At 41.5% G+C, this 288,358-nt stretch overlaps 5 protein-coding genes and 1 long non-coding RNA gene across 6 annotated transcripts; 2 read left to right on the forward strand and 4 right to left on the reverse strand.

Moving 5' to 3' along the window:
* The first annotated feature begins 44,354 nt into the window (after positions 1-44,354).
* Positions 44,355-71,689, forward strand: MYOZ2 (myozenin 2). Its single transcript, XM_077814418.1, has 5 exons — positions 44,355-44,430; positions 54,099-54,268; positions 58,940-59,069; positions 61,081-61,264; positions 71,458-71,689. The coding sequence occupies exons 1-5, from the start codon at positions 44,355-44,357 to the stop codon at positions 71,687-71,689; spliced, it is 792 nt and encodes a 263-aa protein (XP_077670544.1).
* A 17,331-nt stretch (positions 71,690-89,020) lies between these two features.
* Positions 89,021-91,601, reverse strand: LOC144263527 (uncharacterized). The gene is made up of 3 exons (XM_077814419.1): positions 91,529-91,601; positions 90,181-90,745; positions 89,021-89,594 (listed from the first exon to the last, which is right to left on the reverse strand). The coding sequence occupies exons 2-3, from the start codon at positions 90,737-90,739 to the stop codon at positions 89,443-89,445; spliced, it is 711 nt and encodes a 236-aa protein (XP_077670545.1). The 5' UTR covers positions 90,740-90,745; positions 91,529-91,601; the 3' UTR covers positions 89,021-89,442.
* A 59-nt stretch (positions 91,602-91,660) lies between these two features.
* Positions 91,661-155,826, forward strand: USP53 (ubiquitin specific peptidase 53). The gene is made up of 16 exons (XM_077815171.1): positions 91,661-91,965; positions 111,567-112,315; positions 114,150-114,242; positions 117,167-117,301; positions 122,329-122,442; positions 122,527-122,609; positions 126,063-126,168; positions 127,024-127,170; positions 127,958-128,107; positions 128,632-128,803; positions 130,171-130,320; positions 132,594-132,740; positions 133,061-133,787; positions 137,398-137,474; positions 150,999-151,098; positions 152,076-155,826. The coding sequence occupies exons 2-16, from the start codon at positions 112,172-112,174 to the stop codon at positions 153,022-153,024; spliced, it is 3,294 nt and encodes a 1,097-aa protein (XP_077671297.1). The 5' UTR covers positions 91,661-91,965; positions 111,567-112,171; the 3' UTR covers positions 153,025-155,826.
* Positions 155,827-156,302: 476 nt separating this feature from the next.
* LOC144263992 (uncharacterized) lies at positions 156,303-161,418 on the reverse strand. Its single transcript, XR_013345917.1, has 2 exons — positions 161,201-161,418; positions 156,303-157,884 (listed from the first exon to the last, which is right to left on the reverse strand). It is a non-coding gene; the product is annotated as an uncharacterized LOC144263992 (long non-coding RNA).
* Positions 161,419-172,177: 10,759 nt separating this feature from the next.
* FABP2 (fatty acid binding protein 2) lies at positions 172,178-177,740 on the reverse strand. The gene is made up of 4 exons (XM_077814420.1): positions 177,674-177,740; positions 176,201-176,373; positions 174,415-174,522; positions 172,178-172,228 (listed from the first exon to the last, which is right to left on the reverse strand). The coding sequence occupies exons 1-4, from the start codon at positions 177,738-177,740 to the stop codon at positions 172,178-172,180; spliced, it is 399 nt and encodes a 132-aa protein (XP_077670546.1).
* Positions 177,741-190,000: 12,260 nt separating this feature from the next.
* On the reverse strand, positions 190,001-286,389 carry PDE5A (phosphodiesterase 5A). The gene is made up of 21 exons (XM_077815173.1): positions 286,273-286,389; positions 271,549-272,137; positions 268,973-269,062; positions 253,917-253,988; positions 251,987-252,076; positions 250,754-250,891; positions 249,271-249,338; positions 244,664-244,772; positions 241,239-241,323; positions 234,288-234,463; positions 232,809-232,859; positions 220,997-221,143; positions 219,374-219,499; positions 214,477-214,571; positions 210,195-210,282; positions 208,892-208,992; positions 208,717-208,794; positions 207,627-207,690; positions 206,472-206,546; positions 203,172-203,255; positions 190,001-195,787 (listed from the first exon to the last, which is right to left on the reverse strand). Exons 1-21 carry the CDS (start codon positions 286,374-286,376, stop codon positions 195,650-195,652), a joined length of 2,568 nt encoding a protein of 855 aa, XP_077671299.1. The 5' UTR covers positions 286,377-286,389; the 3' UTR covers positions 190,001-195,649.
* Between the last annotated feature and the right edge of the window lie 1,969 nt (positions 286,390-288,358).

Here is a 288,358-nt window from a genome sequence, read left to right on the forward strand (position 1 = left end):
GCCATAAGCGTTAGGATTTTGAAGGGGGGTGGGGGGGTAGAAACCGGTTTGTAAATACACCAAGTCTAAAGAGAACGTAAATCTATCACTCTGTTATACTGACAAATAGGAATGCTCTTTTCCAGAGGATAACTGAGGATAACACACTGCTCTTATTCATTTCAATGGAATTTTTGTCATTAACTTCAATCGCCACAGTATCAGGCCTCAGATACTAATATTACAGTGCATACAGACCTTTCTGAAGCATCACTCTGCACCCTTCATTCTTCTTTCTCTCCCTCATCCCATCTCTGGCAAAAATATTTTTCACCCAAAATCGTGTGATTGTGTTGTGTGTCAGCTCTGAATATTCATTTAAAGTGTTTCTTACATTTTATTGTTTGTGAATGCACAGATCTACTCAGTTAATGTGAGGAAAATACTCCCCCCCCCATATCTTAGATGACTACTATTTACATTAGAACTGACTTTTAAACTTCAGAGTTGTCTTTGTTAATATGCAAAGAATTTGAATATGCAAATGTAACCAAGAGTTTAATTTCTGTAGTTATACTAGAATATAGATGTTCACATTTCTTGTTCATAATTAGTTTTCATTTTAGTTAGCTGTATTACAATTAAATATCTAGTCACATGACATTTTTGCATTGTAGGAAAAGTCTATGCTAGCCTTATAAATGGATTTTCACTTCTACATACTGTTTGTTCACTACAAAGGACACTTTATTTGAAGAGAGCATGCCAGAGATGTAAATTGTATCATTTAATAAAGTGATTTCACCAATCAGATGAAAGGCAATGTTGCTTTCTCCCTATTCATGTTAGTTTTGAAATAATCTAATAATTTAAAAATGAATAAGAGGAAAACAAAGTTTAATGCTTATTCTGCACCATTTTTAGATTCACCGAATTTACCAGTCTGCAACCCCACAGCTGGTCTGAGCTTCTAGAAGCTTAAGTCATTATCAGATCAAATGACAGTATGTCAAAGTAAGTAGAATTTCATCTTCACACTGAGTAAGCGGAGGAAATTGTCATTTTACATGTGTTTTTCTCAGGGCAGTTTGCAACGTTTTAATTCTTTCCCTCTCAGCATGGTTCCCCTTTGAAGCTTGACACTGATCTGCCTCCCTCCAGAATTATTTGTCTATCACCATTGCATGTAAACACCTTGTTAGTTACTATGGGGTTCTTCAGAAGAACTGGATTATTGGGGTTTTATTTTTTTAAACAAAAAGTTGCTGTTTTCGCAACCTGTCCCTCTGTAGCTATTTCTTTTGAACTCACTGCTAACTCTGTCACACATCCCAGGTCAGTAGCTGCTCACCAATCTGAAGAAAGTGTTTACAGTCTGGCCCATAAAAAGCCAAATCCTGCTTCCTCCATTTATGTGACTAGTCCCAATGAAGTCAATAGCACCTTTTACATTAGTAAGGCAGGTAGGATTTGGCTGAAATATAAAGATAAGAAAAGTGAGCATGTAGCTAAAATTTGGAAACCAGTAAAACTTGACAATGGCACTTTGTAAGTCTTTGGTATAATTAAGCATTTATATATGAAGGGGAAGCTATATTTATGCTATTCAGAGATATATTTGGGTTCTTTTTTAATTCTAGGGTGCTTAAGTATGGTATAAAGAAACTAGTTGAGTGCAATGAATGTTCAGTGTAACAAACAATACTAGTAAAGAGAAAAGTTGCATGAGTTTAGCTATTATCAAAGCTGTTGTTTTATTCAAGATGAAAGTTATCAGCTGTTTGTTATTTCATGATAAACTCATTTAGAACACCTTAACCCCATGTAGAGATGCACTTAAACTGCAAAGTCCAGATCTAGATTTGGTCTCAAACTTCACCTAAATTCAGAGATGTTTGGGTCAAAACTTGGTTGATCCCAATATACAGTTTGAAGCCACTGAATTCAGATCAGGATCCAGATCCAGATTTCCCCAAAGATTGGGCACGTTCAGAATCAGGCTGTGGATGTAATTTCCAATGTGAAAGCTGTATAATCTCTGAGAGAAGGAATGGGGAAGAGGTCAGACTTTCTCCCCCCTGCTTTTTTTTTTTTTTAATGCTTAATGGCCAAAACATCAATGCGACCAGGTACGTTGAAATAAAACAAAACCAAACAAGTATTATTACAAAGACTGAAAAATCCACATGCAAGGGTTTATGACAGGTTTCAGAGTAGCAGCTGTGTCAGTATGTATCCATAAAAAGAAAAGGAGTACTTGTGGCATCTTAGAGACTAACAAATTTATTAGAGCATAAGCTCACGAAAGCTTATGCGCTAATAAATTTGTTAGTCTCTAAGGTACTCCTTTTCTTTTTAAGAGTTTATGAGTAACTCAAAGTAACAGCTCTGTTGCAGCTGACTCAGCCACTTCTTTCAACCTATTTGTTTTGAAGGATGTGTGCACATACACATATTTAGCTTTTGCAGGGGGGAAAAAAGGGAGACCATTATGTTAATTCAAGTCTGGTATTTGACTTTTAAACTACGTCTTCAAAATGGACGTGGTTAAGAAATTCGAACAACAGGAATTAACAAGCATTTAGGGAGATCCCAAAGATCCTGTGCTGGGCATAGTACAAACACAGCTACAAATAGGTCTCTGGAGCAGAGTCTTGTAGTCTAGGGGCACAACTACATTGTAAACAAACTCTATAGTAGTAAGTCTTACAGACTGGGTCAACTGACTTGGGCTCACACTACACAACTACAGGCTTAAAAATAACAGTGTAGATACACCATTGTGTCTGGAGCCTGGCGTTTGAAACCTGGCCGCAGGGTTTTTTTATGCAGCGTAGATGTACCCTAGAGACACAAATCCAGACAGAGCTGGGAATAGGGAAGTTAGATGGAAATAAGTGAACAAGGTGAAGATTGGCACATTCAGCAGAGAATGAAATTCTAACCGAAGTTTTTGTCTGAAATCCTCTTGTACCATAAGATTCGTCATTATGTGGCATTGCAAATGCCATGGACAACATGAGTTGGGAGGGTGGGGATTTCTGAAATTTGCTGCAGAATGATGTATTCTGGACTATTGTGGTGAACCAGGAGCCATCAAGAGGACTTCACAGATCAGAAAAATATAATTTACCTCACCCTAAACTGAGGCACTTACCTCAATTTCTATTTCGGCACTCAAGCAGTCATATATGTCTGTACTAAGTACACACTGTGAGGGTGTAGAATGCTACCATTCTGATCTGGTGGCCTTTTGCCCTTTGTGCAAATATAAATGCCTACACAGAAGCAGGGAAATGGGGAATCAGGCCCATACGGCTGCCTGGGCTACGCATCTCACATGACATTCATGGATTTGGCATCCTGATCTGCATTAGAATCTGAATCTCATGCATCTGGCTGAGCTGTGGGAAAGCTGAAAGCATTAGGTTACAGTTCTCCCTTGTGGCCAAGGTAGTGATGGTGGCACAGTTTATCTGACAGCCATGCCCTTCCCCTCTAGCTGCTTCTTCTGCAGGAGAACAGGGAGGCTGCAGTAACAGCACAAGGTGAGGGGCCTAGATGCTGCCTTAGGCTCCCCTCTCCCCGCAGCTAACGGCACGTGTCTCTCCCCAATCCCAGCTACCCAAAGAGCCCCTGGTGCCCCAACACTACCTCTCCCTCCTGAAAGAGCCCCAGCCCACTCAATCTCCCAAGGACTCTCTGTCCTGGGCCTCACCTACAACCCCTTCACACACACCCCTCAGAGCTCCTTGTCCTTCAGCAGGCTGAGCACCCTGTTGCTTTAGCACCCACCTGCCTGCAGTAGCCTCTACCCCTCATGAGCAATGTCAGTCCCCCATCAGCTTCCTGGTCAAGCAACCCAGGAGCCCCCAGCAGCCAGCATCCCAGTTACCCCCCACTTCCCCATGCAGCTATGTCCAAAGACATCCTTGAGCACTCGTGCCACAGCTACCAAGCTTTGTGAAGCTCTGTGTCCTACCTTTAGCACTGCTCCACCTAGCTCAAATTTAAGGGGAATTACAAGTTATATGCAAACATGCAAATTAGCTCATTAAATAGTTAGCATACCATGATACATGGAGAAGCACAAAGCTTTGCTGCTATGGTCCAATGAACCACCTGGAAAAAAAACAAAACAATCCCATCTTTAAGTCACCTTAATATACTAACAAAAACAAGGAAACCTCTAAATTCTGAGAAACTCCTCTGCTTCCATGTACTCTCTCCTTGCCCCCGCCATGATGTTCCATTGCCTTTTCTTATTCCCCTTCAGACTGTTTTAAACTCCACAGCATTGCCAATGGCACCAAAGTAAAAGATCGGTGAAGTGAACCAACCCATATACTGACCTATGGGTGTCTGAGAATTAAACCCGGCCCAAAAATGCGAATAGAAGGATAATCGTGAAAAGAGAATCCTTTAGACAAATGGGGTGAAATTCTGGCCCAAGTGAAGCCAAAGGATTTCACCCAAAGAGGGAATATGCAGTACTACAAAATACAGTAGGTGGTAAACCCAGGGCATTGGATTAGCCACAGTCAGCAACCCTATAATATTGTCAGGCCCATTGCAACAACAATAAAAATGTAAGTGAAAAAAATAATAGGTTTCCTAAAAGAATGTTACCCTCTTTTTGATACCTAGCAAGAGTCTCTGTGTGAGTACATATAGTCAGCAATATAGGTCCTAAGTGATAATTAGGTTTTGTTCTGGCCCTGGCCCTCTTCACAGGGGTCAATTTCACCCTGGGAGGGAAGGGGGGAAATTAACAGGTCAGACAAATTTCAACAAGGGTTGTGTTGGGGTGAGCACACTGTTAGACTTTTATTTTGGTGAGGCCAAGATGGTTCTGAACTCTAAATTGTTAAGTTTCTCAAGCTCAAAAGCAAGAAGCTGACTTCTCAGAGGAAAGGATCACTAAAAACTCATCTCTTCCTGAGTTTTAAGATGAGCTTCTGCTGGATTCTCTTTTTAGTCAAAAAAACTGTTTTTCATCCTGGCAGGTTTACACACAGACTGTTTAGTTTTGGATATTCGTTATTTCTAGTGACTCCTCTGTGTTTAACTTAAACTGAATGGCAGCTTAAATACCAGTTTGGGATAACAGTTAGTAGAAATTTGGGTAAATAACTTCTAGACAGCAGCAACAGTGGCTTTGTTTTTCCTTCACACCTTCATCATCTTTTCTACTCACCACACCTCTGCTATCAACTGTATTACAGATATCATGGAGAATGAAAATGTCAGTGCTAAATTCAACACTGGAGCAAATGGGGGCTTCTCCACCAAAGGCAATGGAGCTGTGACAGCTTGTGCCAGAGGTGAACTTCACTGTTGATGTCTTACTCTGATTGGTTATATCTTGGTTTTCCTTTTTGCTATTCTTCATTCTTTTTTTCAGACATTGTGTATTATAATTTATTGATCAAGCCTTTTAAACAAAATATTCAATGCATTGTGATGACTAGACAGACTCATCTAAGGCATTCAGGGGCCATATAAGAACAAACAGTAGGTAGGTAGCGTGGCAGAGCTCCTTCTCCACCTCAGTGGGTTCCACACTTCCTCTTAGCAGTGGGATCGGGGAATTCATCTCTACCTGGGAATTTCCCCACATCCGTGGGTTTACTGTCCCCATCCCTGCTCAGACAAAGTTCCTTCTAGCCTCCCCGACAGTGGAGGGGGAGGAGAGCCTCGTAGTCTCTGGTAGCTCCTCTGGGTGTAGTGGAGGCCAGACACCCAGATCAGTCTCTTCCCCTCTGGCAGAGTCTCTTCCTCCAAAACCTCTGGGGCCCAAAAGGGCTGTATGCCTGTTGAGCAGGATTTCTCCTGCTCTTCACCTCTGTATCTGTGAGGTCTCCCTCCTGGCGTTTGTCAGTAGCTGCACGGTCTGACTCACTAGTAGCACACCTACTCCCCACAGCTCCTATTGCACATGCCTATCTGACTGGAGGGGAGGCTTTTAACAGGTTCTGGCAGGCCCTTGATTGGCCCCAGGGGTCTTAATTAACCTGGAGTAACCCCTGTTCAATTACCAGGGGAAAACGGACCTGCTTATCCTGGGGCTGTAACTATTATTAAAGAATCTACTTTAAAAAAAAAATCTATCTATATAACTCTCCTAAACCTCCAGCGTTCGGCCGGCCGCATTCTCGGACCACCATCTGATGACCATGACGGCCCCTCTTACTTCAGAGAGGCCAGGGCCAGCCTACTGGCATTTTAACAATAGCCTGCTGGGCTTCGTGGTGTCCTTCCGGGAGCGTTGGCTGGCCTGGCGAGGGCAGAGGCATGCCTTTCCCTCAGAGCAGGGACCTGGGGAAGGTTTGCACCCGGCTCTTCTGACATAGCTACACCCAAAGGGCAGCCAGCAGAAGGATGTTATGATAGAGCAGTTGGAGTGGGAGATCTTAGAGCTGGAGAGGCGTCTGGCTGCCAGCCCTGGGGATCCATCCCTCTGCGGAGCATGCCAGGAGAAGTGTGAGGAGCTCTGGGCCCTCGACGACCTTCGGGCCTAGCGTGTCTTTGTTCGATCCCGCATCTGTCTCCTGCGGGAGATGGATCGTGACTCCCGCTTCTTCTATGCTCTAGAGAAAAGGAGGGGGGCTAAAAAGCACATCACCTGCCTTTTTTCAGAGGACGGTGCCCTCCTCATGGATCCGGTGGAGATGCATGAGAGGGCCAGGGCCTTCTATGCTGGTCTTTTCTCCCTGGATCTGACCGCGGTTGCTGCCTGCGGAGTACTTTGGGATGAACTCCCAACAGTCAGCGTAGGCGACCGGGACCGGCTGCAGTTGCCTCTCACTCTGGCCAAGTTATCAGAAGCCCTCCATCTCATGCCTATCAATAAGTCCCCAGGCATGGACGGGCTGACCACGGAGTTCTACCACCTGTTCTGGGACATCCTCAGCCCAGACCTTGCCATCATCTGGGCTGAATCCTAGGGAGTGGGGTCCTCCCTTTGTCGTGCTGGCGGGCAGTGTTCACCTTGTTACCAAAGAAAGGGGACAGCTGCAATCTTCGGAATTGGTGTCCTGTCTCACTCCTCAGCATGGACTATAAGGTCTTTGCGAAGGCCATCTCACTGCAGCTGGAGTCTGTGCTGGCTGACATGGTCCATCCAGAAAAGACCAGACGTACACCGTCATGGGCCATACCATCTTTAATAACCTTTAATTGGTCCGGGATCTCCTTCAGCTAGGATGTAGGGATGGTCTGTCGTTCGCCCTCCTGTCTCTAGATCAGGAGAAGGCGTTCAACTGGATAGACCACGCATACCTCCTGAGCACTCTGTGGGTGTTCACTTTTGGGCCCCAGTTTGTGGGCTTTCTCCAGGTGCTGTATGCCTCCACAGAGTGCTTGCTCAGGCTCAGCTGGACCCTGACTGCACCTGTCAGCTTCAGGCAAGGGGTAAGTCAGGGCTACCCACTGTCAGGCCAGCTGTATACTCTGGCCATTGAACCCTTCCTCAGTCTCCTCCGTACAAGGTTGACTGGGATGGTGCTCCGTGAACCGGAGATGTGGCTGGTCCTGTCGGCATATGCCGATGACATGTTCCTCATGGTCCAGGACCTGGGTGACCTGGTGCGGGCGGAGGCCTGTCAAGCCATCTACTTGGTGGCTGAGTGGCTGCAGAGGTGGTCAGGACTGCTCTGGTGCTTCTCCCTATGGGGGAAGGCACTGGTTCTTCACCAAACTGGTCCTGTCCATGCTCTGGCACCCAGCTCAACACATTGTGCCCAGCCCCAGGTTTCCTGCTGATCTCCAGAAGTTGGTTCTGGGGAAGGGAGGGGGAGGGTTGGCAAGAACTGCACTGGGTCTCTCTGGGGGCTCTACAACTCCCCCTGGAGGAGGGGGGACAGGGTCTATAGTGCTTGTGCACTCAGGTCCATGTCTTCTGCCTCCAGGTCCCGCAGAGACACCTTTATAGTGCAGGTAACTCGGCGTGGAGCATGCTGGCGCATGCCTTCCTCCACTGCCACCAATGTGACCAGCTGCTCTTTTATCTCCATCTGAGAGGTCTTCCGCAAAATCTCTCTGAGCTGCTGGTCTTCTACTAGGACCTCCTCAAAACCTGAGGGCTGGTTTCAGAGACCAGGTCCATGGCGGTCACCGATGGGGTAGATCTCCTCGTGGAGCCCCTGCTGCACAATCTTCAGTTTCGTGTGCAGGTAGCGGAGTCCCCCTCAGTGCGCCAGAGGTTGGTCCTGGCAGAAGCCACCAGGATCAGAGACCTCCTGGACTATGACCGGAGCAACTGGGTGGATCCCCTGGTGCTAGGTTGGCGTACGGGGCTCTCCACCCTTCGGACTCCCCAGAGTGTACTTCAGGAGGTAGAGGCTGCATTACTGCCCGCTTCTCGGGTCTACCTCAAGCAGGTCCTGCAAGAGGGCGCTCCCCGCCAACTCCTCACCCCAGGCCCTTCGGACCTTTCCATCAGATCCCTGCCCTGCAAGCCCTCCTCCTCGTACCCCAAGCCGGCTGCGTGCTCTGCTGCCAGTTCATCTCTGAACCATGCTGAGAGAACAACTGTACACACTCGTGCTTCACATGCTTTATTTCCACACCCTCGCGTCCCGCCCAGACACCAAGTGGCAGGACCTATTACCAGCTGTGGAAGGTGGGGAACCCTGGTAGGCCAGCTTGTATTCTACCCTAGTTCCGCGGCCCACCAGAGATATTAGCTGCCAGCTACTACATGGAGCTGTGAGCATGGGTGTACCTGGCGCGATTCACCCCTATCCCCGAAGCCTGCCCTTTCTGTGGTGTGAGGGAGACCCTGGCACACCTGTATTTTCAGTGTGCCAGGTTGCAGCCCCTCTTCCAGCTCCTCCAGAACTTCTTATTGGGGTTCTGGCTTCACTTTTCACCACACCTGTTTACTTATGCACACTCCATCCGTGGCTCCATGAAGTCAAGTGGCCTCCTCGTCAGCCTCCTCCTAGCTATGGCCAAGGTGGCCATTTATAATATCCGGGACAGGAGGTTGGCTAAGGGGGTGCTTTGTGACTGTGGGGCCTGTTTTCATTCTTTTATCCATTCACATCTCCCAACTGAGTTCCTCTGGTCGCGTCTGCTGGCTCCTTGGATACCTCTGAGGAGCAGTGGGTGCTGTCCGGGGTTCTCTGCTTGGTGTCCCCTTCAGGTTCCCTAGTTTTGGCCCTTTGACCCTCATGCCTGTTCCTAGTTTTTTCCTTTGTTGTCCCCTGAATTTAGTTGAGTTCTGGGCTCAGCAGTTCCTCCACAGGTTGGGGGAGAGGCTTTTAGCTGTGGCCGGGCTTACGCCCGCCCATTTCCCAGCACCCAATAAGATCATTCTCCTATAGCCATCTGGCCTGACCCCATCACAGTAGGTAGATTATAAGAAAGCATGCACTGTAAGGCAGTGGAGGTGAACCTGTGTATAAGGGCATTGGACCATAAGCATAAGTGAGCTGGTCAGAAAAATTCCAATAAAGTTTGTCTGAATTTGCCAGTTTATTGCGATTGAAACATTTTGCAGAGAGAGTTTGATTTCAGTGATGTTCTGACAGTCCACGTCAGCATGAAAATAAATTACAAAGTCTTGAAATTGAATCATCATTTCCTGCCCAGTTTAGACTGCTAAGTGTCCATTTCCAAAACTTGGTAAGGGTTAGAGGGACTGTATGAGTATGTGAGCACAGGCCTATAGCTCTTCTGGCTGGTCAGTTGGTCCCACTGTGCAAGGCACACATGCGCACACGCACACATACGCACACGTACACTCTCTCTCTCTCTCTCCCCGACCTAAGGAGCTTAGGTGGACACAGACAGATACAGAACACAAGGAAGCTGAGATACTAGTCAGCATGATGGGCAGTAATATCAGCAGGCCAGCTGGCTAACAGACACAGATTCATAGACTTTAAGGTCAGAAGGGACCACTGTGATCATCTAGTCTGACCTCTTGCACATTGCCAAGCACAGAACTTCACCCACTCCTGACCTCTGGCTGAGTTACTGAAATCATCAAATCGTGGTTTAAAGACTTCAAGTTACAGAGAATCTACCATTTACACTAGTTTAAACCTGAAAGTGACCCATGCCTCATGTTGCAGAGGAAGGTGAAAAACTCCCAGGGTCTCTGCCAAACTGACTTGGGGTCAGGAAGGAATTTCCCCCCAGATTTGGTGATCAGTTACACCCAGAGCATGCAAGCAATACCTGGCAAACAATTCTCTGTAGTAACTCAGAGCCCTCCTCCTCTAGTGTCCCATCTCCAGCAGTTGGGGATTTTTGCTACTGGCAGTTGCCAATGGGCCACATGCCACTGTAGGCAGTACCATCATACATCCCCTCCATAAACTTATCAAGCTCAGTCTTGAAGCCAGTTAGGTTTTCTTGCCCCTACTGCTCCCCTTGGAAGGCTGGATTTGTGACATCCTCTCCCTTTAAATGTTTGAGAACTCCCCCACATCCCTAATTCAAAGCTTCGTTTTTGTGTTAGTTTCAGTTTTGCTGCAAGAACAATAAAGGGTACCACAGCAGACAAATTTTTCTATCAGCTACCTGTGTCTGCGTCCATCTCCTTTTCTGCTGGTTCCAAATATAACATATCTTTTCCCTGACCTCTTGTAGGTCATTGGTCACTGGTGACACTAACCCAATCAGAAAAATTGGAAGATAAAAATCAGAGGAAAATAAGTTACTTTCTTCCCACATCTGTGCAACACACACAACTGTTAATTCAATAGAATAGCTTTTTCAGAGAACAGATCCATCTTCAATAAGAGCTTGATTTTGCAAGGAGTTGAGGGCACTGGAAGGGGTGTTCAGGACCAGAACTGTGCACATAATTTGCAAACAAATAAATTAGTCAATGAATTTAATCTCTCCTCAGATTCTCCATCAGCCTTTTGTCACTTTGCCATATGTATTCATTTAAAAAAACCTTTTTATAGAATTCTTTGGACTATTCAAACTTTGAATTGTTGCTTAGCAGTGATTGGCCAGAGAAATCACAGGGTGTTTTTGTTCACTGATTGGATGAGTGCACAAATGCTTCCAGCACCGTTAATCAAGCTGGTGTATTTGCAATATTCAGTTTTCATGAACAGTCATACTCATGCCAACAAACTTCACATTACTCTAATATCTGTGGAAAGAGAAGATGAAAAAGCACAAGCACAGACAAAGCAAATATATTTTTAAAAAAGTCAAATTACTTTTTGTGAAAAAAGAAAAAAAGGTTTGCTCTATTCTTTGAAAGGTCCAAAGCACAAAACAGCAAGACAATCATATATTCTTAAATCTGATTCTATCCAGTAGAGGGCAGTAGTATGCAACGCACACAAGCCAATATGTTACATATTCTTCTCAGATAAAGCTAGAGAGCATATGGAGGTCACAGCAGTGCTACCCAGCAGCCAGATGCCAATCTGTAATGATCAGTGTCTGCATACTTGTACAGACTGCACAATTACCAGCTAAACCACATAGATGCTGCAGTGGGAACAGAACTCAAGGCCTTCTGTTTCCAAAAAAACTACAGCTTTACAGCTTGAGCTAAAGTAGAATAAATAGTAGGCATTTACACAGAGCTCTTTATATTTTCAAAGCACTGTACAAACATTATTCCTGACCTCAATTCTATGAAGTAGGTAGGTATAATTATCCCATTAAAATGATGTAGAAGCTATGACACAGAAAGATCAAATGACTTGCTCAAGGCCATACACAGTGAGTCAGTGGCAGAGCTGCAATTAGAATTCAGGCATTCTTGGCACACACATCTATGCACAAGCAATCAATTAGCTGCTAGTAATGGTAGAGTTTTACACAACAACCAGGGCATTACACTCCCACTGATCTAAGAAAACCACACTGGAGCCACAAGTCTTTGAAGTCACAATCTAAGCCATGATCCTGTACATCAAGCAAAATCCTTCTACCTCATCTGTGGAGAGCATAAGAGCTTAGATCAGGTTATGAGAAGGGTCATATTTAGAAAAAGCTTGAGAAGTGATTCAACTCAAAAGACAGTAAAATGCAAGATGTATTTATTTATGTAAAATCTGCCCTTCTCCCATGGAAACATGACCCATCCTCATATCATGTGGATTTTCACAATTACAATCCCACTGTGCAAACTTCCATAGAATATATAATAAAGCAAAGAAATTTTACCCAAATAATCAAAGTCTAAGAGTTTCTCCTTGAGTTTATGTACAAAGTGTTTACTAGCCACAATCTCCTCAGCCATACACAAATACGAGTCCTTGATTGTTTGGAGCAATGTATCTTGACTGCACAGGAGCAGTCACTTCTTGCAAGGAAGGACAATTGTAATCGGTATTTTTAAGTGTCTTAGTCAAATCTAATTTAATAATATTTTAAAATGTATAGCTCCTGCTGCCAAGAAGATAAACAGTATTGTTAAAAGTTACAGCCATTTACCCAGTGTGACGGGGCAAGGCCAGATGGCTATAAAAAAGTAGTGGGAGATAGATATATTAGCTCCAGGCTAAACAAACCCTGGTACCAGGATAAGTGAAATGGCAGCTGCTCCAGGTCAATTAAGACACCTGGGGCCAATTAAGAACTTTCCAAAAGGCAGGGAGAATGCTAGGTTGATTGGGACACCTGAAGCCAATCAGGGGCTGGCTGAAACTAGCTAAATGCCTCCCAGTCAGTCAGGTGGGTGTGCATGTCAGGAGTTGTGGGAGGAAGTTGCACTGTTGGAGAGGCTGAGTTGTACACTCCATATCAGGCACAAGGAAGTAAGGATGAAGGGTAAGGGTGAAGTGGAGCTTGAGGAAGTGAGGGCTGCTGTGGGGGGAAGTAGCCCAGGAAATTGTACATGTCATGTTTCTAAAAGGTCAACTACCATAGCTGATACTATTAGGGTCCCAGGGCTGGAGCCCGGAGTAGAGGGTGGGCCCGGGCTCCCCCCCCCCACACCTTTGCCCCCTGATTAATCACTGAGACTAGGAGACAACAGAGACTGTGCAAGGAAGGATAACTTCTCCTCACCTTCCCCGCTGGTTTATGATGAAAATGGCTCAGCAGACTGTGACCCTTGTCTCTAGAGAAAGAAGGGTTACGTGGAGGGTCACAGTGAGCCTCTGAGGCTAGCGAAATCCACCAGGAAACGTGGGACCCACGGAGGCAAGGACAGAGCTTTGTCACAACTGGTGTCAGCAGTGGGATTTTGTCACAGCATGGTGGAAGAAAGAGGTTTTAAAAAAAGAAGTGCACAGGGGTTTTGGATTTTTTTTTGTTTGTTTTGGTTTGTTTATTTGCTTTGTACCACAATGGAGGAGGTGGTAAGAGCTCTGGTACAAGCCACGGCAACCCAGCAGGCGGCCACCCAGGTTCAGGCAATGGCACAAGAGGAGTCTATACAGCTACACCAGGAAACCAATCAATTATTGATGAGCCAGGCAACCCAAGATCATGCCCTCTTGAGAGAGGTGGTGGAGCAGCTGAAGAGCCTCACCACCCAGGCCCAGAGGTCTGACGGGATGCGAACCCTGAGGGCCACTGGTTGTCTGCCAAAGATGATGTCAGGAGATGACGTAGAGGCATATCTCCTCTCATTCTAAAGGACTGCTCAGCGTGAGGCGTGGCCCCAGGAGCAGTGGGCCAGCATTCTCACCCCTTTTTTGTGTGAAGAGGCCCAGAAGACCTACTTTGATTTGCCTGCCATGGATGCCACTGACTATACCCATCTGAAGGCAGAGATCCTAGCATGATCAGGGATAACAGCAGCGGTAAGGGCCCAGGGGTTCCATGAGTGGAAATACCAGGAGAACAAATCCCCGAGGACCCAGCTATTCCACCTCATACACCTCGCACGGAAGTGGTTACAACCCGAGGTGTGCAGGCCAGAGGAGATTTTGGAGACCCTGGTCATAGACCATTACATGCAGGGACTGCCGCCAGATCTCCGCAAATGGGTAGGCCAAAACGATCCGTCCACGTACGATGAGATGATCACACTGGTAGAAAGACAGATGACAGCCAGGGAACTGACCTGACTACCCAAGGAAGGCCCCTTTCGAAGCAAGCACCCGACCCCAACCCCAACCCTGGAAAGTTGGGCAGCCAAACCCCCAGGGAGTCCTAGGTGGAAGAAGAGGGGGGGCCGAAAACCAGCAGGGACCCCAGAAGGAAGGGATTGGCCTGAGTGGGGGGAACCCCAGGACTAAACCCCTAACCCTGGGATAGGAGAGTGATTAAAAGTAATTATAGTTGTTATGCATGTGGGGAGTGGGGACACATAGCAGCACAGTGTCCCAGCACCGAGGAGCCTATGCAATGTAACTTGGGGGATTGGGAGGTCCCATGCTCCCTTATTCACCTCGCGGGGGTCACATTAGCCCCGCATAATTACACCAGGCCAGTGAGGATAAATGGAGCAGAGACTACAGCTCTTGTGGACTCTGGGAGTGCTATCACCCTCATATCGGGTAAGCTGGTAAAAAGTAGTCAGCTGCTACAAGCCAAACGCGTAGCAATGATGTGCGTGCATGGGGCAGTGAGCCATTACCCCACCATCCCAGTGGAGACAGAGGTTCAGGGAAACCCCATTGAGGTGACCATGGGCGTAGTTCCTAAACTCCCATATCCTGTAGTCATTGGGAGGGACTATCCAGGGTTTGATAATTTACCCCCCCGCCCCCGGAGAGGCTGGAGGGAGGTGGGGACCCTGAGGACAGCAACTCATCACCGGGGGAATGTCAACCCCCAATGTTTGCTGAGATTTCTCAGGATCTGTTCTCAGCCCCCCAAAAGACCCAGAAGACAAAAAAAAGAGAGGGAGGCCGCGAAGACCTTGGGAACCCAGATCCTGACCCAGGACCAGAAGACCTCCCTAGTAGGGAGATGGACGCGAGCAGCCAACAGAGAAACTTCCACCACAGAAGGTGAACCAGAAGCTGCCCCCAGCCATGATGGCGGCGAGCCGTTGGAAGAAGCAGAAGCCGGCCCCTGGGAGCTTGGGCAGGTTAGTCCCGGGAGAGAGACTTTTGGGCGGGACCAGGCGGAGGACCCCAGATATGATAACGCCAGGAAAGAGGTGGCCGAGATCGAAGGGGTACCCGTGGATGGGAAGGTCCAGGGTCCCGGACCTTACTTTATAGTGAAGAAAGATCTCCTGTGCCGCGTGGTGCAAATGCAAGAGATACAACAACTTCTGGTGCCACAAAAACATCAAAAAGCCATATTGAGTCTCGCCCACAGTCACCTGTTTGGAGGACACCTAAGGGTAGAGAAAACCCAGGCACGGATCCTGCAGAGGTTCTTCTGGACAGGAGTACATGAAGATGTCCGGCGATACTGCACCTCTTGTCCGGAGTGTCAGTTACATAGCCCTTGCCTGCACTTGCAGGCTCCTTTGATACCTCTTCCAATAATAGAGGTTCCTTTCGAACGGATAGCCATGGATCTGGTAGGGCCCCTAGAGAAGACAGCTTGGGGCCACCAACATGTGCTTGTTGTACTGGACTATGCAACCCGGTACCCGGAAGCTGTTCCCCTGCGCAGCACAGCTTCCAAGACAATAGCTAAGGAGCTAGTACAGATCTTTGCCCGGGTTGGGCTACCCAAGGAGATACTGACTGATCAAGGGACACCTTTCATGTCCAAGTTGATGAAAGATCTCTGTTCATTGCTCCATATACAACCCCTACGGTTCTCTGTATACCACCCGCAAACAGATGGCCTTGTGGAAAGGTTCAATAGGACCCTCAAGGCCATGATCAGGAAAGTGATGAGCCAGGATGGGAAAGATTGGGATACCCTATTGCCTTACCTCATGTTCGCCATCCCGGAGGTTCCGCAAGCCTCCACGGGTTTCTCTCCATTCAATCTACTATATGGGCACCACCCTCAGGGCATATTGGATATAGCCAGAGAAGCCTGGGAAGAGGAGCCAAATCCCGGAAGGAACATAATTGAGCATGTACTGCAGATGAGAGATTGGATAGCCCGAGTTACGCCCATTGTATGGGAACACTTGGAGAGAGCACAGGAGACCCAACGAACCCATTATAACCACCAAGCGAAGCTTCGACGGTTCCAACCAGGGGATCAGGTGATGGTACTGGTGCCCACAGCAGAAAGTAAACTGTTGGGCCAGTGGCAGGGACCCTACGAAATAATCGAAGCCGTGGGAGAGGTGAACTATAAGGTGAGGCAGCCAGGCCGCCGGAAATCAGAGCAAATTTACCACATCAATCTTCTAAAACCTTGGTATGATCGAGAGGCATGCTTAGTCATGCAGGAGACCCTTCTCCAGGAGGATAACCTTCACGAGCAAGTGAGGATATCATCTGACTTGACGACGATCCAAAAGATTGAGGCAGCCGACATGATTAATCGCAACCGAGATATGTTCTCTACAAAACCAGGGCGGACAACGGAGACCTATCACCATATCCGCACGATCCCCGGAGCCAAGGTAACATTGAGACCCTACCAAATCCCAGCAGCCAAAAGAGAAGAAATCAAGACTGAAGTAAAGAAAATGTTAGAATTAGGGGTTATTGAAGAATCTTGCAGTCAGTGGTACAGTCCAATTGTTCTAGTGCCTAAACCTGACGGTACCATGAGATTCTGTAATGACTTTCGCCGACTGAATGAAATATCCCAGTTTGATGCATACCCCGTACCACGCATCAACGAACTGGTTGACTGACTGGGTAGTGCCCGATTCTTGACTACACTGGATCTGACAAAAGGGTACTGGCAGATTCCTCTGACCAAGGAAGCTAAAGAAAAGACAGCATTCTCCACCCCGGATGGGCTATTCCAGTACACCGTCCTCCCTTTTGGGCTACATGGGGCCCCAGCCACATTCCAGTGCCTCATGGATAAGCTGCTGCGCCCCCATACCAGTTATGCAGCTGCATATCTAGATGATGTCATCATCCATATGCCAGACTGGGGAACCCACTTGGAGAAAGTTGAGGCAGTACTGTGCACCTTAAGGCGGGCTGGCCTCACTGCTAATCCCACTAAATGCGCCATAGAGCTAGCAGAGGCTACGTACCTCGGATATATTGTGGGAAGGGGCATAGTGAAGCCCCAAATGAATAAGCTAGAGGCAATTCAAAGCTGGCCCCGGCCGACCCGAAAGAAGCAGGTCCATGCGTTCCTAGACGTGGTAGGCTACTACCGATGGTTTATTCCCCACTTCGCCACTAGGGCAAGTCCCCTAATGGACCTGTTGAAGGCCCGAGGTCCAGACATGGTAAAGTGGACCGATGCAGCAGAGGGGGCATTTACAGACCTTTGGATGGTCCTCTGTAATGACCCCGTACTCATAGCCCCGGACTTTAACAGGGAATTTATTTTACAGACGCTTCCGAGGTGGGGTTGGGGGCAGTTCTGTCGCAAATGGTGGGAAAAGAGGAACACCCGATCCTCTACTAAGCAGAAAGCTTCTCCCAAGAGATCAGAAATCGAGTAGTCGAGAAGTAGCAGTAGTCGAGAGAGAATGCCTTGCTGTCAAATGGGCTATGGAGACACTGCGTTATTACCTCTTAGGCCGGCGATTTACTCTTGTGACGGACCATGCACCCCTCCAGTGGATGCAGCGAAATAAGGATAAGAATGCAAGGGTCACCAGGTGGTTCTTATCCCTCCAACCATTCCAGTTCCGCATACAACACAGGGCTGGATGCCACCATGGCAATGCTGATGGTCTGTCACAAGCATATTGCCTGGCATCCCAAGATGCCCAACTCTATGCTGTTGAGCGGGGGCGGGGGGGCGATATGTGACGGGGCAAGGCCAGATGGCTATAAAAAAGTAGTGGGAGATAGATATATTAGCTCCAGGCTAAACAAATCCCTGATACCAGGATAAGTGAAATGGCAGCTGCTCCAGGTCAATTAAGACACCTGGGGCCAATTAAGAACTTTCCAAAAGGCAGGGATAATGCTAGGTTGATTGGGACACCTGAAGCCAATCAGGGGCTGGCTGAAACTAGTTAAAAGCCTCCCAGTTAGTCAGGTGGGTGTGCCTGTCAGGAGCTGTGGGAGGAAGTTGTGCTGTTGGAGAGGCTGAGTTGTACACACCAAATCGGACACAAGGAAGGAGGCCCTGAGGTAAGGGTGAAGAGGAGCTTGAGGAAATGAGGGCTGCTGTGGGGGGAAGTAGCCCAGGGAATTGTACATGTCATGTTTCTAAAAGGTCAGCTACCATAGCTGATACTATTAGGGTCCCTGGGCTGGAGCCTGGAGTAGAGGGTGGGCCCGGGCTCCCCCCCACACACACACCTTTGCCCCTGATTAATCACTGAGACTGCGAGACAACAGAGACTGTGCAAGGAAGGATAACTTCTCCTCACCTCCCTCGCTGGCTTATGATGAAAATAGCTCAGTAGACTGTGACCCTTGTCACTAGAGAAAGAAGGGTTATGTGGAGGGTCACAGTGAGCCTCTGAGGCTAGCGAAATCCGCCAGGCAACGCGGGACCCACAGAGGCAAGGACAGAGCTTTGTCACACCAGGTACCAAAAGAAGGCAATTAGCCACCAATGCAAAAGTTTTAATTCAGTCGTTTTTTCCATTAACATGGAGGGGAATAATAGACCTAATATGCAGTTGCTATAGAAGGTGTAAGGATCTCTACCGCAATTCCCTGAATACTGCTGAAAATAACCCTAACTTCTAATTACAGCGATAACTTTCCACTTTATCAAAGGGGCTTGCTACCTCTATTCCTAGATAGGTGGAATAATAAAGAGAGTCTATCTCTCAACAGAATATTTTTATAAACAAAAACTTAAAGGTAGATCAGTGCTGGCCTACTAGTACTGCCAACTCCTATTAAATATAAATGCTTTTAGCAAGATGAGGCAAAAGGAGTGGGAAGACAAACACACCCATTAATCATGAGTATTTCTTAAAATTAACACAGAATTCTACAGTCAGAGCTATAGTAAGTAAGTACATGTATACAGCTCCCATTTTGCAGACACAAAAACGAACAGGTCAGCCACTTTCTCTACTGATATTAAGACCATGTGAGAAAGAAAAGGTAGGTCAGTGAAGGGGATAATGAAAAGGAACTTGGCATGATTAAAAGGGGCTACATGGAGCACCTAAGTCATGGCAGACTTAGGTGTGCCTGTTTGGTTCCATGCATATAAGTCAGCTTCCTTACCTTCCAAATCCAGTTATGATAAGAACTACTTGTTTACATTTAGCTTCCAATTTCAAGGATTATATCAAGAAAAAAAAAACCCAAGACAAGGTATATACAGCCCTGAATATATATCACTAATACATTATCTTTTTCTTCTCCATTACCAAAGACCTCTCTCTATCTAAAGTGAATCAATCATAGCAGCATCTAGGCACCAACATAAAGGTAGGTTTGTGTATGCATGTCAGTATCAAGCATCTGCATAGTCCTGGTTTGGTGATGGTATCTGCTCCACCTTGGAGATTGGGATTCATTGTTTTTAGTGAGTGTGAGCATATTGCCTCCTCTCCTAAATTAAGCTGAGGGTGAATGGATGAATCTTGCACTCTGCTCTCTGAAAGTTCTTCTATGGCAAAGTTCCACAACTGAGTGTCCTTCATCACAGATGCCTCCTGACTGCTATGATGAACTTTGTTCTGAGTACCAACAGCTGCTCATGCCTACCTGGTAATTACAGTATTTTAGAGCTGATGCAGGAGAGGCAGTCCTTCACCTAATCAGGCTTTAGCTTATTGAGACATGGAAGGCCTAGTACCTTGAATTAGAACCAGTACTTACTGGGAGCAGTGTAATATTCTCTTGTGTTGAAGATGGGTCGCTGCATCCTGGACCAGCTGCAGTAACTGCGTGATACCCACGTATAAAGGGCAAAAAACAGTTGAATTCCTGTACTCAGGCTTCCATGTTTCAGAGTAGACATGGCTGTCTTATCAACAGAAGGTAGAACAAGGGACATTTCTCACTACTGCTACCAATTGGGCATCCAAGGGTAGCACAAAATTGAATACCATTTCCAGAGTACATCCCAGTGATGTATAGTTGCCCTAGACACAAGGAATGGGCACGGTTTCTGAAAGATCTTGAGAATGTACACCCTTGCTAATTGGTATTTGAGGCATGCAGCACTGAAAGCAATGTGACTAAAAACCATTGGGTGATGTTTCTTCTCCATTCCTCTCCCCAGGGAAAAAAAAATGGAGTTTTTTTGTTTGTTTTGTTTTAAATGTGCACTTTGCTTTTACTCATAATAGCAACTTTGAAGAAAGGTGCATTGCCCTTGGACTGGGCAGTGACAAGATGAGAGGTGGTTCTTATGTTCTAAGGGAGTGAGTGCAATGCTCATGGATGGCCGCAAAGAAATCCCCATCTCCTGCGTGCAGGAGGTTTACCCGTGCAGTGCCTGTCCCTGACAACTGGATCTGGTAGAGGCTGGTTGAAACGCTGGAGTTTTAGGTGACAAGCTTCACTGCTTTTGTGCTTAACAGTTCCTTGTTTTATTTAGTTGTATTCAATATCCTAAACAACAGGGGATTTCAGTAAAGTAAATAATCTGCAAGAGCTAGCAGCTTCTATTTGATTTTACGGATAAGCTTTATATGTATTAAGGTGTGTAACAGTGTCGGTAAACTGAGTGTTATTCAACTGGGCATACTGCCCATAATTAGAGTGGCCAGGTGATGTAGGAATACTAAGTCAAATACAACTGTATATGCATGATTCCAGCATAATTCATGGGGTGTACATTCTGTATTTGTAGGAAGTCAGGGCTGAGAATGGAAAGTATCTTTGGTATGGTTGGATTGCTATACAATGGAAAGTATTTGCTAGTAGGAGTTTTGTTTTCTGTTAATCATCCAGTGAAAAAATACCCATTAATAATTAAGTGTTTCTAAACTAAGAAGGTCTGTAAAGCTAAAAGAAACAAATGAAAAACAAAATGAAAGAACCCCCCCTGCCTCACAAATAAAACCCTAACATGTTCTAAAAGCTATCATACCAAGAAAAAGCAAAACAGCTTGTTATGACATCAACCTTGCAAAACAAGTGAGCAGTCAGGAAGGGGCAGGGAATAAACTGTTCATTCCTTAAAGGGGAAAAATATCCATTCAAAGTAAAGGAGTGGAGATGACAAATAACTGCTCATTGCATAGGTTTTTCCTTGCTCAAAAATAGAAGTGACAATAGTGAAGATTTAATATTTGGATCTTTCATTCTTCATCCTTTAGAGTTATATACTCAGCATGTCAAACTTATTTAGATACATTTTATTGAATGTTATGTTGGTGAAAGTAGAGCTGTAAATCAGGTATACTGGCCAGAGGAATGCAAGTGTCACTGAAAGAACAGTGTCAACGCTCAACAAGTAATACATAACACCACTGTCCACCCTCAAAAAAAAAATACTCTGAAATAGTAATTTACAATGATCTACACACCCCAGCAAAACCATTCCAACAACAACTACAAAAATGGAAATTTAATCACAAGGATTATTCATAACACTTAGACACTATCCAGAGGGACACCATCCAGTAACACTAAGAACAACCATTGTACAGTGTCTTTGCCCTGCAAAGGGTTTAAATTGTATGACAGTGCAACATCTTAGTACCATGCTAGCCCATGTAGACATACCTAAGGTAATTCTCAGTGGATGGGTCGCACCTCGAGAGTTCACATCCCCAGCCCAGCCAACATCTCCTGGGGAAAGCTGCACTATGCTCTGAAAGCTGACAAACATGGGCTCTGTTGGAAGGACTGGGGAAGTGAATTCCAGGGACCCACCTCCTGAGAACCACTTGTCACTAGCCCTTTCATCCTTAAATCTAGAGGCCTTTATCTCAGTCTCTGCGTCACAGAGCAAACTCACTGCCAAAGCACCTCCTCATGCCAACACATGGAACTGCAGGGGTTCTTCTGCTCTGCTGTGGCAGTCTGTAGCTTCCATGACCTGCCCTCCAGCCAAGTCAGCTTTCAGTTCAGTCCCCAACTGGACTAACAAACAGGAAAAGAAAAAAAGTCCAATGGCTTTCATGCCAGGACTTCAGCCCCCATCTGGGACTCAGTCTTTGCCTCTGAGGCTTCTTATTTTCCCTCTTGCTGGGAAAGGTGACCCCAGGTCCACCCTCTCCTCTGGGTTCCAACCAGTGGCATATTAACACCTAGGCCGACAAGACCTAGGCCTACGGCAGCAAATTTGCAGGGGCGGCAAATTTATAATAGCAGCCATAGGCTGCTTCCCCCGGGGCCGGTTCGCGCCCTCTGCCCCAACTCCACCCCTTTCCCGCCCCCTCCCTGCCCCTATCGGTCCCCTTCCCCAAATCCCCGCCCCAGCCCTGCCTCCTCCCTGAGCGCGCCATGTTCTCCCCCTTCCACCCTCCTTCACGAAGCTGTTTTGCGCACAAGCACTGGCAGGGAACGGGGAGAAGCAGTACCCGGTGGCACGCTCATGGGAGGAGGCGGAGTGGAGGTGGGGGACGGGCGGGGAGCTGCTGGGAGGGGGCAACAATTATTTTTGGGCCTACGGGCGGCGAAATCATTAATCCGCCACTGGTTCTAACTCAGGGCCCCTGTGTTAGGCAGTCAAGTGCGACTTCTTACAATGCTTCCCCGGACTGCTCCTACCTTTTCCATGTTTGTCCACATCTTGCACAGGGCCATGAACTTCACTCCTCCTGCCTTGGAGTTCTGTCTCCTCATATGGCTTCTTCCCAGCCAGCTATTGAGGCGTTTCCTGAAGGCTACTCTCTGCAGCATTCTATGACAGCTGTTGCTAATTGGCTTCTTAGTCACAGCTGGAGGGGTACAGAGTCCATCTATTAACCCTTTCCTGGATGTCCCAGTGGGGAATCAATGCACCGTATCACATTTCCCAAGTGGTCTCACTTGCTGTGGTGTATCACAGGGAGACAGGCAGTCACTCAGATAATTCAGGCCTAACCTTGTGGTTTCATAATCAGAAACTGCTGCTCCAAAAGTCCATTTGCCCAGCATCAAATTATAAAGTACAAGAGCCACATTGCCCCAAATTTTCAAACTTGGGTGCCTAGAGTTAGTTACCTAAATCCATATTTAGGCATCTAAATAAAAATGACCTACTTTTCAGAAGTGCTGAATCCCTGAAATTAAAAGGTGCTGCAGGAGCACTTAGAATCAGGCCACTTCTATTTAGGTGCCTACAAATAGGGTTAGATGCCTAATGGTAAAACTTACAAGTTTGAAAATTTTGGCCTGAGTGCTTTCTAAAAATAGTCCAAAATAAAACAAGTGGCACTAGTGACAAGCACAGGGATTGAGTCTCTTTGCCAGTCATATCCTTGCCTGCTAGAAACTACTACTTATCCAGTCAAACTTTTTTTCAGAAGTAAAAATAAAAGGATAAGCCTGCAGGACTTGACATTACCTTTTCTCGGTTGTGGATCTGGTCTCCCTTCAGTGTACACATGCAGTTCCCACTGACATTAAGGGGCGTGGAGCACATGCCAAAGGGGGAATGGGTCACCTAAAATGTTCTTTGGCAGTTGATACTACCACACAGCATTGCAAGCCAGTGAGTGCAGAGACACATCATGGCTTCATTCTTCTGCAGCAGCATAACCCCCATTCCCATTTGCTGACTGTCCCCTCCCTGAACCAATCATAGTGTTTATTTGTTTTCTTTAAAATGTTTTCACACTTGGGAAGGGCTGCACAGGGCAGGCTAATTACACAGAAAATGGGGAGCAGCTATTATGATTAATGGGGACGTAATTTAGAAAAACATAACAATTCTAAAAGAAGAAAGAAATTTGCTGCATGCTGGTATGAAGCGTGTTTAATAGAACATCCTGTATGTTGCTGAAAGTGTACCTGGCCTCACTCCCATTGAAGTGAACAGGAGCTCTGCCAATAAGTTTAAAGGGAGCAGAACTCTGCTGTATAGATGCTTCCAATGACAGACCTATCTCCATTTTTATTACAATGTACTTCAGAATATATATATGTTCCAATTTATGGTAAAGTGGGTCTATCAATATATCCCCAGGAAAAACCATTAAAAGACCATACAGGACCACAATTAACTTGACGCAATGTCCAGAGCACTAGAAGAACTCCCTCCCACAACCCTCACCATATGGAGAATAGTGCAATTAGCGTGGTGTACCTAGGCTTAAAACCAGACTGAAAGGAATCAAGGAAATCTAAGGACCTTTGAGCCTCCCCAGAGCTGCCTTGCTCAAACCTTCTCAGTAACCTTGCTCTGGAAAGGTTAGGTGAAGAGCAACTATTGCTGAGATTGCTTGCATCAAGAGATGGTGTTCTGAGTACGGGCCTAATAATCACTTAGTGCACATTTACAACCTGTGTTACATGCCCTTGCGTGGACTCAGGGTGTATCTGCATTGCAATCTGAGGTGCGATTGCAGCGTATATATATACCCATGTTATCGTTAATCTATTTAGCATGGCTACAAATAGCAGTGTAGATGTACAAGCCTGCCTGGGACTCTGTAACTACTTGTGTTGTTAACCCGTCCTGCTGCCTCTTCACTGCTGTTTTTAGCTGTAATAGCTAGATTAAAGCTAGCATGGCTACACCTACCTGTGCTGCAATCACACCTTCTATTACAATGTAGACCTACCCTTACTACCCTGCTACATCAGCTACTTATATTGGAGGTTGTAATTAGGAGGGATAGCACTCTCTGCTGGACTGCTACTCCCTCTCCTGTGCTGATGAGTGGGTGGTCAGTAAGTGGGTAGAACAATGACTCCACACCCCCAGTGCATGTGATCTGGCCAGTGCAGATGAGCTGCTGCAGGGGGGAAGGTAATCTGTGCCAGCTATATCCAGTAGCAGGTTACTTCCCTACTGGAACAAGGGGAACGAGGGAAAGATAGAGATTTGATCTCTTCCTGGAGTAGCACAACTACACTCTGCCCCTTACTCAGGGCTTTTGGAAAAATGACAAACTCATCCTGATTTAGGAGATGCTGGCCCTTTGCCCTCCTGGAGACATGTAATGATAAGCTCCACCAATAGATCACCAATAGATCAGTTACCCCGGCAGAATTTCACCAGTCAAGGAAAAGTGGGTCCAAGTTATAGGTCACAGACTGAAGTAGCTCTAGAAACTCTTAATAAATAATTTTCCTTAAGTTATATACTCTCATCAAAACAAACTATATGCTTATAGTGATTAGAGATGGAAGAGATCTGTTAGATCACTGAGTATAACCACCAGAAAAGGCAGGATATGATCTCCTGACAATAGATGTAACTGATGTTAAACTGATACTACATTAATCCTAAATGTGAAACGACACTAAAGAATGTATGAAATATAAAATTGATACAGTACTTTCACTTAATCACTTGGTCCTACAACAGCTGATCATAGCCTAACAGTGAAAAATAACCAAAATTTGATGAAAAAATAGCTAAACATATGAATAATTTTAAATTAGCTGCTACATAAGACATTTTATATCCTCCTGAAAAAAAATTCACAACATAAGTCACACTAGAGACATGATTATATTTAAACAAATTATTAGTGATGTGGGGTATATTGAGTCATGAGGTTGGGAGACTGTACTCTTTGATCTTTGATCATGCCTCAGTATTCCTACCACTGGAAGGAACTCTGTTGGAGGTTTATCATAAAGCAGAGAAAAGAGATGTTTTTCTTTGTTGCAGAAAAGAACTCGTTACTTCCCTTAAGGGAAAACCAGCCAAATGTTTTTCAGTTAATGGTAATAATAAAGTGGGTGTTGGCATATTGTGGGACGCTGTAAAAGCAGTAATTAGAAGTCATGTTAGATCATATTCCTCATACAGATAAAGGAATCTGTCTAGAAAATGAAAAAACTAGAAAAGGAAAATTCTAGGTAGAAAATGGACCTCTGTGGAAAAGATCATAGCTATGAAATCAGAATTAAATTTTCTGCTTCCACGAAGGATTAAACTGATCCTTAAAATTCTATGAGAAAATGAGATACATCCAATAAGCTTACCAGTTAGGGGAAAGAATCAAAGGGCAAATGCTAACTGAAACTAAGATCCTAGTGGTAAGTTTACTATAAAAAACAAACAAATTGGAATTAAGATGATTTATTAATTATATTGAGGACCCCAGTCAAAATCAGGGCCTTATTAGACTAACCACTGAACAAGTACAAAGGGAAGATACTGTAACAAGGCCCAACACATTTGGTTGCTGTAAAACAGTAAATAATAATTAATAAAGGAGTGTAGGATTAAAGACGTTTGGCAACTGCTCTCTGCTATTAATTCAATTCTGCTCAAATAATGAAATAATATTTGAGCTTCCTTCAGCAGTAGATTGGATGAGACAGTTTTAGAAAACTGCTTGCTTTTGTTTGTGTCATTTTATAGGGAATGAAAAAGTTATTGCTTTACATGTTAGTGAGAGGAAAAAGTGGTTGGAATCACTGATTCAGTTCATCACTACAACAGTTGCTGTGTTAACTTTCTGTACTGTGTTTCTTGCCTGTTTGACTGTGGTCACCATAAAATATTAGTATCAACCAAAAAGAAATGTTTTCACAGCAGGGCTGCCTATGGCTGCCAGCCAGGCTGCCTATTTTTTGAAGCAAGTGAAAATGCTGATGACTGTTTTCTTTCTTAAGGAAAGAAAAGTAAGCAAAAAAAAAAAAAAAGAAGTAAGCTGGTCAGTTTATTTGTTCAGAACTCTTACATAAGGATATTTTCCTTCCAAACATTTTCTTTAGGAAAACAGTTGACCACCTGATTCCTGCCTATTTCTGACCACCCTAATCCCTTGTGAGCATATGCCCTGACACTTCCCAGTCACCCAGCGTTCCAATTTAATTTCTATGCATGCTGAATTCAGGTGGGATTTTCAGAGGGACAGATTTTATGTTTAGTTTAAAATTCCTTTAGATTGAACAACTATTTCAACCATACTTGTTGCACATACTTGAGGTTCTCTCATGCCTGGTCATGAGTGACAGAAAACTCAGATGCCCATATTTTCTGTTCAAATTCATTTCCAATTCTCGTCAACTAATTCTGTGAACTAAGAGAACTCTGTTGAGGTATTTGAAAATTCATTCTTTGATTACTAAAGTCCTGATCTGGCAAACAGTTATGTGCTTAATTTTACTCACAGAAGTTATCACACTGATATCATGAGTAAAATTGAGCAGCTGTACGTTTGTAGGATCAGGCTTTATCTTTGTTTTTCTAATCAGAAATCTATTTTCACTACTGATTTTTCTCTCTCCATTTTACATTCACAGTGGCTTATTACTGTAGAGTTGCTTTTGAGATTTGGACTTTCTTATTCTGAAAGGAAAAAATAACAACATGAATTATAAAACAGCTAAAGGAACAAATCCCACTTACCTTATTCACATGAACAGTCCCATTGACTTCACTGGACTACCCTAAAAAAAAAGACAAAAAGGACTGGTCCCAAAATTTAAGGAAAAGGGACAGTCGCATTAAGTCAATGTGTTTCATATAGACAGTTTACATGTGGTGACAGAGTCAAGTGTTAATGGCTGAGAGCAGTTTTTAAAGTTCTTTGCATCTCAGTTTTCTCAAGTCCAGACTGAACCTCATTAGTTGCAGAGCGGTTGAAATAAATGGAGTTACTCTGCAATTAGACTGGTATAACTGAAGGCACAATTAGGCCCAGAATCTCCTCTATGGGAGTCTGAGCCAGTGTCACTCACTGAGGTTCTGGTGTTGCAAGTCAACATTTGGCTCCAGTGAGCAGAGGGCAAAAAGCCCAGTTCTCCTCACATGGACACGAGCTGACCTTATGTGTGATACTCCCCATTTACACCTATATAAATGAGTGGAGAATCAGATCCAAAGTTTTCATCCCAGTCACTGTTGAACAGGTATCCACGTAAAAAAAAAATTGCCATCACCATTAACATTAATTATCAACCTTCTTAGCAGTCTCACTAGAGAGATCAAGAGTGAAATGGATATGGGAAACAAACACAAAACACTCTTCCAAGAGTAAAAATAATGTGGGCAGAAGTCCAGGAGCATAGTGGGGGCTATCCAGTTTATTGCACTGAATGCAGCATGTCTGATTACCTGTTTTGTGGCCAGGTGGCATGTGTGTTTGGTGCAAGCAGCTCATGGCCTTCAGAGACAGAATACGGGTTCTTGTGACCAGAATGACTGATCTGTAGGAGCTAAGGGAGACAGAGAGGCAAGTAGATGAGACTTTCTGAACTGCTTGGTAATAGAGACAACAATGTAATTAAATTGAACATTCTTGTCAGGGCAGGGGAAATACCAAAGAAACCCACCACAATAGCATTTACCTTCAAAAATGGGAACTACACAAAAATGACGAAGCTAGTTAAATAGAAATTAAAAGGAACAGTCACAAGAATGAAATGCCTGCAAGCTGCATGGAAACTTTTTAAAGGCACCATAATAAAGGCTCAAATTATTTATATACTCCCAAATAAAAAATCCAAAATAGCAGTCAGAAGATGAAAAAAATCTCACCATGGCTAAACAACACATGAAGTGAGCTGTAGCTCATGAAAGCTTATGCTCAAATAAATTGGTTAGTCTCTAAGGTGCCACAAGTCCTCCTTTTCTTTTTGCGAATACAGACTAACACGGCTGCTCCTCTGAAACAGTAAAAGAGGTGATTAGAGACAAAAAGACATATTTTAAAAATTGGAAGGCAAATCCTACTGAGGAAAAGAGAAAGGAACATAAACTCTGGAAGTCAAGTATAAATGTATAGTTAGGCAGGCCAAAAAAGAATTTCAAGAGCCACTACAAAAAGACACAAAAACTAATAACAAAATTTTTTTAAGTACATCGGAAGCAGGAAGACTGCCAAACAATCAGTAGTTCCACTAGATGATCAAGGTGCTAAAGGAGCAATCAAGGAAGACAAGGTTGTTGCGGAGAAGCTAAATGAAATCTTTGCATTGGTCTTTACTGCAATGAATGTGACATGTCTTTTTAAGTGACAAATCTGAGGAATTGTCCCAGATTGAGGTGTCAGTGAAGGAGGTTTTGGAACAAATTAATAAATTAGACAGTAATAAGTCACCAGGAACTCTAGGGTATTGGAGAACTACTTACTGTAGTATTTGACCTATCACTTAAATCAGTCTCTGTACCAGAGGCTGATTTTTAAAAAAGGCTCCAGAGGCGATCCTGGCAATTACAGGCTGGTAAGCTTAACTTCTGAAGCAGGAAAATAGGTTGAAACTATAGTAAAGAACAGAATTATCAGACACGTAGATGAACACGATATGTTGGGGAAGAGTCAACATAGCTTTTGTAAAGGGAAATCATGTCTCCCCATTCTATTAAAATTCTTTGAGGAGGTCAACAAAAGTGGACTAGGGTGATCCAGTTGGTATAGTGTACTTGGACTTTTAGAAAGTCTTTGACAAGGTCCCTCATCAAAGGCTCTTAAGCAAAGAAGACAGTCATGGGATAAGCGGGAAGGACCTTTCATGGATCAGTAACTGGATAAAAGACAGGAAACAAAAGTTAGGAATAATGGTTTGTTTTCAGAATAGAGAGAAGGAAATAGAAGGGTCCACCAAGGATCTGTAGAGGAACCGTGTTGTTCAACATATTCATAAATGATCTGCAAAAAACAGTAAGGTGGCAAAGTTTGCAGATGATGAAAAGTTACTCAAGATAGTTAAGTCCAAAGGTGATTGCAAAGAGTTACAAAGGGATCTCACAGTACTGGGTGACTGGGCAACAAAATGGCAAATGAAATTCAATGTTGATAACTGCAAAGTAATGCACATTGGAAAACATAATCCTAACTATACATACAAAATAATGGGGTCTAAATTGGCTGTTACCACTTGGTAAAGAGATTGTAGTGTCATTATGAATAGTTCTCTGAAAAAATCTGCTCAAGAGACAGCGGCAGATAAAAAAGTTAACAGAATGTTAGGAACCATTAGGAAAGGGATAGATAATGAGACAGAAAATATCATAATGCCACTATATAAATCCATGGTATGCCCAAACCTTAAGTACTGCATGTAGTTCTGAGCCCCATCTCAAAAAAGATATATTGGAATTAGAAAAAATGTCAGGAAGAGCAACAAAAATTATTAGGGATATAGAACAGCTTCCATATCAGGAATCATTAAAAAGACTGCTTAGAAAAGAGATCACTAAGGGAAGATGTGATAGAGGTCTATAAAATCATGAATGGTTGGAAGAAAGTGAATAAGGAAGTATCATTTACCCCTTCAAGAAATTAATAGGCTGTAGATTTAAAACAAACATAAGGAAGTACTTCTTCCCACAACACACAGTCAACCTGTGGAACTTGCTGCCAGGGGATGTTGTGAAGGCCAAAATTATAAAACTGGATTCAAAAAAAGAATGAGCTAAGTTCATGGAAGATAGATCCATCAATGACTATTAGCCAAGATGGTCAGGAATGCAACTGCATGCTCTGGGTGTATCTAAATCTCTGACTGCCAGAAGCTGGGACTAGATAACAATGGACGGATCACTCAATAAATTGTTCTGTTATGTTCATTCCTTCTGGAGCATCTGGCATCAGTCACTGTCAGAAGACAGGATACTGGGCTAGATCGAAGACTGGTCTGACCCAGTATGGCCATTCTTATGGCAACTACACTATCCTCTTAACTACAGATTAGGCTTGAGCAGGGGTGCAACCCAAATTTTACTATGGAGGGAACTCAGGTTGAGTGTTTCTATGGGTTCACAGATGCCACAGAAGCCACTTCAGTCCCTCTGGGTTCCACTCCTGCTTCTTTCCCCCATGCGTGCCTGAAGTTTACAGGGAATGATGCGTGAAGACACAAATATAGCTCATCCCCCCACAATATTTCCATTGTGGGGCAACAGCTCTCGCCCTCAACCCAGTTCCACTGCCCCTGAAAGAGTGTCCCCTCAGCAGGTCTGAACCTGGTTTAGAGCAGGGAGAGGACCCACCCCCTGGGATGTGAGGCAGGGGATCTTCCCCAGGGCCCCAAACCCAGCTATAGCCACTGTGGGACCTGCCAGCCCCCGGACCTGTGCAGCCAGGGCCTAAGCCACCCAGCTTCAGGAATCACAGCTCTGGGGCTTCCTCTCCCCTGAGGGAGGCTGAGGGGGACCCCCAGAGGGCTCTCAAGAGCGCCTGAGGAAGATCCCCTGCCTGATTCCTGGAGCTGAGTGGCTTGGGCTCTGGCTGCCTGAGTAAGACAGTGGATGATGGGCCACACAGCAGCCGCAGCTGGACTCAGGGCCCTGGGGTAGACCCCCTGCCCCATACCCCAGTGGCCAAGCCCTCTCCCTGTGCACTGCTGGACTTGGATATGCTGAGGGGCTGCTGCTTCCAGCTATGCCTCTGCCACCTATGCCTCTGCACATCTATGTGTGTTTGGGGGAGGCCTGGGGTTGAGCCATGCTGGCAAGGCAGCAGTGTTGCAATTCTCATGATATTTATTTTTTTCTTTAAGTCCAAGCTCCTGGACTCAAGAGAATCTCAGCTTTCAATAAAGAAATAGTAAATTTCTAGCCCTCATGGTTGCCGAGAAAAGCTTGAGAACATGACCCAAGCACACCTGAAAAATAAAAAAACAGAAAAAAGCACTCACCTGAGTACATTTTTTACAAATTTATTTTAATTCAATCATGATTTGTAAGCCAGTCTCATGATTTTTGGGGACGTGACTCATGACTGTTCAGTGCTTGGGTCTGACAGTACGGGGGCTGTGTACAATCAGTGGAACTAATCAGATGTGGAAAGTGGCACGTGCTTAAATGCTTTACTGATCAGGGTCTAGTGAGGAGGCAGTGCTTTCATTAAATGTTGCAGAAATACAGACATCAGAAAGAGGTTAGAGATTAAATAAAATCAGCATTAAGCATTACTTTGTATGTGCTGAAGAAATAAACTGACAACTCTCTATTCCAGCTTATTTAGTCGTGCCATTTTCCCTTAATCTCCTGAATATCAGAAAACAATTTAAGAATGCACCACATTCTGCCTTTGAAGTATGTCTCTCACAACCACATCCTGTGACCTTTTACCTTGGCGATATTTCAGACTAACATTCCCTCCCATCCCGGGCAGTTTTGCCAAGTTTAGTAATCTGACTGTTCTCACCAAAGTGAAGAAGTTTAAAGCCTTGGCAGAACTCTAAGAACTTTAGAAACTTTTCTCTGAACTTATTTTTCCTTGGGGAGAGGAAGGGGGTAATGCAATACCACTAACATGCAGCTGAAATTGTTGTTTTTTAAAAAAAGCCACAGCACACTTCCATCAAAAACTAACTAAAATTAAACAGTGTCAGGCAACTACTCCTTGAAAGCTGATCTTTTTTTGCAGTCCTCTAGCTGACTTGTTCACTGGGTAAAGGGAAAGGAAATGAGAGTTCAATATGATACTAAAAGTACCCATTTCCAAGCGGATGCAGCAGTGCCAGGAATACACAGAGAACATTTTACTTTTCATGAAAAGTTTAAGACCTGTGATTTTGCTCTTTAGGTGCTTATCCTTCAGGCACACGCCAGCTGTTTATGACACTGCGACACATAACAGCGTCATAAACAGCTTGGTGGCTTGCCACATTTTTGACTAATGTTCAAAAGCAAATAAGGTAAAAAAAAAAAACCCTTTCACCACCCTTATGACCACCAGCAGCAATGTCTGACTTTTCAACTCATGATCATCTCAAACAGCAGTTACATGTATGAAACTCAAGCTTCCTGGCAAGCAGCAGAATAAGGGCCAGATTAAGTCATAGGCACCAAAGACCTGTGCCTAGGGCCTCAGCTCCTGAAGTCATGTAATTACATCAGAATCTCAGCTTTCATTTTTTTTAAGTGGTAAATGTATAATCCTCCTGGATATGAAGAAAATCTTAAAAGTATGACATGAGAGGTAGTGATGCAATGATGTCTATCTGAATCTGCAGAGAATCTGAAACAATAGCTCTGATAAGGGTTGTAAGCAATTGCACTCATCACCATAGCACCCTCTTGCATTTGGGTGTGGTGCTGCAGGAGCCTCTATGTCTCTATTGCCCCTGCTGACTTTCATTTTGACTCTACAGTGGTCAGATTGTATACACAACTCATCCCTCTGACCCCTCTTGGGCTTATCCTTGGCTCATCCTTTAGGCTTAGTCTTCAGCCCCTGGGCTCAATAGTCCTTACATGGGGCTTGTACACCCTTCCCTTAGGGCTGGTTGGGGACCCCAGGTCCACCCTCTGTTCTGGGTTCCAGCCCGTGGACCCTGGTTTACACAGCTAAGTCTGCTCCTTCAGACTCACAGCTACTTCCCTAGGCAACGTACTACCTCTAAGCCCCTTGTGCTGCTTCCCTGAAACCTGTGCTTAACACAGCCCCTCAGGCCTCTAGCTTCTCCATCTTTCTCCTTCTCCTCCTTCTTTCTCTGCTGGAACACCAATCCTCACAACTGCTTTTCTGGGCCTTACCCGCTTTCCAGGATCCACCACAGGCTTTAATTCCATCCCTGTAGCTTTCTTCAGTCTCCCTTTCAGAGAGTGGGAACTCTCCGCCTCCTCTCTCATGGGGCCTTTCTAACTGAGCTTTCCTTGTTCGCGAGTTTTTCTAGATCCTTTCACAGCTGGGGTAACTACTTATAATTAAGTTGCCAGGTCAGGACAGCTAAGGTATAGCTGCTATGTCGCAGGCAAGGATGAGCCTGTCTCCCCTTAAAGGGTGATCAGCCTCAGTGCAGGGGGATGGAATAGATGACCTCTTGAGGTCCCTTCCAGCCCTACATTTCTCCAAAACCCACAGCTCTGAGGGGCCCCACCAAAACCACCCCAAGCAGAGGACTCTGTGTGTTTGGCAGAAAAGTGCAGTATACCCAGCCCACCCACTGAGGCAGATACAGCCTGGCTGTTGGGGTAAGTACTAGCAAGGCTCCTGCTGCCACCTCAGCCTCAAAGAGTGGGAAGTCCTGCTGACACTCCTGGGAGAAGGAGGCCCCATGGCACTGCCCCAGCCTCTCTGGGAGGGGAGAGGCCCCTGCCACCAGTACTCTGCATAGGGGAAAGTCCCATGGCATGGGGGTGAGGCTGCAGGAGCAGAGCCGTGGGCTTGCCTAGTGCCCAAGATTGCTTTAATCCAGCCACATGCTAACATAGACTGTAAGGAGTAACTGTCACCTTCCGTTTCTGCAAGATTTTATAGATAGGACACCTTAAGAGATGAGGTGTTGTTTTCTTAGTGCTCTCTAAAATGTTAGTGGAATTGGCAGGACAGAGGTATAAGGCCTACAAAATAACCCTTCTCCCCAAAGAAACAAAGGTATCACACGAGGACACTAACTCACAGAAGGCATTGGTACCAATTCCAGAAAAGAATCGGAAAAATATGTGTGTTGAAAAGAAAGTTCTGAAGAAAGTGCTAGTGGCACTTAGGCTCTGTCTACACTTATGCTGGTGTGTACAGCACAAGTACTACACGTGTATCTACATGCTGTATTGAAAAGCTCCAGCAGCAGGGAGGCAGCAAAAATAGCAATATAGACATGGGAGGCACTGCTTGGGCATATAGAGAACTGTGTAGAGTATATACCCTGGGAATGCAGATGTGTAGGGCACTCTTCTCTACTCACCTAAACTGTGCCTCACTGTCTAAACAGCTATTTATACCCATGCTAACTGGGCGTGCAGTGTCTGTACTCTAAATGCCTCCACAAGTGCAGCTGTACCTTTGAAAAAAAGAGAAGCATACGTACAAAAAGGGAAAGTTAAAGGGGATACAAATTTCTTTGTCTATCTACTTGTCCAAGTCCATCATAGTTACAGAGCATGCATGGTACAGTACAGTACCACATCACATCATCTAAGTGCTAATTTCCACCCTTATGCCTTAATAACACCTTAGTTATTAAAATTGAAATAATTTTTTTAAATAACAAATTTTTCAACTTTTAAGTGGAGCTGGTTGAAAAAAAATCATTGAAACTTTTTATTTTTGAATAAAACTGGCTTTTTGACTAAACAGAACTTTTCATTAAAATCTGTTTCTATAAAAAACAAAATTCAGATTTTCATCCAAAATGTTGGCGTTTTTGTGAACATCCCATAACCAAAATATTTCCAGTTTTCAGCAATCAAAAAATGAAATTATTCAGTGTTAAAACTGAAATCTTTTTGGTTTTCAGTAAGCAAAACTGGAAATTGTTTGGGGTTTAACCTGAAAACCCTGAAACATTTTGAGGAGAAATACTGATGGAAATGGAAAATTGTTGTTTTTGTTGACATTTTTTGTGAAGATAAAAAAGTATCTTCCCAACCAGCTCTACATTTAAGTTTTCTTTTATTCCACTCAACTTGGACACTGAAATAGACAGGTCAGTCTTGCTTTCTCTTTATTGTACCAGTCCTGTCATTAGATCAATGCAGGTGGAACCCTGCACTCAAGCAGAACCCTTTAGACTTCACTGGGACTCTTCATGTGTTCAGGAATCCTCCCATATGGATGGTTTCAGAGTAGCAGCCATGTTAGTCTGTATCCGCAAAAAGAACAGGAGGACTTGTGGCACCTTAGAGACTAACCAACTTATTAGAACATAAGCTTTCGTGGGCTACATGGATATGATGGGAGGATCAGAGCCTTCGGTTCACTGGGGGTTCTAGTGCTGTTGTATTTGGGTTGCATTCACTGTTGGAGAAGGTTTCAATTGAAAGAAAAAAACTCTTTTCCCTTTTTAAAATTAGGTCATGCTAAATTTGTGTGAGACAAGGGTGCAGATTTTCTTGCAGGTGAGATAACTGTCACAGAAAATGCTTCACTGTATTAAAGGAAAAATAAACATTGGCAAGAGCCGTGAAGGAAAATGTGATAAAGTCTCTGGATAAGACACTGGAATTTTATAATCAAATAGGAAAAAAAAGTAGGCTTGCTTTGGCAATTTGTTTCTTGACATATGGAACAGTAGCTCTTTCCAGGTATCCACCTCTATTTACTTTGGTTCCGCTCATTATGAACACGTCACGTGACTTTGGCACAACAATAGCCTGTGTGTTGGGGGTGAATTGTCAGTGGAGGGGTGAGGCTGGGCACCAAACATTTGAGTTTTCCATTTGTGGTTAAAAATTTAACAATTTCATTGCTGGCACAGGTGGGAGAAAGCATTGAAAAAGAAGACGGGGTGGACATTTTGTTGTAGAGGAAAGTCCACTCATCCCTTATGCTTATGATGCCTTTCTGATCTCTCACTTCTTACTTTCCTTTTTATCTTATTTTTTCTTTTTCTTTTTTTGGACAATACTACTTACCTTAGACTATAAGACTGAGAGAGCTTTAAAAAATTAACTCAAAACTGACAGCAGAACTGCAAAATCAAGGAACAGTCAAAATATAAAACAAGTAAGTTTGAGTATGTCTATCTGTCTATCTATGATTTGCAGTTCACCTTTCAAGTTGCATGAGAGCGTAATTTACTTAATTTACCCTCTGGGTTCTGCCAAGTGGTCCACAGTCACCACCATAACCTTCAATAAATATCTGAATTTAAGGAGTTTATACAAAAACAAACCTGAAGTTGAGTATTGAATTTACCATTGACTATATTCTTGGCAATCTGGTATACAATCCCCCTCTTTCTTTTTCTCCTTCTGTAAGAACTGTTCTCTTTATTGGAAAGTGAATACTACAAAAAAAGAAAGAAAGAGATAGAGGGAGACATTCCTCACAGGAAAAAAAAATGAAAATAAATAAATAAATAAAAGCCTGAAAGTATACCAGGGACTTGACCCTGCAAATCTCATTCAGGCACTGAACAGAATCCTGATCCTGGAGACGCTTACACACGTGCTTAAGTTTATGCTGTTGCTAGGAGTTCAATTTAATGGGACTACTTATGGTAGTAAAGGTAAGCCTGTGCATAAATCTTTGAAGAATCAGGACCTGGAGTTGAATATAAGTACATGTGTAAAATTAAGCACATACTTAAGTGCTTTGCAGAAGTGAATAGGATCCTCAGGCAAAACTCCCATTGACCTCAGTTTGAGTTTTGCCTGAACTGATTCCCTGGTGTGTATAAGAATGAAAAACAGAAATACAGAAAAGAAATGGTTGTAGGTAGTCTGTTCCCACCCCCCTCACTTTTAAGTCTGCACTTCCTTTCTGGTAAATTATGCAATCTGGAGAAAGCAACATGGTAAGAAAAATCCCACAAAGAACTACGAAGGACAATACTAAAAGGAAAGGTCTTACTGAGTTTAAATAAAAATGCACTAGAGGAAAAAGACAGGTAATTTTTGTCCTTTTTCATCGGGTGGCTAAAGCATTCAAGTTCACCACTAGCTTAATAATATTTCCTCTCATTGAAATGCATGATTTGCTTTGGTTTGGTATGCTGTATCACAGTGCTATAAGTCTTTAACCTTCTTTAACTTTTAATTCCTTATTATGGACATTATGAGAGTCACATATACATACAGTGGGTTTAGTAACTCATGGCCTGATATTTTCAGATACTGAACACCCTGAACTCTACTAACTACTATGGGAATTGGGGGCACTCACGGTATGTCTACACTGCGAAAAAAACTGGTACCAAGTCTCAGAGCTCAGGTCAGCTAACTTGGGGCTTGGACTGTGGGGCTAAAAATAGCAGTGCATATATTTGGGCTCCGACTGAAGCCCAGGCTCTGAGACACTCCCCCCCCCCCCACGGTTCTCAGAGCCTGGGTTCCAGTCTAAGACCAAATGTCTACACTGCATTTTTATAGCCCCGTGAGCCTGAGTCACCTGACCTGGCCAGACAGGGCCCTGCTGCAGGACTTTTATTGCAATGTAGAGATACCCATAGTAAACTGCAGGATCAGATTCTCTGTTTGCAAATGTTACAGTTAAAGTTTACTGGTCGCATCGATACTCCAGATGAAACTCATTATATGACCAATCCTGTTCCTGTTTAAATTAACGGGAAAACTCCCATTGGCTTCAATGGGAGTTGGATTGGGCCTTTGAATAATCTTCACAAAGAGGCTGTTTAATGTTCAACTTTTAAACCATAAAGTTCACAGTTAAATGTTCTGCACAGTGAACTTTTCTGTTGTGATTTGGTGCCATCTTTTTCTTCTCAGAGTAAGATATGACACTGAAGCCAGAGAGATAAACAAATGGGAAAGGAGCAAATAGAATGTAGCCCCCAGTTCAACAAAGTACTAAAGTATGTGATTAAAATTAGCCGTATTCTTAAGCGCTTTAAGAACATAAGACCTGCCATATTGTGTCAGACCAGGGTCCACCTTGTCCAGTATCCTGTCTCCAACACTGGCCATTACCAGAGCCTCAGTGGAAGCATACAGAACAGGACAATTATGGAGTGATCCACCACTGCCTTCAGGTAGTCAGAGGTTTAGGGTAGCCCCGAACCTGGGGTTGCATCACTGACAATCTTGGCTAACAGCCATGATGGACGTATTCTGCATTAACTTATCCAGCTCTTTTTTGAACCCAGTTATACTTTTGGCCATCACAATATCCCATGGCAATGAGTTCCACAGGTTACTTGTCCACTGTGTGAAAAAGTATTTCATTTTGTTTTTATTAAACCTGTCGCATATTAATGTCATCAGATGACCCTTGGTTTTTGGATTGTGTGAAAGGGTAAACAACACTTCCCTATTCACTTTTTCCACACCATTCATGATTTTTTTTATACCTCTAGCATAAACCCGCTTAGTCATCTCTTTTCTGAACTGAAACAGTTCTAATCTTTTCAGTCTCTCCTCATATGGAAGCTGTTCTATACCCTTGATCATCTTTGTTGTCCTCCTCTGAACCTTTTTGAGATGGAGAAACCAGAACTGGACACAGTAAACAAGGCACCTTGGATTTGTATAGTGGCACTATGATATTTTCCATCTTATTTTCTATCTCTTTCCTAATAGTTCCTAACATACTGTTAGCCTTCTTTGACCACTGCTATGCATTAAGCAGAAGTTTTCAGAGGACTATCCACAGTGATTCCAAGATCTCTTCCCTAGGTGGTAAGAGTTAATTTAGACCCCATCATTGTATATGTATAGTTGGGATTATTTTTTCCAATGGGCATTACCTTGCATTTATCAATATTGAATTTCATCTGCCATTTTGTTACCCAGTCACCCAGTATCGTGACACCCCCCTGTAACTCCTCAGTCGGCTTTGGACACAACCACCTTGAATAATTTTGTATCATCTACAAACTTGCCACTTCACAGTTCACATCCTTTTCAAGATTATTGAGGAATATGTTGAACAGCACAGCTCCCAGTACAGATCCTTGGGAGACCGTGCTTTTCCCCTCTCTTCACTGTGAGACGTGACCATCTTTCAACCTGTTATTGACCCATGATGGGAACTTTTGTCTCATCCCATGGCTACATAGTTTCTTTAAGAGCCTTTGGTGATGGATATTGGTGATGGAAAATTCAAGTACACTATATCAACTAGTTCAGCCTTATCCACACGCTTGTTGACTCCCTCAGAGAATTCTAATAGATTGGTGAGGCATGATTTCCCTTTATAAAAGTTCTGTTGATTCTTCACCAACAAATCGCATTTATCTATGTGTCTGATAATTCTTTTCTTTACTATAATTTCTACAAATTTGCCTGGTTCTGAAGTTAGGCATACTGGCCTGTAATTGCCATGACCTCCTCTGAAGCCCTTTTTAAAAATTGGCTTTCCATTAGCTACTTTCCAGCCACCTGCTTACCTGAACTGGGGCCATAAAAATTTGGACTTGTGTACAAAATCCATAGCTACCTGTTTTAAGACAAATATAGCTGGGGGTAAATTTAACTAAAATGAAATATCTCCATATTTGTGTTACTTACTTTTGCTTTAGAGGCAATTTATAGTGCTGAAAGAATGTGAGACCTGATCTTCTCATGGCATTTCCACTAATCAGGTACTGAAATGTCATGAGTATCAGCCCCAGAAATGGCTCCTGGGTGTATTTTTAAAGCAAAAGCCTCAGACGAACATAAATATAAATAAAACACATAACTCCAGTTGAAATCAGTGGGACTTCTACCTGTACATGGGCTGAACAAAAACTGAGCAGGACTTCAGGATTTGCACTGAAAACAAATACAAAATACTGAAAACACAAATACAAAAATAAATACCAGACCCAATACCTAACCCCCATAAGAACAAAGCACTGATCTAAGTGATCAAAATAACTTTAGGATTGTTAGAAATAATTACTCTTCTGAATTTTTGTTTGTTTTTGTTGTTGTTGTTTTGTATCTTCTTTCCTTACAACTGTTTCTACTTTTGAAGCAAGAAGACAAAACAACTGTAAGGGGGAAATTCTCATGTTCCTTGTGTCTATACACAGATCAAAATCTGTAAATTACCTGCTGTGGTGGCATAAGTCTGGATTTTTAGCACTGAGACGCCTGTCCAAATTCTGGCTGTCTTGGCAAAACATTGACTGTCTGCTCCATATGCACTATGTGTAGTCAGGAAATGAGAAAAAAACAAGTGCTTTCCTAGCTCCTCTGCTTCCCCGCCTTCTTATTTTATGGTGTATAAAGATGGTTTCAAAGGGTTTTTTAAGTGTATAGGCTTTTTTGTTTGTTTTGTTTTGTAGAGAGGTTGCTATTGGTTTTGTGGTTTGTTTTTTACCTTGGAAATCTCAGGTTTATCAAGTCTGGTCTTCGTGGTTTTTGCTGGAGGACTTGCTAAAGGTTTCATAGAAACAGGGAGCTCTCTGGGTCTTTTACTGAATGGGTGAAAAGTACTGAATCTTTAAGAAACAGTTTTTTTATCAAGTGTTTGTCAAGGCACCCTTTTTATCAGATGCTTGAACTCTGCATGAAAGAGCAGTGGAATTACTGTCAAGTATACAAGTATGCGGTTTCTGTTGACTCTTAACAAGGATTAAAAATGAGCCTTGCTCATGGGCAGAGAGAACTATGGTCTGCAACAGAGAGGTTCTACAAGGTTGAGTTTAGGAAAAGCCAAACTTGAGGAGAAAGCTCGGGCTGAGGTCATGGTTAGGAGTATGTTTGTTTGAATTTTATACAGTGGGTATATATTTTTTTAGGAGGAGGGGGCCTCTTGCTTACAAGGTATTAACAAGTATATATCTGTTTTAAAGAATCTGAATAAAAATCACATCCAAACTCAATTATCCAGATTTCACTTCCTTTGTACTGTGATGTCACAACCATAGAATCATAGAATATCAGGGTTGGAAGGGACCTCAGGAGGTCATCTAGTCCAACTCCCTGCTCAAAGCAGGACCAATCCCCAACTAAATCATCCCAGCCAGGGCTTTGTCAAGCCTGACCTTAAAAACTTCCACCTCCATAGGTAACGCATTCCAGTGTTTCACCACCCTCTTAGTGAAAAAGTTTTTCCTAATATCCAACCTAAACCTCCCCCACTGCAACTTGAGACCATTACTCCTCGTTCTGTCATCTGCTACCACTGAGAACAGTCTAGATCCATCCTCTTTGGAACCCCCTTTCAGGTAGTTGAAAGCAGCTATCAGATCCCCCCTCATTCTTCTCTTCCGCAGACTAAACAATCCCAGTTCCCTCAGCCTCTCCTCATAAGTCATGTGTTCCAGACCCCTAATCATTTTTGTTGCCCTCCGCTGGATGTTTTCCAATTTTTCCACATCCTTCTTGTAGCGTGGGGCCCAAAACTGGACACGGTACTCTAGATGAGGCCTCACCAATGTCGAATAGAGGGGAATGATCACGTCCCTCCATCTGCTGGCAATGCCCTACTTATACAGCCCAAAATGCCATTGGCCTTCTTGGTTACAAGGGCACACTGTTGACTCAGATCCAGCTTCTCATCCACTGTCACACCTAGGTCTTTTTCTGCAGAACCGCTGCCTAGCCATTCGGTCCCTAGTCTGTAGCGGTGCATGGGATTCTTCCATCCTAAATGCAGGACTCTGCACTTGTCCTTGTTGAACCTCATCAGATTTCTTTTGGCCCAATCCTCTAATTTGTCTAGGGCCCTCTGTATCCTGTCCCTACCCTCCAGCGTATCTACCTGTCCTCCCAGTTTAGTGTCATCTACAAACTTGCTGAGGGTGCAATCCACGCCATCCTCCAGATCATTAATGAAGCTATTGAACAAAACTGGCCCGAGGACCGACCCTTGGGGCACTCTGCTTGATACTGGCTGCCAACTAGACATGGAGCCATGTTGTTGAGCATGACAATCTAGCCAGCTTTCTATCCACCTTATCATCCATTCATCCAGCCCATACTTCTTTAACTTACTGGCAAGAATACTGTGGGAGTTAAGGGGCACCTTACGTGGTCCAAAGACAATTTCCCCAACCTCTCCATGGGACTCCGCTCCACTCCACCAGCCGTCCCACGAATTGCTCCGCTTTGCCAGCCGCCCCCATGAGCTGCTCCAGCCATCCCGCAAACCGCTCTGCTCCAAGAGCCGCTCTTCTCTGGCAGCTGTCCCATGAGCCGCTCCAGCCATCCCACGAACAGCTCTGCTCCAAGAGCCGCTCTGCTCTGCCAGCCGTCCCGCAAACTGCTCCGCAAAATGTACCTTCAGGCTCCCCCACTACTTAATACTACAGTCAGTGATTTCAGCTCTTAGTAAGTTTAGCTCTTTTGTGATTTCAGCTTGTAGTAGGGGAGCCTCAGTGCTGGTGCACCATTGACCCAAAGTGAATTCAGCTCAGCAACCTGTAACTAAACTCCTAATGGAATCAAAATTAGCTCTGATATTCCACAGTGGAGAAAGGAGGAAGTGCAATTAGCATGTAAGGCCCTCACCAGGGGCCCATACCACCAGGTATTAATACCTGTCCTCAGCCTTTCTCCTACCAGTCATCTACTGAGTCTTCCAGGAAGGCAAGAACTCAATTTCTGATGTGAAAAAAAGAGAGCAAAAAACAGAACTTCTTTAGAACAAAAACCCAACAAAAACAAAACCAGAAAAACAGCCTCCTCATCTCCTTCTCCCCTACCATGAGATACCTTTTATACATAAAAAGGAGGGGGGGCACAACTTGAATGTTTTCTTTGGCAGGTGGACAAGGTAGCTACTGTCCTGGGATACCTGTGATCCTACATAAAACAAGTTTCTAGCATAAAATGATACAGTATATTGGGTATTAATGGATTCTAAATTATTGCAGTTTTCAGAAATCAATTTTAAAAAATCATTATGAGACAAATTCTTGTACTATTTCTTGAGAGAAACTGTAGCCTATTGTGAAAGTATTGTCTTAACACAAATAACACTGCAGGTTTCTGATTTCTTTTTAAGAGTAGGCTTTGTACATCAACCGTCTGCCACTAACTTTAGTCATCAACTACTATAAAGGCATGGTTTTATCTTTCACTGAAGGATTAGCCCATTCCATTCCCATCAAATATAGTCTTTGTCATCATATATTTTTCACCTTATTTTTAAATGTCTTTCCCCTGGTTATAACATGGAGATTATTCTTCTTTCAGAATGATGGGATGATCTGAACAAGTATGAAGAGAGCATTCCACAAAATCTCCCAATAAGCTCTGGAAGAGATACACTCTCTTTGTGGTGGATACAGCTGAATCCTTTCTGTTCTCTTCTTTCGCCAGGAAGATATGACTAGCTGAAGTGTTTGGTTCTATATATAGCTGGCTGATGTCAGCTGGATGCCAGTCTCTTTGGAGAGGGTCAGCCCCCAGTTTGTCTTCGTACTAGGTACCATGCAGACCCAACCAGAAGGATAGAAACCATCCAGGACCAGTCAGGTCATCCCCATTCATAACAAACTCCAGAAACTTCACCAAAAGGGGTTGGGATTGCTTTTTTCTGCACAACAAAGCCTAACAACAGGGTAAGTGTATTTTTTCCTGAAATATTTTGTCATTGTTTGTCCTACAATCTGTTGCATAGAAGACATTTAAGTAACATCTTATCTCAGGAATAAAATATGATGTATATTTTTATCTAGTGGGGAATCCACTTTCTTTGCTTATTTAAAGATGCTTTAACAAGCTCATCAACCTTTTTGCTGTCACTTTCAGCAGTTTGCCAGAATTTTTCCTATTTTTGAGACTGTAGATCAAGGGTTAACAAGAGACAGCATTTGAAATAAATCACAGATTTGCATTTTTTTTAAACATAGTGTGTGGAAATGAGAAGGCCCAGACCACTGCCACAGATCTTGCTACAGAATTTATGTAGGACAGTATGTCACTCAGGACTTCTTATCTTTGAGTTGGAGAATGTGTCTCTGATCAGATGTTTGCAAGGAGTGATTGCCAGTGTCTTTGGCATTGTTAAAAAGACATCTTAGCCAAATGAGAAATAAGTATAGTCACTAATTATTCTGAAGACAATGCTTGAAATAAAAGTCAACTGGATTCTACACACTGGCTCAACAATGTAAAAATGTGGATTTTTTTTTCAGTGAGGAAAACCCCACCAGACAATCACAATGTTATCACATTCTGCCATGGTCAAAGAGAGGAAACAACAAGCATCAGCCATTATGAAGGAAATCTACGGAAATGGTATAGAGCTAAAACCGGTTACTGTATGTCCTATGTTCCTTTTGCTCCTTCCTAACATTTCTTTTTAATCTTACAGTTTAACTCTCTTACAGCTCTTTCTCTGGGTATTCTGCCATAAATAATCTAGTGGGGGTATCATGCCGCCTATGGTAACTAATCCTTTTGTAGTTGTCTCTTTTCATTTGAAAGCTATTTTCAGATGAACAACTGTTGTGAAGGAATGAAGTAATCTAACAGCTGATGTACATTCTGCTTGGATAGCCTTTCAGAATATTATTTGGGGCTAATATCATGACTGGATTCCATTTTGCAAGACTATTCATATACAAAACATGATTATCTGTCTATATCTTTTTTCCTGTTTTCCATTTCTTTTAATATGCATGATCAAAAATATTTGTATCAATATTCTCCTTCCCCTCAAAGCTAGCTATTGGGATTAATAAACCTTATTAGCTCTTGTCGTTTCTCTCCAATACATAGTCACTGGCTGATCTTTTAAGCAGCAATTCAACTTTTCTGTTGCCATTTTGAGGGAAATGGAAACAGCTATGAAAATCTTAGCTTGATTTTCAAAAGCGGGTGCTTAACGTGAGACTTTCAAAAGTGCTTTGTGATTTAGGAGCACATGTCCCCTTGACTTTCACTGGGACTGTACTCCTAACTCAGATGTTTTTGAAAATCCCACCCATAGAACCTTATTTAGGTGCTTTAATAAGTTGCCTAATTTTCAAAAGTGCTGAGCATCTAGCAGTCCCCCTTGAAGTCTGTGGAAGTTAAAACTCAACACTTTTGAAAATCAGGCCATTGGTTTAGGTGCCTAACTATAAATTAAGGACCTAACTTTAAATCTACTTATGAAACTCTTGGATTTATTCTCCTTCTCGCATGTATTGTGATAACTTAGATAACTTACTGACAAATAACCCACTTAGATAACTAACTGACAAATTTGATTCCAAGGAAAGTAGGATCAGGCCCTTTGTATATGTATAAAAAAGAATCTGCCCGTGTAAGTGCCTGCCCATTCCTTTCACATTTTGTTGTAAATATACCTGTTAGATTTTTTAAATGCAGTTATATTAAACCGTTTAATATCTGAGAGACATTTGCAATATTTTTGTAGATGCCATGTCTGGATCCCATATCTTTGTATTTAAAGACTATGTAAAACAAGCTGTACTGAAGCCAACTAAGGATTATTTAGATGTTCCACATATGATATAATTGTCTCTGAAGTATCTTATTATTAGGTAACTCATTTGTTAAAGCTGATTACAGTGATCAGTTAAATCATCCAATGGGTCATTTAGGCATTTGCTGTGGGCCACATCCAGTTTTAATTCAAAATTAGTTAATGGGTCAAATTTTTAAATGTAGAGGCTTAAGATCCATGCTCAAAAATATGTGCCTACCTTTACATGTACAGTTCTTGCAATTATGAGTACAGATCAGAACTTTATGCATGCAAAGGCATGTGTAAATATCCACTTTGCAATTGTAGTCAAGGTAACTGCAACACTCAACTTACAATTGCTCACATTTTCACACACACAATTGGACCTCTCTTTTAAAAAACTGACTCTAGATTAGGCATAGGGAACTGGTATGAGAAACAACCCAAGCCTTCACCTGATACTGGACTGAATTGATTCCATATCTGGATTAAGAAAATGTTGTTGGAACTGGGAAGTAGGACCCATGACAGGAGAAGGCCTGAATGGGACAGAGACAAAGTAGCAGGCAGCAGTGCAGCTCAAAACACAGCTGACTGGTGCTGATGATTACCTGATTGCAAGTGCAAGTGAAAGTGGAAGATCAAGGATTTAGGAGTGGGAGAAAAACTGATTCATATTGGAGCCTCAATGCGGTTTTGCATAGCGTGATGTTACTTCATATCTTGTCCTGAAGCTTATAAACACCCACAGAGACTAAGGCCTTGTCCACACTGGCAAGTTTCTGTGCAGTAAAGCAGCTTTCTGCGCTGTAACTCCCGAGGTGTACACACTGCCAAGCCATTTAGTGCGCAGAAACTGCACAGTAGCAGCACTGTAAAAAAAACACCCCAACGAGAGGCGTACAGCTTTCTGTGCCAGGGCTACAGCGCCATGATGCCAGTGTAGACACGCTAGTAGATTACAGTGCTGTGATTGGCCTCCGAGCGGTGTCCCACAATACCTGTTCTCACCTCTCTGGTCATTGGTTTGAACTCTACTGCCTTGCCCTCAGATGACCAACTGTGAGCCCCACCCCTTAAATTCCTTGGGAATTTTGAAAGTCCCCTTCCTGTTTGCTCAGGGACGCGTGCAGTGGTCTCAGCGCATCTTTCTAGGTGGCCATGCCTGCTCCACACACCAGGCAATCCCCCCGCTTGGAGCAATGCCGAGCTGCTGAACCTCATCAGCATTTGGGGAGAGGAGGCAGTCCAGTCCCAGCTGAGTTCCAGCCGTTGGAATTATATGTATGGACTGATATCATGATGAATGACAGAAAGGGGCCATGACCAGGACACACTACAGTGTAGGGTCAAAGCGAAGGAGCTGTGGAACGCCTACCACAAGGTGCGGGAGGCAAACTGCTGCTCCAGTGCTGCCCCCACGAGCTACCAGTTCTACAAAGAGCTGGACATGATACTCGGTGGTGACTCCACCTCCACTGCAAAGGCCACTGTGGATACTTCGGTGGCTCGCATGCCAGTCGAGAATGGACCGAGGATGTAAAGGGGGAGGGGGACCCAGATGCAGAGGATGACTCAGAGGTCAGAGATACATGCAGCCAGGAGCTCTTCTCAACCCCAGAGGAGGCTAGTCAGTCACAGGGGTCGGAGCTTGGTGAAGTGCAAACAGGAGAGGAGGCCCCTGGTATGTGGCTTTGATTTTGGGAATTGCTAAAGTGAGTTGTTGGGAGCAAGAGGGTTGCAGAAAGCAGGCTTCTGTCTGTATGATGAGCATATCACCACATGCCTAATATGAGCGGTGGAACAGGGTGTTGATTGACTCCCTCACTTCATGGAATGTGCCTCAGAGATCTCCACGAAACTCTCATGGAGATACTGGGCAACCAACTGCTGCAGGTTCTTTGGCAGAGCTGCTTTGTTTCTTGCCCCATTAAGGGTAACTTTCCTGCACCATTCTGCCTTCACTGGGAGGGGCGGGGAACCATTGCTGCACACAGGCGAGCTGCATAAGGACCAGAGTGGAAGCCGAAGTCTTGGAGAAGACCATCCCTTGATTCCCTGCTCACCCTTAGCAGTGAGATATCTTCCATAATGAACACAGCCTGTGGAAAGTGTGGGAATAGAAATGATTATCAGGCCTCCCCTACAGTACTGGCTCTCCCCAAGAGCCACGTGCTCAGTGTACAGTACAGTCCTGGAACACTGATTTCCCCTGCCCCTGAGGGCAACACCCGTCCCTCTGCAATTTAGCCCTGCTGAAGAACAGTACCCACTGCACTCTACTCCAAAGGACAAGGTTGCATATGATATCTGGACATACACAAATCTTTAACTGTCCCAGGAACTCACCCTCCTCCTGGGACCCTCTCTTCCCCCATCCCCTACAGTGCTGATCTGTTTTTTTGTTTGTCACTCTCCTCTAGTTGTTGTTATTTAATAAAATAATTGTTTTGGTTTGAAAGCAATCTTTATTCCATTAACTGAAAGCAAACAGAGCCCTGCAAAGCAACAGGCAATTTTCTTAAACCTTCACAGTGCATCGGCTACACCAATCACAATCACCTCCTAGCATTACAAGCACTGCACTCCTGAGCATAGCAACAAATATTAGTGGCTTTCAGCTTCAAATTGCTGCCTCAAGGCATCCCTGATCCTTATGGCCCTGCGCTGCACCCCTCTAATAGCCCTGGTCTCTGGTTGTTCAAATTCAGCCTCCAGGTGCTGAGCCTCAGCAGTCCAGCCCTAAGTGAAGCTTTCATCCTTCTCTTCACAAATATTACAGAGCGTACAGCACATGGCTATGAGTACAGGAATATTGTCATCGGCCAGGTCCAGCCTCCCATATAGGCAATGCCAGCGGGCCTTTAAAGGGCCAAAAGCACACTCAACAGTCATTCTGCACTTGCTCAGCCTGTTGTTGAACTGCTCCTTGCTGCTGTCAAGGTTCCCATAAGCCATGGCATTAAGGGATAGACAGGGTCTCCCAGGATCAGAATGGGCATTTCGACTTCCGCTACGGTGATCTTCTGGTCTGGGAAGAAAGCCCCAGCTTGCAGCTTCCTGAACAGGCCAGTATTCCAAAAGATGCGTGTGCCATGCACCTTTCCGGACCAGCCTGTGTTAATGTCTGTGAAACGCTCACAGTGATCTACAAGCGCCTAGAGAAATACCCCTTCCAATTAATGTACTCGGTGGCTAGGTGATCTGGTGCCAGAATTGGAATATGAGTGCCATCTATCACCCCTCCCCATTTAGGGAAGCCCTTTTGTGCAAAGTCATCCACAGTGTCACTCATGTTGCCCAGAGTCATGTCTTTTGGAGCAGAATGAGATTAATGGCCCTGCACACTTCCGTCAACATGAGTCCAATGGTCGACTTTCCCACTCCAAACTGGTTAGCGACCGATTGGTAGCAGTCTGGAGTAGCCAGCTTCCACAGTGCACTCACCACGTGCTTCTTCAATGACAGGGCAGCTCTCATTCTCGTGTCCTTGCGTCACAGGGCTGGGGCGAACTCATCACACGGTCCCATGAACGTGGCTTTCCTCATCTGAAAGTTCTGCAGCCACTGCTCGTCATCCCAGATGTGCATGATGATGTGATCTCACCACTCAGTGCTTGTTTCCCAAGCCCAAAAATGGCATTCCACTGTGGTCAACACCTCCGTGAATGCCACAAGCAATCTCATGTCGTAGCTACTACATATGACAAGATCAATGTCAAACTGCTCTTGCCTTTGTAGTTTAAGGAATAACTTCACTGCCACCTGTGATGTGTTAGTGAGAGCAAGCAGCATATTTGTCAACACTGCGGGATCCATTCCTGCAGACCGAAGAGGCAGAGCATGCAGTACACAAACCATTGAAAGATGGGGCCAAATGTGGACTAAGCACAGGGATTGCTTGGATGTGAAGCAATGCATCATGGGGCACTGGGACAGGACCCAAGATGCCCTGTGACCCCCTCCGCCTTCCCACAACTCTTAGCGGCAAAAGAGGAAGAGATGCTGTGTGGGATAGCTGCCCAGAGTGCACCGCTCCGAATACCGATGCAAGTGCTGCAAGTGTGAACACACTATTGCACAAGCAGCAGAGAGTATGAACACACAACAGTGGTTTCCCTTCAGCACTCTCTGAGCGGTGATGTAATTGCTGGTGATGTAACTCTGCCAGTGTAGACATACCTAGTTCAATTATTAAAATAATGACCATGGGTAACTGTAAATGACGAAGTCGGAGAAGATGCTTAACAATATTATTTTTACTGGATGATCTAATTATGGCCACATGTGAAAAAGGCTACTTTCCAAACCCTGGCAGTAAGAAATGAATAACAAAATAGTTTGCTAAGCATTGAAGTTATCATGGTGTAAAGAGTAAGCAAGGGCTTTAAAATTGAGGATACCAAATGACAAGAGTTCTTCAAATCAGTGTCAGCATACTCAGTGCCACTAGTATCCCAACTTCCAGAACTTCTCCATAAGACTGACAATGAAGATTATGCCATACAGGGTTCTCTGCCCGCAGTTTTACTCAGGGATTTCCTCCCCCTGCCCCAATACCCCGCCCACCCCAGTTTTGTGAACTAGTTACATGCAGTGTTGTCTGTTTAGTGATTGTTTGGAAATCTGAACTGAAATTGAAACATGAATACACACTTTAAAAGCATATACATGTATGATAAAATATGTGTATCTGAAAAAGTATAATAGCTTTGAAAAGTATAAACATAGACTATCTTCCTTATACAGCTGTTGTTTTTTATAACAATGTCAGTGCATTCATTTTGGTGATGTTGGCCAACCTAATAGTTTCAAATTATGATTTGTAAATGAGCTCTCCCTGACAGCTAGTGATGACCTAGGGGCTGGGGGGAAAGGCCTCATGACCAGATTTTATTTACATTCACACCTAATCTACCTAGGTATTCAGCAAACAGAGCTGCGTTGCCCAAGAGATAGATTTTGGCTGGGGTTGGGTTACAAATCACTTGAATGCGCGGGGAAGGGGGGAATGAAATGTTGTTATTCTTATTGTATGAGTAAAGGGCAGTAGAACTGTACTTAGCCTGGGCTGATTGAGGGCATCAAGAGAGAAGGTGGGGACAGGAGTTTTGCTTGATGGTCTGCCTGAGTCACAAGTACTATTTGACCTGCCCCTCTCCATTGTTTAAAGACAGAGCTGATTAGGTTCCATAGATAGTCTTTTGTTTTGTTAAGTGACCACTACAGCTGAAATCAGGTCTAAGTGCTTAGACCTGCTGTGGGACAGTGTTTCTGTGGAAGAGATGGCCCAGGCTGCACTAGCAGCGAGGTTCCCCCACTGAGAGCTCAGCTGAAATCACTGAGAGCTGGGTGGAACCTCAAGAGACCAACTTGCAGAGGTCACAGTGGCAGGTGGCAGCAGAAGGTGACGGCGCAGGGCCATTGGCAACAGAGCAATGGAGTGAACGGTGGCACAATGAATAACAGTGGCCAGAGTGAACAGTGAGCAGCTGGAGGAATGAGCAAGGTGCCTTCTTTCCCCCAACCTGGGAGGTGAACTCATGAGAAAGAACCTCTGAACTCTGAGTCTCCACTGACCAAGAACAACACCGGTGAGTGTTAATGAAGCTGTTAAGAATGCTGGAGACACAACACAGTTCAGGAGAACAAACATGGCTGTGGCATCATACTTGCTATTTAAGCAAGAGATACCACACACTACAAAATGGAGGCCAATGTTAAGTGGATTGTCACTTGTTCATCCTGAAGTTGAACACTGGTTCTGGACAAGACCAGCAAATGCTCACTATCTTTCTGCAAGAAACTCAACTGACTGGCTAGAGGTATGTGGTGCAACAATGAAAGACTCAACAGTTGAAAAAGTGAAGAACTCTCTCACCACAAAAAAATGTGCATACATGGCTGATGAATGCAACAATGCAAATGGGCATCAAGTATTAAGTCATTGTGTACGTTATCTTCATGTCAGTGGTAGGCCAGTAGATGCATTTCTAGATGTTCAAGTTGTAGAAGACACATCGGCTGCAGCTGTGACAACCCACATCTTAGAGGAGTTAAATGCTGGTCAATTGGACCCCAAACAGATGGCTGCTTGTGCATTTGATGGAGCTGCAAACTTCTCTAGAAGACACGGTGAAGTACAAGCTTTGCTCAGAGAAAAGTGTAACACTAATCTCTCCTATACACACTGCAGAGGCCATCTACTCCAACTAATGCTAGTACGAGCTGCAGACTCTTCAAAAGACATTAAAAAAGCTATAAATTTAATGTCTTCATTATATTCTTTTTTCAGCAAGAGTCCAAAAAGACTGAATATCTTGGAAAATATAGAAGATACACTAGGACTGAAGTTCAAATTAGTCCAGCCTGGGAAAACCCTCTGGCTTTCTCATGAGCGATCCTTGGCTGTTGTCTTAAAATTACTCCAGCCATTATTACTGGCTTTGGAAAGTATCTACCAAGATGGGATGGATCTAAGTAGTGAGGCTGGTGCATTACTTTTGCTACTACATTCAGAGAAAACTATTGCCATTCTCTCCCTTGTAAGTCTATTTTTGAAACCACTTGGGTCATTAAACAATGTCATCCAGGCATCTGCTACAACAGTAGTAGATCTTTGTCCAGCAATAGAAGCTACATTTGGATCAATCAGAGAGCTACCCATTGAAAAAGTACTGGAAGAAGCAAAGACTTTAGTCCAGAAGTTGAATAATGAAGGCATTTATATTGAATCCTTAAGTGAAGAGGACAAGAAGTGTTTGTTAAGACAACTGAAAAAGTACACAGATTTGATTCTTAAAAATCTACAACAGTGACTGATAGATTCTACTCAACCTCTACATAGCTTTTACACAGAGGTCCTATAAAACACCGACAGTTGAGTGGAGTGAGGCACTACCAGCAAAGGGGCTGCCATGTGCTCAGGACAGAATAGGGAATCTGAACACACAGTGGAATACCATACGATGAATAAATGAAGATTTGACTTCAACTTCTTTTTTTATCATCACTAGTGGCTTGACCCAATCTTTGTGCTATGTCTCCTGGGATGAAAGAAGTAGGAATTCATCTCTTGTTACTCCCAGTCACAACAGCTACAGTTGAGCATTCTTTTGCCTCATTGAATAGAATTTTGTGTTCTGAAAGAAGTTGCCTTCTGCCTGATCATGTGAATGATCTAATGAGAATACCAATTAAAGGAATGGAAGTACCAGACACACGGGAAGCGACCAAAGATGAACGCATTGCATTCATCTTGTTCATTAACAGAGTTGTGCAAAATTATAACAAGAAACCAATAAGGATGTAGATGTAGTGCTTCATAGAAGGCTTGAGTAGCCAACTTTAATTTTTGTGATGATTTTAAAACATGAGTTAAATCTAATTGAATGGTCATGAAACATTTTTCAGTTTTTACTATGGTGCCATAGAGCCACCTTCACACTCAGGGTCTCACCCCTCATCGGCCCTGACCCTCCTCCAGCTCCCTGTAAATTCGAACCCCCCCACCCCCAATTTCAATTCCTGGGGAAAATCCTGGTTCTTACTCTTCCCCCTCCACCACCACCCATGCATGCATATTCATTATCAAAGTTCCCCAGAGTTACAATGTAAAGCCAAGGAAGTGATCTTTTCCCCAAGCAGGGACCTAAGTAACACTGACAGCAGTAATTAGATTTCCAGCACTTGTTAATCTTTTGAAAAGAGTTGCTTGTAATTCTCCTATTGATGAGAACTGTTAATTGCAGTGTGGAAAAAAATAGATAATTATTCTGAAGGAATCATGTAAAAGTTGTTAGAAGTATATTTTAATTCATTGTTACGTCTTTCATTTTCATAAACTGGACCTTTATTCTGAAATTCTCTAAATAAAACTATTAAATAGTGGCTCCCAGCCAATTCAAACCTCTGTTACAGGAGGTAGCTAGCCTTAAAAAATCTAAATATGTGAATGAATCATTGAGACAAAAACGATTGCAAGCAATCAGAAATAGGAAGATATGTGTAAAATAGGCTGAGGAGTTCTTTCTCTGTCCAGTCCAGGATATATATTGATTTAGGCCGGGTCCAGGACTGAGGTCAAGGGGAGTTTTGACACTGACTTCAGTGAAAGTAGGATTTTACTGATCACTAAGAAATTATATTGTAAGATACCGAGGGTCTGATTTTCAGAAAAGCTGAGCACCTACACTTCTAACTGAAATCAACAGGAGCTGTGGGCGCTCATCACCTTTGTAAATCTGGCTCTCAGTGCAGTGGTTGAGAAGCTCATTCCAGGCTACGGTGCACTTCATAACTCCCCAAAAAAATGACTGAGTTCACTAATACAGCATGGAGCAGGAGGATGTTACTGGGGAACTGGGGTGCATTTCTTGTTGGACTACAGATATAGGGAATATAATAATAAGCATTATTTAGCAAAAAGCAGCATTTAAGGAAAGCAGAGAAGAATATTTCATAAGGCATATGCTTGTCTGTTGTGGTACAGAGTCAGATGGCCTAGACCTTGGAAAGAAAATCAGCATCCCCAGAGACATCATGGTGGAGGAACTATCAATACCCAGCAACAGAGGTGCAAGGCTATTTAAGATGCGTCAAAGGAGATCTGACAAGTACACCTATGAAAACTATCATTATTTAGCAAATAAGCAAAGGAATGTGAGTATTTTGTATTACAAGTGTCTAAATACAATACAGTGAGACTGGTGTGGGGTTACCTATGATTTGCATGGTACTGACTGCAAGAATTATCCATAGCTTTAGGAAAAGATGTGAACTGAACCATGACCTGGAACAAGGCCAGTGTGAAGCACAAAGTGAGCTGTATCGTTTTGTGGTCTTCTAGACAAATCAAAAAAGGCTCAGATCTGGGTGCTGCTTTTAGGTCCCACAGAATGGGACAACAAGGTTCAAGGGCCTCAAGTTGAAAGTAATCACATCAAAATCTGACTCAGGTCAGTAGTGACCAAAAGTCATTACCATGTGACAGCTAATTTAGGAATGATGTAAGGATTACTTTGTTAATAACAGCTGAAGGCTTTGAAGATGCAAAGTTCTATATAAACAGCAAGTATTAATATTATTATTGTTATTATTACTATGAAAACTATGTTGGTGGTCTTATTCCAGTTCCTAGCCAGTAACATCACCTGTGCAATTGGCACTAATAGTCTTCCTTGCTGGCACTCTTAGCAAAGGAGTAAGGAATTAAATGGGCCATGGGGACAAAACTGCCCCTTGAGCTGGCCCCTAAGGAATAGGGTTGAGGCACATTGGCAGGGTAGTAGGAATTGCTGACTGGGAATCAGATGCTTCTATATTCTAATACTAGCTTTGACATTCATTTCTTCTGGGGTCTGGGGTTGTCAGGGTTCCCTTCCCACTCTGAACTCTAGGGTACAGATGTGGGGACCCACATGAAAGACCCCCTAAGCTTATTTCTACCAGCTTAGGTTAAAAACTTCCCCAAGGCACAAATCTCTATTTGTCCTTGGACTGAGGTATGCTGCCACCACCAAGTGATTTAGACAAAGAATCGGGGAAAGGACCACTTGGAGTTCCTAGTCCCACAAAATATCCTCCCAAGCCTACACCCCTTTTCCTGGGGAGGCTTGAAAAATAAACAAGGTGAGCACAAACCGGACCCTTGGGTTTGTAGGACACTAAAAACCCAATCAGATTCTTAAAAAACAGAACTTTATTATAAAGGAAAAAAAAGTAAAAGAAGCACCTCTGTAAAATCAGGATGGAAGGTAATTTTACAGGACAATCAGATTCAAAACACAGAGTATTTCCTTCAAGGCCAAACTTTAAAGTTACAAAAAGAAAACCAGGAATACACCTTCCTCCCAGCACAGAGAAAATCACAAGCCAAAACAAAAATAGGCTAACACATTCCCTTGCTAGTACTTACTGATTCTAATGGAGCTGGATTGCTTGCTTCCTTGATCTGTGTCCGGCAAGCACACAGAACAGACAGACCAAATCCTTTCCCCCCCCCCTCCATCCCCCTCTCCGTTTGAAAGTATCTTGTCCCCTTATTGGTCCTTTTGGTCAGGTGCCAGCCAGGTTACCTGAGCTTCTTAACCCTTCATAGGGAAAAGGATTTTGTGCCTCTGGCCAGGAGGGATTTTATAGTACTGTATACAGGAAGGTTGTTATCCTTCCCTTTCTATTTATGACAGGGGTAATACATGTAACCTCTCCACCTTGTTTTCTACATTTGTAGAAACAGTGATAATTACATTTATAGATTAAACTTCACAACACACATGAGAGCTAGGTGAATTAGTTAGGGCTAATTAATCTACAAGGTTCTGAGCATTTCAGTCCCAGTCTAGCAAAACAATAAAACACCGGCTTAACTGTAAGTGAGTGAGTAGCCCCACTGACTTCAGTGCTGGTTCAGGACCTTAATGAACTAAAGTCTGCATCTCAATTCCATGCATACTTCCCCACTGATTTCAGACATGAAAGCATGTGACTGAGGAGCACAATTTGTCCCAGCATCTTTAAACTGCTTTGAAGATGAAGAGAGCTGTATCGGTATATATAAGTATAATTATTATTAATTAACCTACAAAACTTTTATTGCTAAATAGCAATTCCCATCCCCCAACAGTTTTTAAAACTTACAAAGATATTTTAGATGGTGGTGCTAATGCTTCTGGGTCCAGTCCAACTGCTAGTGAATCAAGAATTCCATTGACTTCAATTGGAGTTGGATCAGATTCTTCATTTGGGGCAAGAAAAAGTGTATATATATATATAAAAATAAAGTATTGATGTGACGTAGTATAACATTTTTATTGGCATGAGCATGGGATGAGTAGCACATTACTCAGGAGTGGCAAAGCACCAAGAGTCAAGGAAAACTATATATTGCACCACAGCATCGGGTATTTTGCTCTGAGAAGCTATTTTAGCAACTCTTTTACAATTGTAAACATGGGGGGAGGGTGGGTACTATACTGAAGCCAGGTTGACTAAGTTACTATGAACTGGTCTCAGAGAAACAGAATTATTAGTACTAATAATTCATCAGAAAATAATGCCATAAAATAACAGTATCATCTGCTGGATTCCTGGACGCTTTTGGCCCAGTTCATGATGTGGAGCTTTGGGTAGCAGACTAGTAGAAGAGCCTTCCCTATTCCCCGCTGCCCATACTAATCAGAATGCTGAGGGAGTCCATGGCAATCAGAGACTATAAGGTTATATTCATAAAAGGGGTTGAAATCCTCAATATCATGCCTGAACTCTCCAATATCTTGCCTTGTTACCTATTTAAGGAAGAAATCTTAGCTCTGTGATCTGTTATCGTTCAGAAGCCAGTCTTTACAGCTCAATAAATGGACTTTGCCCAGAGTTGAGAATCTGTCCCAAAATCCTGTCATAGACAAAAAGATAGATTTTATATCCAGTTTTTTGTAATGAGTAGAAGGAAAACAGCTGGTGACTGACTGGAGCTTCCAGATTTTCATTCACTCAGTCGAAATTAAAAGAGGACCAGGACCAAGATGTTTAGAAGTGCTGATTTTCAAAGATACTGAGTGCTCAGTACCCCTGAAAATCAGGCCATTTATTTAGGTCCTAAATGTAGATATAGGGTTGGATTTTCAAGGGCACTCAGCATTGGCCTAGCTGCTCCCACTAACACCATAAGAGCAAAGTTATCTGAAAGCTGAGCACTTTTAGAAATCCCACCCAAAAGTGTCCAACTTTAGGCATCCAAGTTTGAACATTTTGACCTTATGGTTTAATATTTATTTAAGCTGAAAAATCTGAGGGCTGGAGTAAGTTAGCATGGCTCCATTGAAATGAATGATTTACACTACCTGAGGATGTGGGCCTAAGATTTTGAAAGCCTGTGGCCAGATTCACCAATACACTCTGGCTGATTTGTACTGCTCTGGTAATGCAAAGCAGCCATAAAACAGTTTTAATTGGCCAGTTCCTGAGGAAATATGCTGCTGACAGCTCCTTCCCCGGCAGCTGCATGTTAACTCCTTATGCAACAGGCAATAGGAGCTATGCAGCCAAAGTTAAGTCTGATAATAGCACCATAACTCACATAGGATTTCTGCTGTCAGTTCCTTGTTCTGCTCCCTCTTTGGTATTCTCCACAATGCAAGCTGAGCTGCAGCCGTTCAGTATTCAAACAGACCCTGGGGAAAGGAGAGAATGATGCCTTTTTAGTTTCTACTGACCTCCCTTAAATGCCAGTTTGGCCAGCACTTGTGTGGCCTTGATCTACTCTGTGCCTTAAACTGGAGTGGATCATTTTGCCTGCTATGATTAAAATGATCTTTCCAATATACCTTAGGAGCATTCTAAAATGTACTGACCTGATCAAAAACATTTCCTTTGTTTCAAGTTTTAAAAAAAAAGTGTTTGTTTTTTTCTATCTTAAGGAAATCCTACTCCAACACACTCTATATTTAAGTTCCTTTTAGACTGTCTCTCATTGCTAAAAATAAGTTACTGACTGTTTTGTTTTTGTTTTTGTTTTTTTTTTACAAGCCTCTGATTCTGTATTTAAAGAAACAATGATTAAGGCTTTGGATGTTTCCTTAGAACTAATGACCGGATGGGAGGTGGGGATAACTCCAGCCTATCAAAAATCTCCAAGAGGTGGCCTGCACTAAGGTTGTTGTGACTACTGTAAAACAAGAAAAAACATTCCCACAAAGGTGTATAGACTTTTTTGTGGCTGATGTGTTTTCAATTGGTATACAAAAAGCATCTATAGAGAATCAATGGCTTTTACATTAATCCACCAGATTGCTTGAATCCTAGAATAGGAAGGATGATCTAGGGCAGTATTTCTAATCCAGTGGGTTCGTGACCTGTGGGGAAGGGGAGGTGTCATGAAAGACAATCGGGGGACGGGAGTCCTAAGGCATTGAAATTTTTATTGCAATCTAAACCAAAGGAATCTTGCTCCCCCACTTCCCATACACACTTACCCTTCAAGGTCTAGTATTCTCTATTAGTCTCTTGAAACACAGACACACCTAAATTATTTTTGCTCTTACTTTTATAGTACATGTGGAGGGTTTCACAAACAGCTTTGTCTTTGAATAAGGGGTCACCAAAGTGAAAACGCTGAGATACACTGATCTAGTAGATAGGGTCCTGGACTAGGAGATGAGTTAAGTTCTCAGCTCAACACAGACTTCCTGTGTGACCCTGGGCAAGTCACTTACTGTATCCCCAACTCGGTTTTCCATCTGTAATATGAAGATAAGACTTCCATACTTCAGAGAGTCAATAACATCTCTTGATATGCACGTGTTATCCATGGTATTTGTTTCTATTCTAATGCAGCGTAGTGAACCTATGCAGAATGTTAAAATGGAAACTAGCAGTGCTGAAGCTGGCCAACAGCACGCACCAATGACACCTCCTAATACACCTGACCCACGGAGCCCACCAAATCCCGAAAACATTGCACCAGGTAAAGTACAAACTATTGTAATTTGTGCATGTACTGAGTACTCAGCTATTTCACAGCACAGAAAACAGTAGAGCATTTTGTTTACATGATCATTAATGGGATATTTATAAGGGATCAGCAAATTGATTCAAATGAGGTTAGAAGTACTTTAAAGAATTTATATGAATCTTCATTTTAAATGCAAATCAGAGTCGTTAACTTGCTTCAGTGTGGTTTATAAAAATCTTCATATACTTCTATTGTCTAGTTTCACACACAAGTGGAAATACATAGATAAGTTGGGAGAGGCTATTCTCATGATATCTATGAGCTAATTAATGCCATGAAACACTAGAAATCCCTAGAAACAGGAGACATTTAGTCTAATTAAATTTTCAGCCTGATTTCCAGGCCAAAGTATATTTGATAAGTTTGAATAAACATCTGGGGCCAGATCATCAGACCCTAAATCTGCATAACCCCATTGATCTGATCCTACCAATCTTAATTGTCTATCTGCTCCAAAATTTTCAGCCATCTGAGCTTCAGCATCACTAATTGTATTACAGCTTCTAAATGTGAATCTAAAGTCACTGCAGGTTCTGATTCAGCCCTTTATGTGGGAATAGCCGAGAGGAGAATTTGTCTCTCTGGCTGCAGAGATATTTTTCTGTTTTAAAGACCTTCGTTGCAAGGATCCTGTTTTCTTTATTTAAAGCCCTGAGCTACATGGAAGTCTAAAGACTAGAGCTGGCCAAATAATTTGTGACAAATAATTTATTCAGTGAATGTAGCTCTTTCTCCTGGTTGTGAATTATCCATAAGCAGGCAGAGGTTTTTACAAAGTCATTCTTTGTTCAACATTATTCAGTGCATGCATGTTTTGTGTAGACTTTTTCCAGCCAATGTGAACGGGATCAATGCCACTCTATCAGTGACTGCTAAAAGTACTAAGAGCTTTAGTACACTGTGTATCCATAAGCCCAATACAATGTGAATGGGTGCAATTTCTGTTTCCAAAGTTGAGGTGCGATCTTTGAGCTCTTTGTCTGCAGAAATATTTGTCTGAACTCTGATTTTTTTCTGATTTGGAAACAAAACAGTGTTTTTTATGCTGAAATGGAGCAATAGTGTTAATGTAGAGAATTAGAAACCTAGTGAGGTAAAAAATTAGGAATAATTTTCCCTCTTCTTCCAACAAATAATTTTGGCTCAGATCTTAGGACAACCCCTTGCTGTTTTTAATACTCTCAACTATATACTAAGGGCTAGATTCTGCCACCCTTACTCCTGTCGTGTAGCACCAAATTATGGAAGTAATCCCACTAAAGTAAATTGAACTACTTGTGTAGTAAGGTACTGATCAACAGGAGTAAGCATGTCAGAATCTGTCCCTCACTGATGAGGGAGAGAATGGGTCTGATTCTTCACTTGCTTGCATGGTAGAAGACAATGGAGAACCAGGCATACAGGATGGATTTTCAAAAGTGCCTAAGGGATTAGAAGCACATGTCCCACTGAAAGGCAATTGGACTTGTGCTCCTAACTCCTTTTAGTGCTTTTAAAAAGCCCACCCAAAAATTAGTCTACAGGCAGAACTGAATTATTTTAACTAAAGGTTTAATTTTAATCTCATTTAGCTAACCCAGTGCAAGAGGCTATGTGGACACTGGTACTTTGGTTTAAACCAGCTTAAATCAACAAGAAACAGGCTAAACCAAAATAAACCACGCTTAAACCTAAATAAGAGCATCTACAAAGCCTTTTGCACTGGTTTAACTAAAGTGATACAAATCCCCTATGTTTGCTTCCTACTTCTTTGTAGTCTTGGACAAGTAACTTAACACTCTCTGTTATTCAGCTTACCCTTCTGTTAAATGCTTATATAATAATTCTTAACTACTACATAGGACTGTAGTGAGAATTAAGGGTAATAAATATGTGTAATTGGCCCTTGAGATACTTGGGTGAAAAGTGCTATAAAATGCAATGTATGATTATAATTATTTATCCTTGATTTATTTCCATGAAGGATATTCTGGACCACTAAAGGAAATTCCTCCTGAGAGGTTCAACACTACTTCTGTGCCAAAATATTATCAGTCCCCCTGGATAGAAGCCATCAGCAATGACCCAGAGCTGTTGGAGGCTTTATACCCTAGACTGTTTAAGCCTGAAGCAAAGCCAGATCTGCCTGACTACAGGAGCTTTAACAGGTAATTTAGGAAGGAAGACGAATTTTACAGGACAGCAGAGATAGTTATGTGAAGTGGAATTTTTTTTTAACCAAACTATAGGGAAAGAAACTGGTTCACACGCACGCACACACACACATGCGTGCATGCATATACACCAAAGACGTTAAAGGGGAAAGCACAATTAGTCTAAATCTAAAGAATGGGTTCTAAAATAAGCTCTAGCGTAAACAACACAAGAGGAAGGTCATAGTAAAAGACTAAGAAATAATTAAATAAAGAAGGAAAAGTAAGAGAAGAACACAATAGCCAATGAAATGAGGAATTCGATGCATAGGTGCTAGAACTAGGGATGCTGGGGGGTGTTACCACACCCCCTAGCTTGAAGTGGTTTCCGTTATATACAGGGTTTACAGTTTGGTTCAATGGCTTTCAACACCCCTACTATACAAATTGTTCTAGCACGCCTGACTTGATGGAATAAATACGACACAGCAAGGGCATGATCCAAAGCTTATTTGATCTTTCCAATGACTTCAGTGGGCACTGGATCAGGCGCTAAGTGAGCACCTTGCATAGGAGAGTTCTGGTTAGAGTTTGGTTCATAAGCATTATAATAGGAAATATCAATTTTTGTTTCTTTATGTTACAATCCATAGTCAACAGATTTGTATTTTAGGGTCTGATCCCTCAACTCTCACCTGCTGCCCTTAAAAGCCTGGAGAAGCTGAGAGCATTCAGCCCTCACAGGAGCTGTTCAATCACCTGAAGTATCAGACCCTCCATCATGTTTAACAGGCCATTGCAATCTCTGTCAACATCTTAAACTAAGAGATTTCAATTTTAAATCTGCAAAATATGGTCACAAAAACAAAAACTAGGCACTCTAAACAAGGTACTGAGTGTGGAGCCAGCAGGGAGCTGAAAGAGAAGTTATTTACACAGTAGCTGGCATACTGTGGTTTTCATTGGAACCTCGTGTTATGTTGACATTGGTTGGAACTTGGAACTATTTTGGGGAGCTTTAAAAAACATCTAGACTGTGCCTCCCACTTTTATTCATATCGTGCACAATATCTTCTTTTATTAAAATCACAAACTTTTTTTCTTAAATGGCTTCTGTTTAGCTCCCACTAAGCCAAACCAAAAAACCAGCCAAAAAATAAAAACAAACAAACAAACCCAGCTGTGTGGCAATCTGCTTCCATAGAAAATGAGAGATAGTGGGAATGTAGATCTGTAGGAAATTGTCAAGACCAACATCTACATTGAGGAGCATGGAGGTAAGCAGGTGGACCTAAATTATGGGGGTGAGGAGGGAAATACAACTATCACATCATGGCACTGCATAGCCTCCCCTAAATATGCCATGTTCCCCTCACAAAATGATATGACAGATACTGACTGGAGAGCTCATGTGACCACAACTGCCACCATGGGAACAATAGCAGCACAGTTTAGCTATTATGGTTACTAGCACTACAGAAAACCTGACAAGACACTTATAGATAGCAACTGAGTCAGATACATGCTGCCGTTGCTGGAAAAGGGAAGAACTAGGGGGCTGCACTGAAGCAGAATTGCTATAAACATGTGATCTGAGGTCTGGCTGATATCCAGTGCTGTCTTCTGTAGATTTTCAGCTTCTCAGGGAGATAAGATTTTGTCCACTGCAAATTTCTCATCGCTACCAGTCTTATTTTTCCACAAGGATGATGTGGTGTAACTGCATCTTTTGGGGTACATATTCCTCTTTTGTGCATTTGTACATGGGAAGGGTCAATACTATCCCTGCTACCTGTTATAACAAATTGAAACCTGCCACTGAAATTCAGGTTTTGGTCTTATATTTGATCCAGAAAGTTTTAAACAGTGGAAATGGTAAATTCAAAATGCAAGGCAGAATGATGTAATCCTTCATATTTTAAATAAAAACATACCTTGTCCTATCTGGAAAAAAGCACCAAACTATGCCAGGCCTAGATTGACTGGTTGATGTATATGATACCTTTATATTTATGATCTCTAGTCACTATTAGTGCAGAAAGTGTCTAGCTAATTGGTTTCTTTAATTACAATCCTGGGAACATGCAGTTGATAAAATATTTAATAGCTGAATTGTGATGTCATAGTGACATCACTGTGTTAGCTAGTATCAGTCAGGGTTTCCAATCCCACTGTGTCACACCAGGAAGAACCACTTTCAGGATTTGGTAATGTACAGTACAACCCATGTACAGTGCAACGCATAGGTACATTCACCATTAATCAGCAGAAGGAGTAGGATTGATGGCATGCCTGGCATGGAACTCCAAACATAGTGTTCAAATTGTTCTTAGTACATTCAGCTATATTTCTTAAAATGACATTCTTTGATTTTAGAGACCAAATTTAGGATCCTTTCAGATCTGCTTGTTCAAGCACCATTACTAATGAAATCAATGTGACTTCACCAGAAGTTTTTCCTGACTAAGAAGTGAGTTAGGTTTGTTGAATAAGACTCAGACATAAATGACTTTAAATCAGGACTATTTTAGAGGTGTACTGAAGCTAGAAAAGGATTCAGAACTTTTTTGTGCGGAAATGTATCATTTGCCCCTTCCAGCAATACAGGGCTCAATCGTGACCACACATCAATGGGAGTTTAACCATTGACTCTAATGGGAGTAGGATCAGATCTCAGAAATTAATACAGCTAATGGTCTGATTTGGGGTTGGGTTTACACAACAGGAGCCTGGCAGCACTGGTAAATCCACCAAGGAGGAGGTTGTGGCAGCAAAAAGCAGCTGAAGTCGCCTGCCTCCCTGCAAAGGGCTTACAGATCGTCAGTGCAATCTAAAATATTTGTGGTATGGAGTAGACTGCATAGTCAGGGTGACCAGAATACACTGGCTCAGAGAATACCTTGAGCAGACTCTGCTGGTAAGGAACCTGGGGAGCTCCTGGTGAAAATTAGAGGTACCCTACTCTAATGGACACGCAATAGGAAATGGCAAAACCACTTGCTTTCCTTTAGAGATGAGTGTCCCAGGGGGCACAAGGAAAATTAACTGGCACAAAGGTAAGAATGTCAGCCTGGAAGAATCTATCCAAGAATCAGTATGGAAAAGCCAGTGTGAATTCTTTTTGCTAATTAGTTTATAATAGGAAATTAATGTAATCCCTTCCTTCCACTCTCTTTCCAGTGGAGAAAAATGTCAAAAATAGAATTATAGGTGACAAATAAAGCACTGCAGCATGCCTGCATCTGACAACAAACAGGTTTGACTGGTTCTTCCTCTCCAACTAGATCAGTCCTTGCTCAGGCCTCTCCCGTCCCAATCTATTGCTTCCAAAACACTAAGGAATCCAGTCCAGCTGGCTAGTGCTTTGCTTTATTGATTTACAAACCCTGGATCCGATCCTACAAAATGCTAAGTGTTTCATGTCGAGTGCCCTCAACTTGCAAGAGGCAGGCACTGTCTTAGCGCAGTCTAGCAGGCAGTCCGTGTCCCACAATTGCTTACAATCTAAATAGACAAGACAGACATAGGACAGGGGAAAGTGTATAACACACAAGCAGACAGCAGCAAACATTTTGTTAGTGCCATGATTTATATATTTTTTATGACTGGGTTTAGTTAGGAGGGAAACGGTTAAATTAAAAGGAAAGTACAGGGAGTGGGGACATTGAAGAGAAGGAGGCAAGGGGGAGAGGCATAGGGACTGGGAGAAGAAGGTAAGAGGGAATGAAGGTGAGGTGAAGAGACTGTGAGGGAGGGGAAGGAGAGGGTTGGAAGAAACAGCCAGTCAGCACATGCAAGAGAAAGTCCAGTGGAAACTGTAGAAAGGTCTCTAGAATGTCCAAAGGTTCCTGCTTTGGCCGCTTCTTCAGATTGTCCTACCCAATGGTGTCTCTGCATGGTTCCAATCCTCTTCAGTTTTTCCCCAAGACATCCTGGTGGGTGAGGCGATACCACTTGAGTTCTACTTTCTCCAGAGTGTGTGGGTGTGTCAGGGGCAGGTCTCTGCACAGCTCTTAGCAGAATGTTTAGGAAATGTTATTCACATTTTTTAAAGAACTCTAGGCAAATGAAGATTTTTCTTTTTTACTACTTTAATTATATAACTATAGCAGCTAAACCAATATAGTTAAAAACTCTCTCTCTCAATCTGTTAACCTCCAAAAATTTCAGATAAAAATTCTCTCCTTTATAGGGACAATTTAATAATGATTTTAAAAATGAGGAAAAAAATAATGTGCACATATAGAGCCGGGGCTAAAAAATACACGTATGTGCCATGATGTTTTTAAATCATGCATCCACTTTTTAGGAATATGCAAAGTGAATATTAAACCACCCCCTAGACTTCCTGCTGCCACTACCTGGAACCATCATTCTTTCTCCTATATTGTGCAATGACTATTCGGAATTTAGGCACTGGTTTTGGGTTACAGACCATGAATCAGAGCTCAGATTATTTGCTTAGTTTCCAAACAGTGCAGGGTATTACAGCACCTTGTCGTCATCCAAGTTATTTCTCACAGGAAAATGTACTGATGCCATGAAGGACGAATTAACATTTATTAGCTGATTACTGCACTCTCTTTCATGCAGATCATCGTGTATTTCTGCATAGCACACAGGTATGTGTTAATGCATAACCCAGCGAGGCCAGCTTTTGTATAGCAGTTATTCTTTTTTTGTAAGTTCAAAAGATATTTAGTGGATTTTCATAAGACATACAAATTTGAATGTCAGGAGAGTGGGTTGTGGGGGGGGGTAGAAAACCTGGATTTGTGCTGGAAATGGCCCAACTTGATTATCATACACATTGTAAGGAGAGTGATCACTTTAGATAAGCTATTACCAGCAGGAGAGTGGGGTGGGGGGAGAGAAAACCTTTTGTAGTGGTAAACACCCATTTTTTCATGATCTGTGTGTATAAAAAGATCTTATGTACTTTCCACAGTATGCATCTGATGAAGTGAGCTGTAGCTCACGAAAGCTTATGCTCAAATAAATTGGTTAGTCTCTAAGGTGCCACAAGTACTCCTTTAAATTTGAATGTGTTATCTATTCCTATGTGATCTACATATAGACAGAATTATAAAGGGAAACAATTATTTCATGATATAAAATACTATAATAATAATATTGAAACACAAACACAAAAATTAACGTTGATTATCCTTTTGTTAACTTACAAATCCATAAACATTAAAGATTACATGAACACTACCACGAGAATAGACATCTTAATTAGAGCAGCAATTAAAATGATCATTATTTTCCAATAACATGTAGGTCACTGCACTCACTCTGTGCTGATTATAAAGTAATTATTTTTAATCAGTAAGGTACAGTATAGAATTTGTCATGTGTAACCTGGAAGAAAATTTCCAGGCTCACTTAGACAGTCACTGTGTGTGTGTGAAGAACTCCCTTTGATTTCAAAGAGAATCTGGTGTGTTAAGCGGCTGCTGCTACAAAATCTGGTCCTTTATGTGTCAGAAGATGTAGCTTTGGAGCCTGATCCAAAAACCACCTTCCATTCCCACGGAGTGTGGGTGATCAGAACCTTTCATGAGGCACTTACCACCTTGCCAGGATCAATTTTTGGAACCAGAGTTGGCTCTTCTTGGGATGATGTGAAAATGAGGTAGAATCAGAAAAGGCTAAAATAGGAAAAAAACAAGTTAAAAATTACTTGGACAAATTAGATGTCTTCAAGTCACCAGGGCCTGATTAAATGCATCCCAGAATACTCAAGGAGCTGACTGAGGAGATATCAAAGTCATTATCGATTATCTTTGTAAAGTCATGGAAGACGGGAGAGATTCCAGAAGACTAGAAAAGGGCAAATATAGTGCCAATCTATAAAAAGGGGAATAAGGACAACCCAGGGAATTACAGACCAGTCAGCTTAACTTCTGTACCCAGAAAGATAATGGAGCAAATAATTAAGCAATCAATTTGCAAACGTCTAGAAGATAATAAGGTGATAAATAACAGTCAGCATGGATTTGTCAAAAACAAATCGTGTCAAACCAACCCAATAGCTTTCTTTGACAGGGTAACAGGCTTTGTGGATGGGGGGGAAAGTGGTAGACATGGTATATCTTGATTTTAGTAAAGCTTTTGATACGGTCTTGCATGACCTTCTCATAAACAAACTGGAGAAATGCAATGTAGATGGAGCTACTATAAGATGGGTGCAAAAACCGGTTGGAAAACCATTTCCAGAGACTAGTTATCAGTGGTTCACAGTCATGCTGGAAGGGCATAATGAGTGGGGTCCTGCAGGGATCAGTTCTCAGTCTAGTTCTGTTCAATATCTTCATCAATGATTTAGATAATGGCCCACAGAGTACACTTCTAAAGTTTGCGGATGATACCAAGCTGGGAGGGGTTGCAAGTGCTTTGGAGGATAAGATTAAAATTCAAAATGATCTGGACAAACTGGAGAAATGGTCTGAAGTAAAAAAGGACAAATGCAAAGTACTCCATTTAGGAAGGAACAATCAGTTGCACACATATAAAATGGGGAAATGACTGCCTAGGAAGGAGTACTGTGGAAAGGGATCTAGGGGTCAAAGTGGACCACAAGCTAAATATGAGTCAACAGTGTAATGCTGTTGCAAAAAAAGTGAACATCCTTCTGGGATTTATTAGCAGGAGTGTTGTAAGCAAGAACATGAAAAGTAATTCTTCCGCTCTACTCCACGCTGATTAGACCTCAACTGGAGTATTGTGTCCCATTCTGGGTGTCATATTTCAGGAAGGATGCGGACAAATTGGAAAAAGTCCAGAGAAGAGCAACAAAAATGATTAAAGGTCTAGAAAACATGACCTCTGAGGAAAGATTGAAAAAACCGGGTTTGTTTAGACTGGAAAAGAGAAGACTGAGGGGACATGATAACAGTTTTCAAGTACATAAAAGGTTGATACAAGGAGGAGGGAGAAAAATTGTTCTTCTTAACCTCTGAGGATATGGAATGGGCTTAAATTGCAGCAAGGGAGGTTTAGGTTGGACATTAGGAAAAATTTCCTAACTGTCGGGGTGGTTAAGCATTGGAATAAATTGCCTAGGGAGGTTGTGGAATCTCCATCATTGGAGATTTTTAAGAGCAGGTTAGACAAACACCTGTCAGGACTGGTCTAGATAATACTAAGTCCTGCCACGAGTGCAGGGGACTGGACTAGATGACTTCTCAAGGTCCCTTCCAGTTCTAGGATTCTATGTACCAAACTGCAAAATTTTAGTGAGCAATCTCTATGCACCACATAAAGCAGTCTGGTCTATAGTAGATACTTCCCTATGATTTTTTTTGTTGAATCTTGGAGTTTGCTCATCTGGCAGTGGGTATTGTTTTACCATGTATAGCCTGCTAACATTCCAGTAAAATCTTCAATTGTTCTCTTTTGGTTCCTGCTGGTGTTCAATTATTTGTTTTGGTCTGCACTGGAGGACCAGTAGCCCAGGAACTCTAGACCAATGGATCTATTACTCTGTATCAAACCCAGAAAACCAAGTGGGCCAACTGAAAGGTCTCCGTTTTCAGCTGGAATTCACTTGGCTATGCCACTACTTATATGGTTTTCTGGCAACCAAGAATCAAGGTCCAGTTAACAAATTGCTTCTTTACTAGCCATAATCTAGATATATCCTAGGAAAACTATTTGATTGACCAACAGGTATGGCCACATTTGGTACAATTTATTTCTGTTTGGTCAGGTTTGTTTACACATGGGGTTCTGGAACAGCTAAGAGAAAACTCTCAGCCCAGGAGTCTGCAAGTACAAAAGAAATCACAAATTGTATGTGGAAATATTGTTTTAAAATATTTGCAAATTCATTTAACTGTATATGCTTGCTAAGTGTTTCTTATCTTTTGATTTGTTAAGCTAATCACCTCAGGAACATTTACCGGTACCTTTAAATAATATTAAAAATACTGGCAGCAGATAATGGGCTAGATTCGGCCTGGGTTTCTGCAAGCCTCTACCAAAAAAAAAACCCCAGGCGGGGCCCTTGAGGCAGAAAGTCTTCTTCAGAGAGTAGGTTTCAATTACAACATTGTTTTTCACCAATTTAACTAAGCCAGTTTCTAAACCAATTTAGTTAAATCAATACAACAACACTTGTGAGCAGATATGGTCGTACATTGTCAATCCACTGACTTCAACTTCATTACCTCTGAATTATAGCGGTGTTAGATCAGAATCAGGCCCTTAGTTCTTTAATTCACCTTCTTGAGGTCTGTAGTGCACAAGACAGTAGAACCTGGTCCTTAATATGTCTAGAAGACAATATGTTCTGACTCTCAAAATAGGAGGGGAAGAGGCTGGAGCATATACCAGAGCCTTTGGCCATTATCTTTGAAAACTCGTGGCGAACGGGGGAAGTCCCAGATGACTGGAAAAAGGCTAATGTAGTGCCAATCTTTAAAAAAGGGAAGAAGGAGGATCCTGGGAACTACAGGCCAGTCAGCCTCACCTCAGTCCCCGGAAAAATCATGGAGCAGGTCCTCAAAGAATCAATCCTGAAGCACTTACATGAGAGGAAAGTGATCAGGAACAGTCAGCATGGATTCACCAAGGGAAGGTCATGCCTGACTAATCTAATTGCCTTCTATGATGAGATTACTGGTTCTGTGGATGAAGGAAAAGCAGTGGATGTATTGTTTCTTGACTTTAGCAAAGCTTTTGACATGGTCTCCCACAGTATTCTTGTCAGCAAGTTAAAGAAGTATGGGATGGATGAATGCACTATAAGGTGGGTAGAAAGTTGGCTAGATTGTCGGGCTCAACGGGTAGTGATCAATGGCTCCATGTCTAGCTGGCAGCCAGTGTCAAGTGGAGTGCCCCAGGGGTCGGTCCTGGGGCCGGTTTTATTCAATATCTTCATAAATGATCTGGAGAATGGTGTAGTTTGCACTCTCAGCAAATTTGCAGATGATACTAAACTAGGAGGAGTGGTAGATATGCTGGAGGGCAGGGATAGGATACAGAGGGACCTAGACAAATTGGAGGATTGGGCCAAAAGAAATCTGATGAGGTTCAATAAGGATAAGTGCAGGGTCCTGCACTTAGGACGGAAGAACCCAATGCACCGCTACAGACTAGGGACTGAATGGCTAGGCAGCAGTTCTGCGGAAAAGGACCTAGGGGTGACAGTGGACGAGAAGCTGGATATGAGTCAGCAGTGTGCCCTTGTTGCCAAGAAGGCCAATGGCATTTTGGGATGTATAAGTAGGGGCATAGCGAGCAGATCGAGGGATGTGATCATTCCCCTCTGTTCGACATTGGTGAGGCCTCATCTGGAGTACTGTGTCCAGTTTTGGGCCCCACACTACAAGAAGGATGTGGATAAATTGGAGAGAGTCCAGCGAAGGGCAACAAAAATGATTAGGGGTCTGGAACACATGACTTATGAGGAGAGGCTGAGGGAGCTGGGATTGTTTAGTCTGCAGAAGAGAAGAATGAGGGGGGATTTGATAGCTGCTTTCAACTACCTGAGAGGTGGTTCCAGAGAGGATGGTTCTAGACTATTCTCAGTGGTAGAAGAGGACAGGACAAGGAGTAATGGTCTCAAGTTGCAGTGGGTGAGGTTTAGGTTGGATATTAGGAAAAACTTTTTCACTAGGAGGGTGGTGAAACACTGGAATGCGTTACCTAGGGAGGTGGTAGAATCTCCTTCCTTAGAAGTTTTTAAGGTCAGGCTTGACAAAGCCCTGGCTGGGATGATTTAATTGGGGATTGGTCCTGCTTTGAGCAGGGGGTTGGACTAGATGACCTCCTGAGGTCCCTTCCAACCCTGATATTCTATGATTCTATCATTCACAAAATACCTTCAGTGACTAAATCAGCAATCATCAGGCACTCACTTTCTTACCCAATATTTGGATGGAAAAATGATTGAACAATTGATTGTAACTATGACTATGAGAAAGGCCGAGAATAAAAAGATGTATGTAAAAGGGAACAAAAAAGAGGGGCATTGAAGAGAATTTGCCAGAAAAATAATCAACATATGGCTTTTCCAAAAGTTTTTCAAGAGATCTCAGAAAGCTAGGAATCATATTACTGTACTGAAAAAATGTCATAACAAATCAAACCAAATCAAAACAAAAAACAGATTATTCTTTTTCAGCTCTTGGGGCAAAAGAAAAATGGGTATTGTTAAAATCACATTTCACTTTTATTTTTCCCTCCCACCATCTTTACAGAGTTGCCACTCCATTTGGTGGTTTTGAGAGAGCATCAAAGCTGGTTAAATTCAAGGTACCAGATTTTAATCTACTGCTGCTAAATGATCCCAGGTTCATGATCCTCGCTAACCCTCTTTCTACCAGGAGGTCCTTCAACAGGACTCCTAAGGGATGGACGTCTGAGAATATTCCCATAGTGTTCATCCAGCCTTCGGATTCCAACACTGTTCCAGAAACGGATGACCTGTGAAAAGGAAGCTGTTGTTTTATATTTGATACAAAATGCTGAAAGCTGACCATAAAAAATCAACGTGTAATTATTTTGACTTTTAATAGACGCTCCTTGCAACAACCTCCCTTGGTAGCTGGAGTTTAACTAATAACTTCTGATACAGTATCCCTTTTCATGAGTTTAATTTCATCTACAGACCTAATATAAATAAAATAATTTGGCAACTATTCACTGACACATTTTTGACTTTTGTCTGTCTATACATTTTACTTTTTTCACTTTTATTCTTTAATGAAAACTTAATGTTGTTTCAAACCTTTGCATTGCCACATTAAGAGCAGTTGTGATGAGGAAAAAATGACTCTGACATCATAGCATTCCATTTCTATTCTGGTCCTAGCAGATCCTCTTGATACCATGTCAGATTTGTTCAATATACTGTCAGTACTGCCTGCTTATCCTGGGATTTGGAAATGAAGCTTGGGTTCCAATCTTGTTCCCTATGAGGTTAAAGCTCTTCAGTGAGAGCAGGCTTATCACTTATGTTTTTGCTGACTCTTGTATCACCACCAATAGTAAATTTAGCTAGACGCATGTAGAAAGTATACAGTAGATATAGTTATAAGAAAGAGAGAGACTACAGAATGGTATGGTGAGGTACAAAGGTTATACCTACATGAGTTTGAGGTGGCTCTGTTATTCACAACTGCAAAGACCTGAATGAGTGAAGTACTTATGCCAAACAAGTACTAATAAAATGAGATAGGTCATTATATCAAATGAGTACCCTGCTTGAGCAATACTTCCCTAGCCCTTCAATAGCCATAACGTATATTTGCATAAGTGGTTTTTCTTTTCTGTCCAGGTTACAGACTAGAATTGGGGCTTACTACAGTGTGTAAGAATTTTCTTGCATGTTGTACAGTAGTAAACCCCGATGTATTAGGAAAGTGAAGGATTAGGCGGAACAGAAGCTGATATGATCCAGATACACACATGAAGCAGATAAACTAAATAAGAAGGTGCCCTTTTTACAGTGTCTTTTTCAGATTACAACCACATTTTTAATAAGACGCAAAACATCAAAGTAATAACTGATTTTTCATTAATTTTATCGTTTGTTTAGGAAGGATACAACATTTGCATGTTATATTTTTAAATACACAATATGGTAACATTACATTTTGAATGAAGAATGTTAGTTTGGGGGAATAGGCTGTGAAAGCTCTCTTTTAATGTGTGCTGAATCCATTCTTAAGGGGCTCATGATGCATGTGACTCACGTTAACTTTCTGATCACAAATATACACATTCATATGCCTGTTTTTCTTGTGAAACGAGCAGAGGTGTATAAAGTTTTACAAGATCCACAACTACATGCAACCCCAAACTTTAGATCACAATTAAACCCCACCCTACAGCTATGGCTAAAATAGAGAGTTTACAGCAGTACAGCTGCTCCTATGCTGCTACTCTGCTATAAGCTCTCCAGTGTAGCCACTCTAAGCCAACAGGAGAGAGCTCTCCCATCAGCTTAATTACCCTAGTCCCTGCAAGCAGAGAAGCTCTTCCGCCAACATAGCACTGTCCACACCAGTGCTTAAGTCAGTTATGCCTCTCAAGGGGGTGGCTAATACACACCCCTGAGCAACATAAGTTTTGTTGACATAAGCTGTAGTGTAGCCATAGCCTATATGACGTAACGATGGCTAGACAAATGAAATGCATCAAGACACTACTTTTTCAAAGGCATTTCTCTAACTGATGGTATCGATCCATAATGGCTTCAGCTAGAAAAGTGAGTGATTCAGCAAGGATCAGATGTGACTGAGGTAAAGAGTCATAGAATAAGAAGTAAAATGGGGAGATCGAAAGGCTTAAGAGAGTTAAAGAGTAACCATAGGTGAATAGAAAAGGAGTACTTGTGGCACCTTAGAGACTAACCAATTTATTTGAGCATGAGCTTTCGTGAGCTACAGCTCACTTCATCGGATGCATACCGTGGAAACTGCAGCAGACTTTATATATACACAGAGAATATGAAACAATACCTCCTCCCACCCCACTGTCCTGCTGGTAATAGCTTATCTAAAGTAATCTTCAGGTTAGGCCATTTCCAGCACAAATCCAGGTTTTCTCACCCTCCACCCCCCCACACAAATTCACTCTCCTGCTGGTGATAGCCCATCCAAAGTGACAACTCTTTACACAATGTGCATGATAATGAAGTTAGGCCATTTCCTGCACAAATCCAGGTTCTCTCACTCCCTCACCCCCCTCCAAAAACCCACCCCCATACACACACAGACTCACTCTCCTGCTGGTAATAGCTCATCCAAACTGACCACTCTGCAAGTTTAAATCCAAGTTAAACCAGAACATCGGGGGGGGGGGGGGGTAGGAAAAAACAAGAGGAAATAGGCTACCTTGCATAATGACTTAGCCACTCCCAGTCTCTATTTAAGCCTAAATTAATAGTATCCAATTTGCAAATGAATTCCAATTCAGCAGTTTCTCGCTGGAGTCTGGATTTGAAGTTTTTTTGTTTTAAGATAGCAACCTTCATGTCTGTGAGTGCGTGACCAGAGAGATTGAAGTGTTCTCCGACTGGTTTATGAATGTTATAATTCTTGACATCTGATTTGTGTCCATTTATTCTTTTACGTAGAGACTGTCCAGTTTGACCAATGTACATGGCAGAGGGGCATTGCTGGCACATGATGGCATATATCACATTGGTGGATGTGCAGGTGAACGAGTCTCTGATAGTGTGGCTGATGTTATTAGGCCCTGTGATGGTGTCCCCTGAATAGATATGTGGGCACAATTGGCAACGGGCTTTGTTGCAAGGATAAGTTCCTGGGTTAGTGGTTCTGTTGTGTGGTATGTGGTTGTTGGTGAGTATTTGCTTCAGGTTGCGGGGCTGTCTGTAGGCAAGGACTGGAGGAGACAGGCCAGTCCTTGCCTACAGACAGCCCCGCAACCTGAAGCAAATACTCACCAACAACCACATACCACACAACAGAACCACTAACCCAGGAACTTATCCTTGCAACAAAGCCCGTTGCCAATTGTGCCCACATATCTATTCAGGGGACACCATCACAGGGCCTAATAACATCAGCCACACTATCAGAGGCTCGTTCACCTGCACATCCACCAATGTGATTTATGCCATCATGTGCCAGCAATGCCCCTCTGCCATGTACATTGGTCAAACTGGACAGTCTCTACGTAAAAGAATAAATGGACACAAATCAGATGTCAAGAATTATAACATTCATAAACCAGTCGGAGAACACTTCAATCTCTCTGGTCACGCACTCACAGACATGAAGGTTGCTATCTTAAAACAAAAAAACTTCAAATCCAGACTCCAGCGAGAAACTGCTGAATTGGAATTCATTTGCAAATTGGATACTATTAATTTAGGCTTAAATAGAGACTGGGAGTGGCTAAGTCATTATGCAAGGTAGCCTATTTCCTCTTGTTTTTTCCTACCCACCCCCCCCCCCCCCCCGATGTTCTGGTTTAACTTGGATTTAAACTTGCAGAGTGGTCAGTTTGGATGAGCTATTACCAGCAGGAGAGTGAGTCTGTGTGTGTATGGGGGTGGGTTTTTGGAGGGGGGTGAGGGAGTGAGAGAACCTGGATTTGTGCAGGAAATGGCCTAACTTCATTATCATGCACATTGTGTAAAGAGTTGTCACTTTGGATGGGCTATCACCAGCAGGAGAGTGAATTTGTGTGGGGGGGTGGAGGGTGAGAAAACCTGGATTTGTGCTGGAAATGGCCTAACCTGAAGATTACTTTAGATAAGCTATTACCAGCAGGACAGTGGGGTGGGAGGAGGTATTGTTTCATATTCTCTGTGTATATATAAAGTCTGCTGCAGTTTCCACGGTATGCATCCGATGAAGTGAGCTGTAGCTCACGAAAGCTCATGCTCAAATAAATTGGTTAGTCTCTAAGGTGCCACAAGTACTCCTTTTCTTTTTGCGAATACAGACTAACACGGCTGTTACTCTGGAACCTGTCATAGGTGAATAGTTTTAACACTGGAAAGAGGTGATGGAGGTACATTTCCAAATGAGTTGAAGCCTACCCTCCACTTTTGTGGTTGTAATTTGTACCTGCAAAAATTGCACAGGCATTTGAATTGTGGTTCAAGTCAGGTAGTTAGGGGCACAAATTCTCTGATTTCTCACCTGCAATTGATTTTGGAACACAAGATTGAACATAAATTGTACAGGTGTCAATTGCACCTACGAAACAGAGGTTGGGCCTTAGTGCTTTTTAAAATTTAACCTCATCCAGCGCAGGAGTCAGTTTTAGCATATTTATTGTTGTTACCATATAAAATGATATGGGTAATGATACTAAATAGGAGCTCCCCAATTCTACAGGTGTCACAAAAAGACTAGAGGTAAAGTAAATAATGAGGAGCTTTACAGCCAGATTCAAAGGGATCAGAATTGTTTCATGATTGAGCCAGCAGATGACAAACACATTTCAATGCATCAAATTGCAAAAAACTACTCTGTGAGCATGGATCAAGTCAGGGGAATATGAGATAAATAACAGAATAATCCAGCATTTTAATCAAGAAAAGGATTTGCAGATTAGCCTACACTACAAATTTATGTTGGTATAACTATCCACACCCCTGAGTGATGTATACTGACCTAACTGCCAGTGGCTTCTCCTGTTGACATAGCTACCACCTCCCATAGAGTTGGAGTACCTACGCTGATGGAAGAAGCTCTCCCATTGGCATAGGTAGAGTCTTCACTAAGCACTACAGTGACGCAGCAGCCCCCTCCCACTCCAAATCATACTATGCTAGGTCTCAAATGTGCAAAATGATCCACTTGATCCACCTTTACTGTGCGGAGTTCCACTAAAGTACACAAACTCTGTACCTGTGTAAAGGTCCACTCAGGGAGCTTCAATTTGCAGGATTGGAAATTTAGGGCCTTTCCATTGACTTCAATGGGTTTTGGATTGGGCATTTACTTTGTGAGGCACTTGCAAGATGCCATTGGGATACTCCATGCAGTTACAATACCACTGGAAATATATTATTGTCTTTGGACATGTAGAGAAGGGCAATGCTGAACAGTCTAATTCATGATTCAAGAGTAAGGATTTGGGTTTATCCTTGCTGATAAAAAGATGGCCTTGACGTGACAGAATAAAAGTTTCCAGGGACTGGCAAAGTCAAGAGAAACTTTTTTTTTTAAACATTCGTTGTTCTAAAACTAAGAAACATGACCGAGAAAATGGATTAAATGGGAAACTAAGGTACAGCTGTTTTATGCATAGGTAAACAACCTTAAGGAATAATTTACCAGCAAAGGTGACTGAAGCAGAGTACAAATGAGTCCATGAGACACTTATATTTGTTTCTAGTAAAGGAGAGGATAGTAGGGTATGATAAAAATGCACGAAGGTAGAGGAAGTAAGGGCACATTTTGAAAAGGCCAGAAGTCCTTTATATGTATATTGAGCTAGAAGGTCCTTTCTTGTCCCTAAAATTTTCTGTGCTTTGTTCTCATTTACGAATGGCACCTTTACACTGCTCCGGTAAACATTTCCATTGCCAGAATGCGTAAAGGAGCCTTAGTATAAATGAGAACTAGGTCCTCAGTTTTTCAAATTATGCAATATATTTTGTGTGATATTCTCCTCCTACTAGAGTAAGCAAAATCAAGTGGAAGGGGAGTACTTGGATGAAAAACTCCATAGAGTAAAAGTCCTCAAAGGTAAATGCAATGTACTCCTATTTATCCAGAACAAATGTCAAGAAAAGTCAGGGTTCATGGCCTCCCATGGCTATATAAGGCTGAGGATATGCAGGTATCAGCTGTAACTATGATGTTGTTTGTACAGAGGTGGAGTTGGAGATGGCAGCATCTATGTGTTGGAAAGAAAGCTAGCCTTAAATCCATGTGGTCTTCCTCCCTGTTTCAACAAGATCTTTAACCAATTTATTCTTCTAGTTGCTGCATAAAGAGCGTCCTTGATAGCTGGTTCCAGGAAATGAGAATGTGCCTCCCATATTACAGTCTTAGGTTACCAAGTATCTGCCTTTAGAAAGAAATGTTAGACTGAAGAAGTTCTCATGTTTATCCTGTACTGTGATGTAAAGTTCCCTAATTACATATACACTTCTCAGTGGTCCTGATTGTGTCAATCTGTCTGATTGTTCTTCTTCTTCATAATCCAAATATCTCACTCTTTTGGAAATAAATCCAGATTATGTTAGCCCCAAATAATGTGTGCTTTAATTTATTTAAAAGGAATTTATTTTGAGCAAATCTCAGAGGCAGAAATTACCTGGTTAATCTGAAGATAGAAGAAAACATGAAGGATTGAACTCCTGGCCCCACTAAAGGCAAGTGGAATTTTGCCATGGACTTCAGTGGAGCCAGGATTTCACTCTACATGTAGTTTATTTCTATCAGATCACAAAGTATGTCAAACAATATTTGTAAGTGAAGTTTATGCCACTATTTAATCCAATATGTGCCCAAGAGCAGAATTAATGTTGTGAGAATAAAGGAATAGGGCTAACCATATAGGAAGTTGGACTGAGTGCATTGGTAAAGATGGAAACTGTCCTGATTCTTCCTCCAAAATTCAGGTAGATTGATTGAAACTACAATAAAAAACAGAATTATTCAACAAAAAGAGGAATATGTTATGACAAGGACAAATTCACCAAACAGAGGTGAGGAAGAAATTCTCTTAATAGGCAGGTTATTCCATAACTGTCCACTTTTGTGTTTTTTGCATCTTCCTCCGAAGCAGCCAGTACTAGCCACTGTCAGAGACAGAACTATGGATTAGATGGACAATGGGTCTGAACCAGTATGGAAATTTCTTGGTACCTAAGAACTTTTTTCCAGCTCTGCTCTTGTACGGCCTAAAACCTAATGACCAGCTGCTGCCGTTCCTGACACATCATAGTAACCTGCACAAAGTGTTCTGAGACATACCTAGGACATGAAGATAACAAACTATCCTTGAAAAGGGATAATAAAAGATGTATATGGAAAATGAAATACTATATAAGTTAAGGCAGAGCTACTCAAATTGTGGTCCATAGATCACAAGCAGTCCTGTGAAGCACTTATTGGTGGTTCCCAGAAAGTTGGCTGGTCACATGGTGCTGGCTCCTCCTCATTATTTCCAGAGGCTACATTTTGTTGAAAGGCATTATACATTAAATTATTTCCTAATATTACTTTCCATATCTGTAGTTGTTGTAGTTGCCACAGAGATATTATATTGTGAGGGAGACAGAAGGTGCTCCAGAAGATAATTTCTGTATTAAAATGTATGCAACACTGATAAAGTTTGAGAAACATGGTGTTAAAATGTTATGGGTCAGTCAATTAAATGCTGTTAACATCAGAGACGCTGTTATACCAAACTCACATAAGAAATACACATCAGAAGTCCAATTTTCAATTGGGGACTCCTCCATGAGACAGCCACATCCCACATTTGGATGAGGGTACTTAGGAATGTACATTATAAACATATACAGCTAAGTGCTACTATGAGCATCCAAATGTGAAATTTGGACATCGTATTTAGGACCCTTCTACATTCTGGATGGGATTCTGACCCACATAAATAGTCAGCAGCAAAACTCCCAGGGTAGGATCCACAAAGGGATGTAGGCATTGCAACCCTGAGCATTGCAGCACCTACCTTTTAGGCATCTAGAAAAATCACAGAAACAATACTGCAATCCACAAAGCCTGAGTAAGGTGCTTAGACTCCTATACCATGAATGGGGAGAGATAGGCACATTAGAATGCAATCCACAAAGCCAGCATACTAGGCAGGGGCTGCCAAAACTAGCCAATGGAAGATGCTGACCAGAGGGATGTGTGCTAAGTCTGGGCTGCAGGGAGGTGCCTATTTCTGTTTTTGATCCATGAACCAGGGGATGACACGCATTCCAGTCGTTTGTGGGGCTGAAACAAAACAGCCAGGGAAAAAGGAGGGTGAACTTTAGCCTAGTTGGTAGGGTACTAACCCAGGATGTGGGCAACCCTCTGTTCAAGTCCCACCTTCTCCTGTGGGGAGAAAGTACTTGAACAGGGAGCAACCACCTCTCAGATGAGTGCCCTAACCACGAGGCTATAGAGTCATTCTAACACTTTCTTTGGCCAAATTGATATTTAATTGTTTAATTAAAGTGGAACAACTTTAATAGGAGAGATTGAGGGAGACCCACATCAGACTATTCCATTGCCTAATGGCTACAGCACTCACCTGTGAGGTGAAGATCCCTCATCAAATCACTTCTCATCAGGTGGAGGGGAGGATAACTTGAATTGGAAGGTTTCCACATTCTGAGTGAGTAATCTGTGCTCTAGGTCAAATGTGATAAAGGAGGTTCTCCTTCCCTCCCCACTCCTGTCTATTTTGTATGACCTTACCAGCGGGGTAAAATGTGGTCTCTCTGAGCACACCAACTTGACTGGGCCCTTGCATGCTACTGGCTGAATGCCTATCTTCCCTGGTTTGTGAATTGCTCTGGGGTTTAGGCAGGAGATACGTGTCCAGACATCTAGAGTGAGGCACCAGTGTGCATTCTCAGAGGCATTCACATAAGTGCCTAGGGAACTTTTACTGCAAAAACTTGGGCACCAAATGAGTTAAGACACCTACAGGATTAGGTGGCATCTGAGCAGTTTTGTGGACTGCAGTGTTGCCTAAAAATGGGACTTAGGCACCTAAGTATCTTTGTGAATAGCACCCCCATTGACTAAAATGGGATAGGATTTCACTCTCAATGTCCATACCTAATGACTATATACTACAGAAATCAAGTTAGAAATCAGCTCATATGAGTCACAGGCATTATTTACTGAAATGAAAGTTACACTTACTACACAAAGTTTACAGAAAATGGATAACAGGAGAAAGGCTGTTCTTATGTTACTAAAGGATAAGGTTTGGAGTCAGGAAACCCAGGCTCTGTCACAGGCTGATTTTGGGCAAGACATTTAATCTGTTTGTGCCTCAATTCCCCCATTAGTAATATTGGGATAATAATATTTCCCTAACTCATAAGGATATTGTGAGACTAAATTCAATAATATTTGTGAAAGGCTCTGAGATCCCTAAATCACGGTAAGTGTATAAGTAGCAGAGAATGAAGTGAGCCAGTTATTCTTGCAAAAACAAGTAGAGATCAAAATGTTCAATAAGGGTTGCAAAAAGAACATTCTGAACTCTGCCAAGTTGGGAGATGATTGTACCAGCAGACTTATTAATGCAGGAATTTTTTCACACTGCTGTCTCTGAAAGACAGAATTTAATGCATTTTCTAAAAGTTACTTGTTTTTATTTAGCCTCCAACAGTCAATATTTTAAACATTCTTTTTTCTTATGAAAATAGATACAAATAAACAATAACCAAAGTAGCTACAAATCTTTCCCCCCTTTCTATGGGTGTAGAGGCCCTCTTGCAACAGAATTAGTGCATTTCCTTTGAGGTGGGAGGGGGAAAAGGAATGAGCAGGTTTTAAGGGGGTTGTGAAGGGAGTGAGAAATCCCTACATGGCACAGAGACCAGGTCCTAGAGATCTCCCTGTGTGCTACCACACCACATCTGTTTATATTCATCCCTTCCAAATCCCATAGTGGAGATTCCAGTGGCTGTGGAGTAGCTGGGGAGGCTCTTGTCCATTTCCCACTGCCAATTTCACCAATACAGTTCAAGTACCATCACACTCAAGATTACTGGTAAACCACTATGAAAGATAGTTTCAAATGAGCAGAAATAATGTGTAAGCCATAAACAATGTTTGAAGTATGTCAGGGTCTTCCGAAGTTGGGCCACTGTAAGCCATGAAGGATCACAGGTGTTATCTCATTACGGGAGGTCAGACTAAATAAAAGTGTTTTTCCCCTTCAGTAACTCTAACAGCTAAATTTCAGCACTGAGTCATTCCTTGAGTTCTTAATCAGAACACTTTAGATATTTTCAGGGAAACATAAAAACAAGAATATTTAGTTCAAATAGGCAGAAGGTGAGCAAGCTGACCACTTACAGCAGGTGTTCATTTCTGAACTAAACTGGAACGTGCTTATTCTGTGCTAAAGCTCCGCAATGTTTGAAATATATTTGACTGACTGGGGGATGGCTGGGGAGAAAGCAATGCTGAAGCCAGAATGTGAGGGAAAACACAAAGAGTCTAAGGAAAAAAATCACAGGCTCATCATGTTTCATGGTACTTCAGTCTATAGTTCTGCCAGATAGTCTTTTGTGAACAATAACAATGGTGAGGGCAGAAACAGCATGGGAAGGAAGGTGGAAAGCAGCAGGATAGAAAAAGGAGCATAGTTTTGGTTTGAGAATGAAAACATAAGCAGGAGGAAATTGCCCTAAGCCAGATACCAGTGTGTTTCTCTGATAGGAGGGAACACAAATCATCCAGAACTTGCTGTAAGTTTGGCAACCTTTGTGTACTACAAGGCAACAGCACTCATATCCTCTTCTTACAGCACAGTATACAGTATCTATCAACCCTTCCTAGATCTGACATCAGTTTGAGATTAGGTCTGTGAGTGTATATTTGGTGTCCATGAGTGGGTGCATGCATTTCACCACAGGTTATTGAAACAAAACAGAACAGTGAAATTTTCCTGCAGAAAACCCTATGGCCAAGATTTTCAAGAATGGGTCCTTAGGGTTTGATTGTCAACTCTACATTTCAGTTTCTAAACAAGGGGCTGATGAGCACTCAGCAGTCAACGGGTACAGCTGGTTGCTCAGAACTTATGAAAATCAAGTCATTTATTTAGGGGCCCAAATATGGATTTAGGACTCCAACTTTAGGGATCCATCTTTGAAAATAGGAAATAAATAAACTTTAGATGACTTCAGGGAAACTGCTCCTGGCACTACACTTAGCATTTTCAGAGAAGTTATAGCACTGTTGATAAATAAACTGGAGAAACATTAACAATGTTTAGTGTAGATGAAACAAATAAAGGAAAAGCAAAGTTTACCTTGTGTTTGCTGTCATGTCTAGAGTGAAGTGAGGAAGAAGAAAAAAGGGGTCAGTGTTTATGCTCTGTGAAAGCTCCCCTAATGAGATAACGCCTGTGATCCTTCATGGCTTACAGTGGCCCAGCTTCGGAAGACCCTGACATACTTCAAACATTGTTTATGGCTAACACATTGTGTCTACGCATTTGAAACTATCTTTCATAGTGGTTTACCAGCAATTTTGAGTGTGATGGTACATTAACTGTACTGGGGAAATCTGCAATGGGAAAGGGAAAAGAATCTCCCCAGCTACTCCACAGCCACTGTAATCTCCACTATGCAATTTGGAATATACACAGTAGATGTGTGTGGCAGCACACAGGAAGATCACTGGGACCTGGTCTCTGTGCCATGTAGGTATTTCTCCCGCACTGCACAGCCCCCTTAAATCCTGCTCTTTCCTTTACCCCCTCCCACCTCAGAGGAAATGCATTAATTCTGTTGCAAGAGGGCTTCTACACAATAGAAAAGGGGGAAAGATTTGTAGCTACTTTGGTTATTGTTTATTTGTACCTATTTTCATAAGAAAAAAGGATGTTTAAAAAATTGCCTGTTGGAGGTTAAATAAAAACAAGTAGTAATTGAAAGGCATGCTTGGCTTATTGAATTTTAGAAGATCTAGCCCAGTTCCTGTTAAAACCTGGCCAATATGTCTTCATCATGGGAAAATGTTTTGTATGTCCACTGTGTAAGTTGCATAAAGTTGGAGTGAATATAAAGGCACAGAAACACCCATTTGAATAGTTGAACAAAAAACTTTTTTGCAATAAAAGATATCGGCACTGTTGAAATAGACATAGACATAACAATGACTCCTGGTATCTCCCTAACTTTCCAGGGCAGGGGTCTCTTTTTGGTACACATCTTTTCCAAACTTGAATGGCCCTTGATTAAATAGGTCTTCTCTGAACATCCAATACACCCAATATATGGGAAAAGACCCTCCGACATGTTAAGGGTCTCCCCACACTTGTATTGGGCCCTGTGTCTTACTTCTTTCCCCCCCCCCCCCCGCCCCCCGCTGTTAATTTCTAAGATCCCATCTACTCTCGTAATTCCCAAGAAAACATGGTGCGGATGTCCTGCCAGACTGGGGCCATAATTAATTGTTCCCCATAGTCATCCAGTTTGGAACTATACCTCCTATTTTAACTTTCCCTTTGAACAAAACAATCACTTTACGACTGTTTTAAACATTCTGCTAGGATGTGAATATCCCTATATTCTACAGAAATGAACATCAATTCTAATAACATGATCACATTCTTCCACAGCCCTTGATTATGTATGCTAAAGGTCATGTCTTGACAATGACTACAGCAGAAAATCTTTTAATCCCTATAGTACTGTTATGAGTTCGTACCACTTATTCTAGTTTTAAAAAAACCTCTCTTTTAAGTTCCTTTCAGGGTTCCTATGCCACTTCTGTCATTCTCAGTCTGAATAGTGTGACAGTTGTATTAAAATTCTCCAGACTGAAAAATGGCAGGAAATCTTAAAATATACCATAATTAATACGCAACAGACTAGATTTCCTCTGTGAAGAAAGACTAGAAGAAATGGGTATAAGCCAATATGGCTTCATGAGGGACAGCTCAAAGATCAGAAGTTAAAAACAAATTTGTACTGGAAAAAGTAAGAAGCAACAGAATAAGAATACACAGAGAAAAGGGAAAAGATAAGCAAAAACTCAGAATAACCTCCCTAATCCTGCTTTAGGATCCACAAATCTTTGTGGCATCCTAGTGAAGTAATGCAGAATTGAGCACTAAATTGATGCTAGCCAAAGGGGTAGCTGGAATAAGAAGGGTTTTTACAAATATATCAAAGGAAAAAAGAAGTGCTAAAGCAATATTAGATACATTAATAAGTAATGACAGAGGTATAATTAACAATGAGTTTTAAAAAAGGTGAGATGTTGAACTCTGTTTTAAAATCTGTCTTCAACAAGAAAAATAAAGAAAATAAGCTTGGATAAATAGGAAGTAAAAGCAGCTATCAGGAAACAGCTGGTAAAGGAATACACAGATATAAGTAATCTTGCCAATATGATATGCATATTAAGATATTAAGGGAATTAGCTGTTGAATTTTCCAATTATTTTGAAAAAAGTCATAGAAAGCTGGGAAAACACTGGAAGACTAAAGAAAAGCAAATGTAGCACTAATCATAAAAAGAAAGAATAATGAAGCTGGTAGTTACTGGGTGTAATTCTAATTTCTATCTAAAGGTGCTCTAATTACAGTATCTAATTCTATCTATCTAGTAAAAATGTTGTGGATTTTTTTTTTACTGTTTTTAAACACGTCCAAATTTTGAAATTATGATGAAGTCAAAAAACCTGAAAAATGTTGGTGAAAGTTTTCATCAAAAAATTATTTGGTTCAAAAATGGATTTAAAAAATTGTAAAAAACCTTAAAATTTGGAAAACTTCCAGCAACTCTACTTCTGTCGCTAGTAAAATAACAGAACAAATATTAAGATCAAATAATCACTGCCAAGGAAAGGGAACCATGAGCAACAGGTAGAGTGGGTTTATAAATAATGAATTTTGCAAACAAGCTCAATGATTTTATTTTTTATAAAATAAACAAAATGGATAAATAAGACATAGTAGATGCAATATTTATGGATTATAGTGAAGTATTTGAGACAGTACCTCATTAACACTGCTCATAAAATTAATTCAGATTAGTGTGGAAGAGAACAATGTTATACAGAATGAAAGTTTATAATGGAAAAATGAATAATGTACCAACTTAGTGTCTAATAGTGTACTCTAAGGGATTGATGTTGGGTGTGGTAATATTTAAAATATTCATTAATGATCTAGAAGATGGAGTAAAAGGTATGCTAATTAAATATGCATATGATACTTAAACTAAGAGATGTTCCAAATACTAGCAAGGACAGAAAAATATAGCAACTAGAAATATGAACAGATAACAAAATTATCTGTGGGGAAATAATCCAAACCACAGATATCCAATGGAAGGGAACAAAACGGGAAAGCAGTAATGCTAAGAGAGAGCTAGGAATCCTATTGGACGGCAAATTAGAAAGGAGCTAACTCTGCAATATGGAGGCAATCAAGTCCAGCGCTATTTTGTCCCATGTATTTTGAACAATCCATTATGGATCAGAGTAAAAGCTGTTCATTTGACTGCACGTGGGATATAGTGATTATTTCTGGGTATCCCACATGTATAGGATAGTTAGTGACTAAACGTTTGAACTAAATTCCATTGCAGTCAATGGAAAGATCCCCCTTCATTTCAATGGGATTTTATATCAACCCCTAATTGAGAAGAATACATGCTTTCAAAGAGGTTTCAGAGTGGCAGCCATGTTAGTCTGTATTCGCAAAAAGAAAAGGAGTACTTGTGGCACCTTAGAGACTAACCAATTTATTTGAGCATAAGCTTTCATGAGCTACAGCATCCGATGAAGTGAGCTGTAGCTCACGAAAGCTTATGCTCAAATAAATTGGTTAGTCTCTAAGGTGCCACAAGTACTCCTTTTCTTTTAAAGAGAAGATCAAGTATGCAGATACCTTGAAACAATAGCCGAGAGGTGTAAAGTGCTTCCAATCATCTGAGGGTATGTCTACACTACGAAATCAGGTCGAATTTATAGAAGTTGGTTTTTTAGAAATTGGTTTTATATATTCGAGTGTGTGTGTCCCCACAGAAAATGCTCTAAGTGCATTAGGTGCATTAACTCGGCGGAGTGCTTCCACAGTACCGAGGCTAGCGTCGACTTCTGGAGTGTTGCACTGTGGGTGGCTATCCCACAGTTCCCGCAGTCTCCGCTGCCCATTGGAATTCTGGGTTGAGATCCCAATGCCTGATGGGGCTAAAACATTGTCGCGGGTGGTTCTGGGTACATATCGTCAGGCCCCCGTTCCCTCCCTCCCTCCGTGAAAGCAAGGGCAGACAATCGTTTCGTGCCTTTTTTCCTGAGTTACCTGTGCAGACGCCATACCACAGCAAGCATGGAGCCCGCTCAGGTAACCGTCACCCTATGTCTCCTGGGTGCTGGCAGACGTGGTACTGCATTACTACACAGTAGCAGCAACCCATTGCCTTGTGGCAGCAGACGGTACAGTACGACTGGTAGCCGTCCTCGTCATGTCCGAGGTGCTCCTGGCCACGTTGGCTAAGAGCGCCTGGGCAGACATGGGTGCAGGGACTAAATTTGGAGTGACTCGACCAGGTCATTCTTTTTAGTCCTGCAGTCAGTCCTATTGAACCGTCTTATGGTGAGCAGGCAGGCAATACGGATTGCTAGCAGTCCTATTGCATCATCTTCTGCCGGGCAGCCACAAGATGTGGATGGCATGCAGTCCTTCTGCACCGTCTGCTGCCAGCCAAAGATGTAAAAGATAGATGGAGTGGATCAAAACAAGAAATAGACCAGATTTGTTTTGTACTCATTTGCTTTCCCCCCCCTCCCCCGTCTAGGGGACTCATTCCTCTAGGTCACACTGCAGTCACTCACAGAGAAGGTGCAGCAAGGTAAATCTAGCCATGTATCAATCAGAGGCCAGACTAACCTCATTGTTCCAATAAGAACAATAACTTAGGTGCACCATTTCTTACTGGAACCCTCCGTGAAGTCCTGCCTGAAATACTCCTTGATGTAAAGCCACCCCCTTTGTTGATTTTAGCTCCCTGAAGCCAACCCTGTAAGCCATGTCGTCAGTCGCCCCTCCCTCCATCAGAGCAACGGCAGACAATCGTTCCGCGCCTTTTTTCTGTGCGGACGCTATACCAAGGCAAGCATGGAGGCCGCTCAGCTCACTTTGGCAATTAGGAGCACATTAAACACCACACGCATTATCCAGCAGTATATGCAGCACCAGAACCTGGCAAAGCGATACCGGGCGAGGAGGCGACGTCAGCGCGGACACGTGAGTGATCAGGACACGGACACAGATTTCTCTGAAAGCATGGGCCCTGCCAATGCGTGCATCATGGTGCTAATGGGGCAGGTTCATGCTGTGGAATGCCGATTCTGGGCTCGGGAAACAAGCACAGACTGGTGGGACCGCATAGTGTTGTAGGTCTGGGACGATTCCCACTGGCTGCGAAACTTTCGCATGCGTACGGGCACTTTCATGGAACTTTGTGACTTGCTTTCCCCTGCCCTGAAGCGCATGAATACCAAGATGAGAGCAGCCCTCACAGTTGAGAAGCGAGTGACGATAGCCCTGTGGAAGCTTGCAACGGCAGACAGCTACTGGTCAGTTGGGAATCAATTTGGAGTGGGCAAATCAACTGTTGGAGCTGCTGTGATGCAAGCAGCCCATGCAATCAAAGATCTGCTGATATCAAGGGTAGTGACCCTGGGATATGTGCAGGTCATAGTGGATGGCTTTGCTGCAATGGGATTCCCTAACTGTGGTGGGGCCATAGACGGAACCCATATCCCTATCTTGGCACCGGAACACCAAGCTGCCGAGTACATAAACTGCAAGGGGTACTTTTCAATAGTGCTGCAAACTCTGGTGGATCACAAGGGACGTTTCACCAACATCAACGTGGGATGGCCGGGAAAGGTACATGACGCTCGCATCGTCAGGAACTCTGGTCTGTTTCAAAAGCTGCAGGAAGGGACTTTATTCCCAGACCAGAAAATAACTGCTGGGGACATTGAAATGCCTATATGTATCCTTGGGGACCCAGCCTACCCCTTAATGCCATGGCTCATGAAGCCGTACACAGGCAGCCTGGACAGTAGTCAGAGAGCTGTTCAACTACAGGCTGAGCAAGTGCAGAATGGTGGTAGAATGTGCATTTGGACATTTAAAGGCGCGCTGGCGCAGTTCACTGACTCGCTTAGACCTCAGTGAAACTAATATTCCCACTGTTATTACTGCTTGCTGTGTGCTCCACAATATCTGTGAGAATAAGGGAGAGATGTTTATGGCAGGGTGGGAGGTTGAGGCAAATCGCCTGGCTGCTGGTTACGCGCAGCCAGACACCAGGGTGGTTAGAAGAGCACAGGAGGGCGCGGTATGCATCAGAGAAGCTTTGAAAACCAGTTTCATGACTGGCCAGGCTACAGTGTGAAAGTTCTCTTTGTTTCTCCTTGATGAAACCCCCCGCCCCTTGGTTCACTCTACTTCCCTGCAAGCTAACCACCCTCCCCTCCTCCCTTTAATCATTGCTTGCAGAGGCAATAAAGTCATTGTTGCTTCACATTCATGCATTCTTTATTCATTCATCACACAAATAGGGGGATGACTACCAAGGTAGCCCAGGAGCGGTGGTGGAGGAGGGAAGGAAAATGCCACACAGCACTTAAAGTTGTAAACTTTTAAAAATTTATTGAATGCCAGCCTTCTTGTTTTTGGGCAATCCTCTGTGGCGGAGTGGCTGGTTGGCCGGTGGCCCCCATGCCACGTTCTTGGGCGTCTGGGTGCGGAGGCTATGGAACTTGAGGAGGAGGGCGGTTGGTTACACAGGTGCTGTAGTGGCAGTCTGTGCTCCAGCTGCCTTTGCTGCAGCTCAACCATACACTGGAGCATACTGGTTTGGTCCTCCAGCAGCCTCAGCATTGAATCCTGCCTCCTCTCATCACGCTGCCGCCACATTTGAGCTTCAGCCCTGTCTTCAGCCCGCCACTTACTCTCTTCAGCCCGCCACCTCTCCTCCCGGTCATTTTTTGCTTTCCTACACTCTGACATTATTTGCCTCCACGCATTCGTCTGTGCTCTGTCAGTGTGGGAGGACAGCATGGGCTCAGAGAACATTTCATCACGAGTGCATTTTTTTTCTTTCTAATCTTCACTAGCGTCTGGGAAGGAGAAGATCCTGTGATCATTGAAACACATGCAGCTGGTGGAGAAAATAAAAGGAACAGCGGTATTTAAAAAGACACATTTTATAAAACAGTGGCTACACTCTTTCAGGGTGAACCTTGCTGTTAACGTTACATATATAGTACATGTGCTTTCGTTACAAGGTCACATTTTGCCTCCCCCTACCGCGTGGCTACCCCCTCAACCCTCCCTCCTCCCCATGGCTAACAGCGGGGAACATTTCTGTTCAGCCACAGGTAAACAGCCTAGCAGGAACGGGCTCCTCTGAGTGTCCCCTCAAGAAAAGCACCCTATTTCAACCAGGTGACCATGAATGATATCTCACTCTCCTGAGGATAACACAGAGATAAAGAATGGATGTTGTTTGAACGCCAGCAAACATACACTACAATGCTTTGTTGTACAATGATTCCCGAGTAAGTGTTACTGGCCTGGAGTGGTAAAATGTCCTACCATGGAGGACGCAATAAGGCTGCCCTCCCCAGAAACCTTTTGCAAAGGCTTTGGGAGTACATCCAGGAGAGCCGCGAATGCCAGGGCAAAGTAATCCTTTCACACGCTTGCTTTTAAACCATGTATAGTATTTAAAAAGGTACACTCACCGGAGGTCCCTTCTCCGCCTGCCGGGTCCAGGAAGTAGCCTTGGGTGGGTTCGGGGGGTACTGGCTCCAGGTCCAGGGTGAGAAACAGTTCCTGGCTGTCGGGAAAACCAGTTTCTCCGCTTGCTTGCTGTGAGCTATCTTCTTCGTCCCCAAAACCTGCTTCCGTGTTGCCTCCATCTCCACTGAAGGAGAGAAACAACACGGTTGGGGTAGTGGTGGCTGAACCCCCTAAAATGGCATGCAGCTCATCATAGAAGCAGCATATTTGGGGCTCTGACCCGGCGTGGCCATTCGCCTCTCTGGTTTTCTGGTAGGCTTGCCTCAGCTCCTTAAGTTTCATGCGGCACTGCTTCGGGTCCCTGTTATGGCCTCTGTCCTTCATGCCCTGGGAGATTTTGACAAAGGTTTTGGCATTTCGAAAACTGGAACGGAGTTCTGATAGCACGGATTGCTCTCCCCAAACAGCGATCAGATCCCGTACCTCCCGTTCAGTCCATGCTGGAGCTCTTTTGCGATTCTGGGACTCCATCATGGTCACCTCTGCTGATGAGCTCTGCATGGTCACCTGCAGCTTGCCAAACAGGAAATGAGATTAAAAAGTTCACAGTTCTTTTCCTGTCTACCTGGCCAGTGCATCTGAGTCGAGAGTACTGTCCAGAGCGGTCACAATGGAGCACTCTGGGATAGCTCCCGGAGGCCAATACCGTCGAATTGTGTCCACAGTACCCCAAATTCGACCCGGCAAGGCTGATTTAAGCGCTAATCCACTTGTCAGGGGTGGAGTAAGGAAATCGATTTTAAGAGCCCTTTAAGTCAAAATAAAGGGCTTCATCGTGTGGACGGGTGCAGGTTTACATCGATTTAACGCTACTAAATTCGACCTAAAGTCCTAGTGTAGACCAGGGCTGAGTTATTACCTGTAAAACCCACTAAAACTTTCTCAATGAAGGCCTTTGTGGCTATACGCAGAGGAGAGTTGTGATCCCGTTTGAACACAGACAGGGTTTGCCCAGGCTTGAATTTACAAGTGTGTTAGTTAACTCAAATTAACTGACAATCAATGATTTAAGGCTGGATCACCAGCTCTGGTCTAGACAGACTGCGGGGGGAGCCGCAGGGACGCGTGCCTTCGCTGCCACTCCATCGTGAGTGACTCTTTTACTGTGGTATGAATAAGTAACAAAGCCCTCTCCAAGCCAAACAGAGTCCTTTGCCCGGATGGTGGGGGCAGAGTCCACCCTCTGGACCCCACCTGCCTAAACATACAGGGGGCAGGAGAGGGAATGTGGCCAAATCTTGCCATTTTAACACTACAGTATTTAGTACATTTTTAGTCACAAGTACTAACCACGCATGCGCTGCTCCCCGCTGATCGACACTCCCGTCAGGCGCTCTCCGGTTGAGGCGGGACACGACCTTTTAATTGGTTTGGCGCGTCATACGTCACTCCCCTGCTCTTCCAATCGGCGTCAGGGTGCTTTCAACTCCCCTCCTCGCCCTGGTTGCGAAGACCGTGTCTTCCTCACCTGCGGTGCGCGCCGGAGGTCGCTGTGGTTGTTGACGATCCGGGCTATTGAGACGCGCTCCACTCGCCGCTCCCCTTGCGCCGCCGGCTCTCGGGCGCGCGCCGCCAAACCACCTAAGAAGTCACGCGCCAGCCGGGGAGCATTGGAAGAAAGTTACCAGCGAAGGGCGGGGCGGAGCCGGAGCCGGAGCGGAGTCGCGGCCGGGCCGGGCCGGGCCGGGAAAAACGGGTGCTGCGTGCGGGGCTGTCCGGGGCTGGAGGTGAGACCGCTGGAGCCGCGGGTCTGCAGCCGGAGCGTGGGCGAGCGGCAACTCCGCCGCTCCAGGCGGGGGGTCCCGGGGCCAGGCTGCGGCTCCCGGAGCTGCGGGGTGGGGCAGCGCGGCGGAAGGGCAGGGCGGCGGCAGGGATCAGCCCTGGCGCGGGGGGTCGGTCCGCCTGCCCCGGGGACTCGCCCTGTCGCTTTGCGCGCCCGCCCGCGGGGAGAGGGGACCTGCCGAGCGCAGCCGCCTGCCCCCGCTCTGCCCTGCGGTGGGGGCTGTGTCGGGGTGGGGGGGACTTTACAGTGACATGGCCCTGGCTGTCTTGGTGCTCACCAGCCTCGCGGAGCCTGAGCGCACCTCCCCACCTGTTTCCTAACCCCCTTTGGCTTCAGGCTTCCTCCCACCCGTCCCCTTCTCCCACCGCGGCGTGATCAGTTGTTAAAATGTCTTTAAGTCGGTAGTGCCACCCTGGCTCTAAAGAGATGCGAACGTCTCGGGGTAACTATTTGCCTCTCTCCTCCGGGCGATGCTTCTGGTTATTCGTTGGTTTTCAAGTGGCCGTTTTGTTAAACGGCATATATGGCGGAAGAGGGGGGGGATAGTGTGGTTACATTGGTGGTGCAACGAGGGATTAAATGCTACTCTGCCCTCTAAATTGAGAACAGTGGTGTGTTTACATTAAAACATATTTCAAAAAAGATATTAATACTTTACATGTTACTACAACTCCTATAAACAAACTTATTGATTTAGTCCCTTCCTAATCGACTGTAATATTAATTTCAATGCAAGCTCATATTTATGTATAATGCAAAGGTTGTATTGAGGCATGTGACAGCTAGGTTAAACATTAAGTAGTATCTTATGGACCTGTTGTAAACATTCTTTGAAAACAGGAAATGCAAGTACAGGTATAATGGAGTGGATTTCCACTGCTTGAAATTTGATCACTTGTAGCATAATATACAGCTGCTAGATAGATAGCTTCTGAAACATTCTTCATATAAAATATCTATGTGTGAACTGCACGCTCAGGGCCTGAAATGTAGAAGTTATGTAAATTTATTCCTTAATTGGACATATTTGGTTTTCTGTGCACTTTCATTGTCTGACAAGCTTTTCAGACCTTTAAGAACAAACATGGAGAAATGTAGTTGTATTGTCCATTCTCTCTGTAAACCATCTTTTTCCTGGTGTGCTTCATAAAAGAAAACATGCAGCATCTGCTAAATATATTTACTTGCATCCTAATCAGATAAAGACTTACGCACTTACTTAACTTTGAAGTCAATGGGACCATTCAGAGTACCAAAAATTAAGCATAAATCTTTTCCATGATTAGGTCCCCAGAGGCTACTTTGGATTATGTATTGAAATTACTGTACATTTGTGAATCTAAACATGGTTGACTCATTTCTGTTTTACTATCCTATTCTTATGGAATGAAGGCATAATTTGAGGTATTAAAAGGGTGAGAGTTCATAATATATTTTGAAAAGTAAAGTTTTGCAGCTTGATTAACCAAAGTGGTGCTGTTTGTTACCAATAAAGTTTTTTATAACAAAAGTAAGCAATATTATTATTAAAGTCACAACATTTGTATCAACTATTTTTGTTTATAAATGTGTATTGTAGATAATAAAAGCCCTTCTAAGGATATACTTCACTGAATTAGAGTCACACACAGTTTTTCAACATGTATGAAATATATTAACATTTTTAACAGAATTCTGTAGAAAGCCTCCTCAGAGGGGGGGTGGGTGGGTGGGTGTGTACGTATAGAAACACACACAGTGTGTGTGTGGTGTGTGTGTGTGTATATATATATATGTATATATATATATAGTCAGTATTAATAAATACAAAGACTGCATTAGTATTCATATAAAGCATCTCAAGCTTCACAAGAACTGATGATACCTGCTGCAGAAGAATCTTTTGCAATGTTACTTATGGAAATGATAAATTGTTTGTACTAATGTCTGATTGAGGAAAACGTAGTTCAACTAATCTTGCAAAAATCTTTTTCCCCTTAGAATCTCAAAATACATTACAAAGTACATATCACAGTGAAATATACAAATCTCTGTGGCTTGGAGAATGGTAGCTGAGCAACTAGTACATAATAGTATGGGGAGTGGAACTTTTCGCCTTAGACACTGAAGCCTGTTCTTACAGATATTTGTCAATGTGCCCTCTATTTTTTTATGTATAGTAAATGTATTAACTAATGATGCTTTAACAGAAATTGTTACGGTATAGCTAAGTACCACCTGCCTTCTAAAGGTTGTATGGCACCATGAGCAGATAACACATTTCTCAAGAGTCCTCCTACTAAACATGATTAAACAGCTTCATTTGATTGAATATTTAGCAACTTTTACATAAAAGTAATGTTTTAAAAATATCTCTTCAGAGAGGAAATGGATCATGCATCTGTGCATGTACAGTAGAGGTCAGTGATTTCTATCCAAATATATTAGAGCAAACTTCATTTATAGATATGAGATCAATAATGTCACTTTAAATTAGATTGTGTTGATAGTGCAACATTGTTCCAATGAAGCCATCTCAGTCTAAGAAACTCTTGGTGTACTCATTTCAGGGTTATTTTATTACTTATAGTAGTGCCTAGAGGGTCCTAGATCGGGATTTCATTGAGCAAGGCATTGTACAAACATGTAATGAAAAGAGGATTCCCTCTCCAAAGAATATGATGACAGACAACAGGTGGATATCACAAACAGCCAGGAGTACCACAAAATAACAGTGACACTATCCTGATTAGTGTAATAAGCAGCAAACTGGTTAGTCATGCCAAATGTTTGTGAGCATAAGTGAGTTTTAAGGAGGCTACGGCAGTGGCTTTGAGGATTACTACAGGGAACTGCCTGTGTATATGGGGTGGCATGGGAGAATGCAGAAGGTGCTTGTTGGAAAACTTCACTAAAGGAGAACAAAGGCTGGTATTGTGGAACAGGGGGCTGTTTTGGTGGCTCTGTACAATATAAATAATATATACAGCAGGGAAAAGCGATGTATGGTTTTACAGTGAAGACAAGTAGTTTGTACTTGATGTAGTAGAGATGGGGATTCAGTGGAAATACATGAAGTGTGTGTGTGGGGGGGGTGCAATTTTTTGCAGCTGTGTTTGAATGGATGGGAGCAAGGTGGCATTTGTGAGGATCAAAAGGGGGATGTTATAGTACTGAAGCTGTAAAATGAGAATCTGGACCAGAGTTCTAGCTGTATGGACAGAGAGGAAAGGCTGCATCTTAAATATGTTGTGCAGGAAGAAGTGGCAAGACTTAGATAACCTTCCACATGTTGAGAAAATGGTCCGAGTCAAAGATGGATTCCCAAATTACAGACTTGAGGGATGATGATGGTGTAAGTGGGGAGTGCTTGTAGGGGGAAGATAAAGAACTCCGTTTTGGTTGTGTTGAGTGTAATCTGATGGCCTGTGACATACCCTTGTGGATGCCCAGCCAATATTTTAGATAAGCTTGTGAATCATTTAGTGTAAAGATTATAGTTATAAAGGCATATCTTTGAATGAGATCTGCAAAAGAGGCTGTGGTATGAAAAGAGGAGGGGGCCAAGAATTGAGCCTGTTAAACCTGCACTGAAAGCTGGAATGGGGATGAGAAGGATCCTGAAACCAAAATGCTGAATGATTAGAGAGGCAGGAAGATAGAATAAGAGCCCAGGCAGGAGAAAATTTCAAATGGGAGCATGATTAACTGTGTTGAATACACAAGGAAGGCAAAGAATACCAGTTCTGAGACTTGAACAGAAAGAGGTTGTTAAGAGACTTTGGTGAAAGCTGTTGTACTAAACTGTATGCTGATACTTTTATTTAAGTGGAAATTTGTCTCTTTATGACAAAATCCAAAGATGACCTGTTGCTTTGGGGAAATTTTGCTCAGCATTGCAATGATGGGTATTTCTAAAGTGGAGTCCTAATGAAATGTGTTAGGCTACTTTGTAAACCATATAACTTATTCTTCATTTCTGTTCAAAGTAAACAAATGGAAAATTGGTGTTACATTATCAGGTTAGGGTAGAACATTGGAACTTCTATGGGAGAATAACTGTACTTTAAATAGATTAAATATGCTATTGATTTCCTATTTCAGTGGTAGTTTTGTTTTACATAGGCAGGGACTTGGGGAATGGAATTGGTATTCTAAGCCAATATTTTGCTCAAAAGCTTAAAAGTGTGTGGTTTCCTATTCAAAGCTAACATAAGAGTGACAACTTTTGTAGGGTATGTCTACGCAGCAGCTGGGAGATGGGATTCACAACTCAGGTACGTATACATGCACTAACTGTTTGAGCTAGTGCTTAAGAATAGTTGTGTGGTGACAGCAGCAAGGGCGGGAGCTTGGATTAGCCGCCAGTATACAATCAATCATCCCACCTGACCCCCAGGGTATACACTCAGGTGGCTAGCCAAGCTACCATCCATGCTGCCTCAGCCACACCATTATTCTTAGGTGCTAGTTTGAGCCGAGTTAGTAAGCGTATGTCTACTTGAGTTGGAAAACCCATCTCCCTGCTCTAGGCATACCCTTAGGCCTGGGCTACACTGGGGGTGGGTTTTGAACTAAGATACGCAACTTCAGCTACACTATTCGCGTAGCTGAAGTCAAAGTCCTCACAGCGGCAAGTTGACTGCGGCGGCTCCCCTGTCGACTCCACTTACACTTCCTGCCAAGGTGGAGTACAGGCGTCGATTCGGGGATGGATTTATCACGTCTAGACGAGATGCGATAAGTCAGTCACTACCCGCAGGTCCGGCAGGTGACTGCACTAAAGTAGAATATTTGGATATTATTACTGTTACAAAACAAACCAGTTGTTATGACAAACTTAATGTAGTTCAGAGCAGACTGGATCTGCACTTGAAATGAAACTTAAATCTTTTGGTCACTGTTCTCAATTGACTTTTGAGTTACGATCCTATTGAGATGAATGAGGTTCACACCTCCAGAGTAAATGGTTTGTCTCATTCTGTAGTTTCAAGAAGAGGCATCACTCAGTTGTTTCACATTTGGAAAGAGATTAGATTGGGGCCTTGAGACACTACACTACAGTAGGAAGACCAAATAACCACGACTAGAATTTATTTATTTATTTATTTATTTTAATATCCGCTTAAATGCTGCAGAGAACACTGAAATTCAGCCTGTCTTGATTGCAGGATTTGTCATTTGCTTCTAGCAGAAAAAGTGACCATATCTGTAATGACAGGTTTCAGAGTAACAGCCGTGTTAGTCTGTATTCGCAAAAAGAAAAGAAGTACTTGTGGCACCTTAGAGACTAACCAATTTATTTGAGCATAAGCTTTTGTGATCTACAGCTCACTTCATATCTGTAATGATCTCGTTAAATCACTAGCCAAAATTCCAGTCTGATTTCCCCACTCCAAATTAAACCCATTTAATTTCTTTCCTCTTCTGCTCTTTCCCTAACAATGCATTTGGTTATTGCCGCTTCTTATTTCTTCTCATTTTAGATCTTAAAACATGGACTTATTGAACTGAATCAGTTTAGCAGCTGATATAGTGCACCCTCTTGTGCTGACACTCATTTTTTTTCTGTCTTTTCAATTTAGCTTAAGTTGATAAAAGTTAAATTGATACTAGTCACTGTTAAACTGAAATGAGTGCACAAGTGGGTGTATTGAATTAATTAAATCTGTTTCTAAATTAATTTAGTTAGTGGCACAACTTTTCTGTTATAGACAAGAGGCTTCATTGTGACCTCATCACAAGCTTCCTCCGCCTATGCTCACCTGCATTTCTGGAGTGCAGTGCATTGATGCATCACAAAATTCTGGACACTGCAAAGGAAAGTGCTAGCACTAATCAGATGACTTACCCTTTGCTATGTGTGACCGTAGCACTACCACTAGGATGGTCCAGTGCTTGGAAAAGATTAGCTTGTGGATGAAGAATAGTTAATTGAAGCTGAACCCAAGCAACATACAGGGTATTCTCTAAAAAGGTGATTAATATTGTGTTAAGCATTAATTGAGTTAAACATTAACAAGGGTGAAGGCTCTTGGGCCAGAATAGGGGAACAGGTTAAAGAATATGTAGATTAGATTGACCCTAGAGTATTTAAGGAACTAGACAAAGCAACCATTAGTGTTTATCTTCAAGAACTCGTGGAGGATAGGTGAGGTTCCAGAGGACTGGAGTGAGCAAAAAGCATAGCTCTTAGTCCTCTTCAAGAAGAGGACTAAAAAGGAACTGGGCAATTATAGACCAGTTAGACTATCTTTGATTCCCGGAGAAATACTGGAACAAAATTATAAAAGTTTGTTCAAACCTGGATGATGATAAGGTCATAAGTATTAGCCAGCATTGATTTGGTCGGGAACAAATCCTGCCAAAGCATCCTATAGTGCATTTGCAGGTGGGGGCGGAGCAGTAAACATGACCTGTCTGGTCTTTAGTAAAGCTTTTGACACAGTCCCATAAGCAGACTAGGGAAATACTTCATTTACACCATTACTATAAAGTGGGTACACAACTGATTGAAAGACTATACACAAAGAGTAGTTATTAATATTTCTCTTTCAAACTGTGAGGGCATGTCAACTGAGGTCCCAGAGTGGCCTGCCTTGGGTCTGGTACTATTTGGGTGATGGAGTGGAGAGTATGCATATAAAATTTGCAGGGGACACCGATGTGGGAGGGGTTGAATGCTGTTTGGAGGACAGGATTAGAATTCAAAATGGACTTGATAAATTGGAGAATTGGCCTGAAATAAATAAGATTAAATTCAGTAGACCAAGTACAAAGTACTACATTTAAGAAGGAAAAATCAAACGCACAATTACAAAATGAGAAATACCTGGCTGGACAGTAGTACTGCTGAAAAAAATCAGGAGGTTGTGGTGGATCACAAATTGAATGTTCTGTTGTGCCGAGAAAAAAAGAGAGAGAAAGAAAGAGGACCAATGTTATTCTGTATTCACAGGAATGTTGCATGTAAAACACAGGGAGATACATTGCTGTTGTCTACTGAGCATTGCTGAGGCTTCAGATGGAGACGGTTTTTAAGAACAGGTTAAACTAATACCTGTCAGGAATGGTCTAGGTATACTTAACTCTGCCTGCTCAAGGGGAGATGGATTAGAACAGCAGTTCCCAAGCAGGGATCTGGGGCCCCCTAGGGGGCCTCAAGGAAGTTTCAGGGAGGCCTCCAAGCAGGGCCAGCATTAGACTCGCTGGGGCCCAGGGCAGAAAGCTGAAGCCCCACCGCATGAGGCTGAAGCCCAGGTCCCTGAGTGCTACATTGCTGCTATTCTATTCTAATGGGATAAGAAAAGCATTCTGAAGAGTTTGCAGCTGCAATGCAGTCTCCATTGGTTGAAGGTACTTGTTCACAATTTGTCAAATTAGTTTGTAGTTCAGGAGTACTCCTGGATTCCTCACTGATGCAAAGCTGTCACCTAGCAACATCCTACCACCTTTGGTTGGCTAGAAGATTCCATCCCTTCCTGGAGAACGATGACCTGGCCTCAGTTGTTCATGCCTTCATCATCTTGACTGTAGTACAGCAATGTAGCATATCTTTGCATGGACCTTTTAGTGCTTAGGAAACTCAGCTGGTATAGAATGCTGCAGCATTGTCTCCTCAGTATTACTGGCTTACTGCAAACACATCAATCCAGTTCTCCAATCCAAACACTGGCTTACTGTAGAATATCAGGTCAAGTACAAGGTTTTGGTCCTTTTTCTTTAAGGTGCTCAGTTACATGGGCTCAGGGTATCTGAAAGACTGCCAAAAGCTCTGGAATGAAGACTGTGGTTGACAACTTTGCTCCTCTGGCATAGTGAAACTTTCTACAGTAAGAGTGAACTCATCTCTGCAGGAGACAGAGCTTTCTCAGAGGCTGGCCAATGACTCTGGAATCAATGCCCGCAGGAATTAAGAACCATCACAGACTACACCACCTTCGGAAGTGCAAGGCTTTTTTCCTTGACCTTGCCTTCTCTAACAAGCATAGTAACATGTCTTTCTCTCTCTTTCTCTCTGTCTCTCTATATAAATAAAATCCCCCCACCCCCTACTTCACTGTGTGTATGCTGTGGAAAGGATGAGAGAACAAATGTGACAGATGGTAGTCATGTTGCTTAATGTCTTCCTCACAATAGTGGTTGCACACAGTATAAGATTTATAGATTCTAAGAGCAGAAAGAACTGCTGTGATCATCTAGTCTGACCCCCTGTATAACAGAAGTCATAGAGCTTCCCCAAAATAATTCCTAAAGGGTATCTTTCAGGAAAACACATAATCTTGATTTAAAAATTCAGTGATGGAGAATTCACCATGTCCCTAGGTAGATTGTTCCAGCAACTAATTACGTTCTCTGTCAAAAGTGTATACCATATTTCCAGTCTGAATTTGTCTGACTTTAACTTCCAGTTGTTGGAGTGTGGTGTTCAGTCTAGCAGAGACAGGAAGAGCACATTATTAAATATCTGTTCTCGTATAGATTCTTAGACTATCATCAAGTCACCCTTAACCTCTTGGATACCCAAAGAGCACAGTCTGTTCAGCTTATGTGTACATTGCAATAAAACGTGTAGCTGACCCATGTCCGCTGACTTAGACATGTGGGGCTATAAAATTGCAGTGTAGATGTCTGGGCTCTAGCCCACACCTCAATGTCTAAACTGAAATGTTATAGCCCCGCAAGTCTGAGTCAGATGACATGACCAACCACAGGTGTTTCATTGCAGAGTAGACATACCCTTTGAGGCATGTTTTCTGAACCTCATCAACATCCTTCTTGAATTGGAACATGGTATTCTAGCAGTGGGCACACCAGTGCCAAATACAGAGGTAAATCTCTCTACTCCAATTCGAGATTCCCCTGTTTATGCATACTAGGATCACATTAGCTGTTTTGCCCACAGAATAACATTGGGAGCTCATGTTCAGCTGATTATCCACCATGACCCCCAAATTTTTGTCAGTTACTGCTTTCTGGGATAGAGCCTCCCATACTATAAGTTATGGCCTACATTCTTTGTTCGTAGCTATATCCATTTAGCCATATTAAAATGCATATTGTTTGCTTCTGACAAGTTTACCAAGTGATGTCACTGATTCAGAACGATCTGCTTGTTCCCTCTCTTATTTACCGTTCCCTTAATGGTTATCATATGCAGACCTTATTAGTGATGATTTTGTTTTCTTCTAGGTCATTGATAAAAATGTGAAACAGCATAGGGCCAAGAACGGATCCATGTGGGACCCCATTGGAAACGCACCTATTCAATGACTGTCCCTATTTAGTTACATTTTGAGGCCTATCTGATAGCCAGTTTTTAATCTATTAGTGTGTGCCATGTTAATTTTATGTTCTAGTTTTTGAATCAAAATGTTGTGTAGTGCCAAGTCGAATGCCTTACAGAAGTCTGTGAGTTAATACTGTTACCTTTATCAACCAAATTTGTAATCTCATCAACAGACAATATCAAGTTAGTTTGACATCTGTTTTCCTAAACCCCATGTTGATTGCCATTAATTATTTGCCCCTTCTTTAATTCTTTATTAATAGAGTCCATATCAGCTGCTCCGTTAACTCGCTCAATCAATGGTCAAGCTGGTATGGTCGTCCTTTTTTTATTCTTTTAAAAAATTGGCATAACAATAGCTTTCTTCCCATCTTGGAATTTTACCAGGGCTCCAAGAGTTATTGAAAATCAACATTGATAGTCCAGGGAGCTTCTGAGCCAGCTCTTCAAAAACTCTTGGATGCAAGTTTTTTGGATGTGCTGATTTAAAAATGTCTGACTTTAGTGGTTTCTGTTCTGTTTAACATATTCTTTGCATTCCATTGGTATCTCTGGATTATCACCATATGATACTGTCATCTGTCTTCCCTCAAATACAGAATGAAAATATTTTATTGAATACTTCTGTATTTTTATTTTATTTATTAATTGTACCATTTTCCATCTAGTAATGAACAATTATCGTTGTCCGAATCTTTTTTGTTCCTAATATATTTTTAAAATTGCTTTTTAGTGTCCTTTATCTCTGCTAGCCATAGATTTTTCTGTCCCTTTGCTTCGCTTACTGGTTTTCTTCAGTTCCTAACTTCTGATTTATTTTCACTAATATAAATTTCCCCTTTCTTCCATTTGTTATACTTGTTTGTTTTTTTACAGCTGCCTTTACTTCCCTCTAAACCAAGTCCTGTGTAACCAGAATTTATATAATATAGAATAATAACAATGGGGTGTTATTGTGGACAGGAAAGAGGTGACTCTAGCCGCTCCACACCACTGATGACTGGTGTCATTGGTCAGATTGTTAAGTGGGAATAGAACTAAGGCTTCCTTCTCAGGGCATTCAGGTTCTTCCTGTCACTTGTGTTGAGCTGGTTCTCGGTGACTCTAGCATGCTAGCGAAAGTGGGAGAGGTAGGGTAATAGATTCAAAATTCTACTAGACCTCTATCTAGCTGGTGATGGGCTTGTATGCTCAATTGGAGGGAGGTGCAGCTCCAAGTGAACAGACTTTTTTGCCTGGGGAAGAATTGTGGGAGCATCTTTTAAGGTGCATGATCATGAGGATTGCACAGTCAGTTAAGTCTTATGGCATTCTGTTCTTGGACCTCTAAAATGTTTGATATGCAGTTAAATATCAACTTGTTTGGCTTCTTTCTTAGGTTGACACAAACAACTTAAAGAATTAATATAACAGATGCCAATTTGCTCATTTGTATTCAGAGAAACAGTAATTTGAGCATATTGTTATATAAATGTGGTGGTTTAAGAGACAGTTCTCCAGATTTATCATTGCAGTGTTACAGTTACAGGTTTATAGATTTTATGTGACCTAGGAATCTTATTTAGATTCCCTCTTGGAGGTAGTAGTACTAGTAATTTAGATGTGAACATAGTATCACTATGTCTCATGAGTCAATCCCTGACTTTGCAGAAAAAACTTACTGAAACAGGACAGTAAATTTACTTTGGAATTTCATTAGAGCATTGTGAAATGTAACATGCATCTCATTGATGTGATTATTTTGGTCAAATTCATTTTATTTCTGTGGAGTCTTAGATAAGAGTGAGAATTGTGAATTGCCATGACCGTGAGTGTAGAATTTGTTTTGATGCAGCTCTTGCAGTGAGTCTTTGTAGTTGTTGGATCAAATTTAGGGAAAAGGAATACATACATCGTGGAAGATTTTTGTTTCTAGGCTATCTGTAAAATGCTATACACAAATCAATAAGGTTTTCGGAATTAAACACTCCTTTATTTTGAAAATTTTTTGGCATAACTTTGTTTTAGAAACAATGTATGTACTTGTTTCGTTCCAGTCCAATCACAAGCTAGGTATATTTTTCTAGTATGCACACACAAATCTTATACCCAGAAATATACAAAGACTTTTGATAGTTGTGAGGGGGAAAAGGAAGAATGTTGTTTAGATTTACACTAACTGAAAAGACTGTAGTTTTATTTCAGCTTTTCCTTCAATAAGGGTAGTTCTGGATTCTGATCTGAATTCCCTGGCACTGTTGCATCAGCTCTCTACCATACAGAGGCAGCAGTGCTATGGGAATAGTGTCAGTCTCTCTCTCTCTCTCTCTCTCTCTCTGGGCTGAGGTATTGGTGCGCCATGGGTCTTCTGTAGCACTGCTGCTTCAGTGTGCTAGGAAAGCCCTTGAAGTGCTGATTCCTTGAGTAGTGACATTGGCCTCTGCAGCACTGCTCTCCTTACATCCTCTCTGAACTCCTCCTTAGTGCAGTGTTCCATTATTATCTATTTATGTTTCACAGTAAAGCTTCCAACTGTAACAACAATACTTTGCATATCTGTTGTCACTTCTGCTTGCCTTGACTTCAGAAGTCCTTTTTCATATTGATCAGTACTATGCAGTTACCTTCACCTCTGTCTTCCTTTGCTTAAATTGCATTTGCTCCTTTTTGGAAGAATGGCAGTTACGTAACGAAGGACACTTTCACTATAAGACTCTCCCCTTAGAATTTTCTCACGTTCAGGTGTTTTGTTTTAATAATTTTAAGGTTCTATAAGATGTTTTCTTAAACTGGTTTGCATTCACAATTTTTATTAAATTGTAGCTTTTTTTCTTCTGGGTATATTTAAATGATCTTAAGGAAAATGAAATCATCACATTTTGGTAATAACCTATTACCATGGACTTTGAGGTCATTTTTAAATAGAGATTTAAATTTTAGATTGAAATCTCTTAAATTCTTTGCTCAGTGCAGTTGTAGATCATGCTTCTTGTTTCCTGCATTTTTAAGATACAGTAAAATCAGTAAACGAAAATCATGGGGTTATGCACTAGTCAACACAGACTTTTGGTGAAGTTCCAGTTATTGATTCTTACTAACACAGAGTTCCAATATGCCCTTTAAAGATGAGGCATTCAGATGGGAGGAAATCTAGGAATAAAAAGGGAGATAATTTTAGGGGTGCAAAGTTTTTTCTCATTAGGGATGTTTTTGAAAGGCAAATATTTTTGGTTCTATATGCAGTCTCGTTTTCTTTATAGTTTAAAACATGTTGAATTGTTTAGCCATAAAAATGTTTGTTGGGACTACATAGTTGTATGAAACAATTATCTGTTCTTTACAGCATTCTAAACAAAAATTGTAATCCTTAATTGGCACTTAAATGACGTTTAAGGTTGCCACAGTATGGGGGAAAAGATGATTATAGGGATGAAGTTGCGCTTTCAAAACCGTTAGTATATTATTTTTAGTAGCTTATTTATGTGCACTTTAAGATCTGGGGTGAAATTCTGGCTTCCTGGCCTCACTGCCATCAAGAACTTTTATCCCTGGTTCCTTTTCTCTTTTCTATACACATGACTTTTAATTCTTCTTGCCTAGCAGCTAATCCTTGGGTTTGTTTTGGGCTATTCTCTGAAATAAGTAAGTTATAGTATGCCAGTGACTTTTGTGATGCAGACCTAAATGGATAATCCAGTATTTTGAGTTTAAAATGTTGGCTCTGAATATGTAACGATGATAACCTTCTTGCTGTCATATAATGCATATACAAGAGTAACAACTTCGTGGCTGTACGTTGAGAAGCCAGAACTGATGCAAAGATTCACGAGGTGTGACAACAGAGTACTCAGGTGGCCAGTTCAATTGATACTGGTACAAAATGTAGGAGAATTCAGCTAACCCAATTGCCATATTAAAGAAATGTTTTTCAAAACATTCATAGACAATTCTATGAAATAATGAGAGTACAGTATAACCTGGTATCAAGTAAATCCATCCCTATCATCTGTTTCGATTTTTAAAAAAAAAAAACAAATATTTGTCAGTAGATATTTCACACAAAGAAACATTAGGATTATCAAATCAAAACCTTTACTGAGTAGTGATGTCAGGGTTCCCTCCCCACTCTGAACTCTAGGGTACAGATGTGGGGACCCGCATGAAAGACCCCCTCAGCTTATTTCTATCAGCTTAGGTTAAAAACTTCCCCCAAGGCACAAATTCTTCCTTGTCCTTGGACGGTATCACTGCCATCACAAAGATTTAGGAAAAGGACCACTTGGAGTTCCTGTTTCCCAAAAATATCCCCCCAAACTCCTTCACTCCCTTTCCTGGGGAGGCTTGAGAGTAAACAAGGTGAGCACAGACTAGACCCTTGGCTTTTTAGGACAGTAAAAACCCCAGTCAGATTCTTAAAAACAGAACTTTATAATAAAGAAAAAAAGTAAAAGAATCACCTCTGTAAAATTAGGGTGGAAGGTAATTTTACAGGGTAATAAGATTTAAAACACAGAGGATTCCCCTCTTAGCATAGGGGAAATTCCTCTTAGCATAGGGGAAATTCACAAGCTAAACCAAAAGATACTCTAATGCATTTCCTTGCTATTACTTACAGAAATAGTATCATTCAGTAGGAGCTGGATTACTTGTTTGGTCTCTCTCTTTGTCTTGGAGAGAACAACAAAGAGCACAAACAAATTTCCCCTTCCCCGATTTGAAAGTATCTTCTTTTCCCATTGGTCCTTCTGGTCAGGTGCCAACTAGGTTAATGGAACTGATTAACCCTTCACAGGTAAAGGAGGGATTTTATGCTACCCTTAGCTGTATGCTTATGACAGCCCCCCCGCCCCACCCAAATCATAGATGGTGTTGGACACCCTGCTCCACACTGGCTGTGACTTCTTCCTGGAGCTCTAGGAGAAAACAGAATTAGTAAGACACATGCACCTCTAGATATACTACTGATTATATAAAAATTAACAATATTTTCCACATTTCAAGGACGATTTTAACAGTTGATTCTGGGAAACTGTCACGGGAGAGGGCATCAGCCACTTTGTTAGAAGGTCCTGAAATGTCTTGTATTTCAAAATCAAAATTTTGGAGAGCTAAACTCCACCGAAGAAGTTTTTTGTTACGGTATGAAGCCACTTCAGTGCAGCATGGTCGGTTTGCAGGTGGAAACACTGTCCCCAAACGTATGGACGTAGCTTTTCCAGCGTGTACACAATGGCGTAACATTCCTTTTCACTGATTGACCAGTGGCTTTCCTTCTCAGACAGTTTTTTGCTGAGAAACGCGACAGGATGGAATTCTTGATCCAGTCCTTCCTGCATTAAAACTGCTCCCACACCACGCTTGGACGCATCTGTGGTTACTAGGAAAAGTTTGTCAAAGTCTGGGGCCCTTAGCACAGGGTCAGACATGAGTGTCGCTTTAAGCTGGTTCAAGGCCTTCTGACACTCTTCAGTCCACTGAACTGCATTTGGCTGTTTCTTTTTGGTTAGGTCTGTCAGTGGGGCAGCGATTTGGCTGTATTGCGGTACAAATCGCCTATAATAACCAGCCAAGCCTAAGAAGGATTGGACCTGTTTCTTTGACTTTAGGACAGGCCACTTTTGGATAGCATTCACTTTAGCCAGTAGGGGGTTGATAGTTCCTTGACCCACCTGGTGTTCGAGGTAAGTCACTCTGTTTAGGCCTATTTGACACTTCTTAGCCTTAACAGTTAGTCCTGCCTCTCTTATGCGCTCAAAGACTTTTTGTAGATGCTCCAGGTGTTCTGCCCATGAATCAAAATAGATGGCCACATCAAGGTAGGCGACTGCAGATTCTCCCAATCCTGCTAGGAGACCATCTACAAATTTTTGGAAGGTGGCGAGTGCATTTTGTAGCCTGAAAGGGAGCACATTAAATTCATACAGCCCTACATGGGTGATGAAGGCTGACCTTTCCTTGGAGGATTCATCCAGTGGTACTTTCCAGTACCTCTTGGTTAAGTCTAAGGTAGAGATGAACTGGGCACATCCCCGTTTCTCCAATAGCTTATTTGTGCATGGCATTGGATAGTTGTCTGGGCGCGTTACAGCATTTAGCTTACGGTAGTCCACGCAAAAGCGTATCTCCCCATCTGGTTTGGGAACTAGAACCACTGGAGATGCCCATGCACTTCCAGAGGGGCAGATTACACCCATCTGTAACATATCCTGGATCTCCCGTTCTACAGCAGCTTTGGCTTGAGGAGACACCCGGTAAGGTTGGGCTCTAATTGGGCGAGTATTACCTGTGTCAATGGAGTGGTATGCCCGTTTGGTCTGTCCTAGGATGGCTGAGAACACTGGCACGAAGCTAGTGCACAGCTCCTTGATCTGCTGTCGCTCCATATGTCAGAGAGTCATTGAGAGGTTCAGCTCTTCCATGACACCGTCACTTTTTCCTATGTAGTAGACGCCTTCAGATCACTCAGCGTCCTCACCTCCCTGGGCTGTAAACTGACAAACCTTTAATTCTCTGGAATAAGAGGGCTTTAGAGAATTAACATGGTACACTTCAGGCTTTAGGTTTGAGGTGGGGGATGCTATGAGAGAGTTAACGGCACGCAGGCCCTCTTGGACCGTGAATGGCCTTTCCCACAATGCTTCCATCTTATTGGCCTGGAGTGCCTTCAAGACCATGACCTGGTCCCTACTTTGAAGGAATGTTCTCTGGCATGTTTATCATACTAGGCTTTTTGCTCTTCCTGGGCATGATTTAGGTTTTTCTCTAGCAAGGGCTAAAGAGGTTCGGAGGGTGCTTTGTAGGTTGTTTACAAAGTTCAGAATGTTAGTTCCTGGAGAAGGCGTAAACCCCTCCCATTGCTGCTTCACCAACTTTAATGGCCCCTTAACCTTGCGGCCATACACAAGTTCAAATGGTGCAAACCCTAAACTGGCATGTGGTACAGCTCTGTAGGCAAAGAGCAACTGCTGCAACACTAGGTCCCAATCACTGGAGTGCTCACTTACGTGTTATGACCCCCCATGATCCATTAAACTTTTCCACCAGGCCATTTGTTTGATGGTGGTAAGGAGTAACAACAAGTGGTTCACCCCATGAGCTTCCCAAAGGCTTTTCATGGTTCCTGCCAGGAAATTAGTTCCCAAATCCATAAGGATGTTGGAGGGCCAACATACCCTGGCAAAAATGTCTGTTGCCTGGCACACACTTTTAGTTCTGGTGTTGCTTAGAGCTACTGCTTCCGGCCATCGAGTGGCAAAATCCATGAAAGTCAGTATGTACTGCTTTTCTCTGGGTGTCTTTTTTGGAAAAGGACCCAGAGTATCCACAGCTGCTTGCTGAAATGGAACCTCAATTATGGGGAGTGTCTGGATAGGGGCTTTGACTTGGTCTTGGGGTTTTCCCACATTTTGGCACACCTCACCAGACTGGACATAGGTGGAAACGTCCTTGCCCATTCCCTCCCAGTGAAAGGACTTCCCCAAACAGTCTTTGGTCCTGTTCACCCCAGCATGGCCACTAGGATGATCATGGGCTAAGCTCAAGAGCTTTACTTAGTACTTAGTTGGAACTACCAACTGTCTTTGAGGATGCCAGTCTTCCTGGTGCCCACCAGAAAGAGTTTCCTTGTATAAAAGTCCTCTTTCTACAACAAACTGCGATTGATTAGACGAGCTGAGAGGCAGTGGGTTGTTCCGTGCTGCCATCCAAGCTCCCTGGAGGCTTTCATCTGCTTCCTGCTCGGCTTCCTCACTGGATTGTGGACTTGGGCTTGGTCCCTCTGAAAGCGATGTAGGTAATGGGACTGTTTCTGTTGACCGTGAACCACTGTCCGCTGGTGCACTATGTTGTGTTTCAGGCTCCGGTTGAGCCTCTTGCGCAGGTTTAGCTGCTGCTGCCAGTGCGGGCTTGGTGGTGCCCTCTGGTGTTGGAGTTGCCGATGGGGTTGCAAGCGCTGGATTCAGTGCTGGCAATGGTTCTGCTGCTGGGTGCTCTGCCAGTTCCAGTTCTGGGACTGGCTCTAGCTGGGTCTCTGCGACTGGATCCACTACTGCTGTTGCAGACGTTGGCATGGGGTCCGGTTCCAACACCTCAGTCTGGGTTTGTGGTAACACAGACTGGGCCCTTGTAGAAGGCTCAGGAACAGAGCGAGGTGTGAAGGCTTGCTTAGCCTGGCTGAGAGTGACCATTCCCACCCTCTTGGCTAGCTTCACATGGTTGGCCAGCTCTTCCCCCAGCAGCATGGGAATGGGATAATCATCATAGACTGCAAAAGTCCACATTCCTGACCCGCCCTTGTACTGGACAGGCAACTTGGCTATAGGCAAGTCAAAAGAGGTTGACTTGAAGGGTTGAATCATCACTTGGGCCTCTGGGTTGATTAATTTGGGGTCCACTAGGGATTGGTGGATAGCTGACACCTGTGCTCCAGTGTCCCTCCATGCGATAACCACCTTCCCGCCCACACTCACAGTTTCCCTTCACTCTGAGGATATCTGGGAGGCATCTGGGCCTGAGGACCTTTGGTGTGACCCCGGTGCAATGAACTGCAATCCACTGGGGTTCTTGGGGCAGTTGGCCTTTACATGCCCAGCTCGTTACATTTAAAACATCGCCCAGCTGACTGGTCACTGGGGCGAGGTGGGTTGCTGGAGAATGGTGTGGTGGGATGATAAGGTATCTGAGGTTTTCCTTGGGGTGTAGGTGGGGCCTGGGGCTGCCCCCGGTAGTATGGGGTGGTCTTGGGGTGCCCCTTCTGCTATCCCCCCAAACTGCGACCAGGGTTGTTCCTCTCTGCTACTTCCATCCATTTTGTTCCCATTTGCCCTGCCTCTCTGGCAGTCTGGGACTGCTCGTATCGATCAGCATAAGAAGCAAGACTTTCTGCTGAGTCCATTTTCTTATCCCATAAACACTGTTTTACATCATCATTGGTCATAGTCAGGAACTGTTCATGGACAACCAAATCCCACATTCCTTCAAAGCTAGTTACACCCCTTCCTTTGACCCATTTATCTAACAAATCCTTCATCTGGTTTACATAAGCCACATTACTTAGTCCAGCCCCTCTCTTAAGGGCTCTAAATTTTACTCTGTAAGTTTCAGGTGTAATTTGAAATTGCTTCAAAACCAAATCCTTAAATTTACCATAGTCAGAAGCATCCTCAATAGGCATCTTGTTGAATATGTCCAGAGCTCTTCCAGTCAATTTTGCTACCAATGTGGTCATCTTGTGATCTTCAGGAATTGCATGGAGGGTACACAGTCTCTCAAAGGTGATGAAATATTCAGCAGTATCACTGGATTCATCATACTGTGGACATAGTAGCTCCCATGTGTGGATTTTTGGGGAGGTGGAGCCAGCGGCTGAAGGGTTCTGTCATTTCCACGCCATCACCTCCAGTTCATGTTTCCTCTCTTTTTCTCTCTCCTTCTCAGCATGCTGCCTCTCTTTCCCTCTCCTCCGTAGCAGCTTTTCTCTGGCCACTTGTGCATCAATCACCATCTGTTCTAATTCCAGTTGTCTTTCATGTACGTTCTTTCTTCCTTCAGCTTCCAATTTGGCTAAATCTAGTTTCTTTTGGACATCACTTTCTGTCATCCTAGCCTCCCTGCGCTTAATCTAGCCTAACCTGAGAGCTGGAAAGAAAAAGAGAAGAAAAAAACCAAAACAAAACCCAGCTTGTGAATTACCTTGCTGTAGCTTAACTACTTCGCCCTGAGGTAGAGAAGAAGAAGGGGAAAAAAAAAAAACCCCTCCAGCTGCTCTCAGCTAAAAACAAAAGTGTCCTTTAAAAACAAAACAAAAAAACCTCCCTGACTTCAAGCATCCAAAAGAAAAAATATTTTCTTTTTAAAATCCTAAGGTCTGTGCTTCTGGTTCAAAATGATCCCACTGTTCTGCCACCATGTCAGGGTCCCCATGTCTGTACCCTAGAGTTCAGAGTGGGGAGGGAACCCTGACATGATGATGTACAGCTTATCAAAGGCAACCCAATATTAATTCAACTTTGAGGTCCTAAGTGAGAAAAAACAGATTTCATGCAACTGTGCTGTATGGTTTCAGAAGTCAACACCCAAACTAATCTGATTATGGTCTTAATAGAACAAACAATATCTGGACTATGATGAATACCGAACCACATCAAATTGACCTTTTCCATCTTAACACTTTTTCCATTTAATAGTGTTTAACTCCTCTCTCTATGAAACGCCATTTACCTTTAATTGTTACCTGGTTTTATTCTCTTAACATACTGTTCTAAAGGACGTACTTTAAAACTTTTTTTTCTCTGTTACAGATTTACTGGGAAAATAACGAAATAAAATACGGAGTTTTCTCTACTGGAATATATTTCATGGACCAGTGGGGAGAGACCCTATGCTGTTAGAAGGAAAAGGAAGACTTAAGGAAATGAGAGAACAGCAATATAAAACCAGACAAGAATTTTCTATTTTTGTAATATATTAAGGCCATAGTGTTTAAGAATTCTCTTCCAACTCGTGTTTTGCAGTAATACTTTGAAACAAAGACATCCCTAGAAGGAAAGGTCAGATACTGCGTGGCATGCTCAGCAAGAACTTTCATTCTAACAAAGGTGGACCTTCAAAATATTTTAATCTTAACAGGACATCATCAGTTTTATGGGTTTTTCATTCTTTTTTAGTCTCCAAAGCTCCAAAACTTTTTGTGGGATTACAAGTTCAGTTGACAGACTGTTCATGATAAATAGCCAATAGCTGCAGAAGACAAACTCTTTACGTGGATGCCATTGTGCTATCTGAACAGAATGCCATGACTTTAAGGCACTTCTCATAAGTCGTCCTTCTTTGCCTTGCACTCATCATATCCTTAAAAATATTAAAAGTGCAACTAGCTTGATTTTATATACATTTTAAAAAAATAATGGCGTGGGCGAAGTTCTTGCGGAAACCTGCGGGTAACCTTGGAAAAGTGTATCAGCCTGGAAGTATGTTGTCCTTGGCCCCTACCAAAGGCTTGTTAAATGAGCCAGGACAAAACAGTTGCTTTCTTAACAGTGCTGTACAGGTAAGAAAAGATTGTCACCACTTTTACACGTGGTTTTTTTTTTTTTGGTAAACAAGTTGATGTTTACAGAAAATTGTATTATGAATACATATCTGTTCTTTTTGAAAGGCTCTTAAAGCTTTTATGTAATGTATATGTTTCTTGCACTGTAGAAGTACAGTAAGTTTTTCATTTATGGTTTTGACTGTGATCATGCTTTTCTTAATCTGCTGATAATGATCCATACTGAATTTATGTTGGGCAGGATATGTTTGTAGTCATATTAATTCACAAAGTGTACCAGACAACTTTCTTAATTGGACCAGGGTTTTTCTTTTTTACCTAAACTACTGTCACTTGAGAATTTAGTGTATAAATCTATGCTGCTTAATCCAAATTGTTTTTGTTGGTACCTTGGAATGAATTCTGTTTTATCCTTTTTTTTGGTCAAAGACCTGATTCTAATCTCAGGCATGTGTATATAGCAACAAATCTATATAGTATCTATGATCAGAAACTTGTTCCATGTTCCCTTCTTATCAAGGAAATAAAACATAGATTTGCTTTTGCTGTATAAAAGCATATATATTAAAAATATATTTAAAAATTTTCTTACATGTGTATGTCTTGCTACATACTGCATGATTTTTAGAACTGTAGTTCATCTATCAACATGTTCTAAATACCATCGTAGGTTTCAAAATTTACCATAAATAAAGCTTAAAGGCATTCTCCTGGTGATAAACTTCCTTTCAGAGGGCAGCTATTTTGTGCCTAAATATAGAGCTATTTTTTATGTTCTGTAGGTCAGTCCCACAAATGCATATTATTCTCCTAACTGTGATGCCAGCCCAATAAAAAGCCCTTGTTAGCGTGGGAGAAAACCTAGTTCCACAATATATGATAACCTTTCCCATGTTGCCAGTGGGCAGAATACCAACAAGAATCAGTTTGAGTAGTGTTGGATCTCAAAAGGTTTTGATGTCAAACAAAATTTTTAGTGAAATTCAATTTTTAACATGCATATTGCTGTGTTTTCTGTTTGTCCTTCATTATTCTGCTGTAGGGCATCTTTCCTATTCTTGATATTTACGCTATCTTTAAAAAGGATGAAAGGGAACATCGGTCTCTTGTTGCACTACACTTTAGTGAGATCTATTGTAAAACAGTTTCATGTAAAAAGCTAAACAATACAAACAATGTGTAGCCTTCGAGATCATACCAGCGTAACTACATTGCAGTACTCTTTAGATTATGGTGGCAATTTTGTCCTTTGACAAAGAGTTTGCAGCATCAATGGATCTATGCCAGCTGTCAAAATGTTACTATTTTTAAATTGTCTGGCTGTATTTTTATTTAAACCAACATGGAATGATATGGATACAGCAGAATGAATATGCTGCTTTACATTCATTTTAACGGGAACAACCTGACCTGTGTTCAGTTTAGTTTTGCTTTTCCCTTAGGGTGCCCTAAAATTAAACCCAAAGTCCATTTTTAGTTATAGTTTTAGACAGTCCTACCACCCCCCAATCCACAGATGTTAACAGAGAATTCAGAGGAGAGATAATAGACAACAATGTCCTTTTATAAGGAGGAGTGTGTTGTTTTTTCTGTCCCTTTCCCCTTCCTCCCACCTATAAAAGTATTCTGTACTCTGACTTTTTCAAATGTACTTTATTCATTTTAGCATCTATTTTTATTTCTTGTAGTAATTATTATGCTAATATTGTACATGCCACATAAAGTTAAAAAAAATAGTCTAATAAATATGGTTAAATGAATCTTACATTTTTAGGTAAGAAGTTCTTGGACTAGGATCCTTATTTTCTGTTCCACTTTATTTTTCTTGTAGGTTTTATGGCAGCTTGACATATTCCGACGGAGTTTAAGAGGCCTAACTGGACATATCTGTCAGGGAGATGCTTGCATATTTTGTGCTTTAAAGGTAAATACTGAATATTTCAAATGGAAGTTAAATCAAATTGTACTTCCAGTTTTCCTATCTATTTCATGAAATGGGGAGACTAATTTTCATCAGAATAAAGTAGTACTTTTCAGACACTAACCATTGGTACACGTGTTCAGTCTGCTGTGGAGAGAGACCTTACTAATGAGGATTTAATCTCTAGGTGTATGTAAATTGCAGCCAATGTTTCAAAATTTTGTTCACATCTATGTAGCAGAGGCACATTTATATTTTAAACAAAATGTGAATTCCAACTTTGTCCCTTGTATAGATGACTTAAACTGTTTGAAAGTTAATAATTAGCATGATACAGTTTGCCATTTTGGAATCTTGTGTTTTAAGTGTGTTGACCATATCTTATCAAAAGGTAACCCTGTTTTATAAGTTCTAAGACGTTTGTAACTGCATAATCGACTTTAAGTGTATTTGGGTTATTTTTCCCCGTTTGAAAGCAGTGAGCAGTTATCGTAGTTACTGGATAATTAAAATAAAGCTCGTAAGTGCTACATGTTTGTACATCAGCATCAAATCTAAATATTTCAACTATTGTCTGACACATTTACATCTAAAACTGCATCAAAATTTCCTTGAAGTTCATAAACAAATGTTCTGTTCTAGTCCATGTTTTTTATGCTGCCTTCTTTATTGTAGTATTTGATTGCCTATGTTTAACATTGGGGGAAATAGCCAAATAAGTAAGATTAAGGGGGTAAGGGGAAACCTCACACGCTTTGCGTGGATTTTTATTCCTGTGTGTGTTCTTGGCTAACTGAAATTCCACAGTAAACACATCTTTGAGATTCTAATATGATCATGTGGAATGGGTAGTGATATGTAGAACTTAAGAGTAGCTGATACAACATGGAATATGGGGAAAAATACGTTCAATGAAGAGATACTTTTCTGCCTGTGGTACATTTACTTTGTATGTAAGTACAGCCCTGCTTTTTGGGAGTACATCTATCTGTTGTACTGCCTGAATTTGTGGTCCGAGGTGTGTGTACAGCACACAGATAAGGAGCAGAACAGCTTGGTTGTCAGCTGCATTTCCTTTGGGCTGTGTGGGTTTCAAAGTGCCTCTGAACAAGTAGTATTACATGCTGTGCAGCACAACTGGACTAGAATGGTGCAAGTGAAGACTGAATGAAAGGGAGTTGAAAGGAAATCAGGCAACAAGATTTGGATTTCGAGGTATAGAGGGTGGTTAAAATAAAACAAAATGGGAGGGGTAAAAATAAGAGAATAGGAAGAACACTTTGTCCTACATGTGGGGGTTTGGGGAGAAATTCCCAAAGGTTTTCTGTATTTCTTCTGTTCAGAATTTATTCAGTTGTTCTTTTGTAAAGGCTTGAAGGTAGACCTAAAAATCTTTGTTTTGGTTCATGAGTGTGACTATCTATACAACCTTGCCTACTGCTTGTGTTTCTTGGAAGTGGCAAGGCATTTAAATTATTAAAAATCCTGTTCTCATACAGGATCTCAAGATTCTTAATTTTAATACTCTGATGGATCCAAAAACTGAACCAGCGGGCAGAGCAGAGAGGTGGCACATGATAAATATTTACAAATCAAAGTGAACTGAATGTTTGATTTTATAAATGTTAACCTCCATTTTCTGGAGGCCTTGCTTGTAATTTTTATCAAAGTAATAACATCGTAACTGGTGTTTTGGGGGGCAGGGGAGAAGTTAAATATTGTACTGCCATTTTGATATTAACTGGAATATGGTTTGTAGCATCACCTTTTTTCATGAACATCCGAGACTAGCTTAACTGTTGTATCTGAAGATCTGTTGGACAGAGCATCCAAAGAAGTGGAGAATTTAGAGTTGATATGACTTTCCTTATAAGACTAAGAATTTGAAACCTAAAACTAATTCCTAGAAATGGATTTCACCTACCACCTTAGTTTTTGCCTGTTGTTTAATGTCTCAAATTATTTCAACTGCTTAACTTCATGTCCCCTCAATTTTTTAGCTTTGAATAACTAGACCAGTACATACAAATACCTCTGCTGGGCTAAAGTTATTTAGTCTTTATGTAACCTTCAATAAGTCTGTTCCATAGTTATTTCAAGCACGCACCCACAGTATACTTAACTCTAGCGTCAGCTGACCCAGCTTCTTATAACTTTCACTGGTTCTGCAGTTAACTGACATAATTATAGTATTTTTCAGTATCCCTATACAAACTTCTTGTTAAAAAAACAAAACAAATGGGGTGCTGATCGTAGCCATCCCTAACAGGGGAAGTGTATAATTTCTAAACAAGTATTTTGCATATTTCTTTACCATTTTAGAGAGAGGTGTATCTTTATAATCTACCTATTTACATTATTTTTACAAAATCAGTCATTCATTAAATAATGCTCAGGTTACTCTAACATTTCATCCATGTGGAATGCACACCAGCTGTAAAGCTAAACTGATAGATAACACATGGCTTGCTAACTATTTTAGTGACTAAGATATAAAGTAAGCTTATAAATATGGACAGTATAAAAGCCGTGAATAAGTATTAATCAGTTCTATACATTTTTATGATTTTAATAGGCCAAGTGTAAAATCTGCTTGCCTGCTCTATAATGATATGGCTCAGCTTAGTCAGAGTAAAGTGTATAATAGACCACATCTCAGCAAAAACACAGAAATGAGATTGATTTGGAAGGAAACGATCGATCAATTTCAAAATGTACAATTACTACATTGTATGTTTTTATATCCATTTAATATTGGATAGGTAAAGAAAGCTAATGGGATTTTTTACTTAAACAGAATTTTGTATTAAATGCAGTGGCATAATTTCCTTTCAGCAGTAACATTTATTTATGAATTGTTGGCCTGTGCTGATATAATATGAAAAAGAAATGTCAGTGAAATTATCAATCATTTCACTTACTTCCAGACAATATTTGCACAGTTTCAACACAGTCGAGAAAAGGCACTACCATCAGATAATATGAGGCATGCCTTGGCTGAAAGCTTTAAAGATGAACAGCGTTTTCAGCTTGGCTTAATGGATGATGCAGCGGAATGCTTTGTAAGTATTTACAATGGTGTTAATTTGTTTCTTAAGAGTTTTTCTTGGGGTTTTTTTGTGTTTTGTTTTGGTACGTTGCCAAATTGGCTCCTTGCATTAAACTCTGACAGTTTACTCTTGCAGAGTATCAGAGTAACAGCCGTGTTAGTCGGTGAGAAAACCTGGATTTGTGCTGGAAATGGCCAAACCTGAAGATTACTTTAGATAAGCTATTACCAGCAGGACAGTGGGGTGGGAGGAGGTATTGTTTCATATTCTCTGTGTATATATAAAGTCTGCTGCAGTTTCCACGGTATGCATCTGATGAAGTGAGCTGTAGCTCACGAAAGCTCATGCTCAAATAAATTGGTTAGTCTCTAAGGTGCCACAAGTACTCCTTTTCTTCTTGCAGAGTAGTGGAATAGGTCCTGAAGGATTTATTATATTTATTTATTAAGGCCCTTGTACAACACAGTGTTTGATTATTTTTACCAAGTGGATATTATGCATTTACCAGTGATTTTTTCTCCTCTCCAGTTGAAAGTACCATCTTGTACAAAAATTTTCGAAATAAGCTGTTCAGTACAGAAAGAGCATTGAACCCAGTCAGCAGTTCTAAGACTTGAACTGTGCTCTTCAGATTACCCAACTGAGTTGCTATTTTAATGAAATACAGTATACTCTTGATCAATGAGATGTGCTTAACACAGTGAAAGAAACTCACATTTTCATTAGATTAAATAAGTGTGACATAGCCATTTCTGTTTGTATTTCATGTACTAAAACATAGCTCACACATCTAAGAAATATTTCGCTGGACATGTAGACTAGTCAGTTGCCTGGTGTTTAGCTCATTTAATGTGAGGGTTGTCCACAAAAGGTAATTGCTTCAAATATTATATAACATGAAATGGTGCCTGCTGATCATAGATTTGAGGTATGAGGTTATATGTCTGTCTTAAATGCTCATGTAGGCAAATCTTATCTGAAATCCTCCTATTGTTTAGCACCAGAGTGGTACTAGAACCAATGGTGGGAATGCTAATGTAGACAAAGATAGACTTTTTTTACCATGCTGTCGTCTAAAGTTGCTCATTGCATTGGTGGGAGATCCCTGAAAAAATGTTAATGTAGAGAGAGTCTTAAATTTTCATACAGATCCTGTCATCCCTGATGGGGCACACTATTGTACCAGTAGCTTCAAATTGTTTCTAATGGCTTGTAGACTCAATGAATGACTTGTATCTTTATTGTATTTCAACTCTTGTTTTCCATGCACAAATTTGGGATGGCTGACTCACTTTCTCTCCTTTTTTTGTAAATTGATCTAGATTGTAAGCTCCTTAGTGAACATAAATCACCTTGTGTCCATGTAGTGCTACATGACTGTTAAGTAAACATTCCGTCTGTCCCAATATGGTTAAGATTTTCAGAGCAGCTTTATAAAAAATTACTGCTTGCTTCATTTAAGTTATTACTACTCTCCTTCATATTTCATAATGAAACTGGGACAAGACATTTTGAAACAACGTGAGCCAAGTTCTTTACTGGTGTAAATTGGCACATCTCCATTGAATTCTGAGGACTTGGCCCTGTTTCTCATACTCTGAAAAGCAATGAAAAGATTGCTTAGAAAAACTTTCTTGTTTGTAATGCACCGATTTGATACCTGATTGCATGGAAGTGATCTAGTAACTAATTACAGTAATTGGTTACTGAGGTGCTGTTTGTATCGATTAACAAGATTGATATCAAGCTTAATAGTATTTCATTTTGATTCATGTTATAGCCTACTATAATTAGATTAATTTTCTGCAAGGAGCACTCCCAGTCTGCAACTGGGCCACTGTTCCTCTTGGTTCTTCTAGCTTGATTAGCTCCACCCGCTAGCTGTTTGACAACTTGTGCCGACCTAGCACTGACCCTTCTTGCTGCAGTTTGTGGTGTATCCTCAGTTTTTAGATCGAGATGGGCAAACTTTTTGGCCCAAGGGCCAAACTGTAAAACTTTATGGAGGGCCTCTGCAGCCTGGACCCCACCCCTGTCCGCCCTCTCCCACTTCCCGCCCGCTGACTGCGCCCCCTCAGAACCCGTGACCCATCCAAACCCTCCCCCCCGTCCCCTGACTGCCCCGACCCCTATCCACACCTCCACCCCCTGACAGGCCCCCCGGGACTCCCATGCCTATCCAACCCCCCAGTTCCCCATACCCTGACTGCCCCAAACCAATCCAACCCCCCTGCTCCCTGTCCCAACTGCCCCGCCCCATCCTAACCGCCCATCCAACTGCCCCCTGCTCCCCGTCCCCTGACTGCCCCCTGGGACCTCCTGCCCCTTATCTACCCCCCTGCTCCCCGCCACCTTACCATGCTGCTCACAGCAGCAGTACTGGCTTATTGGAAAGCCTGGGAGGTGGGTGGGAGGACACAAGCTGCGCCGCTCGCACGGCGGCGTGGCTGTGGGGGAGGGGAGACAGCAGGGGAGGAACCGGAGGCTGGCCTCCCTGGCCGGGAGCTCAAGGGCCAGGCAGGACAGTCCCATGGGCCGAATGTGGCCCTTGGACCGTAGTTTGCCCACCTCTGTTCTAGATACTTTGCAGCTGATTAGCTGCAGCTCCTTACTGGAAAAGAGCATCACTATGAAGCAACAACACTTTTCAGCAAGGCATACCTGGTATTAAAAACATCTGTGGTTGAGGTATTTGTTACCTGCTGTGTGGGACCTTCACCCTGCCGTGAGAAGCCAGGGAAACCCCAAGAAACATGACCCCGTCCCTTTGAATGCATGGCCTCATCCAGCATGGGAGGAGCTAGAACTGAGGCAGAGACCTGGAGAAGTGTGTAGTGGGGTCAGAGTGGCCTCGCATCATATTTTTTCCCTCTTTTACTCTGTTTACAGGATGGAGGGGAGAGCTCTGTATTTTCCTCTGCTTGAAGTGTCTGCATCACAGGGTATCATTTAAGTCTCTTCCCCCCACCCCCCCGCCGAGCACTGTTAGGAGCGGTCATCATCCTGAGGGAAGCGCTACAAGGGGCTTTGTACTGGGTGTGCCTGCCAGGTATTCCCGTCTTTACTCTGATGGAGGGCAGTTCATTCAAGGACTTTGAGACAGTGGATGGAAGACGCTGAATGTTTTCTTGAAGAGAAGTCCCTTCCCTGATTCAAGAGCAAAGAAGGGTGTTGAGGTTAAAGACCTGGAAATGCTCTATGGAAGAGTTGAAAGTCTAGTGCTCTGGCTTCCTCCTTGCTCAAAGTAATATTGCTGGCAAAAGAACTCTGGTTCTGAACATAGGAAGGAGCTCTGTGGCGCATTCATACTGAGAACTGGCCTCTGGAACTGAAGAAATCTACCTCTTGCTCCTTCCCTCACCAGGCTTTTGCTGGTCCCTATTGACTTCCCAAGAGATCCTGTTATAAGTTTCTCTTCCAAAGATCCAAACAAAGGCTCCCAGAAACAAAAGTAAGCCAGTATAGTGTGCCAAGCTAGATGATGATAGTGTTAAATCTCCCCTTTCCTATCTTGGGTGGCAGGTGTGAATTCTTCTAGCAGCACTGGTACACATCCAAGAGACACTGGATTCCCTGTGTGGTGTGATCAGGAAACTTTGTGGACTTGGCTTCTCTCCTAAAAACTTGCAAATTAATCTATTCACCCATCTCCTTCTGCCCAGAAAAGACTGAGGCTGTAGGCAAGGCTTTGTACCCATTCCCTGTACATGAAAATAGTAGTGCAAGTCCAGGAGCAGAAACACTTTGTGCTCAGACACTATGGTGACCGTGGAGGGGGGGAACCCTACTGGAACCACATAGAAACGTACTCTGCTGTTTGTGGTACTGAAGCTGTCCAGAGGGTTCTGAGCTTAGTTTTTAGATCTGACCTAGATTAACTCCTTTCTTTCTCACAAGACTATCTGGACTGTCATAGCAGTGGTGGAGACAAGAAACTTCTTTGCATTCATAGACATCAGCTATCATCTGTCATTGCGTCTCTGTTCCATCTTTGTATTTCTCACTGATCCATGATGATTATGCCATTGAGCCTTGCTTCAACTACCGAGTAGGTGACAATGGTTTAAATGCAGATTCACCAAACTGGTGAACTACACTAGTAGGGGGTTGCTTTCATTTCTCTGGAGTCAATTGGAAATTCTTGGGATAGAGAAGACAAAGGCAGTTGGCCCAAGGGATTATAAAGGGGATGGTGATCAGTTGTTTTCCATGTCCACTGAAGGTAGGACAGGAAGTCATGGGCTTAATCTGCAGCAAGGGAGATTTAGATTAGCTATTAGGAAAAGTTTTCTAACTACAGTATAAGGGTAGTTAAGCTCTGGAATAGGCTTCCAGGGATAGAGATGGAGTCCCCATTGTTCAACACTTTTAAGAACAAGTTGGACAAACACCAATCAGGGTGGTCTAGGTTTACTTGGTCCTTGTCACAGCTGACTTGATGATTTCTCAAGGTCCCTTCCAGTCCTACATTTCTATGATTGTGGGACACTTTTGGTGGACTTCTGGGACCCCAGTCGAGGGGGCTTCATCTACACTGCATAGCAATAGAGTTTGAATCCTGGATCCCAGCTTGACTCTGGCTCAGACCTACCACCTCTGCAGGGCCCTAGGACTCTTGAGCTGAGTCTGAGCAATTTGTGTGTAGATGGAATGGAGGTTTGGGCTCAAGCCTGAGTCTGAGCCCGGGCTTATGTTGCAGTGTAGGCATACCCTTAAGGTACTTCTTGCAGAAAGGAAAACTTTGGTCCCAGCTTATAAATTGACTTTTTACAAAGGAGACCAAAGTCTGGAAGGCCACTCAGGTAACACTAATTTTATTTTGCAGTTCTGTTTTCTTAATGCTAGAAACTTTGATTGGGTATAGGCTGTCATGAACCAGGATAGTGATCAATGCAAATTGCCTGCCAACATTTAGGAGGTAAATTTGCTGGAGCTAACAGGAGCAGTGGCCGGAATAATACACTACTGGTAATGTTCACAGAAAGTGAATTGATAAAAGATAAAAATCCAGCTATTTACAACGTCGTCATTTCATTTAGGAAAATATACTTGAGAGAATTCATTTCCACGTTGTGCCAAGCTGTGAAACAGACATGTGCACTTCTAAATCCTGCATCACTCATCAGAAGTTTGCTATGACACTATATGAACAGGTAAGATCTTTGTGTTACAACTTTATCTGTTTTATTTCCAATTTTATGAATTTGTGAAAATAAAAACATCCTGTTTACTTGTAGTGTGTATGCCGAAGTTGTGGGGCATCATCAGATCCCTTGCCTTTTACAGAATTTGTGCGCTACATTTCTACAACAGCCCTGTGGTAAGTTCCTTTTCTCCTCATTCCCCTGTCCAACTCCTCCCTCCCCTGCAAAATTCAAAATTCCATGCAAATTAGTCCTATAAATGTTCATATTTTGTATGTTTTTTCTTTGCTGAAATTGACATATGATAAATGATCCAAAAAAAAATTTAAATAGTAAATAAGAGGGTGGAGAGGACTTGATCGAGGTATTCAGAATCAAGGATATGGTGCAAAACTAGCTTTCCCTTCTGTTTAACCTGTCACTGAACAAGGAAGTGCTCTAAATTGACTGCTCTTTAATTTGAAGTAATAAAAAAATACTTCATGCAGTGCTTATTTCACCTGTGTCATTGACTGCTGCAGGAGGATCAAACACCTACTGGAGCTAGCCTTCTGAGAAGGATGGAAAATTTATGGTCACTAAAATACGAGTAGTAATGCAAAAAATCCCTCTCCCCTACTGCCCACTACTGTATCTTTTTCAGATTCCTTATTTATATTTGTATAAACACTTCTGTATATTTCTTGGAACAGCAGACAAGCTGGTCTACTACTGGCAGTAATATGGATATATGCTGGGGTAAAAGGCAGGAAGGTGGCATGAGAGAAATATGTTTCAGTAGTTGAAGAGTGAAATGAGCAGTGACCAGACAAGGTTTTAGTTGTGATAATGGAGAGGAAATGATGGATTTTTGAGAAGTTATAGATTGGAAAAGTAACAGGATTTAGTAGTGTGAAAGAAAAGAGTGAAAAATGACAAAGTTATGAGCCCAGGTGACAAGAAAGATGGTGGAATCTTAAATTAAATTGTGATTTTTTTTTTATGGTTTGCATGCCAATTCAAATGCTTGTCTTAAATTTTCTCTTATTAGAAAAACTCTTGAATATTCCTAAAATAGTTAAAGGTGACATGCAAAGGATTCTTAATTTTTGTTGTTGCTTTTCCTTGAGGTATGAGAGGTTTTTTTAATCTAATGTCATCAGGTCCGGTCTCCTCTGGTTTTGCAGGAGTATCTCCAGTGTGTCTGTGTGTTTTGTGAACTTTGTGCGTTACCTGAAAGTGGAGCTGTTTATATAGAGAGGGTCATGTGGAGGTTTTTATAATATAAGAAATCCCTCCACAAACACTGGAAATAAACTCTTCAGGTCTTCTTTATATATCCATAAAACAGCATAGAGAAGGGCACATAATATTTTTTTAAAATGTTCTCTTGGTGTACTGGGAACTCTTGTATGGAAGTGAGATGAAAACTGATGGGCAAACTCCCTGCCTGAGGATTTTATCTTCCTTTCATGGTTTTTGAAGGCATCCTTCAAAAAGTGGAAGTTTAAATCCTAGTGAGGAAAACAGAAAGAAGCATAAACTCTCTCTGACAAATGAAGAGTAAAACTATAACTAGGAAGGCCAAAAAAGAATTTGAAGAACAGGTAGCCAAAGACTCAAAGTAATAACAAAACATTTTTTTGAGTACATCAGAAGCAGGAAGCCTGCTAAACAACCAGTGGGGATGATCAAAAGAGCATTCAAGGACGATAAGGGCATTGCAGAGAAAGTAAATGAATTCTTTGCATCGGTCTTCATGGTTGAGGATGTGAGGGAGAGTCACAAACCTGAGCCATTCTTTTTAGGTAACACATCTGAGGAACTGTCCCAGATTGAGGTGTCATTAGATGAGATTTTGGAACAAATTGATAAACTAAACAGTAATAAGTCACAAGGACCAGATGGTATGCACTCAAGAGATCTGAAAGAACTCAAATGTGAAATTGCAGGACTACTAACTGTAGTTTGTAGCCTATCATTTAAATCAGCTTCTGTATCAAATGACTGGAGGATAGTTTACGTGACACCAATTTTTATAAAGGGCTCCAGAGGTGACCCCAGCAATTACAGGCCAGTAAGCCTGACTTAAGTACCAGGCAAATGGTTGAAACTATAATAAAGAACAAAATTGTCAGACACATAGATGAACATAATTTGTTGGGGAAGAGTCAACATGGTTTTTGTAAAGGGAACTCATGCCTCACCAATCTACTAGAATTCTTTGAGGGGGGGTCAACAAGCATGTGGACAAGGGGGACCCAGTGGATATAGTGTATTTAGATTTTCAGAAAGCCTTTGACAGGGTCCCTGACCAAAGGCTCTTAACCAAAGTAAGCAGTCATTGGATAAGAGGGAAGGTCCTCTTATGGATTGGTAACTGGTTAAAAGATAAGAAACAAAGGGTTAGAAATAAATGGTCAGTTTTCAGAATGGAGAGAGGTAAATAGCGGTGTTCCCACAGTGGCAATCAAAAAAGCGAACACAGAATTTTGGGAGTCATTAAGAAAGGGATAGATAATAAGACAGAAAATATATTGCCTCTATATAAATTCTATATGAATTCATCTTTAATATTGATTGCAGATGTGGTCGCCCCATCTCAAAGATATATTGGAATTGGAAAAGGTTCGGAAAAGGGCAACAAAAATGATTGGGGGTATGGAATGGCTGCCATATGAGGAGAGATTAATAAGACTGGGACGTTTCAGCTTGGATAGATATGATAGAGGTCTATAAAATCATGACCGGTGTGGAAAAAGTAAATAAGGAAGTTTTTTTACTCCTCATAAAACAAACTAGAGGTCACCAAATGAAATTAATAGGCAGCAGTTTAAAACAAACAAAAGGAAGTATTTTTTCACACAACACAGTCAATCTGTGGAACTCCTTGCCAGAGGATGTTGTGAAGGCCAAGATTATAACAGGGTTCAAAAAAGAACTAGATAAGCCATTGGTGGACCTATCCTCCATGAATTTATTAGCCAGGATGGGCAGGGATGGTGTCCCTAGCCTCTGTTTGCTAGAAGCTGGGAATGGGTGACAGGGTATGGAACACTTGATGAGTACCTGTTCTGTTTATTCCCTCTGAAGCACCTGGCATTGGCCACTGTCAGATGACATTTGGTCTGACCCAGTATTTCTATTCCTATGGTTGAAAACAATTACTATACATTAGAATTAACCTCTAATGAGTCACCTCTTGCTTCCATCAATTGTAAACTTTTTCAAGCTGATTATTTCAGTAAGAGGTTAAAGTTAACTTATTCCATACAAAAATTCTGCTGTTCAGCAGACTCTTTACTAAGATCAACTAATTTTATGGCATAGTTCCTAGTGGACTACCCTCTCACTTGAAACATAATCAGGTCAGGTTTAAGACACACTGCAGTGCAATTGTAGGGAAACGTGTGCTTGTCTGCAGTCCACATTATAATCCTCCTATCTTGACAGAGGGCTTCGGGGCTGATTAATCTACAATTTCAGGAGAAATAAATTCACTAAAGAAAAAATATTGGCAAATAATTGCATTAATTCTTAGGTATACATTGCCACACTAAATTTTTGAAGCATTACTGAGGTAGTTTAAATCTGTTTACTATTAAGGTGAATGATTTCTAATGAAATGTGTTTTTATTTCATGTTTACAGCAATGAAGTTGACAGAATGATGGAAAGGCATGAGCGTCTCAAGCCAGAAATGTTTGCAGAATTGCTACAGGCAGCAAATACTACTGATGACTTCAGGAAGTGCCCTGTAAGTAAACAGAATAAACAATTCTTACATTTCTGTGGTTTAGACACAGGAAATAATTTCCTAGGATTCAGATTCAGTAATATTTTGAACTGCATTTGAGTGCAGCTCAACTTTAAACATGCAAACGCTTGCATCTACTCTTTGAGCGACAGTTTCAGTACTTACCTATGCATGCAGCTATCATCTGTGTATGAGGGTTTGCACATACAAAATTGTTGACACACAAATGGCCATTGTGAAAATGAGGTACTTAAGTCCATGTTTTGTTAGTTGAAGCTCTTCACTTACTTACGTGGCTGTACTTGATGAACCTGAATGATAAATGCTGACTAAATGCAGTTTCCTTTAGGCTGGTTTTTGGTAGTGGTATGGCTTGATAAAACAGACTGTCTTCCATTTGGTTCATCTCAAGTCTCCTCTTTCTTGCTTATGCCTGCCTTCCTCTCACTCTGTCTCTGTCTCTCATATAATTGTCTGCCTTTGTGTTCTAGTACTGTTTGTTTCAGGGCCATAGAGAAATATTCCAGAAAAATACTAAACAGTGATCAAAGAGAAGAAAATAATAATAAAGTCAGTGTCCTCCATCTCATAAGTTTGCCATAAGCGGTTGGGGGGAATGAAGCCTAGCTAGCATTGAAGATGACATGATCAGGATGTGTGTCCAATATTTTATAACAGTATGAGATTACATGCCTTCATGGTTGCTACTGACAATTTAGAGGTAATAAATTTAAACTTGAGGCTAGGAAAGAAGTGTGGAACTTCTTTATTTTTACTCTGGTCATCCAATAACTTTCTCATTTTCTAAGTTGTTGGCATGTTCACTCTTTTGTGTGTCACTTTTTTTTCTTCTAGAGTAACTGTGGTCAAAAAATAAAAATCCGTCGTGTTCTCATGAACTGCCCTGAGATTGTGACAATTGGTTTAGTCTGGGATTCGGAACATTCTGACCTGACAGAAGATGTCATGCGGAATCTGGCAACACAACTTTATCTTCCTGGGGTATCTGAATTAAAACTAATCTATCTTGTTTTTAAAATTTCAGTCCCAACAGCTGATGCATCATGCTCATGCCTTTCCTCATATCTTTTTTTTTTCCTCTTAAAATAAGTTAATATATACCTAACTTTGGAATTACAATTAACATTTAAAAAATAGATCAGGGAGTATATTTTGTGTGAACTAATATTATATTGATCTTCACAACACATCTGTGGTAAAGTGATGATAACCCCATTTTATGGTTGGGGAACTGAAGCATCGAGAGTAATGGCAAAATTGTCAAGTGTCTGCTAACTTGAGATGGCTAGGGCCTGATTTTCAGACTTCATGGCATTTTTATAGTGTTTTATATGTTCAAGGCACAGGTCTAATCGACATTGAGTACCCAGAAAATGAACACCTAGTGAGTGGCCACTTGTAGAAAACTTGGTTTAAGTGATTCCAAAGTATCAGTTCTCTATGGTGACATTCAACTGCTTTAACCATGAGACCATCCTTTCTTTTCCTGCAGTCCTCACCTCATTTACTGTATACCTTCAAATTTCTGCAGTAAATGAAGCAAAAGTCCTAAAAACATACTTGTCCATCACACAATGGATTAGTTCTCTGAGCATCAGTCATCTTGTACACAGAATGAGGCAGGGATACTTTAGAAATTACATGTTCATGTAACTCCTGTCATAATGCAGATAGACACACAAGAAGACATGCATGCAGCCTTGACTTAATCTAACTTTACAATCTCAGACATGCTTTTTCTTTAATCTATGCATAATCATTTTTACAGCTGTTCTATAGGGTTACAGATGAACAGGCCAAAAATAGTGAACTTTTTCTTGTGGGTATGATTTGCTACACGAGTCGACATTACTGTGCCTTTGCCTTTCATACGAAGAGTTGCAAGTGGGTGCTGTTCGATGATGCAAATGTGAAAGAGGTAGGCTTTGTATTATTGCTGCTAGATTTAATGACCTTTATTTTTTTAATGGTACGTTGCGCCCCACATATTTTTTCTGCATTAAAACAGAACTTATTCTTTTGACACCAGACTTAAAATACAAACAAATGTCCTCATTTTCATGAAAAGTAGTTTGACAAGTCAGTTTTAAGTGTTATAAAAAAAATGAACTTCACTGTTCTTAAAATGTGCAATAATTGGATAGTAGATGTTAGTGCGATTTTTCTTAAAAATATAGGTTTAATAAGTAATGAATATGATAAACTCTGGCTGGTATCTGTAATGTGTTGATATTTACTATGCTGACTCATATGCAAATGTTTGCTTTTCTGCCCTAACTTGCATACATTTAAAATGAATAGTACAGCTGCAGTTGTTCTGTGTTTTCAGGATCAGACATTCAATTCATGTAAAATGTCTTTGTTTTATAAAGATATGCTGAAATTTGGGTTTAAGTACCAATTAGTTTTATATTTGCAAAAATATGGGCATTTTCTTATTAGGTTGGAACAAAATGGAAAGATGTGGTCTCCAAGTGCATTCGATGTCACTTTCAGCCATTGCTGCTATTTTATGCTAACCCAGATGGTACAGCTGTATCGACGGAAGATGCTCCTAAGCATATCGTTCACTGGTCTCATTACAAAGCAGCTGCAGGACATGGAGATGACTTGGGTAATAAAAGTTTTGACTAATACCATTTTTAATAGAATATGACCAATATCTGGAGGGTAATTGATTAGCTGTCCTGATCTTAAGTGCCTTTATCAATAATTATCTAAATGTCCTGATAGCATTTGGTGTGTGTATACTTAACATTAGAACTATCAAAAATAATGTTTTGTTGCAAATGTAAAAATGTGGATTGAGACACAGTTAAAGGATTCCTAACTAGAAACGTTCTTTAACTGTAAAAATTCACATGGCTAAAAAATTAAAATTACACAGTGGAAAAATATAGTAAATCTTACTTCTCTAAGTTGGTACAGTCAACCTGCAGAACTCCTTGCTGGAGGATGTTGTGAAGGCCAAGACTATAATAGGGTTTAAAAAAGAACTAGATAACCTCATGGAGGATAGGTCCATCAATGGCTATCATCCAGGATGGGCAGGGATGTAAAACCATGCTCTGAAGTGTCCCTAGCCTTTGTATGGCAGAAGCTGGGAATGGGCGACAGGGGATGGATCACTTGATGGTTACCTGTTCTGTTCATTCCCTCTGAAGCACCTGGCATTGGCCACTGTCGGAAGACAGGATACTAGTCTAGATGGCCATTGGTCTGACCCAGTATGGCTGCTGTTATGGTCTTATGCTGACCTAAGTGATCTCACTTAACCAAGAAAGAGAGAACTTTGATTTTTCTATTGTGTGGGGTTCTGTTTTGTTTGTGACTAAATAGTATAACTAATTGTATTTATTTGGTAAACAGTATTTAATATGTAGTCATGGCATGTTTGTCTGCATGAGAGTAGATGGGTGACGGTGTATTTGTATTGTTTTTTTTGATACCCCCAAAATAGGATAAAACTGAAAAAATGTTTTGAGGAAAAACTGTGAGCAAGTGATAACAGTTCATAACCTTGAAGCCTTGAGGTTGCAGGAAACATCTTATTTAGGGATTCATTATGGAAGGGCAGTGTAGTCTCTGTGCCTGGTCAGAATCTAGCCCTTCAACTCTGTAGTGTTTGGCTGTTGTTTTCTAGTGGTCCTATCTGTGTTATAAAATTTGAAAGTGATGACGAAAGGAAAATTGGATTTGGCCTGTTCCCATTCACTTTGTGCATTGTTGCCTGATGGTGGCCATCTCAAGGAAGAAAATCAGAATTGAATGCCATCCCCATATTTATTTTTGGCAAATTGCATAATATGTAACATATTACAAAAATCTTCTTGTATACCACAAACTATTAAGTAAACTATTAAGTAAAACTTAGTGATCCAAAACTAAACTTTCTAATTCTTGGAATTAAAAATAAATGTGGTAAAGATCTAAATGAGCAAGAATTTCATTTCTGAAGATTAATTATGTTTAATGTTATAGGATTTGAGAAGTCATCCGTTCCAAAGTTAGATCTCACAAAAGAGAATGGATTTGGAGAATGTGCTAGTCAGAAGGGCATTAAAAAATTTCAGACAGACAATTCAGCATTCAGTAGAAGCCCTATTCAAGCAAGTGGTGGTAGGGGGCCAGGTAAGTACCTTCTTAAATATGTAGTTTGCTAACTTTTGTCACAGCACTGTTACTTTAGATCCATTTTCTTAAGCTGCAAAGCTTGTTCTGAAATAGTTACATCATTGATACTGAACTTTCAGTCCACCTACCATGGAGAATGATTAAATGACATGAAAAACTATATTTGAACTTAGCCACCATATGACTATACATACACATAAGTCTCCACTGCCCTCCTGCCCCACTAAAAATCCACTATTGTAATAATATTGGGCTGTAGTTATTTAATATAATTCTTTGCTTTTTATTTGATCTTTCCTTGTCATATGTTTGGAAAGCATAAGTGGCAATAGTCACTTCCTTTTTATGGTGGGTTTCTGCTATATTTGTTAAAACATCAGTCCATTTTTGTGTAAATCAGATTTTCAAGTTGACAAACTACAAAATACTCCTATCAGGATATCACAGTTGAGTGATGCTGATGCAGGAAGGGCACAACTTGCCCTCACTTCCACACCCCCGCCCCCCTTTATTGGGTTGCCAATGTGGTTTACACCTTAAAGACCAGTAAGAGAGAAGGAATGAAGGACCTAACCAAGAGAAACTGGGTCTGCTTAATTAAGAGATTTATTTCTTTTCTCTGTTAATTACCCCACCTGTCTCCTAGTGTCTAGATGTTAGCTAAAATTACTTTTTTCTTATGATTTGAAACCAGACTTGATGGCTAAAGTATTTTTCTTTCATTGTAAATTTTAAGACGTTCAACTTGCTATTAACTCACTTGGAACCCAGGGTGACCCAAAATTGGAGACTGCTCACTGACTGGGAAATATCAATTTAAATAAAACAGATTACAGATTATTTACTTGAAACTCTACTGTATTCTCAAAAACAAAGCTTTGCTTTTGATGCAGTAATAAGTATTAACTCTCTGCTTTGTTTTAGTATGAGCCCTAAAGGTTGATTTTCATTCAGATCAAATACAGTAACTTCTCGCTTAACGTTGTAGTTATATTCCTGAAAAATGCAACTTAAAGCAAAACGATGTTAAGCGAATCCAATTTCCCCATAAGAATTAATGTAAATAGGCGGGGTTAGGTTCCAGGGAAATTTTTTTCACCAGACAAAGGCTATATTATACTCTGTGTGTATGTGTATATTGTATATAATATAAAGTTTTAAACAAACTATTTAATACTGGTACACAACAATGATGATTCTGAAGCTTGGTTGAGGTGGTGAAGTCAGAGGGTGGGATATTTCCCAGGGAATGCCTTACTGCTAAATGATGAACTAGCAATCAGCTGAGCCCTCAAGGGTTAACTCATTGTTAAGGAAGCCTCACACTCTACAAGGCAGCATGAATGGAGGGAGGGGAGGCAGCATGGCAGACAAAGACAGAGAGAGACACTGTGAGAGAGAGAGATGGATATGCATTGCCCCTTTAAGTATGCTGACCCCACTCTAAATAGATCAGCAAGTTGAGACAGAAGCTGTTGCCAGGAAGCTACCACCGTCCTGAGCCCTGTCGTATCTTCTCACCCCCCCAACCCCGCTCTATGGAAATGGGGTAAACGTGGCGCAGGGGGGAGAGGGACACCCTGACATTAGCCCCCACCTTCCCCCCTGCACAGCAAGCAGGAGGCTCCGGGGAGCAGCTCCAAGGCAGAGGGCAGGAGCAGCACATGGCAGTCGGGGGAGGGACAGCTGAACCACTGGCAATAGATAGCCTGCTGGGTGGCTGCCGCACAGGGAACTTAAGGGAGCTGATAGGGGACTGCCGGTCCACTCTGGTTCCAAGCCCCCACCAGCTAGCTCCAACGGGCTTCTCTTCCTGCAAGCAGTGGACAAAGCAAGTGGCTGTCAAACGACATTATAAGGGAGCGTTGCACAACTTTAAACAAGCATGTTCTCTGATCAGCAAAGTAACAATGAAACAACGTTAATCAGGACGACTTTAAGTGAGGAGTTACTGTATGTTCAATAGCTAAAATTAAATCTTGATTATATGAAGCGCAGTTAATGTACATATTTTGTCAAATTTATAACTTTATATTTGTAAGGATCCCTTTAAGGTAAGTTTTATATATTATTGTATTAACCTTAATGGATTTTGCTATGTGCAGACTGTCTAGGATTTTTAAAATCTGAGGTAGATAAAAGGTGGTTATGTGGTCTTTTTTTTTTAAGTAATTCTATTAACATTAACTTGAAAGTGAAGGTATAGTAAGCATAATTATACATGCTTTTTGCCATGGCTATTTAGATAAGATGCAATAATATTTTTGCAGTTAAGTTAGGGCACAGTGATCAGAAGGACAAATTAAAGGACATCTCCAAAGAGTGTGCCCAGAAGGCAGTTGATATGAGAAACTTTTCATCCTACCTAAGAAAAGCTGCAGATAGAGGACCAAGAAGAGACTCTGGGAGACAAAGAGGTACATTTAAAAATCAAACTTTAGAAACAAATGGCTAAAATAACATTTTTAATCTAGACAAATTGATATGTGCTAAATTTGCTACTTGAGTTAAAGAAAAAAAATCCCAAGATTAAAGTCTCTACTCTTACAGATGTTTTTAAAATTTGTGCCATTTGAGGTGGTTTTGTTTTTTTCTTTAAATTGTGATGGCATAGCAGGAATAAATAGCTGTCTTATGCACAACGTCAGACAGGGAAGATTTTTATGAAAAGAATGTACTTGAAGGAGAACTTCAATACAGCTCTTTCTCTCTCTCTTTCTCTCTTTCATTTTACAAGATCTAATAGGGGAAGACCGCTCTCATTTTAAGTCCGGATCACCTCCTGCTGGAAATGGATTTACACACTACACTGATCAGCGCCTATATGGTAGCCAGGGAAGAAGACCTTACAACCATGAAAGAGTAGCAAACCAACCCAGGCCTGCTGCCCAGGTCTTAGGGTCAAATAAAAGAGACATTTTTCCTGCTGGGGAGAAAATGATGAGCAGGGCTAGAGCTGACAGTGCCACTGGCTATGATACAGACAGCAGCCAAGACTCTAGGGACAAAGGAAGTATCAGCAGAAGCAGAAACAGAGGTTGGAAACCTATGCGAGAGACACTAAATGTGGACAGCATTTTCCGTGAGACTGAGAAGAAGCAGCATAGCCCACAGCATAAGGCAAGTCCAAGCAGTAAACCTAAACATGAAAAGGAGCAGAGCTTTAACAATTGGCCAAAAGAGAACCAAACCCAGAAAGGGTTAATGACTATTTATGAAGACGAAACAAAACAGGAGACAGGAAGTCGGAGTTCCTTGGATTCAGAAGGAAAAGGAAATACTGAGAAAATTAAAGGATTTACAGAGAGAAAAATCCATGCTGACAGTTGGCAGATGCAAAGGACTGAGTCTGGATATGAAAGTAGTGATCATATCAGCAATGAATCTGCCAATCTGGATTCGCCTATTGTTGAAGGAACTAGCCCACTGGACATCAAGGGTATTAAAGAAACTCTTTCCTGCAGGTAATGCTAACAAATACTCTAAATAAGAGTCTTAACCAAGTGTGAATTGTTTTAGTGCCATATGGTGTTTTCTGGATTGTGGGTAAAGTTAACTGTCTGAAACGTTCCGTCTTTTATTGTAGGAAACAGTTGTGGAAAACTAGGAAAGGCTGAAATTGGGCCCTAGAGAATGGGGGAGGTTGTGTAGGAAACCAGTGCAAAGTCAAATAAACTCTTAGACTAATTATGAATTCTGTATAATCACCATGGCCCAACATTTTCACCATTCAAAACTCTCATTAATTCTTATGAGACTTGGACCAATTCTGCAGCCCTTACATGTACCTTAGCGAGTAGAATTTATGAGAAGGCTGATGGACAAATCGGTGAGAATGGTGTGAAAGCACTGTTGCATGTAATCTACAATGAAACATTTAATTTATATAGAACTTTAGATGTACATCTTGCAGTTCAGTGGGTAAAGTGCGCCAAATAAATCTGTGCCTCAAAGAGCTTATAACACACCAGTTCAGCAAATCCTAAGCACTGTTAAACTTCTTGCAAACTGTAATATACTGAAACAATGAACATTAGATGATATAAACCTTCAACAGCTTATTTTCATGGCTCTCTAATACTGAAGACCTTGAGTAGTGGGTTCTACCTGCTAGGAATCCAAATTTTCTCTTCCTCTGAACCATGGTGGGGTTTTTTTTTGTTTTTTTTTTTTTTTTAAAGCACCAAGCTCTGCCACTTAAAATGGTCCTTACTTTCCTAAGCAATGACTATTTTTGGTAGTAGAAATACTGCAGATAAATAACTGAATTTCAGTGGCAAGTTGCTTATACCATTTTTTATATGTACTTTTCTAAGGCTATGTCTACACTGTGTGCCTTACAGTGGCACAGCTGTGCTGTTACAGCAGTGCCGCTGTAAGATACGCTGTATAGCCACTCTTTGTTGGCAGGAGAGAGCTCTCCTGCGAACAAAATAAAACCACCCCCAATGAGGGGCGGTAACTTTGTTGGTGGGAAAGTGTCTCCCGCTGACAAAGCACTGCCCACAACGGTGCTTTTTATTGGTAAAACTTCTGTCAGTCGGAAGTGTTTTTTCACACCCCTGACAGACAAAAGTTTTACTTTTATGACCCATTACACAAAGTAAAACTATTTCCCCATGCTTATTTTTCCCCCTACTGTTACTCACACCTTCTTGTCAACTGTTGGAAATGGGCAATCCTGATTATCACTACAAAATGTCTTTTTCTCTCCTACTGATCACTCTTGTTATAGTGGGTATGGCAACACCCATTTTTTCATGGTGTGTGTGTGTAGGTGTGTATATATATCTTCCTACTGTATTTTCCACTGCATGCATCTGATGAAGTGGGTTTTAGCCCACAAAAGCTTATGCTCAAATTAATGTTAGTCTCTAAGGTGCCACAAGTACTCCTCGTTCAGTTTTAATATTGATACAAACAAGATGTTAATGAGTAAATGCATGTCTAGACTAGGAAAATAGGTTGTGTTTAAAATGTGTTATGCCTAGTGTAAACAGGTTTTATGCTTTTAAAAAATATTTTAGCTGGTTAGTGGTCAGCGCAAGGCTCTGCTGTGTTAACCCCCAAACATTTTAGGGTTTAAACTTGTAACACTTTGATATATTTTCAGTTGTTTGTATCTAGGTGGATGTGATGGTAAATATCTGTCAAAATATAACTCTTTTGGAATGAAAAATCATAAAATCCATTTCTCCTGTGTCAAGAATGACAAAAATTAAGCCATACTTATTTTAATGGTTTTTCTGGAATAGTTTTATGTAAAAGTGACATGGAACATTCACTTGGGCCCATATTTCATTCAAGGAAAATGACATGCAATATTTCCCCAGATTATGGTCCCATTAATTGTTCACTCTGCACAATCAACCCCCTTCATCCCCAAGAAGTAAACAGATGGGTCTTACAGCATGACCTGAAAATTTCCATATTCTGAAATAAGGAAGGAAGCAAATTCCAAAGCCAAGTACCCTTGCTGAAAATTTTTACCAGAAGTAGTATTTTGAGGATGAGTTTAACCAAAGTTTTTGTGTGGCAACTGCCATGGTAAATCTATCCATTGTTTACCATAGCATAAGCACAGATCTAATAATGTAAATCTGAAAAGTGCATAATAAAACAGTCTATAGCCCAACATAAGACCATTCTTCTCTTCACTGAGATCTCTCTTCAAAACAGACTTTTTCTTTAAAGATTTCCAAAGAAGAACATTACAGTAGGTGGTAATATTTAAACATAAATTAAGCAAACTTCCAGTTTAATTGCTTTGAGTTTTGATGTTATCTGGTCCACAGATTCTGTCTGATCCATTATTTTCCCTTATATTGGTTAAAAGTCCTTTGGGGCAGAGCTGTTTTTTCCTTCTATAGCTTGTACAGCACTGAAAAGAGTTTTAGATTATTAGTCTGTTGAGCAATTGACAATTGTGGGAGAGAGGGAGGAAGAGTAACTCTTCTACTCTTTGTAGCTGGATGTTCATGTACTTTTACAAGATTCATCTTTGAAGCTGAATCAATAGTATGTATTATTGAAATCTTTCAGGATGCTCAAATCAAAATGAAGTGCTATTTTTCCATTAAGGCTTACATAGGGGCAGGGGGTGGGAATGTAATTCTGGCTCTGTAACACCACATTTGATTGTATTTGACCAATTTGCTTGTTTCAGACAATCTAACTTTGACATGGTAATGTTTTTCTGCCTTGAAGGTATTAAACTAAGTTTTAGTGCATAAGGAAGGTTCTAACTGCATGGTAAAATTAAAAAAACTTTGAAGAAAATGGCAATAACATAAAATTGTGTAAATACAATGAGTCATCCTTGTGGCACCTTAGAGATCAACACATTTATTTGGGCATAAGCTTTCGTGGGCTAAAACCCACCGGACTCCTCGTTTTTGCTGATACAGACTAACACAGCTACCACTCTATAAAATTTTGTGTGTCTGTGTGCTTGTGTATGTATGTTTGTATATAATATAAAAACAACTTTCTGGAGAGGAGGAATTGAAAAGTTAAATATTTAAGACCACATTTTTTTGCATGTGCCCATTTGGAAATTTCATCAATATTTGGAGTTGAGAGCTTGTCCTTTCTTTAAAAGGTGTCTTTTTCTCACTCTGGTAACAGAGAGGAAGATTTTTAAAGGCAAAATGGGAATTGGGCACCTAACTCCCATTTATGCTTTGGAATATTTATCATTTAAGGGGAAATTTTCAAAACTATATCCTGCCTTTTCCCAGGCCTTCATTAAGGACAAGTTTCAAGTAATTTTTGTTCCCAACTAATGTAAGTTGTCAGTCACCTTTCACATCCAGCACATCATTTTTCAATCACTGATAACTTTGAGAACCAACTATAGGTATTCTGCTCACCTGCAGAGTATACTGCTTAAACCGTAAGACTTGTAAATTTTGTAAGGAGAGGATTAGGTCCTAAATTAATGTTTTTATAGCCAAATTAATGTTTTATACTATAATACATGCAGTTCTTTGTGTGTACACTTACATATACGGGCAACTGTAATTGTGCACTAATATTTAAATTTTAAACTACAAGGTCTGTTTTATTTTTCAGTGACCAGAATCTGTCGATCAAAGATGCTGAAAGTGTGTTGCAGTCTACCTCCCAGCAGAACAGAAATTATTTTGATGGTGAGAATTTTAACTTGCATATTTACTACAAAGTTTTCTAAAGAAACTCTAGATGTGCTGTTGTCCAAAATTGCTATTTTAACAATTACTAAATTTTAATACTGTGTAAAAAGTTGAAAGGTTCCAGATAGACTTTGCATAGTTACTGGTAGTTCAAATTTGCAGAGTTGACAACCCAATAAAAGTGAACTTCTCCTTCTCTTACTATGCCAACTGTTGCTGCTTAATATTAGATGACCAAGTCTTAGATTTGCATTGGCAAAATGGGCAAGTTCACGTGAAGTTAATTTGTATTGGGGTGAATCTGAACAGAATCTATATAGTACTGGGAATATGTCCCACTGGGCCACCATTTTCCCATGGAGAGATGCATTGCTTCCATTCTGTACATATCCTATGTGTTTATAGCCTTCTCCTGTCTTCCTGGTGGCAAGCTGGCTCTCTTTCTCCACAATGAATACTGATATTTTGATTTATTCTTCAAATACTGTTCCGTTACTCAGTGTTCTGACTAATCTTAATAATTTTGAGTTTTTCACATCACAACTTGGTAACCCAGGCTAAACTGATGCTGTTTGGTATTTCGGTAACCATGTTACATGTTCTAGGAACACTTACAACTTTTAATAAATCTGTATGAGAGAGCTCCTTTATTAGGCAGCCTCATTTGTTAAGAAACCACACCAAGTGATTTTAAAAACAACCAACCAACCACTCAAGTGTGTTGGAACAGTAGTTCTTGTCTTCTCCATACTGTTTACCCTTTGCTGCAACAGAGAAAAGCTTGGGAGACCCTATGACCCCAATCTGGTCATGAGGCTCATCAGACTGTCACATACCCATGTATTAGAAGATCCTCTCTGTTAGTTAACTGATATTTGTTGAATCCTTGAATTATCACTTAAATCATGTTTCATTGTAAAGCTGAGTTGACTGTTACCTAATTCAGATTGCAGTGCGCTAGTGCAATTTTTTGGTTACCCATGTCTTTCAGCATGCTGAATTAGACTGCCTTTGTTTCTACAGTTTACTTAGCTCTCATACAGTGCTTTCCATTGGTAGATCTCCAAGCACTTTTTTTATAGATGGGGGAAACTGAGGTACAGAGAGTGGAAGTGACTTGTAGAAGGTCACCCTGCAGACCAGTGGCAGAGCTGGAAATAGATCCCAGGTCTCCTGAGTCTCAGTGCAGTGCTCTAATCACTAGGTCACACAAACAACTTATCCTTCCTTATGTATGCTATACATAGGCATGGCAGAATTCAACTTTTTTTAATAGTTTTGAGCTTTTCACTTTTTATAGATTTAAATGTTCATAATTGTGGGAAATCATGCGGTGGGAGGGAGGGGAGACAATGTGGAGGTTGAACAGTAATTATCCAATGACATTAGACATAGAGATTCAAAAAGTTAAAGCTTCATAGCTGTTAGAACAAATTGTCAACATCACATATCAAAATATTCAAACGAAATATCCTTAAATCAAACTCTTACGTTCTCAAACAGCGTCTTTCTTTCTTTGCCTAGCTGTAAATTTCAGTTATTATTGATGGAAATATTTGGGGGGTGGGAGGAGAGGGGTTATGTTTCCTGGGGTTACCCAGGGTTGTGAGGAACCTTGCTACTGCCTGCCCTTAGCAAGACGACACCTTGTCTGTGCCTGCTGTGGATCAGTTTCCCAATACCACCAGCCTCTGGCAATACAAGAACTGCTTTCCAGGCCTTACTCTTTCTTTACAGGTTAATGATAGGCACAGTCCAACCCACAAGTCTTCCAAGTATCTGCCTGGAGTGCCTAGCCCCTGATCCACTGGACGCTCACAGAATTCCCAGATCCAAAGGAACAGTACATCACAGTTTACCAGTGATATCATAGAAGACAGCTCCACTTAACACACAGCACTTTGCTTTGTTTGTAAAGAAAGCAAGTTTATGTAACATAGAACTGAGTCAAATGATAGCATGCAGAAACACTGGAAGTCAAGGATTACATATAAAGTAAAATCATAACATGCATAGTAGAGGCTAAACTTAACTAAAAAGATATGTTCATAAGACAAAACAAAAGCTCACCTAAAATCCTTCCATGGTATTACAGCCAGGCTTGGCTGTGATCTTCCTTTACGAAACAAGCATGCTGTTGTGCCTTCTCAGTGGAAAAATTCAGAGGGGTTTTTTTCCTGTCCCTAAAGTTATAGTTCATTGTCTGCACTTGCAGACAGGATAACCTTCATTGCATGTACTTTTTTTTTCTCCTCTGGAACCTTCGAAATCACTTGATTAGCATTCTGCTCAGATTGTAAGTGGGTTGTCCATTGTGAACCTTACGTTACGCAATTTATGTGTAGACAGATGGATAAACATAAACCTCTCTCACCCCTTTACTGGTGACCAGCCCCAAACCAGAGAACTTAAGAACATAATTTTCAGTATCATATATGCATAACTCCTTGCATGCTATCCATGTACATGCTATCCATCATTTCACAATCATTGAGGACTCGTAGGACACTAGCTTTCATTAGAAACTTTACATAATATACTTTGGTGAACTAGCAAAGTAAATGCCAGAGCCAAGGGATCCCTGTAGCCCTTATGCACTCCTGTTGTCCCTGCCAGTTGGCACCAAGAGTTCTCTGGGTCACAAAGGTGAAATCAACATTTACCAATAAAAATGTAGTCCTTCCAAACCTAGCCTATATACCCTTATTTGAAATAGTCCCAGAGTTCCATCTCCTCTGTCTGCCTTTCAAAACTTTTTCTCTACCACTTGTTAAATTGAAATCTCCATTTTTACTGCTCGCCAACAATCGACAGCCATTATAAGTATCTTTCTATTATGAGGATGAGAATGTATAACATTTTTTTTTGTTAAGCCTTTTTAAATTCCTTGGGTGCCCTTCAGGAATTTTCTTCTCCAGAACTATAGATCTTCTGCTGGGTATAAACTCAGTACTAAGTCAGATCTTAAATAGCTGTACACGTCAGTCAGAAGCTTTTCGTTTTCATCCTATATGTAGCAATATTAGGAGGAAATACTTACAATAAGGAAATCAACTTCCTTTACATATTAAAATGTCTGGATTTTTATAAGGTTGGTAAGTGCCTCAGCATATAAATATTACAGGAAATAGTATGAGGTCAGCCAAAATCATGACCTCATGTCTGTGAAACAATTACATTTTCTGTAATTGTACAAAGCAATCTGTCAGCTGTTGGCAATGAACATTAGGCCACTTGCTAAGAAGACACTTGATTTTATAATTACGTAGCTGTTTTTTTTACTCCTCTGTTGGACTCGTGTAGTTTGGTTTTTTGGGGGTTTTTTTAACCTTAAATCCAAATCTACAGTATATTTTCTCTGCCATTATTCTAATTCTTTATTGGATATACAGGACTTCTTTTTCAATCTGGTTTCCTTGTCACATGAAGTGAATAACTTAAATTGCCAGATATTGTGTGGATTACCTAGAATATATTTGCCCTTTACGTTTATGCTACTACAAATTGTTGTTGTATTGTCTTTGTGTATCAGTGGGAGAATGGACACTGGTCTTCACTGGCAGTAGGAATAACTTAGTGGCAATGTATCAAAGGATACCTTCAGTACCTAATGCAAATTAGATATAACCAAACAATATTTGAAATTTTCAGTTGCTGAGGTATTCAGAGGTTACTGAATAAACTGTGTTCAAATACTACATTTAAAAATATTATTTGTATGGCAAATATTTCCTCAAAAATGCATAAGTTCCAAATGATGCTGATGTTTTGTATACAGAATCCTAAATATTCCACTTCAGTAACTAAATATTTACTGTTAAACTATTCAGAATCTATGTATTCTTCCAGATCAAAATGGGTATTTACAAGTTGCAACAAATTTTTTTCCTTTTTAAAGCAAGTGTAATTAGTGTAAATTGTAAGTAATGGGTATAGTGCATTCTAACAGTTCACTTGGGGGAGTAATGTTGGGATAAAGGGCAGTTAAAGGAACAAATCAGGTTGGCATATGCTCAGATACATAGGTGTAACCACAAACCTTATTGGAGGCAGAGGGAAATAGAGATGCTTTTGTCTGTTTAAAGAAACTTGTAAATTTTAAGTTTGCATTGGGCCAAAGATTCTATTTTGATTTGTCTAAAATATACAAAAAAGATGTCTGTCTGGCACTTCATGTGCCTTTCAATTAAGTTAAGGAAATAAGTAGTCAAACTAAACCAACCAAAGTCCCCGACCAGCTATTGTACTAACCTCTTAGGGATGGGGTGTACAAGAAATATTACTGTAGAAAGTTACACATACCCCGAACAGAAAAACGGAATTCAATCTAGTTCAGATTCCAGCTCTCACTGGCTACTTGTTTGATTAGGTTTTGTCTTGTTTCCCCTTTCCCCTCCTCTCCATCTTTATCATGGAATTAACTTTGTTTTAATTCTGCTATCAATTACTGTACAGTTAGAAAGTGCTGAGTACTTTTGAAAATCCCACCCTTGACTCAGCTGTTCACTCTGATCAGTTTTGATACAACACTTGCATAGTCATTCATATTTATTAGTGAATTTAGTGTTCAAGAAAGCTGCCAGCCTGACTGCCCAAGAGACTGAACTCCTTTTATTTTAGAAGGGAGAGATGGCATAAGCAGTGGCAATGCAAGCTTTCCAGCTGTCCCTGCCAGTGTTTCTCAAACTTCTAAGCTGAAGAGACCGCCTTCGTGGGTGAGAGGAAAGTTTACTTTCATCTCCCATCTTTTTGCCTACAGACAGCCTGTTACTTAAGCCTATTTAATGGAATTTCTTGCAATGTGGACACCTGTCCATGCTAATTAATGGAGAGAGCACTTATTAATTGACTCATGATGACTCCCTCTCTGACATAATGCGGTAGGTCTACATATTGTATTGGGATTTTTCTCTGCCTGCTTTATCACATTTTTGTTGAATCATATGTTATCATAATAATTTATTTCCAAACTGAATATGGTTATTCTCCATTGACCTTAGATCCATTCTGTATCTTCTGACAGAGGCAGTAAAATTTCAATAAATGTGTCTCAAACTCCATACTTATCTACTAAGCAAGAGGATTATAAGCAAAATTTATAAATATCAATTACAGTATTTCAATCAAATAATTTATTTTGCCATGGTCATGTATGAATGACTCATTAAAACAACTCTTGTTATATATCTTTTCACCCTGATGAATGGGATGGAAAAGGTGAACTGGAAATCAGTCTCTATATATAAAGTTAACTATCCATTTAAATGCAGTGATGTGGAAATATTCAGACACTTCTCTCTTTGGCCTTTGTTAGTCATCAATATGTAGAGATTTTAGGACTTTAGAGAATTGATAAAGGGTTATGGAATATTTTGTGAGTATTGTGGATGTTTGTAGCTAGTGAAGCTCCATAATAACTAAAGCCTTTCTCATCATAAAGGTTTTAGTGACGTGTAGAAGGAGTTGAGTCTTCACCTGAATCCTGGTGGCTAAGTGTTCACAAAACAACTGCAGATGCTAGGGACTGAAGGAGAGTGGAATTACCCTGTCACCCTTTAGGCTGCTCTCCTTAGAATGGGGTTTTGAGGCTGTAACAGGGTTCACTACTCTCTGCTGGCGTGCCTCCTCATGGCTCACCTGGGGAATAGCTCACCACTGGTTACCAATAGCTCCCCTTCCTGCGGTCACTCAGCTGTTGTCACAGTCTTACAGGACTCAGGGTAGCGGTCGTCTTTGGGACTCTGGCTGCTCCCTCTCATGACTTGGCCCTCTAACTGGATCACAATACCTTCTCTTCTGAGGTCTGTCAAAATCCCTCCAGACTGACTGTCGCCCTGCCCTTCCTGGCAGTCCTCCATTCTATGTCTAAGGCGGTGCAGCTTCCCCAGTAGCTGGTAGGAGAATCCAGGCCCACCCTGTACTCCATGTTCCCACACAGGGACCCTGTGCTCTGCAGCTATGGTCTACTTACTCCAAGACCTGATTGCTATTTTCCTGGGCTCTGTCCTACTTCCTCCTCCTATTCTTTGGCACCTCTGGGCATCTGAGCTTCCTCTGCTCCCCATGGCTACTTCCCCATCTACATAGCACCTTCTTATTCAAGGATCTTGAAGGGAAATGCTGCACATTCTGCAAATGAGTGAAGTGAGTTAAGGGTAAAACTGATAATACAGATCTTTAGTCCTCGGCTCCCAGTTCTCTTCTCTTTAGGAATTAACAACTAATTCCTTGCATTACTAAAGCCTGCAGTGCTTTTTAAATAAAATGTTAGCTCTGTCCTACTGCTAATACAGTGTCTCATCTGTTGTAAACACAGTTGTTTTAACAGCATCAGACAACCAACTGTTCGTTTGAAATCTTTTTGAATTAATAACGGGGGAAAAAAACAATGAATTCAAACACAAGGCTCAAATTGTTTCAGTTCATTTGAGGATAGGTGTCACGTCACATCTCTACCTGAGTAAAAATGGGGGAAGAAAGAGACGTAGTGTAAGGATACTTTTTACTCAGGAGAAATGTGATGTCTCATTCCCCTAGTGAAAATTCAAAGCATAAATTTACAAAGGAAAAAATAGGAATATGTCTTTTAAATTTTGTCCAAATGAACTTCACATATTAATCTTTGCTTCTTTAATAAAATCCAGTCACTGCCTTTAAAGGCACAGTAAACGTATATGACAGTCTCTCTTGTTTTATATTCACAGATCTGTGTACTGAAGTGTACAGCTATTTAATTTGCATAATGTGAAACATGAACTATAACAAGAATATTTGTTTAGAGTGGCTTTAGTTGTGACTTACTCCATATTTAATTGTCTAAAGTCTTCCTTCTAGTCAAATATAGTTAGAGGATAAAATGTCTTGTGATGACAAATGTGATTCTTTTAAAAGCCTGTTTTTATAACAATTACATCAGTGCAAGTAAGTGTGAAATGACATCCCAGTCTCTAATTTTAAATAGCAAGAGCACAAGATTTTAATCTATCCCTTAAACTAAATCTTTCTCCCCACGCCCCACACAAAAAAAATCTGGTAATATTTACAAGAAACACCAATTTAAATCCAGTTTTTAAAGTTATTGCAAGACACCCCTTCACACACATCTGATCCATTGTTCTGTCTACATGTGTGCTTTAATTTCTTATTTTGGTCTTGACCCTTCTTTCAGCCAGGCTGCTATTTGAAACCCACACGCAAAGTTTGCATGAACCCTAGGGACAAAACCTAGGGCCCGCTGCCACATACTGGACTTTCCTTGAAAAGGAGGAGATTAAACCATTCAGGAGTATGTAAATCGGGATTTAAAGAAGCAATGTAGTCTTCCTCTGTAGGGAGGAAAAGCTGGATGGAGTGAGGCCCAGTGCTCCCCTTTCTTCCTTCTCCTATGGGAGGCGGAGAAAAGTGGAACATGATGCTTGCCCCAGGAGAGAGAAGTGATAGAGCCTACCTCTCCTCCATCTCTTCCCCTGCCCTCCCACAAATGAAGAGGAACTATTTTAATCTAATATGGGAAAGTTCTGGATTGTAATTATTTAGGGGGCTTTTAAAATCGCACTCTCAATAGCCAGTTTAAAACTCAGGCCCTCCATTTTTTAAAGATCTTTTTTGATTCTTTTTAACTTGGAAGGAACAATTAATAAATACCCAAATAAAATTTGTGCTTAATTTTGTAGCATGGAGGGAGAAGCTGCCCACTAGTTGGTGCCCACTGGAGAAAGTGGTGCAGGAGGGTAGAAATCATTGCTGGCAATTCTAGTTATTAAATCAATGTGTATATGCAGTGGAGGTAAGGAAATGTTTAATTTGCAGGTTTCTGAGAAGTCATGAAATGTGTGCAGATGGATTACTTGTAAAATTAAGAATACTATGCGCTTTTTAATTGGGGGTTGAGTAGAGTGAAAGCACTGTGAAACCTAACATGGATCAAGATGAAACTAATTCTGACAATCAGATTAAGCCTTATCAGATCTTTTTTAAACAATGATTTCTGAAAGTACATAAGCAAGTGCGATGTGCATGTCCAAGTGAAGGGAGGGTATATAACAAGAGTGGATGTCTGTTAATTACAAAGGTCCTTCATTTCATTTCTGTTAAAACATCCATGACAGTAATACTATAGTCTAGTTTTTCCAAGGTTCAGTCCCAAATTTAAATCCCTCTGTAAATTCTTCAAATATAACCTTAAAAAAAAAAACATTTGTCTCACAGAAAATACTGTCAGTCATTATACTTTGGCTTCTTACTAATAGTTCTACATTTATTCTAAAATATATATAATCAAATCTGAACTGCTGGACACATTCATTCATAAAGAAGTGAAGTTCCTTTTGTTTACTAAAATTGGGTATTGTATATTTTATTTGCAATATTTCAACAATACAATAGAAAATATTTTCTAAGCATGTGGAAATACAATCTTCACCTTTTTGGGGTGGCGTGGCGGTGGTGGAGTTAGATTACTCGGTGGATAGAAGAATGGCTGTTGTCTTTTAAAAACAAGGCTATCTATTCAGATATTTAAGTGAGAAGGTAAATCCCAAAAATCTGACTGGCTTGTATTTGAGAAATGCCAAAATTATCTTTAATTTATTGTTTGAGTTTTTTATGATGGTGTTGAGGCTTCTGCTGTGCAGTATGGTAACATCTGCCATACTGTATTTAGGTTTCCAAAGAACCTGGAGCCAAAATTCCCTATAGATCCCGCCCCCCCCCCCCCGCCTGGATGGATCTCCATGTCAGCAGAAGAGAAAAATAGCACAGCTATTTTTAAATTAGCTGGAATTCCAAATGCACAACCTCCCGGTGTCTGAGAGCGGCTGTGATTGAACGCCTGCCCCAGTGACATTCTAGTGATTGCTTGCAAATCGCTGCTGCCTCCTTGTGCCCAACCGAGGGACTTCACAGCTCCTGAAACAAAATTCAGTAAAATCATTAACTGAATTGTTTAGCTAGGAACCGCAGTTCACATTTGTCATTTTATGGGGAGTAAGGAGCAATTTTGTGTGTAAAACATATCTAGATAAAAATAAAAACCAAATGATTTATATGTAAGATATAAATTTAGTTTGCATGTTAAAAGCTTAAGTATAATTACAGAAAACCTAGTAGCAACTGTTAGGCTAAAATGTATTTGTTAGCTTATTTTTTTACTTTAAAAAGTTAAACTTCTTCCATGCCCACATTCTAATTTTGGATCTAAACTTATTATATTTTCAGGTCAATATATTATGGGGGGGGGAGGAGGAAATCTTGAGGAATTCAAGACAAAATGTCTACTTTTTTTCTATTGAACAACATTTTAAGACATTTTTCGCAGAATGGCTTTGAGTATGAGGTTCTTAAGATAAAGCAACCTTTTTTCCTGACTTCTGCTCTTTGGACCCATGGTTCCTCCTTCAAGAAAAAAATGCAAATGCCAGTAGCCATCTTTCAGACAGCATTCCTCTGCCAAGTATTACTATCGGACAAAAGAGGACCTCAGATCAGCTGAAGGAGAGAGAGATTCCACCATAGGCAATCCTATTCTGTTTCCTCTTCAGTCTGGGGCTTTCACCAGACAACAAATTTGATGCCACTGTCAAAAGCCTGAGAAATATTTTTAATGTCTTGGCCTCCTGATGGCAACCACCTCTTATTTTAAGAAATCTTGGCAGAAGGCTTGCTGTGGAGTCAGTGGGGATCCTGGCCGCAACACACTGACATAAACTCTGGCAGTGCTGCAGCCAGAGTAGGGTTGGCTGCCCCCGGGCTACTTCCGAACTCCCCCTCTGGAGATACCTGGGTCCGGTGCATGTCCTCTGTGAGGTCAAGCACCATGGGGTCCTCTGGGTAACTGGCAAGGAGCAGGCTGGGCAGCTCCTCCAGGCTCTGGTCGGTGTCAAGCATTGGCAGGTCAGGCCAGTCCTCGGGTCCGCCGTAGGTCACCGGGGTCTCCCAACTGGGAGCTAGGCCGGCGGTGTCTGGCCTCTCCAGCAGCTGCTTCCTGAGTGAGCTCTGGGGTTGGGCTTTTATACTTCCTGTCCTGTGCCTTGACCTCTGGGGGGCGGGCATGGGACTCGCTGGCTGTGCTCTCTCTGGTGTGGAGAAGGGCTCATCCCACTCTGGGGCGGCAGGGAACCACTCTGCCTCGCTACACTACCAATACAGGGTCCTGCCTTTTAGTCTTTCCACACCACCAAGGGTGTTCATCAAGTGCTTGGCAATTGTGGCAGCTCATCTAAAAAAGGCAGGAATCCAGTTCTGTCCATACTTTAACTAATTCAAGGAAGATGACCCCAACCAGGTGAACAATTGAATTCAGGTAACCCTAAAGCTTTTTGCCTTCCTGGATATCAGTCAACAGAGAGAAATCCACTATGGTGAGAGCATAGCTTTCATTGGAGCAGGAGCAGTGGACTCTAGGTCAACAGTTTACCTTCCACAGGAAAGATTCCAAATAATAATAGATCTTACCAACCAACTTCAAGATCACCCAAGAAAATCAGTGAAAACATGCTGGACTTCTTGGACACATGGCTTCAAGCTCCTGTATGACATAGTTTGCCAGATTTCACCCATACTCTATTCAAGTGTTCAAATCAGTATATCTACAGTAGACACCATGTGCATGTGATGATCATGGTCCCACAAGAAGTAATCTCATTAAACTGGTGGAAAGACTGATCCTCTTCAGGTCTGCAAGAAAGTACTTTTCTCTACCCTCTGCTTACCAAGACTTGGGTGACATTCCTCTATTCACTAACAAATTTATTTGAGCATAAGCTTTCGTGAGCTACAGCTCACTTCATTGGATGCATTCCAATAAAGTGAGCTGTAGCTCACGAAAGCTTATGCTCAAATAAATTTGTTAGTCTCTAGGGTGCCACAAGTACTCCTTTTCTTTTTGCGAATACAGACTAATACGGCTGCTTCTCTGAGTCCTCTATTCAGTAGCCTCTTCCTCATCTTCTCGATCACCTTTGGATTTAGGGCTTTATGGTCTCCTCAAGAAGCCTGTCTCCATATAAATGTCCTAGAGCTCAGAGCCATCTGCCTGGCATGCAAATATTCCTGCCTCTTCAGGATTCGACAGTACAAGTGCCAACGGACAACTTCACACCTGTGCATGTCAACGGGCAGGGAAGAACAAGATCATCTCCATTCTGTTGGGAGGCTATGCAGCTTTGGAATTGTAGGATCTTATTCAGAATACACCTAGTGGATCAGCACCTTCCCAGCCTTTAGAACACCTTAGCTGATCAACTCAGCTGGAAGCTCTCAGACAACCAAGAGTGGTCTGTTTTAAATATTCAGTACTACAGAATAACTTTTGCAAGTGAGGATTCCTAGAAACATATGTATGCCACAGACCAGGCCAACAAGTGTCAGATATTTTGTTCCAGGGGGCGTTTCGAGCCCAGGCCCCTTGACAGATGCCCTTCTCATCTCCTGGATGCCAGGACTGATGTATGCCTTTCTGCTGATTCATTGTGATACCAAGGGTTCTGAGGAGGGCGAATCAAGACATAGGACAGAGCATTTATGATAGCCCTAGCATAGGATAGGCAGTTCCTGTATTCACAACTGATGAACCTTCAATACAGCCTGTCCTCCCCCCTTCCCCCCATTGGTCTACGGGCCCTGCTCAGTATTATTGTTCAGAACAATGCTTAATCCTATACCTGAACACTGCTTCATTACATCTGACAGCCTGGATACGGCTGGCTGACATCTACCAAAAAAAGCTGTTCAACTGAAGTTCAGAACATTCTGTTCCAAAGAAGGAAACCTTCAACCAGACTACAAAGCAAAATTATTACAAGCAAAATGGAAGAGGGTTTCCATTAGGGCATCTCAGCACCAGCTGCCTCTCTTGACATCCCCAGTTTCAGCAGTATTAGACGGTTAGCTGTGAAACAATCTGAACTTTATCAGGTCCATAAGGGTCAGGGTCCAGGTCCATTTAGGAGCAATATCTGGGCATTACCCTCCTATGCAGGGCCATACTACATTTTCTCTCACTACTGTGCCAAGATTCCTTAAAGGCGTCAATACGGTATTAGCAGGATTGATTTTTTGCACCCTAACCTTTGGTACAGGGAATAGGTTGCTATTTTTCAGTTGCTTTTTTAGTGGCTGGTACATTAACTAGAAGGGTAGGGGAAACTTATGCTTTCATGTCAGGTTCCCCTTATACAGGGTTTCATAAATACAAGGTCTCTCTTAGGCATCACTGAAGTTTCAAGGTGGTCTGAGTTCCATATGACCCAATCTATTTGCTTCTTAGTTTTCTGTCTCAAACCCTGGGAGAAGCTAAACTTCACACGCAATTAGTGTAGTAAGGATAACTGTCTTCCTACATCAACAAGGCAAAATCATTCAAGAACATGCTCAATCTAGTCATGGCCTTTGCTGATAGTTAAGGGGCAATGTATACCATCACAGAGGTTATGTAAGTGGGTCTCCAGCTATATAAGAACATGTTACGAGTTAACCAAGTTAAATTCACCTTGCTACATTAGAGCTCATTCTACTGGAAATCATGCATCCTCTGTTGTCTTTTTGAAGAATGTCCGTCTTCCTGCAATCTGTGGTGCAGGTGTGGGGAGTTTGGCCTACCCTTTAGAAGACACTGCGCCTTGGTGTAGAGACTTCCAGATGGGATGCCCATTTTGGTAGGGCTGTCCTGCAATCATTGTTTAAGTAGGAACTCTAGTATCTACCTCCAAGCAAACAGGCAACTGCTGGTTAGTTACCAAGAGTGGAATCCATGTAAACAATTGCTCAGAAGAATGGTTACTTACTTAAAGTAATTGTGATTCTTCAAAATGTGTTGTCCATGTGGATTCAATGACTCTTCTTTCTCTGCTACTATGGTGTCCACCTTTCTGTGATTCTATATTGGTGAAGTAACTAAGGGTAATTGGGCCTGTTCTGCCCCTTTATGCACTTGGATGGTGGGGACATGAGAACATCTAGGGCACAGGCATGGTCCCAGTGGACATTGCTGGTGAAAAGAATCTGACCTTATGCACATGGGGGACATGGATACCAATAGCATATATAGTAAATATATCTTGAACACAGATACTGCACGATTAAATACCTGTTCTATATACTTTTCTGGGAGTTGAAGTTAACCTTTAACCTTGTGCCTCCATGGACCCACAGCATTTAGAAATCTTAGAAATGAACTGTGTCCATCACTTGCTAGGTGTTTAAGCATGTGATATTAACAGAGAAATCAGAGGTATATTTTTAGTAATTAAGCTCTTCAGTATGTAGATATTTTATTAGGTCTTTCTTATTAAAAAGCCCCTTTTTGAAGTGTAACAAATCGAACTTGTGAAAAACAGTGTAGAAGGATTTTTACTGGAAGTGGTTTTGTTGATCCATATTCTTTTCATTGTAATGTTGAAAATAATGAACAGTATCCTGTTTAGTGGAGGTTTGTTTTGTTAGTGTAAGTAACTTGTAATGAACCCTTAAGAAAGAGGAAGCATTTTACTTATTGTAAAGTAAAACTGGGCTATTTTTTTCCAGACTTGAGGAAAAACCAAATGACTATGGAAGCTAATTACAGACCACACACTAACTTTCCTTCAGAATCTCAATTGCAGATGCACAGTCCTCCACTGAAGAGGTAATTAACTTTTGTGTTTCTTACTGTGAAACTTTTCTCTCTGAAATACAATGTCCATGTGGAGCTCCATTTGTTGACTGAAAGAGAACCTATAATGTATCCAAATGCATTTCAAACCTAGTCTTCAGACGTTATTTTAATATTGTACCTAGTGTGTCAAAAATGACTTGGCTGACAAATTTGTCTTTTGAAAACGCAAGGAAACCTGACTGATGTTTATAAGGATCAGCCAACAGAGAACCAAATTTTAGGCCAGATTTTTAAAGGGATTTAGGCATCTAACAGTCTGGCCCTTTATCTGATATTTAATCATCTTAACTAGATCAGGAGTTTAAAGTGATGTATTTTGTACATTCATACAACAAATAATGATTGGTCAAACTGTCTTCTGAAAACTGTAGTTAAAAATGGGGTAGCCAGTTACCTACCACCTAGATCTGCCTTTCTGAAGTGATGTGTACTCACAGCTCCAACTGAAGTCAGTGGGAGCTGCAGGTGCCTAGCCTCTCTGAAAATCAGGACCTGGAGTGTAAAATTGGGCAGTGGTGGACATTTTTTCAAATTTTTGACATACCTGACTTGTCCAAAAGTCAGTGTGGTAGGATCAGGAAAAGAATCCAGACCTGACTCCATTCCGTGCTTTAGCAAGATTCCTCTTTCCTTATTGGAGGTGAATCTATGAATCTTTTGCAGAACTTTGTTAATCCTTCAGATTTCTTATGAAAGAAAATCTGCAATGATTTGATATACCTTGGAGCTAAATGAATATTTGTTAAATAAGTCTCTGAATCCTCCAGTCAGATCAGGGTAAAGGATATTTAAATGTCTCCAAGAACACCATTATAAAAAAGATACATTCACAGTACTTAGGATTTATGGCTGTGGGGTATGCTTTAAAAAAAAACTGCATGTGTAAACGTTTGTGAAGAAATCTCTTGTGACTGGTTCCAAAATACCTGTGCACATTTATATTTTAGAGTAGAGATGCCACACAGGAAAATATTCCCTTCATCGACTCTACAGCCAAATTTTAAGGACCACGTTAAGAGAGAAACCAAGATCGGCAAGTTAAATGAACAGAGCTCTTCAGAGTGGCTTAATCCAGGTAAACTTGAGACAATCAGTATGCCAGTTTACAGTGCTGAGAGCTCAGCCCACCCTTGTAACACTGAACTTTTAGTTGTGTGTGGAAAGAGAATGAAAAACAATGAATTTCTCTCATCTCAGCTGCAGTCTCCTCATACAAGAACTCTTGGATCAAAGTCAGAGCTCGCATCGTTAGTACAACAGAATCTGTTAGAACAGTCCCACACAGAGCTGTCCTTATCTGGTGAATGTGCTGTTCAGTCATTTGGTAGGACTAATAATCTTCAGAGTCCAGAAGTAATTTACCAAAATCTTCCACCTCCTTTACCTCCAAAGAAATATACTCTGAATGTTTTGCTGGGATCAAAAAATGAATCCACAGCTGATTTAAAATTGCCAGAAGTGTTGCAGAGTAACCCTTCAAATTTTGGAAGGCAAACAGCTATTGCTTCAAAAACTGCATCAGAAGGTGCATTTATAAATGAAGAAAGATTTAAAGAAACATTTCAAGGGAATGAGCACACCATTCACAAACTGGATTCCGCACCTAGCTCATCAGTTAATGACTGTCAGACTGTATCTGGCAGTATTTTTAATAAAGGATCTCAGCACACAGGACCAAGTGCTAGCTCTCCTGATGCAAATGATAGTGTATGTCTAACAACCTATTTTTCAGTAGATAGTTGCATGACAGATACATACAGGATGAAATACCATCAGAGACCCAAGCTGTATTTTGCCAACAGTGGTGGCTTCCACAAAGATAAGCATCTACCACCAACTGGACTAGATCTGGGCATTGTATACCATGGTACTCTTGATTCGTCATCCCACATCTGAACAGAGATACAAACCTAGCATAGAAGGCATACACTGCAACAGGTAAATTTTCAAATCTATGTCCTCCTTATGCATTTTGCATGGACTTCTCAATGTTTGGTGACAGGTATCCAGAGCTCAAAAGCTTGTCTCTTACCAACAGGAGTTGGTCCAATAAAAGATATTACCTCACCCACTTTGTGTCTCTAATATCCTAGGATGGACACAACTACAACACTGCATACTTAGGTGTCCTGTCAGCCATGCTTTTAAGAGAGATGACTGTTTCAATGATTCTGCAAATCTGGGTGAGCAGGGGAAAAGGTGCTAAAGTTTTGGCCCTATGTTCATGGATTTGTCTTTTTCTTTCTTGCCTTAACTATGTTTACCTCCATGTAATGATGCTGAATAAGTTTGTAAGTCTCTTACAAATGGTCCCCTTAAAAGTGTGTGCTTTTAATTAATACCAAGGTAGATCAGTCACATACAAGATTAACTTAAAATTGTTCATTTTACTGAAGAACTTAATACACTTGTGGCTTAGTGCCACAGACTGAGAAGGTGTAAATTAACCTGTAATCCTTTAAACTAGCTAGTGATATGCTAATAAGTACAGTACCATACATAGCATGGTACATACAGAACATCTGCTTTATGGAACCATTTTTCCTAATGAGTAACAATGTTCCCTATTTCTTCATCTGACTTCTGTGAAAGTCTAACTTAATTTCCTTTATCCTTAAGTGTCTTTTTTAATGCAAGTTTACCCAGAGAATTGGATTTTTAGTACTCAGAATGCTGCCTTAATGAGTGATTTTACAAGTTGGTCTAGTCTACATGGACAGGAGAAAGGAATTTACAAGGGAATTAGAATTTTTTAATTATCCTAAAACTCCAGTTCCATATTTGTACACTTTTTTACCCAACTGTTTGCTCCTTTAATTTAAATTCTAGTCAGTGTTCCACAAGCAAAGCTGTGATACCTTAACTTATTACTGAAATTTAATTTAGCTATGTAAACTACAAATTAATATAGTCTGCAATGTGCTGTAGAAACAAATATATTTTAGGATATGAAGTTGTCACATGTACCTACACCAGATTAATTTAAGAAGCAGTACATTTACATTCAAGACCTTAGTCTTCAGGTCAGATTGATTTAGCAGCTGTATGCAAACTCATCCCTACTGTGTACCTACCTGTCTGTCTTTTTCCCCTTCCCTATTGAAAATACATCACTATGGTTCACATAAACCTGAGCAAATTTATGGGAGTCAGTCAGTCAGACTTACTGTTACAGAACTTTTTGTCCCCAGCTAGCAGTCTCCCACTCCAAAACACTTCTAGATTGTATTTTCAATGAATGGCTAAACAAATCTACATCCCCTTTGGATAAGCTTTTAATTGAATCTGCACCCTTTAGGGAGGCTCATAATTCAGCTTCATGGTAATCCATTCATGCTTTGTACCATTTGTTAGCCACTGAAATAACTAATGTAACTTGTAATGAATACTATCAAATCAGGACTGTGTAAAATGAGTAGTTGAAGCTCATGGCTTGCATAATTGTAATCAGTACCACCCAATTTTAAAAATAAGTGTAAAATGCCTTTTAGTTCTGAGCTTAATGCTACATATGTATGTTATACTTGTTCTGTGGTCAGACAGGTTTAAATGTTTTTGTACATTATGTGAATTAGTGCTTCAGCCAAATGGTGACAATCATGTGTATTTTAAGTTATCCAAAATATAAAACACAAGCTGTGCTTACTTTGCCAATATCCTACCATGAATTCAATCTAAGATTTGTCATTTTTAATATGCTACCATGATATGCTGCAGACTAAATATCTCAAGCCAGCCTCTTTACACTTTTCAATCACCCAGTAGCATTTGAAACAATGAATTCTGGAATTGATATTGTTATATCTAAAGCAAATATATTCAACATGTATAGATATGAATGCAAGTGAAATTGAATTTACTGAAAATCCTTACATTCTGGATAAGACTGGGTGGGGAGAAAGAACTTGATTTAAGAACACTTGGATGTGTGAAAGCATGGAAGATTCCCACCGTTGTTGTTTTTGTTCAAAATAGCTGACATTTTTAACCCATATCAGATAGGCATTACTTAATGTACACAGCTACTTAATTAAAATGTCATCTTTTAAAAACATAGTATTAGAACTTGTCAAGCTTTTCCAGAAATCTTTTATTTGAAATTGCAGTAATTTAACATATGAACAGAACAACACTGAATACTATATAAGAGCAAACTTAATGTTCTTAAATGTGCATAGCAAACATTCATACTTATATACAAAGGAACAAAGTGAATGCCTATTACTAACACAAGTGAATTTGGTTTCTGGAAAGCTAGTGAGCATATTCAAGAATAGCTTCTTAAGTTCTTCTGAAATGCAACAATCTTCATTGAAGTCATTTAGATGAATTAGTCTTTCCTTGAAGCAGTCTTCCCAGGCAAAATCTTTTGTATATGACCTGTTTACCAGATAAGTTTTATGTGCACTATTTTATTGACACCTTCAGTTTTTATATTTACTCTACAGATCCTATGTTTATTTAATATTTGTTAACTGTGTGATCTGACATTGATTTAGCTAGAGTGCCTATTTATTTTTTTATAAATGTCCTGGTTATAGATTTGTATAAGAACAGACATTTTGTAATGTGTTAATGCATTTAACAGGTATTGTAACTAATATTTTTCAGTCTTTAGAATTTTATTTTCATGCCAAGTTACATTTTTCTGCTTGTTCAGACTATTAGATAAAAATCTAACTACTATGGTGGCTGCTACCTCTAGTCTCTGTATTATTTTAAACAGGTGTTCCAGCATTTTGTTTCACCACTTTTAAATCACCTATCTAATTTGAACAGTGATGATACATCTTCACTGAAACATATTGGCCACGAACAGTGTTTAAAAAAAAGAAAGCTTGTGTCAAGGTTCCTTCCCCACTCTGAACTCTAGGGTACAGACCTGGACCTGGGGGGGGACCTGCATAAAAACCTCCTAAGCTTACTTTTACCAGCTTAGGTTAAAACTTCCCTAAGGTACAAACTATTTTACTCTTTGCCCTTGGACTTTCGCTACTGCCACCAAACGTTTAACCGGTTACTGAGAAGGAGTTGTTTGGAAATGTCTTTCCCCCCAAAATCCTCCCAACCCTTGCACCCCACTTCCTGAGGAAGGTTTGGTAAAAATCCTCACCAATTTGCATAGGTGACCACGGACCCAAACCATTGGCTCTTAACAATGAAAAAGCATTCAGTTTCTGAAAAGAAGAATTTTAATAGTAAAAAGAATCACCTCCATAAAATCAGGATGGTAAATACCTTACAGGGTAATTAGATTCAAAATATAGAGAATCCCTCAAGTTACAAAAAGACAAAGACAGGAATATTTATTCCTTTCAGCACAGCTTATTTCCTCAGCCATTTAAAGAAATCATAATCTAATGCATATCTAGCTAGATTACTTACTGAGTTCTAAGACTCCATTCCTGTTCTGTCCCCAGCAAAATTATCATCCAGACAGACCAAGACCCTTTGTTTCTCCCTCCCCCCAGCTTTTGAGGTCATTTTGGTCAGGTGCCAGTGAGGTTACCCTAGCTTCTTAACCCTTTATAGGTGAAAGGGTTTTTCCTCTGGCCAGGAGGGATTTTAAAGGTGTTTACCCTTCCCTTTATATTTGACAGCTTGCTCAACATTGCAGAGCATAAATACTGAAGTTGATCAGATCTCTCATGTTTGAACCATCTGTTTTGCTGGAGGTGCAAAAAAAATGAAGTTTATCTTCTGCTAGTTGCATTCAGGATCTCACCACGTACCAGGCAACCTCCATTCTTCTAAGATTTTTATCAATGGTCCACCTTCTGCCATAAACATAGCCTCTCAAGAAGGTGGAGTACCTATGCCAACAGGAAAAGCCCCCCCAGTGGTGTAGGTGACATCTTTACCAGTGCAGCCCTTTAAATGTAGGAAAGCTTTAAGCAGCCAGGCTTGCGTTTTTACACTCCTTACTTAATTACAATGGGATTCTGATGTCAAAACCTGCATGATCTTCCAGAGGAAATTTAGTGGTTAGCACAGAGGAAGACCCCTTTAGAAAGGAACAGGACCCTGTGTACTTACAGCACTACAGGTTATTCCTCTAGGAAAGGATAGTGGTTATAATCAACCAGCACAGTAACCAGAGTCATGTTGGGTAATTTAAGAAGACACCAATAAAACCTTACTATTATGGCCATTACCTGTCTCTGGTAAAAAGCCTTAGAGGGATAGAGCTGCATGGAAGTGCTGCAAAGAGGGAATTGATCTTGCCAGGCCAGAAAAGGAGGTCATACCCAATTAAACAAACAAGGAGTACTTGTAGCACCTTAGAGACTAAACAAATTTAGGCGTAACCTATAAAACCTGAAACCTATAACTAAAACTAACCCAGGAGAAACCAGGCAACATCTTCCTACACAATTCTATTTCAATCCATCTCTTCTACAGATGGGGCTATTCAGCCAGTCTGAAGTTCCATTTTTTCAATTGATCTTTATTCAAACACTAAACATTATGTAAAAGACATGAGCAATCCATCTTACTGCCATGGAAACTAGAATATCCTCAAACTTTTCAAGTAATTTAACTTGAACAATTTACATTACTTCAATGGCAAACAGGCTATAGATGAACTGGACCCCCTCAAATCAGTACATCCATGAATGGATCAATGTGTATCACTAGCACTCAATGGCTCAACAGTTTTGAGAGTCTCATTTCTCATTGTCCTGTTGCATGCATCGTCTTCTTCCAAAGAATGTTTTCATAAATAAGGATCATCATCTTGAATAGGAGCTGCCACTATAAGGAATAGAAAAGGCAGGTTACATTTTCAGTGGTATAATAAGGTCAGTAGGAGGGGAAGGAAGGAAATAAGCATACGTCTACACTTAAAAAAAAATAGATCAACCTCACTTCATCTCTCAAGGCTATGAAAAATTTTGCATCCCTGAGCACCATTGATCAGTAGGTCAACCTAATCTGTTGTGTAGATAGGGTTAGAACCATGGCCTCTTGGAGAGGTGGATTAACTGCACAGAGGGAAGAACCCCTTCCCTCAATGTAGGAAGCATCTATACCCATACATTAGGTGCTGTTTTCTTCAATATACTAAAGGGAACATCAGACTTAAATTACCTTTATACCAGGACAGTGCTGTTTGAGCTATAAACTTATCAAAAAGTTTAATATATCTACTTAAAAAGACTTTATATTTAATACTAATATCTGTTACCAACCAGAGCAGGATCTGTCAATAGTATCACTATTTGAAATTTAAACATCTGAAATTTGCTGTGTTACCAGTGATAGCACTGTGGCTGTTTGACATGTTTGTTATCAGATTTTTCCTCCTAATCTCTGCTTGAAAGTTCAAGTTTCAGAGTTAATTTCTGTCACAAATGAAGCACAACAGAACTAGAATAGGGAGAAAAAAGTAAATGGGAAAACTGCATGGACAGAACTTTCTTTAAATTCAAAAGCTTTTAGATCTATTTTTGGTAGAAAGATCGTCAGAACTTTGGCTTATTCACCATACTTTATCTAATCAGAGCTCTAGTTGCAGATTTCCACTTTAAGACACCCAACTGAGCTTAGTCACCTCCAGTCTTACATGTGCCAGCACTCTGCTCAACACAACAATTCTCTTTGAGAAAGGGAAGACTGCTTTTAAACCATTGTGTTTCCTTGTACTTTAAGGCTACAGGAGCAGATTAGGCCCTTGGAACAAGTTAGAATAGATTCAGGACTGCTCTAACTTGTACTACTTCTAACAGTTCCCGAAGGAGCATTACCCCAAGCAGGTTGCAAACCACAGCACACTTCACCCACATCTCATTCTGTCCTACCACATTCTAGAAAAAGGGTGGGGAAGGGAAGGTAGCACAGAGCCAGGAATATACCAATGAGATCACAGGCACGAACTTTGGCCCTGTGTGTGCCAGCATTCCTTTTGCAAAGGGAGTAATGTTTTTCTATGCTTGCACATTTGGATGCCATTTGAAAAAGCCCTCCAAGGTGTATAAAATACTGCAATTATCATTCACAGAGATGCAAGATGTGACAGGACGTTCTTTTAGTCAGCAACACTGTTAAATAAGGCTTATTTGTCGTCATTTCCCACCCACAGAAATGGAGACAGAACTGACATTTCTGATCTGAACTTATACCTTCTAATGCAAGATGCAAGCCATGATCAGAAGCTCTGTACTCATTTTGGATATCTTGGGCTTATGCATTTCTACATGATTCCTAAACCTAAAACAGAAATATTCAAGCAAGACAACCACTCAGGAAAAGTATATTAGCAACGGACAGCTTTACTGTTAGTGATATTCATTATAGTGCCATTACTGATACCTAATGGGAAGTTAACTTCTGCACTTACCCTTTATTGACAAAGCCACAGATATAAAGATGCTTTGTAGTTTAGCTAAGCATCCTGTCGCAGATATACACAGTCAAGTCTGGAAATCTCATGAGTAATTGGTGGAAACTGCAAGGTGTTTTATTTGGAAAGAAGGGATGGATGATCGTGGGTATATGTACATACACACACAACCAAAAATCTATGTTAGAAGAACATAAAGGTTGAAAAGTCAAGCAATCTAGTTAGGAAATGCCAGAATTAAGACAACTTTAATTCAGAACCCTTGTGCCTATGAATCGTATTTCTTCCCACTGAATTCCTGGCTCATTCAGTACACAGGATGGACAGTGCTCACTTAATGAGAACTATTTAATATTACATTCCCATTGTTCAGTGTGCAGCCCTATGCCTTATTTCCTGCACCTTAATCAAACCCTCCTCATGGGCTTTTCTTTGGCACTCCTTACAACTGGGCGGGCATTCTGGCATTTCCTAACTAGCTTGACTTTACATCCTCAATAATACTCTTAATATAGAGTGTGTCATTTTCAAGATTTTATTTAAAAAAGCAAACAAAAATTACAGTTTCCATCATGTGGCTTCACACTGACACTCAAATGGGTCATCAACAGGGTTGGGACATTTAGATTCACAGCACAGACCTCTGTCACTTGAGCTAACAGAGTAACTGACAGATTGTCATCCTCTATTTCTAAAAGCAACAGACTTTACCACTTGCATAGACGCTGACAGCAGAAGAATGGTGACTCCACTGCAGATTTTGGAGGGGAGTGTGATCTAGTAAGCACAGACCTTTCCTTCCTTCCCCCTCATACCCAAGCTTGACCCCTTCCTGCCCTATTCCCCTCCAACCTCTCAACCCTAGTCTCACCTGTCCCCCACCCTGGTTCTTAGTCCCATTCTCTTCACTTAGGCCCAGTCACCACTGCTCACGCCTCTCATACTGGTTACGTGTCCAGCCACTCAATTTGACACTCCCACCAAATCCTAGCCTATGTTCCCTAATCCGTCCCCCACTGGCTCCTACCCCCGCAATTCTGGCTCATGTTCCCAAATCAGGTAGCACCCAGCTATCTGGGCACAGCGGGAGGGCACTAAGAGTCCCACAACGAGGCAGTCTCCCAGCTCTCGGTTCTAGTGCCTGGACCCGGACCCAGACCCACAATAGCGCGAGGCAGCCCAAAACTACAAGTGCAAGGAAACTCCTGTTCGGCACCAGGGTGTGGCATGCTCAGAACCTTCCCCGTCCTAAGCTGCTAACAAGCCCCTGCTGAGCGCGTACAAACTGCAGCGTTTCAGAAGTTTACAAGGCGGGTGAATTTTTACAGGAACAGCAAAAGGCAGATCCTGACACCAGGCTGCCCCGTGCTAACGTTTAAGTCCCTGCTCCAAAGCATGGCCACACCTGGGCTGCTCCAAGAACGAGCAGCCAGAACGTTCTCTAACCTGGGCAAAGCAGTCTACGGTCCCCTCGCCCAACTTACACGCGACGGCCAAGAGCGCGGGGCAACACCCCGGCCGGGCCGGGCCCTGCTTCCCACACGTAAATGAAGCCCCTTGAACAATAACCACCCGGGGCTGCCCAGAAGAGCAGGGCTGCGCAGGAGGCGGGGGGTGCAGCGAAGAGCCGGGGGGGGGGGGTTACCGCAAGACACAGACTGGGGAGCCGCGGGGGGGCCCGGTGAGGAAGCAGGGCCAGGGGGAAGAGCAGGGCCGGGTCTCGCTCACCCGCGGGCTCAGGGCAGCAGATAGACGACAACGAGCAGCGCCAGGTCGAAGAGGACGAAGAGCCACACGTCGAGCCAGTAGGACTGTCCGGAGAGCGACAGGGGGCGGCTGCAGTCGCCATTCGCCGCGGTCCGCTCCGGCTCCGCGGCCTCCATCGCTCCCCGTCCGCAGTAGCTCCGCCTTCCAGAGCGGGGGGTGGGCGTGGCCCCATCGCCCATGCGCACCTGTTCGCTCCGGGGCAGGGGCGGCTCTTTGCACCAATGAAAGCAGCCGGCGGCCGCCTGCGGGGCTGGTCACGTGACAGCGCTACAGCTGGGCCGGGGGCGAGCTGCCTGCGCATGTGACTTACGCAACGTATCTGCCCAGCCGGCTGCGCTCGCGGCCGAACTACCAGCGCCCTGGCCGGGGGAGGGGCGCTGCAGGCAGCCCGTGCGTCAGAGCTCGCCCTCGCGCGCCCTGCCGCGCCCCGCTGTAGGGGCGAAGTCCACAAAGAAAGAAGGCTAGAGGCAGGTCTCAGAGTAGCCGCCCTGATAGTCTGTATTCGCAAAAAGAAAAGGAGTACTTGTGGTACCTCAGAGACTAACCAATTTATTTGAGCATGAGCTTTCCTTTGCTACAGCTCACTTCATCAGATGCATACCGTGGAAACTGCAGCAGACATTATATACACACAGAGACCATGAAACAATCCCTCCTCCCACCCCACTCTCCTGCTGGTAATAGCTTATCTAAAGTGATCACTCTCCTTACACTGTGTATGATTACATTTATTTGAGCATAAGCTTTCATGAGCTACAGCTCACTTCATGGGATGCATTCAGTGAAAAATACAGTAGGGATTTATAGACCTAGAAAGAAAAGGAGTTTGCTTATGGCACCTTAGAGACTAACACATTTATTTCAGCATAAACAGGGAAAGATTAAGAATGAGCTCTTAATTAAAACCTTTGTATACATAGAGAAGATGAAAGAATGGATGTTACCATACACACTGTAATGAGAGTGGTCAGGTGAGGTGAGCTATTACCAGCAGGAGTGGGTGGAGGGGGAACTGTTGTAGGGATAATCAAGGTGGGCCATTTCCAGCAGTTGACAAGAATGTCTGACGAAGCGGGGGGGGGGGGGGGAAATAAACATGGAGAAATAGTTTTACTTTGTGTAATGACCCATCCACGCCCAGTCTTTATTCAAGCCTAAATTAATTGTATCCAGTTTGCAAATTAATTCCAATTCAGCAGTCTCTTGGTGGAGTCTGTTTTTGACGTTTTTTTGTTGAAAAGTTGCCACTTATGGGGCAAGTGATGCTGCTTTTCCACTATTTTAGCCCATGCATGGCGGCGGAAGCACTCTATGTAGAAGTCCAGTCTGTTGTTTCAACCTTCAGGAGGACTCTACCCAGAATCCTTCTTTTTGTAGTCTTGGTAGGAAGGTCTCTGTGGGTTAGTATGTTGTTCAGAGGTGTGTTGGAAATATTCCTTGTGGCGGAGACATCGAAAATAGGATTCTAGGTCACCACAGAACTGTATCATGTTCGTGGGGGTGGAGGGGCAGAAGGAGAGGCTCCGAGATAGCCCAGCAGAAGAATCTGTCATAAGAGTATAGTTGGAAAGATTAACAATATTGCTGGGTGGGTTAAGGGAACCACTGTTGTGGCCCCTTGTGGCAAAGTAGACAGTCTCTACGTAAAAGAATAAATGGACACAAATCGGACGTCAAGAATTGTAACATTCAAAAACCAGTCAGAGATCACTTCAATCTCTTTGGTCACTCGACTACAGACCTAAAAGTGGCAATTCTTCAACAAAAAAACTTTAGAAGCAGACTCCAACAAGAGACTGCTGAATTGGAATTAATTTGCAAACTGGATACAATTAACTTAGGCTTGAATAAAGACTGGGAGTGGATGGGTCATTACACAAAGTAAAACTATTTCTCCATGTTTATTGCTCCCCCACCACCACTGTTCCTCACACGTTCTTGTCAACTGCTGGAAATGGCCCTCCTTGATTATCACGACAAAAGGTCCCTCCCCGTCCCCCCCGGCTCTCCTCCTGGTAATAGCTCACCGTAAGTGATCATCACTCTCGTTACAGTGTGTATGGTAACACCCATTGTTTCATGTTCTCTATGTATATAAATCTCCCCACTGTATTTTCCACTGAATGCATCTGATGAAGCGAGCTGTAGCTCACAAAAGCTTATGCTCAAATAAATTTGTTAGTCTCTAAGGTGCCACAAGTACTCCTTTTCTTTTTGCTATAGACAGGGTAAGTCAAACTCCTACACGAGCTTCCGAAAACGTCCACCCAAACACAAACCCACAGGGCATAATGCATCCACTAGCAAGTTCTCCTATAGGAGCATGTGATTTCACAGTTGCCCGTTACGGTTGATTTTGCATGTCCCTCTGGCCACTGCCACACAGGCGAGTTGACTAGATGGATCACAGCTGTTATCTGTGAAACACATTATGTTTCTATCATTATTTTTAAAATAAATTACTGCCTAAAATATGTAACATCGGTGAAACATTCCTTCTTCTGTTCCATCCATCCCAGCCTTCCAAAGGTGGCTTTAAGAACAAGGATTCCCAGCCCGTGCTTAGTTCCCATTTACACTAAATGGAAACAGTTAGCCCAAAATGTTTTTAAACATGATTTAGTTTTGTTCTAGTCTAGCCCAGGAAACTGTACAAGCACCTTTCTGGGAAGAGCCATATTATAAACAGTTGTGGCTAACAGTTTTCCTCTAGCATAAATGGAACTCTAGAGAAACAAACTTGCATAATATTTCAACTATCATACACATGTTTGTATCAACATGGTTCATGGAATCTGAGATGGTTTCCAATTGTCCTCACCTTTCTGTGCTAATGGGGAGTCTGATTTAGAGACTGTTAGAGATTTGGGTTTTTGAAGCTGAAGGATGTGCGGTTTTTATTTGACACCACAAACATATCTGATGAGCAGTCCGATGGACATGCTTTACTAGAGGTGTTACATAGTCTCCAGTGAGTATTTATGATAATACCTCATATTTTGTGTCACTTACCTGAGGATTTCATGTATAACATGTATAAATCCACTGATACACAGTCTCCTTTCTCTGGTATTCAGTAGCAATAAAGTAGTGTCCCTAGCAATCACACCTTCACATGACAACACTTGTAGAAACACATTCCAAACAAACAAGTCAAAACAGATCCTGTAGCCTAGTGGTAATGTTTTGCACTGTCATGTGTCAGATACTTATGTTACAGTGCTGGGTGTGGTACAGATACCGAAGATCAGTAGGAGAGCTCTGTGTAGCTCAGAAGTTAGTCTCTTTCACAGACAGCAGTTGGTCCAATAAAAGATATTACCTCACCTCCCTTGGGTTTCTAGATCAGTAGACTATGTGGGTTGGAGTTCTATTGCTTTTCTCCCACTTCCTTAGCCAGAAAGATCTAGGGTTGCAGAGGCAGCATGTTTAATTCAAGGGGAAAGGAAAAGGCATATCATGAGACTCAATATTTCTCTTAGTCAATGAAGAGTGTGTTCATGGGCTCAAAAAACATTTCATTTGAATCCTTGAAAATTTGGAAGCCGCCTCATCGGTTTTGTCCTTTATAGTATAGTAGCAATATTGACAGCATGCCATGCATCACAGGTTCAGTTCCGCAACATGTTTTTTGTTATTAGGATTCCAATCCTGAAATTGGTAGGTAGGCCCCCATACCTGCATGGAGCCCCGTTGAAGTTAATAGGGTTCATACAGGCACAGGGGTCAATCTACTCACCTGAAGCTCATTGCAAAGTCAAGTCTTTAATTCTTTACCCGTTCTCTCATTTTTCTTTAAAGGCCATTATCTTTCCCCAATGAGCGTACAAAGTTCCATCACATTCAGTTTTGGTCTTGTAGTTGGATTTGAACCAGGGGTGAAAGTTATTTACTTCTACTTACATTCAGTATCCAGCCTTACACATCTTTATTCATGTGATTAGTCCCATTTAAGTTAACATTGCCATCTTCATAATGTATGCTAGCTCCAGAAATATGTTATTGTCTGATGGGTCAGTCCACCAGCTTGGGGACAAAACAGTCAGCCAAGCCCAACTCTATGTTAGCCTTCTACAGAGACTCTTTTATTCCTCTGCCACACAAGTGTAAGAAATATGAAAAAGTAACAAAAGTGATAGTCCTGACCTGGTCCTTCACTCCCTAGTTGCTTAAGTTTACAGTTCTTCTTTAGCCTCAGAGCAGGCTAACCCTCTGTTACTACTTAGAAAAGTTCTCTTTCTCACTCTCTGTTGGAGAGCTGGGATCTCATTTATATCTTCCAGCTGGGAATCAGAGCCAATCACTAGCTGCTGCTTAGCTGGATCAGCTGATTTCCAACACCCATCTGCTGGGGCTTTGTGATGGGCTGGATCACGGAAACCCCCATGGGGCTGCCAACTGATGTGCCAAGACTACTTCTGCCTCTGCTAGCTTGGGACTCCAGAGCCCTGCCTGGCTGTGCCAGACATGCTTGCAGGCCACAAACACAGACCCAGGTCTGAAGCACGTCCCACAAACTGCAAGCTAAACTGAAAGCAGCGTAAGAAGTGTTCCCCTCTCTAACACTCAGATGCCCAACTCCCAGTGGGGTCAAAACCCCAAATAAATCCAGTTTACTCTGTATAAAGCTTATACAGGGTAAACTCAAATTGTTCACCCTTATAACACTGATAGAGAGATATGCACAGCTGTTCCCCCTCCCAGTATTAATACATACTCTGGGTGAAATAATAAGTAAAAAGTGATTTTATTAAATAAAGTAAGTAGGATTTAATGGTTCCAAATAGTAACAGAACAAAGTGAATTACCAAGCAAAATAAAATAGAACACTCAATTCTATGCCTAATACAGTAAGAAAACAGAATACAGATAAAACCTTACCCTCAGAAGAGTTCCGGTAAGCTTCCTTATACAGACTAATCTCCTTCTAGTCTGGGTCCAGGAATCATTCACACCCCCTGTGGTTACAGTCCTTTGTTCCAGTTTCTTTCAGGTATCCTTTGGGGTGGAGAGGCTATCTCTTGAGCCAGCTGAAGACAAAATAGAGTGGTCTCCCAGGGGTTTAAATAGAGTTTTGGAATCACATGGGCAAGTCACATGTTCATGCATGACTCAGTTTTTACAGGCAGCAGCAATTGCCCACATGCTATCTTGAATGTCTCTGGGAAGACTTCTTATGTGGATTGGAGCCTTCCAAGAGCCATTGTTTGTTAAGTGTTTCTTGATTGGGCACTTAATTTGCACCTTCCTTTCTCAAGAAGCTGTCCAAATGCTTTACTAAGGCTACTTAAAAATCAAGCAAGTACACAGTCAATATCCATAACTTCGAATACAAAAATGATACATGCATACAAATAGGATGAATAGATTCAATAGATCATAACCTTTACAGAGATATATTACGTGGCATATGTAGCATAAAACATATTTCAGTTATGTCATATATACATTCAAAAGTATATTTCCATAAAGCCTTATGCGGTGCAACGTCACAGGCTCTCCTTAGGCCAACACTTGCTGTTCACTGGTTCCACAGGCCCTTAAAGAGGCAGGCTGCCCTGCTACATATATATATATATATATTTGTATGATAAAATAAATTGATATACATAAGTATATTAAAATAAATGATATATGTAATTTTTTGAAAACAAATTTAGTTAATCCTTAATGTAGGATTGGGTGCCCCATTCTTTATGGCACATTCAACTGGAATATTAGTTGGTGAATCAGGCTATTACTGTTTTTAAAAGTGTTTCATGATAGCATCTAACCAGTAGATGGAGCTCTTAGACTCTGTGGAAAATAATAGCTCTGGTAGGTGAAGTTACAGAAACTGCCAAAAAATTCACCTAAAGAAAAATTTTTAAATGCCCAGAAGGAAGAAAGTCCAGGAAGATTAAGAAAGAAATAGCCAGAATAATTACTGTGTAATAGCTGCTCCAAAAGCCATTAATATCACCATAGTTTATTTAAATGTATTCTTTCTGGAAAAGATTCAAGAAGGAGCCTTGGGATTTGGAGGATCCTAGAGATTAGAAGCTGCAAGCAGTATAATACATGGCAGATGCTGGCTAGCCATCTGCTGCATGTACAATATCCAGGGAGTAGATGCATCTAGAGTCCAAGGTGTTCACCAGAACCCTAAGGAAATGATGTGAACCAAGGGAAGTGGGGCAGGGTTGGAATGGCTAGGAGGCAAGCAACTCAAGGATGAGTAGCACACATGTGTGGCTACCATGGTAAGTGGTAAAGGTTTGTGGATCCAGGACCAGTTTAGTGTGAATTCACCTTTTAGCTCTTTTTAAAGAGATGGATGAATCAAATTCTATATTTTTATCAGTGATCTAGGAAAAAATTCATGAAATCATTATTGATAAAGTTTGCATGACACAAAGATTGGTGAGGCGGGAGGTAATGTTGAAGACAGGTCACTGACACAGAGAAATCTTGATCTTTTGATAAACTGGGAACAAACCAGATAAGTGTGTTTTAATACAAATGCAAGCTCAAATGAATAGGAACAATGAGTGGTGAGTTATGAGATGGATGACTTAATCCTGTAAAGAAGTGACTGTGAAAAGCGTTTAGGGATCCTTGTAGATGACCAGCTGAACATAAGAATGGCCCCACTGGGTCAGACCAAGGTCCATCTAGCCCAGTATCCTGTCTTCTGACAGTGGCCAGTGCCAGGTGCTCCAGAGAGAATGAACAAAACAGGTAATCATCAAATGATCCATACCCTGTCACTCATTCCCAGCTTCTGGCAAACAGAGGCTAGGGACACCATCCCTGCCCAACCTGGCTAATAGCCATTGATGGACCTATCCTCCATGAATTTATCTAGTTGTTTTTTGAACCCTGTTATGGTCTTGGCCTTCACAACATTCTCTGGCAAGGAGTTCCACACATTAACTGTGCATTATGTGAAGAAATACCTCCTTTTATTTGTTTTAAACCTGCTGCCTATTAATTTCATTTGATGACTCCTAGTTCTTGTGTTATGAGAAGTAGTAAACAACACTTCCTTATCTACTTTCTCTACACCAGTCATGATTTAATAGACCTCAATCATATCTCCCCTTAGGCATCTCTTTTCCAAGCTGAGAAGTCCCAGTCTTATTAATCTCTCCTCATACAGAAGCCGTTCCATACCCCTAATCATTTTTGTTGCCCTTTTCTGAACCTTTTCCAATTCCAATGTATCTTTTTTGAGATGGGGCAACCACATCTGCACACAGTATTCAAGATGTGGGCATACCATGGATTTATATAGAGGCAACATGATATTTTCTTTCCTATTATCTATCCCTTTCTTAACTATTCCCAGCATTCTGTCCCTTTTTTGACTGCTGCTGCACATTGAGTGGACGTTTTCAGAGAACTATCCACAATGACTCCAAGATCTCTTTCTTGAGTGGTAACGGCTAATTTAGACCCCATCATTTTGTATGTATAGTTGGGATTATGCTTTCCAATGTGCATTACTTTGCATTTATCAACATTAAATTTCATCTGCCATTTTGTTGCCCAGTCACCCAGTTTTGAGAGATCCTTTTGTAGCTATTCACAGTCTGTCTGGGTCTTAACTATCTTCAGTAATTTTATATGTAATTTTGAACTTGAACTCTTGATGTAATGTTGTATTGAGAAAGACTAATGCAATCTTTAAATGTATAAACAGGGGAATATCAAACAGAATTAGGGAATTCTTTTACTTACATTTGCATTTTTATATTGAATTGATTAGACTGAAATACTGGAATACCAAGTCCAGTTTGGCTGTCAACACTTTAAGATGTAGAAAAATTATAGAGGATTCAGAGAAGAGCTACAAGAATTATTTGAGATCTGGAAAACCTGCCTAAAAATGAGAGATTGCCTTCAATACATGTGTTGTTAAAGAGAAAAAGTTAAGAGGGTCTTGATCATGATATATAAACACCTACGCAGGGAGAAGATAGACATCTGCCACTAGGGGGCTTTTAATATACCAAACAGAGGCATAACAAGATCCAATGGATGGAAGCTGCAATTAGAAAAAATCAAATTGGAAGTTAGATGCAACTTTTTAACAATGAGAGGACACCATTGGAACTGCTTATCAAAGGCTATAGTAAATTCATAACCACTTGGAACCTTTGTGTTGATTTTAGATGTCTTTCTAAAGGCAGTGCTCTATCTCAACCACAAGTTACTGTGCTTGATAGTGTTTACTTAAATAGTGGGGAAGAATAATTTCTCCATGGCAGGAATTACTAGGTTAAATGCTATGGCCTGTGCTATACCGGAGGCCAGACTGCATGATTATAGTGTTCTCTTCTGGTCCTAAAATCTAAGAATCTATAAACATCACAAATAGTTGCCCTATTTATCCATATTCATGTTCTTTGAGCATTTAACCAGCCATCCCACATCTGCTGCTTCCAGAAGTGCTGACAGACCTGAGCTAGAGAAGTTAAGCTGTACAGCTAGCTTTACAGCCTGGCCAGCAGAAACCTCAATCCCTTTCCTCCAAGTCCTGCTGGAGGAGAGGACATATCCCAACTCTCCCCTCCACTGGCCTCAGGCAGAGGAAAACAAAGGTTGTCTTCAGTCAGATCTAATTCCTTACGGCTGTTGGAGGGTAAGGAAGATGTTTTCTGGTACATCAATTTCCTGGGGCTGTTTGGATATGTGATTCCTTAACAGCCCAAGAGAAAGAAAAGTTGACTTGTGCCAGGACACAACCTTTTCCTATAAACTTCTCTAGGGATCAACCAGTGGACATGTTTCCCCTATCCTGATTCTTTGGGGGAGCCAGTCTGGTATGGCTGCTCTCCCCAGACATTAGGTTCCAGCGTTTCCTGAATGGGGACAGCCTCTCTTTCACTGAGTTCTTCTGCAGCAGGACATAGAGGTAACCTCTAGGTCTTGCAGAGGGGACCATTGTGTCTGACCTCCACCCCTTTCCTTCAGAAGTCTATATAAGGTAAAGAAATGGAGTCCAGTCCTGCAGTGGGGAGGTGGAAAGTCAGTTCAAATAATAATCATATTCAGGTGCGGGTGTTTCCAAATATCAGGACCACTAAATATGAATCTCTTTTGAAAAATGGGCTATTTGGCCACCTCCTCCATACTTGCTACTGCAGTATCTGGAATGCATGTAATAGAATCATAGAAGTGTAGGGTTGGAAGGGACCTTGAGAGATCATCTAGTCCAGCCCCCTGTGCCGAGGCAGGACCAAGCAAATTTAGACCAGCCTGGCAGGTATTTGTCTAGCCCATTCTTAAAAACCTCCAATGATAGGAATTCCACAACCTCTCTTGGAAGCCTATTCCAATGCTTAACAAGCCTTATTGTTGGAAAGTTTTTCCAAATATCTAACCTAAATCTCTCTTGCTGCAGATTAAGCCCCATTACTTCTTATCCTAGCTTCGGTGGACACAGGGAATAATTGATCTCCATTCTCTTTATAACTGCCTTTACCATATTTGAAAACCATCAGGTCCCCTCTCGGTCTTCTTTTCCTAAAACTAAATTAACATGTCCAGTTTTTTTAACCTTTCTTTGCAGGTCAGATTTTTAAAACCTTTTATCATTTTTGTTGCTCCCCTCTGGCCTCTCTCTTTCTTTATCTGGATTCACTACTCCAGGTGAGGCCTCAATGCATTTACAGATTCGCTTCTTATTGCCTCTTATGTCCCAAGGTGTAGCTCATTTTGTGCCTTAACTTTTCTGATTTTGTCCTTACATTTGTATGCTACTCTTTTCTACGTATCCTTAGCAATTCATCCATGTTTCCATTTTTTGTAGCATTCCTTTTTGTTTTTTCAGGTCACTAAGCAGCTCTCACGAGTCTTCCTATTTTTCTTTTGCAACAAGATAGTTTGCTGTTGTGGCTTTAATATTGTCTCTTTGAGAAACTGCCACCTCTCCTGAACTACTTTTTCCCTTATCTTTTCTTCCCGTGGGGATCCTACCTACCTGTTCTCTGAGTTTGTTAATATCACTGAATATATCTCCATTTCCTGTGCTGTGTTGGAAAGAGACTTTGGTTGTACTCTCTTATCTTATTTAGCAAAGTTTCATGACAATCCCATTGGAAAAAATCATATGGAAAAGGCTAGTGAGCTAGAGAATATAGAAGGAAAAACACAGAAGGCCAAATTTCTTCCGAATTGGCCCATACACAGATTACATCAAATAATAGGTAGTTAGATTGGATTACAGCTCTGGTATCTACAACCTGTTCCAAAATGTTACAGTAAAAATATTAGAAAAGAAATTAGATAAAGGCATGGGCCACATATATCTCTATTAATTTAAAATTGATTATTGGATTTGCTGTCCTAGAGGTCCTTTGTTTTTGCATGACTTCACTGAAAAAACAAACAAGTAAATGTATAGTAAGGGCCTGATCCAACTCCCATTGACATCAGCAGGAGTTGGATTGATCTTTCTCGGAAATGAACTATATTATCAGAGTCACAATCTTTACATCTACAGACACACAAACTTCCAGGAGTTATGTATGTGGAAGGGCTGCAGGATCTTGGGGATTTGTTTTTTTGCAGGGGAGGTTATTTGTTTTTTGTTTGTTTAAAATTATACAACCAATGTGATTCAATATACAATACATGAAGAAACATAACAACAACAAACACCTTTTATGGTGATAAAAGCAAATTGCCACTTGAAAAATCAGTGCAGAAACAATATTTATTTTCATTTACAGAATGTAAATAGTTTCTACAGCCCTTAACAATGCCATATATCAAAACAGTTATTGATATGTAATACAAATATGTAATATTGGCAGACTGGAAGTGCAAAATGTTGGCCTGTGTTTAAATCAAGACTAATCAATCAGTAACTTGATACTTGTTGGGCAAGGGAAACAGTTGCCACATACAACATGATTGTTCTCGCATCAGATTTCTTTCTGGGCTTGAGGTTTAAACCCTTTTAAAGATTCTCTTGGCTTCAACTCCTTCATACATGTAAGTCTGAAAGAGATTAATGAAGAGGAAAAAACTTTCATCACTTACTGTTTCCATTGAGATTTATTTTACAGTTCCCATCAAGAGAGTGTTTATTATCCATCACAGGTTTACAGCCTAAGGGCTCAGTCCAGTAACCACTACATCAGTAACCCTCACTCACATGAGTAGTTCCATCAAAATCAAAGAGAAAGACTATAGGTCAGGACTGTGGATTTTTAAAATATTCAGACCTAGACCCGCACTCCCTTAATTAGGCCTGGTCTACACTAAGAAGTTAGCTTACCCCAGCTATGTTGCTCAGGGGTGTGAAAGATCCACAGCTCTGAGCAACATAGGTAAGCTAATTTAACTCTCAGCATAGACAATGCTAGATTGACAGAAGAATTCTTCCATCAGCCTAGCTACTGCCTCTCAGAGAGGTAGGTTACCTACACTGACAGGAGAACCCCTCCTCAGGGGCAGCAGGTTTGTATACTTTTTGGTGGTGCCCGAACGGGTCCAAGTCCCCCCGATGCACACTTGCCTTGTAAGCTGATACATATTTTAAAATAATGTTAAAATGTACTGGAAACAGTAAGAGTTTAACAGTTTCCCTATATTGCACAATGTGTGAGAGGGTGGGGGGGTGAGAGCTGGGGGATGTGGGAGAGGGCTTAGGGCTAGGGCAGAGGGTTGGGGTGCGGGGGGATTAGGGCTCTGGCTGGGGGTGAGGGCTCTGGGGTTTGGGGTGTGGGAGGAGGCTCAGGGCTAGGCCAGAGGGTTGGGATGTGGGGGGATGAGGGCTCTGGCTGGAGGTGAGGGCTCTGGGGTTTGGGGTGTGGGAGAGGCTCAGGCCTAGGGCAGAGGCTTGGGGCGCAGGGATGAGGGCTGCGGGGTGGGGCTGGGGATGAGAGGTTCACGGTGCAGGAGGGGGCTCAGGGCTGGAGTGCGGGGGCGGGTGAGGGCTCTCACTTAGGGTGCGGGTTCTGGGGTGGGGCAGGGCTGGGGATGAGGAGTTTGGGGTGCAGGCAGGCTGCCCCAGGGCTGGGGCCAGAGAGGTGGACTCCACAGGCCTCCCAGCCCTCTCCCCCCAGGCAGCACACTCACCCGACACCGGCAGTGCACATGCTCCTAGGGGCTGGGCCCCTCTCAGGTCCAGGAAGCCCCCTTGCCTCCCCTGTGGTGGGGGCCAGGAGGGCGGGGAGGGCTCCCATCACATGTGCACCTCCTCCCTCTGTAGCCGCTGCCTCAGCCTGCTGCCGGTGCCACTCCCTTTTGTAGCCAGCAGTGACTGGCAAGGGAGCACAGTGCGGAGCAGCAGGGCAGCTGCCCAGGGTGGAGGCAGGGATGCTCCAGGGGAGGTGCACAGGGGCAGCAGGTGGGGCCGGGGGATGTTCAAGGGGAGGTGCGCTGGGGCAGCAGGTGGAGCCGGGGGAGAGACCTGGCCTCAAACATTGGTGGAGCCAGGCCCCCAGGCCCTAAATTTGTTGGAGCAGGGGCACCACAGGCCCATATAACTGCTGGGATAGGCAGTGTCTACACTGACGCATTACAGTGGCACAGCTTCTGCACTGCAGGTGTGCCCCTGTAGCGTTTCAAGTGTGGACAAGCCCTTAATCCAGGCGTGAAGATTAAGGCTGGATCATTAAGGGAGGATGGAAGTTTTGTGGTTATGACACAGGAGTGGATCTCAAGATACCAGATTTCAATGTGCAGCTCTGCCATAGACATCTTGTGTGATTTGGGATGTCATTTAATATAACTGTGCCTCAACTCCCCATCTCTAAAATATGTGGATAATATACCTTTTCTACCTCATAAGGGCTTGAGAAGACATATTCATTACCAGCTGTGAGGAACTCAGATCCTATTGTGAGAATGGCCTTAACAGAACCTAACAGATTCAGGATCTTTGGTCAGAATAAGCATGGACTCAGCACTGGGCTCCTTTAGAGTTAGCTCAGGCTGCACTCAGATAATTGAAAAGAATGCAAGTGGATAGGAAAATAGAAAGATTAGAGTAAGTCAAAAAAGTTCAATGTTTGAAATTCAATGATTTCTTGAATTTCAAAATTTTAAATTTTTAATAAAAAATAGGATTTTTAAAAAATAAATTAATGATACTTACCAGTTTCATTCAGCTTTAAGAGAGGGATCAGATCTTTATAGTTTGATGCTGTGCATAAAGGAAAAAAATTGACTTAACTCACCTGAATTAATTCATCTCCTACCAGTTCTCTGAATGCTTTGAGCTCTTTCCCATTATCTTTCCGGTTGAATTTTCCCACAAGCTTATTTCCTTCCAGATTCCAAGTACCCTACAGTGTAAAAATAAAAAAATCCAAGGAATTCATGACAATGTTGATCTTGTATATGTATTCTTTGGCTGTTAAAAAAGCACCAAAGTGGTAAAGCAATGAATATCAGGTTTTCGCAAAATGGCCGGTACAGTAAAGGAGTTTTACCCCTTCCACAACAACCAAAGCACTTCTAGTTTTGATTATATATATAAAGTTTATAAACACATACACACACACATATATATAAGCATTCTTTTAGTTTGTCACTTTGACCATGTAACCCATCTTTGCATCCCTCCACTGACTCCCCCTTCTCCTTTATATCAAATATAGCTACTTATCTTCACTTTCAAGGCCCTTCACAGTCAATGCCCATCCTATATATCATCTCGTATTCACCATTGAGCGGTCTGTGCTCACCTCTGATCAGCCCATGATGCCAGCCTCCACTGCCCACTTGTTAAATTTCCAGACAAACACTTGCAAGCTTTCCCCCAGGCTATCTCACATGCTTGGGACTTGCATCCCAGAAACCACTACAAAGCTGCTTCGTTATCCACCTTCAAATCCCTACTCAGAATTGTTTTACCATGATGCATAGATAAAGCTTGACAACGGTCAGGCTGCTCGTGTGCTTAGACTACTGCTTATCATGCAGACCAGTATTATCTCATTGTTTTCTTGTATTCCCCCACCTCTCTGTATCCATCTGTTGGCTCTTGTATTATAGTTAGAATGTAAGCCTCTTGGGATAGGGAACATCTTTTTGTTCTGTGTTTGTATAGCCGCTCACACAATGGGGCCCTGGTCCAGGACTAAGGCTCCTAGCTGCTACAGTAATACAAATAATAATAATAAATATTATAATATGTATTGGGTGACTACAATTCTCCTTCCCACAGACCTCAGGGTCCATACGCATAATTAAATGAATACATTAATCTGCCGCTTTCTCTGACATAGAAAGAATAGTCCCTCACAAATAACCAATCCCATTTCATTCTCTATCACACCCTACAATGGACTCTGACCCTCCCTACTTCTCAGACAAATGTCTGAGAGAGACAGTGGGTGTTTCATTGCACTCAAAGAGCCAAAAGACCCTTGCTTCACCAGACCAGCTCAGGCAATGAATTGCAGAATTAGGGGCCCTGTAAGAAGGCTCTGCCTACAAACCTATCATGTTCAAAGCTAGGGAATGAAATCCTGGCTCAATTAGAGTCAATGACAAAACTCTCCTTGACTTCAGTGGTACCAGCATTTCTCCTAGATCCTTTTTAGTCAATCCCTCTAACTGATTTCAGCTGCCACTGTAGTTCATGTGGCAGAAGATTGTCTCTCAGGTAGCCAGTCCGATGTCACATTGAATTTCCTACAGTAATGTCAACACTTGGACATTGCTCAGGCAAACATGAAACCAGTGCAACTGCTAAAGGGCAAGTGTAATACACTCCTGTTAGCTCACACCACATTGATATCCTTGTTCATTGTAAGGGATTTGATTTTTATATAAAGCAAGTGAATAAATATTTCATTGCTCTGGCCTTATGCTTAAAAAGACAGATTCTGCTCTCTGCTACATGGGTTCACATTCCTAGACAGAGTACAATTTAAAATAAAATCAGAAAGATGAATAAAACATCCCAGCAATAACTTTATTAAATACAGGCTTATCATATAAAAGTGGATTTCTTACACTGAGCTCAGTTCCATCAGCCAGGGTGTATTCAAATTGGACTCCCAGTATGAATATTATTTCTATGGTTCGAAAAGTACTTGATTCCTTGATAGTGAATTTGTTTTCCTCTTGCTGAATAGTGATTTTCAAGTTGTCATGGGCTCCTAGCTTTCTCTTCATTATATTAATACCTAGAAAAACAATTGGACATCAAGCAACTTAAATTGCAGCATCAGGTTTGTATATTTTCCAATGACCTTTTTTGGGCAAGTGAATTTAATAAACTATGGGCCTTGCTGGAGCTCTTTGGTCCAGGTTCTTCACCTTCATCTTTCACTTTGTGTAGCCATTTTCACCTGTGCAAAGTTGGTGCAAGACACTGCCAAGGGAATGATTGCATTTCCCACCCACTTTGCAGAGGTTTAAATGACTACACAGGGTGCAAGGCAGTGGCAAATCAGCTCCTTTGTTGGACTGGTCATGCGTGCAGAACTTAATCTCTATTTTTCTTTTTCTGTTTTACTTCCAGGTGCCTAATCTTTCAGTATGGTGCCTTGTGTTTGTGGGTGCACTTTGACTGAACCAAACTCATTTCAAACTCATTTTCCCCATTGATGATTTAGTCCTGTGGCCGAAAAAGCAGGAAAATTCCCAATCTCCCCTTCCCCCCACCCCGAGCAATTAAACTAATCAGAAATTAATTAAATATCACAAGACATAAATGATTGCTTAGCTGTATATTGTCTTCCCTGTTTCTAAAACTGCACATGAAAATTCCTCTTCACCCTTCCAGACATTGAAGCCCATCAGCCATAATAGGGGACATTCTCAAAAGCAGCTTCTAAAATGGGATCCCCAGTTTTAGACACCTAAATTACACCTCTGTACCAGTCGGCATGTTGCCTGCAGAACTTTACATTTCAATGAATATTTCTGCAATAATCTACCTTGCTCTCTTTCTGAACTTTATGGAAAAGTACTATAGAATTTAATAGGGACGGAACCAAATGCAGTCTATAGGAAATAAATAGGTTCTCTAGAAATAAGTCTAAAACCTGTATATTAAGAGAGAATGATCTTTCTATGTATTTTTAAACCCACCTTATCAAATGTAATGGAAAATCATATTCATGCTATAGAATTATACAGAAAGATTATCATTCTTTTAAATTCTATAGGGCTGTTCCATAAGAAAAAAGAAAAAAACTTCAGTGAAGTGGGAAAATTTTTCTCAGTTATGCCAGCGTAAATCAGGAGTAGTTCCACTGGCATTAAGAGAGTTACTCCAGAGATCAGAATCTGCCCCAAAATCTTGATGCTGTCTCTTTCTACAGTGGGGAAAAAAAAGATTATTCTGGAAGAAAATATGAAGTAGTCAGCAGGTGGAGAGGTCAGCAGAGAGGCAGTTAACAGAAGGAGGACCAACGACAGCACTAGCATTCAGTGATTGCTCTTAGACAATAATGAGGAACTGGAAAAGTAAAAGCTTACCCATCTGCTCCATGAACTTGTCATAGTTTTCACTTCTGTCTACCTTCCAGTTGCCATCAAACGCCATTTTTCTGACTGAAGCAGGAGCTTCTTTGAGACAGCTTCTACTCAACCTGAGATGCAGCTCAGCTTTAAAAAGGGAATTTATGATCTGTCTTATCTTTGCAGGATGATGTGGCTGGCTAAAGCTCAGCTCATCATGTGACCTCTTCAAGGTCAAGTGACTGGATATTCAAGTGACCTGTCTTTTCGCCCCACCTTGTCAAACTACGAAATACTTGACTGCTCTGTCTTAAAAGATATAATAGTTACTGTGTTCATGTTACACATGGTGGTGAAAAGTAGTAATTCACTGAAGGTTTCAGAGTAACAGCCGTGTTAGTCTGTATTCACAAAAAGAAAAGGAGTACTGGTGGCACCTTAGAGACTAACCAATTTATTTGAGCATGAGCTTTTGTGAGCTACAGCTCACTTCATTAGTCTCTAAGGTGCCACAAGTACTCCTTTTCTTAATTCACTGAAGTTACTCTACTGCTCAGGTGAATAGTGCCAGCTGGCTGAGTGGTAGCTTGCTAGATTGGACTTTGGCTGATACACTGTGTGATTGATTGCACTCTACACGTCGAAGTATAACAGTGCCAGATGTCATTGCAATAGTTCGAGCTCCTCTACCTTTGCAGATTGCAAGACAGAAGGTAAGTTTTCATTAAAAGTGTAACTTCAAAATCAACTAAGATAATTCTTTGGATTGTTATGCCAGATAATGTAGAATGGCTTTTCACTCCAGCCAGTTTCAGTGTATTTATTCAGCTAACGTACCAGAGAAGCAAAATGAAGTAGCACAACTAACATGCCCCTTCTTCTACCCTAAAAAATAAAATGTGAAACACTCTGAGTAAAGAAATGCAGAGTATGGAGCAAAATTGCATAGTCCTATATATATATATATATATATATATATATATAAGGGGCGGGGGGGAGGGGAGCTGCCTTAACAACAACATTTAAGTCTCTATAGTAATGTCTAAATGCAGGTTAACATTACATAGTGCTTATGGAAAAGTTCCAAACAAATTTGCAAAAAGCAAACTTTGCACACTTAAAAAAAGCAGGCAATTTTTTTTTTGGTGGAAAAATAAAAGATCATTTTGATGGTTAAAATATCAGACATTAAACATCATTTCCAGCACTGAGCACTGCATCCCTTTTGCATTAAGGGCAAAATTAAAACTGCGTCTTGCCCTGAGTAAGGTGCAGTGTGCAACCCTGGAAAGGAAGTGTGAGTTGGAGAGTGACAATTCCTTCCCTGCCCATCCTGTTTGCTTGGGGGCTGGGGGTGGGTGGTCGGGGGGTGGGAGGGAAGTAATCTGCTGGGCCTTAGCAGATAGAGATCACTTTTCCCCATGTTGGCTCTGTTGTGCTGCCTGGAGCACTGGGGTTAGAGGCTTACTGTGTGCCGTGTCTACAAGGCATAATCAAGCCCTCAGTGATGAATTACTCTTCTTTTGCAAGCAGATATAGTAATTCTCTTTTTTATTACACTGGAATTTTCCTTTGATCTCCAAAATTATCAGTCTCCCTATATGTCAGATACTATAGGTTAAGTTTATAGATGCTTTGTGTCCGATTATAGTTCATAGCAGTTTACTGATGGTTAATAAATTATTAACTTTATTTTCTTCATGGTTTTTACAGTGGTGAGTCTATTGCAGGAGCGGGCAAACTTTTTGGCCTGAGGGCTGAATCGGATTTCCAGATTTATATGGAGGGCCAGTTAGGGGAGGCTGTGTCTCCGCAAACAGCCAGGCGTGACCCGGCCCCCGCCTCCTATCTGACCCCCTCGCTTCTTGCCCCTTGATGGCTCCCCTGGGACTCCTGCCCCATCCAACCTCCTATCCTCTGTCCCCTGACAGCCCCCCAGGACTCCTGCCCCATCCACCACCCCCTGCTCTCTGTCCCCTGACCACCCACCTCCCACCCCGACTGCCCCCTGCCGCCCCATCCAACCCCCCCATTCCTGACTGCTCCCCCCCGGAACCCCTGCCCCATCCAACCTCCCCGTTCCCCACCCTCTGACCGCCTTGACACCTATCCACACCCCTGACTCCTGACCACAGCCCCCGAACTCCCCTGCCCTCTAGTCACCACCACCCCCCGCCCCCGATCACGCTGCCGGCAGCCACCAGTGCTCCAGGTGCTACAGCTGCACTGCCCAGAGCACTGGGTCAGGCCGCGGCTCTGCAACGAAGCTGCCTGGCCGCCCAGAGCGCTGGGTCAGGCCGCGGCTCTGCAACGAAGCTGCCTGGCCGCCCAGAGCGCTGGGTCAGGCCGCGGCTCTGCAACGAAGCTGCCTGGCCGCCCAGAGCGCTGGGTCAGGCCGCGGCTCTGCAACGAAGCTGCCTGGCCGCCCAGAGCGCTGGGTCAGGCCGCGGCTCTGCAACGAAGCTGCCTGGCCGCCCAGAGCGCTGGGTCAGGCCGCGGCTCTGCAACGAAGCTGCCTGGCCGCCCAGAGCGTTGCACCGGCAGCGCAGCACACTGAGGCTGCGGGGGAGGGGGAACAGCATGGGAGGGGCCAGGGACTAGCCTCAAGGGCCAAGAGCTCAGGGGCTGGGTGGGAGGGTCCCACGGGCCGGATGTGGCCTGCGGGCCATAGTTTGCCCACCTCTGAATCTATTGCCACTGGCCTCATGCAACTTCTGAATAATGTATTTTTCCTATTCAATCCAGTAAAATAGAAAGCCTTTGCAATGCTGCTTCTGCACCTTAAATTCAAGTCCAACATAATACCTAGCACTCCTAACACTTTACAGCTATAGAAAATTAGCTGCCTATGCTCCTCTATTGTCAGCAACTAGGAACATTTTCAATTTTGCATGGAAACAGTGGAAAGAGACCTTTGATTTACATTATTTGGAAGCATATAATGTCCAGCAAATAGGTATACTATTCCCATTTCTTTGGAGCATGCTGAAAGAAGCAACCTACTTCTTGGCTTTACCCTGCTTTGTTTGTGAAAAGCTACCCACCAATTTCAGTGTCCCAATCTCTCAGGGAAGTGAACTATGAAGCTAAAAAAAAAAAATAATTGTTTTGCCTTTTAGTGCTCCTTTGTGCTGGATAAAGATGGCCTCCTACACTTCTAAAAGGTTTTATAATACTTATTTTTTTTCACATCAGAGGTATCTGTCAGGTTCTCCCTTTTCCTTTTCTTGCTGTAAGGAGTTGCTGGTATCTTTGGAGGACCTAAATATTGATGTCACATGAGGCTGTAACTTGAGCTGCATCTAACGGGATTTCACTTTGGCAAAAGCCTGCTCAACTCAGATCACTGAGCACGAGACAGAATTGCTCGAGGGCTACCCTACTGAATTTGCCTCAATCCCCTTTCAAAACTTCTCTTTCTCAAGTAGCCTCTGGAAAAAATCTCTTTCAGGAAATACTGAGCTGAACATGATAAAGATCATGCCATTGTTCAGTTTTTGCTTAAATACATTATTACTGCTTGACTTCCCTACCTCATTATTATTAACACCGCTCACTCTGTAAAGTATCACCTTAAACTATTCCTACTGACAAAAGGACTCTGAGTAGTGGTGGGCCAGGAAGGGTTTCTCTATCCCACAATTCTTCCGAACATTTAAAGAAAATTACTTCTGTGTTCAGGGGGCTTCCAGGTGCTAATTAAAAGGAGTCCTGGATTCACCAAAACTTCTGTGCACCCAGAACTTCTGTGTAGTCTCTTCCACCCAACAGCTCCCACTCCTGGGTAAATCTTCCTTCACACACTCATCTCACAGTTGGGCTATTGTCTTTCTTCCATTCATGGGTCTTTGGTCTTTCTCCCAGGTCAAGCTGACTAGCCAGCTCAAGTCAACTTGCCATGTGGGCAGTTATCATCTGTATTCTGTACTCTCCATTACAATTTGTTGCTTTGGCTCTATCTCATTTCTCCATGCTGACCTCTCTTCCTGGGGATCTGAATCCCAAGAATGCTGCTTTAATCTGCCTCTGAAGATCTGGCAGATAAATGGAAAGATCTGCCACAGGACCTGTATTTGTGATCATAGAATATCAGGGTTGGAAGGGACCTCAGGAGGTCATCTAGTCCAACCCCCTGCTCAAAGCAGGACCAATCCCCAATTTTTGCCCCAGATCCCTAAATGGCCCCCTCAAGGATTGAACTCACAACCCTGGGTTTAGCAGGCCAGTGCTCAAACCACTGAGCTATCCCTCCCCCTGATGTTCAGCAACACGTGGGAGACACACAAAAGGGGGCACCAGCTAAAGGGGGGGCACGTGACCTCCCCACGTGACTCCTACCCGCCCTGAGCCCGTGGCCCCATGCTCTCCCCATCCCCTCCCCTCCCCATCCCACATTACCTGCCGGGGTTGGGGGGCTCTGTCCCGCTGCACTGCACCTGGCAAGCTCTGGCCCTGCCTCTTCCCTTCTGGCTCTGGCCGTGGTGGTTGCTGGTCCCTTGCCCTCCAGCATTTGGGGAGGAGCATGGGACCCTGCTGGGCCCCCACACACTTCGCCACATAGACATTCATTGTCCCTCTGAAGCCTCGTGGTCTTTTAATGATAGAACATGCTGTACTTTTCCACCCTCACAATTCACCTGTGCAGTTTTAGAATATTCATACAGTAAAATCTGATCTTGATTTTCTCACAGGTAAAAATTATGCCAGCTTTATTCATCTTAAAATCTTTTCTGCCATGGCTCTTATAATAAACACTGTTTTTCATTTGTTTGTTTGTTTAATCCCAAACGAGGCCTCGACCTAGCCTTTCTAATTACGCCTGTAGTCATTTTTTCCCCCGTGACTGAGGTGTTGTGCATGCTTTTGTTTCGCATGCCTTTTTCCTCCTCTAAGAGGTTGTCTGTGCAATTTTTGACACCGCAGTTTTGCATTTGAAAACTGTGTCTTCAGTTTTTGAGGATACTATTGAAAAATCTGTCCCTTAGCATTGCTCATGACATGACATTGTATAGCATGGAGTCCTACCTGGTTGAATTTGAGGCTTCCGGTTGAGGCCTCCTCTCCAATCTGTATCAGTTTTAAAGTGCAGAAAATAGACTACACAACATTTTAACGTTGAAGTTTGATCTGTATTGCCAGGTACTGACCTCTAATTGAAGTGGGTGGAAAGAAATAATTAACCAGCACAGCCATCTAATCATGCCATCACTGATAATCAAGAACATATCATGTAAAGCTGTACTATGGAAATTGAATGACATTCCAAAGATCAGGGGGATATGCATGTGTTTACAAGAGATGTCATTCTGCTAATCCCCCTGATAGGCATGCAGCATCCCTTTCCTTCTTGCCTTGTCAGTCCTATAATTTGCCACCATAGCAGAACCCAAGCTACAAAGAGAAAGTTAAGGGTGTCAGACCAAGGTCTGCAATGCCACTTTTCTAGCAAGTGGATTCTAAGAACCTATGACTATTAGAGCTACTTGGATAAACTGATGGCTGTGGACTTGCTTGGGGGCTAAACACAAGGTTCCTTCTACTGCTAACCTGGCTGGTTCTTCTGGATGTTATTCCCTTTTAGGTAGATGTTCAAGGGGAGTTGGACATGTAAGTCATTTAAGTGCTTCTGGAAAAATCCCACTTTTAATTTCAGTCTAGGAATTTATACTGCATCTTTATTTTTATGGGAGATTTGGCTATTCTTACCCAAATAGTCCGTTCCCCTGGTATCCATGTTTTGTCTGTAAGGCTCTAGGCTACTTCTTGTCCACCTACCATCTTACTTCATGAATCAAAATTAAAATTCCTGAGATGTGTTCTTACAGCACACATACAGATTTAAGAGGTGGACACAAAAGTTGGTCACTGTGAACACAGTGAGGATAAGTTCTGAAATTAAAACCCTTTGACCCACCAGAGCATCCAGAAACTGTCACTACCTTAATCAGCACTTTGGAAGGAGAAGACTGACTGATCAAAATTTAGCATTTCCCTTCCTTGGGGATTCTGAAATTTAAAAAAAAAAAAGTAGTTCCATTTTGGAACTAAAAGTAGAAATTTCCCACAAAGGGAAATTCCCCCAAAAATTCATTTTGAAAAAAAAAATTCAAAATGTTTAGTTTCCAAAGGTTCAAAGTAAAATTCTGAAAAAAATTAGAAATGTCAAAAACTTAGAAGCCCTGGGATCCCTGGCTGAGCCAGGAGCAAATACTCCCAAATTCAGCAGACTTAAATAGGTTTCTCCTGTACAACTTTATATAGTAGCATGAGCCTACAGCCCTACCATGTACATTCTCCCAATGAAGTAAATTAAGCTCATCCTGTTGGGACATTATATCTCTGTTCATTCCCAGCAGATATTCTATACTCTTCTGTACCTATATATAACAGTCACATCTTATATTTCTTATTAGATGCCTATAAAATTTAATCTAGCCAAATATTCCAGCCGTAGGGCATTGTGCTTGGAAGTTTGTTGGAGTTCAGTTAAACCTAACCTAAACATTCAAGGTTACACATTACTAGTTATAGATAAAGGAGGAATATCCATCCAGTACCCATAATAACCTCTTGATATTGCACCTAAGGACTGAGATTTCATGGGAGCACTTTACTGATAGCATGTTAGATAGCAAGATAGTGGTTAGATTAGCCATATGTAACATGGAGGTTTTTAAAGAAAGTGCCTGTCTTCTTTCATATCTGTTAGGAACACACCCAACTAATCTGTTCATTGAAAAAAAAAAAAAAAACCAGACTAAACTGAACACCCTGCCACCTTTCCCTCTTTTCTCCCCATCAGCAGTACACTTTCATAAGGACTCTAGAATTGGGCCTAACTGGACTGGGCAGGAGGAAACTTGCATTGCAAGAATTAGGAGCAATTCTCGGTTGAGAAGAAGGATATGTTTGATGAATGTACAGGTCTTTTACATTGATAATATAGGACATATTTTCCCCTTGTGTTGAGAAGAATTTCCATAGTTTTCAGGCTGCGACCCTATACAACGATTCTGTAAATTATCTTCTACATGGCTATTATTCCTGCACATGGCTTATAAAAGTACTCTTCAGAGGGAAAAAGTAATGTTTTCCCTCTACTTATACTATCAAAATAGCAAATGTGAAAGCTTTTACTTTTCAACTTCCATTGGCAGCATCAATGCTAATAAGTTATATCTGGTTTCCTAAAAACAATATTTTCTGCTTTCATAGGGTTCTTTTTTTCCAGAGCCACTTCAATTTGTTTCAAATTTGGTTTGTTAAGAAGCATAATCCAGGTGAGTGGGGATAATGAGAACATCCTTCTAGTGACCATCTACTCAACCTGTTGTGATTTATTCCCTCCAATACTGTAGGTGAGCTAGACAGGAATGACCAAGAGAAGCTAATCAGAGCAGCTGACAGTGGTATCACAGGGCTTGACTCCCATCTTTTCTGTTGTTCCGCAGCACCTGCCTCAGCAGGGCTTGGATCCTTCCCTGCCGTTTGTTGGTTCCCTTCTGCAGGGGTGGCAACTCTGGGGTCCAGCCTGAGAAGGTATAAGTATGATAAGATAGTAAGATAAAAGGCTTACTGGGGGCTCCACACCCCCAGAAGGGGCAGGGTCTCAGGCAGAAGGGGCGGGGCTGGGAGTCAGCCTCCCTCAGCCAGCCCTACCATGCTATCTGGCCTGTACTGCCTGGGTCTCCAGCAGTGATTTAATGGGCCCACGGCTCCGCCTGCTGCCCTTTTAAATCGCCAGGCCCCAGGGCAACGGCCCCTTCCCCCCCCAGTCGGCAGCTCTGGCTGGGGGGTGGGCAGCAATGTTAAAGTGCTGCCATGGCAGCGTTTTAATGTGGGCTGTGTACTGGTGGCCACTTCTTACTGGTATGCCATACTGGCCCGTATCGGCCCACATTCATCTCTGTATAAGTGCCTTCTGCAGAAATACTCTGCCACATACTGGAGCTCCATTATTTCATTACCTTTTTTTCTGTTGTGGCCTTCCACTTTCTCCATGTATCAGGGATGACCACTTTATATGTGGCCCTTCACAGTCCACCACAGTCTCTTGGATTCCCCTTTTATCAGTTGTAATCACCTGCAGTCTTTCACCCTCCTCTTTTATTTAGGTAATCGTGTGCCTACATTCTCCACCATGTTGTGACAGGATGCGCTACTCAGTGCTAGGATGATGTCTCCTCCTGGCCGTTCTGGGGATTAGCTTCATGAGGTCAACACCCCTCCCCACAGTTGCATGCCATCTCTCCACCTCTCTCTCTCTGGGTCTGCAGCCCCTCTCTTGCTCCAGGAGCTCCTGGTTTCTCTGTCTGACTCAGCCCTCTGGCCTGGTCACTCAGCATGTTTCCCCCTTCTGGGGTATCGAGGTCCCCTCTTAATAATGAGCTCGGGCAGTTTTCCCATTCACTGCCCAGCTGGTGCCACTTCCCCAGTGCCTGGCAGGGGAACCCAGGTCCACCCTCTAGTCCATGTTCCAGCTCAGGGACCCGCTAGTCAATAGCCAAAGTCTTCCCCCTTAGACCTTACTGCCTTTCCCTGAGTTCTTTCCTTACCTCCTGGCTCTCCCCCCACCCCAGGTTTTCCAGCCTCACAACTCCCTCCTCCCACAGAGTAACTGCAGCCTATTTCCCAGCAGCCAAGAAAGGCAGAAGCTCCCTAAAAGTGTGTGTGTGAGCGGGGAGGGCACTGGCATCCAAACCATGGCCCCACCCCCAATGCTAGCCCTTCTCTCTGAGCTCCCACCCCTGGGCTGCCCCTTCCCCTGAGGCCCAGTCCCCATGCCGCCTCTTACCCTCAAGATCCCCGCCCCCCTCCATTTGCTCCTCTCCACCCCCTTCCCCATCACTTGCCCTTAAGGCTGGTAAAAAGTAGAAGGGCATAGCACTCACACTTTAAAAAGTAATGGGGGCCATGGTCCCCTGGCTCACCCTGTTCTTGCACCCCTGCCAGCAACCCCCTTCTGCTCCCAGCTCCTCGGCTTTATCCAGGCCACTTCTTTTCCTGCTCAGCTGAGCCTTTTCTATAATTAATTCCTGCTCCCTAGCTCTTCATTCAGGTGTAGCCTGGGCAGTCAACTGGCCCACCAAGCCACCTTAACCCTTTTGGGCCTTGTGTGGGGTGGACATGCTATCACTGTGGGCTCAAGTGAAAGGGGTCTGCTAACTGAAAAGGCAAACCTTTGTGTGAAATTTCTAGTTTTGGGAACGTGATTCTTCTTCTTCTCCCCTTATATGCAAAGGTAAATTTGTGTGTAATTCTCTCTGGAGCTTGTCAACATGGCTCTTGAATGGGCTGTAAGCGTATTATGATCTGCTCCTTCTCTTCTGGCTCCCAGAGGTCAGCCTCCACAGCTCAACCGTAGGAGCAGCAGCATTGACAGTAGCACACACTGACACATACAAAGTATTTCACTTAGTCTCACATTGTGTAAATTGTAACCACTAGGTGGTAGTTCATTAGGGAAAGGAGACTCTCTCTTCCATCCCATCTGGTGGCTATAACTCACAAAAGCTTCAGTTGTTCATAACATCAGTACTGACTCAGGAGAAAAAAATATTGGAACTGTTTGGAACATGGAATTTTTATCCCGCAGGAAAATTTGAAATTAGAGTCCATTCCAAAACAGAAGAGAAGTTTGATATATTAAAACATCTCAAACAATGGAAAATTCTGAAAAGTTTTGAATCAGAAATGTTGAAATGAAAAACTTTTACATTTTTGATCAAAACAAAAATGGTCATTCTGAATCACATTTTGACATCAAATGCCAGAGTTTCCTTTTGAAAGGTCAGTTCAACAACAGTTTTTGTTTTGACATGCCTCACCAGAAGAAATTTTTCCTCAGAATTGGTATTTTCCCAATGAAAAATTTTGGCTTCAACAAAATCATGTGTTCTGGTGGGAAAACTCTCAACATGAAAAATTGTAACCATGTAATAATTGTAACTAGAAAATGTATACATATTTGGGCCTGGTTTCCAGCAAATTATTTGAGTTTTTGATTTTTAATACTGTACAGAGCCTATAGCAACTCTGATGTTGGGAAGTAACAAATGATGATTTTACTAGTAAGAGTCCCCCACCTCCCCTTCTTCCTGGTTTCCCCCCTATAGAATTGCTGGACCACATGTATTTATAGTGTGACATACCAGGAAGTAAGGTAGGTGCTAAGAAAGATAATAATGCTTACATATCAGTCACTGAACATCCATAATGCTCAGCAATATTAGAGGCTGTAATATGTTTAGGATCAAGTTTTTCTCAGGTTTGTGTGTGCACATATAGGTACAATTGCTTAATTTGTATGTGAAAACTGACATGTTATAGGCATAGGGTAGTACTTTCAAAAGAACTCAGTGTTGGTCTAACTCTATACCCATTGAAATCAATAGTAAAAGTCTTGTTGAAGTCAATGGGAACAGAGTTAAGGCAACTGAGGTCTTTTGAATAGCAGATCCTAATATTATTAATGGCTGATTCAAAGTATGGCAGAAAATGGTTAATATGTAGCACTAAACTGTTATAAAGATTATTAAAGCATGTAGAGATTTTAATAAACTGAGATGTTAAAGCACTGAACTCTACTGGATGTAACCAGAACTGCTGAGTCATACTGCTAATATTTAAAGGTGCTTCTTCTTTGGTAAGTGGCAGGGGACTCACACTATCCCTGGGACGTTCTCCGTGGCCATGGTGTGTCACATAGTGATGACTGAAGTTCCCAAAGGTACGCTGCAGTTCAACACCTGTGGCTGGCCTGTGTCAGCTGACTCAGGCTCATAGGGCTCAGGCTACAGGGCTGTAGACACTTGTGCCCTGGGACCCTCCCTCCTCATGGGGTCCCAGCGCCCAAGCATCGACACCTCAATTAAACAGCCCCGTAGCCCAAGCCTCATGAGTAAGGCTATGTTTTTGTCACAGATATTTTTAGTAAAAGCCAGGGACAGGTTCAGGGAAATAAACAAAAATTCATGGCAGCCTATAACCTGTCTCTGACTTTCACTAAAAATATCCCTGACAAAAGGGGTAGGTGGGTTCAGCACCCACTGCTGCTGAGGCTCCCAGGTCCCCCACCAATGCGGTGGGTGGGAGCTCTGGGGTCCCCCTGCCCATGGGCCCCTGCCCCCTGCCCATGCTGTGGGGTCCCCTCGACCCAGGCAGCTGGTAGCTACAGGGTTGCCCAGCCGCTGGCCATGGCTGTAGCTGGGCAGATACGGGGGGGTCCATCGGCTGCCCACTGCAGTTGTGCAGGGTCCCCCCAACCTGCCTTTCACAGCTGGGCAGCTGCAGTTCCACCAGCCCCCCGCTGTGGCTGGCCAGCTGCAGGGTCCGCCAGCAGCAGCTGGGCAGCAGCAGGGTCCCCCCACCAGGTTGGGAGCTGGGGGCTGCGAGGGCAGGGCTGGCTGGGAGCTCCAGCCCCAGGGCAGAAAATGTCACGGAGGTCAGTGGAAGTCACAGATTCCGTGACATAATCGTAGCCTTATCCATCAGCCCAAGTCAGCTGACGTGAGCCAGCTGTGGATGTGCAGACATACCCTAAGTGGCTGTGCACTTGTTAGAATATAGTTACATGGTTTTAAAGTGCACATGCAAATGGGGGTTAGCTTAAGCAAACAGGCAATGGTGTGCCACGGTTGTGTGCAGACTCAGAAAATCTGGTACTTAATGACTCTATTTGGAGTGATTGCTGCTTGCATGCATGCTCACCCGTTTTGCCTAGAGCTGCAAAACTCCTAGTGCCAGAAATGCTGCTGCTCAAAACCTAACAAGGCAAAGAATAAGAAGTGCTGAGAGGCCTGTTGGTCTAAGTCAGCAGCCAGGGTCAGCAGTCTGCACAAGATTGTGCAGTCAGATCCAAGTGTATTTACCCTTTTTTTAAAAACTCACCAGATTAAACTCTTGTAACCTCTGTTATATGACTTGCCCTTTGGGGGCTAATTTTATTCACACAGCACCTTTCACAGCAGCTATATTTGCCAAGCCTACTTTTCTGAAAAATCAGACAACTTGTGATAGGTCTGGTATGTGTAATTGGAGTGATTTCTAGTGGGAAATAACAGCCAGTTTCTTTTTTCTGTTGTTTTTTGTCTGTTTGTTTTTTGAAAGGAAACACTGCCTTTGGTTTTCAGTTATGACAAACCTTATGGCTAGGAAATTTCCTGACAGTAAGGCAAAAATTCTCTAATGCTCCAAAGCAGGATCTCCAGGATCAACAGAGGTTTATAAACGAATGCAGTTAATTACAATACCTAAACAATTAGAGGCAATTTCTTGGATCAGGACAATGACATTGCTTTGTAAATTTATCCACAATAAAATTAATGACCAAACAGCAAAACATAGTTGACATCTTCCTTTTTTTATTTTACAAAGCATGAAAAACAATACAAAGAAGAGAATGTGGGAATAAGTAGTTGAGTAGCAGTTTGATCATAGAATATTACCTACCTGTAGATTCTTTCTTTTATCAACTATACAGTAACTAGGACAAACAATTCTGTTGTTGTCTAACTTAAGTGAGTTATGCTGAATAACTATGTAGTGTGGAAAATTGAAGAAGCAAGAACAAATCAACATTCAAAAGACTTTAATACTACTTAAAGCTGAACATAATATACATAGTAACCTCATTAGCCTAGTACAAAAATACTGTGCCCAGAAACTATATATTTGTTAAAATATTTGAAAAGGTAGAAGAATACAAATAGACATGCTCAGTGGCAAGTGACAGTTCATTACAATTCCTTTTATTAAACTATAATATAAATTTATTTTTAAACTATGTACAGTGCTTTTCACACTACATTCTTTAACAGACACATGCATGTGTCTATCATGTTCATACACAGAGGGCTCAAATTCTAACTTCAGTTACACCTTTGTGGTACCATTGAAGTCAATGGGGGCTGGCTGAATGAACTATAGACTCTGCAGGTGTTACTGAAGACAAGAATTTGGTCCAGGGTCTTTATAGATGTAGGCAAGAATAAAGATAAATTTGTCCTGCTCTGCAACTCTCTATGGGGCCCAGTCCAGCTTCCACTGAAGTTAATGGGAATCATTCCATTGACTTCAAGTGGGCATTTGATCAGACCCAATATCATGGAATGGACAAGCTCATGGTGTGGCAGTTAGTAGAAGCCACTGTTTAGCACACTTAATTAATATACATTTACAAATGGTGCTTAGATACGAATTTCTCCATGGAAACCAACCTTCTCTGTGGAAAACAAGCCTTTCCATGCAACTTTCATTCAACTGGCAACGCTGAACATAGAAATAGCCTGATGTCATAATTTGTTGTATCTAGTAAAATGTCACTAATATCCAGACCCGACTCAGATGATGGCTTTCATTTCTATGAGTGTCTGAACCAAAGGCTCAGACCCGTCTTTTAAAGCAATGCAGGGGTCTGGAGAGTTCTTATGAGGGAGAACAGACCTCATAAATTGTTACAAACCAGGGATATTCTAGAAATAGCAGAGTGCTTATGGAATGTAGACTGCATGTGATTACTCACATAGGGGACTATTCTACAACCCTCTCAGAGACCAAACTCCCAGTTAAAGCTAATGAAAATTCTACCCACAGGATCAGGCCTTTAAGAGATACTCCCTTACAGCTTCATAATTTATTATAAATCATTTGCATTTGCATGAGTCAGCACTCTCTGCTTTGATTCTGTTTCACAGCTGCGATGAGATCAAACCAAAACACTGGTTCAGCGCCCCACAAACTTTTAGGATCTAGATTTGACCTACCTGACTTTAGGCTTCTCTAATGGGCTGAACCAGAATACTGGCACCAAATGCCCCTGAAACTAAAGAATCTTAGATCTGGATTAGATTCCACACCTGAACATGGCATCTCAGAGCCATCCCCAAATGAAATACATTGGGCTGGATTTTCAAAAGTTCACTTTTGCATGCACTTGGGTTGCATGTTCAGGAGGCAAAAGCAGGCTTCTGAAAAACTGAAATTTTTGTTGTAAAGAGAGAGATAGCCCTGCCACTGTTGAATGTTTCACAGAGACAAAGAACTCACAATCAATAGCCTGTCAGCATCCCCACCATCTGAAAGCAGCATGAGGTGACCCACTTAGCTTCAGCCTGCTGGGAGACATTAGAGACTGACTGGTTGACGAGATGCTATTGATTTATACTCAACAGTACAAATAGGTAGCTATTAAGAATCTACTGTGTGATTTTCCTTAGCTGCTTTTACTGTATGTGAAATAATAGGAAGCCTGTTTGTTCTACAATTAATATTACAGAGATGGTAACTTGCTGAATAGATAGGTTTTATTATTCCTATCTTATTAGCTTAAGATCCTCCCTCTTTTTTTAAGGAGAAGAGCAGGACCACTCGCTCTTTAGGTGAATGTTAATATATGTGATAAGATTTTTTTCTTTTGTTTTTGTTTTTTTTTAAGGGGAAGAAAAGAACAAAGGCCTGTATTAAGGGGCTAAATTTTGCCCTGGGATGCGAGAACACATTTTCTATTGATTTCAACGCATGTATGCATGCACATCTGAGGGCAAAATCTGGTATCACATTAGCACTGGTCTTTCTTGGTATCTTGATTCAAAGAAATATGAAGAACACAGAGGGCCCAATCCTGCTCCTAAAGATGTCAATGTCAAAATTCCTGAAGACTCCAATGGGAGTAGGATTGGGTCAACAGAGGCTTCAATTGTATCCCAATGTACATCTTGTACAATTCCCATTGAGTCCACTGGGTGCACAGGGTATACATCAGGGCAGAATTTGGCACACAGATCATTAAGGCATTTAGACACAACTCCTGATGAAAATAATAACTGTGCAGCTAAATAAATTTGTTGGCTTTGAAAATTTCCCTGCACATACAATGTATTTCAGGCAGAGAACCATTATTGTATCTGCATGGTCACCTATGTTGCCAAAGACAAAAAATATCTGTTATCTGCACACAAACCAACCATGCTAGAGCCTTGAAACAAAAACTGCAATCAGGCAGACTGAAATACGATATAATGCCCTGATCATGCTCTCAATTTGCCTAAAATACATAAAACATAAGGCCCTAAACCAATAGTTTTAAAGAATTTGTATGTGTTTTTTTAAAATAAATAAATAAAGATGCATGTATGTTAGGACAATATTTTGACAAAAAAATTATGTAGAATAGAATTCTACATTTGTTACAACATATACTTTCCTCTATAGGGAAAGATTTTGTGGGGATGTATGTATACCTTAAATATATGCAAATACTATATAACTGTGTATATTTATCAGTGGAAGTAAAAAATGATGACTATGTGGTATTTACATGTTTGTTATGCCAAACATATGGCTCCAGCATTCTTCTGCATTATTTAAAAATATAAATCAGGCCATGAAAAAACTATGTTATACACACACACAGAGTACAGCAAATAAGATACAGAATAGTTGGGTTCTTAATATTAATGCTGTATTACTAACAGTTTTATCACTATAGTTGATTTGTTGTGTCATCCCCAATTAAGTTTTGCTTTTGATCACACTAACAAGAATAAACCTATAAATATTTTATCCACACATATATTATATATAAAATAAATGGTTTAAATAAGAAAATAATTATACTTCAGTAACTGCAGTATGCAAATTCCTACAATAAAAAGGAGAATACAGGAAAAAGCACATTCTGAGGTAATCTTATTTATCTAAGGAGCAATAACAAGTTTTTAAGGGTGATTACTGAGTTTGTGCCTATATATAAAATGTTACATACACACACACACATACACACACCTCGTATTATGTATGCATAGATACACATAGAGTACTGCATATCATAATACCCCAAGAATTGTTCATTATTATTCATTGGACTTAGAAAAAATATTTTTTTCATAGGCAAATGTTTTCAAATTTGGCTGCAATAACAATGTACTGACATTCACAGGGGATCTTAAACTAGAGTTAAATCAGTTGCTACTAACTGGGTTGATTGAAATGCTGCAGAAAACAACAAGAACAGCCTACTCTAAACTTCCTTATTTCTAGAATCAAATAATATTTTGGAAGACTCTGGAATCAAATAATATTTTGGAAGATTCTGAAACATTTACTTAACATTTCCTCTATTATTTTTCGCATTTGAGTGCCTGTCTCTTTTGATTCCTTCTAAGACCAGAAGCAGGAGGGAAGATAAACAGAGGCTGTTTTCACAGCGTTTCCAGATGAACTGTAAGCAGATGGTACTGAAAATCTCATGGGGAAAAAAAAATTTCTTGCAGTTTCCAACTAAAATTGCGGGGACTTAAATGGTTCAGGCAAACTGAATGCACACTCTGAAATATATGAGGTTTGCCCATCACTACTGCTGGTATGTAATACAAAATATTGTTGTAGATATGAAAATCATCATCATCTACACAGCCAATGTTGTATCTGCATTTCTGAGAAGTCTTATGAGCCCCTGTCTCATTTTTAATCTACTGATCATGGCTACACATGGCAATTGTGCTCCCTTTATTCTATTTTTTGGGGGTTTGTCTTGTCCATACACTTTCTTGAATTCATGCCCAGTGGTCTATTAAAAAGAATTTTTATTAGGCATTTCCTCTGTTAAAAGAATGATTTCCTCCATATCTGCTGCAAATCCACTGTCTCCGAATGCTTTTTATGCCTCATATAAAAATGTTAAGTCCCTGCAGTATTCTCACTTGCTTTTGCTTTCAGTCTTCCTTTCACTTGTTGCTTTAAGACTTCATCTGGTTAAAAACTGTACCTAGTAGAAGAAGTGCTAAAAATTATTTTTTTTAATAATAAAAACATTCTAGTTTCCAAAGTTAACATCTGCAATCTCAAGCAAGCCTTCAAAGTGGTCATGGTCATTTTTTTAGTGCTACTAGTCTAGTGAATCAGATTCACTAACAATCTCCAGAAACATCCTCTTTTCTAGATCATATTCTTGAATGAGCCAGTTTTTTCATCACATGCTTTCACAATCTCATTCTCCTGTGCTTTTCCTTCTCTTGTGTCAGTTTGTTGGTTATGATGACGTTAAACTCATCTGCAGTATGAATATATTATCAGCAGCTCAATAGTGATCCTGGTTAGCTCAGTTTACTTCTCTTCACATTCATTCTCTGTTTCTCCCAGCCCTGTGTCTGACAAGTTTTTCAAGACAGTCTGTTAGCTACATTGTGAGTTGTGAGTTGTGCTGTCGTATCATCTCACTGAGCAGCTTTCACCATCTCTGTGTAATTTCTTGGCACTTCCACTGCAAATCTCATTTAGGTCCCTGATTGTTTAGTAAGCCACAGTATTTTTTTTAAATTCTCAAAAAGGTATGACCATTTTGTTGAGACATTCTTGTAACATCATAAGGCATCGGTATAGTATATCACACAAGTCCCTGTGCTTTGTCAACTGGGGCCCAATCCTGCATTCCCATATAAATGAAGCTCTCATTGATTTCAATGAGAGTTTTGTCTGCATAACAATTGTTGGGTTAGGCCTTTAGAGTGAATTTTAATCCCCAAGCTCCTTTTTGCCTCCAGGCTTCTTGCAAGAGAACAAACAACATTGCTTATTACTTATGGTTACATAACAAAGAATAAAAGAGGAAGAAAAGTGCCATATATGGTCATCTTTACGGTACTGGCCACTCACGAAACACTAAACAACTATGTACATCTGTAAAGTAAAAGGCTTTCAAAGGCAGTTCAGTAACTGTACTCGTCGTACCTCTGTGTAGAACTGAGCAGAGTAAACTAACTCTGCAGTTCTATTTTTCTACTTCACCTAAATGAAATACAAGAAATATACAATCATTATACATCATTCACATAAAAATGGTCATGCTATGCTTTTAATGGCAGGGGAAATATATAATTTTAAATATAATAGTGGCAAAGAATACACCAAATCCCTACAGTGTATAGCAAAATGTAGTATCCTCAGATTACTGTAATTTCTGAGTAAACTCAAACTTGTATTTGCTAAATCAGAATCTCAGTTCCGCTTGGGCTGATTGCTTTCTCCATTAATCAGATTCTTCTCCTGTTGTTCAGCTAAGGATTGCCACTTCTGCCTATTCTTTCTACAGCCATCCAGTAAAGGGTAGCAGGCTTCTGATACATGTGTCAGGGCCTGCAAGAAATAAAACAAATCAGACTGGTAATGCATAACTAAAACCACAGTTTTCCTGCTCCTTAAGATGTGCCCATTGGAGGCACTAGACTAGAATATGTTTGAAACATAGGGCTTGTTTATACTAGAAAGTGGAGCTATGTTGGAAAACTGATTTTAGGAAAGGCTCCCTCTCACTCCAATTCCAATATGAACTTGATTATTTGACCTATGCAGACCACGCTACTTTGGCCATCTTTATTGCTGATGCAATTACTGATTTAACAGTTACCCCAGGGACATGTGGCCCCAGTGTATTCAGCACCTGATTAAGAAAGGTCTAGAGAAGAGCTGTGTTTAGTAGCCATTCTCAATTATTTTCATCTCCTAGTGTAGACCAAGCAATAGTGAGTTACTGTATTAGGCCGACATGGACTAATAAAAGTGAAGCAGAGAACAAGTTTTGGAAAGAGAATTGGAGTCAATGTTTGGGTTAGAATAGAATGGATAAATACTAGGGAAGGTGGAGAAACTTCCACTGACACAAAATGTTGATGAAAAATGTTAAATCCATGAACATTTTTGTGATTTTTTTTTCTTCCTCATTTACAGTCACACGTAATGAACACATAGCCCTTTACTCCTATTAGCTTCTGGAATTCAGTGGGACAGAAGTAATGAGTGAGAGTCCTGTGGTTGGGCCCACTGTCTGTTAAACATATTAACTGACTACTATACGAAGCACAAGTGGTGAAGTCTGAAGTTAATGAGTATGGGATGAAATCAGTCAGGATTTCACTCATGGAATTTAATTCTCATTCAAACAATAAAAGATGGTGATGCCTGATTCTCCTTTTTCTTATGATAGTTTTACACCAGTATTACTCCACTGGGCCATATCCTGGTATAAATCAATATAGTTCCATTGCCACCAAAAGAACTGGGCAACTGGCCTATTGTCTTCAATGGAGTTATTACTGATTTACATTGTTGAGAGGAAAATCAGGCCCATTAGGCACAATTCACTGGAACTATACCATTTAATTTTTTTGTATACATTTAAATGGGTTTTAAAATTCTAGAACGGTTTAATCAAATGTCAGCACTAAAGTCAGTGAAATGAGTGAAACACCTTTGCTGTTATTTATAGAGTCACAGATTTTAGGGTCTGAAAAGACCATTATGATCATCTAGTCCAGTGGTTCTCAAACTGTGGTTCAGGACCCCGTTTTAATGGGGTCGCCAGTGCTGGTGTTTAGACTTCCTGGGGCCCAGGGCAAGAGCCCGAGCCCTGCGGCCAGGGACTAAAGCCTGAGCCACACCCAGTGGGGCCTAACCCCAAAGACTTCAGCCCTGGGAAGTGGGGGGCTCGGGCTTTGGCTTCAGCCCTGAGCGGCAGGGCTCAGGTTACAGGCCTCGCACCTGGGGCTAAAGCCGTTGGGCTTGGACTTTGCCCCCCTCCCTCCCACCTGGGGCAGCAGGGCTCTGGTGGGCTTAGGCTTCATCCCCCTTCCTGGGTCATGTAGTAATTTCTCTTGTTAGAAGGCGGTCGTGGTGCAATGAAGTTTGAGAACCCCTGATCTAGTCTGACATTCTACATAACATGGCCCATAGAATTTCACCCAGTGATTCCTGCATCAAGCCCATTCACATGAACTTGATCGATTTTTGGTAAAATGGTAAACCAGACATTCAGTGCTGCCAGCAGCATGTGTGACAAACTCCTAGGGACAGGATGAAAGCTCACGAAAGAGCCAATGAGTGGGCAGGCCGAAGTTACAATTGTGCTTATTGTTCATTTTTACAGTGTTAGAACACTGGAGTGTGAACTGGCTCCTTGTTCTTTTCCAAGTGACATTATATGAACTGATTTGTTGTTTCATTACGTGTTATTCATTAAAGAAAGCAGGTAGAGTCCCCACCCTTCTCCAAATAGAATAAATCTACAGTGGATCTGCTCCAAACATAGCTCTTGCGTGGGGCTTGCCTGTACTGTTAGCTTGAATGACAACAACAAAGCATATGTCCTAGCCTAAGCTTTCTCCAAAGCTGGGCTGTTCCATGTATTTACCTGTAGGATCCTGGTGCTCTCATTTTCTCTGCTCCTTAGAGATACACCAAACCCTCTTTTAACCTGGATATAACAAGACCCACCTGGCAGCATGAATCAGCAGAAATAACTTTTCATCCATATGGTCCTGCATTCCTATATAGAATCCTAGAAACTGCCACCCTGCTACAGAGTTTCAGTTCCTACCATATGAGGTTTAGTGGCTCAGTTGTGCATTTCAGGCACAGCCCTGCACTGAGCACAGCATGGAGCAGCACTGTCCCAAGGTAGCATTGTTTCTCCCTCAGGTACAACGTTCCAGAGCCCCTGCTAAGTGCAACGTCCTCATAAAGGGTGGAGTGTGCACCCCCCTTATATCTTGATCAGTGCAGGAGATGTCGTTGCGTACATCATTTGGGTGGCGACTGCCACTAGCCAGGAACATGCCTTATTCTCAGGGGTGCTCAACAAATGCAATTTTGTTATGGAGCACAGGAACAAGAAGGAAGTGCCTTGTGCTCCCCATTCCCTCACACACCCACCCAAGGGATGGGCACAATCTGGCCCAATATATTTTGATAATTAGTTCACATGAGACCCAGTCCTCCTCTGGGCATTTCAGAGTGGGAGATTTCCCTAGAATTCTTGCGTTGGGGGTTGGATTGTCTTCCCCCTTTGTAAAAGGCCAGATATTCAGCCCTGTGGACCCTGAGATCTGTATGGATCACAATGCATCTGCAGAAGTACATGTCTCTTGCACAGAGGCTCTGTAGTACACAGCCACTCAATCCCCTACAGCTGCCTACCTTCCACTAGAAGGAGCTGTCTGGGGCTCTCCAATAACAATGGCCACTATATTCCCCTGATGTTGGATTTCCAAAGCATGGAATAGGAAGCTGCACACATGACTGCTGATTCTGTCCTCAGTAACTTGATCATTTGTCCTGTGGATTTCAGAGGCATTAGAGCATCCAGCCCCCCAGCCCTGCCTCTTCTCAACCTGCAGATGTGCAATTCATGTAAAGTGGCTTTGAAGTGGGTACAGAGAATGAGGGATGAATGTGTGAAATCATCTTGCTCCCACTTCCAATGGATAGATTTTTGGGGTTAGGTTCCCATTTGCTCCCCAATTTTCAGATCTCAATAACTGCACCCAGAATACATGATACAACCTGAGGAGGTTTTCCTCTAGTCTCAAAGATAGGAAATTAACTAAATTTTAATATACCACATAATCTGAGCAAGTACCTGGCTACGCAGCATGCGATTTGTTGCTAGAATGCAAAATGTTTCAATGGGTTCTGTCATGTTGCGTATGTATAATCTGAAACTTGGTAAATATCCAAGTTAACATAGTAATGGTTTGCGCTTGTACTGCATCTCCCACACAATGATTTCAAAGCACTTTACAATCCTTAATTAAGCCTCACAACACTCCTACTGTGAAGTAGATGGGTACCATCTTATAGATGGGTATAGTGAGGTTGTTCCAAAAGCACATGGCAACTTGGTGGCAGAGCCAGGAATAGAACCTGGTTATGCTTCTATGGGCACAAAGCTCTAAAGATTTAGAGCAGGTTGCACAGCGGAGCCAAGAGGCCAGTGAAGAAGCTTGGCAACATGTGACCTCCAGAAGAAGAAGGGGGAATGTCCGGGTTCCAGCAATGCGGACACAGGTAACTAACCGCTTTCATGTTCTCTCCACAGGTACCATTGCGGAGAGTGGACCAGATGATACGTCTTGGGGGGAGAAAGCAGAAGGAGACTCCGCTGGTTGGAAGGCATGAGATGCACTGTCCTGAGGTTGGGGGTTCCACGACCACCACTCCCAAGAGAAGGAGGCGGGTGGTGGTGGTCGGGGATTCTCTCCTCCGGGGAACTGAGTCATCTACCTGCCGCCCTGACCGGGAAAACCGAGAAGTCTGCTGCTTGCCAGGGGCTAAAATTCGCAATGTGACGGAGAATCTGCCGAGACTCATCAAGCCCTCGGATCGCTACCCCTTCCTGCTTCTCCACGTGGGCACCAATGATACTGACAAGAATGACCTTGAGCGGATCACTGCAGACTACGTGGCTCTGGGAAGAAGGATAAAGGAGTTTGAGGCGCAAGTGGTGTTCTCGTCCATCCTCCCCGTGGAAGGAAAAGGCCTGGGTAGAGACCGTCGAATCGTGGAAGTCAACGAATGGCTACGCAGGTAGTGTTGGAGAGAAGGCTTTGGATTCTTTGACCACGGGATGGTGTTCCATGAAGGAGGAGTGCTGGGCAGAGACGCGCTCCACCTTACGAAGAGAGGGAAGAGCATCTTTGCGAGCAGACTGGCTAACCTAGTGAGGAGGGCTTTAAACTAGGTTCACTGGGGGAAGGAGACCAAAGCCCTGAGGTAAGTGGAAAAGTGGGATACCGGGAGGAAGCACAGGCAGGAATGTCTGTGAGGGGAGGGCTCCTCCCTCATACTGAGAATGAGGGGCGATCAGCAGGTTATCTCAAGTGCTTATATACAAATGCACAAAGCCTTGGAAACAAGCAGGGAGAACTGGAGGTCCTGGTGATGTCAAGGAATTATGACGTGATTGGAATAACAGAGACTTGGTGGGATAACTCACATGACTGGAGTACTGTCATGGATGGTTATAAACTGTTCAGGAAGGACAGGCAGGGCAGAAAAGGTGGGGGAGTAGCACTGTATGTAAGGGAGCAGTACGACTGCTCAGAGCTCCGGTACGAAACTGCAGAAAAACCTGAGTGTCTCTGGATTAAGTTTAGAAGTGTGAGCAACAAGAGTGATGTAGTGGTGGGAATCTGCTATAGACCACCGGACCAGGGGGATGAGGTGGATGAGGCTCTCTTCTGGCAACTCGCAGAAGCTACTAGATCGCACGCCCTGGTTCTCATGGGTGACTTTAATTTTCCTGACATCTGCTGGGAGAGCAATACAGCGGTGCATAGACAATCCAGGAAGTTTTTGGAAAATGTAGGGGACATTTTCCTGGTGCAAGTGCTAGAGGAGCCAACTAGGGGGGGAGCTTTTCTTGACCTGCTGCTCACAAACCGGGAAGAATTAGTGGGGGAAGCAAAAGTGGATGGGAATCTGGGAGGCAGTGACCATGAGTTGGTTGAGTTCAGGATCCTGACACAGGGAAGAAAGGTAAGCAGCAGGATACGGACCCTGGACTTCAGGAAAGCAGACTTCGACTCCCTCAGGGAACGGATGGGTAGGATCCCCTGGGGGACTAACATGAAGGGGAAAGGAGTCCAGGAGAGCTGGCTGTATTTCAAGGAATCCCTGTTGAGGTTACAGGGACAAACCATCCCGATGTGTCGAAAGAATAGCAAATATGGCAGGCGACCAGCTTGGCTTAACGGTGAAATCCTAGCAGATCTTAAACATAAAAAAGAAGCTTACAAGAAGTGGAAGGTTGGACATATGACCAGGGAAGAGTATAAAAATATTGCTCGGGCATGTAGGAATGAAATCAGAAGGGCCAAATCGCACCTGGAGCTGCAGCTAGTAAGAGATGTCAAGAGTAACAAGAAGGGTTTCTTCAGGTATGCTGGCAACTAAAGGAATTTGTGGCTGTGATTGCAGAGCCATTGGCCATTATCTTTGAAAACTCGTGGCGAACGGGGGAAGTCCCAGATGACTGGAAAAAGGCTAATGTAGTGCCAATCTTTAAAAAAGGGAAGAAGGAGGATCCTGGGAACTACAGGCCAGTCAGCCTCATCTCAGTCGCCGGAAAAATCATGGAGCAGGTCCTCAAGGAATCAATCCTGAAGCACTTACATGGGAGGAAAGTGATCAGGAACAGTCAGCATGGATTCACCAAGGGAAGGTCATGCCTGACTAATCTAATCGCCTTCTATGATGAGATTACTGTTTCTGTGGATGAAGGGAAAGCAGTGGATGTGTTGTTTCTTGACTTTAGCAAAGCTTTTGACACGGTCTTCCACAGTATTCTTGTCAGCAAGTTAAAGAAGTATGGGCTGGATGAATGCACTATAAGGTGGGTAGAAAGTTGGCTAGATTGTCGGGCTCAACGGGTAGTGATCAACGGCTCCATGTCTAGTTGGCAGCCGGTGTCAAGTGGAGTGCCCCAGGGGTCGGTCCTTGGGCCGGTTTTGTTCAATATCTTCATAAATGATCTGGAGGATGGTGTGGATTGCACTCTCAGCAAATTTGCGGATGATACTAAACTAGGAGGAGTGGTAGATACGCTGGAGGGCAGGGATAGGATACAGAGGGACCTAGACAAATTGGAGGATTGGGCCAAAAGAAATCTGATGAGGTTCAATAAGGATAAGTGCAGGGTCCTGCACTTAGGACGGAAGAACCCAATGCACCGCTACAGACTAGGGACCGAATGGCTAGGCAGCAGTTCTGCGGAAAAGGACCTAGGGGTGACAGTGGACGAGAAGCTGGATATGAGTCAGCAGTGTGCCCTTGTTGCCAAGAAGGCCAATGGCATTTTGGGATGTATAAGTAGGGGCATAGCGAGCAGATCGAGGGACGTGATCGTCCCCCTCTATTTGACATTGGTGAGGCCTCATCTGGAGTACTGTGTCCAGTTTTGGGCCCCACACTACAAGAAGAATGTGGATAAATTGGAGAGAGTCCAGCGAAGGGCAACAAAAATGATTAGGGGTCTGGAACACATGACTTATGAGGAGAGGCTGAGGGAACTGGGATTGTTTAGTCTGCAGAAGAGAAGAATGAGGGGGAATTTGATAGCTGCTTTCAACTACCTGAGAGGGGGTTCCAGAGAGGTTGGTTCTAGACTATTCTTAGTGGTAGAAGAGGACAGGACAAGGAGTAATGGTCTCAAGTTGCAGTGGGGGAGGTTTAGGTTGGATATTAGGAAAAAATTTTTCACTAGGAGGGTGGTGAAACACTGGAATGCGTTACCTAGGGAGGTGGTGGAATCTCCTTCCTTTGAAGTTTTTAAGGTCAGGCTTGACAAAGCTCTGGCTGGGATGATTTAATTGGGGATTGGTCCTGCTTTGAGCAGGGGGTTGGACTAGATGACCTCCTGAGGTCCCTTCCAACCCTGATATTCTATGATTCTATGAACCCAGGGATCCAACTCCTAGTCCCCAGGTCCAACACCTGGTTTTGCAATGATTACAACAAACCACTTCAATCAAATAAGTAAGCAGCTAGTGATAAATGTTGAAATAGTCTTTTGACCAGATTAAATATTGAATAATAAACAGTAAAGGATTTCTCATATATTATTCAACTACAGAACAGCAAACTTGGTTCTAACTTGAGCTTCTGCACTTGTTGCAGGCTACAGTACTCAGTTCTTGTTTAGTTAGTTGTACAATCCACGAAAAGAGTCCCCTCTCAAATAGAGTACCTCATAGAGCTCTAAACAAATGGCATCTATGAATCCAACTTGCATGCTGGGAATTTTATTTTTCTTCTCTCTGTTCATTAGATCCTGAAAACACAAAGAGAAGTATTCAGTTTTCACGGCAAACACCCAAGGTAAGTCAGCTCTATATTAAAATAAGTTTAAAAAAAATCCAAGAATAGTAAGAAAAGTAGCAGCACAATATGCTGTCAAGTAGATAACTTGGCTGCATGAACTACTTCTGGAGTCTTTTTCCTGGACTGGCAGTGTGCAGATCATCTGTGGAGGCTGAAGCCCACTTTAAGAGGGTGAGACGAGTTTGCACTACTCATTAAGAATTTAGCAGCACTACCAGCTACTTTGGAGGAAAAAAACGGTTACCTACGTTTTTGTAAGTGTTGTTCTTTGAGATGTGTTGCTCACGTCCATTCCATTCTAGGCGTGCGTGTGCCCGCGTGCGTGGTCGTCAGAGGTTTTTGCCTTAGCGGTATCTGTAGGGCTGGCAGTGGTGCCCCCTTGAGTGCCTCGCTCATGTGTCGGTATATCAGGCGCTGCCGGCCCTGTGCCCTCTCATAGATTCATAGATATTTAGGTCAGAAGGGACCATTATGATCATCTAGTCTGACCTCCTGCACAACGCAGGCCACAGAATTTCACCCACCACTCTTACAAAAAAACCTCACACCTATATCTGTGCTATTGAAGTCCTCAAATTGTAGTTTAAAGACCTCAAGGAGCAGAGAATCCTCCAGCAAGTGACCCGTGCCCCATGCTACAGAGGAAGGCGAAAAACCTCCAGGGCCTCTTCCAATCTGCCCTGGAGGAAAATTCCTTCCCGACCCCAAATATGGAGATCAGCTAAACCCTGAGCATATGGGCAAGATTCATCAGCCAGATACTACAGAAAATTCTTTCCCAGGTAACTTGGATCTTACCCCATCTAAAACCCATCACAGGCCATTGGGCCTATTTACCATGAATATTTAATTACCAAAACCATGTTATCCCATCATACCATCTCCTCCATAAACTTATCGAGTTTAATCTTAAAGCAAGATAGATCTTTTGCCCCCACTACTTCCCTCGGAAGGCTATTCCAAAACTTCACTCCTCTGATGGTTAGAAACCTTCGTCTAATTTCTAATCTAAATTTCCTAGTGGCCAGTTTATATCCATTTGTTCTTGTGTCCACATTGGTACTGAGTTTAAATAATTCCTCTCCCTCTCTGGTATTTATCCCTCTGATATATTTATAGAGAGCAATCATATCTCCCCTCAGCCTTCTTTTAGTTAGGCTAAACAAGCCAAGCTCCCTGAGTCTCCTTTCATAAGACAAGTTTTCCATTCCTCGGATCATCCTAGTAGCCCTTCTCTGTACCTGTTCCAGTTTGAATTCATCCTTCTTAAACATGGGAGACCAGAACTGCACACAGTACTCCAGGTGAGGTCTCACCAGTGCCTTATATAACGGTACTAAAACCTCCTTATCCCTACTGGAAATACCTCTCCTGATGCATCCCAAGACGACATTAGCTTTTTTCACAGCCATATCACATTGGCAGCTCATAGTCATCCTATGATCAACCAATACTCCAAGGTCCTTTTCCTCCTCCGTTACTTCTAGTTGATGCGTCCCTAGCTTATAACTAAAATTCTTGTTATTAATCCCTAAATGCATGACCTTACACTTCTCACTATTAAATTTCATCCTATTCCTATTACTCCAGTTTACAAGGTCATCCAGATCCTCCTGTAGGGTATCCCTGTCCTTCTCTAAATTAGCAATACCTCCCAGCTTTGTATCATCTGCAAACTTTATTAGCACACTCCCACTTTTTGTGCCCAGGTCAGTAATAAAAAGATTAAATAAGATTGGTCCCAAAACCGATCCCTGAGGAACTCCACTGGTAACCTCCCTCCAACTTGACAGTTCACCTTTCAGTAGGACCCGTTGTAGTCTCCCCTTTAACCAATTCCCTATCCACCTTTCAATATTCCTATTGATGCCCATCTTATCCAATTTAACTAATAATTCCCCATGTGGCACCGTATCAAACGCCTTACTAAAATCTAAGTAAATTAGATCCACTGCGTTTCCTTTATCTAAAAAATCTGTTACTTTCTCAAAGAAGGAGATCAGGTTGGTTTGGCACGATCTACCTTTTGTAAAACCATGTTGTATTTTGTCCCATTTACCATTGACTTCAATGTCCTTAACTACCTTCTCCTTCAAAATTTTTTCCAAGACCTTGCATACTACAGATGTCAAACTAACAGGCCTATAATTACTTGGATCACTTTTTTTCCCTTTCTCAGTTCCTTCTTGCTGGCAACTCCGACAGAGGGGCAGGAGGGCGGGTAATGGAATGGACATGAGCAACACATCTCGAAGAACAACAGTTATGAAAAGGCAGGTAACTTGTTTTGTCTTCTTCGAGTGCTTATTCATGTCGATTCCATTCTAGGTGACTCACAAGCAGTGTCAATGGAGGTGGGCTCAGAGTTCACGGTTTTGCAGCATGCAGCACTGCTCTGCCAAAGCCAGCATTGTCCCAGGCCTGCTGAGTAAGTCCTGGGCCAAAAGTTTTTACAATTACGGCACTTGTCCTTCATGTGTCATTTCCCCTAAGCACTTGAGGCAGCTGCTATGGGAGTCACTTACAGGCATAGGCCTGTTACAGTCCATGCAGGGCTTAAACCTGGGAGACCAGGGCATGCCCTGCCTGGGTCCAAATCCCCGCTGGGACTCTAACTTCTAACTACTAACTACACTTAACAACTACTTAACACTGACTACTATAAACAAACTCTTTACAGGGCCCTAAGGCTTGAAGTCAGTAGAAACGAAACCGCTAGCACTTCCAATGCAAGGGAAAGGCGCTCTGACTAACCACTATCTGTGTTAAGAACTGATAGGGCGTAGGGCCGGCAGCGCCTGATATACTGACACGTGAGTGAGGCACTCAAGGGAATGCCACTGCCGACCCTATGGATACTGCTAAGGCAAAAATCTCTGACGACCGTGCGTGTGGGCGCACACACTCTTAGAATGGAATCGACATAAGCAAGCACTAGAAGAAGAACTTTTGCTCTTTACACTGTTGTCTGGAAGGTAAAAAGTCAGTTGCAGATGTTTGGGAACAATAAAAGGAAACTAACCATCAAGTGTCAGAATGATTGGGAAAAAGCTCTTTCCATACTCTGGTACCCACCACCAAAAACAACATTTAAATAAGAAAGGGAAGTCCTATTGGCAGTAATAATTTTGAAAAAGGTGCTACCACACATGGCTTTCCTACTTACTGTTGGTTCTGTGTTGAGTTCCTTTCTCTCTTTATCTCCTTGGTCAAAAAATTCTGTAGCTACAAGTTCAGCTATCTGTAAGAAATGTCACACGCTGTTTGTTAGTTTTAAAGGCCTGGATTTACACTTTCTACCTAGGGTCAAAACAGAAAGCGTTATTGCTGGGTGTCTGCCCTGAATGGAAAAGGAATAAGGCCCTGATTCTGAAAATAATTCTGTAACCGTATGCCTGCATGAAGTCCCAGTTGGTTTAAATGAGCCTAAATGAAAAATCTCTAATATTGAGGTAGGCCCACTAAGCTGTCTCAGTCAAATAGCACAATGTCAAATGAAACATTTTTAGCAGTAAACAAACCTAGATTGTATATGTTTTAACTGTCTAGCACCAAGTTTTCGCTACACAAGCAGACATAGCAAACAACTAGCATTTGTTACACATCAGTTCTGAAAAAAAAAAACGAGCTTATTAGTACATGCATTTCATCTGTCTAACTCCACTGACCTTGGTGGAGTTGCATGGGTTAGAAATCAGGGCCCAGTCAGACCCAGTATGTTCTAGAGGCTCTTAAGATATTACAATACATTGTACTTGTACATACCCTATTCCAAAATTTGCTCTCTATATGTCAATAAGCTCAACGCACAACAATCCAGTGAGATAAGCATTAATTTGCTGATGGGTAAAGTGAAGCACAATAATGATAAGAGACAAATCTTTAAACTAGAGGTTACACCTAAGATTTTCAGAAGTGTCTAGTGATTTTGGGCACTTCTGTTGGTGGGTGTCCAACTTGAGATAGCTGATCTCTGGCTTTCAGAAAGTGTTGACCTCCATCCTTTGAAAATCAGGCCCCTTTAAAGTGTATTAAGTTGGAAACACACACAAAATTGAGAGACCCTAGGCACAAAAGTGCACTCACATTTACATCTGAATTTACCACAGCAGCACACGCAAACTGGAAATAGCATCTAGCCAGCCATTCACAATTGAAATGATGATAAATACACATATAAACAAAGGTCATTTACCTTCTGAGGATTGCTCCCAAAGGCTGCACCTTCCACCAATACCTTTGCAAAGTGGAAGGTGAGGCTTAGGAAGCAGAAGCTATAAAGAATAGCAAACCCTTAAAAAATCTTAAATTAAGCTTATACCCGTTGTTGAATTGGCCATGGCTTTGTTATTGCGGACAAATCACAAGCAGTCATCAGCATTGCTCTGTAAAAACAAAGAAAAATTCATCATTTGTTGTAACATGAAACTCATGTAGCCATTCAGTCTAGAAGCTAATAAATACAGTATCCAAAATCAAATAAAATCAAAGCCAGGCTAACTGATAAAATTACAGTAAGATGATAAAAATATCCTTTAATGCGGGACTAGATGACTGAGGAATGGTAACGAGGTACTGTGCCTGTCTCTTATGTCATCTAATCTGAGCAAATCAGTTGAGATCAAATCCATTACTACAGGAAAGGCCCAGGTAAAAAAAACTGCCCTCAGTCCATTTGTTAATGGACAGGTACCACATTATAAAAACGACTGTCATCATTGACAATAACTCACACCTTTGCTGGCTGCTCCAGGAGGAAGGTTGAGGACTGAATGAGCCATGGACATGGACGTTAACTGAATTAGTCTGCCTACAGAGGCAGTGCCTTCAAAACAGGGTGATAGCACACTGGTGAGGCAGCCTGGGAAATCTTGCAGTGCTGTTGATGTGGCTGTTCTCTGTCCCTCGTGTCTCTATCCTTAAATCTCTTTCCTTTCATGGGAAATGAATTTGCTTCAAAACAAGCAGCCCTCCCTGAATCTTTCAACAGTTACAACAGTTCAGCCATTACAACAGTTCAGTGCTTTAAGACAATGCACCTACAGCAAAAGAACAACACAGCATTCTGTCAGGAGTCCCACACCCTTTAGGAACAATAGAAAAGCTAGTGGACAGGTGTCGCATTATAAAAATCACTGTCATCACTAACAATAACTAGCAATTTTGTTGACTGTTTCAGAAGGAAGGCCACAAGAAGTCATTCATCAGAGTTCATCAGACAACCCCTGCAGCTCTCTTAACAATATTCAGATCCAGGTGTTCATTAACTGACCCACTTGACTTGTGTCAGCTTGTACTGGCCCAGATTAAACAGATTTATGTTGGCTCTACTGAAAGTAATAGCAGTGTGAAGTGGAAAACCTGATAGTTGGTAGTACAGTTTGTTTTTTAAACATCTGCCATTTACTTACAAAAATAGCTCCTTCTGCAGAGGATCTTCCCAGTTAAATTGCTTCTTTTGTAGAAGTTCAAAAAACTCTCCCCTTCTCCTTAAAACCAGTAAAAACAAGAGAAAGATTCACAATCAGTCTGACACAATCCAAACACCTTTCAGCAGCTGTTCAGCCAAATGCATCTCTAACTTACTTAAAGTACAGTGCTAAGTCTGTGGCAAGAATGGCTTGTTTTATCATTTTCAGCGTGGCCTTGTATTCTTCAATGGAAAGGTTGCTGAGAATCTGGTTTCCCTTTAAAAAAAAAACCCGCAACAACAAAAAAGCAGTGTTAACAATAAAACTTGGAACATGTCACCAAATTATTACATCCCCTCCTAGATTCTAAATCACTGGGAGTTGTTTTCTTGTAATTGATGGTTTCTTCCTACTCTGCTTTCTCTTGCATTCTCCAGCCCATGGCACCTGCATAAAAACATACTATAGTATTCTTGAATAATAGCCCAAAGCTCTGTAGCAGCATCAGAGTAAATGACTGTACATTAGAATACTATAGTATTTTTATGAGGGTATATACAAGAGACAGAGCAGTCAGGAAGCAAAGACCCTTCAAAGTCTTTATTTCATCCCAAAGAATTCATTTTCCACAAGCCACATCCTGGAGCTTCTTCTTTTTTCCTCCAGTAAAGAGACTGTAACAGACAATTATATTTCTTAGGAACTTACCAACTTACCTAACATACTGTCAACAACATATAAGACTCATTCAATTACAAAACAGCATAAAAAATAAGTCATTGCAGTCACCCACTGCAAAACCAAAGCATATTGGGGATGATGTAAGGAGATCACATCTACAGTGTATCCTAGCGTCTGTCAGGTGAATCAAGGTGAATCACTTTGTACTATTAGGTAGGCCAACATTACCATGCCACTGATATGAAATGAATAGTGTAAATGTGCTATTTCTAAATTATTGTGCATGCTGAATAGCTGGTCTTCATAATTAATAAATAATATAGCCGGAGATTAAGAATGCGGTCATTTTATTTACATATTTATTTCAATTCGGTTTGGATTCACTTCTGAATGTCAGTGTTTGGCTTCTGGGGCTTGGATCAGGCTCATCTCTAGCCAAAAGGTACTTAATCTATTTTTCAGAACTGTTGTGTGCATGTGTAAGCAGGGATATACCTTACAAGGCAAGCAACACTTCAAACAAGAGTTCATTAAAGGAGTGGCAACAAAGCTTCTCATTTTCTTTGGTCCAAGGAAGCAGATACTCAAAATGAGAGTAGCAAGGCTTCCCTTATCAGGAAACATTTGGAAAGGTTTGGTGACTCTCAGAAGTGGGGCTATGTATTTGCCTTCTTTACCCAAAAAGGAATAAAGATCATTTAGGAATGTATAATACTGGGAATCTATCCAGAAACTAAAAATATAAGTGAAATAGGCTAGGGCTTCCTTCAATGCACACACAGAAGCGAGGCATTTACCGGACTATTCAGGATCATCAGGCACTGATCAAAATGGTGATGCTCCATGATTGAGTGGCAATAGAGCTGAGCCAGTGGATGTTCACTTCTGAGGAGTAAAAATATCACTTGGAGAAAATGAGAAAGCAACTTAAAGGTACCAATCACTTAGCAACAGTAGCCAACACAACTTGTTCTCCTCCCCCCAACACTTCATTCCCCGTTGTTTTTCTTTTCCCCTTCTTCCATGTGACTGGGCAAACAGAATGGATGCATTTAGAGAGATGTAGAGGGGAGCACAAATGCAGAAACAATGTGATTACTTTTTCAAAATACTGACAGCTCCAAAGTTCTGTTTTTGATTTAAACTTGTGCCTGTAGAGGTCACTAACACACAAGCAATGAGAAAATAATACAAGATTCTTTAAGTGTCAAGAGTCTAAAAATAAAAAAGAAAAGAACATATAAAACTTCAAAAGAGTCCATTTTTTTTTAATACACCTACATTTACTTATCAGGTGACTTCTTGAATAAGCAATCTAGGGAGGTGGCTTTTCTGCAACTACTGAGCTTGTAAGTAGCAAATGGCAATAGAAACTCAACCCAAAGCACACTAAAGTCAATGAAAAAGCTCCTAGTGAATTCAGTAGGCTTTGGATCAGGTCTTATAGGAGTCAGTGCCAGCCATACCCTTCTTAGCTTGAGACCCTAGTGACTGCACACCAGTCTTCTTTCTCATTCTGTTGCAAAATAAATGCTTTGATATATAATGAACAAGTTACTGAGCTATCATCATTTCTCCTGTGAGCAACAAAAAATCCAAAGAAAAATGGCATGTGAGTTGTGCAGCCCTTATTGTACCACTGATAGAACAAACAGTATGAAATTAACTGTACGGATGCAAAGTTTAATCCTATATTGTAATATAGGATATTGAGTTCATTGTGCTTACTTAATTTTGGATAAAATAGGGAAACTTCTTCTCTGAAGATTTCTCCATTTTCTCCCTCTTCTCCATTGCACAATGGTGTTGTTTGCTTTTATTACTGAGCCTGGCAAATCTCCTGTTTTTAACCATTTGACCCTCATCTCCATATCATTGCCCTGATCCCTTCAGCTAAGGACTAGCTGGGATTCCCTCTGAAGCTTGTTCCACTGCTGACCCTGTATCAGGCACTATAGTCACCTATAACCTGATCCTGCAAATCCTTACCCATGTGAATAATCCTTACTTAGACATACAGTCCTATGTGCATGAGGACAATTTACTCACATGAGTAACTGGAACTGCAGGATTGTGCCCCTCTTAGGAGACCGGTGCAAAGGATTATTGGGAAAAGTGCAAGAGAGTGTGTGTGCGTATCCTACGATGGCTGCCAATACATCTAGGGTGCAATTCTGCCTGCAATGAAGTCACTGGCAAAACTCCCATTGACTTCAGTGGGGTCAGGATTTCATCCTGATCGGAGATGCACATAACTAAGGAAATACACAAGTTACGTTCCCATCTACTGTACCAAACTGGGGCCAAGAGTGTTGCCTCCTCAGCACTTGCAGCCTCTGCTGTTCTGGGAAGAAAGATACCAGTGGTGGGAATAAACTCACGTTCCTAACATGATCGTTGCATGGCGTTTCCATTAGGCCCACAGGCCAGGCCAAAGGACACCATTCTTTCTGAATATAGTGATTTGATGATATAACCTTCTTTCATTGCTCTTACCTTCTTTACACACACATTTGGAAAAAACTGTGTATCTGCCAAGAGATCCCAAAACTGAGTCCATTTCCTGTAATATGTGCTAGGAGGATAATTCCCTTATTTTTTTTTTAAACCTATTGCTCAAGAAAAGAATGTTGTGCCAAGTATCACTCCCCCTCCCCCAACTGAAAAAAATAATTCATCTCTGGAAAGCTCTTTTACTTTTCATTTGGTTTCTACTAGCCTGAGAGATTTAAAAACAAAATCCCTGGAACTGTTATTAATGAAAAAATGTAAAGTTGTAATCGACTCTGCTTTGTGGCATGTGTGAATGTTGGGTTTCGCTGTCTATGACTTTTTCCCAGGACATTTTTGAAGAGCAGATGACGCATATCCAGATGTTTTCCAGGAAATTTATTTTTAAATAAATAAAGGAAAACATAGCTAACTGGTTCCAATCACTGTTTGTTTGTGGGTTACTGGATTCCCCATTTGCGGGACAAAGGATTGCCGTCAATTCAGCTTTTTAGCTTTTTTTTTGGTCTCACATTACCATACTTGGAACAATTCTAAGCCCCAATATTTGAGTGTGGATCAACAGACCTGAGAGGCAGGAATTTCCTCACTTTTTACTTATTTTCCTATATTTCCCAGTCTTTCCTTTCTCACATGCATATACTTTTCCTCCTCTATGGGCTATCTTGACAACACCTTACTGTGCCCACCAAGTATAAAGTAAGCCACTTCCTCCGAAGTCAGCTTCAACACTACTCTCCAACTCCGTCAGAAAGAGATGCTGAGAAATGCATAATGTCTCTCTTCCCCAAACCTGGTCAGAACCAGACACTGCTGCGATATCACAGTAATTCTTTTATAACTATAGTGTCTAATCAAACTATTCATTTAATCAAAGCAATACATAGAGGTCTCATCTGTCTCCCATTCAAGACAATGGCAAAACTCTCTTTGACTTCGGTGGTGCTGAATCAAGCCCTAAATGTTAGATATCGGTGGGAAAAAAATTCAAAATCACCTAAGTCACATTGGAGCATAAGTGTCATTGACTTTCAAGGAGACTTACGTTCCTAAGTGTCTAAGTCACTTTTGAAAAGTGACTCAGGCCATGTCTACACTACAGGGAATACAATGACATAGCTACAGGGGGTTAGGTCAGCGGTGTGGCGTACCATAAGGATGGTTTATGTAAGGATGGTTTCTAATTTAGAACATAATGTCAACAATATTTTATCTGTGAAGTTTCAGATTTTGAATTCTTTACAAAATGTGTCTTTTAGGGCCAGTTTTTCAAATGTCTCCCAAATGGCATCTGCAAATGCTGAATGAATAACTAACTGAGTGCACAAATATGTGCAAATTCAAAATATTTGACCACAGTTTAGGTGACCTATTAAAAATATGTGCTTCACTGAAGTCAATGGGAATTGTATCTTTGACTTCAATGGAGCTTCCATGGCCTTGAAAGGAGATTGGTAAATGGAGTCTTTAATATAAAGGACATCAGTTCCAATTCAGCCCAAGGTTTAATATTACACCATAACAGCAGATGCATTATGAAGATTGACTGCTTTTCTCTGAAGCAATGAGCACAGGCTACTGATATAAAACAGGATACTGGAATAGAATGACCATTGTCCATTTTGGCAGGGCAGTTCCTATGTTTGCATGAGGTGTCTCAAGGACATGGTGAAGTAAATATTCTTTTGAATGTCGAATATTGAGAAACTGGAATCATGTACTACAGCAGAAATTTGCTAATCCGCACATAAAATAGTGGTCTCTTTGACGGGATAACAGGATTTAAGTGGTGATTGGGCCTTCTTCTGGCCAACTGCACAGGGGTGAACTTCACCCAAAGTTCTTAGTTGTGGACAGTGTATGATATTTGTGTGTGCATGGTTTGGCTATGAATTACCATTATATCTGCAAAGGCAAATTGCTATTGGACTGACATTTCTGAAATTACAATTCTAGGTTTTCAATTTTGCTGATTGAATTGTCACTGACAGTTCTATAATGATTTAAAGTTGATGGGCAAATTGATAAGGACATGAATTAAGGATCAATCGTTCCATATTGATACCAAAAGCAACATCATACAGTAGTATGGAATTAGAACGCATTTAGCACTATGAGTTAAGACTTCAATTTATCGCTTCTTAATAAGTTTTAATATCCTGTGTTGAGATCATTCATTTAAACTTCCTACATACTACTAAATGACCAGCTTTGTTTTATTTTCTGTAATTCCTTATTTAGCTTCTGTTTTTATTAACTAAACATACATTTTTATGAAGTCTTACATCTGTATTTTAGCCTAAACATCCAGTATTTTACCCAGCATTCAATGAATTCATGAGAAACATGGGTAACTGATCAGTTAAAATTACTAGTCATGGTGTGTTTATCCTAATATTCTCAGATTTATTGATTTGCAAAACTCATTAATTCACAAAGGCTCCCCCGTCATTAGTGCACATTAGCAAGATTCTACTCTGTCTAATTTTCTGGGTTTTTTTTATTAATTTCGGAGAAAAAAGAAAACATACCTGTGCTCTTCCTTCCTTTCCTAACAGACTTGCTTACCTCTGTATATAAGAGTTATTCACCCCTCTGTGATCCAAATCATGGCTTAGGGCTGCTATCAGCAAAGCAAGTATCTCTAGGTCAGTCAGCTTGTTCTGTATGTAATAGGAAATACAAGAAGATGTCTGTTAGCTTTGCAATACAGATTTGCTACGAAATGTATTAGTATTGTCAATGTATACCTTCTAGAACTTTGATGGTTTTAGTCAGAATAGGACAATTAGTTTCCTCAAATGAATTAGACTTTTAAGGAATAGGTTGATGTATTAAAAATAAGATTGGATCCTCCTCTGGTGTGAAGCATAACAATAATACCTAGTTCTTATATAGCTCCTTTTACCTGTAGATTTCCAAGTGCTTTACAAAGGAGATTGCTATCATTATCCCCATATTTTTAATATATGGGGAAACTGAGGCATGGGGAGGGGAAGTAATTTCCCCAAGGTCACCCAGCAAGCCAGTGACAGTGCTGGGAATTGAACCCTTGTCTCCTGAGTACCTTATCAACTAGATCACACTGCCTCAATGGAGCTGTACCACTTTACATCATTTGAGAAATTGGTCCCATATTTTAGTCAAAACCTCATCAAAGAATTATCTTTGGAGTTTGGACTGATCAGGCAATAGTGTTATACCAATAAAATAAAAACCAGCAGGATCTTATTAAAGGGAAAAAGGCAAAATACCACATTTATTGTGGATACAGAAAGAATCATAATAAGCAGTTAGTTATAGCTATAACATTCCATTCAATCTCATATTTATTCACACATTCATTCATACAAACACACACACAGGTTCTGCAAGGTTGTTATCATAGTTACCAGCCTTAGAGTTGCTCGCTCATGCCACGCCACTGGCCAGGTGGCCTGGACATGAGGAGGGAGCAGGGCCTTGTCAGATGCTCATCTGATGCTCCTGGAAGTTGGTTTGCAGAATCAAACCCCAAAGTTCTCACTTTCTAGAGTCCGTTTTTATAGGAATTTCTTCCTATGCCAGTCTATGGGAATTGCTTCATCATGCTGTTGCTGAATCAATCAGAAGATAGCACATTCCTGACGGCTCTGTGCTGCTAGATGTTATCTTGTTCTTTGGTTCTCCCATTCTTGAGGCTGTTGGGTGGATTCCAGTCTGCCCTCTGCAGGTCCTCCGGTTATTTCCACTTGACGCCTTCTTCAGCTGATGGACACTGGATTCTTAGGCTGGCACCTCCCTGATCATTCAGTTATTATCCACACCAAGCATCCATCCACATACATCCTCTATCTCTATTTTAATCACAATTGTTAATACAACAAAAGGGCGGGGAGTCTCTGGGTGCTGTTTCTGTTGTTACAGAGTATTGCTTTGAGTCTTTCTCTGTGTGAATTGCTTTGAGAACAGACTGTCTTAGAATGTACTAACGCAATTAGCAGCTTGCAAGTTTCACACATAGAGGGAGAGAAACAGTACCAAAAACCAAGAAACCTCTTAATTAGTAATACCCTGGAATTTAAACTATGGGGAATCAAACTCATTTGTGCTTTTAATACAGAACTCCTTTAATATGATCCAACAATAGAGCCAGGTCAAATGTTCCATTGATCACTGGGCCAATAAAGGGACGGTAGTTTAAGGATCACAGAAAACAAAATTAAACACAGCCTGGCTCATTTTTAATGTATATGTTTCCAGAACCCAGAGCAGAACTATCCTGCCAAGAAGTGGGGGAAGAGTAGAAGTCATAGCTACTCCTCCGTGGCCATTTCATAACTCCAACATAGTGAGAAACAGAAGCTGGTGAAAAACTACAGAATCACACAATATCTTCTGAACGTGAGAACGCCACCACTGCACAACCACAAGGGCAGGAATTGAAAATTTTAATCTCTCTCCTTTCCAGCTGGTAGCTACATGGCTAACTGGCAAATATACCATTTGAAGAACAAATTTGGTCAGTCAAATTCAGTGGGGCTGTTCCCACTTCTACAGATGATGAATTGGATCTGAAGTGCGGATAGCAAACAAATCAGTCTGGAAATATCTGGCTTTGTGATTATCTTAGGCAGATCTGTGTACCAGTGCTTGCTCCCCCCGGCCCCTGTTCCGTAACCAGAAAATATTGAGAGCATCTTATTCAAGGCCACTTCTGATTCCATGCCATTTCTTCTGCTTCTTGTTAATCAGGATGGAATGTATACAATGTGTACAATAATTTCTCCCAACAGAAGTTGTTGTAAGATGACACAAACAAATTAGTAACAAGGGTTCCTGAATTTTAAAAAAGGTCATATTTGATATTTATGAAGAAAAACATTGTAGTAAGGTGACTCTTTTCTGCTGCACCTTCCTGACTGATGTAAGATATAAGCATAAAACTCAAAAATGCAATTATTTAACTTAAAAGGAAAGGACAAAATCCTGTAGATGTCTGGTTTGTGCCATTTTCGTTGGAAGCATCTACAGGACCAGGCCTATAGGATTTAATTCACCATAGCTGCATACGCTGCAGCAATAATTTAACAACACAAACTTCTATGTCAGAAGGTAGAGGAAATAACCTGTGGAAATCCATTTTAGATTTGATTCTAACAGGGAGGAACTGATTGTGAATCTGAAGGCAATTTGAGTACAAATGATCATGAAATTATAGATTTCATGATTCAAAGGAAAGGAAAAAGTGAGAGGAGAAGAATAAGTACCATAATACAGACTTTAACAAACGTAGAGAACTGGATGGAAGATTTTCTTCCCATGGATCTCAGAGAAAAAGGAGCTGGCTGTTTCTCAAAGAGACAATATTAAAGCCACAACAGCAAACTGTCCCGATGCAAAGGAAAGATAGGAAGAATAGTAAGAGATCAATATGGCTCCATTAGGAACTCTTTAATGACCTGAAAATCAGAAAGGAATCTTATACGAAAACATGGACAAATTGCTAAAGATGAGTACAAAAGAATAGCACAAGCAAGTAGAGCTAAGGCACAAAATGAGTTATAACTCGGAAGGACACAAAAGACAAGAAGAGGAGGTTCAGAAGAGAGGAGAATACAATAGAAGCAAGAGAAAGATGAAGGAAAGTGTAGTCCTCTACTTAACAAGGAGTGAGTGCTAAAAACAGATGACATCAAGAAGGCTGAGGTGTTTAATGCCTATTTTGCTTCAGTTTTCACTAAAAAGGTAAATTGTGACCAGCTACTTAACACATTAATATTAACAAGAAGGGGGAAGGAACACAAACCATAATAGGGAAAGAACGCATTAAAGAATATTTAGATGTATTCAAGTCAGCAGGGCCTGAGGAAATTCACTAGCTGAAGCAATTTCAGAACCATTAGTAATTATCTTTGAGAATTCATGTAGGATGGGTGAGGCCCCAAATGACTGGAGATGTGCAAACACAGTACATATTTTTAAAAAGGGGAACAAATAGGACCCTGCAGAATTATAGACCAGTCAGACTAACTTTGTAACCTGGAAAGATACTGCAACAAATTATTAAACAATCAATTTGAAGCACCCAACTGATAACAGGGTGAAAAGGAATACCAGCATGATTTTGTCAAGAACAAAATAATGTCAAACCAAACTAATTTCCTTCTTTGACAGGGCTACTGCCTAGTGGATGGGGGGGGGGGGGGGGAAGATATAGAGGTGATATATCTTGATTTTAGTAAAGCTTTTGACACAGTCCCACATGACGTTCTCATAAGCAAACTAAGGAAATGTGGTCTAGATGAAATTACTATAAATTGGGCCCAAAACTGGTTAAAAGACCATATTCAAAAAGTAGTTACCAATAGTTCACTGTAAAACTGGGGGACATATCTAGTAGGATCCCCAGGGGTCTGTCCTGGGTCTGGTACTATTCAATATTTTCATTACTGACTTGGATAATAGAGTGGAGAATATGCTTATAAAGTTTATGGAGGACTCCTGGATTAGCATTCAAAACAACCTTGACAAGTTGGAGAATTGGTCTGAAATCAACCAGATGAAATTCAATAAAGACAATGCAAAGTACTGCACTTAGGAAGAAAAAAAAATCAAATATACAACTACAAAATGGGGAATAACTGACTAAGCAGTAGTACTCCTAAAAGGATTTGGGGGATTAAAATGGATCACAAATTGTATATGAATCAACAAAGTGATGCAGTTGAGAAAAAGGCTAATATTCTAGGGTGGATTAACAAAAGTATCATATGTAAGACACAGGAGGTAATTGTCCCATTCTACTCGGCACTGGTGTGGCGTCACCTGGAGTACTGTGTCCAGTTCTGGGCACCACACTCTAAGAAAGAAGTGGACAAACTGGAGAGTCCAGAAGACAGCAAAAAAACGATAAAAGTTTTAAAAAACCTGACCTATTAGGAAAGGTTAAAAAACCAAGCATATTTAGTCTGGAGAAAAGAAGACTGAGGGAAGACCTGATAAAAGTCTTCAAATATGTTAGGGGCTGTTATAAAGAGGATGGTGCTCAATTGTCCACTGAAGGTAGGATAAGACATAATCAACTTAATCTACAGCAAAAGAGATTGAGGTTAGATATTAGGAAAAGCTTTCTAATTATAAGGGTAGTTAAGTTGTGGTATAAGCTTTCAAGGGAGTTTGTGGAATCCCTGTCATTGGAGACTTTTAAGAACAGGTTACACAAACGTCTGTCAGGGATGGTCTAGATATACTTGGTCCTCTCTCAGCACAAGGGGCTGGACTAGATGACCTCTCAAGATCCCTTCCAGCCCTACATTTCTATGATTCTAAGGTCAGCTTCTGAAGTCTTCAGAGAAGATGCACTGACTTCAGTGGAGATATTCCAGACTGACATAGGTCTTACTGAGATCAAAACTGGGCCTGTGCAAGTGTTACAGTACTTAGTTAATTAAAAGGCTCTTAGGGTGAAAACAGTCAAACATACCTGAAGTTTACCCGATTTTAAAGCAGCAAACATACATTGGGCTGTGTTAAAGGCATGTCTCCAATTGTGATATGCAACATTTTTTCGATAATTTTTCTTCACACTCAAAATCCATCTGCAAAGAACCTTTAACAAACAGCATCATTCAGTTAAATCCAAAATACATTACAACTTTAGTCTTTTCACACACAAAAATAAAATAAAGAGAATTCTAATTATTGTAGATTTAATGCAGAAAAATTACCTTTTCACTTGTTTTCAGTAAAATTTAATGTTGACACACTTTTATGTAAAAATATGGATAAGGAAAATCTGTGTAGTCTCTTAGTTTAACTTCCTCACTTCCAAAACCTAGAGTTTGCTAAACAGTTTATAGGCAATTGCAGATTTGTTTTATTTATTATGTGGACAGCTGTATTCCTAAAGTTACCACTCCGTGACATGAACCAACACCTAAATTATGGTTCTAGGTACACTAGTGTAGACTTAGAATTTAGAGTTATGCTGATTTAACTGAATGAAGAATTTGTTCACAGTATTTGTGTGCTCACCAGAACCTGTTTCATTTTGAATTAGAGGGAACCCTAAAAGTTGTCTGGAAAAGTAGACTGGAAAGTGAACATGAGCTCCTGCCTCACACCAGATGGAATCAAAGCATAAGAAGAGACAGATGGACCTTGTAAATCATGTAAGTATGATATAAAAGGCTTTTAAAGCTTATCATATTGTTTGTTGTTATTATTTATGCAGATCCCCGCTAGGTGTTTTACAGAACAAAAAGACATGGATTTTACAGTAGTTTTATGAAAGTGAAAGGTAAAAAGGCCAGATCTTCACATGGTGTAAATTGGTCTAAATCTGTTGGCTTAAATGGAGCTATGCTGATTAATGCCAGCTAAGGATCTTGATATCAGTTTGTTTAAGGGAATTTTAGTGCTCTTGCAAAAGGTGTCACATTGACAGCAATGGAAAACTAACATCATCCATTTGCAAAAAAGAGCAATGAGCAACAGGCGAGAGCAATGTAAGCTGCTACCCTGCCAATATGCTTTAACCTTACTATGGAGGGATCAGGGCTGTTGGGAAAAGATGGCTCAATTTTCCACGTCCATTAATGCCTCAGTGTTTCTGGTGAGGGTTCCAACACGGGTGCCAATTGTGGTGGTGCTTTTTTATGATGCAGACACACCTGCACGTTAGGAACTGGATAGAAACCAACTCATTATAACAGATGGTAAGGACTTTGGGTCTCACTTTCACCCTGGTTCTGTCTGAACTGGAAGATATGCATTAGTCAGACACAAGTAATTGGGCTCAATTCAGAGGTAACTGGGTGAAATTCTATAGTCTGTGATATATATAAGAGTCAGATTAGATGATCTAGTGGTCCCTTCTAATCTTAAATTCTAATAATCTTTAAATATATGAATCTATGAATTGATGACTGAGTTGAAAGGCTCTGTATTTCACTACCAATTGCCCCAGCTATCCAGTCTTTCATCCTAAAATTGGTCTTGGCAGTGTGTTGAGGAGTATATAAAACACAGACACACACACATTTTTGATGTGAAGTTGTCTGATGTTTTCCCTTCACATGTAAATAGCATTCTGCAGCTTCCGTACCTCATGTTTCATTTGGAAATTCTGCACCAGGTTGAGATCTGTGAACATTCGAATTGAACACAGTGTTGTCTCCATATCGGAAAGCTCAAAGTCACTGAAGTAGAAGTCAGTCAGCTTGAGAGATTGTGCAGATGGCACAACAGCCGTCTTGGGAAAAATTAAAGAGAACAAACTGAGCAGTAGCAGTTAGAAAGTCTGGAATAATCACATCTTTTTGCATCAGGAGAACAGCAGTATTCTGATAAAGTTTACCTTTGCATTGTACTGAAAGCTGGTGACTACATTCCCTTGATTATCTGTCCCGATCCTTGTTTGTTCAATGTTAATCTTATTTGGTTCTTAGAATTAAATGTAAATTTATCCATAAGCCAAAATTATTAAAAGGGTTACCTGGACCATCCTTCTATCACCTAAATTACCGAGGGCCATCATCATCATGCCATTGATTTTTAAGCAGGTTTTAGCTGCAACGTTCTAACATGCTCCACCGAAAATGTTCAGAGGCTTGTGAATTAGGGACACAAAAGGCACTTCTTTGACCATAAGATCCTGTCAAATTTCAAGTTCCTGCTCTAAACCCTGGAAGCACTAAACCTAAACAAAGAAACAGTAAGAACTGTTTTAAAGTGGATCAAACTACCAATTTTCCTCTAACCTCATTCGCAGAAATGGCTGAAATTGTACTGCTGAAATGTTAAAAAAAAGAAAAAAAAAATCACAGTGAGGCTGACCCTTGGCATGGAAAATTTCAGCTCCACCCATTGCAACTTAACTTTCAAAACCTGGCACTACATTTAGCACTAACTATTCCAATGTCTCCAAACATTTTCACTTTCTTTATACAGCAATGATATTACTATATAAGCCCCTTTGCGGCATCTTCAGGGCTTTTGCATTAAGAATATTAGAAATAAATATCAAGATAAATGAAGCAGAGTCTGGCACTATGATCCAAAAGCTCATACCGTTTTTTTGTATCAAATAAAAAAAGGCAGGATTTTCCAGTGCAGTTCCCTTACAGCTGTTTCAACTATATATCTATTGATATGTTTTTTAAAAATCAGATAAAAATCAAGACAGTGAAAGATAAAAAGGAGGCCTGTGTTTTATCTTTCACCTTTATCCTTACTGAAGCCCAGGAATATTTCTATTAACTCTAGTATTGTAATCATGCTGCTCAGCTCTCTCTTGGTAGAAATGACATCCTCCTTTTACAGCCGCATTTACTTTCTTCTCACTTTTATTGGTGTGTATTACTTAAATCAGAAATGTAGAATCATGAAACTGAGGTTATGGAAACTGGCATTTAAAAAGGAATCCTACATTACTATAAACTGCTTTCCCTAATAGTTTTGTCTCTCATTTTGGTTTCACCCAGTGTCCCACATTTGGGCCTTGGTAGGTGAAGGGGCCATGCTGCCAATATTCTCCATAGGAAATAATACAACCACTTGGGAAACCTAATGGCCACTCAAAACGTAACTCCAAATGCTACAAGTTTTTCACATTGTTTCCCAGTGCAAAAACAATGATTTAGTGAACTAGGACTACTATTTTACTTAGCCTTCCTTGAATTGCCAACCTTTTCCACTTCTAAAATGTTGATAATAAATACATTGCATCACAACATTTATTACACCTCACTCAAAATAGCTAAAGGGGAGGAAAAAGTAGTTCTGTGTGTGTCACCCTGGCACCCCTTATTCATCACGGTCATGTAATTAGGATATGTTTTGCACAAAGTATGCCTTGTGAGGTATCATTCTAAAAGTTGATCTGCTAGACATTAATATCTTGTTGAATTGTAGGTCCTTTCGTCATATGTGAAGTTAGGAAGTTAGGCTATGTATGTGTTACTGAAACATGTTGTGAGGTTGAAAACGCCCACAAGCAGCCTTTCAGGTACAACAGCAAAAAGGCCAAACAATGTTAATGGCTTATTGAAGAAATGCACAGAAGCACAAGGACTACCCCAGGAACTGTATACGATAGAAACCTCTCAGAGATAGCACTACACAATGGGAACTGTTTGACCCACGTCACAGCAAAAGAGCTTTCCAGTAAGTGGGAAGAATATATAAAAGGGGGAAATGCCATCATGATGGCACCTCACGCTCCCTACAGCACACCTGGAAACACCTGAGGAACAAAGACTGAACTGGGGGAAGTGATGGTCCCAGGCTAAAGGGATTTCTAGCCTGTGTATGAAAACCTGGCAAACCCAAGCTGCAAAGCCAAGGCAGCTTGTGCCTTAAGAATCTGCTAGCCTGTTTATCGCTCAGGGTGAGAATTTGCTAATTCATCTAGTGTGTTAAGCTCAGTTTGCATTTTTGTTTATTTACTAGGTCATCTGCTTTGATCTGTTTGCTATCACTTATAATCACTTAAAATTTCTCTTTTGTAGTAATAAACTTATTTTATGTTTTAATCCAAACAGTGTGTGATTGACTAAGGTGTCTGGGGAAAATCTTTGCTTGGTTACCACAAGTGTGCATGGTCCTCTTCATATTGAGGGAGAGGCGGACCAGGTATTAAACCCATATACTGGCCAGATTTGACCAGGGCAGGACGATACTGCTCTGGGGTCCTAGGCTAGTGGTTAGAGAGCCTGCATGTAACTGCAGCTGGGTGTGTCCCTACCTGTGTGAATGCTGGTGAAAGTGCAAGCTCAGAGGGCTTTGCAGCTTGTAACAGCAGCACAGTGTGAGAGGGATCCCAGGCTGGTGGGTCAGAGGGCTCAGTGGTACCCCAATTCCAGGTGGCACCCCAGGGGGAACCTATCACACTACGGTAGGTGTAATTTTGTAATTCTCAGTATGGGAGATTCTGTTCTTTTCCCCAATAAATTAACATCCCCTCGTGAGAAATTTCAACTGTTTTGAGGCATATTAAACACAGAGGATATGAGCCTGGCTGTCTTGGGGGGTGGAACTCACAGGATTTTAATAATGCAAAGTGCAATGGCTTGCTATATCATCATCATCCTTTTAGTGGTGTATCAACTCTCTCCCTAGCTATACAAAGTGAAGCAAACACAAGGCGTTTGCAACCAGATCTTTCATGAGGTAAAAGGATGTACACAGCAGGAGCTCACCAGGACATTTTCTCATGCTTGCATTCTGACCTCTTCTATAATTTATCTCTTTCTATTCACTGATCTCGTGCCTTTGATGCCCACATGGGAAGAAAAGCAACAAACTTCTCCCCAACCGAGAGACAGAAACCACAATTTTCCAGTTATACATCAACACAACTGTGGCTTGGTTATTTCTCCTTTCGGTTCCCAGAGGCAACAGAGCTCCTTCTCCTGTGTCACTGTTTGAAAGCCATTTTAACTATTGTTCCTAGCCTGCACTTTTCTAAATGTAGTATTAACCTCCCAAACAACCACTTCTTTCATCCAATATGTTCACTTTTTCCACCTCAGTAAAATTACCAACCGGCACAGAAGAGGGAAGGAAAGAAGAGGAGCTACCGCTACCTTTCTCTGCATAACTGTAGTGCAATGAGCTGGCCTATAATTACTGTTGCTTACTGTATGTATTTTGATCGTGTCTGGAGGCCCCAATTAGGGACTCCAATCATAATCACCTGTGAAAATATTCTTTGAGGGGAGCTGAGTGAACTGTCAGGCTCTCTTCTCCAGTGTGTATGGGTCACTCTCTCTATCCTGGCCCAATGTGGAGGAGAAGCCCCGGTGAGTGTATGACCCAAGGACCTCTTGATGCCAACTGGCAGAGGGATCAGGGGTACATAAGGGTTTCAGAGATTCCCTGGGTCTGGTATCTACATACTAGTCTGCCAAAGAATGCCATGTAAATTCTCTAATGAAAGCCTGTGTCATACTCATCATAGTGAGATGCATGTATGGACAATATGTGAGGAGCTATGGATAGATACTACAAATTATGCTCTCTAGGTCTGTATGTTAAGGCAGGTCAACAAAGGGTGACCCATATACTCCTGTCAGGAGTGGGGGAAGAGATGTTTATCTCTCCCCGGCTGGTCATGTGAAACTGAGTATTATATAAAGAAAAGGAGGACTTGTGGCACCTTAGAGACTAACCAATTTATTTGAGCATAAGCTTTCGTGAGCTACAGCTGTGCTTATGCTCAAATAAATTGGTTAGTCTCTAAGGTGCCACAAGTACTCCTTTTCTTTTTGCGAATACAGACTAACACGGCTGTTACTCTGAAACCTGAGTATTATATGGGTCCCAAGGGATCCCCATTTACAGTCTGAGCAAAATGCTAATGAGTAGATTGTGGGGGCTTTAAGAACTAACAAGAACAGCAGGGCCTATTTAGGAGAAAAGAGAACTAACTTTTGGAACTATACCTGGGATGCAGATGAATCCCCAGTATTCCTTTAGTCTGTGAGGACAAGCCACCAGCAGGCTTGATCTTATGAATCCCCAATATTCCTTCAGTCTGTGAGGACAAGCCACCAGCAGGCTTGATCTTATGAAAGAGGGATCTCAAACAACCTGATTGAAAATACTGGGAAAAGCAGTTGGGGGTAAACTATCCTGTAGAAGTTAAGATAGGCTCTAAAAAGCATGTTATTATTTTGTTTTATATATGACCATTTGTTTCCAATATTCTTACTTTCCATCACTTGAATCTCTGTTCTTTGATGATAAACTTATTCTTATTTTCACTAAAAAATATCTAAGTGCTGTGTGTTAAGTGGAGTGATGATTTGGAGTTAAAACTAATAAGCTGGGGTACTGTTCCTTCAGGAGTGGTGAAATCTGTCAGTCCTGTGAGTGTTCAGTGGAACGGAGGCTTGGCATTCCACAGGAACACTCAGAGGGTTCAGAGGTTGGTGTGTGCTTATTGTTTATCTGCAGAGAGACAGCAGAGACTGTGGGGCTCAGAAGGGAGTACTTGTAGTGCCTGTGGCCGGGGTTGTCAGGGAGCTGATCCATGGCAGGTACAGACAGGTCTCTTTCACACCAATGTCTCTTTCACACCACCCTGGGTACCCTTGGGAAGTGTCAGAGGCGGGTGTGCACCCTCAACTCGCCCTGGCAGTGGCATGGCTCTGCGCTCCAGCCCATTGGCTCTTGCTGTGGTGGGCTCCTCCGAATGTGGGAGGGCTAACCATCTGCCCATCCCAAGGAGACAAGGAGGGGGAGTGTAGAGGAGGGGGAAAACAGTCACCAGCCCCATGTAACACCCCAAAGTGAAGATGGGATGCTGATGCCAGGGCTAAAGGGGTGAGGGACCCTGCAGGGAGCTCCTGGGGGAGCCATAAGTGCCTGGAGCAAATGAAGGATAGAAGAGGGAGTTGGTGCAGCCAGGAGGTGGTGACATTTGAGGTGATCTGTACGGTAGACGGACTTGGGTGCTGGTGGCAGCAGAAGTGCCCTGGGGGGTAAGGGGTCATGGACTGACAGGGCGCAGGAGTGAAAGGGGAGGTTGGGGGGAGCGAAGTATTATTTCGGGGATTGGGAGGTTTTAAGAGGGGCATGAGCAATGGTGGGGAGGGTCTGTGGGGCTTTAGGGAATGGAGGGAGGGCTTAGGCAGGGTCATATTTCATGGGGGTGTTGCTTGGGGCAGGTTTGTGATGTGGTGAGTTTATTGGGGAGATGAGGGTTGGTGTAGTGGGAAGGCGGATGGGTGGGGCTGTGGCAGAATAATGTGGCTTGTGGAGTTTGGGTTTACATGCGGGGCAGGAGAGGGTTGTGGTGTTTATTTGGGGATGGGGCAGCAGGGAGCTGGATGGGTTTAAGCAGTGGTTGAGGGCTAGGTCAGGTATTGGTGGATTATTTGGAGGGGCAAGGGGCTGGGAGCACAAGGAGCTCTATGACAGTGCCAGTGACCACAGCTGGCTGTAGCTGGGTCTGGCTTCCCTCCTCCACAGCCCCTTCCCCTCCTCTTGACAAAGCCCTGGCTGGGATGATTTAGTTGGGGATTTGTCCTGCTTTGAGCAGGGGGGTGGACTAGGTGACCTCCTGAGGTCCCTTCCAACCCTGATATTCTACTGTTCTCTTCTCCTCCTTCTGTCTCACCGCTCCTCTCTCCCTCGCGGACACCAGCCCCAGCTCTGCTGGAAGGGAAGGGACAGACTCGTCACCACCATGCCAGGAATGGGGTCTGGCTCGCAGTGCACTGGACACACTCAGGACGGACTCTGCCTGCAGCTCCGTGCCAGGGCCTTGTAGATCCACCTCACCGCCTGCCACTGGGCTCCAGGGACTCCCCTTGCTTGTTCTGCTGCTGGGCCACTGGGTAGTGGCAACATAGCTCACATTTGGTGGCTGAGTCCCTCTAGCCCTAGCTACTTGCTGCCTATTACTCCAATGGGCTAACTGCTCAGCACATGTAAATGGGTGCAAAAATGCATGTCTTCCAGCAACTAGACTCTGCTTCAGAGAAGTAACCCTATTTAGGACAGTACTCAAGCATGTGCTAAAGTACAATTCTAAAACAGGATAGACTTATGCCTGTACTTTCCCAGATCAGGACCTTAAACAGGTTAAAAGTAGAAACAGAGCTGTTCTTTCTAGCCAAAGACAGAAATACATATTCCTAATGCAGAGTATACATTCAGATTTAGGAACAAGCATTTACCCTGTATTTAAGTTAAAACTGGGCCTAGGAACACCGACTTCCAACCAACTTAAAATGATCCATTTGATCTTGAGAGTTGTTTGACCTCCAACCCTCCTAAAACAGCTGCCAGATGGCTCCAGAAAAATATGATAAACACGATAAATATGATAAACAGCTCAGTTTTTTGCCATTTCCAAGTGTTTTATTCTGTTGCTAAAAATGTAAACAAACTAAGAAAAATGCTTTCATGAGTGTATATCAGAAATGGGGTTTGTTGACTACAGATTTTTAAAGATTTTTTTTTAAAGGAAGAGCAAGATCAGCTTTTTACCCTGGTTTTAAGAACAAAGAGTCTACTGACATGTCAGATAATGGGCTGTAATACTATACTGGGAACTGTCTGAAAATTACTGAATGGGTATTTGGAGATCTGCAATCATTTTAGATGAAAACATCCATCTGGCAATTGTCCTAGGCGTCAGTTTTCATTTTAGATGCATGGCAGCAATTTGCATTATAAATGCAACTACCTTGCTCACTTGCAAACCTCAGTGAGAGTAGATGGGGTGCGGGGGGGTCACTCTTCCATGGTTTCAGTCCTCTCTGAGAGGTCTCAGAAGGTAGTTGTGGGCAGCCGTTCTTCTAAGCCTAGGATTTTCTCATGTGGTGTTTCATAGAGCTCTTATCTTGTGCCCCCTGTTGTTGAATGTGTATATTCAGTCATTGGAAGAATTAGTGATGAGGCTTGGGCTGGCAGTGTTTTCAGTATGCTGGTGACAGCCAGCTCTTTTTCTGAATTTCATCTGACTCAAATGCTGCCAAATGCCTTACCTGGGGTTTGATAGGGACATAAGCCTGAATAAGGACGAGCTGATTGAAGGTGATCTTAAATCATCTTACAAAGACTCATATTGCTGGGTTTAATATGCTTCCAGACAGTATTAAGATAGAAGTGATGCTGGTGAGATGGGGTAAGCAACTGAAGGTATGGCAAAGATCTTATCTGGCCCTTTAACAGAGCGTGTGAGCCCACCATTTGTCACTCAAGTTAAAGATCTGGGGCATTACTGGATCCCTAGCTGCTGTTAGATGATCATGTAGCAGCAGTGACTGGGAGAGCTTCTTTGCCTATACACACCTGGCCAGGACACTGAGATCATTTCTTTTTTTGTGAACCTTGCTACCAGGATCCAGGCCATTGTCTCCTTGAGATTAGACTACTGCACTGTGCTGGACAAGGGGCTGCACTCTAAATCAACTCAGAAAATGATACTAGGGCGGGAAGTGGCAGCATCTTTGGCAAATGGGCTTTCCTGCTGCATGGGGGCACCCAACCCCCAAGGCTTGAGCTTGGATGGCTAGTCTGAGTCTCTGATGGAGCCACAACATCGACCCTGCTATTTTTAGCACGCTAGCTCGAGCCCTACTAGTGTGAGTCCGTCTACCCAGGATTGCGTGCTCATTCGCAGCTGCAATGTAGACATACCCTTGAAACCTAACGTCCTGCCATTGACCCAGCAGGTCACAATATGAAATGTTGAAATTCAAAAAACAAACTGGAAACATTGAGAAATTATTCACAAAATATATTTCCCCATTTTTCTCCCCAGCTACAGAAATAGCCAGAATGTTTTGAACTTTGATGAAATTTCAAAATTTGAAGGAAAAAAGATTCCAATAATTTCTCCTCTTTAGGCCAATGCCAGCTTTGATCTATAAAGATCTAAAGCGTTTGGGATCAGTTTTGGTGAGAAACCACATCTCTCAGGGTATGGTTTCCAGTGGTACAGCAGAGACACTCAAACTGGAATCCCCGCACCAACCAGCTTTAAAAAAAGGAAGCTGCTGGCAGGGCCTTCTCTGTCAGGAACCCTACACTTTGGAGTCAATCCCCATCCTTGTTCACAATAGCACAAACTGCTGGCCTTCAGCACATGCTACAAATCCAATCACTTTTCCAGGCTTTTGGAAAGGGAAGGTGAATGCGCTGTGGGCTGGAGTCTGTGGTTGGTGTGACTTATATTTTTCCATTTGTGGTTTTGGGGAGGCTGCAGTTATTTTTGTGTGCATTTGGTTTGATTGTATTTTTAACATATGGCAGAGGCACCAGAGCCTTGGTATATAAAAACAGAATAGAAAACTCTCCCTCTTTTGTACAAATCAACATAAATAAACCAACAAACATTGGCATGCTCAGTAGTGCTCATCACATTGTGAATTATGACCAGCAGAAGGTCTATTGATTTGACTTGGGTTCTTTCCTCTTAAAAAAATAATAGTTCCTTCAAGAAGATGTTATAGGCAATAAAAAGAGTGATTCTTTAGAATATTATTCAAACTCTGAATGATGAAATGCAAAACAGAATGCAAGTTTTCTTTTTGATGTCATCTACCACTATCATGTGCAGTTTAATTCTTCTACTCACGTAAAGGAGGCTCACTGAAAATAAAGACCTGTTTCACAAAGTAGCAAGACTGACAAAGGCCTATTGTCTCTGCAATAGGAAAGTGGAGCAGGCTAGCGACCAGAGGCCCTTCATGGTCTTACAAATCCTACAGAAGGAAAACAGTTCACTAATGATCTCTGAATCCTGAGAGAGCCACCAGATGGTTGGGAGGAAATTAGCCACTGGCAGCCTCCCCAGAAGATCTGTGGTGTAGCTTGTTAAGCCACTAACGTGTTGTTACTTTACATTCTCTAGATGCACACATGAGAGACTATAACAGCGTAAGTGCCAAGCTCAGAGAAAGTGGAAAAAGCAAGCTCCCGATGTTAGACTCAGTCTGAAGGCCAAATTTGCCCCTGACATTGTTTTAATAAACAAATCTAGAAAGCATTCCCACATTTAGCAAAATTTGCCTTTTGTCTGAAAACTCTTGACTTCAGTTACCACCATTGACCTCAAGCTTATCTTTGGTCTCAGAGAGAAGAGTCATCAATGGAGTGAATCCAAACAAAAGTTTGACATGTACTGAGGTACTGAGTGGTAAACCAAGCCATAAACAAGGCAATAGCTGAGTTGGTAGCAAAATACAGAGCACAGAAAAAGTTAGCTGAGAAGCAAACAGGAGAGTGCAGCATGGGAGCTGTTACAGTAGCAGAGTCCCTTGACACTAAGAGGTTCCAAGAAGTGAAGAGACATTCCAAAGTATGAAACACCATTTGCCATAACACTTTCGATCAGAGGCTCTCAAAGCACTTTGCAGTCATTGATGAACTAAAAAGAATGGCAAATTAAGGATCAAAATCAGTCTGATGTGGGACATGCACAACAAATGAAAGAACATAAGGGATACCCATCTTGAAATGTAAACTGCCCTCTCTGATTTGGAGAAAGGATGGAGAGGCTTGAGAGGCAGATGAAGCCAAAGAGAAGAAAGTCATAAAGTAAGAAAACTGGAAAGAGACAAAAGGCATCTTCAGGAAAGATAAGGCAATTTGAGAGAATGCAGAGAATAGCAGAGGCTATGAGAAATGAAGGAAGATGGAGGAATGTGGCTTCAATGAAAACTAAAATTTGTAAGAATAAAAGATAATGCACAAAAGAACTGTTTTAACAGTTTTGCCTGCAGTTGGTATTCTGTCCTCAGACTAAGAACCCAACAGAGATCAGCAGCCCAATCAGTGATCAAGAGGCAAGCCCTGAATGGAAGCCACTAGAAAGAAGAGACATGTTCTCCTGGGTGGTATCTCCGTTGGGGAAAAGTGGCCCAAGAAAGTGTGGCCAAAAAAGAAAACATAATTGTTGCCTCCTAGGGACTAGGACAATAGGTATCAAAGCCAGGAGTCCTCTACCAGACACACAAGAGATAAGGAGGGAAAAGAGAATCTAAGGCCATCCATTTAAGTTAGAAGCATACCTAATGATAACAAACTTCAATTTTATAATGAAGAATGTGGTGACTGAGAAATTCAGGGAAGGACAAACAGTGGGCATCAGCAATATGTCCCAGAACTGGAGAGGCATGAAACATGCCTTGACCTACTAGATGCAGTGACTCATGGGGTAGTGGATGTTAACTACAGAAGTACACAATGAGAAAAGGAGGGGAATACATTAATTATAATATCCCAGGATTAGTATTTAGGTAGAGATAGAAAAACAAAATTTCTGTCCTGTGGAAATTCTGATATTTCAACATTTGTTTTCATCCCAAAGCAGATGAAAACCTGCAATATAAAACATTTTGTGGAATGAAAAGTTATCAAAAATTTTGATCCAGAAACATCTAAAATTTTCATTCTGGGATAATGTTAAACTCTGCATCTGCCTGAGCTGCCGTGGTGTCTCATGGTAGTTGTAGGTTCAGACCCCAGTGCCCCCATTCTCCCTGTGGACCAAGCTCCCTGGCTAGACTACATCTCCCATGATGCACTGCGGTCTTTTCATGTCCCATGATTAAGGCTGCATGTCTGTCACGGAGATCATGGATAACGTGACTTTCATGGAGATCATGGATAATGTGACCTCTGACTTCTGCAGCAGCCAGCAGCAGCAGTTTGGGTGTGTGGGAGGGGGCTCAGTGCTAGGGGTTGGGGTGCGGGGCGGCACTTACCTTGGGGTGGAGGGGCTCCCTGGCTCCCACTGGCATGTCCCTGCAGCTCCTAGGTGGAGGCACCAGGAGGCTCTGTGCCTGCAGGCCCTGCCCCTACAGCTCCCATTGGCTGCTGTTCCCAGCCAATGGGAGCTGAGGAGCCAGCGCTTGTGGCGGGAGCAGCGCATGGAGAGCCCCTGGCTGCCCCTCCCCTAGGAGCTGCAGGGACATATGGAGCTGGATAGGGAGCCTGCCAGCCCCGCCAACCCTCCCCACCCCCAACACCAGCAGGGGTCCTGGGCTGCGTGCCACCCGCCTCCCCTCCAGCACCAGTGGGGAGCCCAGGCCATCCCCCCCGCCAGCACCTGTGGTGCCTCCAGACTGCCCCCTCAGAGCACCTGCAGCCCCCTGGCCAAGTTTTAGTTAGGGGTATACAGTAAGAGTCATGAACAGGTCATGGGCCATGAATTTTTGTTTACTGTGCGTGATCTGTCCATGACTTTTACTAAAAATACCTGTGACTAAAACGTAGCCTTACCCATGATACACCAATGAAACTCAGCAACAGATATGTTTTCATTGTAACTTAGATACCTAATTAACACAGGCACTTTTGAAAATGTTACCCTGCACATTGGACCATCCTTCGTTGCTCCATATATTAAGAATGCATTTTTTTTACTATTATTTAAAAAATGCTATTACCGCTGTTACCTGCAGCTCCCTTGTTTCCTCCTCAGCGGCTGAAGCATGATATGAGAGGACCTATGGGATAAGGAACGAAGAAACCGAAGTACAAATAAAAGCATGCACTGTAAAAGCATCTAAATCTTTTTTTTTAAAAAGAGAAATAAATTGAGATTATGCCTGCAATGCACTGACTTTAATGGAGCTCTGCATGGGCATAGGAATGCTCGTCATAGCAGCTTCTTGATATAGCCAGGCCAAGAAAATCTATACGTGACCAAAGAGCTCTGATTTTAAAAAAATATCACAAAAACCCCTTCTCTTGGGAAAGCTTTCATACCCCATTTCAAAGACAAATATATCACAGCACAGCTATGACTATGGGATGACATTGTTCCCAAAATAAGTCTCTTTCTTTCATGGGTTTATAACTCAGACGTTAAAGAAAATTCTGTCCTGGATAAAATTTGGAAGAAGAGGTTTCAGTCCAGGAGAAAATATTTTGTTTTAAATTAACAAAAAACCCCATCCCATATATAATTTTTTAATTGTGAGAATAAAAGAGAGGAGAATGCTACTGCATTGGGTTCCTTTAAACATATCTGCATCTAAGAGTCCAGCTCTGGCTTTTTTTAAAAAAAGACATTTTTTTACAGCCTCTACAGAATTTTATTTTTTAAATGATAAACCAACAGAGTCACTAATGTGAGATGTAAATAAACCACCCAATCTTATTTTTAAAAAGCACTGAAATTACTTGACAGTACGGTTATCATCTGCCCAGCTTGAAGTGACTAACTACGTGTTTACATGAGAGTTGTAATGTTTCCTTTAGAAGCTATTGGGTATATAATCCACATTTTAGAAATTTTGCAAGCACTCTTATTTACATATTGGACAGATCCAAAGTCTACAAAATTTAAGTTTCAGGCTTACAGTTATCTTCCAAGTAATTCAGCATATCATGTCAGAACCTCCTTTAACACCATGGTCATTAAACCTAACAGTAAACAATTCAAAGGCTAGGACCAGATGACATTTATGCTTAATATATTTTGACGGAGCTCAAGGAAGTTGCAGAAAGCCTAATCCTGCTGTTATTGCATATTCTGATTTGTCTAAAGGACTGAGCCAAAATCATCACAGAAAACCTCAGACAAGAGGACACCCCTAATCCCCCAAACCATTTCCTCTTTCTGTGTGCAATTGGACAAACCACCTATGTTGATCACTGTAGTCAATGTGCAGCACGGTGTTTAGGGAAGGCAGCATTCATGTCTACCACTGGATCCCACGAGTACAGTTCAAATACAACAAATAAAATACTATGCATGCAAACACAGAAACAAGCAGCAAATAAGTATAGCTCCTGTTAACACAGTGGGCCAGATTCTGCTCACTTTATTCATCTGAGTAGTTTCAGGTTGTGAGTAGGGAAAGCAGAATTTGGACCAAAACTAGGTTATATACTGCACCAAATAAGGGTTGCCTAGATTTTGAGCTCACCTCTAATGTCACCATCTGCTTGGCCATGGCTCTCTCCACAGTTTCATACATCTGTGTATTCTGGATCCCCAAGCCACAAAAGATGACAAAGGCTTCCAGAAACTGTTCATCATTTCTGTTGAAAGCCTTGATTTTGCCCAAGTTTTCTTCCATCTTATTTACAAGCTGACAAACCCCTACATCAGGTCACAGGAATGAAAAGAAGTAATACAGCAATTGCTAAAATACCACACTTAGGTGAAACAAAACATAACAAGATATTAGCTCTCTGAATTCTTATAGTCTATAAAACAAATAATCAATGTATTTTTAAAGCAAATATATACAGGACACAAATTAGAATGCTATAAAAGGACTTTACTAGAATTATTTTAATACACCAAAGAATAAAAACTACACTACTATATGTTGGTCTGTGGATTTACAAGTATTCATTAAGATCTACAATGCAGATATGTAGCTCTGTATAGCCTGCATTATCTTGCAAAATTCTACAGGGCAGTTTTCTTCTTGACTTATTGTTAAAAGTACTTTAGATTGACTTAATCCCTAAAGACAATTTGTCCTTCAGAGGCTAATTAGATTTTTGTAATCATGCCAAAAGAACAGTTTTGAATGTCAGGATAGTGGCACATAAAGTTTGCACTTCCTTATTTGAAACAGTACCGGAAAGTTAAAAAAAAAAACAAAAACAGAAAATACTTCAAGTTCAGGCTCAAAGTTCAAGTGTGCTTGCTATGATCTATGGCAGTGGTGGGCATCCTGCGGCCCGTCAGGGTAATCCACTGGTGGGCCGCAAGACAGTGTTTACATTGACTGTCCACAGGCACGCAGCTCCCAGTGCCCACGGTTCGCTGTTCCTGGCCAATGAGAGCTGCAGGAAGCAGCGCGGGCTGCAGAGATGTGGTGGCTGCCACTTCCTGTAGCTCCCATTGGCTGGGAACAGCGAACCGCGGCCACTGGGAGCTGTGGGCAGCCATGCCTGCAGAAAGTCAATGTAAACACTGTCTCGCAGCCCACCAGCGATTACCCTGATGAGCTGCAGGTTGCCCACCACTGTTCGATGGAGATGTGGTCTCTCCAATACAGGGCCTGATCAAAGCCCATTTAAGTCACTGGAAAGCCTCCTGTTGACTTCAGTTGGGTTTGGATCAAGCCCTAACTGCAGATGGCTTATTATTAAAAATAAACAGCTATAGATGTTATCACCAAGTTCAACTGACTTTGTTCGGTAACATACACACAGAACTTTCTGTGTATATGCCTCTAACATTTTTTGACTATGACGGCAAACACTTGCCTGATCAAATGTAAATAATTATGCCACTGGAAAGTTACAGATGAACAATTAAAAATTATAATGAGTTAGGAAATGCAAAAATTATGATTGAAGATATAGTTTTGTCATATTGCATATTCTGTGCTTTTTATGCCATACATTTAATAGTATAAACAATAATATATTAAATTATATATTTCACCAATACAACAGGAATACAAAACACTATTTTGGGGTGACACCCAACTAAAACTGCTATTGGAACTGTAACTTTTGCATTTTCTTGCTTCTGGAATTACACCACTATAAATGGGAGAAGAATTTGGATCCCTGACTTTTTGTTTCTTATAATGTGCAGCCTTAGGGTCAGAGTCTCAACAATGCCAGAGCTGCTCTCAGCTTCTGAAAAGGGGAATTGGGGTGGGGCGGGAATTATAATGGAAACTATTTTGCAACTATATCAAGAGTGGGTGTAATCAGCACCTTTTTAAGGCCTTGTCTACACTATGGAATGTTTACAGAAAATTCCCACCATTGCTAGCAATCTACACTTAAGGTCTAAAATTACTCATTGTAGATTAAGGAAAAACAACAAGAAATATCCAAGTCTTGATGTGTCTTCTCTGTAACAGTCTATAGCAACTCTGAGAACAAAATGATTGCTGCACCTATGTATGGAACGAGTTTTGAAACGTAAAGGTTCTGTACACAGAACAGTTTCCAATCTACTTATAGCACAGTAAGTGTCCCTTTTTTGCCAAATTATGTCCTATTATGGGAAATTCTCCCAGACCAGATCCTGCTTTCACTGAAATCAATAAAAATGTTGTGATTGAATTATAAACTCTTCGGGGCAAAACTGTCTTCTTGTGATGTAGGAGTATGGTGCCTAGCACAGTGGCTCACTGATCCCTCATTGGGATCTTTCAGCACTACAGCTATATAGATAATACACAACAACGAATAAGAATTAATTGGAAAATGGATTGGTTTCCCTCTGTGGAAGAGGAACTGATCTATCACTAGACTCTTTTGAGGGTGTGGGACAATCTCATGGATCTCACTTTCAACTCTCCGTTTAGTGCTGTTTATGACATTATAATTATTTCCATAGCAACTGTGATGTAATGAATAGGGCATTATGACTTCCAGCAGTGACTAAACCAGAAGATCAGATGAACTCTGAAAAACATAGACTTTGTTTTCATGTAAATGCCTCTATTAATAAAAACAGGGGGAGATAATTACAGTAAATATACTGCATGACATATAAGCCAAAGCATTCTCTAAATAGAATGTTTTTCAAAAGTTTTCCCACGAGGCATCAGTGGGTCCATGCATATCAGAATTAAAGGAGCCCAAATTCTTTTGGGGGGCATACTTACAAAAACCACAGAAGGTTTCTATAATGCTCTCAACCCATATTTAAAGGTTATACAGGCCCAAAAGGAGACCAAACAGAAAGGTTTTCTTGCTTTGTTGAAGATGGAGAAAGCTGCTCTCCCAAAAAAATTTACTGTTCTTGTCAGAGACATTTAGCTTAAAAATAAAAATATACCTACATAATGCAGCCTGCCTGAGACTTTTAATCATGAATTTGAACAGCAAACAATAGAAAAACCTGTATGAGGAGTTAAAAGTCTGTCCTAGAGCAACAAGCACAGTGAAAAATTCCTAACTGTGCCCAAATCATTTCAATTTTCAACTCAGCTTTCTGTGGATTGTAGAGTATTCAAAACAAGAGATCATACAGTGCACTACAGTCCCATAAAAGCAGCTGGTATAAATGTAAATCCTGAGAACTAGACAAGTTAAAGATAATTCCTCTCTGAGGACCTTCTGTTTCCATCAGCTACATGGAGCTGGCGACTAAGAACAATCTGTCTCCATGAAATGAGGCCCAAAAATACATATGGAGATAGGAGCACTGACTATGAAGTATTCCCCCATTTCCCATATGTAGTCATTGGAAACCCCTTTCTACAAAACAACATACACTTAGGATTCTGCAGAATTCGACGGTGTGGGTGGCTGAGAGATAGGGAAGCTGGATGGCAACTGCTGTCAGAAACCAACACAAGACAGTTCCCTCAGGAACTGTCCCCATTATATAGTCTTGGGTAACTTCTTGATTCTGGAAAAGGCACATATACATGGTTTCTAATCCTGCAAATCTACAGACCAGGGATAACATTTTCAAAGGCTCCAAAGTGACTTTAGGGTACATTCACACTTTGAGCTGGAGGTAGAATTTCCAGCTGGGGTAGCGTATGTGCACTCACTTTGGTCAAATTAGCATGCCAAAAACAGAAGTGTAGCTGTGGTGATGTGGTGATGTGGGACAAGCTAGCTGTCTACAGAATGTTCCCTATATACTTACTCGAGTGGCTAGCCCATCCTGCTACAACTACACTGTTATTTTTAGATCCCTAGTTCAATCAAAGTGAACATGTGTATGTCTACCTGAGCTGGAAATTACACCTCCAGCTCGAAGTGCAGATGCACTGTATGAACTGAAGTTCCACTTTCAAAAAAATGGCTTACATCTAGGAACTGAAATCCTGTTTGAGAGTCAACAGGCTTTAAGGACCTTAGTCTCTTTTGAAATGGGACTTAGATAGTTTTGAAAATGTTACCCTACAGGACCAATGACAGCATTGCCACTGTGCTGTCACAGAAGCCGTAGAAGCCTAGAAAGAGCAAGGAGGGGCAGACATTATGTGTCAGTGCTCTGAGAGCCGTATAAGTAATATGCAGGCTACAGGGAAAAAGCGGTGAAAACATGAGCTGCCCTTGTAAATCTTAGTGTAAAAACTCATCAGGAAATAAGAAAGTGGCAGGAGACAAATGCTCATGTTTTAAATATTTTCATTTTAACCCCCAAATCAACTTTTCCTGGTGCTTGCTCCTTTACTAACACAAAGAAACATTCTGACCACCATCATGAAATGCAACAAAAATTATAAATAAAAACCCCGCTTATTTTTGTTCCTATTTCATTTTTTTTAAAAAGAAAACTAACTGCTCACTTGAAGAATGGATGGCTGACCTACAGCAATAATGGAGATGCTTACACTAAATGGGAGAAACAGCAGAAAGAAGTGAGACAAAATCTGGAGCTATGAGGATCCCATGAAAGGATTATACAATTGTACTCACCAAGCAAAACAGGGTAGCAACCATCTCACTTTACAATGATTGAAACCACTGATTTCTTAAAGAAATATCTCATAACTGTATGAAATATAAAACCTGGTGTAACTTTACACAAGAGCATACATTTGTTATATTCACCCACTTGCAGACATTTTTCTGTACTTTGAGGCTGATTCACCACTTACTTACAGTTACATCAGTAAGTAAAATCCAGTGATTTCAATGGAGTTTACTCTAGATTTACACAAGTGTAATAGGGGAATAGAAGTAGATTTTCTATTTACAGCTTTGTTCAAACAACAAACAAGACCTTGTAATAAAACTTGTTATAGACTATACTAAAAGATTACATCAGCAGTACATGAAAAATGTGACAAAGTGTCATTTATTACCTTGTTCCTGTTCCACTAGCTAAAGGATATAGATGCTGAATTATTCTGACATATGGGTAACATCTAGCTGCTTGGTAGGATCTTCATGAAGTTGTACTGAGTGTGAAGTGTGACTTTTGGCACGACCTAGTCACTGGATCATTCATTACATGCACTTTGTAGCTTTTTCTCGTTTGATTCACTTTTCTTTTTAGAAAATTTTCAGACTGTAAACATGTTTAAAGGCCTATGGTACGGAGACTTTAATGACAAAGAATACCTAGGGTGAGTCCTCACCCAAGCTCTGAGCCCTGTACTCTGGCTAAAGGGTCTGGAGTGGTGTAAAGGGACTCCAAACACCCAGATCTGGCATGGGGAGGATTCTCCTGATGCTGGAACTGAGGAAAACAGCTGTAAGACAGCTCTCAGAGAACTCCCTTGTAAGCCTTGTAGTAGAGAGTGTGATGGGGGCGGGGCTGGGGACAGGAGGGACACATCAGGGTCAGCATCACCACATGTAGGGCTTCAGCCCATAGGTAGGTTGTCATAACTTATATAGGCCCCCAAGGCAGTCTGCATTATATCAAGACCCACACTGTGGCTTAAAACCACCATAGCTTCTCACATCCCTTGGGCTGCAAGTTCGGTGCTGCCCCTCTTACAGGTGCCACCCAGAATCCCATCCATTATTTTTCCATGGTCATGTATGCTTTATTCAAGAATCTACACAAAGGCTTCCAAGTTACCTAAATCCCAATATGCATGGCCAGCTGTATTTTAACAGGTATGTTAGTTGAGATGAACCCCAGGCTACCCACTAGAGTCTACCTTGACCTGTTATAATAAATCTTTCTACGTCCACATTAAAGTTTTAAAACGTTAGTTGTTTTTAAAATACATCTTTACTCCTAGTTTAGACTAGGGCTATGTGAAATACCTATGGAGGAGATCCTGAGGCCCTTCCCTAGTTTTGGCTCAGCCTTTACCCAAGTGAATTCCAATCAATCAGTCCAAACTCCCATTGAGACAATGGGAATTCTTGTGTGTAAGGACTTAGTAGAAATTCATGTGTGAGCCTTAGGGTTTCACTCTTGTGGTTGACCTCTGCTTCCTGCTCTGGGTGTAGGGCTTCCTCAGAACCATTTCCAGAACTGTAATCAGGCCACTCAGACCCCTGATGAGTGTTAGAGCGAGCTCCAACTTGCACCACTGTTGCTGGATGGTTAATAGGTGCAGCTCCACTATGCTTGCTCCTTGTCCCCAAAATGCTCCCATGCCAGAAGAGTTGTTTGACAGGTGAAGATTTCAGCACTAGCACACTTACATCTCCTGGGCATTGCCCTCCAACAGGGGGATTTTCTGCTGACTAGTTGTGATCAGTTCTGGCCTCTTTGCACCAGCTGAATGGCACAAAGGAGCTAGATGATTAGAGAGATCATCCCATAGACTGTCCTTCCTATTCCTCAATACAATATTGATTAGACTAGTATTTTTACATTATAATTTGTTACATTAATTGACCATATGTAAATGTTAAAAAGTCACTATCAACATGAAATCTAAACAATCAAATACAAAAGAAGAGGTGGAAGTAGTTTCAGGTGCTTCTTCTCCCCCTTAGTCTATATGCTAGATGTCTCAGGCTTTTATATTTTCTTATTTTTTAAAGAAAAGCTTTTCTCTTACCTACTGCGATGCAAAAGACCAATACAAAGAACAAGGAACTCTGACTGTCTACAGGGGATACCATGAAAATAATTACCAGCAGAGTGCAGGTGCACAAAGGAAATAAACAGAAAAAGTAGAAAAAAATGATTGAGGTGTTATTGGTATTTTTTCATCTGCAGTAAGTAAAAAAATGACAGAAAGGAGTATGATGGTGCCCTGAATTAAAAGCATGACAACTATTTCATTGTGCTTAAGGATTTTCTCCTGTGATTTTAGATTTCATGTTGCTGAGATTTTACTCCGGAGTAAGGCAATTATACACAAGTATCCAAAATTATACAGAAGTATCCAGCAGTATAATATCAATACATTTTATCTCACATAAAGACAACAGTTAGATGCATGTTATTATATTTTGATTAACGACTGGGCATGCAGTGTTCAAGCAGAAATGTAAACAAATCAAAATGGTAATACCTATCACTTTATTCTTCTTCCCATTTTTTATTGGTGTACAAAGCAAACTTTTTATGTGCTGGTTTACATTTTCTGCATTTTCATTCTGTTAAGCAAATAAAGAATAGTTAAAAACTTACAGAGAGATCTATTCATGAGCCCTGATTGGCAGGCCATGCAAGGAAGGCAGATTATAAAACTGTAATTCTTACACTATAAACTCTTTGGGGGCAGGGACCATGTCTTCATTTGTGTTTGTGCATCATCTAGCATAATGGGTACTAGGGAATAATAAATAAATAAATGAGTAATAACAAAGTTTCAAGATGAATTTTCAGTCATTTGGGTCCACTTTTTCATTTTATGATAGTTCCTTTCATTAGAATGAAAATGACTGTATTGTACACTTGGGACAGATTTTCAACTTAGGATAGCTGAGGAGAAATTAGTGGGGCTCTAAGATACCTTCTCTACTTCCCCAGTTGTGAGGATTCTTAAGTAATGAAAGAAAACAGACCTAATTCTGCTCCGTTACACCTAGTACTGGAATCTCATGGGGATAACTAAGAACAAAGCATGGCCCAATGTCTGATTCCATAAAAGGGAAGGAAAAAAATATTAGCATGCTAATATTTCAGCTCAGAAGTTTCTTTGATTCTTGGCTGCCTGGGTTAGTTTTTCTTTAGCCTTACAGGCACGATCATTGCACAAATAAAGGAACATTTTGCCTACGGTATAGGAGAGCATATGCTTTGTAGAAAACTTTCAAAGGGATGATGTAATGTGTAATGCTTTATATGACTCCAGGCACTTGTATGCAATTAAGAGCCTTGATACGTGTGAAATTAACTGGAAAATAGGAGGAACACCAGCCCCCTGAAGCCAGCCAGCTCTTCACAGACCAGAGTTTGGAATACAGTGACCTATACTGTGTTGCTCTTGTCTGCAATGTGTTAATTTATGCTGGTAACAACTATTGTCTCAACTCTCCTCTCAGGTGCACAGACACATAGCTTCAAAGATTTGCTGCTGCACTTTATACACTTGCTCAGTAGTTAGTTACATAGGTATGAGGATGTCTGTCTGAATACTCAATGGTAAGCTCAATCATTATAAATGCAACAATTTGCAACAGTTGCAGGGTGCTGATGAAAAGTGAGCTAATAATGCTTTGGGGGTTATCAAGAGTCCTAAAGCCCAAACTGGGATGGAGAGAAAAGAAACTGGTAGGGAACCTTGATTTCATGATTCATCTCTCATCCCCATACACCAATTCTCCATCTTTGAACATCAGCAATCAACCAAAGATTTGCTTGCTTTCCTCAAAATGACACACAGACATCAGTTATTTTCTATGCCCGTGTGGACCGAAGTGCGACCTTGCATGCTGCCCTTCTAAAGTGTTAGCCATGCACAAGGTTTCTACTTGGTTAGGTGACAAGTTTTTCCATTAACTTGAGTCAGTGGTGAAAATTATCCTATCCACTCCATGTAGATCTGTTTTCTACTCTTATTCTTCCCTCTTCATGCATATCCTTTCCTTCTGTCCATGGTCACTCCATTTTTCCTTCCCACTTTCTCCTCTTTTGTCCCTCCTTAATATTTCCTTCTGTTCTTGCCACTCTTCTGTTTCCTCTTCTCCTGTCTCTTCCACTGATTCCCCTATTATTTAGTGTTTAAACCATTAACCTTTTTTCCAAGCTGCAACCATTATTTGTCCCAAATGTTCCTTTGCTCCTAACTCTCCAGCAATTACAGTTGAGAGAAACTGAAGGAGGGCTTTCATGAAAGCTAGTTAAGTGCTTGGAGGAGGAGGGGAACCAATAGCCCCAAGGTAATGTTCCTATGTGGCCTAATCCAAGGCCCATGGAGTCTGTCCATTGACTTGAGTGAACTTTGAAGCACCCCACAAGGCACACAGCTTATAGGAAATAGACCAATGATCAGTTGTTTGGAGAAATGGAGGGAGGGAGAATAGACAGGAAAGGAGTATAAGATATGGACTCAATGTCATTGTGCTGAAAAAATAGATTATCCAGAATTCCTCTCCAGCAGTACTACTGTTTCTTCTTTGTCCATGTGTGCACATGTATCTAGAAGTAAACGCATGTCGACATTTTTCTTAGGCATAATAAATCATTTAGAGTCCAGAGAACAATGCATTTCTGCATGAGCAGAAAATTCAAATTCTGCTGCCAAATCAAAGGGCTTGTCCTAAACAAACACCTGTTTGAAACTGGTCCCAAAATTTTTCTTTTCTGTATTTTAAATTTTCTGCCAAATAGTAACCTATTTCTTTGTCTACCTAATCCAGGACATCCATTTTGTACCTCCTGCCCCCACGATGAGCTATTAAATGGGGCTAGTTGTGGGCTCTATCCTGCAAAGTGCAGAGCACTCAGCTCCCAGTGTGACTAAACCATGCACAGCTGAAAGTGGAAGCACTGCATAACTCTCCAGCAGCCCCTATTATCCAGTTATTGGAACAATCTTGTTGGACATTGTACCTTCTGCCCTGCTTGCTGCTTAACCCCAGAAGGGAGAGAGTATAGTGGAAGCCCATCTATTGACAGTAATACACTCCCTCCCCCCACCAACTCTCTCCCTCATCCACTGTCTAAGAGGCTTCCTACAAATGTATTAGCTTATAATAAACCAACCTGCCTTTGCAAAAGTGTAACAAGACGACCAGGTGACTTTCCAGGCACTGTTCTGGGAGTAAGAGGCACAGGTTTGCTTTTTGCTGATAGGGACGCCAAGGCACTAGAGCTGTTGCTTGGGCATTCACTGCACTGGTCTGTTTGTTACCAATTGTCCCTTCCTTCCTAAATCTCGAGTTTCTATCCAAGTGGTCACCCTGGGACACCCTGCTACAAGCTGGCTCTTCCTGGTGCTGCTCTGTGGACTGGGAAGCATGAGGTATTGAAGAGAAGTGCAGTTGCACCTCCCTCAGAACAGCAAACAGTTCACATCTGTATCATGGCTAACCTCTCCCACACCAAAAGTGAGAGAAAGAACTTCTGAGTCTACTCCCAAATCTTACAGCAAACTGTGGTGGCCAGTCCTCAGGATTGATGTGGAAAGCCTCCATCCTGTCTTCATTCAAACCTCCCTTAGAACATACTTTCTCTTGGCCTAGGAAATGTATTCTCTAGTAAATAAGTAAAGTTAGATTTATTTTTATACTGATTTTCTTTGTGATGAATCCATCTTCTGGCCCCCCTGTCCTCCTGTGTGTCAGAACTGTATTGTCTGTAAACTTCTTGGGCCAGGCACCGTATCTTCCTCTAAGTTTAAACAGTTCTGAGCATCGGCAGTCAATAAAAACAGCAATGATAGTAGTAATAAGGGTAGCACACACAAGACTTGGTCATATATGAAAGGTGCACAAAAAATCATCTGTGTCTTTTATTACTGGATTCCGAACCCAATTTCACTTTACTTACTGTCCATGGAAATCTTCTGTCTTTGCAGACATCTGGTATATTAAGAGGCTCCATGGTATTCTTGACATACTGAGCATACATATAATTTATTTTGTTTGCATCATAGTCCCTGATGGAACAGCAAGGACAGACAGATATTATTCATGGTATTCTTTATATGACACTGGGACATGCAATAATTCTAAGCAAATGTAAAATATATCATGTGTAAATCAAAGGGAAAGGTGTGATCAATTCCCAAGCCCAGATCCACCATCATGTCCAACCCAACACATAATCGTAGGCTGTGCTACAGTTAGGTGACTCAGACAGCCCAATTTTGCATATCCACATCTCATTTAAATTGAGCTAACAGAGATGATGATGTCCAGCCATTCCATACTGTGCACATCACTACAAAAGTCCAAACAAATAACAATATTCTGAGAGTAACATTATAAGTCTTATCTCTGATGCATGTGTTTATTCTGTTTACTCAATTACAACTGAAATGCGGGAGATGTGTAGGTGTATTTAGCACTCCAGGCACGCAAGTGACTTCTATTAAAATTCATACAAGTTCTCTCTACATATTTGTGGTTCTGATAAGGACTTGTCTACATGAGAAAGCTGCACGAGTATAATTCAAGTTTAAAAATTAACTGTTTTAGTGCAAACCCCTGTGCAGACATTTTGATTTAAGTTTGGCTTATTTCAGTTTAGTTTAAACTTGTCACTAACTGATTAAAGCTCAACTGAAATAAGCCTGATTTCAACTGAAATATAAGCATCCATACAGGGATCTGCACCAATTTAACTAAATTGGTTTAAAAACTTATTTAAGATAAACCAGTGCAACTTTCTGATGTAGATAAGCTGTAAAACGTAGTTATGTCTTGTGTAAGCATCCAGAGGAAATTATACTCTTAAATGTTAGGATAGTTAGAGATGTATTAAAAATACTAAATTTAGGAATAAATCAATGTAGTCTACAAGAATGAAGGATAAAAATGAATGACAGATGAATATATGCCATTTAGTTGTAGCCATATCAGTCCCAAGATATTAGAGACAAGATGAGTGACGTTGGTCCAATAAAAGATGTTACCTTAACCAGCTGAATGCATGTTCACAGAAATAGAGCACTTCAAAAATAATATGTATCTAGAAATCTGATACATTTGAAAATCAATAATAGATGAAATTCACATATTTCTCAACTGAGAGCAGATGGCAACATTTATGAATTTTCTGCTTTCAAGTTCATGTAAAATGTGTTCTTAGAATGAATGAACAATTAATTGCATGGGGATTGCATTATTGACACAGAACATCTGTTTCTCCCAAATCGGGGCCTAAAATAACTTTACAAAATCAATCATCTCTTTTTTAATTGCTAAATACTTATGTATTTAATTTCGACACTTTCATTCTTGTCCTAGCCCTTCCCCGACCGCCCATCTTCTATCGATATACCTGTTCCCATCAGGCTTCTCCATTTTCTCTTTGACTTGTGAGTAGGATTCTATTATTTTTCAGATGTAAATGCACATGTCCAAAGTATCCATGCACAACACTGGAGACAGGAAAGCATTCTTTTCTATATAACAAATTCTGTTATTTAGGGACAAACCCTGCACTTCGGAAGACTGGCCTGATTTTGGGCTCAACTCAGCTCACGGATTATGTGATGAGTATCAGAGAGTACCTTTTATAATAATTTATTCTACCTAATGCATGTCACTGTGCCTTTTATGACTCCTGAAACTGTGACTTTAGAGCATCAGCCTTCAGTGGTCTGGATGGATCATAAGACAGCCCAACATAAAGGGCGGCACATAGCTGTGCTGCCCCAGGAATATTTCAGGGAAGGAATTATGACTCAGTGGACCAAAATTCCCTCCCTGCTTCCCTTGCTCTCAGCCTGAGAGAAGACTTCATTGCTGGCCTCTACAAGCAATAAACTACTCTCAGAAGCATGCGCCGGCAAGCAGGAGAGAAGTATGAATGGAAGAAGCCAAGGCCTGCCCATTTGCCACCCACCTGCTCTAGAGAGGGAGTAAGCAAGCATTCCCTCTTTACTCTCTGGTGCTGGCATGTAGTCCAAGTCCCAAAATAGACCAAAACCTTTTGCCATCTTGAGCCAGAATCTTTGGGCTGAATTTTCAAACATATGTGCGAGAATTGCATATGTGAAACAGTCAACAGCAAAAAGAGGTCAGTTGAGCACAAAATGCTCAAACTGGATGCTGTACATTGCATATCCAATAGTGTGCCCTGTGTACAACTTAATTTCATGCTTTTGAAAAGTTAGCCCTCAGTGCTTCATAAAATAACATTTTTGTAATAAATAGAAAAAGTTAGAGAATGGATGATATTCCAGCATTTTATGTACAGATTCTCTGACTGAGGTTAAATTCAGACTCTATTTAATATGGGCACATTAATCCAGTTATTGCCTCTGACTTTTCTTTTTATCCAGATTGAATAATTAAGTGAATGGTGTCCTGGAGTTATTGCAAAAGGGGCTTGGAAGTCAGGATGCTGGATTCTAGCCCTGATTCTGCCAATCACCACCTTGTGCCTCAGTTTCCCTACCTATAAAATGGGAATACTACTTACCCACCTTTGTAAAGTACTTTGATATCCTTTGATTAAAAGTACTGCACTAATTAAATACAGATGGCTTCTACTATGATTACTACAACTGAGCAAAGCTGTTTGCACTTCTACTGAATGGTTCTCACGGGTAAATTCCAGACTAGAAGTTTGTGCCTACCTGAACTGGATTCCTGTGTTTTGTACATCTGCACAGACCTACAGGATAGTCTTTTGGTACAGCTATTTGTAGGCTGCAAACTCTTTCTTAGACTGTGACCCTACAAAGATATAAGTATGTATGTAACTTTAGGCACATGAGTAGTCCCTAATTGGCTTCAAAGGACTTCAAGACTTTATTCATATGCCTAAAGTTAAACACACACTTAAGTCATTGCAGGATCAGGGCCCTATTTATAAGCTTGTTGTCAAAGGGATCATATTATCTTGTGTATTTGTACAGTGCCTAGCACCTCCATATCTTCTGGCCCAGAACAATCTCAAACCAAGATCTGTTGACACAGTGCAGCCAAGAGGATCTGAGCACCATCATTGCCAGGAGGCGTTGGAGATGGATTGGCCATGTGCTTCGGATGGAAACTGATTCCATCACCAGAGTAGCAATAAGATGGACACCTGAAGGTAAGCAAAAACAACATGGCGAAGAGCTGTGGAAGCCAAGCTGAAAAACCTGGAGCACAGCTGGGGAACCATTGAAAGACTTGCCAGAAACAGACAGGAGTGGAGGAGCTTCGTCACTGCCCTAAACGCCAGAGGCGTAATAGGAACATGATGATGATGATAGCACAGTGGGGTGTAATCTTGATTGAGGTCGCTGGGTACTACTGCAATTTTTTAATAAATAATAATAATAAAATAATAGTAATAATACATGTTTAACCAGTAGGTGCCGCTGTTATACAAAGCCATGTAATCAGAATTAAGGCCTAACCAGAACTCCTAGGGTACTAAATTATTAAGTTTCAGAGTGGTGGCCGTGTTAGTCTGTATCAGCAAAAACAACGAGGAGTCCTTGTCGCACCTTAGAGACTAACAAAAACGATGCGGTGGAATTAAACTGATTTAATATTGGACTTTCCCCCCCAATATGAAAGTCTATATGAAAATATTTTGTTTACGTGAAGTTTTACCTGCAACATTCTAACTTTATTTTCTAGATTATTTTCAGCATTTAAAACCACGCCCAAAAATTTTAGGTTTTTCCTAAGGTTCCGATACCTGCCCTGCTTGAAATGTAAGCTAGCAAGGCATTCCACTAAGTGGCAGGGTAGAAATATTTCTGTAAAGGCTCTATAACTGGAGAATGACATTGTATGCATGCAGGATAGGATGGTACGGTGTATTCTGGCTCACATACTGCTGCTTACTACCAATGACCCTTCTGCTGGTCTCTGCAGAGCAGGACAGGACAAGTAAAAGGTGGCATGGGAAAGCCCTGTATACTCCTCTAGGTTCCCATCCCTTCTAAATCCACAGAAAAAGGCTGCATTAATGTGCCATACTTCCCATTCTGTGCTTAGAGCCACGTTTAGGGGGTTATGGGGGCCATACTCTAGGGGCCATTGAAAGTTGGTTGTGCTGGGTGGTACAATTTTCTGTGTTGCTTTAATTTCTCTTTCTTTCGAAGAAAATACTTGTGATGTTAAAACTGTTATCAAAATCTTAAAACAATTACATTTAAAATGAAGGCTAACAGGCTTTTGGGGAGATAGTTAACAGGAAAAAGGTATAGAGCACACCTTATCCAGGAGTATTTAACTTTGAAAACACTGCATGAAATGAAGAAAATTAAACAAAGCTGCCCTCAGACACAACTGTGTGACCAGCTCTGCTGAGACCAATGGGAACACTGCATGCATATCTCAGGGTAAAAGCCTCCAGCAGATAAGAACGCATTGCCTAATTCTATTTATTGAAGTTATTTGTCATGAAAAGTTAGTAAAAGCAAAGACTCTTCAGTCATTTCCATTTGCCTGTAATGAACAGAAATTCATATCAAGTTATTTTACCTCTTCAGGACATCAGCTGAATCGTCTAATTCCTCAAACTCCATGTGAAACACACTAGAAAATGAATCCTATAAATACAAAAAGGATTCTTATTGGATGGAAACTAGTAATATTCGTAATCCTGATTAACAGTATCAATAGTAATAAGGAGAAAGTCAGCTGCAATTATTTACACAGAGTCTGCCTTAAGGAGGAAAAGAGAGAAATCCTTGTATTTTACACTCCCTACCCCCACCCACCCCATGGCAATTCTGGCCAGAACAGGGAAATATAACCTCCCTGTGTCACTGAAATCCCTTGCATCTCCAGGGAACATTCACCCCAAGTGAGGGCAGGCATGTTCACAAATAGCTCTGGAGCTAACTGTTAGCAAAGAGTCTATTTTAACATTTACAATTCCAGACTAAGAGTGTATTTGCGATCAACCTCAGTCATGTCACTTTGCTTAGATGTAGAGAGTCCCAGGAGCAACAATAAGCCTTAAATGTATTGCTAGATCTCCTTATGGCTTCTTATCACTGTAGTATCTGAGCATTTTGCAAACACCAATGAATTTATCCTCACATACCCCTGTGAGGCAGGGAATTATCATTATCGCCATTGTATAGATGAGAAAGTGAGGCACAGAGAGGAACTGGGCCAGACCTTGGGTTTTGGCTAAATTGCACAGAGCATAGATCAGAGAGAGCGTGTGTGTGTGAGAGTGCATATGCAAATGGGAGCATAGGTCACATAAATCTTTCTTTTGCTTTCCTGTGATGCTAGTACTGCTCTGCAGGGCAGTTTCTCCTGAGCTTTATTCAAGGGATGCTCTAATTTATGTTGGGCTGCAACGGCCACAAAGGGCCCAAAGTGAAGCCAAGGTCTCATTTAGAGCAGGTGGTCTTGGCCACGTCATTCTTCCTCCGGCCAATCCCCTTTTCCCTGCTACACCAGCCACAGAGCGAGTGAGTGATGTAACAGCCCATGTCAGCTCTCTATCATGGGAGAAGTACACTACCCCTGGAGGTGATCCTCTCTGGGATGGTTCAGATGACCTTAGGGACAGATTACACCACCTGGCAGTGCAAAATGGCTGCACCAAACCACAGAATCTGACCCAGAGAGAGGTCATGCCCCGAAGAACTGACATCCAAACTGAAAGGATGTCGTACAAACAGAGGTGAGGAGGCATGAGAATGGGAGAAGAAAATGTTGGAGTGGATCAGTGATGGAAGGCTAGTAAAAGGAGTGTGGACAGAAGGAATCTGCTACTGTGAGCAAAAGAGTACACTGCAACCATTGTCTTTCTGTCTTCCCTCTTCTTTATAGTGGAGGCCTGATTCTCCAGTTCCTTGCACTTACGTAGTAATTTAAATTGTGCAAAGTGGGTGCAAAATGTGACCAAATCAAAATGGAGGAAGGAAATAGAGAAGCTGACCCAAGGGGCCTCTAAAGAATGAGAGCACTACTCCCTTTAAACTAAGTCACACTTGATACTCACAGTGCAATCTTCATCTACTATGAAAATGGTGCACCTCTGCACCTGCATGAAGGAAATTATAGTTGCAGCTATCTTCTTCAAAATTACTTCCAAACATTGTTGCTCTTCAAAAATCAAGCTAGCAAGATCAAGAAGCACCTAGACAAAAAGAAACCCTTTGTGAAAATTCTAATAACTATAATTATATTTATTACCCTCTTGGATTTTTTTCCCAGTCTGATAACTTTGGTCACCTGAATACATTTTAATTTAAGTTTCTGCAGAGCAACAGGCTATGTCAGATGTCATTAATGGCATCCATTGTGAACACCTTTTATGAGAGAGGCAAAGAGTGTAGCTAGCTAGATACAGTATCTAACTATAGCCTGATAGACTTAGGAGATGCTGCTGGGAGAATTCTCAACCAGCCAGATATGGCCAGATTATATCACCTGTTCCCCACTCACATGGCACAAAGGGTATGGAACCAGGTGTGAGAATCTAGCCCGACACGTTTATTGATCTGTAAACTCAAGGAACAAGTTTGAAATTTTACCCTACTGGAAAGCTTTGGAACAGTTTCTGCCCATTTGTTTCTACACGCCTTTTTTCATATTGTGTGTGGTGGATCCAGATTCTTTCCTCAATAAAAAGCAGTGGTATAAATAACTCTTTAACAAAGAGGATGGCTAAAAGATGCATAATTAGAAACACACAGAGAGAGATCAGCTCTGCTTCCCACTGTTACTGCAGATACAGTAAGTGGTTGTCTGTGAGTATAAGGGAGTCTAACAGGCTGAATGAAGATAACTTTCGCAGAAACGCTTGAGCTATACAAGCCTCACACTCTGGAATACATGCAGCAAGACACATTCTGACTTTATGAAGAGCCCAGGTTACTGATGGGGAAGGAATTTATAGGTATTTACGCACAGCCCTCCACAAGGTGCACGGAGTCCAGGAATAACTCTCTAGATGAAGTATTAAAGCAGCATGCTCCCAATTAAATTTTAAGCATTAATTTAAAAAAATCTGAAATGTACTCAATATTTTGCTGCCAGCCCAGTATCCCAGCTGGTACTAGGGTTTTAATAGAGGCACAGGAAGCCCCACAAGGAGACATATAAATAATTAACGTTTGCAAGGAACATCTACCATATGGTGAAAGTCAGAAGCTGTAGATAACAAGCACTAACTACTACCTGCCCATCACAAATGCCACATCCCAGGTTGGAATAAACCTGTTGGACATACCTGATTACGCCTGTTTTCAAGCAGTGATGTCTCATATAGCTGAGCATTGTAAAGAACAATTCCACAAAATGCCAGATAAGCAGCAAAATCCTGAAAAACAGATAATTAAATGTTTCTAACAAGGTTGTATTTTCACATCCAAAATGCCCACTGGATGTGTCTGAAGAACCAGGTTTTTGTTATTTTCTCTTTCCAAGCTTTCAGCTTCAATATTAATGTTTATTTATATCTTTTAATAAAAGTCCATCAAATCATCCTGGCTATGGCCAGAACTCTGGCAGTACAGTTTTGTGGTCAACCTGTAAATACACAGAAAGAAGAAACAATGGTCTTCGGTATGTGCCTTATTATCTGTGCAACTTATGCAGTAACCCTCCAATCATGGGCAGTAGGTGAACCCCTGCTTTGGGAAGGCTAGCCCACCGACTCCACCCCTTCTGTCCAAGGCCCCCCTCCCTCGCACAACAAAGCCCCCAATCCCCCCCCAACAGGAGAAGCCCTGAGGGTTCCCCCGCAACCAGAGGAGCCCCAACCTCCCCACCCCAGTCACACTGGGCTGAGCTACCGGCCCCCCCACCCCGGCTGAGCCAAGCCACCAGCCCCCAGCCCCTGAAGGCCCTCTCCTGGCTGAGCTGCTGGCCCCCACCACAGCACAGTGATCTTCCACCTTTGTGCAGCCAGTGGCCTGTGCTCCCCAATGCCATGCTGGAGCCTCCACATTTATTTGACAAATAAAATTTGCAGAATTTTGCAGAATTTTAAAATACAGTACGCAGAATTTTTATTTATTTTTTTTTGCACAGAATTTTTTTTTTTTTTGGTGCATAATGCCCTCAGGAGTAATACTCCCAATTAAATTTAAGCATTTGGAAAAAAACAAAACAAAAAACCCTTGATATCTAAACAAAGATATACACACTGCAGTTTTTTTGTTTTCACTTTGTGGTAGTAATTGGTATGTTGAAGGTTATTTTTGAAGGTTATGTATATATATTATACATAACATGTTTTCTTTGGTTAGTCTTGATCTCTTATTGCCATTTCTTCAGGAATCTCCCATCGTTTTTAGAAACCAATGATTGATCTTCATATTTTATACTGGGAGAACTGTATTGGAATAAGAAGCAGCTTTGGAGATCCAACCCAACCAAAATCTCACCATTAAAAACTGAACACACAAAATGAGCATCTAGTATATAAGGAATTAAATATTTTTCAAAGTGGAAATCGAATCTTGCTTAAGTAGCAAAGCCAAGAGCTGTTTCTCTTCAGGAAAGGGATTAATTCTGATGTCCTGCATATGTTCATTATGCATTCCATTGTTACAGGGAAGGAGTAAAGTCTTACTTTGTTATTGCCAAGGCTTAAGTCAACTTCTTCGGCCTGACTTAAGCCTTTTGTGGTGCACCACAGTTTGCATGTTAAATCTGAGAGCATTCTGAAAGTGCCTGCAATGTGACAGTTCAGAATCTATGTGCTTTCTGCACTACTGATTATGTCAGACATGACTGTAATTTATCCAGTGCTTTATTTCTTTCTACAACTAGTGTACACAGAAATTGTTATGTAGTAATTTTAAAAGCTGCTTGGCAAGCTTTAGTTTTAATGTTAAGCTGCTACCGAGTGCCCATTGTGACATTTCTTTGAGATAAGGTGACTTCAACTACTAGCTGTTAAGCCTACACCCCTTTATAATACATTCAGTAAAGCATGGAAACGTGAATCCTAATAGAAGAGAGAAACCAAACTGACTCAAATTAAATTGATTCACATTGACATTTCTGCAATGCCTCAGTTTCATCAAACCATTTTTTACTTATTCAAAGATTAGTGCAGTTTGGATAACTTCAAAATTTCTAGCTGTCATAAAAGAAAACCACTGATACACACACACATTCTTTCTCTCTCTCTCTCTCCACATCCCTTATACCTTTTCATCTTGCTCTGTGAATATCCCACCAATTCCAGATTTCTTATTGATAGCTTGAGCCACGCCAACAACCTAATGCAATGAAAATAAAGAAGAGTTCGGTAACCAGGAGGAGTCTGCCTCTGCACTGTCTGGAAAGCAATATTTACAGAAGATGACAAGCTCTGATTACAGGTACTTTTATACTCAACATTTGGCTAGTTAGAGAGTTGGGTCTATGGTTTTCATGTATTTATTTTTACAAATTACTGACTAGCTCTTTAGTATTGGATGTTCTCAACTGAAAAAAACTGTACTACTGATAAAATGTTTTTACCTACTACTGTTACTGACACCTAAGATTGCTATAATACAAAAAAGAGTGTAGACATTTTCCCCATATTTGCCAGTTTCTTTACTTTGTGCATTTGATGACATTTTCCATACTCAGTCACTCAGTTTCCCCAGTTGTTTGTATGGATCTTTCACACAAGAGAGTGGGACCATCTTTTTATTCTGTGTTTGTACAGCACCTAGCACAATGGGTCCTAGTCCATGACTGGGGCTCGTCTGTGCTACCACAAGACAAATGATGATAATAATAATAAATAATAAAAACATGTTTTTTTAAAAATATGTGATTGACACAAAAATTTGCAGTAGAATTCAGAGGCAGGAACAGTACTCAAAACTACTTTTTAACTTACCTTTGAGGCTGACTAAATATTGTGTTGATGTAGATGATTTAATTGTACTAGACTAGGCCCAGTTCAACAAGATATGTTTGCACCTGCATACCTTAAATATGTGAGTAGTCCCAGTGACTTCAGTGTGACTGCTGAGGTGCTTAAAGATAGGCACATATTGTAGTACCTTGCTGAAGCATGGCCCTAGTCCCTGTGGGACAAATCCTCCCCCTCCTCCTCTGCAGCCATGGAAGGCCTTGAATACAATGGAATCAATGCAGATCTACTACTTGGAGTTGAGATGCTGGTGGTAAATAGCCTGTGTAGGGGGTCTCCACTTTGTGCTTGGTGAGGACCCCTTGTAGGTCAGCACACAAGGAGTTTGTTGAGATGAGCCAGAGATAGGTCTGAGGAAGAGGAGGAGTGTAGATCCATGATTACACACAACCAAGCTATTCCCAGGGAGCAGCAACAGCTATGGGCACTTCTGCAACCACAAGCCTGTAGCAGTGGCCTTGGAGTAACTCTGCTGTTTTTGTGTGGTGAAGCCCCTGTTTCCTGGGGCTGTTGGTAGAGGCTAGGATTTTGTTCTTAGAATCTGAGTGCATTTTCTCCCAATTTGTACCCAAATAATTCGCTAAAGTGGATTTTTTCTTGTCAATGATAAACAAGGAATATAAATATAATACACGTAATATTCTTACCAGATTCACATTTATTCTTCAGACTAAGGGATTTTTTAAACGTTAGGCTTTTCCTAAAAACATACTACACAGGCACCATAACAAAGGTATATTTCCTCTGTTAACACTGTGAATATTGCACTCTGTCCAAATAGCTCACCACCATACTGTCTGCGCACCTCCCAATTAATGGATTACATTCTCATAGCGGCCATGGGAAGTACCCCATTTTGCAGATGGGGAACTGAGGCAGAGGATAGATAAGAGACAGGCCTAAGGTAACAGAGAAAGTCGGTGACTCATCTAGGAATTGAACCCAGGTCGCCTGAGTCTATGTTTGACGCCCTTATTCACTAGAGCTCCGGACATAACAAAACATCTGTAAATTAGGATATTGGTTGTCTTCTCAAAGGCATTAGAATGAACATCCAACTGGCCTCACATAAAGATCCTCTACATATCATATAATCTGCATATATCATGTCACTCCCCAGATAGTAAGAACTCCTTGTTGCTTTAACCAGAAAAATACTTTCTGTTGTAATCTCTGAAATGATTACAGAAATCAACAGACCAGCTGTATTTCCCGCTAGGATGAACTCTTATAAAAGCTTGTTTAACTTCAAGTTACTTTAAATTCCTAACTGAATCTTTTTTGTATACAAAACCGTTCTGGGGGAACTTCTGATTTCAAGTTTCCTGACATAACGCTCTCTCTATGGTGAGATTAAAACTTTATTTCTTAGAATACAGAAAATAATCCTCCAGAAGAGGTCAATTAAGATCTGAATTTCTCATATTTTTGGGACCTACTGGAGAGAAGAAATTCAGCCAAAAAAGTGACCTTTTGATGCAGTGTGCTTATTTAGATAAAAGGTGCAGAATGAACCTGGAAGAGCAATATGTTTGCTCAAAACATGGTGGAAATTTACTTGCTAAGTAATTCGACAAGCCACAGCGTGCCTCCTGCGGGGGTGCTGAATGCTCTCACCTCCCACTGAGCAACTTCCAGGGCATGTTCAGACACTCTTTGACTAACAGCATTCTGTAGGCAGCACTAAAGCTGAAGAAAATCAAATTGATTTCTAAATGCTAATACAATTTTTATCTATTAATACAGGTAGCAAGTGAAGACTGCATGATGTGTTTCTCACAGTATGGGTCAATGCAGGAATATCCCACTTGAACAGACTACCTCAAAGGAAGGGTAAAATAAAAGGAACAGTAGTTTAGTTTTGCAGTCATCTGCCTCTATGGGATACTTGTTGGATTAGATCCATAATCTGGCACAGCTCTGCTGTGAGCCTGAGGCTGGCAAAGGTGGAAGGATGACACCCTCTATCCCCCATCCTGAAGCCTGTGCCAGGGAAATTCTCAGAGAGAGGCTAAATTGGGTTTTTGGCTGCTTTGAAGCAACAGACTAGCAGCAACTTCAGCAGACACTGAAGTGGCCAGGATCTGATCTATTATTTCTTACCGTGCCCAAGAGTTTGAGGGCCTAATTTTCCAATGTAGCTGCACTTCCAGGATAACAAAATTTAATCATGGAGACCTTTTACACATACAATTGACATATCAAGGCTCAAATTTCTGTTTGGTCTTGGGCAGGAACCCCACTCCCCCTCCCACATACACACATACTTTTGAACAGAAGATGGGGATTCAAAAGGCTGAGGGAGGGAAAATTCAACACTGTGCATTCAAAAATTTCTGACTTAATTCCATTTACCAACCTATAAATCACTTAATGGATTATACCCAAAGGAAACTCAGATACAATCCCCATCTTAAAATTTAGAAATTCACTTTGAGTTTTAATCTTCTGGCCAAGGCCCAATGCCTACCCCCAGCCCAGATTTTGTAATGGCTCCCCCTCTGGTTTTATTTGCTTCTCTTTATTTGTTCCCCACTCTGTATGTATCCTCTGATCATATAAAGCTGTTTCTCAGCCGCTGCAGCAAGCTGCACATGGGTTCTCTAATCCTTCCTATCCACCAAAAATCCATCTGGCCAGCAACTGGCTAAACTACTCACACAGATGAGGGTGGAAATGAGACCACTGCTTAGCACTGACTCCAGCTCTCTACTGAAGGGCGTGATTCTGCTGCCTGGGCAGAAATTAAATTGCAGGGCTGCTCTGAAGCTTGGTCCTCAATTTGCGACCAATTTAGAGCCCGGCCTTTCAGATGAAGGACATGGACATCCTTTTTAGAAACTGGGGTCTGTGACAGAAGCCAACAAAAACAAAGGATTTTAAACACAGACTTTCACTGGAGCAAATCTGAGGATAGAGAATATTTGTCCAAAGAAATTATTCACTTGGACAGTATTTATCTGTGCTCCCCTTGCAATTATTACAACTATCTGTGTGCTGACAAAGAGTGTTTCATCCCACAAACTAGCTTAGCTTCTTCTTGAACCTACACTTATTATTGTGCTTATGAGCTCATGATCTTTTGCCACATGAAAGATGTCAGTGTCATAAGATTTAATGGCAGGCTCCATTAGGAAGGAAAGATGGGTTCTGAAGATAAACAGTGGGGTTTTTCCTGATTTACCCTGTAAATGAGAGGAGAATCAAGCCCAAACGCTGTTCTACTTAATGCTTCTGCCATTCCATTTAAAAAAAGTCCTTTGATTCATATTATATTTATTACTATTATGAACAATATGAATATAGATCTATGTATCTTTCCTATATCCTTTTACTCTCCCCATATTTTACATGCTACTGTAATCAATCGGTCTCTCTCATAGAGTACCTATTAGACAGATAAGGTTGGAATCTGAGTCCTTAGCTGGTATAAGTTGGCATAGATCCACTGCCTTCAAGGCAGCTATGCCAGTTGACACCAACCAAGAATTGTGACCTAAAAGGGCTGGCAAAAGTAAAATTTGCTCTGGCCTTTTCTATACAAGAACACTTTATAACTGTAAATCAACATTGAGACAGCTCTATCAGTGAGAGCAAATTTAACAAGAGTGGAAGCTGAAGAGTAGGATAAGATCCAGGAACTTTATCACTGTTTCAAATCCTATTCAGAGACATGCTAAAAGCAGCTGGGTCACATTTGCCCTACCTTTCCATTGCTACTTACAGTGGAGCTGCACTGGTGGCAAATTATGATGATGTAACTCACCAGTGTAGAAGGAACCCAAGTTATTTAGCATGAGAATCTGAAAAGTTACATAGTGAGAAGCACTACGGTTTATTTGAAACTATGCTTTTAATTCAATTCAGAATTTTTGGCACATTTGCAGCAAGTCATGGCCATGCTCTAGAGAAACGGCATTATTTGTGACCCTAGCAGCATAAAGTCCAGTGAACGGTTAAAACAACAGTATTTTCCATCCTGCTTTTAGTACAGACAACATAAAAAGAACTTTGCTGTGCATGTGTCTGAATAATTGTGTTTAACTGTTATTCATTAAAGTTATAACTGTTAAGCAAGTACTTAAGGAGGATGGAAAAACAGTTTTCTCTTAATGGGAGAGAAGATAATTTAAAGTCTTTCACATGAGTCTTCCCAAAATATCAGTGTCACAGATCAGGTCATTGTTTTGCAAGATGGGCCACTACCAGCTATTCAGAAACTGCTGAATTGGAATTCATTTGCAAATTGGATACTATTAATTTAGGCTTAAATAGAGACTGGGAGCGGCTAAGTCATTATGCAAGGTAGCCTATTTCCCCTTGTTTTTTTCTACCCCCCCCCCCCACCGATGTTCTGGTTAAACTTGGATTTATGCTGGAAATGGCCCACCCCGATTATCATGCACATTGTAAGGAGAGTGGTCAGTTTGGATGAGCTATTGCCAGCAGGAGAGTGAGTTTGTGTGTGTATGAGGGTGTGGGGGGGTGAGAAAACCTGTATTTGTGCTGGAAATGGCCCACCTTGATTATCATGCACATTGTAGGGAGAGTGGTCGCTTTGGATGAGCTATTACCAGCAGGAGAGTCAGTTTGTGTGTGTGGTTTTTGGAGGGGGGGGGTGGGGGGGGGTGAGAAAACCTGGATTTGTGCTGGAAATGGCCCACCTTGATTATCATACACATTTTAAAGAGAGTGGTCACTTTGGATGGGCTATTATCAGCAGGAGAGTGAGTTTGTGGGGGGGGGGGGGGGGCGGAGGGTGAGAAAACCTGGATTTGTGCTGGAAATGGCCCAACTTGATGATGATCACTTTAGATAAGCTAAAAGAAAAGGAGTACTTGTGGCACCTTAGAGACTAACCAATTTATTTGAGCATGAGCTTTCGTGAGCTACAGCTCACTTCATCGGATGCATACCGTGGAAACTGCAGCAGACTTTATATACCTCCTCCCACCCCACTGTCCTGCTGGTAATAGCTTATCTAAAGTGATCATCAAGTTGGGCCATTTCCAACACAAATCCAGGTTTTCTCACCCTCCACCCCCCCCACACAAATTCACTCTCCTGCTGGTGATAGCCCATCCAAAGTGACCACTCTCCCTACAATGTGCATGATAATCAAGGCGGGCCATTTCCAGCACAAATCCAGGTTTTCTCACCCCCCCCCCCCACCCCCATACACACACAAACTCACTCTCCTGCTGGTAATAGCTCATCCAAACTGACCACTCTCCAAGTTTAAATCCAAGTTAAACCAGAACATCTGGGGGGGGGGGGTAGGAAAAAACAAGGGGAAATAGGCTATACCAGCAGGAGAGTGGGGTGGGAGGAGGTATTGTTTCATGGTCTCTGTGTATATAATGTCTTCTGCAGTTTCCACAGTATGCATCCAATGAAGTGAGCTGTAGCTCACGAAAGCTCATGCTCAAATAAATTGGTTAGTCTCTAAGGTGCCACAAGTACTCCTTTTCTTTTTGCGAATACAGACTAACATGGCTGTTACTCTGATACCAGCTATAGACTAAAAAATGTCCATTTTAAATAAATACTTTATTGTGAGGACCATGCGGTTCAATTCTCCATACAGCAAACTCTCATTGACTTCAATGGGAACAGGAATGTGCATATGATTTATACAAGGGGTTGCCAACCCTCCAGGATTGTTCTGGAGTCTCCAGGAATTAAAAGATTAATCTTTAATTAAAGATTATGTCATGTGATGAAATCTCCAGGAATATATCCAACCAAAATTGGCAACCCTATTTATACACTATGAACGGTGCCTCTTATCCTATGAGCATTCACACTGCCGTACTGAGGTGCAGCTTTCCTTAAGTACAGCTGCAGCCTCTGAACAGTAAGTACATTGTCTAGCCCCCTCACATGCTCTTGAGGTAACCTATAGGCACACTGGCTGATGCTCAGGTCTTTATTCACACCACTGGCCTTGTATTTTTATTAGCTTTGAACCACAGGAGCTAAGACAATTTTAATGAGCTCACAGGCTCTCTGAGGCATCCGAAAGGTGAGCACTTTTATCCTGTGTAAACACCTTTCCTCTATGAAAGGAAAGCTTGTGGTGCTTAAAGAGCCATGAGGAAACAGTAAAAGGACTATGTTAGCATATACTAAAAAGACCATTTAGTCTCTCCTCATTAGCACTGCAGATTTCTTTTACCAAGAGAAAGATGCATACCAAGAGAACTTGCGCTCTTTTAGATCCCTGTAAAGCCCTTCATTAATAGGTGTTTAAAAAAAGAAAAAGGACTAAAATGGTTAGAAATTCATGGCTTTTCTTATGATGATAAAAATTCGATGTGGATAACAAACCTTAGCAATTTTTGGTTCAGTGACACTATAAATGTTTAAAGATGTTTTAGAGGTGCTTGCCATTTCTACATACAAGATAAACGGATTGTGACCTCACTGACAACAGTACAAATTCCAACAAACTGTACTGATTTCTGTGAGATTTGGCCCAGTGACAATAATGAGAAAAAAAAATTCAGGTGGACAAGCTATTGAGCCAAACTATGGGAAATGTTCTTACAGGCAGCCAATTAGGAAGAGACATATAAAACTCCAGAGGAACTGTTCCAGTCTCTGGAGTAATTAGGTAATTAGGACAAATGTGCTTCACATGCCAGCACACAGGTCATGAAGATTATAGGATCTGTATTTTAGAGCTTAGTATAAAACCAAAACACCTCAAAAAATTTTCTTGCAAGCAAATCATAAATGAAAATAGGTCAGATCTTCAGCTGGTGTAATTTGGTTTAGCTCCATTGACTTCAAAAGGAGCTAGGCTAGTTTACACCTGATGGAAATCTGGCCCCAAAGTGATTGTGACAATGATACTGGATATACTGCAAAAAGATCTGCTCTAGAAATTATTTTGGAAAGTTCTATGCCACCTGTTATACAAGAGGCCAGACTAGATTATCACAATGATCCCTTCTGGATTTGAAATCTATGAACCTATGAACACAAAAATGTGGGAAGCCTGCCTGAATTGCATGTATATTGGAGGAGTGGAATCCACACTGCACCAAGCAAAGGATCTACATATTTGGGTTCTATAGAATTCCTCTAATGCTCTCTGTAAGCCCTGAAGGATGCTGCAAACACTAACAATCCACACACACTCAAGCACTTTTTAGCTGATGAAGACTCTGCATTGGTGTTAAAGAATCAGCAATAAGAAGAAAACATGTTTTATTAGACAATGTCTTGTTCCTTAGGCCCAATATTTTACCTTCCTTAATTCTTTAATAAGCAGGTGATGTGTGAACTGGGTTGAAAGCTGAATAGTTTAGCAACAGAACCCAAGTTAGCTATTTTTCGTTTTCTCGTTACTCTCGTAATGTGCCCACAAAAATGTCCTGTATACTTCTTGTATTCTCAGAGCCCAAGTAGTGAGGATTTAGATGGGGTTTAGAAAGAGCGGGGATGGGGGAATGACAGGCAGAAGTGGGCAGGGAAGAATTTAGGACTGGAAGCTCAGAGACACAGGGAGGGTTAAGGACTGAAATACAGGCAATCTACCTACATCAGGAGACCTCTAATTTATGACAGGCACTCTATGGTTGCCAATGGGCTGCAATGCTGAGTGTTAGTTATTTCCTTTTTCAGCCCCAGCACAGCCCTTATGCTGTGGTGGTGAGGGAGGGAAGCAGAGTACTGCATGTTCCAACCTTATGCAGCTCCTATATAAGGGGAATTGTCCCCCAGGCTATTGCAGCCCCTTCACACATCAGGATCAGAATCTGGCCCAGAGAGAGAGGGAAAGGGAGTGTGAGAGGGAGTGAGTGAGTGAGTGTGTGTGTGTGTCAGGGAGGAGGGAACCTAAGGTTCTGATCCAGATATCAATGAAGTCAATGGAAATACTCCCATTGGATCACAGGCTACATGTTTTGGTAGTGTCTTTCCAGTATATAGGAGACAACCGAACAACACAAATGCAACTTCACAACTGACAGTAATTCAGCAGGCTCCCTTGTCACCAGTCACAGAAGGGAGACCAAGAAATAAATGGGAATAACCGCCCTTCATATTCATTTCCTCCCACCAAAGCATAGCTGACAGTGTGGGGAAGCTTCTATTGTTGCTACTTGTTCAGTAGATAGAAGGCTTTTGGCTCCAGGAACGTCAGTTATCCCCTTTCATAAGGCCTAAAGGGAAAGAGAGAGAGAGAGAGAGAGAGAAAGAGAGAGAGAATTCCTTTAATTGTCAGAGGCCACCACAGTCACTAAGTGTTGAAATGGATTGCTGACTTCTATCTCTATCAGTGGCAGTGCACCCCCTCAGGATTTCATGGAACACAGCAGACATTTCTTCAGTGCTGATGGCTGCGTTCTGAATTTTATTTTATCTGGATGGCTTCTTGCTGCATTTTTGTACACTCCACTCTCAGGCCTAATTCTGTGAAAGCTACTTCAAAGAGAGTCAGTGCCCTTTTTCACAGTCACTTCCTTTTCACTGACTTTAAGAACATTCTTTTGCTTCCTGAGAAGATTTAATGATTCAATAACGCCAACACCAGAAGAAAGATGATTCACTAAACCAAATAATGGTGACAGGAGGAGGAAATTCAACACTATCTGGCTTAAAAACAAGGGACTCAACTGATATGAAATTATGGCCTATGTGATTTTAGGTTTATTCTGCTTCCTCATCCCTGCAGAGGCTGAGCATGATTCATGGCCACAAAAGTATGCAGTCCTGCTCAGATATTTATTTACAGACTCTAGCTTTTAACTAACAACACTTTCATTTCTAATGCTCTTCACCATAATGTTAGCCTTAGCTAACCGTTGGAGTGTCAAAATGTACAGGTGCTCATTAGGCAACGTCAACATCAAGGCATAAGCATAAGTCAACTATGTCTACATTGTGGGAGGAGGGTAAGAACCACCTTCCCAGGCTGACTGTCATTAGTGCCCTTGGCTAAGGCCTATAAAAATAAAAGTCAGCAAGACAGCAACAAACAACAGCAACAAAAAAGCTGTTATAAAAAGCATAGCACCCCTGATTTGTAGCAAAGCGCTTCCCAGTGACAGAAGACCAGGCAAAAATAACAAATTAAATAAATCCAACCATTGTAGTGATCTTTTCCAGAATGAAACATTCACCTAGCAGACCAGCAGGAAGTTGAATCTTATGTACTTCTGCTCAGAGCTTGGGAGTTAATTCAGCTCAAAGCTCCCATATGGGAAAATCCTATATACAGTTAATAAGGGTGAAACCAAAATAGGATTTTATAGAAGTTACTCTAGACAGTATATAGAATTTCATATAGAATTATCTTCTTTCCAAACCAACCATGAATTTAACTTAGAATTCTATCCACAAAATTCCACACAAAAAATAATTTACTGTGCAGTTCTACAGGATGTTTCTGTAAGGAATGGTTTTATAATGGTCATGTACAAGTCTGAAAAATTACATGGAGAAGTGCTCAGAAGTGGAGATGACGATTTACAGCAATTTCTGTAGTCCATTTTCAGATCTATGAATCCATCCAAAACCAAATGAGATTGGAACCCACTCACTTCAAGCATAAAGGTGCCTGAGGCTAAATCAGTGATGCTCCTGTGTTCTTAGGCATCCATGAGTCATTTTAGAGGACCAAAAGCGTACCTCAGGGATGGAAAAAATCTTCTGAGACTCAGTTTATGCAGTCAGTAGAGATCAAGGTTCTGAGCTGCCACCATCCCAGGGCTTCTGCTGCTGTTCTCTCTTGCTGATAAATCATGAAATCTCAGGCTACAAGGTATTTGCTTGCCTGTTCCGTGCAGTTAGTTTATGATAAGCGATACTTTGCATGTATAATACATACGGTGTCTTTGATCCGAAGCTGTCAAAGCACTTTACAAATATTAATAAATTAAATAACTTACAACACCCTTCTGAAGTAAAGAAGTGTTACTATACCCATTTTACCGCTGATGATCAAAATGGAGAAGTGACTTGGTCCAAGATCACATATGAAATGTGTATTTATCACACACTCCCGTTCCTGGAACAGAACGCTAAGAGTCTGATTCTGCCACCCTTACTCATGTTGAGTAGTACCTTAGTCCCACTGAACTAAACTTGCAGAGAAAGATACTGCTTAAAGGTTGCTGAGCATAGAGCTGAGCATCAGGCCCTCAGTCTAACAAAGCACTTAAACACATCCTGAACTTTGAGCATGTAAGTAATCTTATTGGCTTCAAAGTTAAGCATGTGTTTAAGTTATTTGCTGGATCATGGCTGATCTGGAACAACACATATATAGAGGAATACACAGGGCTTAAATTCAGCTGGAGCTGTCCAGACCAGAGCTCCGGTAAATATTTTCAACCCCCTGAAGTTTTTATAGCATGTTGTAGAGGGGGTGGGGGGCCCTCCAAAAATACTCTATAAGAATTTAAGCCCTGGGAATATAGGTGTACGCTTCTCTCCTGCAGTGAGGAGTACTCTTGGTGCATTAAGAATGTTGGAAGGCTGTGTTATGGGCTCTCCTAACCAAAATGAATGAGCTATCTTCTCAGCAGAAGGAAGGTACTTTTAACAATCCTGCTTTCTGAAAATGCACTGTAGCACTGAACTGGTAATAATCAAGATCTACAGCTACAGTTGTGGCCAACAAATACCACAGTTTCCCCTTATAAATAAAACAAGAAATAACCATGGTAATTATATGGTAACAGTTGGCTAATAACTTTTTACTGGTGGTCATTGTACCTTGATGATAAGAATTCAGTCAATTTTAGAGTCGTGTGTGTTTTCTCTTACTTTTCATAGTCAGTGTGGCTGATTTCATAAACTAAGAGGGTATCAGGTTATGGAGTTATCTATTGTCATTAGAGAATTGCCAGAAGAAAAAACCCAAAGGGAACAAATGGCACGTTTCAAATGGCTTAGCAATCACTGTATGACAGTTTTAAACACAGATAAGTTTGAAATGGATTCACTCATGGCCAGTTTGTTTGTTTTTCCATTTGTAGTATAAGAGTCAGGTTTCTCATCTTTCTTCCCTCTTGATTTTTCTAAATAGTTATAAACATCAGATGGCACATTCTGGAATGCCAAAGCAAACTATGTGGCAATTTTTGTTGTGTAGGATGGGATAGAAGCTCTATTTAGTTACCAGAGATTGTGCAGCAGTGGCCTGCAGATATCAGAACTTGCTTCAAAACCCTTCCAGTCCTACTCAAAGCTTGTCCAGCTTGCATCTGTAATTCTTCATGGGGAAAATAGGAGCTTGTCACAAACAGAGCTAGCACTGTGTAAATCTCCCATTGCTCTGAGCCTGAAAAGTACAGACAGCAGTGTTTTCCAGTCCCGGGCCTGATATGCCTAGTCTCTATTGGCTCTTTCAGCTATAATTAATAAGTAGAAAAATGCTTTATAAAAGTTTACTTTTTGTTATTAACATATTTACTTCCATTCTTTATGCGTCTGTGAAGTACTGAGGTTCTTGCTCTTGCATATGGTGCTTTTTGTTGATAAGACCACTACAGTTCTTCATTAGTCCTTCTCCATGGGTTCTGCTTCTTGAAGAACTTACTCCTCATCTTGTGCTATTTCTAAGAAGGCTCCTCAGCTCAGGTTCCACATGGAAGTTTAGACTAATCTGAGCCTACTTTTCATCTCTTCTGGAAAAATCTTCATTCCCCAACTGACCCAGAGGTTTGATATTCAGCCATGATATTTCTGCAGATCACATACTGACTTTTTGCTTTAAACATACCAATAATATAAAACAAATAATAAATGTATCATATGTATTTTCCAGGGGCCAAATTTCCAGGTAGAAAAGACCTGCTTCTCTTTCTAAGTATTTATTTTCAGATGTGTCTCAGAGACATATTTGGCTACATATTTGGACTGTGACTAGTGAAATTTTGCACTAAAGCAGTTTTCTTTAGCTGCTAGATACAATATCATTACAAAGGCTTGGTCTGGTTTTTGTTTTTTAGGTTGGGGAGGCATGGAGGAACCATGGTGGTTTCTTTGTTTGGGGTGGAAGATGCTTTTAATAAAAAAAAAAACAGCTGAAAGCAGATGGTAATTGAGGGGTTGATTCACTGAATTAAATCTCATTCCAGAAAAGTGTCAGCAGAGCATTACAGTGAGGGTGATGAGAACCTTCTGGTAAGAGACTTTAAAATAACAAAAGAGTCCCCTAAGAGAAATTCCAAAGTTTAGATCTTCCAGTTTACAGCATATAGAAGTAACACTTCACTCCCCCCTCCTCCTTTAGCCTTTGCCAATTTGTTAATCTGTCAGTTTGTTTTCTATTTTCATAATAAATAGGTGCCTGCTTTATTTCATCTAGAACTCCTGTTGTGCTTAGAAGAGGAAACGTAGCTAAGATTTTTTTCGGGATCGGCAAATTGCCAGTTACAGGTTCATTCAGCCCAACAAGTGAGTGCTGGTACATATGAGCAGAGAATACTTGTACTTAATTCTTTCTCATGTATGACCAGAGTAAGAAGTAAGAACCCATGTATTGTGGCCAGCTGAATTTTGTCATGACTTTATGATTCTAAGTTCTTGGCTTATAGCATTCTTGTGTTTTTTCCAATGCACATAAATAAAGCATGTGACCTGGACAAAACATAGACCCTCCATCTTGCATCAATCATACATCCAGCGCCACTCTCCCAGCCAGATGTCAGTGCACACAACGTTCTGCTTGCTCACTGATTGGCTCATGGCCAGTTGCAGCTACTGCCAATTAACATGGGGAGGCACTTTGAAGTGGGGGCAATGTTTGACTGTGAGAACAGTGATCATGTTCATGATCAGTGTGAGGTGGTGGGTTATAAATTTGAAACACTTTCCTTACAAGACCTGGAGCAGTGAAAAAACACTTTGAAACAGAAGTCAGATGTAGGAGATCCCACATTTAATCACTGGGTCAGCCAGGATCATCAGACCCAAATGAATGAGATAATACAAGGTAAAAATGAGAATTGGGGTTAAATATGGGAGATTGGTGTCTTACGCAACAAGACTGGGAGAGTGGAAGGGTTAGAAAAAAAGGGAAAATGGTATTTTCAAATCAGCTTTTTGAGCAATTTTTAACAGTATGAACTGATTAGACACAAACTGTGAACTCTTCTGAAAAAGGAAGATTTAGTGGACAGCAAATCCCCGTCTGAAAATTTCTGGGGCACTCCTTGGTTAGTCTATGCTGTGCCAACATCCTGAGAAGGATGGAGAACAGTATGAGGTTGAATCTTATTCCTTCCAGCTTCAAGAAGCTCTTTCAGTTATTGGCAATACATAAAAACACAATGAGCCTGATTTTCTGTTCACTAACACTAATTTTACACCAGTGTAATTGCATTGGCTTAATTGGAGTCACTCCTGAATTACACCAGTGTGAGAAGGAAACCAGGATCACTCTACTCAGATAGCTGATGGTGAATTTCCTCAGCATAATGTCACTCCTCACTTAATTTCTCATTTTCTAGTTTTCTCTTTTAGCTGTTGTTAGGTTTTAGCTGTTGCCACCCAACAGAGACCTACTTTGTTTATGCTTTGAAGTCCATGACAAAACTCCCTTGATTCTAGTTGTAGCAGGATCAGACCTTAAAGGAGTATTGCTGTGAGAAGTGACACAGGACTGGAGGGGAGAGCTGTGCAGAGAATCTGAAGACCTGATTCTGATCGCATGCACCCCAGTGTAATCAATTAAGGGTAATGTGAGCTGTGGGTGCTCAGATTCTCTGAATCACGCCATTTTTATTTAGGTACTTAAAATGTGGATACAGGTGCCCAACTTCAGGTACATACTTTTGAAAATGTTGCCCTGGGTCTATGAAAGGGAACCCCCGCTTGATATCTTAAACTTGTGAGGTATTTGGTAGAACGTTATGGTCACCATTTTACATAGCGTTAAAAACTGAAAAGTGTCATCTAAAGATAAGATTTATATGCATTGTGAAAAGCCACAGTAAAACAACATTTGAGGAGTATCTTTGATTCAGAAAAGAGAGAAAAGGAAGATCATCACAAAACTCCTATCGATTTTACTGAAGTGAACTGGGAGTTTTGGGTGTATAAGGAAGCAGAAACCTTTTTGTAACTGGAAATAGAAACAACATTGTTTTAAAATAAAAAATTGTGTGTAAGCTCTTCTCAGCAACTCTGTTTGGTTAACATCAGTGAAGCAGAAAAGGGAGTAAAAATTTACTCCATCGAATGATATGCAGGACATTTAAAAAAAAGGTTTTTTTTCTACTGTGAGATAATGATTTAAAGGTGAAAAGTGTTTAAACGAATTAACAGAGCTACATATACGCTATTGTATAAGATGATCAAGGTACTGCAGCTTACCTCTTCCCTGTGGTTCTTTATTGGCATACAAAGAATACTCTGAGTCTTGTATCCTGTGATTTGGTCAACTTCTGCATTGAATCGGGGATCCTGACAGGGCGGAAAAAGTTGAATTAAGTACCCACTCAAAGAATGTCTTGCTTATTTCCCCAGTTTATAGGCCCATAGAGGAATTATAGCATTTTTCTTAACTGTTACCCAGGGTCACAATGTTTCCATTGTGAGACAATAACTATGTAAATATAAGTTATTACTGACTGAGTGAATTTCTAGCAATACTGTACAAAACAAACTGCTTATAATGAATATAAACACTTGTGGATATATACAAAGGTCAGAAAATGCAGTAAGTTTAGGAAAAGCTGTTTGTCCAGGTTGGATATTCATGCATAACCATTTTTAGCACATCTTTTGTTCTGAGAGGAAATTTCCAAAACACACCAAAAGACAGGCCGGCGTGGCTAAGTAAGTCTTATTAATAGGATTAGGATTTCCATTTGGGGGTTAAAATGAGTAACACCCCATCTGAGGAAAAAAGTCAGAGAATGGGCTTTTATGGAATATACACCAAAAACATCTGAAATGTACTTTTTTTTCTTTTCAGTGTTGAAAAGTGTTTGCAGGAGGATGCTGACAAGCTCCCATGCTTTCCTAAATCTCTCTCCTATGCTCACTGAAAAGTCAAGCCCATGAGCTTCAGAAAGCAGCTTTAATACAAAAATAACCGTTTTCTAAAAACTCACTGTTGTTCCTGCAAGACTTATTCGTAATGTACCTAAAAATAGTCATTGACAATCAGAACAAATTCTCACCACCAATTTGAGTCATTCAGTGCAATCAGCCCAATAGGGAGCTGGCAAACTGTAAGCATTATGGAATTTGTAGGAATACATACTAGGATAGGAACTGAAAAGAAAGAGCTTTTGGTTCTGGGATCCTCTGCCACCACAACTTTGGGGTAAGCTAGTGCTTGTATAGGAAGAATGGTCTTGAGTGTGAGGCATAGGGCAGGTGTCCAGAAGAAAAAGAAACACCCCATATAAAATCTGATTTGTATTGTGTACGTATAAAATCCCTATTATTATTGCAAAAAGATGGAAACACTGAAAATGACTCCACTGGCAATATAATATTTTTGCTCTCACCAAAGTTATAGCCATCTAGGCTGGGATTTTCAAAGGATCATAAGGGAGTTAGGCAACCAAATCCCACTGAAACTCAGTGAGGCACTTTTGAATCCCAGCCTTAATCCTAATTTCACATTTGGTAACATAATTATGTTAAAGTGTAGACCCACTGGCATTATAGGTCTGCGACTATGTACCACGAGTAAAAAAATCATACCCCTTGTATTTACATAAAATGCAATGAGAATTAGCACAGACTGTCAAAAAATTCCAAGTATAAATTGTGCAATGAGATTAAATTTCTTTTCCTTTTCATTTTGAGTTTGGTTTGGGGGTTTTTTGTTTGTTTGTTTTTTGTTTTGTTTGTATGTATCATTCTGGAACACTGATTTTATTTTATCGTCTCACTAAAATGCACCAAATTGTACTTAAAAGGAAGATTATTAATTCACCAACATTTGATTTCAAGCTCAGTACAATGACCCCGATCTGGGAAAGCATTTACGTACGTACTTAGCATTAAGCACATGAATACTCCCACTGATCTCACGTGCTTAAAGCGAAATATATACTTAGGCCCAAATCCAGAAAATACTTATCAGAGTCTTCATGAACGATGACCATTAAAGCACATTATATCACCCTTACATGTATTGCTGCTGGAAAATATTGTTTGGCAATATCACACATCCTCAAAAAATCCACTCAGGAGGATGAAGAGATGACCAACTAGAAGTGGTAATTTTCAAGTCAAAATTCCAGTGTTTGTTCCACTTGGGAAACCTTCTCTTTCCTTATCCCTAACTCTGAATGCACAAAACCCGCTTTATCTATCAAGCAGCGTTGTTTCTTACAGGATATTCTGCAGGTTGTCAGTCTAGGCTTAAATCATTCAAGTAATAGGGATTCTACCATTTCAGTTGGGAGACTTTTCCACAGCCCAATGTATCTTATTATCAGGGTTTTTTCCTGATATTCAGCCTACATTTTCCTTTGCTCAGTTTCATCCCGTTATGCCCAGTTATGCAGCCTTAGGATTCATATAGAAGTACATGTTCATATATTAGCCTATATTTTTATTTTTAAAAATGCAAACAATTATTTGCCCCCATAATTTAGCCCACTTTAAATATCCAATTTCTTGGTACAATCAAAATCATACATTTCTAAGTGTCCTGAAATACAAATGCAAATAATTGTGGGTGGAAAAATAGAGACCTGGTTAAGGCCAGGATCAAAACTTGACCCTTACTCTCAAATGTCCATCACTTGTTTTCAAACATCCATTCCTCAAACATCATATGTAGCCAAATGTGCATATATTTTAGAGAGAGATATTTGAGGCCAGATCCTCAGTTAGTGTAAATCAATCTGGCTCCAATGAACTGCATGTATTACACTATCTGAAGATCTGGCCTCTTTTTACTTACACAAAATTTCCATATTTACCTCATATGCATTTTTGATGTTCAAAGGCTGGCCCAAAGCTGCCACATGTCCCACAATTCCCTTGTTCCATTCCAAGCGAATGCAGTTGTTTGAAGCTTCTTCCAAGGTGGAACCTTCTGCAACATCGAACAGCCTGCTGACAAGAAACTTCTCATTGGAGCTATCCTCACAGACCAGGAAAAGGGAATAACGATCAGCAGCTATGAGCTCATGGATGTGCAAGAAAATTTTGTGGCAAAGGGCTGTGACGTCCAAGTGAGTGGAAATATCTTTCACTAGTTCTAAGAGTCTTGAGCACTGATCCCCTGCATCAGTCCCAATCCTTGGAGATTGCAGAGGCATCTGTTCCTTTTTTCCAGAGCCAGAAAGGAAACTTACGGTTCCAACAGAGTCCTTGACAATGATGGGCCTTAGAGGCCTGTCAAATTCAGAAGCAGAGATTTTCCTTACTGGTGTCCCAGGGTTGGGGCTTTCAGCTCGGGTAGTCTGATGAGCAGGACAAGAGCAATCTTCACTGTGGTTTTTGGTTCCTTCCTTGCAGACTGGGATGGTATGAACTCTCTCAGCAAACCATGCATTGACCATTTCTCTGCAAAACAGAAGTGAAAGGTAATAAATACTATGAGTTAACAATCCCCAAGCAATCATAATTATTTAAAGGGACCAACCCTTTTACATAATACTACATAAAATAGTATGGGAGCCGCGATCGGCCAAACCTGCGGATGCGGCAGGTAAACAAACTGGCCCGGCCCACCAGGGGCTTTCCCAGCACAAGCGACGGAACAAGTTTGGGAACCACTGATTTAGTGAAACACCTGCTTCTCTTTAACTCGATGTTGTTCATTTCTAGCCAACACTGAGACTTAAGCACTAATATCATGTGTCTTATAAAAAAGAAATATTTCTGATCAAATAAATGACTCTGAATAAGGCAGAAAATTATTACTCATGACATAGCTTTCAGTGCATAAAAGCTGAAAATTATGACTACACTAATCTCAAATACTTCATCCTTAGTCATGTCATAGAGTTTAAGGACACAAGGACCACCAGATCATCTGATTTCCTATCACAAGCCACCACCCAGCACCCCCACACCAAACCCAGAAACTCAAATTAGACCAAAGGATTACCACCTACAGGAGACTAGACTATTATGTGCCACTGAGAGGGAATAAGAGAGACCGAAGTGTACCAATGCCCAAGGCCCCGGAAATGGCAGGGAATTAAGTGAGAGCTATCCAGATAATCCTGGCAAATGATCACCTGCAGCATCGGGATATGTAAGGCAAACCCCCTCCCACACACAAAGTCACTGCCAATTGGACCTGGGGGGGGAAATTCCTTCCCAACCCACATATGACAACCAGATAGAGCAGGGGTGGGCAAACTTTTTGGCCCAAGGGTCACAGCGGGGTTGCGAAACTGTATGGAGGACCAGGAAGGTTGTGCCTCCCCAAACAGCCTGGTTGTTGTATTGTAAAATACAAAGCAGTAAGGGGGCTGCTGAAAATGATTGGCAAAACAAAGCTAAGGAGATTGATTAGTCTCTAAAGTTTTCTATTTCAACTATACTTCTAAACAATAGATATTACAGTAAGCCATAACCTCAAAAAGAAGCATATCTGCCTTCCCTTGTGAAGGTGTGAGCACTGACATATGACTTGAAGTCCTGACTGGGACTAAGAACTACACAGATGTGGAGTTAAAAACTGATTCACTGAATGAGGATAGATTTAAAATATGGTGAGTCTATGTACTGAATACTTGTCCAAGAAAAGGAGCAATGTGACTGCAGACTACACATCAGTAAGGATTTCAGGGTCATATATGAGAGAATATTTTTTTCCCTCAGGGGCAGTAGTTGGTTAAAATGATCTAATAGAGCTGTTGGACCAATTTCTGCTCTTAATCACACCATAACGGAAAGCAGAATCTGATCTTTATCTGGACTCCCAATTACAGTATTTTGGTCCTGATCTTACAAAGACTTACACATGTGCTTATTATTCACACACTATGAGATAATCCTGTCAAGGTTAATGGCACTAACAGGCCATACAGTTAAGCACAATTGTAAGTCTTTTGCAGAATCAGGGCCTTAGACTGCATGCTCTTTTGGGTAGGTAAATTGGATGAAATGCTGGCCCCATTAAAATCAATGGGAGTGTTGTCACTGAGTTCAGTGGGGACAGGATTTCATCCCATATGTTTCCAGTTCTTCTGTGAAGTGCCTAGCACACTTGTGTATGAAATAATAAATAATAATAATAATTACTATTACTGTGTACATCAACATCTATTACAAAGCACCCATGAATATTAAACCAGTCTGATTACTGGAAAATGATGTCAGATAATAAAATGCAATAGAATGAGCAATAAATGATTCCACTGTTGCTGTGAAAGAGAGGGTTAATTATTTAAAAAAATATTAGGAATTAAATTCAGGGTTTATTTAATATACTAATAAGTATTCTCAATTATCTGTCTTCATTACAGTGTCATCATAATTTCTCTTTGAACAAGAGATCTGGTTTCACCCAAATGGCTTATGAAATGATACTTTCATATGAAAAACTACATCAATAGGAAGAATGATTAATATATTATCATAACTCTGATTTTAACAAGGACTTCTTTACAGCTCTTAATATGCTGAGCTCCCACAGATGATGTTAAAATGTGGGAGGGGAGACTTTGTAAAAAAGAAATACATGAACTCATACTTTTCAAGAGGCATGTCAGCAAACTCACACTGCAAGCTGTTTGAGTAAGGGACATAATAAGAAGCCAACATCTAATCATTCTCTTGATCAAAGGAGGGAAGGGAAATCTTTTAGAGGGAAAAAAATTATGGAAATGGCCAAAAATATCCCCTGAGGAAATAAACAGATGATTATTAAAAAATAGTTGTATAAGAAGACTCTGAACATCCCTGGATTAAAATCAGTGTTCCCGACTCTTGTGATTTCAGCATGAGACTTGCGATATTCGGTGTTTTTCTTTAAGTCTTAGCTCTGGAGATAAGCAATTAGCTGAAAACCTCTGCTTTCATTAACAAAAATAAGCTTCTAGTCCTTCTGGTTGCAAAGAAAGTTTGAAAATGTGATCTGAGTGCACCCTAAAGGCTCGGAAACTAGAAGGCAACTAAAAACCCATTTATTATTATGTTAAAAACTCATGATTTTTAAGCCACTCTCAGATTGTGTGGAACCTGACTCATAAAATACTGTAAAATCAGATGTAAATGCATTTATACAAGCAAAGAACAAGATGGAATAGCCTTCCTAACCTGCTCATTAATCAGCCAAATGTACTCACATACTTATCATTTGTAAGTCTATGATACATTTGTACCCACCTGCTGAATGACCACAGTTTGTTAGAGGAAATAATAAAATGATCCAATGAAGTGAGCTGCAGCTCATGAAAGCTTATGCTCAAATACATTTGTTAGTCTCTAAGGTGCCACAAGTACTCCTTTTCTTTTTGCGAATACAGACTAACTGCTACTCTGAAACCAGTTTATTAGAGGAGGCACACTGAGCCTGATTCTCTACTGCCTTGCATCTGTGTGATCATTTACATGTGATGAAAGGAAGAGTAAAATGCTATCATTCTGACCTGGTAGTGTTTCACATTCAATTTGCACAGGTGTAAATGGCCGTATAAAATGTAAAGGCAGTGGAGAACCAGGTGCACAGTGTACTGGTTACAGCATGGACTTGGTTTTTCAGAGAAAAGCCCTGCCACTTTGTTTGTAAAGTGCCATAGCACAGGTTTACCAATGTAATAACAACAAACAAACAAACGAACAACAAAAGCCTCTAAATCCAGCTCTGACTCCATGGCCCTAGAGTGATTCAATCTTTCCATTTCATCCTGTCCATCTATAAAGTAGGGATTTCAAAACTTATCTTCCTGCCTCACAGGGGTGGTGGTGGGATTTAGAACCTGACTGTGTAAGACTTTTCTCATCCAAGTAGTCACATTGCCTTTGAATAAGGACCTTCTCCTTATTGGAAAGAGAGTTTGCACTATTAGACTTTATGTTTTCCCCCCAAATGTCTCTTTGATGGTGGTCCAGTAACCTGCTAGCAGGTTAGTATGTGGGTTTTTTACAAAATTGTGTAGATTAAGAAGAGAGAAAAATCCTATGGCTATAACTCTCCTAAAATATATTCTTATACTTTAAACTGATTAGGCATTTGCAGAATTTAAGCAACAGTAAAGTTGTTTAAATTCAGCTGGAATAACAACAATTTTATTGACCTGTTCTGAGTAACACTTCTTATAAGGAAATTATTCATCTCCGTTTTCTCACACAGCTATATGCATGGGTTGAAGAACTAATATTTTATTTTGGATGAAATGCAAAACATAGTTGTTTTAATCTATTTTAAAAATCAATCAGAGGACTTGTTTTTGCTTTTTCAGTACCATTTTCCATTTAACCATGTTTGACAAGTGTAACACTTATTTTCTCAGTATACAATAAGCCATATAAGTAAGGTCTATCAGTACCAGACACCTATTGAACTACAAGAGAGATTAGTGGAAATAAATGAGAAAGCACTATTTATGAGACAAATGTGATGTGAAAAGGACTAAATTAAGGGTCAATCTTGCAAACACTCCTAATTCACACAAGTAGTCTTCAATGGGCATAGATATTTGCAGAATTTGGCCCTAAGAACCTTAGGGCCAGAAAACTGCCATGAGGGAGCAGTTGCAGCAGTGACAGTAGAGATTAGGTCTGTATAAAACAGGAGCAAATACTAATATCCAGGTGCTGCAAGAAGCCTGCTCACTAGAGACCCTTTCAATACTGTAACATGCTCTCACCCCAGCGTAGCCCTTTAAACATTGCTTGGTGTGCAGCTACAGCCGCACTTGCTCCTTACTGACTTCCTGAATCCTTTTCTTCCAGTGAGCCTGCACTGTGGCAACCATAATTGAGGCCAGAGTTCATGAATGGGAGTAGGTGATGGCTATTTTTAAAGTCATTTGCATTTTGTCACATCCACACCTCCCTCTCATTATAAGATGTTGAATGTCAGAGTATGGTGAGAACCGAATTTGCCAGGTGACATCTTCCAGCAGAAAACATTTTGAGAGGATTTTTTTTTGGAGTGGGGGTGGGGGTGGGGTTGAGGGGGAATGAGGGTTATTACTTTTGAAAATGGAGAATAAACTATTTGGGGGAAAACATATCCTTCTGTATAAGGATGTTCCCTTGTACAGAGCTACATAACCCCAGCTCTCGTTATTTATTATTTGTATTACAGCAGCACCTAGAGATCTCATCTGAAATAAGGGCCCTGTTGTGTTAGGTGTTGTACAATGAGAAACAGTCCCTGTGCCAAAGAGCTTACAAGTTAAATAGACAAGGACAGAAAGTGGGTGGAAGGGGAAACAGAGGCACAGAGGAGAAGTGACTTGCCCCAGGTCACACAGCAGGCCAGGGGGAGATCTGGGAGTAGAGCTGAGCTCTCCTGACTCCTGGTCAAGTATTCAATCCCACAGACAATACTGCTCCCCACTAACTGCTCTTATGCAACTAATTCACTGTGTGACCTTAGATAAGTGACTTCACCACTGTGCATTTCATTTTACCCATCTGCAAAACAGATATTATCCTTAACTACCCCAAAAAAACCCTATGGTGATATTTATTGAGTTAAGGAGAAATTAGAATCGCCTTCCTCACATTAGCGGTGATACTACCTGCGTCAATAAGGGTCACAAAGTAATTGCCTTAACATAGAATCATAGAATATCGGGGTTGGAAGGGACCTCAGGAGGTCATCTAGTCCAACCCCCTGCTCAAAAGCAGGACCAATCCCCAATTAAATCATCCCAGCCAGGGGATCTGTAAAGAACTTTGAGATCCTTGGAAGAAAGGCACTCATGACTGAATTCATCTAGTATAGAATGCCAACATTCAGTTGCATTAATTCTTAGGGCCTGATCCTACTGCTGTTGAAGTCAACAGTTTTTCAAGATAGGCCCAATAATTAGTCTTTATCGATGTGCTTTTCTCAGAATAACCACTAGACGGCAACAATTTTCTTTTCAGTTTTTTGATGTAAATTAGATGTGGAAATCATTTCAAGGATCACCATCAACTTGAAATCTAGCTGATTTTTAACAAAACAGTTTAAGGTAGTTTCTGGTTCTAAACCTGCCCCGTGTTCCCTTGCCAAGAGTTGAGGTTTTCCCATTTTCAGACATTTTAAAAATGTTTTCCTCTCCCCTCTTGCTTTGTGAAGACCTAAACAAGTAGGAGAAATTGTATGACTACATAGTGGAAATAATGAAAAACAACAATATACAAAGTGCTGTCAAATGCACATAACTGAAATCACATAGAAAGTTATTTTGTTCTAATCCCTTGATGTGTTATTTGTAACAACAGTAAGCAAACTTTTTTTTTTAAGATAGAAGTTTGATTTTAAAGATTGTAGTGTCCATTTATGGGCCCAGCTCAACAAAGTTCCTATGCACATGCTTAACTTTAAACATGTGAGTAGTGAATGGGACAACTCATGGTCTTCAAATTAAACATGTTCTTTGCCAAGTATAAATGTAAATTAAGAACTCTGGCTCCTGATTCAGATACAGTATTCTTGTTAGAGCTGAAATTAATGATTTTTCAGTGTTATACAATTTAAATCTTGCCTGATGCTGGTGTTTTTTTTCTTAAATAGGACATACAATTTGATTAGTTGGTTGAAGTGAGGATACCAAAAAGTGCATGTCCTTATGATAATTTATTATTCTTGGCTATTTACAAGTCAACTTTTACAACTAAACTGTAGGCCTAACTTTTTTTTTCCCCCTCAAAAACGCTGGCCCTAGAAGGGATTTTCCATTCACAATACAAAAAAGGCACAGCAAAATTACAGCGATACAAAGGTCAAGGTTTTAAATAATAAAACGGGATCTTTTATTTTTCCTGATAATATGTTTGTTTCTTGTCCCAGCCTCAGAATAACTACAGCCCCATTCACTCTCCTATGAGGTCAATAGCAGTTTTGCCATTGAGTCTAGTGGAAAAAGGTTTAAGCCCTAAAGGTGAAATTCACCCCTATGTACTACCAAAGTCCCACTTAAATTCCCAAAATAGGACTTAAGTAGGATTTAAGTGGAGCAGAGGCTTTGGGCTGGCCCTCTGTACAGCAGTGAATTCACCCTTAGCACATAAATAAATGGGAAAATATATTTTTTTACTAAGTAAATATATTTTGTGGTTGGTGTCAGGCCTAATGTGAAATGACAACCATTGAATTACTCACAAGGGCCATTTGAACAAGGGTTTTTTCTGGCACCCTGTAAATAGAGTCTTTTGCAGCTAATGCTGTTTTTTGAGCAATTCATATAAATCACAAATTATTCCATGTAAATTTATTTATGTTTCTTGGACAGTAAAGAAGAGGGAGACTTACATTGTGTGACTTTGGTAATTATATTTGTCTCTGACAAAGCAAAATACCTTTTCTTTAATATAATGTTCAAAATGAAAATAGATTGCACAGTATTAGTCTGATTCAGGAAACACTGTAGGAGGTTGAGCAGCATTGTTTGCAGTACTTGACCTGGATCTTACATTCTCCACACAATTCACCTTTAGACAAACATTCAAAAACATGCAAATACACTATGAAAACATGAACATGCACTCTTTGGCCTGAAGACATTCTGAGCAACAGTTTAAATTTCACCCCTGTTCAGAAGGCCAGCACAATGTCTATGCCCCACTTAAATCCCACTTAAGCCTCAAAGTCAGACCTACGTGAGATTTAAGTAGTATATAGCCCTTGTGCTAGCCTGCTGCACAGGGGGTGAACTTCATTCACGATCAGTAGCTGCAATCTGGGAGGATTCTTCAATAGAAGCCAGTAGTCAAAACTTTTGTGAATTCCTATGGCTACGAAATACTAACCCAATGGTAAAGATTCTCTGACTATCCATCACACCTTCCCACCTCCTTCAAATGGAATTTATACTCCCCTCCCCACACTTTATTTTCTTGTACCAAAAAGTTAGGGTCTAATCCTCTCGCCCTGATGCACACAAAGCTCCCAGCAAAGTCCAAGAGGAAACTGCCTGCACCTGCACTGCTTAATCATGCTCTCTCCCTCTCCCCCCTCATTTTGTATAAAAGGTGGGGGGGAGGGTAGTCTGTTGACCCTGCTTTCTCTGAATTCATAGGAAGTTTTGCAGCTGCATTGATCTTCTGCTTTTCAGACCCCTTTCTTTCAAATAACTAGGCATAAGTGTAACTTACTTGCCTATATGTGTAACTTGACTCATATGAGTAACTTTCCACACATGCCTAAGCATGGATTTGGGTCTTAAATTTTTGCAGTGGTCTTAATGCACAGTGTATACATTTCTTTGGGGAGCTGAGGTTCCTGAGAAAAGTGTTTAAGAATGTGTGGACTACTTAGAGGAAAAGGATTTTAAGCAAACTAGTTTTTAAAAGAAACACTTTTCATGTTTTTTACAGAAAAGACCCCTATCCTCCTCCACTCCTTTCTCAGGCAAAACTCTGTGAATACATACAACGTGAACAAAATGTGCAAACGGGAAAAAATATACTATGGTCAGAATGGTGTAACATGACTAATGTCAACAAGGTTACACCAGGGATTGATTTGACTCAGTCCTGTAAAAATGTTCTATATTTTTAGGATTCATTTTTTTCGCAGGGGATTACCAAAGTATTTTCAAATCTGATCATTCAAAAATAACTCTCCAAAACACATATTCAGAATCTGTTTGACAGTCTGAACTTCTGTACACTTATTATAAAAATGCATAAACTTCCTCTTATATAGAAACAAACTAAGCATAGGCATATTACTATGAATAAAACTATGAGACAACACCCAAGGTTTATAACTAACATAAGCTTACAAAGCTAAAACACCAAACAGATGGCTCAAGAGGAAAGGCATTTTCCAATATCTCCCTGAACATGGAAACTGAAGACCTCGGAACTGAGAAACCAGCCCAAATGAAATACTTGGAGCTGTCATTAAGAGAAATAAACTATGCTTGCCCTTTCACATATCACTGATATATTCAACCTGTGTTACAATAACCCAAGATAGCTATAGCAAGGGGTCTTACTTCCATTAGGACAAAAGCAATGCTTAACTTAATATTTTTTATCTATCATGCCATACATTTAGGAAGCCAGAAAAAAATACCTCTATGGAACAATGAAGTTGCCTATAGCTGGAACACAATTTCCCCCTGAGCTGAGTGAATCAGCAGTGAACAGTGAATTTGTCTGTGAGCGCGAAAGGTACTAAGAGAAAGTCACATGAGTATTTTTAAGAGGAACAATAAAGGAAACCAGAAATATTGTATACAGTATACTGGTTTCTTGAAGAGAGTTTTAAGTAAGGGTGAAGCTTGGCGGATGAAAGTGGTGTGACAAACTGCCTGGATAACATTTTTCCAAAAGTAATACAAAAAGTATACCATCAGTAAACTGATACTGATAATAGACTCACCCCTAACTGTAACAGAAGTTAGTGGGTACAAGGAATGCAAGGTTAGTCCAATACAGTATACCAATCAAACTTGTACACCATTCAGTACACCATGCTTAATAACATTAGAAGAATGATTTTTAACATCAATTATGAAAAAGCTACAATAATAGTATGGGTAATCAAAAGATAGATTCTAAAACAAAGTCCATATGCTGTACCAGAATGAGAAGAATTAAATTTAATTTGAAAACCATTTCCTCCGCTTTCTGAAAAAGCCACTCTTACAAATAAAATTTGAAAATTTTGAAAGGGGAAAAAACATCACAAAGGAAGATTAATTTTAGTACGGGAATTCTTAAAAAAATAAATAGCTTAATTTTAGTAGGAACTAAGGAAACAGGAATGTGAAGAAGTGGTACAACAAACCAACAGATGTACAGTATGAACTATTACCACTAAAAATTTTGTATCTGAGTAAGCCAAAATTAAACAGGCTAAATAAACTGAGCCATATTTGCTCCGGTGTAACTTCATTAAGAGTGCCAGGGACAAATTTGAACCATCGTTCTACATCTTGATCAGAGCTATCATAAAAATTCACATTTAATATTTATTTATACACTTCCTGTATATTTCTAGTGCCTTGTGCAAAACAAAGTAATAAAATACCTGTGGGTACTGGATACTGTAAACCATTATCAAGTGATTAGTCCTTATTCCCATGTAGTCAATGGAAAGGATTATGTGGGTAAAAGCTTCAAATTTGGATAAGTTTTTGTAGGATCAGGCCCAGGTTGTACACTTTCATATCAAAATATAACATATTGCATCACAATTCATTCATCCACCTAATCAGTATTGTGGAACTGTGGAACAGAAGTAATACGGCCTACACTGAGCACCTCCTGAAAAGTGCTGAGCAGCCTACTGGAGATTGCTCAGCACCTTGCAGGATTAGATCATAGCTTATAGCCATAACTGATATAAGGTTTAAACTATTGATATACAATTAACTTTTATAAAAATGATAACAATGCTATGCAAATTTAGCACACAAGTGGTCCAGTCTTGCAGCCCATACTGACATGGGCCCAGAATACTGACTAGCAAAGCTTCCATAGCTGTGTAGCTTACAAATAATTATAAATTAACTGAAATATATATTTTATTTTAAAGTGTTGCTTTCTAGGAAATGTGGTCTCTCCATAAACCATACACAGAAATCCATTAATGACAATGTGATCTATACAAAAGAGACAAATATCGCCTGATTTTACAGAATATGTATGATACTGTGGCTCTAAATTTAAAAAATACTTGAGATAAAACCACCTAAACTAATCTTTTCTTTCTTTCATCATGTGAGTACTCCTACTGAAGTCAGTGGGATTACTCTATGAGTAAGGAATTGCACAAATTAATCCATGAAGTGAGAGAGCACTATTTTGTATAATTGATTTTAATATTGCAAAGATACTTGCTCAATAAGATCCCGATCCAAAGCCCATTGAAATCAATGGAAAGAGTTACACTAACTGGGTTTTGAATCACACACTCAGTGTTTATTCTCAGTGTTTATTCTTGATTTTGATTCTTAACCTTGCAACAAACGATGGAGCTCAATTCTGTTTCTGCTCATTTGTATTCATATTTGAAAATGTAACAGAAAAGCTCTTCAGCAAAATAAAGGTAATTATACATAGCAATATGAATTCAGACTAACAGGTGATGTGCCTGTTTCATGAGTTACCAAATTGATTCAAGGTGTGTGTATAGATATAGATATAAACTGATGAAACAAACTAAAAAGTGCAGAACTAAATTAGATTTTAAAAGTACAAGTTAAAAACTATCTCAGAGAAATCCCATTTACCAGACAGAACAAGTACAACGTTAAGCAATTGAAACATGAAAAGTTTCAGAGTAACAGCCGTGTTAGTCTGTATTCGCAAAAAGAAAAGGAGTACTTGTGGCACCTTAGAGACTAACCAATTTATTTGAGCATGAGCTTTCGTGAGCTACAGCTCACTTCATCGGATGCATACCGTGGAAACTGCAGCAGTTTCCACGGTATGCATCCGATGAAGTGAGCTGTAGCTCACGAAAGCTCATGCTCAAATAAATTGGTTAGTCTCTAAGGTGCCACAAGTACTCCTTTTCTTTTTGAAACATGAAAAGTAAACTGCAATCACCTCAGTTCAATGTAATTATTACTGTAGCACAAATTATGCAATTTAAAAAACAAACAAACATGGAATCAAGTTCAGGGTTTTCTATCAAGCCATATTCCAGAATAATTCCACAATGTAGACAATTATATCTTTTACTAAATACACTGTAATTTTCACTCCATGCATCTGAAGAAGTGGGTTTTTTTACCCACGAAAGCTTATGCCCAAATAAATCTGTTAGTCTTTAAGGTGCCACCTGACTCCTCGTTGTTTTTACTAAATACACTGATTGCTTCAAACTCTTAAAGGTTTATGAAGTGTAATTTGAGAGTATACAAAGAAAACCAGCCGGGCCATCAAATAATTGAAAACTTGCCTTTTCTTTGTTATAGATGCCTACTTATAAAGTAAGTTCAAAACCGAAAAAATAAACAAGCTGCTACACTTAAGTCAGACTGGTAGACAGTTCTGAAAATAATGTGACATCTCCATCGCTATAAAAAAAACAACAGGATAGTTGCCAAACAAGCATTTGAAGCTGACAGTTTTCTGTAGAAATCTTATAAAAATGTAAAGGTATTTCAGTTAGTCAAAGGTACCTGATTAATTTGTATTTTGTGAACCCCTGCCTTTTCAGACCTTTACAAAAATACAACTGTTTCTGCATGTTAAAAAAAGACCAGCCAACCTACTCCATGGGGAAAACAAATCGACATAATGGTTATTATTAATTAGCATTTGTATTTGTTCAGTGCTACTTCCAGTTTCCAATGGAAGTGTGGCAAGCTGACCTGATTAAATGCTACTTCTCAAAGCTGGTTAAAATGCTACCACCCCATTTTCCATGGATAAACAAACTATCCTTCACTCATATACCATACACCAGTATTCCATAAAAATATAAAGGTTAACCACACATGCCAGTTATCCCCATCCAGCTCTTACTTTTCTTAAAGCTATTTAACTTATTTTTAGGGTTTGGTTTTTTTAAAGATAGCATATTTGGATTGCTGTTTTCCAGAGAGATGAATCTGACAGCCTGTCTGATATGAAAGCAGCAGGAGGGGAGAAGGGACCTTGCACAGATGGTCACAGAGAAGCAGGTGACTGACCCCTGAAGCCTTCTTGCTCGCTGCAAGTCAATAATTAATGGGGATCTCGCTTCTTACCGCCCCATCCCATGCAGAGAGGGGCAGCAGCAAAACTCATTCAGAACCCATCCATCCCTGTTAAGTGACTTGGGAGGCAAGTAAATCAGCAGCGATAGCAGATGGTGCAAGCAGCTCAGGAACAAGAGTGAATCCGCAGAGATGGTGCGTGCACTCAAAGGACCGAATTACACAACTTACTAACCAGCCCTGCACTCCGATATGCCGTGGGAGCTGCAGACCGCTTGCACTCTCCATCCCCACGGCTTTGTTTATAGGAAAATATTCAAAATGGAAACCCGACTCCCCTTCTAAAAATAGTTGCATTTACTCCCTTTCAACCAGCAATCCCACCGCTGAGGTGTCAGTGACAATGATAAGCAGATATACCTCGTCTTATCTCCAAACGGCAGCATGACAAGCCAGAGGGGCGTCAGCTCAGACGAGCGCCTCTGATCTCTACATTCAATCTTTGCAAAATAAATAAATAAATAAATAAAACCCAAGCCACCCGCCACTAACAGTTCATAGGAAAACTTCTTAGCACTGGCGCTGTCCCCAAGCTTCTTCTTGCGGTGTGCAGCGCTGCCCCCTGGCGGGGAATATCCCTGCCGAGGGCTCCCTAAGTGTCTACGCCTCACTGGGAACTTCTCTCCATCGCCTGCACCCGGCTGTGCTCCTCCAAGAGACACCCCGAATCAGTCTCCCCCCCGGACGCTTCCCCACGCGGAGCTCGTCCACGTGGAGACACCAGCTCCCTGACACCACCCAGCACCACCCAGCCCCCCACCGCCTTCCTTAACTGCTGCGGATCTCCCCAGCCCCTTCCATCCCCACCGCTGCCCGTGCTCACCCGGCAGAACCCCGGCTCCGGCCGCACCCCCCTCCCCCTCCCCCACGAGTCTAGTCGTTGCTCCCCTCCCCAGATGCTGGGGTGCAACCCCCCTTCCTCCAGCTACACAGCGCCACTCCCTTTAGCCCCTATCCCCCCCCCTCCGCAACTGCAGAAGCACCCCCAGGTCCCGTCCCCGGCTCCCCACTCCCAGCCAGACTCCCCTCACTGGAGAGGCACCCCCCGCCCCAGCTCGCTCCCCAAACGCAGCGCCCAGACAGCTCACGACCAGCCCTTTCAGGCGCCTCAACCCACTTGGCACGGCCACCCGCTCAGCCCCTCTCCCGCCTCGCCCTGCTGTGCGCGGCAGACACGCGGCCGCCGCCCGCTGCGGAGATGTCAACCCCGGCCCGCCGTGCGGAGCCCGGAGAGCCGCGCCTCGTGTGGCCATTAACAAGTGACACCCTCCCCCAACAAAAAAAAAAAAGAAAAAAGAAAAGAAAAAGCAGGGGCCCCGGCCGATTTCTGTGGAGCGGGGGGAGGGGATGTCCCCGCGGCTACTGTGCAAAGTGAACGATGTGGGTTTGCAGAGCGATCCCTAGACCCAGGTCAGGCCTCGGGTTCCCAGAACCGTCAATCTGCCCTTGCACTGCACGCCAAGTCCCCGCTGCCTCAGTGCCTCGCAGCGCCCGGGGACAGCGCGCAGCGTGGGGGCGCCGAGAGCCACCCAACCACACTGCAAACCCCGCACAGCCTCCCCTCCCCCCCCAGCACCCAGGCGCAGCGCGGCTCAGCGTGGGGGCAGGCCGGGCAGGCAGAGCCCGCTGCGGAGCAAAACCCCGGGAAGCGCTTGCCTGTGAACTTGGGTGGCAGCGGAACAGAGCGGCTGTGTGTCGGTTTCAGTTTTGGCAGCTGTGGGGAGGGGAGCGGTGGAGGGGAAGGTGCTTGTTAAAAAAAAAAAAAAAAAAAAAAAAAAAAAAGCAGCGCCGGGGAAATCCGAGGGCTCGGGTGCGGGGAAGGGGGCTCTGCCCCCTCGCCTCGCCCCCCGCTGCTCTTACCGGGTAGCTTTCCGAACAAAGTAAGAGCGGGTGAAGTCCCAGTGATCATCCAGCCAGGCTTCTACCGCTTCCTGCTGCGGCAGGGGGTGGCAGCTGCGCTCCATGCTCCGAGCCGCTCGCGGCTGTCCCCGCGCCCTGGCCCGCCGCCTCTCGGACTGCCGCTGCCGCCGCCGCCGCGCTCGGCTTGTTGTTGTTGATTTCGCCCCGTCCCCTACGGCCTCTTGTCTAATCAGAGACAGGAGCGCTCAGGAGACCCTCCTCCTCCTCCTCTGCGCGGAGCTTGGACCCTGGCGCTCAGCCAGCGCCCCACCCAGCGCTCTGCCTCTCTCCTGCTCCCAGGTGTTTGCCCGGGGCAGGCGGCGGGCGGGCAGCCAGCCAGCTCCGCCGCCACTCCAGCTCCGGTCCTGTCCCGCAGCGCCAGCACCCCCAGGAGCCGCTGGCCGCAAAATCTCTCGCTGCGGCTGCAGGCGAGCCCCGGCTAGCGCAGCCCTTGCTGCTCCTCGGGCAGGGGAGCGGAGCGCGCTGATTGCCCTGCTTCAAACGGGGGCAAAGGCGAGAGGGACCTGGCTTTACAGCAGCACTCTGCTAGGGGAGCGCCCAGGAGCGAGCCACATGGGGCACAACGTCCCCCCAGCTGCAGCCCAGGGCAGTGCCAGGAGAGCCCTTGATTAAGTGACTGAAGGAAAAAATGAGACATTTGTTTGCGTGCCACACGCTGGAGCTGCTCCTTGTTTGGAAGGTGAAGCCTGGTGGAGCAGATGCCCCAGGAGGAGGCCCTAGAAAGAGAGAAAAGTAAGTTGAAAAAAAACAGAACCGCGAACCCTGAGTGTGCTTTCAGGGCCTTGGGTTTTCCACAGTATTGTTTTTTAAAGAGTAGCATGTTTCATCCCTTGTATAAAAGGTGGCAGATTGAAATCCCTTTCCAGAACATCTCACTGGAACACAGGTCTAGGCATAGAGCATTAAAGCCCCCATTTTCCATCTTGCCTTCCTCAGGGTAGGTTCCTCAGTCCATATGTGGATATCAAAACAGCAGTAGCCTGGTTTTCAAAGGTGCGGAGCACTCACAGCTCCTATTTTCTCTAACTTTAGGTGCCCAGGTTTGAAAATTGTGGGCTAAGTGCCTGACCCCTAGTAGGACCCAAGCAGAAGAATCACACAGCCCTTGAATCCCAGATTTAGAGAGCCCTCATAATATCAAAGGTTAGAACTTTGAACAGGGATAAATAAATGTGAGATTTAGGGGTTTTAAATTTGTGACAAAGACTCAGGAATGAGAAGCATCAAATATTGTAGCACAGGAGACTGGAGATGAAGCACAATTATTAACATGTGTAGTTGCCTGTCCTCCGTTTCAATTTCTGATGGCAACATCTCACATATAGCAGCAGGTTTCTATGGAAAGGGGGAAACAGGAGTTTAAAATGAGTGGCCTACTTTGTAATCAAGTAGGATTGAGAGATATTCATACAGGGTGTAAATCATCTCATTCCAGAAGGCCAATACAATATTTTCAGCTGCACATAAACTTGTGATGAAGGCTGGAAGACTGTGGGTTGAGCAGATACCCATGCACGCCTCTGCAGTTCTTGTGTGCTATTTAGGGGGACTCCACTGCAGTTCCAAACAGGTTGATGCAGAGTTTGGGAGTGTGGGCTGAGGTAGTGGTGACTGGCCCTGCTCATAAAATAGCTTTACAATATGCAGCCTGAAGGAACAGATACTCTATACTCCTCAGGTAATGTGTGCAGAAAATCCAAATGTTTGGGCTTTGTGTATGATTCATGAATTTCACATAATTATAATAAAGTGGTGCACGCAGAAAGGGAAACAACATGAACTTCCCTAATTTGTTTTATAATAGTCTTGGAAGGCATGTCTACAGCTGTGGAAAAAGGGAACTAGGAAAATCAGAAATAAGCCAATGTGTCTAAATGGGAAGATTCAAGAGGCTATTTGACCTAAACAGAAATCCTTCAAAATTTGGAAATCTGACCCTAGTGAAGCCAATAAATAGGAGCATAAATTACAGCAGGCAATAAGTAGGAGGGAAATTAGAAGGGCCAGAATGGACTGAGCAAATTAA

Source organism: Eretmochelys imbricata, chromosome 4, assembly GCF_965152235.1.
Source record: "Eretmochelys imbricata isolate rEreImb1 chromosome 4, rEreImb1.hap1, whole genome shotgun sequence".
NCBI classification, from domain to species: domain Eukaryota; kingdom Metazoa; phylum Chordata; order Testudines; family Cheloniidae; genus Eretmochelys; species Eretmochelys imbricata.

Coding starts and splice junctions, on each gene's coding strand:
- MYOZ2 (XM_077814418.1), top strand. CDS start 44,355: ATGTTATCACATTCTGCCATGGTCAAAGAGAGGAAACAACAAGCATCA. Junction 59,070..61,080: donor TCCCGAAAACATTGCACCAG/GTAAAGTACAAA, acceptor ATTTCCATGAAG/GATATTCTGGACCACTAAAG. Junction 61,265..71,457: donor GACTACAGGAGCTTTAACAG/GTAATTTAGGAA, acceptor CCATCTTTACAG/AGTTGCCACTCCATTTGGTG.
- LOC144263527 (XM_077814419.1), bottom strand. CDS start 90,739: ATGCAGAGCTCATCAGCAGAGGTGACCATGATGGAGTCCCAGAATCGC. Junction 89,595..90,180: donor AGGCGGAGAAGGGACCTCCG/GTGAGTGTACCT, acceptor TTTCTCCACCAG/CTGCATGTGTTTCAATGATC.
- USP53 (XM_077815171.1), top strand. CDS start 112,172: ATGGCGTGGGCGAAGTTCTTGCGGAAACCTGCGGGTAACCTTGGAAAA. Junction 128,804..130,170: donor AGGACATGGAGATGACTTGG/GTAATAAAAGTT, acceptor TTAATGTTATAG/GATTTGAGAAGTCATCCGTT. Junction 132,741..133,060: donor AGACTCTGGGAGACAAAGAG/GTACATTTAAAA, acceptor TCATTTTACAAG/ATCTAATAGGGGAAGACCGC.
- FABP2 (XM_077814420.1), bottom strand. CDS start 177,740: ATGGCGTTTGATGGCAACTGGAAGGTAGACAGAAGTGAAAACTATGAC. Junction 174,523..176,200: donor CTGATGGAACTGAGCTCAGT/GTAAGAAATCCA, acceptor TTTACACTGTAG/GGTACTTGGAATCTGGAAGG. Junction 172,229..174,414: donor TAGGAGATGAATTAATTCAG/GTGAGTTAAGTC, acceptor AATCTCTTTCAG/ACTTACATGTATGAAGGAGT.
- PDE5A (XM_077815173.1), bottom strand. CDS start 286,376: ATGGAGCGCAGCTGCCACCCCCTGCCGCAGCAGGAAGCGGTAGAAGCC. Junction 207,691..208,716: donor CTGCAGAAGGAGCTATTTTT/GTAAGTAAATGG, acceptor TTGTTTTTACAG/AGCAATGCTGATGACTGCTT. Junction 206,547..207,626: donor CATGGCCAATTCAACAACGG/GTATAAGCTTAA, acceptor CATTTCTTACAG/ATAGCTGAACTTGTAGCTAC.